Here is a 288,358-nt window from a genome sequence, read left to right on the forward strand (position 1 = left end):
CAGACGGAAAGCCAGCAATCTGACACCAGCGAACTGTGGGCTTAAATCCCAGCAGCAAGATTACCAGTGGCACTGAAGAACAAAAGATTTATCTTGTTTCGTGTCACTTCGCTTAGACATTGATATCCATGGTCGCCTGAGAACATGACAGTTTAGAATAAATAACAATGAGAGAAACTCTGCAGCCAGTCAAAGTTTCTTCTCATGAACGATTAATTAGTACTCTAGGCAGTCGGTATTTTATGCAGCTTTAGCTAAAGAACACAATTTTTCTGCGGAGGGACAACTCGTAATCTGCTGTTTTAAGCTTGGATTAAGATCAAACTAGCTATCGAAATCTCGGTTGTTTGCAGGACTTCTGTTAATGCTTTATAGTCCTACTTCAGCAGCAGGCAATTCTAAAAATAATGACTATGCAGCAGTTGTCTGGTTATATTCAACTGAACGTACAGGGAGTTTCACAATTCCTATTGCAGGTTTCTAGGGGTTGCAGGGGGGCTTAGTTTTAATAAGAAACCCATATCTATAAATGTGAAACAAGGTTGAAGAGCGGATCGCTCGCTTCAAGGTACGCAAACAGTGGAGACAATAAGCTCCCAACTGTAAGCTCGACAGGAGCCCAGGGCACAGACGATGTCAAGTACTCGTCATCGGCTTTTCTTCTTTTTAATGAACGACGTCCTGTTCAGACTCAAGAGTAGGACGCGTCCGTGGAACTCCACAGTCAACCCTCCTAATTGCGAGCGTACCAGTTTCTCGCAGCCTTTGTTGAAGACGTACGAAAGTGGTACGTGATGCCATAATTACAACAGGAATCTACGACAGCACCCTGTTCTGTCAGATTGTGTGCAAACAGTGAAACGGAAGATTTAAAAGTAATCCGATCTTCAAACTTATTCTGTATCCAAACGGTACATTTTCGAATTCCTTGTCAGAACATTAAGAACACTTTATAGTCCCAGGAAATTTGTAATAGGGAATTTGAAACACACTGTATAATCGTTTACGTTTGCGACAGTTGGTCTGCTCTGATATCACTTTCATTCTCTTGTGATTATTTCTTTCTGATGTTATACTTTATTTCTTTAATTTTCATCCGTCTGTAGCTAGAAGTCGTACAGGATCACCTCGCTATCTGGAGTAATTTCGACTGCTAAACAGGTTTCCAAATTTTTTTGATTGAAAGCTGAAACGAATCATAACTCGAATACACATACATTGTTCAAAAATATGTAGTTATTATGTGTGTTCCAAAGACACTATCTCTTATGAGCAAAAGTTTTCAGTGTTATTGCCTTAGACACGCGTAGTATTCCAAGTAGCCCCGAAGCGGAGAAAGAGGGCCAGTGCAGCTGCGAGCACGATAGCAGACTAACGCTTGTGAAATTGCAGCTCCTGGAAGGAGCGCAGTTGCGAGTCTGGAATTTACGGCGTAAGTATGTGACAGTAATGTCTCCAAATGATTACATTTATAACGTCGCTGCCCACATGGTTGCGCTGCAATGCTGTCTGAACCGCCCACACAAGCGTATAAACACCCACGTTCTCAGAGGCTGTAAACAGAAGCAGATGACTTCTCGTTTTGAATGACAATTTCTTACGTGACGGCACTATTTCAGGACTGCAACGAGGAACACAGAGATTTTTTTGTGCTGTTCATCCAAAACGTTAGACAGAGTACGTAGCTTATGACAAACCTCTGAGCTAGTAATACCACTCAGAAATCTTTTATGAAATCGATCGATGTAGAAATCATAATGAGGTGAAACGTAAAGTCATGAGCTGATTACCTACAGCAGCAGTTAGTTCCGTGATTACTGCATACAGAAGCAATAGAAAAATTCCAGCTGAGTTTCTACAAGCATTGAAGGAAGTGACAATCAAACTGTTATTCAAGTTAGTGTGAACAATCTATGAGAATAGAGACAAATCACGAGACCTTCGGAAAAATATCATCCAAACACAACAGAAGATAGAAATGGCAGACAATGCTAGAACTACTGCGCTATCAACTTAACAGCCCCCCTATCAGTGTTTCTGAACAGATTTGAAGAATGGAAAAGAAAATGAAGGATCAGTTAGGTGACAATCACGTTGGAGTTAAGGATGGTAAAGGCACCACAGAAGCATTCTGACGTTCCACTTGCAAACGGAACGAAAACTTAAGATAAATCAAGACACGTTCACAGGATTTATCGACCAAAGAAAAGTGTTCAACAATTTAATAAAATGCAAGTAGTTATGAAATTCTCAGAATGCAGCTATAAGCTGTCGGTAGAGAAGAGTAATACACAATGTGTGTACGAATCACGAGGAAACAGTATGAACGGAAGAATGAAAAAGGAAGTGTTGGCATTAAAAAGCGTTTAAGACAGCGATATATTTTTCTCCTCTAATGTTCAACTTGTACAACGAAGAAGCAAATATAAGATCTGGAATGGAATTAAAATGGGAATGAAAGGTTATCAATGAGAAGATTCACAGATGAATTTGCTATCCTCAGAGAAACAGAGGAAGAATTACGGGAACTGTTGAATCGAATAAACAGTTGAATAAACACTGAGTGGGGAAAGAGAGTAAACCAAAGATAGGCAAAAGTAATGAGTAGAAGAAATGGAATTATTGTCGGACTAATGTCAAAATTTGAGAACAAGAAGTACATTAATTGAAGTGTTTTTGTTACCTTGGAAGCGAAATGACGGAGGAAGCAAGGAGGACGTAAGCAGTAAACAAATACAGGCAAAAAGTGTATTACTTTCCGGAACGCCGAAGAAAAATACTGGTATCAAACAGGTCTTATTTAAGGAAGTAATGGTTGAGAATGTACGTTAGGAGTATAGGATTGTATGGAAGTAACTCATGGACTGCGGGAAAACCGGAAAAAAGAGCATCGAAGCGTTTGGGATGTGGTGCTACAGAAGGAGGTTAGCAGTAACGTGAACTGATAAACTAAGAAATGAGCTTCTCCTCAGAACTGGCGAGGAAAGGCATTTTTGAAAATCACTGACAAGAAAAAGGGATAGGATGACAGGGCAGCTGTTAAGACGTTAAAGAATAACTTCCATGGTATTACAGAGATCAACAGAGGGTAAGAAGTGTAAGGTTCGAGAAAGATTGAGTTTATCCAAAAAGCAACTGAGAAAGTAGAGTGCAAGTGCCACTCTGAGATGAAGACGTTGGGCACAGTAGACGAACTCGTGCGGGCATGCATCAAACCAGTCAGAATACCGAAAAAAACACAACACAAATAAGAAAATAACATTAAAAGTAACACAGATGGTTTTTCTAGATCCAAGAACAAGACCCTCTGGCAGTTTTAAGAATAACTCGTTTCTTCTTTGTTCTTGCACAGCCAAACTGCACATACAGTGGTGGGATCCAGTCTTATGCTGTATGCATCAGGAGTTAGAAAATATATAAAATGTTTTTCTCGTAGCTACAGGGTGTTTCAAAAAGAATGACCTAATTTCAAAACTTCATACCTATTGATAAAAACATGCTACAAACATGATATAAATTGCAAAATACAAAATCTTGAATTTTTAGCTGTGATAATACAGATGCTCTCTGTCCAACAGCACCAGCAAGAAAAACATCTAGACAATAGCTGAATTCGTCATAAACTTTACACAATGTACCTGCTTTTACAGAGGTTATAGTGGCTATTATTCTGTTCTTTACTTCTTCTATATCATGAGGTAAAGGGGAGATGAACACACTTTCCTTAACATATTCCCAGAAGAAAAAAATCACTTTGCCTTATGTACGGCGATTTAGGAGGCCAAGAATGCAGGTTAGTACATCCAGCGTTGAACCAGAGTGTCATTCGAAACTGACGTACGTTGTTGTGCCAGTGTGGTGGAGCTCCATTCTGCTGGAAAGTGAATTCATCCGAGTCTCCTGTAGTTGTGGAAATAGCCAATTATGCAGCCTCTGAAGACAGCTCAACGCTGGACAGGGCGCACGGGACCCCTAGAAACTGTCCTGCATTCTTGACCTCTGAAATCACGAGACGTGATCCCATACTATTTTTTCTTGTAGATTATGCGGGAAGGAAAATGTGTTCATCTCCCTTTTACCTCTTGCCATAGAAGAAGTGTAGAACGGAATAACAGCCTCCGTAACTTCTGTAAACGCGGATACATTTATGTCGAATTTAGCTATCGTCTGGATTTCGTTCGTGCTGCTGCTGTTAGACACATAGGTCATTTGTAACAGCACAGATAAAAATTTAAGATTTTGTGAGTATTTTGCATTTTATACCATTTCTGTGGTATGCATTTATCAATAAATATGGAGATGAAAGCGTCACACTTTCTGAAACACCCTGCATATTTTATTATTAGCTAGCTCAAATGTTGTTTTGTTTGCGAGGTATTTAGTTCGACTTAAAATACAAACAATTTTAAAAACTCTCAACTGCTGATATGTCTTCAACTTGATATGCCGCTTTTGTCTATTAGGCAATCCAAGTACGGATCCCATAACCGCCTAAATTACCAGTGTCACATGATGGTTCCCCTCCTGATTATCGAACACATGCATATATCAGATTATGATCCTCTAGTTTTCCAGATATGTGATTTATTTAATTTAAAAATACAACGAGTCTCGGGAAGACTTGATTCCATTAACAAGTTCTGTAAAACAAGAAAAACATGAACAACAACTCCGCAGCATCCCACAAACTTACATATAATGGAAATTAGTCTCTATTGCTCATGTAGCATAATACATATTAAAGTATTACGCCTGTATTTTTGTGTAATATCAACATGCAAAACATGTACATATTTATGTAATGAAAATGTGAAAAATACGAAAGGAAGTATGTAATACTGCGGCAATATTTTATTAAATATTTAACACAAAACAATAACTTCAAAAGAAGTCAACTTCTCGATCCCACCATAGCTTGCTGTATTACCTTAAAAACGTTTCAACTTTTTATTTTCGTGATAATACAAGAAAATCTACTAAAATGTTCAACTTCAATATACTAAATTATTAAGGTGCGTATCTTATTTTTAATTTTGAAGTACAGAAAACAGACTGATACTTCTTCAAATTCCCTACAGTTACAGAACGTTGCCGTTCACTAAAAATGTTTTTGTTGGAGGAAATTGAAATTTGCACGTCACATGACATTATTGTTAAAAATTGTAGGGTCGAGTAGACTGGATTTCTTGACAAAACAGCATTCTTACTCATTCCCCTCTACCCAGTATCACCTCTAATATCAGCTTGCATTTGATATTCCCCAGAATTTCTAACGATTTCAGCAAAGACAACCCGACACATTCTAATTGTTTCCTTGCTGCTGGCAAGGAAGCCGAAGCTGCTATGCGTGTACGCATGGATATACACCAGAGAGTGTCGATTTCAGATTCAGTGCAAGCATTTTGTGGCGCTCTGAAACTGAAGAGTATCTCGGAAATGAATCAATCATGCATTTAGCGGCTTGAAACTGTTCAGTCTGAAAACAGGCATCTTCGATACATGTACCCCACCTTCTTAGGACAGGCCCAGGAGGCAACACTAGATTCAGCAGCAGTTCTCTATGGAGCGAGCTTTGAGAAACACTTCTTTGGTGTAAGGCGTTTTATTTACTTCTGAGTAACTTTTGCGCACTTCTTCGGTGATACGTTTCAGTGCATGGGCCAGATGGGTGAAGTGAATTAAATGTACACGGAGTGAGCTTGGGGCAGTTGCTGTCTTCGGCACGAAAGCGCAGCATCCGAAAACATGTGACGAACTACTTCTTCTCGAATTCCTCATGCCTCTCGAATTACTCAGGCCACAGTATACAACACCGTCACACACAAACGAGCTATTATTGAACGATTTGTGCGTTCCGACACTTTGCAGACAGTCAATAATGGCGTTTTGGGTTCTTCTCCGTCGTATTTGCCGACAATGAGAGTGTCAATGAAACGTCCACATATGCCCATTGTTTTGTCAACGACTACCAGTATGTAGTATTACTTATGCAGCGCCGCACACTTTTCTGAGCCTCCCAGTAAAAAATACCAAATAGTTCTTCCTTGACGATGACTGTCAAGTATCTGATGCCCACAGTACTTCTGTAGGCACGCACGATATTCAGACACTCGACGTTTATAACGTGTAATGTTTGCAGTAGCCATAGCGGAGCTTGTTGGATAGAAAAACCCATTTGTGGAGTTTGGAAACTTTTGCATCTACGTCTATAACATTTACTTCTTAGAGGATCGCACTGCTTCGTTCTTCGTGTGCACACCACTAGGTATATGTTGCTGAAGTTGGGACTTCATAGAACATATGATCTGTGTGCATGCTCGATTTCCAATCTGTTACGTCATCAGCAGTGAAAGCGTCGTTCACTGTAACCCAGGATCTTAATTTAGATAATAATTTTCATGCAACAGGTTGCACTGGGAACACAGTGTGATACGACCGCTAAACCCGCAGGGCAGAACAGGTGATTAGGATCGTGGAAAGCGCAAAATAAGGTGGCGGTCAGTTTCACTTCAAAATTGTGATTTATTGTAATTTAATGACACATTTAAACCAAAACGGCCTCCAAACAAGAAATCTTAAAAATCAACAAGATAAATTTCAAGTGACTGTAGACATGCAGTTAAAATTGCAAATAAAGTAATTAAAATATATATGTACACTCCTGGAAACTGAAATAAGAACACCGTGAATTCATTGTCCCAGGAAGGGGAAACTTTATTGACACATTCCTGGGGTCAGATACATCACATGATCACACTGACAGAACCACAGGCACATAGACACAGGCAACAGAGCATGTACAATGTCCGCACTAGTACAGTGTATATCCACCTTTCGCAGCAATGCAGGCTGCTATTCTCCCATGGAGACGATCGTAGAGATGCTGGATGTAGTCCTGTGGAACGGCTTGCCATGCCATTTCCACCTGGCGCCTCAGGTGGACCAGCGTTCGTGCTGAATGTGCAGACCGCGTGAGACGACGCTTCATCCAGTCCCAAACATGCTCAATGGGGGACAGATCCGGAGATCTTGCTGGCCAGGCTAGTTGACTTACACCTTCTAGAGCACGTTGGGTGGCACGGGATACATGCGTACGTGCATTGTCCTGTTGGAACAGCAAGTTCCCTTGCCGGTCTAGGAATGGTAGAACGATGGGTTCGATGACAGTTTGGATGTACCGTGCACTATTCAGTGTCCCCTCGACGATCACCAGTGGTGTACGGCCAGTGTAGGAGATCGCTCCCCACACCATGATGCCGGGTGTTGGCCCCGTGTGCCTCGGTCGTATGCAGTCCTGATTGTGGCGCTCACCTGCACGGCGCCAAACACGCATACGACCATCATTGGCACCAAGGCAGAAGCGACTCTCATCGCTGAAGACGACACGTCTCCATTCGTCCCTCCATTCACGCCTGTCGCGACACCACTGGAGGCAGGCTGCACGATGTTGGGGCGTGAGCGGAAGACGGCCTAACGGTGTGCGGGACCGTAGCCCAGTTTCATGGAGACGGCTGCGAATGGTCCTCGCCGATACCCCAGGAGCAACAGTGTCCCTAATTTGCTAGGAAGTGGCGGTGCGGTCCCCTACGGCACTGCGTAGGATCCTACGGTCTTGGCGTGCATCCGTGCGTCGCTGCGGTCCGGTCCCAGGTCGACGGGCACGTACACCTTCCGCCGACCACTGGCGACAACATCGATGTACTGTGGAGACCTCACGCCCCACGTGTTGAGCAATTCGGCGGTACGTCCACCCGGCCTCCCGCATGCCCACTATACGCCCTCGCTCAAAGTCCGTCAACTGCACATACGGTTCACGTCCACGCTGTCGCGGCATGCTACCAGTGTTAAAGACTGCGATGGAGCTCCGTATGCTACGGCAAACTGGCTGACACTGACGGCGGCGGTGCACAAATGCTGCGCAGCTAGCGCCATTCGACGGCCAACACCGCGGTTCCTGGTGTGTCCGCTGTGCCGTGCGTGTGATCATTGCTTGTACAGCCCTCTCGCAGTGTCCGGAGCAAGTATGGTGGGTCTGACACACCGGTGTCAATGTGTTCTATTTTCCATTTCCAGGAGTGTATATATCACAGCTAGGCTGAAAGCCTCAAGGCCAAAGTGGATAGAGCAAGGTGCAATACCAGCGGCTGAAGGCCACAATTAAATTTCAAGATTTTAAAAATATATTACCACAATCTTTTAAGGCACAATGTCGCAATGTTTTCGCTTAAGGGGAAATTTTAAGAATAAGGCTTTAAGCGGCTGAAGACCCACAGTTGATTCCCAAAAATTCAAAAAATAGCTTAAACATTTAAGTATTATGTGGCCGGAGGCACACTAAATGAAAAGGCAATGCAACAACAATAACTACATTTAAGAATAAGGAATAAGGTTTTGAGCGACTGAAGGCCCACAATTGATTTTCCAAAAATTCAAAATATCTTAAACCTCTAAGTTTTAAGTGGCTGACAGCGCAGTAAATGAAAAGATAACACAACAAAAGTAACTTTCAGCAAAATATTCACTTGCCAGAATTCAAACTTACTTATACGAGCTGAAGGCCCTTGATTTACATAAAACACAGTAAACTTTTTTCCCCTTTAAAGCACTGGCTGTAATAGATTACCAACAGACCATTAAACACCCATGAAAAGGACAGTATAGACAACAGCGCTTAGGCGCCTCCAGCAGGAGGGTGGGGGGGAGGGCTGCCCTCGAAACATTGAAGTTCACTTAGGTGAGACAGATGGTGCGCCCAACTACACTTGATCTGTCAGCAACCCAACCAAGAGACAGTCACGGACCAACCAACCAAACGACTTGCTAGCCACCAATTGGCACATGAAAACTCAAAGACCAAACTGTTACGGACACGATTATCCACAATGAAATATGTATTAAACTGTCAAAACTACACGCCTTGTTGGGCAGCGACAACAGGTGAGGAAAGGGCACCGCTGAAATTACATTAGTGGCCAGGGGAGGTAACCAGAACACTAACGGCCACAAGGCAGAAAATTCCGCTGGTGCACTTGAATTGTAGTGAATCAATATAGTTAATTCCACCGCATGGCAGCTCGATTTCAGCACTACAAACGATGTTGCTCACAGGAAAAGGCTCTCAACAGCAAACCACCGAAACGAACGACACAAACATGAACGGACGTGGGTACTTAATACACTACTCAACTTCGACGTCCTGGGTCGGTGAGCCACGAAGCTCATAGGGATCGGACAGCTCCACACACGCTCCGACACTGCGCAGGGACCGCCAGTAGACCCAGCCAACTGCGCCGCACGGAGATATCCTCCCTGGTCCGCACCAACCGACTGACTGCCCGCACACCCCCTAGCCGGAAACTATATGCACAAAACAAAGATGGTGCACGGTGCAAATATCGATACACATAGCTACTGCCACACGTAGGAGGAAGAACCTTGGCAAAACCGCAACAACGGTGGGAAACCAAACACAGATAGGCAGTCAAGTTCAAGGAAACTCATAGTTCGGAGTGAGCACTGCTCACAGTGTAGTCACATCATAAGAAGCTGTATCGGACAAATCTCTCGTGGCACAAGCACTTCCCCGTTCTGAATCGGTGGAAATCGCTAGTAATAGGAAAATATCGCGCCGCTAGGACTTCGTTTGCTCCACTGCTAATCTCGATAGCACTGAAGGCCCTTTACTACTCATAACAGTGTCTACTGTACTGGAATGCTACGCACAGTCCTGGTATTTTATCTGGTTTGCATTTGAGAACAAAAACTGTGAATCTTAAAACATTAACCCGAAGCAAGTCCTTTATCATCCAACTCGAAGTGCAATTAACCACGTTTTATTGCACTAGAATATAATTTACAGAGACCATTGACTTCCTGTGTTCGCCGTTTTTGATAAGTTAGATTCGAATATTTTTTAGAGATAAGCGTACCGAGGGTGTGGGGAAACATTAAAAATGCTAAAAAAAGCAATAAACTGTAATTTTACGCAACATTTAGTTAAAAAATCGAAAAAACATGTAACTATAACAAAACATGTAAACATATGAAACAATAAAATAAAAATGTCAGTGCGACGCCGGCACAGTAGCTCAGCGTGTTCGGCCAGAGAGCCGGTTGGCCTCTGTAATAAAAAACTGAATGGAAGGATCAATCACCGAACTTGACCAGGATGTCTTGCGACGTCCGCAACGACCGAACACAACGATCAACAATGAACGAAATGCAAAAAAAAAAAAAAAAAAAAAAAAGGAAGATAGCTGAATGGTCAGCGTGACGGATTGCTGTCCTATAGGCCCAGGTTCGATTCCCGGCTGGGTTGAGGATTTTCTCCTCTCAGGGACTGGGTGTTGTGTTGTCTTTATCATCATTTCATCGCCATCCGACGAGCAGGTCGCCAAATGTGGCGTCGAATGTAATAAGATCTCCACAAAGGCGGCCGGACCTGCCCCGCTAGGGGCCTCCCGGCCAATGACGCCAAACGGTCATTTCCATTACAAGGACATAAAATCTGGGATCTAGTTATTAGGCCAAAAAAAAGATAAACCGGCAGCTAAGACGCTTTTTCGAACATATAAGACTTCAGTATTCATATTATGGCACATCGTTCGCAATTACCAGTGGGGGCTCTAAAAAATGGCTCTGAGCACTATGGGACTTAACATCTATGGTCATCAGTCCCCTAGAACTTAGAACTACTTAAACCTAACAAACCTAAGGATATCATGCACATCCATGTCCGAGGCAGGATTCCAACCTGCGACCGTAGCAGTCGCGCGGCTCCGGACTGAGCGCCTAGAACCGCTAGACCACCGCGGCCGGCGTGGGGGCTCTGATTAATAACAAAAGTCAACTGTTAGTCACATAAAATATAGTAATTTCTTGATACCTATACACCCGTTCAACCAAAAACAAACTGTGGGTAATAAAACACTGTTGACTCAAAAGCTTTGAATGCCTGTCCGTGATGTAATACCAAAACTTTAGAACAGGCCCACACGTATGTTCCAATGTCTGCAAGTACTGAGATTTGACGGAAGGTAATATCCACTGTTATATCATCCCATGTACGCGCTCTTAGCAACCAGTCGATTCCTCATCACTAACGCTTCATCCCCGTTCCAGATGTGCATGTAATAAATTACAAACTGAAAACGTTAAAACTTAATTACTACTAAGAACATTAGATTGTTGGTTGATTTTTACAAGAAATCGCTGGAACTGAGCCACAAATGCACATTGGATGCATCTGTCTTTTCATTTATCTCGATGACACGTTCATCTTCGAAAAAGCAAATTACTCCTATTTTCTCTAAATCTGGCAGCGACCAACCCTTTTTCTTGTAACGCAACATTGTCGTAGCGTTTGTTGCTTACGGTATGGAGTGGCGGCCACCGCCGCTCACTGTGTGCTGCAGGTTGCCAGATCAAATCCGTTCATCGTGTAAGGAGTACCGCTGTCTTTGATGTCAAAAGGTGTCATATTGTACTCCTTACTTATCGCTAGGTTCTGCAACTCTCGAAACTGAGGTGCCTTTTCTGACAGAGAGCATTGTCTCGGCGTGTAATGACAACAATGCCGCGTCACAGATTAGTAACGTGTAGAATTTGTTAGAAAGTGGAATTAATAGTTAAAAGTCTTATGTCAGTTTGTAGACGAAATGTATTTCAGTTACGCCGCGGAAATGCGCGAGGATTAATTAGATTTATGACTGAAACAGTGTAGTGTCTGAGAGTCAGTAACTGTCGTGGGGAAACATATTGATAGCAGAAGGTCAGTGAAAAGGGCTGCCGTGATCAGTGATTACGTGAAATGCAACGTACCGGTGGTTCCTTCACTTTGAATATGAAACAAATATAACTTACATGAGACTGGATGAGCATAGGTGTTGTTGGGAAGTGTGTTACATGCAAAAGGAACAAATAACCTAAGTAATTTGACTTGTACTGTTACCAATTTAGAGTGATACTTTTCATTCTTTAATTAAATGACTTTAATATTTGCAACATACGGGAGACATGTACTCGTCTTAGGCATATGATCAGGTTATTTTCGTAACGAAAACATGAGACCTATAGTACGACAGCATCTAAAAGAAACTAAAAAAGACATTAATGAGGGAGGAGGAAACTTGCAGCAGTCGCAGTTAGTGGGAGAGTACGTTCACAACCATTAGATAATTGTTATCTGGTATTTATCATTTCTAGAAGGTTATCGAAATTTCTTACGTTTATAGTGTTTGCACTTTCTGGAACATTCGATGTCTATATAAATAGCAGCACTCTCCGACCAGGAGGCAGTTCTGTTCTGTCTCTACGATGATGTGCACAATATACAGGCTTTCACTACAAAGAATTGCACTTCATTGACAACTCAGCTTTCGGATTTTGCCTTTATTCTGACTACGGCGTATCAATGTTTCGTATAGACATCGGTTACATCAAAACAGCTACATAAAGGTAATTCCAATTAGACAACTTAAAGGCTGTCGCCTAGACAGAAATGAACTGGAATACAAACAGTACATCATTTCTAGAGTCCGTGTATTCAGGAGACCAGTGGATTACAGAACAGGAAAAAGTCAGCTGCACTTTACTTGATCATCAGTGTTTTCTGAAGACGCTGGTCAGGACCCAATGAAATGACTGAAAAAAATTTAGTAGAATCTTAAGATGCAACAGGTGGAATGAGATGATGTGTACCTGGACGGCACAGCCCAGCAGTGGTTCGAGAGCTACGACAAATTCGAGGCTGTATTGAACAAAACATTTGGTGACAGTCAGCAGCAAGTCTACTTACCAGAGGAACAGCTGAAGAACAGAGCTCAAAGTCAGTGGGAAACGACACAATCATACGTAAATAATGTTTTGGCCCAATGCCACGTTGTGAATGGGAGTGTGGCAGACACCAAAATAATCTCACATTTGATAAAAGGAGTTGCAGAGACATTTACCAAACTCTTGTGGTAAAGGACATCGCAACAACATGGGAAATCATCCAGTGGTGCCAGTGCGTTGAGGAAATGTCACAGAAAAGAATCGGACGAAAGAGGCATGATCGACTCCCGAATATGATCCCTTTGGAAGTTGTGCAAGACCACCGCTATCTAGCCTCTCACATACATCAGTTACTAAGAGAAGAGAGATGCAATTTGTAGGAGCCAGAAATGTCGGATAGAGTGCATAAGAGATAGCAGCCATGAATGTCCACCCTGTACGTCAGAGGGTAGTAAAGAATGTTTAAGAAGAGTTGAATCAATCTTTAGCAGCAATCGAATGCAGTCGAATGCACCGTGGACTCACCCAACTCGGACATGGACCCCAGTAGCCAAACGACAATCCAGGACTCTATCAACGCAGGTACAAACAACTTCTCCGCCAAGTATAAGGCTCCACAGAAGAGAAGTCATCTGGAGTGTGCTGGACAACTCGTCGGTATGCTTCCACTCTGGATGACTTGGATAAGGTGTATGCTACAGCAGAGAGAGAAGACGAATCTTCGACGACCAGTACATTGCAAGATGTCAACCGTCACAACAGCCTTATTTACGCCAGTCCACTGCACATGATAACAGTCGATATGTGGGACGAAGATTGTCCCTGTACTCTGGACGAGGTCTCTCCCCGACACGACCACAGCCATTCCTGTCGCCGACAGAGGTAACAGTCGTTCGGAGATAACAGTCGCTGGCCTACCCGCTAAATTAAGGGAAAGTAAGTGATGCGAGAAGCTATGGCGGTGATGACGTCACCGATGAAAATATTCCATGGACGAAAGTTACGAAGATGTCAGGAAATCTGACGTCGCCATCGACGGTCAATCTGTCCAGACGGTTTTAGACTTCTTTTTTCTGTGATGTCGAATGCTTATCGTCGTCAACTAAAGAAGCCTACTTTCCTTGATGCGAAAGTGACTGTGTAGAAACCGGAAGGTCAGCACTCCAAACTGACGAAATCTATTTCAACAAACACACACATAACAAAGACTGATTTGGGCGGTCATTTTCCCCCGAAGACATTGTTATACCGCTGTCATCAATGAGACAAGCTACAGTCGTCAATTTAGATTCTCAGCCGGCCGGTGTGGCCAAGCGGTTCTAGGCGCTTCAGTCTGGAACCGCGCGACTGCTACGGTCGCAGGTTCGAATCGTGCCTCGGACATGGATGTGTGTGATGTCCTTAGTTTAGTTAGGTTTAAGTAGTTCTAAGTTCTAGGGGACTGATGACCTCAGAAGTTAAGTCCCATAGTGCTCAGAGCCATTTGAACCATTTTTTTGAATATGACATCACTGCACCTTCAGATAATCCTTAGTCCTCTTCTGTAATCCTTGTAAAGAATAAAGACGGCACAAGGAGATTTTTGTCGACTGATTATTGAACACAATTGTTAAGAAAGATGTCTACTCACTGCCATTCATTGATGACACCATTGACTGCTTGAAAAGAGTAAATTATTTCCAAGCTATGGACATACAGACAGGCTACCGGCAACACGAGGTTGACGAGGCTGACTGGGAAAAGGACTGTCTTCATAATATCTAACAGCCTCTGTGAGTTAAAAGTTATGCTAGTTGATGTAATGCTACAGCCATCTTTGTACGGACGATGGACAATGTGACTTTGCCATCTGGACGACGCTGTCGTGTTCTAGAAGGCAATGGAACAACTACCAAGCCATCTGATAACCGTGTTGAAGTGTAATCAGACCGCAAGCCATCGCCTGAATCCGAAAAAAGTGACTCTTCCACGCCCAAGAAATAAAAATCTTGAATGACTGTGGAGTCCGTCCCGATCCAGAGAAAATAAGAGGATTCACACATTTTCCAACTCTTCGGAACGTTTGTGATGTGAAAAGTTTACTCTGATGTGTTCGTACTGCCGACGATTCGTAAAGGATTTCTGTTCCAAGGCATGCCCCTTGTAGTAACTATTGCAGGAAGACGCCAATTTTTTCTGGAACGAGATGAAAGAAAGATCTTTCCTTGTACTAAAGGGGCCACTAACATTTTCTCGAGTTCTAGCACTATATGATGTAGATGCCGAGTCAGAATTTCAGCTTGATGCTAGAGGTTATGGGATAGATGCCGAAAAGGTAATAGTTTATGATTTCAAAGAACTCTCCAAGTCAGAGGTGAACTACTCTACGAGGGTGATCTGAAAAGTTCTCGGCCTGATAGTGAAAACTATAATTAATGCTTCCAAAGAAGTTTTGTTTTTCCGTATCATCTCTTTTAATATCAATACATTCCACCCAGTTCCAGTGTCACTATCCCCTCTGTATATTGTTCCTCCAGAATGCTGCAGCGTACCCACCCACAGCCGTATTGGACGAAAAGCGCTGATCAGCCAGGAATTTCTTCAGTTTTGAGGATAGAAGAAAATGATAGGGAGCCTAATCTGCGGAATAGGGTGAATGTTCCAGCACTTCATAACGAAAATCCCCTATGTCCCCATTGCCAAGGCATTCTTTAGCCGGATGCATTGTCCTGATGGAAGACAATTTTTTCCTTCTTTAAGCTAGGTATGTCTTCACGAGTGCTTGCGTCCTGTTTCGTTAGAAGTTGAGCGTAGTATCCTCTGTTTATGGTTTTACCTTTTTCGAGATAGTCAATCAACAAAATTCCTTTCACACCTAAAAATTCAGACGCCTTGGTCTTTCCCTCTGATGGCAACGTCCTTGCTTGAGCTAAAGAACTGGCTTCTGCCCACTGCATAGAATCCATATTTCATCCACTGTGACGTATCGACGCAGAAAGTCACTTCTGCCTTTCTTAAAATTCACCAAGCACTTTTCGGAAATTGTCGTGAGAATTTATTTGTGATCCACAACGGACACACGGAGCACCCATCTCATGCAAAGTATTCTCATGTTCAATTGCTGGTGCAAGACGTGACCAACACGTTCCTTTAATACCCCCAGAACATTAGCAATTTCACGCACCTTTATATGCCGATCTTCCAAAATCATATCATGCACTTTTTCGATGATTTCCAGTGTTCTCGCACTTTTTGGCCGTGCTCCGCGTGGGTCATCTTGGACGCTTTCACGACTGGGTTTAAACTTGTCCTCCCATTTCTTCACGGTGGGAATTGAGCGTGAAAAGCCGCCATATATTTACAAGCCGCAAATGAATTTAGGTTGGTGTTAAACCTTCTTTTATGAAGAATTTAATCACTGCACGATACTTGACCTTTTACATTTTCAACACCACGCGCACCACAACCGCTTCAAACGACCGCCTACAGTCAACTGAGCCTGGAATTAGTTGCAATTTTACGCGGCGTCTACTTACACGTGTACCAACGAAAGAGGAAAAATCACGAGAGTAGTGCTGCAATCTCTGGGCGAGGGTGAGATCTTTTCAGACAGCCCTCACACAGCCGAGAAAGAATGCTGTGCATTCACCGTTGTAATGAACCATAAATCTCTATGGTGGCTGATTAGCCTCAAATATTTGTCGGATTTGGCAAGTTAGACACTGATGCTTCAGGAAAGCAGTGTCAAAGTGGTATTCAGTGGCGAATGGAAACACAAAGCCGTTAATGAATCCTTTGGCGGGATGGAGCAATATGGATAAAACCTCAGTCATCGCTGCATTAGATTCCATTGCCGCTGAACAGAAGGAAGATCTGGAACTACCGAAAACCCATAGAAACCTTAATGAAGGAGGAACCGACCTACAGAGAATTGCAAATAATGTACAGTAGAGTGTGCAAAAGGAAATACGATCCAGGGGACCGAAAATATTTTTTTGTCATCCTATCTCATTTATGTCCAGCTATCCGAAAATATTTCCATAATGCTCAAACATCTAGTAACATGGGATATCTGAAGATTAGCAGAATCAAACGCAAATATCAAGTGGCCAGTTCTCTACCGATCCGTTATATACTATGTGAGCCACTGTAAGGAATGTCAGTGATGGAGGTACGTGCGACAGTTACCGCCGGAGCATCTGACTTAACTTCTGCCTGCAGCAGCCGCATTGAACCGGACTTGTGTCGACCTCTTTGGCAGGTTCGTACCAATCTGCACTGACTACATCAGCTGCTACAGTCTCATTAAAGCTGTGCGCACTGCCGATCTTCCGAAAATCGATAGGTTCCTTGTAGAAGACAACATTTCAGAGCACAGAGCATCTCGTGTGACGACATCTGATCGTGGAAAAGTCTTCCAATCAAGACTAGTATCAGAACTAATGTCATGTTACGACATCATACACTAGATGACAATTTCCTATTATCCTCCGACGAACCGCCTCATAGAATGCTTCAATAAGACGTCGTCAGATATGCTCTCTATGTATATTAATGTCGAACAACGATAATGGCATACAATACTGCCCGACATTCGCATATAGCATAGCAAAGTAGGACACCGCTGGCTTCGCACCTTTCTATTTGCTCCACGGGCGCGAGGCAGTAACGACAATCGAAACACTGTTTACGTTTCAACCGAACGATACTCATGATAAGTACGTGGAACATCTCATACCACGACTGAAGAAGCAAGGTAGCTGGCTCGCATACGGTCCCTGGACACCTAGGAGAAGGATCGATAGCGCTTAACGCCACGAACCAGCCAGTGTGATACAGCGTGGAAGACATGGTATGGATTTTTACGCGTAAGCGGAAAGTGAGACCATTGGAAAAGCTATTAAAACGATACTTTGAGCTATATCATATCCTTCGTCTCTTGTCGGATGTCGAAAGCGAAGTCAAGGATTATGACCCTAAGTCAAGAGGACGAAAGCGCCAAGACGTCTCCTTTGTCCAGCGTATGAAGCTCTACGACAGTCCAGAAGTTCAGATCCACGACAGGGTTCGCGCTCAAGCAGACTAATGGAACCTTCGATTATCACAGACTTTCGATGGAAGAGGGTACATTCGATGCTCATCGCAGAGAAGAGGACGTAACAATACGACCCAAATGCGAGGATCCTCCATTGTTACCACACCACTGGGAAGATCTAGATGTAGGATTCTGTAGTCGGCACCAATAAGACCTTCTGAAACAGCAGGTCGCTGTTTCTCCAGGAGAGGAGCATTGCCACAGGCTATGCTGTCTGCAGTGTGGAATAGCCGTCACGGTTGTTGGCTGACATGCCACAGCTCGCCATTTCAAATCCGTTCAGCTGCAGATATTTGCTGTTTAGTATTTGTCGTTTCTAGAAGGTTCTTGAAATTTCTTATGTGTATAAATTTCTTCATTTGTATAAATACACTCCTGGAAATGGAAAAAAGAACACATTGACACCGGTGTGTCAGACCCACCATACTTGCTCCGGACACTGCGAGAGGGCTGTACAAGCAATGATCACACGCACGGCACAGCGGACACACCAGGAACCGCGGTGTTGGCCGTCGAATGGCGCTAGCTGCGCAGCATTTGTGCACCGCCGCCGTCAGTGTCAGCCAGTTTGCCGTGGCATACGGAGCTCCATCGCAGTCTTTAACACTGGTAGCATGCCGCGACAGAGTGGACGTGAACCATATGTGCAGTTGACGGACTTTGAGCGAGGGCGTATAGTGGGCATGCGGGAGGCCGGGTGGACGTACCGCCGAATTGCTCAACACGTGGGGCGTGAGGTCTCCACAGTACATCGATGTTGTCGCCAGTGGTCGGCGGAAGGTGCACGTGCCCGTCGACCTGGGACCGGACCGCAGCGACGCACGGATGCACGCCAAGACCGTAGGATCCTACGCAGTGCCGTAGGGGACCGCACCGCCACTTCCCAGCAAATTAGGGACACGGTTGCTCCTGGGGTATCGGCGAGGACCATTCGCAACCGTCTCCATGAAGCTGGGCTACGGTCCCGTACACCGTTAGGCCGTCTTCCGCTCACGCCCCAACATCGTGCAGCCCGCCTCCAGTGGTGTCGCGACAGGCGTGAATGGAGGGACGAATGGAGACGTGTCGTCTTCAGCGATGAGAGTCGCTTCTGCCTTGGTGCCAATGATGGTCGTATGCGTGTTTGGCGCCGTGCAGGTGAGCGCCACAATCAGGACTGCATACGACCGAGGCACACAGGGCCAACACCCGGCATCATGGTGTGGGGAGCGATATCCTACACTGGCCGTACACCACTGGTGATCGTCGAGGGGACACTGAATAGTGCACGGTACATCCAAACCGTCATCGAACCCATCGTTCTACCATTCCTAGACCGGCAAGGGAACGTGCTGTTCCAACAGGACAATGCACGTCCGCATGTATCCCGTGCCACCCAACGTGCTCTAGAAGGTGTAGGTCAACTACCCTGGCCAGCAAGATCTCCGGATCTGTCCCCCATTGAGCATGTTTGGGACTGGATGAAGCGTCGTCTCACGCGGTCTGCATATCCAGCACGAACGCTGGTCCAACTGAGGCGCCAGGTGGAAATGGCATGGCAAGCCGTTCCACAGGACTACATCCAGCATCTCTACGATCGTCTCCATGCGAGAATAGCAGCCTGCATTGCTGCGAAAGGTGGATATACACTGTACTAGTGGCGACATTGTGCATGCTCTGTTGCCTGTGTCTATGTGCCTGTGGTTCTGTCAGTGTGATCATGTGATGTATCTGACTCCAGGAATGTGTCAATAAAGTTTCCCCTTCCTGGGACAATGAATTCACGGTGTTCTTATTTCAATTTCCAGGAGTGTAGTAACGCTCTCTGTCTAGAAGACAGTTCTGTTCTGTCTGTACGTTGATGTCCGTAATAAACTTGCTTTCAATTCTAAGTGTTGTACGTCAATGACGATCCTGTTTTCGGATTTGGCCTTGATTGTGGTTATGACATGTTAATATATTCAAGCTGTCTCTAATGTTAATTAACGAGTTCTGCTCATTCATATGATGTTCTCGTCTGGTACCACTTCATTTGCCGATATTTTGGTTGATAACAATAGAACCAGCTGTGGAGTGAGTGGTGACAGAATTAAAACAACCTGACAGTACTGTGGAGTGAGTCACCGACTCACATCAAAGATGACTGTACGCTTGACACACTAAATATCTAAAGAAGAAATAGTACTATCCCTAATGCAAGCCCAAACAGAATTAATTTGGGCACAGAGCGATGAACGAGACAATATGTTAAACGAAAAGACAGAAGTGTCCACTGGGCAAATCTGGGACAAATTTAGAAAATGTTCTTGTGAAAAGCAGTAATCAACCTAATCTCATTTTCCGTTGTTTCCAGTTCGTAATTTTGTAATGTATCTTATGCGCACATTGTGAACTGGGATTTTGCATTAGTTATGACAATTCGATTAATCGCCAAGGGTTGCGTTTGTGGGGCAATATAGTAGTGATTTTTATGGTTTGTCAAATGTCAGTAAGTTCAAACTTTGTAACATGCATATGAGTTTGTCTTTAGCTTTTGCTAAGGTGTATAGTTGGTGACACTGACGTATGCAAACTAAGATTTAATGATCTTTGATAGAAAATTGGAAGTTGATATTCGTTAGTAAACAGAGGTCTGTGCGAACTATAAGTGCCAAAGGACATTACAAACGTTGTACCACGGTATATATAATATAGTCTTATACATCTGACGATGCATATCTGCTGTTTACTCATTATCTGTGTCTGTGCCTAATGACATGTATGTGATTGAGCCATGTTGCGGCTCACGTTGGTGATGTTGGTAGGTTGCATCGTTTAACAGGGACAGTAGCGTCTCGTTTTCTTCTTGTGTTTACTGGCGCCCCTACGTTTGCTAGCGTTGTCTGTCCGCGAGTGGCAGCAGCAGCGGTTATCGATACCTAGTACCATCGTACTATCTTTGGAAGGACGTCAAGTGTTTTCCGGGTCCGAGTGTGTTGGAGAGTTCTGTTGGGACGCAGCAGCAGTGAGGTCCGGCAGCACGAGGACACGCCGGCACCGCTGGCGGCACACGGGCACTGCCGGGTTGAGGGGCTGTAGTGAGTGGCGACGGCCACAACCTCGTTGTCCGTCGGACCAAGGACGTTTGAGCTAAGTGAACATTAACCCAGTAGTGAAATCTCCAGTATTCTGAGATCACACCGTTTCATAGCGTTGCTGCTCGCAGGGTCGCTGAGATGAAGAGCAACGAGTGGAGTGTTTGGAGTTGGCGAAATTAGTTAGCCGTCCTCTGCTTCTTATCGTTGAATTCCTTGTGTTTATTGGTGAATTTCAACCAGCGGTATTTTTCTGCCTAGTGGACGCTAACGCCCCATTTACCTACCCTGGAGGTTAGCGTATTTTTGCGGCAGTGTACCTTTCCTCGCCTTGCCGCTCCTATCCGGTAAGGTATGTAGTTAGCCAGCCTCCTTAATTGTGGTTCGGATATGTTGTTTCTGTTGGACTACTTTGGTCATAGTGGTTTCTTCTGCTTCTGGATGTTCTAAATGCCGGATTCTGAAGACGTAGTACGGACAGCCGGTTCCACCTTGCCTGGGTTATTCCATTGTCAGACATTAGGTAGATTTTGCAAGAATGTTGGTCTGCATTTAAACTTTCACTAGTCTGAGTTGCCATTTGGTTAAGAGAATACAACTCTTGGCTGCCTGTCTCATCGGTTATGAAGTTGAGCGACTTTCCGAGGCCGATCTTGGGGCACTGTCTGAGGCCCACTTCTCTTTGTTTGATAAGTTGGTGATGACTGTTTTTTTTTTAAATAATATTTTAATTTTGAATTATAACTATTGGGGCCTTCAGCCGACAAGTAATTTGAATTTCCGGTCAATAAGGCCTTCAGCCGTGAGTGCAATTTGTCTTAAGAATTTTTAAATTAGATATTGTCTTTTAATAGGGAAATATTAATGATTGTCTTTTTAAAAAAAATATTTTAGTATCTCTTGGAGAAGTATAACATTTCTTAAGAATTTGCTATCCATGCCTTCAGCTGTCAAATTGTTTTTTTGAGTTATTACTATTGGGACCCTCAGTCGACAGATAGTTTGAATTTCTGGTCAATAAGGCCTTCAGCCGTGAGTGCAACTTGCTTAAGAATTTTTTTATTAGATATTGTGTCTTAACAGTCAAATTTTCTAATTGTTCCTTATTGTAAACCTTATTTGCAATTGGTTCCAAATAAAGTGTACATGATTTTCTTTTAAAAAAACTGTGCAAACAACGGTAACTGAGTAAGGCCCCGTCCACAGCGAATCCTGCCTTTCCCTAAGTCCCATGTTTCATTGATACTACATGACCGATATACCAGCTGTTCAGGAACAGTCTCAAAAGCCCTTAAGGGTGTTGCAGGGTAAGTTGTTCTGAGAAATAACTGCTAAGAAAAGAATTCGATTCGTTGCGCCGTTCCCGAGTGAATTAGCAGTGAAGTTAGTCAATCGGAGCGTAAATTCAAACAGCCTGCTAGAGACTGTGAGGCCAAACGTGTTCTCCGTTTGGTTTCCTAATAACGAACAAGAGAGAGACACGGAAATTGGACATGGGACGGTAGTATGTATAGAACCCGAGCGGAAGGCTGAGTAGTGTCGTGCGCTATCATCTACGTTATGAGAACAACTGACACTGATTGCATTTGGCGGGCCACTCGAATTCATGCCCGCAACGGCGTGATTGACTAACTTTAATTCACTCGGAAACAGTGCAACGTTTCGAATTTTTTAAACAATTATATTTCAGCACAGTCTACCCTGCAACAGCCTTACGAGCTTTTCAGACTCTTTCTGTCTACCCTATAGACTGATTTCCTTTACATGTATTTGTATGTGGAATAATGTGGAGACTTGATTCTGCTTGTTTTATAGAACTTGATAATGGCATAATGCCTCCCTGTAAAAAAAGTTTTTAAATTAGTAACTGATGCATCATAATCCCTCTATTGATCTCGTGACAGAACAGGTAACACTCACACAGCCGGCCGGGGTGACCGAGCGGTTCTATGCGCTACAGTCTGGGACCGCGCGACTGCTACGGTCGCAGGTTCGAATCCTGCCTCGAGCATGGATGTGTGTGATGTCCTTAGGATATTTAGGTTTAAGTAGTTCTAAGTTCTAGGGGACTGATGACCTTAGAAGTTAAGTCCCATAATGCTCAGAGCCAACACTCACACAAACAACTGCTCGTGTCAGAGGAACGGCATCACTGCTAGTCTAGGACTAGTAATTTGCGAGGTGAACGTATTTTCATGTCAGCTTGATAATCGACAAGGGATGTGGAAAGTGTGGCATACCTGCCAAAATCGTTTTTCCTCTGCACTAATAGGTTAAACTGTATATACAGAACATCAGCACTCGATCCGTGATATAGATGCAAGTCCGAAGATCCTTTACCACCACCCAAAAGAAGGCGTCCTTAACTTTTTAGAAGAAACAGAAATCTTGAAAAGTTGATATTAGAGCCTGTTATGCTATCTCAATAACAAACCAAGCTAAAGCACTGGGTTCTGTTGAATAAGTACAACTTTTTGAAATAACGCTCAAGCTTCACCCCATATCTATGTTTTATGGGGGTTCTTGTATCTTACTTATTGCATATTAGATCTATTATTTTCACATAATTTAACTAGTTCCTATACTCGCTCCCCATCCTCACGCGTCTGTTATGATATCCTCATTCCTCTATGCATTTCCTTTCTCACCGAAAATATTTTTGTCTTCCGTTCCCCTTTTTAGTTTCTGGATTACAGTTGTACGGTACATTGTTATTGATACCAGACTAGTAATAGCAGTATCTACCCCCCCCCCTTCCCCCTCCACACACTCTCTTCCCTGTACTTCTTCCTGTTTTTCCTTTTCTTTTCATTTTATTCTCTTGGCTACTTACCCTTTCCAGTCACTGTTAGTATGTCGTTTGTAATATTCTTTTACGAATATTGTTTTATTCACCAAGATTCAGCACGCTTGTACACACACTGCATTTGTACCACTAGCTATTACGTATATTTGTGTAATGCCTTTTCGTAACAGTTTTTGTGAAGATTATTTTTTCACAAAGCGTTATTATATTTGTCTCATGCGACATTATCACTATTAATGTATTGCCAGTTTAGCACTATTAATGCTTTGTGTACTATGAATCCCTACATTATGGCACTGTAGACTTAGTATTTTTATTGTATTTTGCATTTTCACCTTCATTTCAATTATAATAATTCGTTTTAATTATTTGTGAGCATTTGGGCTAGTCGGCTGTCGTAGTTCTCCATTCCTCTCTCCCGCCACACGGTGGCTCCCCTGCTCGGGCCGTCATACCGGTCGCCAGTTCACCCTTTACGGCAGACCGACCGCTCGCACCACTCTGTACCACGCCGTCACGTCAGCCACACAAAAACGCCCGCCTGTTCCACAGTGCAGTCTGGCGCAGCTCACTACGTGAGTTCTTCTTTAGATGGTTCGATTTTACTGCTTTCAACTTTTGTTCGGTTTTACACACACATAATCTGAGATCCCAATACATTTCATTTCCCTTTCCGGGTTCCCTCCTTTTTAAACTGACTAACGCGATCGCACTTTCAGGGTTACGTCTGTAAGTGAATAACCATTGGTAGGCCTAGTTACTTTTTTACGATTCCATGTATAATATCCGGTCTTATACTATAGTTCCTCCTTTGTTTCAGTAAATTTGTACACCTCAGGATCGGAATATACACTACCGGCCATTAAAATTGCTACACCACAAATATGACATGCCACAGACGTGAAATTTAACCGACAGGAAGAAGATGCTGTGATATGCAAATGATTAGCTTTTCAGAGCATTCACACAACGATGGCGTCGACGGCGACACCTACAACGTGCTGACATGAGGAAAGTTTCCAACCGATTTCTCATACATAAACAGCAGTTGACCGGCGTTGTCTAGTGTAACGTTGTTGTGATGCCTCGTGTAAGGAGGAGAAATACGTACCATCACGTTTACGACTTTGATAAAGGTCGGATTGTAGCCTATCGCGATTCCGGTTTATCATAACGTGACATTGCTGCTCGCGTTGGTCGAGATCCAATGACTGTCAGCAGAATATGGAATCGGTGGGTTCAGGAGGGTAATACGGAACGCCATGCTGGATCCCAACAGCCTCATATCACTAGCAGTCGAGATGACAGGCATCTTATCCGCATGGCTGTAACGGATCGTGCAGCCACGTCTCGATCCCTGAGTCAACAGATGGGGACGTTTGCAAGACAACAACCATCTGCACGAACAGTTCGACGACATTTGCAGCAGCATGGACTGTCAGTTTGGAGACCATGGCTGCGGTTACCCTTGACGCTGCATCAGAGACCGGAGCACCTGCGGTGGTATACTCAACGACGAACCTGGGTGCACGAATGGCAAAACGTCATTTTTTCGGATGAATCCAGGTTCTGTTTACAGCATCATGATGGTCGCATCCGTGTTCGGCGACATCGCGGTGAACGCACATTGGAAGCGTGTACTCGTCACCGGCATACTGGCGTATTACCCGGCGTGATGGTATGGGGTGCCATTGGTTACACGTCTCTGTCATCTCTTGTTCGCATTGACGGCACTTTGAACTGTGGACGTTACATTTCAGATGTGTTACGACCCGTGGCTCTACCCTTCATTCGGTCCCTGCGAAACCCTACATTTCAGCAGGATAATGCACGACCGCATGTTGCATGTCCTGTACGGGCCTTTCTGGATACAGAAAATGTTCGACTGCTGCCTTGGCCAGCACATTCTCCAGATCTCTCACCAATTGAAAACGTCTGGTCAATGCTGGCCGAGCAACTGGCTCGTCACAATACGCCAGTCACTACTCTTGATGAACTGTGGCATCGTGTTTAAGCTGCACGGGCAAGCTGTGCCTGTACAAACCATCCAAGCTCTGTTTGACTCAATGCCCAGGCGTCCCAAGGCCGTTATTACGGCCAGAGGTTGTTGTTCTGGGTACTGATTTCTCAGGATCTATGCACCCAAATTGCGTGAAAATGTAATCACATGTCAGTTCTAGTATAATATATTTGTCCGATGAATATCCGTTTAGCATCTGCATTTCTTCTTGGTGTAGCACTTTTAATGGCCATTCGTGTTCTTTTGCCGGTCGTTTCTATAGTCAAACGAGATCACAGCTGAAGCGGATATTTTCACTCTCACCAATGAACTCAGATTCGGATGTTCTGTAAATAAAATCCTATTGCATTTGTGTCAAAAAGCACTTGACAAGCTTACTTCGGACTATTTAAACGCTATATTCAATACTGCAAATTGTGACATAGCGTCACGGTGGAAAGTCTGTCTATAACTGAAGAGGTAGTCATGCATCAGGCACTCAGCGAATGCAGGTAGTCGAACAAAAGTGATGAAAGCAACGAATCTGAAGAAACTATCGGTGTGCCCTGTTCCCCTTGTGGACCCCTTGCCATGAGTAATTCTAAAGAAGGCAGTGCAATAATCACAGCCAGTTACGCTTCAATATGTCTTCCTAATCCTACATACGCTAAGAAAAGCAGGTCTGTGATGTATTTCGTTCTACGTGATATCGTACATACAGCGCGGCCAAAATACTGACACAGTATGAGAGATTCTGATCGAAACACTCCTTCATCCCCATTACAGTTCATATGTGACATGTGGGATTTCTTTCCATTGATAAACGTGAAGGACACCCTCTTTCTGTAGCAGTGGATTACGGCATGCATGTCTACAAAAATTACTGAAGAGTCGTCCGAAGAAAGCGAGTTATACACAGAGGATGGGCGAAAGTATGGAAACACAGCGAGAAATGCATGCTTGAACATAAATGCAGATGCTAGTGAAATATGGACATTGCGTATGGACCACGAACAGCACATGTGTAATAGCATCAGTACGTTACGAGGGTCAGTCGTGGTTAGAACAGTGTTCTGAGTAGTTATCAGTGCATTATGTGGGAGGTAAGTGAATTAGGACGTCGGCAAATTGTCGGTGCCCATACGATGGATGCTTCCGTACCAAACGTAGAAGTATCCGGCGTTTCAAGAGGCATCGTATAGACGACTTATACTGCATACAGGGAAAGCGGAAAAAAATCACTTCGCGGACGAAAGTGTGTATTCAGTGATCGCGACGAACGGTCATTGAAGAGACTAAGGACGAAAAATAAGACGACACCTGCAAAAGTCACTGCAGAATCAAATGTCGCACTCCGGAACCCTGTCAGCACCAAAGCAACACGTAGGGATCTCCTTAAGCTGGGAATTTAAGGGCGAACTGGAATTCAAAAATGCCTGTAACAGAATAACGTTGTACAGATGCCATAAAATCTAGACTTTAGGGAAACGGAAGAAAGTCGTTTGATCGGATGAGTCTTGTTTCATACTGATTCCAACTTCTGGCCGATTTTAAGTCCCAAGAGTGAAACACTGGCGGGGTATGGTGATGATTTTGGCAGCCATGTCGTGGCATTGCATGGGCGCCACCGTTACTCTACAAGTCCCATTATGTTACCATTTTGGCTGATAAGGTCTTTTACAAGACGACAGGGATCCTGTTGTCACATCTCGCACCGTCCAAGATTGGTTTTGTGGGAACAAGAATGAATTGTCGCATCTTCCCTGGCCAGTCATCAGATCTCAATATTAATGAGCCTTTGTAGACCTACTTTGGGGAGGGGGGGGGGGTGATCACTATTATTTAGCAGGAAGAATGCTTTACGGTTCCCTTGAAAAGCAAAGCATACAGGATCCGTATTTACCCATTCCGAGACGACTAGAAGCTGTTTCGAATGCAATGGTTTTCTTATACCATATTAGATATGGTAGTGTGTTGTGGTTTTGACCCGCCAAGGTAGCCGAGAGCGCTAATGCGCTCCTTCCTGGACTTGGGTAGGCGCGCCGGCCCCGGATCGAACCCGCCCGGAGGGTTAACGACGAGGGCCGATATGCCGGCCACCCTGGATGTGGTTTTTAGGCGGTTTTCCACATCCCACTAGGTGAATACCGAGCTGGTCCCCAAGTTCCGCCCCAGTTACACGACTCACAGACATTTAAAATCGTTCTCACAATTTCATGACTTACACTCGACGCAGACAGCTGGGGTACACTACTTCCGTCCGGGGGGTTCGGGGTGGCGGCAGGAAGGGCATCCAGCCACCCTCTGCCATTACTACTGCCAGTTCCGTCATAACAAAGCCGACCCCACGTTGGAGCGGGACACAGGCCCAAGCAAGAAAAAAAGGAAAAAAAGGGTTGTGGTTTTGCTGCTTCCATATTTTTCTCCACAGCCTGCAATTTTTTATTATGTGGTACATGAGGATGTACTGCTCCATTTAACTTCGAGATATGAAATGGGATTTTGAAACATCCAAGATTGGCATTATATATTCAGTACTTTTAGTGTCATATGTACATTCCACTACTACTTATGATGGCGATCAATTAATTCTGAATCGCTTGTGAAAGTAGCCGGAGAGTTCCATCGTTATGAATAGTATGTCTTATGCAGGTGATGCAGAGAACTTCAAATTCATCGTTCTGGTGTAACAGTCACCTTCATAGTTCTTCACAGTGAACACTTTCTCGTCTTCAAATGGATATACGTACCTCGAACTCTCCTCTCGTTAAGATTTGTTGTTTCAAATCTGAACCTCAGTCCGAATCTCACACGAGGCGGCCGTTACGAATCTTTACACTGCTTGTAATATTCGTATCCATCTCACAATAACGTACTAATGGCATACACTTCTAGCCTGACTTAGTTTGGGTAATAAGGCAGTCACACCACCGTATTGTCATAGTTCTCACTTTCTTCCGAAGTGACGTGTTACTTGCTCGAGCCACTGCTTTAACAAGATTATGACCGTTTCGAACCGTCGTTTCTGGAAAGGAACGCTACTCGCAGATTGTCACGTGCTGCATGAGTTGTGGTCACCCGTGTATTTCATCATTACACCTCTCACGTTCTGTGCACCTTATTATCTGTGATTTCGTTCGAGCTCAATTAATAAAACATTCAGAGCTATTATGCCGTGGTCGGATGGATTTTCCGGTAAAACCCAATGTTTCGTCCCCATCTTCAGAGGTAATTTTCAAGGGAGGTCGCAGTTTTTTGAATGTCCGATTCGCACACTGACCCGCTGTTGACTGCAGCAAAATTCCGTTTACTCGTGCTCCCGTGCGTGACGTGACGTCATAATTCGGTTAAGCAGTTAACAACCCGCTTTATTTAGTACTTACAAATTCTTTTAGTTCTGGAAATCTGTAAAACAACGAGTTGCATCGTGATTCGGAGAAGAAGTTGAATCGCTCTGTGAATGGCTGGGTATGCCATTTCACATGTCAGTGGAACCCAAGGGCATACCAAGGTCAATACGACTTTGTATTTAAAAATGTATCTATCATTTATCTTTCCGTCTCAGTTGCACATTTTTTGTCTACAATATGAATGGTTTAGGTAACATGTAATCATCTTCGGATGCATGTACTTGCGTAAACATCCCATCGTGTCATGCAGAAACTAACATGAGAATGACAGTATTCTGAAATTTGAAGATTATCACATGTGATTGAAACTATTTACGTTGTTCAGAAACATTAAATAAAAGCGCAACTGAGCCAGAAAAATGAACAATACATAAATTTTAATTATCAACACAACTGATGGAATATCAAGTTATAGTGAAGCACTATGTCAACAAACCTTCGGTTTGTTCATTATTTTCTTTTTATATTTCACAGTAACTTTGTTAGTTTGGATTAAAACTGAGCTTAAGGTCCGTCTACGACGAGGTCATTGGAGATATGGACCAAGCTCGTATAGGACAAGAAAGGGGGACGAAATCTGCCATAAGCTTTTCAGAGAAGCTATCCATAAATTCGCTTTAGAGCGTTTAGGAGACTGATGCTGAATGAACAAACAGGTATCGGTACCCCCCCCCCCCCCCCCCCCCACTCACCACGAAGGCTAGTGCAGCATCACTTTGCTGGCTAGTTGGTTTAATGTTAGACGCCAGGTTTCGCTTCTATACAGTAAAAATAATTTAAAAATAGGGAACAAGTTTTCAAGTGGCGTTTGGCGATCTTTGCTGTGCAAAAAAAAAAAAAAAAAAAAAAAAAGTGTGAAATCTTATGGGACTTAACTGTTAAGGTCATCAGTCCCTAAGCTTAGACTCTACTTAACCTAAATTATCCTAAGGACAAACAAATACACCCATGCCCGATGGAGGACTCGAACCTCCGCCGGGACCAGCAGCACAGTTCATCACTGCAGCGCCGAGACCGCTCGGCTAATCCCGCGCGGCCTTTGGTGTGCGGCTGACACCGCATTCTACTCTTTAGACCAGGAACTAACGTGTGCTAATGACACGAAAGCTGCACGAAGGTACAATGTTACACTAAAGGTCGTGTGTCAGCTTTTAAGAGCGACAATTGAACGTAAGAAAAGTCGCATGTACAGAGGATCCGTTCCTAACACACATAAATACAGGAGTCGTAGCTAAACCTACCTGATGTGCTATAAACCTACGATAGCTGTGCAGTTTCGCTGGATCACCACCCGAAAGTGCTGTCGTACGATCTGTCCTTAAAATGAATAGCCAGAAGCTTCATTTGTAAGTTTAAAACTGTAAGTTCACCAATCTTTAATTGCATCCTTTAGATCCTAACGGTGATGATCAGTTCTCCTGCAGTCTCTAATATTTACAAACACGTGATTAATATGTACATTTGAGGCGCTTAAAAATTCTTATCTCATCAAAAAGTAAAATTTCACGCAGTACGGATGAAGCAATCACACGTTGATTCACAGGAAAATACGTAGAAAAAGTCACAGAACTGTTACTGCCGGGAGCGGTGGCCGAGCGGTTCTAGGCGCTCCAGTCCGGAACCGCAAGACTGCTGCAGTTTCAGGTTCGAATTCGGCCTCGGACATGAATGTGTGTGTTGTCCTTAGGTTAGTTAGGTTTAAGTAGTTCTAAGTTCTAGGGGACTGATGACCTCAGATGTTAAGTCCCATAGTGCTCAGAGCCATTTGAACCATTTTGAACTGTTACTATAGTCACAAATATTGTTCAACTGAAACGTAACACACACATTTTGATGTGTCTGCGTATAACTATACAATGTATTCTCCCAGTCTGAATTAAACGAACGTAGAGGCAACCCAAACTGTTCCTGAGGCTGAGCTAAAATATAGAATAGCTACCCTGAAGCTGCACCAGACAAAGACTAAGAGCAAAATGACCAGAATGAGAAGAGAACTGAACTGACTGAACAAGATTAAAGCAGAATGAGGGAGACGGCAGACTGAACAGAGATCCTGAAAACAGTGTGAGCTTTGGGCTTACAAACTCTCGGTCCAGTATATTGTTTTTTAATTTGTTTGTTAATTTATAATGGCTTACAAATTCTGTAGGTCTGAAAGTACGAGGGCAGTTCAATAAGTAATGCAACACATTTTTTTTCTGAAACAGGGGTTGTTTTATTCAGCATTGAAATACACCAGGTTATTCCCCTATCTTTTAGCTACACAACACTATTTTTCAACGTAATCTCCATTCAATGCTACGGCCTTACGCCACCTTGAAATGAGGGCCTGTATGCCTGCACGGTACCATTCCACTGATCGATGTCGGAGCCAACGTCGTACTGCATCAATAACTTCTTCATCATCCGCGTAGTGCCTCCCACGGATTGCGTCCTTCATTGGGCCAAACATATGGAAATCCGACGGTGCGAGATCGGGGCTGTAGGGTGCATGAGGAAGAACAGTCCACTGAAGTTTTGTGAGCTCCTCTCGGGTGCGAAGACTTGTGTGAGGTCTTGCGTTGTCATGAAGAAGGAGAAGTTCGGGAACAAACCTTTGAATATCCCAACTGGTGAACAATTGTGACAGCACTACCAATAGAGATGTCAAGTTGAGCACTGAGTTGTTTGATGGTGATCCGTCGATCATCTCGAACGAGTGTGTTCGCACGCTCCGCCATTGCAGGAGTCACAGCTGTGCACGGCCGGCCCGCACGCGGGAGATCAGACAGTCTTGCTTGACCTTGCGGTGATGATGACACACACTTTTCCCAACGACTCACCGTGCTTTTGTCCACTGCCAGATCACCGTAGACATTCTGCAAGCGCCTATGAATATCTGAGATGCCCTGGTTTTCCGCCAAAAGAAACTCGATCACTGCCCGTTGTTTGCAACGCACATCCGTTACAGACGCCATTTTAACAGCTCCGTACAGCGCTGCCACCTGTCGAAAGTCAATGAAACTATACGAGACGAAGCGGGAATGTTTGAAAATATTCCACAAGAAATTTCCGGGTTTTTCAACCAAAATTGGCCGAGAAAAAAAATGTGTTGCATTACTTATTGAACTGCCCTCATATTTTGTTGACTGTTGAGTCTTTCATTTTATTTTGTTTGAATATTATTTATCACGAGCAGCGTATATTAAAATATGACTTCTAATTTATATCTATGCATTTAGAATCCCCGGTTTACGACCATGGGATCCATCTTGTCAGTTAAAATTTAGATATTGAAAACTTACTAATTTTCAGTTAAGGAGTCTTGCTTATTAATATGGGTCTCAATAGATTCAGAAAATATCTATAGACCCCGGAAATTTACAGTAGTGTGACTATAATTGGCACTGAAAGTTTAGGCCAAGTGAAATCTGTAACTATCAATATTTTTCAAACTGATTAAGTTTGGGTTAATATAAGTGCTTTACTGAAAATAAGAAAAATAGCTCTGTAATTTGAATGTAGTCTTAGTTTCCGAATTTATCTATCAGCTCATAAGATTTACTCTATGGATAGATCTGCGAAGTTTTATGATAGCAATAACTTTTGATTGCCATCATTTCTGACGAAAGTAATTAGTTCATTGTAACCAGAAGAACAAGCTGAATGATCTGAATAATAAAGTTTTGTGGGTGTGATTTGTTCACACAATACTGATAATTTGCATAACATGTGATTAATGTAAGAACATTAACACCGGGATTTTGAAAAGAAAATTAGCGAATATTTTATATAGATCTTATCACAAGAAATAGGAGTGCATACAGAGTAGGATGGTGGGATCAACCTGCTTTGTCACACAGGAATGAGTCAAGAAGTCAGTAGCTGCAGTGTTAAGTTGTTACTAATTTCTACACGTTTTAGGAACTCGTCTATTTACTGTGAATTTTAATCCAAGAAAGTAGTTCGCAGATGCTTCCTTCTCATAATGGTGAAATTAGAGACATCTGTTTAATTTGAATAACACTCAGTTTTAGCATCAGAAAAGTGATTTTGTCTTTCACAGAGGGGAGAGACTGAATGAGGTACTGCTACGAAAATTTCTCCTAGCGGAATGTCACTGCGTGTGGAAACTGAGGTAGCTAATGGGAATATTAATGACCAGGCCTAACCGACTGGTAATGAAGCGTTATTGGCAAGGTCTGTTTCAGGGGTATTCAATTAGAGCTAAACATTTCTGATCAAGGATTTTTTTCCAGACGTGGCTCAGCCTATTTGGAACACAGTCGTTCATCAACGTCTCACGTCCCTAAAGGAAATATCCGTGGTTGAGAAAGTGCAGAAGCAAGGACAGCAGAGGGGACGGCGACGCCTCTGGTGGGAAGCTGACAAACAAGAGAGCGCCGCGGGAGGGGCAGCCTTCGGCTCCTTATCGGGCGCCGTTTGTTTGCCGGGTTAGGGGGCTATGCACAGCCGAGCGTTGTTATAAGGCGTGGGCCACTTAGTGGGCTCATTAACGCCCAAGCTGACTTATCGGCCCGCGAGTGGTTTCGCAAAAAGTCTGATTCAGCACGCGGGTGGCGCCTACCGCCTTCGCCTTCGCCGCTCGCTGACCTGACCTCGTGCAGTAAACGCTGTTTGCTCCCCGGACAGCCACTTAAATCTCGGCTCCCTGTTCCAGCCTGCCGTTAAAGACCTATTTCTGCATTTTCCCCCTCCACATTTCGGCGAGCAGGCGGCCATCGTGTTGCCACAAGACGGATGCCGCTATTAGGACCTACCGGCTGATCTTGTTTCCACGGCGTGTTTCCTAAATTGGCTTGAGTCATTTAGCACCAACAACTTGCCATAAATCACCTCAAGTCTTTCCCCAGAAAGCGTAGCACACACTGTGACGGTATGACAGGTGACGAGATAAAATATCGTTTAGAATGGAAAGCAACGGTGTGTACAAATTCTTTGAAAGCGACAAAATAATTGTATAACAGAACGACTGTGATAATGTTCTTACCGTCTGTATATTAATCGACAGTTATTTTGTAAGGAGGACCGAGGATAGGGCCGGGAGGAGGGGGGATTAAGGAACTGGGAACCCAAGACTAGTCTGATGCAGCACACCTCTCTATCTCCCGCACTTAGAAGCAACATCCTTCATTACATGCCGACTATATTCTAATCTCTGTCTTCCCTTACAGTTTTTGCCCTCTACAACTGTCCCTAGTACCACGAGAGTTATTCCCTGATGTTGTAGCGCATGTCTTATCATCCTGTCCTTCTTCTAAGCAGTTTTACACATATTTCCTCCCTCGCCTATTCTGCAGAGAAGCTCACCCTATTTAATCTTATTGGCAAAATTAATTATCAGCTTTTATCTGTAACACTGACTGTCAGAATTTTCCAATTATCTTCTTTTTTGGTTTCCTCATAATGCGTGATTCACTTCCATAGCATACTGTGCTTTCTCCCTTGAATTAAGGCGTGTATTTGATTACATAAAACTAACTGAGAAATCCAGTGTTCCCTACGAATTTATTTATTCCAATCTTATATTAGTCCGTCTCCTCTTCCCTCGTTTCTCTGTCCATCTCCTGCTTTACCCTCTCTGTCCGTCTCCTCTTCCACCCTTTCTCTAACCATTCGCTCTCTCTTTATCCACCTCTACTCCCTCCTCTCTATCTGTCAGTATTGGAGCAGGAGGGGTATGTGGACACTCTGCATTGTTGCCAGATGTATCCAAGATGGAGGCGATGACGTTATCCAAGATGGCGGAAATGGTGCCAGCTGATGACGCAATTACCGTTATCCAAGATGGCAGCTTTTGGTGGGAAAGTGCCACACCCCCCCCCTCCCCCAGAAAAATGGCAGGAAGTTCAAATTCCAACAGGACAATGCACCACACCACGGTTATCTCTACTAAGCAAAGAAAATCACAGGAAGATAGGTCACTTGGCCTACCTCCTCTAACCTAAGTTACCCGACCGCCACCTCTTCCTAGGAACTGGCGCCAAGTTTGAATTTTGGCAGCAAAGAAAGGTCACTTGCATTTTCGATACCAACCTAAGAAAATTGATGCAAATAAAACACACTTGGACTAACCTCAGTCACCTGACCACTAACTCTTGTAAGGAACTCGTGGGAAATGGAATCAACCTACACTGGGCTGCTGGAGAGAGGAAAGAGTGTACTTTATTTATTTTGGAACAATTTATTTAGGGACGGAGTATATTTATCACAGAGATACAGAACACACGCTCTGAGACGCCACACATCATACAGACCTCCTAACTACTCCTAAATAACTCATTTGTAATGCTCTACACACATACCTGTTAATGGTAAACTGTCAAAATAACGCATTGCACAGCCTACAGACATGCAAAAAACTCGTAAATAATGCAATACATCTACATCCAGAGAGCCAAACAACTCCTAAATTGTCAAAATAATAATCCATCTAAAACACAAACATGCTTACTAATTGTCAACTATCAAAATCAGCCACAAGTCTTTATTTAAACAATTATACACAGCACCATCATCCAATGTGTTCACCAGGAGGGCTGGAATCCAACTGACTTAGTACACACTACCACCACCAGAGGGCACTGTCATGTGTGATGTCATCTGATGAGGTGACTATCGTTATTCTAGATGGCAGCATACATTGTGTTCCCCACGAAGTGTAGTACATATTGACACCACCATAGAGCGCTACTGTGGGCTCAGAATGAATTTTCGCCAATGCCACGCCCATCTGGACTTGGAAGGAAATAATTAAAATCTCCACCACAATCCTCAAACGACCGCCACCTCCCCTTACCAACCCACGTTGTCAGGCTAATGTGCACTAACGGACACTAACGTGTACTAAAGTGTACTAATGTGCACAGCACAGACGTGACCTAAGATGCTGGGTGTAAATGGCGGGAAAACGACTCTGCCAGTGCTGAACATGAGTTTTTATTTTGCAGGCAGTTTCTCCACCATGAGATCTAGAATCCAACTGACCTAGTATACAGTACTGACACCAGAGGGAGCTGTCATCCCTGATGTCATCTGTTCAACCGCTTTCTCTCTATCGCCATTCAAATGGGACACATCCGACGTGCAGTACAGACGTCACAGTGTCAAGCTCACTTGCTCATACTGACCTTACAGATCGTGCAATAGAAATCTACCCACAATTCAAATGCAATTTACTGTTGCCGCAACAGTCTGACACTGATCAATGTACATGTAATTTATACTCTTGATGGTTGTGCTTCTGGAACGAATCTCAGTATCTGTAACGCACATAATTTCCCACATAAAAAATCTGTCACAGTTATTGATGTGCTGAATCTATACGTCCCTCAAGATACGACACACAGTCATCCTCTCTAGTCATGCCACAACATAAAGCACATTAACTTTACAGTGTGATATATACACATTTTACATAACGTAAGCCACAATAACTTTACAATATAATATATACACATTTTACACAAACAGTGCAGTTATCTTTTATATCTGTACAACACCCGAAAAAGTTCCCCTATGCTTACACTCACACCAGCTATATTTCACAATGCTCCTCAGTCCTAGGGAAGCACCGTCAGCCTTTATCTTTCTTTCTACAGACGTGACATTCAGTGGCAATAAACTTGTTTACACTGATTACCATATTACACCGACTACTAAACCTCGCAAACTGCCTTAAATATCGTCAAATATGGAAATACTCTTACTCAATCACACTGCTCTCCTACTGAGGACAGGAGCTTGAATATTAGAGCGTGAAACCCATATCCAACCCAGCAATATATCACTGCGTATCATGTCGATGTAGTAGACATACAATTCATATCCTGTGCCAAACAAAATCATCTATTTACATCATTCACCCATATACCGCAAAGACGGGCAGTACCGTATATACTCCTCACATCACGAGATTTTTCCCGCAGCCTACGATCACAAGCCATCCACCCCACCACAATGCGCGACCAGAATACCCTCAATGGACTGAAGTCGCTCTCAGAACTGTTCTACAAATTCGGGATCGTTTCCCCATGGCCCAAACGCGTTACTCTTTGTGCTCCGAACCTGCTTCTTGGTTGCTCGCTTTTCTATGTACATCTCCAGACTTTGGGGATTACAAGAACACACCTATTTTTGCCATAACATTAGACCATTTTCGCGGTACTTCAAGCACTAGGCAGCATCCTACCGATCGCTAGCGCAACATAATTCCCAAGATATAGACTTGAAATTATTTCTCTACAAACCCCAAACTTTGTTGATGTGCAGTGTGCTGTAAACCACTGAGTAACTAGAAACAAATAGAGGACACTGATATTTCCACTCTCGAATACTAATGTCGGTGATGTAACAGATTCCAAATCGTCCCTATAATTTACAAGCCAGTTAAGGTCTTTCCCATGTCTAGAGAACAGGTAAATGTGTCTTCCACATGCTAGATGCACACACCACAATCGATCTTCTCTCAACTAAATCAAGGCGCGAAATGTGCAGAAGCAGTCAACCAAGCAATTTACATGGTAAGGAATAATGGTCCAGCGCAAACGCATCTCTATACACAATCTTCTCAAATTTCTACTTGATCACGAAAGCCACCCCACACATACTAAGTTCAAAAATGGTTCAAATGGCTCTGAGCACTATGGGACTTAACATCTGTGGTCATCAGTCCCCTAGAACTTAGAACTACTTAAACCTAACTAACCTAAGGACATCACACATATCCATGCCAGAGGCAAGATTCGAACCTGCGACCGTAGCAGTCGCGCGGTTCCGGACTCAGCGCCTTAACCGCGAGACCACCGCGGCCGGCTCATACTAAGTATTAGTTCGCTATTTGGACGTCTAGAGGACGGGAAAGCTAACTCAAATAAATTCCTACGCTCCAACAGGCCTCTGCATTTGGACGGCTGTTGCCGTTAATGGGAAATGTGAATCATTCCCACCACATGCCATGCATGCACAGAATCATTCTAGAAAACCAATCAAATATATTTTTTATCATTATACTTACAATTAAATGTTGCGATTGCAGTCTCAATTGATGGGCATTTGACAATGAGCGAAGTATCGGAAATACACCCTGCAGTTGACAATGGCTCTCGAAATAGAAATATCACTACCTTTCTTATGACTTGACTTACTCTTCTCGTTGCTATCACAGTACTCTAAGTCAAATCCATTCCCTCCTTACGACTGGTCATAGTCATTTCCCTTCCAAAAACACATACTTTATAAACCTAATGCTCAAATACGAACATATGATGCATCCCCTACTACTAAGTATAATACACTCCTGGAAATTGAAATAAGAACACCGTGAATTCATTGTCCCAGGAAGGGGAAACTTTATTAACACATTCCTGGGGTCAGATACATCACCTGATTACACTGACAGAACCACAGGCACATAGACACAGGCAACAGAGCATGCACAATGTCGCCACTAGTACAGTGTATATCCACCTTTCGCAGCAATGCAGGCTGCTATTCTCCCATGGAGACGATCGTAGAGATGCTGGATGTAGTCCTGTGGAACGGCTTGCCATGCCATTTCCACCTGGCGCCTCAGTTGGACCAGCGTTCGTGCTGGACGTGCAGACCGCGTGAGACGACGCTTCATCCAGTCCCAAACATGCTCAATGGGGGACAGATCCGGAGATCTTGCTGGCCAGGGTAGTTGACTTACACCTTCTAGAGCACGTTGGGTGGCACGGGATACATGCGGACGTGCATTGTCCTGTTGGAACAGCAAGTTCCCTTGCCGGTCTAGGAATGGTAGAACGATGGGTTCGACGACGGTTTGGATGTACCGTGCACTATTCAGTGTCCCCTCGACGATCACCAGTGGTGTACGGCCAGTGTAGGAGATCGCTCCCCACACCGTGATGCCGGGTGTTGGCCCTGTGTGCCTCGGTCGTATGCAGTCCTGATTGTGGCGCTCACCTGCACGGCGCCAAACACGCATACGACCATCATTGGCACCAAGGCAGAAGCGACTCTCATCGCTGAAGACGACACGTCTCCATTCGTCCCTTCATTCACGCCTGTCGCGACACCACTGGAGGCGGGCTGCACGATGTTGGGGCGTGAGCGGAAGACGGCCTAACGGTGTGCGGGACCGTAGCCCAGCTTCATGGAGACGGTTGCGAATGGTCCTCGCCGATACCTCAGGAGCAACAGTGTCCCTAATTTGCTGGGAAGTGGCGGTGCGGTCCCCTACGGCACTGCGTAGGATCCTACGGTCTTGGCGTGCATCCGTGCGTCGCTGCGGTCCGGTCCCAGGTTGACGGGCACGTGCACCTTCCGCCGACCACTGGCGACAACATCGATGTACTGTGGAGACCTCACGAACCACGTGTTGAGCAATTCGGCGGTACGTCCACCCGGCCACTATACGCCCTCGCTCAAAGTCCGTCAACTGCACATACGGTTCACGTCCACGCTGTCGCGGCATGCTACCAGTGTTAAAGACTGCGATGGAGCTCCGTATGCCACGGCAAACTGGCTGACACTGACGGCGGCGGTGCACAAATGCTGCGCAGCTAGCGCCATTCGACGGCCAACACCGCGGTTCCTGGTGTGTCCGCTGTGCCGTGCGTGTGATCATTGCTTGTACAGCCCTCTCGCAGTGTCCGGAGCAAGTATGGTGGATCTGACACACCGGTGTCAATGTGTTCTTTTTTCCATTTCCAGGAGTGTACTTTGTCAATAGCTGATTGCCTACAATACCAAATAATACTGATGAAAAATCAATGATGGGTGGACATGTCTCTTAGGTATTTCTAGCGAGTGTTACCACTGTGTCTTAGAAAGAGAGAATGAATGATGTGGTTTTTTTCTGGACAAATACCGTGACGGTGATCGTAGGAATGTGTATTATCAGCCCACGATGCAACCTCATGATGAAATTACCACATTTTGAAAGTGATTAATTTAAGGAACGTGGTATGCAAGCGCTATTTGCCACTCCCTCAAACTGATAATTCTATAGTATTTGTAGGGCACTCTGTCTTGAGACCGTATCAGAGTTTCCACAATATATCCACTGAGTTATAGTCGATGACTGAGAAGGAAGACAAACAGTAGTAGTAGATGATGTGCCAATTGAGGTAGTATGAAAATGTACACTAGCTTCTCGGATCTCTAGTGTTACGCTATCCGCTACAAATTACGTCCATGATTTGGAATCACGTCTTTCCATTCAAGCACATATCTACATTGGATCATATTGACAATTTCTTTAATTATTAGAACCACTACTCAGTCATATTTCTGACACTCTCATATCTCGAAACGAGTCACCTTTCCTGAACCTAGCTGCTACAGTAAAATTCCAATGTTGTTTCAGTCACCCCCTATACATCTTGCAACTGTTCCCATTTCTACAGCTTCCAGCATGTGATCGTTCCAATTTAAGTCGGACTGAGCATAAGTCGGAGAAAGACATACCCACCACCTTTTGAAACACATGTAGAAACAGAACGACCTGAGTTACTGCAACAGGACTGTGTTTCGACCATTTGGTGGAAAAGTATTCAGTGATCATCGTGCATTACAATTTCTTATGTCTTCAAAATTAAATCATGACAGGTTAAAACGTTGGGCATTGTTTCTGCAAGAATTCCACTTCACAATAGTCTACTTTCCCGGCAAGGAAAACATTGTTGCGGACGCACTGTCACGCCCACCGGCTGGGCTTGAGAAAAGTAATACAGAAGGCTACAACCTCGAAAAAAAATTTCAGTATTCCTTACATTCAGAAAGTCGCCTTTGAAAACTTCATCGCCACATCCTTAAAGGACATTGCTCATGAACAAGATAAAGGACCAGAATTGGAAAAACATCAAAAGTAAATGGCATGAAAGGACAAACACGCAGATTCGGAATTATTATCTGGTTAGAAACAACATACTCTTCAAATGCTGCGCTGTTGATGACAAGCTAAGGGTACTTTGCATTCCTGACGATTTTGTTAATAAGCTCTTTTGGTACATTGATTTCAGCTACGCACATTTTTGTCCATGAAAATGTTATCATATTCTTCGGACGACTTGTTATGTTAACAGTATGGAAAAGAGAATTCGAAGAGTCTTGTCTATTTGTAAACGTTTTCAAAAGGCTAAACCATCTACTATCTCACATCATGCTCCGTTGTTTTAAATTAAAAGAATTTGCTGCTTTTGATCTCTTGGGATCCCTTGTCAAAACATCGAATGGATTTTCGTACGTTTTAGTCGCTGTTGAACTTACTTCAAAATTTGCTTCTTTCACACCGTTACGTAATGCCACTGGAGGGTCTGTATCCAACGCCTTTGTTAAAAATTTCTTACGTGAAGCTGGACACGTTAGTAAGTCATTTCAGATAACGGACCGCAATTCAGATCTGCTGTTCGGTCACGCATCCTTGAGAATCATAAAATCAAGCCTGTTTCTATTTCACTGTACTCACCACATATTAACACGTCTGAACGGATTATGAAAGAAATCAGTAAGGTTTGCAGACTTTATTGTCACAGAAAGCATTAGTATTGGGACAGATATTTACACTTATTTCAAAATGTGCTGAATGAAATGCCTCATGACTCCACTGCTTCACCACCTATTATTATACTGAAGAATGAAGAACCACCAAACAGAATCAGAGAGCTTGTACCTTTTCAGAATACACGTAAACTTCGACACAAAGAGATAACTGATTTGGGTATTAAAAATATAAACTCTGCTGCAGACAAAAGGAGAAAACTACACGGTAAAGCAAATGCAAAGAAACTATATATTTGTCAGAAAGTTCCCATTAAAGCTCATTCATTTTCACATAAGAACAAACATTTGAGTCACAAATTCTTTCTGATTTACAATGGACCTTACAGAATCCGACGTATAGAACATCATAATTGCTTTGAAGCTGAAACTCCGCGTACTAGGAAGAGTAAAGGTTTACAGCACATTTCACATGTAAAGCCGTTTATTGGAAGATAATCTGCTTTTTAACTTAGTCTTTGCCATAAAATTTTTCACTTTACGTTACTAGCACGCTCTGCCACACTTAAAAACTGTTAACATACAACAATGTTTGAAGATAACTGTCCAGTCAAGAACCAAGAGAACTTATTTAAACAGTAATTAAGAATGCGTTGTTATAGTGAACAGACGACACAGTGTTGCTGTTTGTACATACTTGCTTGTTAGTTGCGCGATTACATAACGACTGTAAGGCTCACTTACTTAGGACATATAATGGTAATGAGATTTTAAAGCCAAATTTTGGTTTACTTGAAAAGACATTCTTTATTTGAAGTACTTTCTGTGAGATTAAAGATAGCTTAGGATTTGGTTTCTTTGACAGCTACACGATTATATCACGACCCTACTAATGTGTGACACAATTTTCATTGTTGCTTTTGCGGTATATCTCTTTTATATCTGCACAGATTTTCTGTATTATTCTCGAAAGTAAAACATGTTTTAGTAGTAACTTTGTGGTATAGCTACAATGAGCAGCCTTTTCCGTAGCACAACAATACGTTACAGTACAGTACTTTCTTCATCAGCTAGCCGTTGTGGCCGAGCGGTTCTAGGCGCTTCAGTCTGGAACCGCGCGACCGCTACGGTCGCAGGTTCGAATTCTGACTCGGGTATGGATGTGTGTGATGTCCTTAGGTTAGTTAGGTTTAGTAGTTCTAAGTTCTAGGAGACTGATGATCTCGGATGTTAAGTCCCATAGTGCTTAGAGCCATTTTTTTTCTTCATCACGGCAATAAGCGTAATAACTACTATATCTATATACAAAGCAATTCACTTTTGTTTATGATGAGGTAAGTACATTGACTTCTGCAGAACTTTGTTTACCGAGGACGATAACTATGACACGTCCACAGAATTATCTTACAGCAAGACGCACATTTGGCGCTACAGGACATGCATTTGAGCGATTAATTGTTGTATTTAAAACATTTATTTTTAAAGATTTTTGTATCACAAAGATACAAAGAAAGTTTTCGGTGATACATTTAATTCGATTGCTGTAATCTGTAACACCTGAGGGTACAATTACATTAATTCTCAGAGTGTACAAGCCTATTTTGTCTGATATTTACTGAAATGCCTAATGAAATGATGAGAAATATTTTACGTCTATTGTCTTGCTAGTTGAGAGCTGTTTTACTGCCTTAGGAGATGCCATATGGCTAGTGAATGACGTTTCATGCTTTGATTTATGTATATATTTGCCTATTTTGTTTAATATCTAGTTTCTAGTTGCACTGCAGCATTGGTTAAAATAAAATGTAATAGATGTACTAATATCACTATTTTATGCCTACAGATCCATTAAATAATAATTATATGATCTACTTTCTTAAAAAAAAAAGGGAGGAGCACAAATGGACATTTCCCTTCACAGGAATTGCATACATAATTTTTCAACGATTTGGTAACATTTTTGTCAGAGTAAGTTTTTGTGATGCATCACTCTAATGTTCAGATCTGACATAGGTATTAGACATTTCCTATCTTTACCGTAATATTTTTTCTGCTTGAGCTTTGTCATGTTTAGGTATAAGTTATTGCATTTGCTGCTGCTGTTTGTCAGACATTTTACCTTGTGTGAAGCTAGTTTTACTACTGATTTATTTTTCTTGTTGCTGCACATTGGCTCATATTAGTTGTAATGTTGCATTTGCTTTGCTAATTTATATTTATTGCTGCTAGCTTTGCCAATTTGCATTTTTTTGTGATTGCTGTTTGTGTTAATTGTTTTGTGCTGCTACATTGCCTCGTCCCTTAATTTATGCATCTGAGGTCAGTAGATTTAAGTTAGCTTAAGAGGGGGTAGGCTACATAAGAGAATGAGTTGCGATGAACTGGAAGAACTGCATTGAGAAGTTATACGAAAAAGGTTTGTAAAAAACAGGTACTGTACAATGAAGATAATTATTTGAAAGAGAATATGAATAGAATACAGAAAGCAGGTATAGATAGGACTTTTTCGGAATAATGATGAACGAAGTAAGATCTCCAAGAAGTAAAGAAAGTTTTGTTTGCAAATCAAATACTATAAATACTGCAGTAAAACAAACTCTGTCCTGTCCTTTTGTGTTATTCCGCTATGTGTTTGTGTAGACTTACGTATTTGTGTTCTTCCTGTCTTTCTGTGTTTATCTGATAAGAGTTATATAGTAGAATTTTTTTAATAATATATTATTTACTTTGTAAAGATGTTTAGACATTATTTATTCTATTCTGATTTAATGCTCATGTGTGAAGTTAATGTTTCTAAAGCTGTTCTCATTATTTTATGTATTTACTTGTGTCATAATTCCTGTAATTAGTTTCTATTATTGTGTAAAGCCTGTATTACTGCAAATGATATCTGTACTATTATGTTCTTTAATGATGTATTTTGTACCTTTGTATTTGTATTCTTATATTGTAAATTTATAATTGTATAGACACCAGTTCTTCAAATTAAGTTTCATTTCACTGCACACGTTTCTGTAGGTCATAGTATATGCATAACATGTGAGAAGTTAAAGAAAGGGGACTGTTAACGTTTGCACGTGTGTTGATAATTCAGCAAGGGACTGGTTAACAGCATTGCTTCCTCTAAAGACATTCCAAAAAATTTTGTGATTGCACAAATAGTGGTTCATGGACTTGCTATATTGTCCGCAAGACTCTACGATGGTGATTGTGCACCCTCACAGTCGCAACAGATGGCTGCTGGCCCTCTCTACAAGGACTACAGTGGGTCTGCACCTTTGATGGCCCACCAATACCTTTATCTCTACAAGGACTGCAGTATGTCTGCACCTCTGGTGGCCCACCAATACCATACCCTCTACCAAGACTACAGTGGGTCTGTTCTGTGATGGTCTATCTACCAATATTCTTCAAAACTTCGACAGACTCTGCTGTGGGTTTGCTCTGTTGTGGCCCATTACCTGTCTGCTTGTCAAGAGTCCGCACTACCTTTCCGTTGGAAGGACAACACAACTTCTTCAAGATTGCATGGAAATCCACTACTTCCGTGTGCATTTTCTTTTACTGATCAGACTTTGTGCAATGCAGTTACTACTGTGATGAATGATCAGGACTGTCTTTATGAGAACAATTTTTGCGTTTGACCAACAGTGTATCAATAAGTGTGTGCATTTGATATCTTTGTTACTGTAATTATGAAAAATTTTATCAAATCATTATTGGCCACTGCCCAAAACAATTTGTAGTTTTTTTTGTGGGGAGCTTGGGGGCTATGTAAGTAGGCTGTTTAGGTTTTTATGTTGGTAACACCACGAAAAACTCTGTATGAAAATCACTGACTGTGCTGTGTGCAGTCTTCGGCTGGTTTGCATTGTTGGAACATTTGCTATTGTAGTGTTGGGCAGTTGGATGTGAACAGCGCGTAGCGTTGCGCAGTTGGAGGTGAGCCGCCAGCAGTGGTGGTGGATGTGGGGGGAGAGATGGCAGAATTTTGAGAGCGGACGATCTGGACGTGTGTCCATCAGTAAGATTAAATTTGTAATATTGGATATCATGAACTGATATTTGTAATATTGGATATCATGAACTAATATATATATATATATATATGATGACTTTTGAGAATTATTAAGGTAAACACATTGTTTTTTCTCTATCAAAATCTTTCATTTGCTAACTATGCCGATCAGTAGTTAGTGCTTTCAGTAGTTAGAATCTTTTATTTAGCTGGCAGTATTGGCGCTCGCTGTATTGCAGTAGTTCGAGTAAGGAAGATTTTTGTGAGGTAAGTGAGGTATAGGTTATTGTTAGTCAGGGCCATTCTTTTGTAGGGATTAGTGAAAGTCAGATTGCGTTGCGCTAAAAATATTGGGCGTCAGTTTAGTGTTGATCAGAATAAGTAAAGAGAGAAAGGTCTGAGTACGTTCAGTTGTGCTCAGCTGTTTGAAAATCAAATAACGTAAGAGGTTTATCAGCACAGTTGGTAATTCGGCTACATTCCATTATCCTCATTTTGCTTTTGTTGATGTTCATCTTATATGCTCCTTTCAAGATATTGCTCATTCCGTTCAACTGCTCTTCCAGGTTCTTTGCTGTCTTTGCCAGAATTACAATGTCAACGACAAACCTCAAAGTTTTTATTTCTTCGCCCTGGACTTTAATTCCTACTACAAATTTTTCATTTGTTTCCGTTACTGTTTTCTCAATATACAAATTGATTAACATCAGGGATAGGCTACAACCGTCTCACTCCCTTCTTAACCACTGCTTCCCTTTCCTGCCCTCGACTCTTATAACTGCCATCTGGTTTCTGTACAAATTGTTAATAGCCTTTCGCCCCCTGTTTTTTACCCCTGACGCCTTTAGAATTTGAAAGAGAGTATTCCAGTTAACATTGTCAGAAGCTTTCTCTAAATCTACAAATGCTATAAATGTAGGTTCGTTAACCTATCTTCTACTGATCCTTCACGAGATCGGCTTCTACCAATTTTTCTATTCTTCTGTAAATGATTCGCGTTAGTATTTTGTAGCCATGATTTATTGAAATGATACTTGTCACACCTGTCAGCACCTGCTTTATTTGGAAATGAGATTATTATTATTTTTTAAGTCAGAGGTTATTTCACCAGTCTCGTACATCTTGCTCGCCAGATGGAAGAGTTTTTATCATGGCTGGCTCTCCCAAGGCAATCAGTAGCTCTAACGGAATGTTGTCTAATCCCGGAGCCTTCTTTCGACTTAAGTCTCCCAGCCCGGTATACGTTCAATATCTCTTGTTAGTTCTATTTGCCAGTCCTTTAAGCAATATTCTAGGCGGGGGTCGCACTAGCGATTTGTAAGCAATCTACTTTGTAGACTGATTGCATTGACAGTATTGTAGCAATGAAATGTTGTCTGCCACCTGCTTTACCCACGACTAAGCGTATGTCATCATTTCATTTGGTCTACACACATGTATTTGTATGAGTTGATAGATTCCAGGCCGGCCGGGGTGGCCGAGCGGTTCTAGGCGCTACAGTCTGGAGCCGCGCGACCGATACGGTCGCAGGTTCGAATCCTGCCTCGGGCATGGATGTGTGTGTTGTCCTCAGGTTAGTTAGGTTTAAGTAGTTCTAAGTTCTAGGGGACTGATGACCTCAGAAGTTAAGTCCCAAAGTGTTCAGAGCCATTTGAACCATTTTTTGATAGATTCCAGTTGTGGCCTATTGATGTTATAGTCACGGAGTACTACGCTTCTTTTTTTTCTTTCCTTATCTGAAGTACACAATTACATTTATGAATTCTTAATGCACGCTGCCAGACACCACTTTGAAATCTTATCTTGACCTTACTTAATGTTTATGCTTTCAAGCAGTGCTTCATTATAAAAACATGAAAAAAAGGATCCCAGAGTTCGTGAAGATAGACGTTGACTGTGGATATTGTATCACGGACACAGACCCTTTGACTGTCACTACACCCGCCCAAAGATGTAAATAACCATGCATGAGTAGCGCCTATCGGACGGAGGGGGTTCGACAGCCGATCAGTTCTTCCACAAGGAAGGAATTACGAAGCTCGTGTTGTCTGCAGTTCAACCAATCATAGACGGTCAATATCGCTGTTCGATCGCACCTGCGTTATTACTTTATGCCAGGAAGGGCTCTCAACAAGGGAAGTGTCCAGGCGTCTGGGACTGAATGAAAAGCGATGTTGTTCGGACATGGAGGAGTTAGAGGGAGACAAGAACTGTCGATGACATGCCTCGTTCAGGCTACTGCAGTGGATGACAGCTACCTACGGATTATGGCTCGGAGGAAACCTGACAACAACGCCACCATGTTGAATAATGCTTTCCGTGCAGCCACAGGACGTCGTGTTACGACTGAAACTGTGCCCAATAGGCTGCATGACGCGCAACTTCACTCCCGACGTCCATGGCGACGTCCATCTTTGCAACCACGACACCATACAGCGCGGTAGAGATGGACCTAACAACGTGCCGAAAGGGCTCCTCAGGATTGGCATCACATCCTCTTCACCGATGAGTGTCGCATATGCCTTCAACCAGACAATCGTTGGAGACGTGTTTGGAGGAAACCCGGTCAGACTGAACGCCTTAGAACACTGTGCAGCGAGTGCAGCAAGGTGGTGGTTCCCTGCTGTCTTGGGGTGATATTATGTGGGGACAACGTACGCCCTCGTGGTCGTGAAAGGCGCTGTAACGGCTGTACGATACGTGAATGCCATCCTCCGCCCGATAGTGCAACCATGTCGACAGCATATTGGAGAGGCATTCGCCTTCATGGACGACCATTCGCGCCCCCATCGTGCACATCTTGTGAATGACTTCCTCCAGGATAACGACATCGCTCGACTAGAGTGGCCAGCATGTACTCTAGACATGATCCCTATCGAATATGCTTAGGATAGATTGAAAAGGGCGGTATATGGATGACGTGGCCCACCAACCACTCTGAAAGATCTACGCCGAATCATTGGGCAATCTGGACCAACAGTGCTTTGATGAACTTGTGGATAGTATGCCACGACGAATAAAGGCATGCATCAATGCAAGAGGACGAGCTACTGGGTATTAGAGATACCGGTGTGTACGGCAATCTGGACCACTACCTCTGAAGGTCTCGCTGTATGGTGATTTTCATGGGCAATAAAAAGGGCGGAAATGATGTGCATGTTGATCTCTATTCTTATTTTCTGTACAAGTACCGGAACTCTCGAAACTGAGGTGATGCAAAACTTTTTTTGATGTGTGTAGATAACTGCATCATCTGTAAAAAGTCTGAGGTTACTATTAATAGTGTCCGCATGATCATTAATATTGAATATGAACTGTAAGATTCCCAGCACACTTCCCTGGGCACACCCGACGTTGCTTCTACGTCTGTCGATGAGTTTCCCTACCGGAAAAGCCTCAATCCAATCACATACTTCGTTTGATACGCTATACGATATTACTCTTGATAATATGCGTAGAAATGGTATAGTCATGTGCCTTTCGGAAATCAAGAAAAACTGCCTGTACGTGACTGCCTCGATCTAAAGCTGTCAGTATGTGCAGTACTGCAGTATCTGTATTTTACAGTTTCTATGTATTTAGGTGCCAATGTTTAGAGACATGGGTTCGTGTCCCAGTCCGCCACAAATTTTCGTGCGTTTCTGACAGATGTTGCAGCTGATAAAATCCTTATCGCAGTTTGCCAATACATTTCAAAAGCTTTCTCTACGCCGTGAGAGAGAAGTGCGATTTGGGTTTCACACGATCGATGTTTTCGGAATCCACGCTGTCTGGCGTGTTTATTATGTTCGAGATATCTTACTGTGGCCAGATTGAATTTTAAGTTGTTTGAAACATCTTGTGCGCCGGACCGAGATTCGTACCTGGGACATAGAGTACGTGAGATCAGAAGAAACTCATTTCAGTTGCTTGAGGACAGCATATCGTTATGGATGTACTGCTGCACCTCACAGTTCTGTCTTTAGCAGCTCTTTACTCTCATTCTGCCAATTCCAGCTTTACTACCAATGGATGTGAGGAACTTTTGAATTTTAAAGTCTTGTTACGGGGCAAAACATCGTCCGATGTTTTAAAAGGGTATTTGTGTACACTTCTTTATATCATTGCTCTCATCTGTTACAGCACTCTGACCAATTCGACTCACTCGGCACCACGAAGCTGATGTTTATTCAAATGCGCCTGCGCGGGCCCTTGTAGAATTGCACCTAAACACGCTGCCGAGGCGCGCACAACTGGCCGAGCAGATTACACGCTCGGCGGCGCTCGGCAGGGATCGGACGGCGCGTTTCGGCACGCGGTCGTATTTCTTTCGGCGGGCGGGATTAATGCACGGAGCGGCCGGTAGGGCCCGCAGCAGCAGCTGCCGCCGCCGCCGCCGCCGCCGGTGCAGCGATCTCGCAACCCGAGCGTCGGTGCCGCCGCCCGCCAGCAGCGCTGACTTACGCGACGACGTGCCGGCGTAAATCCGGCGTGCACCGCCTGGGCCCGGGCGGCCGTGCATTAATATTTAGGTGCCGCCAAACCCGTTCGGCACCGCCAGAAAAAGAATTGGACGCCGTCGCCCACGCAAGGCCCCTGCCCTCCGACCATTCCCACTGCCGCGCCCTTTCTCTCCGCCTGACCCGGCCTTCGTCGCTGTACTGATAACGTCTACCTACACAAACCCTCCTGCACTGTAAGGCAATGAGCTGTCCAAATGCTCTGTCTTCACGTTTATAAGCCCATTTTTTCTGGCAATATTTGGCCGCAATAAAGTAGCCGTCAATATTGCTGCAATATACGGAAATTTTTCGGTATGACCGGGCAATACTATTGATGTTTGTAAAGAAACTGGTTCTCTACTTCTGAAAAAAAAAACCTTTTAAATAATGAAACATGATCTATACAATGAAACTGACTACCCCTGTCAGTCACGGACGAAAAAAAAGTTGGCATAGTCTTTGTCAGAACGTGCAGAATCTTATGTGGGGCTAATAAGACGTCAATTTTAATCTAAATATGGTATGCAAATGTTTACAAAACAAAAAAATAAATTAGGTAATTCAGTACAATTATTTTATAGATGCGATAAATCACTTTAACGGGGCCAAATGAACAATTAAAGTCAATATAATTCCAGTAAACCTAAAAAAGTAAAAAAAAATTATTGTAGGGACCTACATAGACATCGAGCATCTGCTAGATGCCCACGAAATACGTAATTTTGTTTTGAAGCTGACAGCCAATGAGAAAATAGGTGCAAAAATACTATTAGTCAGTTTTCAAGCAGTAATGGCGGACAGCATAAGCTGGTAATATACGTAATTTTATGGTAGCTAATTATACTGCACAAATAATAAAATATGTACTCCCTCCAAAAGAAGTTACACACAAACATTAAAATAAAATTATGATGAGCAGCAAAATGCCTGAGAAGAATTTCGAAAGAAAATTATTAATTGAACTTTCATTTGGCAGGTTTTCAACACTGTCAACAAGACGAAATAATGGAAAGAAAACTTATTGGAACCAAACAAAACTGAACTTTGATATTGTAACAGTATTTTTAAAATGGATAATTTAACTGCAATTGTCTTTAATTTTGAAATGAGAGAGAGCGTAATAATTTTCTTTTAATGTCTTAACTGTTGCTGAGGCAGTGCGATGATGTCAGCGGTGGTCCGCGCGGACGATGTGTGAAGTTAATCCTGGTTCGTGGCGTGAAGATAATGATGAATCCTCCTGCTTCATTAATATTCCAGTTACGGCGGTGGTCCACGTCTCCGTTGTAGTCGAATCAGCTGGCAGCACTGGCGCGATAATAATACACTCCTGGAAATGGAAAAAAGAACACATTGACACCGGTGTGTCAGACCCACCATACTTGCTCCGGACACTGCGAGAGGGCCGTACAAGCAATGATCACACGCACGGCACAGCGGACACACCAGGAACCGCGGTGTTGGCCGTCGAATGGCGCTAGCTGCGCAGCATTTGTGCACCGCCGCCGTCAGTGTCAGCCAGTTTGCCGTGGCATACGGAGCTCCATCGCAGTCTTTAACACTGGTAGCATGCCGCGACAGCGTGGACGTGAACCGTATGTGCAGTTGACGGACTCTTTGCGAGGGCGTATAGTGGGCATGCGGGAGGCCGGGTGGACGTACCGCCGAATTGCTCAACACGTGGGGCGTGAGGTCTCCACAGTACATCGATGTTGTCGCCAGTGGTCGGCGGAAGGTGCACGTGCCCGTCGACCTGGGACCGGACCGCAGCGACGCACGGATGCACGCCAAGACCGTAGGATCCTACGCAGTGCCGTAGGGGACCGCACCGCCACTTACCAGCAAATTAGGGACACTGTTGCTCCTGGGGTATCGGCGAGGACCATTCGCAACCGTCTCCATGAAGCTGGGCTACGGTCCCGCACACCGTTAGGCCGTCTAACCGCTCACGCCCCAACATCGTGCAGCCCGCCTCCAGTGGTGTCGCGACAGGCGTGAATGGAGGGACGAATGGAGACGTGTCGTCTTCAGCGATGAGAGTCGCTTCTGCCTTGGTGCCAATGATGGTCGTATGCGTGTTTGGCGCCGTGCAGGTGAGCGCCACAATCAGGACTGCATACGACCGAGGCACACAGGGCCAACACCCGGCATCATGGTGTGGGGAGCGATCTCCTACACTGGCCGTACACCACTGGTGATCGTCGAGGGGACACTGAATAGTGCATGGTACATCCAAACCGTCATCGAACCCATCGTTCTACCATTCCTAGACCGGCAAGGGAACTTGCCGTTCCAACAGGACAATGCACGTCCGCATGTATCCCGTGCCACCCAACGTGCTCTAGAAGGTGTAAGTCAACTACCCTGGCCAGCAAGATCTCCGGAGCTGTCCCCCATTGAGCACGTTTGGGACTGGATGAAGCGTCGTCTCACGCGGTCTGCACGTCCAGCACGAACGCTGGTCCAACTGAGGCGCCAGGTGGAAATGGCATGGCAAGCCGTTCCACAGGACTACATCCAGCATCTCTACGATCGTCTCCATGGGAGAATAGCAGCCTGCATTGCTGCGAAAGGTGGATATACACTGTACTAGTGCCGACATTGTGCATGCTCTGTTGCCTGTGTCTATGTGCCTGTGGTTCTGTCAGTGTGATCATGTGATGTATGTGACCCCAGGAATGTGTCAATAAAGTTTCCCCTTCCTGGGACAATGAATTCACGGTGTTCTTATTTCAATTTCCAGGAGTGTAGTTCCAGTGTGTGCGTTGTCGTTACGCGCGCGACGTTTTATTATTAAAAGTTAATTACTCACGCCCCCCCCCCCCCCGCCCATGAACCATGGACCTTGCCGATGGAGGGGAGGCTTCCGTGTCTCAGCGTAGCCGTACCGTAGGTGCAACCACAACGGAGGGGTATCTGTTGAGAGGCCAGACAAACGTGTGGTTCCTGAAGAGGGGCAGCAGCCTTTTCAGATGTTGCAGGGGCAACAGTCTGGATGATTGACTGATCTTGCCTTGTAACACTAACCAAAACGGCCTCGCTGTGCTGGTACTGCGACCGGCTGAAAGCAAGGGGAAACTATAGTCGTCATTTTTCCCGAGGGCATGCAGCTTTACTGTATGGTTAAATGATGATGGCGTCCTCTTGGGTAAAATATTCCGGATGTAAAATAGTCCCCCATTCGGATCTCCGGGCGGGGACTACTTATGAGGATGTCATTATCAGGAGAAAGAAAACTGGCGTTCTACGGATCGGAGCGTGGAATGTCAGATCTAGAAAATTTAAAAAGGGAAATGGATAGGTTAAAGTTAGATATAGTGGGAATTAGTGAAGTTCGGTGGCAGGAGGAACAAGACTTCTGGTCAGGTGACTACAGGGTTATAGACACAAAATCAAATAGGGGTACTGCAGGAGTAGGTTTAATAAAGAATAAAAAAAATAGTAGTACGGTTAAGCTACTACAAACAGCATAGTGAACGCATTATTGTGGCCAAGATAGATACGAAGCCCACGCCTACGACAGTAGTACAAGTTTATATGCCGACTAGCTCTGCAGATGACGAACAAATTGATGAAATGTATGATGAAATGTAAGAAATTATTCAGATAGTGAAGGGAGACGAAAATTTAATAGTCACGGGTGATTGGAATTCGTCAGTAGGAAAAGGGAGAGAAGGAAACGTAGTAGGTGAATATGGATTGGGGGTAATAAATGAAAGAGGAAGCCGCCTGGTAGAATTTTGCACAGAGCATAACTTAATCATAGCTAACACTTGGTTCAAGAATCATGAAAGTAGATTGTATACATGGAAGAAGCCTGGAGATACTGACAGGTTTCAGATAGTTTATATAATGGTAAGACAGAGATTTAGGAATCATGTTTTAAATTGTAAGACATTTCCAGGGGCAGATGTGGACTCTGACCACAAAATGTTGGTTATGAACTGTAGTTTAAAACTGAAGAAACTACAAAAAGGTGGTAATTTAAGGAGAAGGGACCAGGATAAACTGACTAAACCAGAGGTTGTACAGAGTTTCAGGGAGAGCATAAGGGAACAATTGTCAAGAATGGGGGAAAGAAATACATTAGAAGAAGAATGGGTAGCTTTGAGGGATGAAGTAGTGAAGGCAGCAGAGGATCAAGTAGGTAAAAAGACGAGGGCTAGTAGAAATCCTTAGGTAACAGAAGAAATATTGAATTTAACTGATGAAAGGAGAAAATATAAAAATGCAGTAAATGAAGCAGGCAAAAAGGAATACAAACGTCTCAAAAATGAGATCGACAGGAATTGCAAAATGGCTAAGCAGGGATGGCTGGAGGACAAATGTAAGGATGTTGAGGCTTACCTCACTAGGGGTAAGATATAGGGTGTTTCAAAAATGACCGGTATATTTGAAACGGCAATAAAAACTAAACGAGCAGCGATAGAAGTACACCGTTTGTTGCAATATGCTTGGGACAACAGTACATTTTCAGGTGGACAAACTTTCGAAATTACAGTAGTTACAATTTTCAACAACAGATGGCGCTGCAAGTGATGTGAAAGATATAGAAGACAACGCAGTCTGTGGGTGCGCCATTCTGTACGTCGTCTTTCTGCTGTAAGCGTGTGCTGTTCACAACGTGCAAGTGTGCTGTAGACAACATGGTTTATTCCTTAGAACAGAGGATTTTTCTGGTGTTGGAATTCCACCGCCTAGAACACAGTGTTGTTGCAACAAGACGAAATTTTCAACGGAGATTTAATGTAACCAAAGGACCGAAAAGCGATACAATAAAGGATCTGTTTGAAAAATTTCAACGGACTGGGAACGTGACGGATGAACGTGCTGGAAAGGTAGGGCGACCACGTACGGCAACCACAGAGGGCAACGCGCAGCTAGTGCAGCAGGTGATCCAACAGCGGCCTCGGGTTTCCGTTCGCCGTGTTGCAGCCGCGGTCCAAATGACGCCAACGTCCACATATCGTCTCATGCGCCAGAGTTTACACCTCTATCCATACAAAATTCAAACGCGGCAACCCCTCAGCGCCGCTACCATTGCTGCACGAGAGACATTCGCTAACGATATAGTGCACAGGACTGATGACGGCGATATGCATGTGGGCAGCATTTGGTTTACTGACGAAGCTTATTTTTACCTGGACGGCTTCGTCAATAAACAGAACTGGCACATATGGGGAACCGAAAAGCCCCATGTTGCAGTCCCATCGTCCCTGCATCCTCAAAAGGTACTGGTCTGGGCCGCCATTTCTTCCAAAGGAATCATTGGCCCATTTTTCAGATCCGAAACGATTACTGCATCACGCTATCTGGACATTCTTCGTGAATTTGTGGCGGTACAAACTGCCTTAGACGACACTGCGAACACTCGTGGTTTATGCAAGATGGTGCCCGGCCACATCGCACGGCCGACGTCTTTAATTTCCTGAATGAATATTTCGATGATCGTGTGATTGCTTTGGGCTATCCGAAACATACAGGAGGCGGCGTGGATTGGCCTCCCTATTCGCCAGACATGAACCCCTGTGACTTCTTTCTGTGGGGACACTTGAAAGACCAGGTGTACCGCCAGAATCCAGAAACAATTGAACAGCTGAAGCAGTACATCTCATCTGCATGTGAAGCCATTCCGCCAGACACGTTGTCAAAGGTTTCGGGTAATTTCATTCAGAGACTACGCCATATTATTGCTACGCGTGGTGGATATGTGGAAAATATCGTACTATACAGTTTCCCAGACCGCAGCGCCATCTGTTGTTGAAAATTGTAACTACTGTAATTTCGAAAGTTTGTCTGCCTGAAAATGTACTGTTGTCCCAAGCATATTGCAACAAACGGTGTATTTCTATCGCTGCTCGTTTAGTTTTTATTGCCGTTTCAAATATACCGGTCATTTTTGAAACACCCTGTAGATGCTGCCTACAGGAAAATTAAAGAGACCTTTGGAGAAAAGAGAACCACTTGTATGAATATCAAGAGCTCAGATGGAAACCCAGTTCTAAGCAAAGAAGGGAAAGCAGAAAGGTGGAAGGAGTATATAGAGGGTCTATACAAGGGCGATGTACTTGAGGACAATATTATGGAAATGAAAGAGGATGTAGATGAACGTGAAATAGGAGATATTATACTGCGTGAAGAGTTTGACAGAGCACTGAAAGACGTGAGTCGAAACAAGGCCCCGGGAGTAGAAAACATTCCATTAGAACCACTGACAGCCTTGGGAGAGCCACTCCTGACAAAACTCTACCATCTGGTGAGCAGGATGGATGAGACAGGTTAAATACCCTCAGACTTCAAGAAGAATATAATAATTCCAATCCCAAAGAAAGCAGGTGTTGACATCTACATCTACATCTACATCCATACTCCGCAAGCCACCTGACGGTGTGTGGCGGAGGGTACCTTCAGTACCTCTATCGGTTCTCCCTTCTATTCCAGCCTCGTATTGTTCGTGGAAAGAAGGATTGTCGGTATGCCTCTGTGTGGGCTCTAATCTCTCTGATTTTATCCTCATGGTCTCTTCGCGAGATATACGTAGGAGGGAGCAATATACTGCTTGACTCTTCGGTGAAGGTATGTTCTCGAAACTTTGACAAAAGCCCGTACCGAGCTACTGAGCGTCTCTCCTGCAGAGTCTTCCACTGGAGTTTATCTATCATCTCCGTAACGCTTTCGCGATTACTAAATGATCCTGTAACGAAGCGCGCTGCTCTCCGTTGGATCTTCTCTATGTCTTGTATCAACCCTATCTGGTACGGATCCCACACTGCTGAGCAGTATTCAAGCAGTGGGCGAACAAGCGTACTGTAACCAGATGTGAAAATTACCGAACTATCAGTTTAATAAGTCACGGCTGCAAAATACTAACACGAATTCTTTACAGACGAATGGAAAAACTAGTAGAAGCCGACCTTGGGGAAGATTAGTTTGGATTCCGTAGAAATATCGGAACACGTGAGGCAATACTGAACCTACGACTTATCTTAGAAGCTAGATTAAGGAAAGGCAAACCTACGTTTCTAGCATTTGTGCGTTTGTAGACTTAAAGCTTTTGACAATGTTGACTGGAATACTCTCTTTCAAATTCTGAAGGTGGCAGGGTTAAAATACAGGTAGCGTAAAGCTATTTACAATTTGTACAGAAACCAGATGTCAGTTATAAGAGTCGAGGGACATGAAAGGGAAGCAGTTGTTGGGAAGGGAGTGAGACAGGGTTGTAGCCTCTCCCCGATGTTGTTCAATCTGTATATTGAGCAAGCAGTGAAGGAATCAAAAGAAAAATTCGGAGTAGGTATTAAAATCCATGGAGAAGAAATAAAAACTTTGAGGTTCGCCGATGACATTGTAATTCTGTCAGAGACAGCAAAGGACTTGGAAGAGCAGCTGAACGGAATGGACATTGTCTTGAAAGGAGGGTATAAGATGAACATTAACAAAAGAAAACGAGGATAATGGAATGTAGTCGAATTAAGTCCGGTGATGCTGCGAGAATTAGATTAGGAAATGAGACACTTAAAGTAGTAAAGGAGATTTGCTATTTGGGGAGCAAAATAACTGATGATGGTCGAAGTAGAGAGGATATAAAATGTAGACTGGCAATGGCAAGGAAAGCATTTCTGAAGAAGAGAAATTTGTTAACATCGAGTATAGATTTAAGTGTCAGGAAGTCGTTTCTGAAAGTATTTGTACGGAGTGTAGCCATGTATCGAAGCGAAATATGGACGATAAATAGTTGGGACAAGAAGAGAATAAAAGCTTTCGAAATGTGGCGCTACAGAAGAATGGTGAAGATTAGATGGGTAGATCACATAACTAATGAGGAAGTACTGAATAGGATTGGGGAGAAGAGATGTTTGTGGCACAAGTTGACTAGAAGAAGGAATCGGTTAGTAGGACATGTTCTGAGGCATCAAGGGATCACCAATTTGGTATTGGAGTGCAGCGTGGAGGGTAAAAATCGTAGATGGAGACCGAGAGATGAATACACCAAACATATACAGAAGGATGTAGGTTGCAGTAGGTACTGGGAGATGAAGAAGCTTGCACAGGATAGAGTAGCATGGAGAGCTGCATCAAACCAGTCTCAGGACTGAAGACCACAACAACAACATTACTCATGCGGTGCGGGTAGGTCGGAATTATGCAATGTCTTTAGTATTTACGATATAAAGCCGGTTAATGCCAATACTTCGCACAGTTCTTTCACCGTGTTGCCACAGGAAACCAGTCACATGTGTTTATCACTATAACAGTCCGTTAAACATCAGTTCAATTTACGTCGTCGTCCTGAAGACAGTTTGGATGATACAATAAATGTTTTTTGATCAAATCACAGGACTGTCCTTTTACTTAACATTTTGGTTTTTTCCACTTTCACGCAATTCTAACAGTCAGTGTCTCCGCACGACAATGGTGTCTGGTTCACAGTCACAAGTTCACACAGTATGTAAAATCGTCACCGCAAACACTCGATATACTTTGCAGGTTTTACTGTTCACTTAATAATGCACGATTTCCTATTAACACAGCGGACGCACTGTAATTAATTGTTCCTCCGCGTATCACCGTCTTCCACGTCGAACTTTGCCACGTTGCTCCACCCGCGAACCGGCCACGATACCACAACAACTCGCACGCTCTCTATCGATAGTCGTTCGCTCTCTCACTGACACAGTACTTCTCCTAGCCTAACCAAAGATTTACAAAGCATATAAAACCAGAACATTCATATTCGTACAATATAAAATATAAAACAGCAGCAAAATGAATGAAGAAACAATGTGACGTATTAACAAATAAAGAATAGTTGAAATAAATGATGCATACGTACTATGACAAGGTAATGCACTAAAAAAAAAATTTCGTCTTTCGGGGAAAGCAATGTCTTTACATGTTGGAGACCGTTCCACGTAGTTGCCGATGTATTTCGAGGGACTGTCGGTGTTTTCCACCAAGAGTGGAGAATACGATGGACGAATTTTATACGTAGTGAATGATGTTGAACTCCGTGACTGCTCCTTTATAGGGTGTAGAAAAATTTCCGCTACCAGTCACAATAAAAGATTATTTATTCGTCACACGACCAGTTTCGGGCTTGTGCCCATCGTCATTCACGTACATGTTTATATTGCTGGAGATCAATAAATATAAAGCGTCCTTAATATAATCATGCTGTGGTGACAGTTTTTCGACTCAGTTGCTAATTTGTTATCATTTACATGTCCATGTTTCAGTTTTTTTTTAATTTAGCTGCATATTTCACTACTGTGTGGTGCACTCCTGATGTACATTGTGTTTACATACAAACATGTAGGCTACATGTTTCAACGTAAACACAGTGTACATCAGAAGTGCAAGTACGTTTATGCTCTTTTGGTCTACTGTGCGGCATCATATTGTCGACACAGATTGCTTTACACTGGTAACGAAGTACGCCTAAAAATCATTAATTTAATCGATATCGTTGTCTCAACAAGACAGCATTCGTTGCAGTGACACACGTGCACACTTGCAAAATACAACACACATGCACTAAATTAATTTTTTTTGGAACAAAGGAAACCATTGCCCCAGAAATATATGAAAATGTTTCCAATCTCCCCGTTCCGACCAAGGGTTCTCGGAGACTTTCCTTGGTTGTCAGGTAAATTCTGGAACTGGTAATTACTTCCCATTTATTTCCTAGTGGGACTCCCTATACCCTCTACAAGCTGGCATTGGGGTCTGGGTTTAAAACAGCCCAACTGCTGCCTTGGACTGGAGCATGAGAACTGCAAAAATAAATAAATAATTATTAATTTAGAAAGTAGAAATAATTGTCGAAAGTGATGTAGACCGCTAAGCGAAACGGCAGGAGGAAGGTAGATGCGGAAGTAAGTCTGTGAGAAGAGTTGTGAGTAGTGCTAGAACAGCTTGGTCAGTAAGAGTATTGTCCATGAGAAACAGCGTTCTGGGTTCGATTCCTGATCCGACAAAGAGCTTTTCTCTGCCATAAAATTTCAAAGCTCTCAACCTACAAAATGAACGAAAGATTCATTCAGGAAAAGGAACGGCTTAATCTCAAAAGTCTGGATGCATCGTGAAATGTATTAGAATATTAACATCAACTTGTTCCACTTGAAAACCACAATGAGGTGGACGAACGTAACAGACTTGGAACGACCAAGGTTCGAGTTGGGATGGCACTCGACTTTACGATCTGAGTGCGGAACCGTTATGACAGAACAAACTAACAAGGGGACCGATTTCGTCCATATTTATGGTACATGCAGCGCTTAACCGGATATGAGCAAGAAAATAGGGGAACTTCAGGTGGCAAGTGTTTAAAAAAATAATATTTTTGGCGTGGACTGGGTGAATCATGAGCCATTTATGTTAGCGTCGTTTCCAAGCAGTGATTGGCGCAGCATAACGATTCCAGAGTGGTAATTCGAGGGTCGTGGGGTCGACTCCCAATGTGGAAGCTTATTTCCTCAATTTTTCTTAATTTTTAAATTACTCATACTGTGAATAAACCGAAACACTGATCAGCCAGAACATTACGACCACCTACCTAATAGCTCGTACGTCCACCGTTGCACGGATAACAGCGGCGACGCGTCGTGGTATGGAAAAAAAGAGGCCTTAGTAAGTCGCTGAAGGGAGTTCGTTCCACATCTGCACACCCAACTCACATAATTCCCGTAAATTATGGGGAGGGAAACGACGAGCTCTGGCGCCACGTTCAGTCACATCCCAGATGTGTTGAGTAGGGTTCAGCTCTGGCGAGTTGGAAATGTGTCTGACTAGCAGTTATTCCACGCCATGTGACGATGCAACCGCCTAGACGCGTTTAGGCCGATAGTAGGTCGATGGTCATAGTGTTCTGGCTGATCAGTATACAGGGTGGTCCACTGATTGTCACTGGGCCAAATACACTCCTGGAAATGGAAAAAAGAACACATTGACACCGGTGTGTCAGACCCACCATACTTGCTCCGGACACTGCGAGAGGGCTGTACAAGCAATGATCACACGCACGGCACAGCGGACACACCAGGAACCGCGGTGTTGGCCGTCGAATGGCGCTAGCTGCGCAGCATTTGTGCACCGCCGTCGTCAGTGTCAGCCAGTTTGCCGTGGCATACGGAGCTCCATCGCAGTCTTTAACACTGGTAGCATGCCGCGACAGCGTGGACGTGAACCGTATGTGCAGTTGACGGACTTTGAGCGAGGGCGTATAGTGGGCATGCGGGAGGCCGGGTGGACGTACCGCCGAATTGCTCAACACGTGGGGCGTGAGGTCTCCACAGTACATCGATGTTGTCGCCCGTGGTCGGCGGAAGGTGCACGTGCCTGTCGACCTGGGACCGGACCGCAGCGACGCACGGATGCACGCCAAGACCGTAGGATCCTACGCAGTGCCGTAGGGGACCGCACCGCCACTTCCCAGCAAATTAGGGACACTGTTGCTCCTGGGGTATCGGCGAGGACCATTCGCAACCGTCTCCATGAAGCTGGGCTACGGTCCCGCACACCGTTAGGCCGTCTTCCGCTCACGCCCCAACATCGTGCAGCCCGCCTCCAGTGGTGTCGCGACAGGCGTGAATGGAGGGACGAATGGAGACGTGTCGTCTTCAGCGATGAGAGTCGCTTCTGCCTTGGTGCTAATGATGGTCGTATGCGTGTTTTGCGCCGTGCAGGTGAGCGCCACAATCAGGACTGCATACGACCGAGGCACACAGGGCCAACACCCGGCATCATGGTGTGGGGAGCGATCTCCTACACTGGCCGTACACCACTGGTGATCGTCGAGGGGACACTGAATAGTGCACGGTACATCCAAACCGTCATCGAACCCATCGTTCTACCATTCCTAGACCGGCAAGGGAACTTGCTGTTCCAACAGGACAATGCACGTCCGCATGTATCCCGTGCCACCCAACGTGCTCTAGAAGGTGTAAGTCAACTACCCTGGCCAGCAAGATCTCCGGATCTGTCCCCCATTGAGCATGTTTGGGAAGCACGAACGCTGGTCCAACTGAGGCGCCAGGTGGAAATGGCATGGCAAGCCGTTCCACAGGACTACATCCAGCATCTCTACGATCGTTTCCATGGGAGAATAGCAGTCTGCATTGCTGCGAAAGGTGAGTATACACTGTACTAGTGCCGACATTGTGCATGCTCTGTTGCCTGTGTCTATGTGCCTGTGGTTCTTTCAGTGTGATCATGTGATGTATCTGACCCCAGGAATGTGTCAAAAAGTTTCCCCTTCCTGGGACAATGAATTCACGGTGTTCTTATTTCAATTTCCAGGAGTGTATCTCACGAAATAAGCGTCAAAGAAAAACTACAAAGTACGAAACTTGTCTAGCTTGAAGCGGGAAACCAGATGGCGCTATGGTTGTCCCGCTAGATGGCGCTGCCATAGGTCAAATGGATATCAACTGGTTTTTTTTAATAGGTGCTCCCATTTTTATTACATATTCGTGTAGTACAGAAAGAAATTAGAATGTTTTAGTAGGACCAATTTTTTCGCTTTGTGATAGGTGGCGCTGTAATAGTCACAAACATATGGCTCACAATTTTAGACGGAGAGTTGGTAACAGGAAGATTTTTTAAATTAAAATACAGAACGCAGGTACGTTTTAACATTTTATTTCGGTTGTTCCTATGTTATACATGTACCTTTGTGTACTTATCATTTCTGAGAATGCACGCTATTACAGCGTGGTTACCTGTAAATACCACATTAATACAATAAATGCTCAAAATGATGTCCGTCAACCTCAATGCATTTGGCAATACGTGTAACGACATTCCTGTCACTAGCGAGTAGTTCGCCTTCCGTAATGTTCGCACATGCATTGACGATGCGCTGACGCACGTTGGCAGGCGTTGTCGGTGGATCACGGTAGCAAATGCCCTTCAACTTTCCCCACAGAAAGATATCCGGGGACGTCAGATCCGGCGAACGTGCGGGCCATGGTATGGTGCTGCGACGACCAATGCACCTGTCATGAAATATGCTATTCAGTACCGCTTCAACCGCATGCGAGCTATGTGCTGGACATCCATCATGATGGTAGTACATCGTCATTCTGACATGCAGTGAAACATCTTGTAGTAACATCGGTAGAACATTATGTAGGAAATCAGCATACATTGCACCATTTAGACAGTCATCGATAAAATGGGGGCCAATTATCCTTCCTCCCATAATGCCGCACCATACATTAACTCTCCAAGGTCGCTGATGTTCCACTTGTCGCAGCCATCGTGGATTTTCCGTTGCCCAATAGTGTATATTATGCCGGTTTACGTTACCGCTGTTGGTGAATGACGCTTCGTCGCTAAATACAACGCGTGCAAAAAATCTGTCATCGTCCCATAATTTCTCTCACCGAGCGAGGTGGCGCAGTGGTTAGACACTGGACTCGCATTCGGGAGGACGATGGTTCAATCCCACGTCCGACCATCCTGATTTAGGTTTTCCGTGATTTCCCTAAATCGCTCCAGGCAAATGCCGGGATGGTTCCTTTCAAAGGGCACGGCCTACTTCCTTCCCCGTCCTTCCCTAATCCGATGAGACCGATGACCTCGCTGTCTGGTCTGCTTCCCCAAAACAACCCAACCCATAATTTCTCTTGTGCCCAGTGGCAGAACTGTACACGACGTTCAAAGTCGTCGCCACGCAATTCCTGGTGCATAGAAATATGGTACGGGTGCAATCGATGTTGATGTAGCATTCTAAACACCGACGTTTTTGAGATTCCCGATTCTCGCTCAGTTTGTCTGCTATTGATGTGCGGATTAGCCGCGACAGTGGCTAAAACACCTACTTGGGCATCATCATTTGTTGCAGGTCGTGGTTGACGTTTCACATGTGGCTGAACAATTCTTGTTTCCTTAAATAACGTAACTATCCGGCGATCGGTCCGGACTCTTGGATGATGTCGTCCAGGATACCGAGCAGCATACATAGCACACGCCCGTTGGGCATTTTGATCACAATAGCCATACATCAACACGATGTCGACCTTTTCTGCAAGTGGTAAACGGTCCATTTTAACACGGGTAATGTATCACGAAGCAAATACAGTCCGCACTGGCGGAATGTTACGTGATACCACGTAATTATACGTTTGTGACTACTACAGCGCCGTCTTTCACAAAGCGAAAAAAGTGGTCCAACTAAAACATTCATATTTCCTTACGTACTACACGAATATGTAATTAAAAATGGGAGTTCCTATTTTAAAAAAACGCAGTTGATATCCGTTTGACTATGGCAGCGCCATTTAGCGGGCCGACCATAGAGCCATCTGGTTTCCCCCTTCAAGCTAGTAGAGTTTCGTTCTTTGTAGTTTTTTCGTTTGATGCTTATTTCGTGAGATATTTTGGCCAGTCACTATCAATGGACCACCCTGTATATTGCATTTATGAATATGTTACTTGAAGGCATGGAAAGCACAAACATATAAAAAATTTGCAATGTACAAGCGAACTTCGTATATAAATTTAGATTTGTAGTGTCTTTCGAAGAACGAAGTCACACATTAGTGTCGGTATCTCACGGCGGATCCACAAGTAAGGACAGTCACTGGCTGACGGAGCAACGAATGAGTGACGTCGGGGTAGATATTGCATCGAGAGGTTCCATACGCCAGCACTGCTGGAAGAGTACTTGCGTCAGAGTGCAGGGCTGCTCAGGCCCACTCTGCACTGATCGCTTACAACGAGAGCATCGTCTTGCATCAGATCCAGCAGCGCGAGTTGTATTAGAAGTCTCAACTGCATCGAAGTGCGGGCCGGGCTGGCCGAGCGGTTATAGGCGCTACAGTCTGGAACCGCGCGACCGCTACGGTCGCAGGTTCGAATCCTGCCTCGGGCATGGATGTGTGTGATGTCTTTAGGTTAGATAGGTTTAATTAGTTCTAAGTTCTAGGGGACTGATGACCTCATAAGTTAAGTCCCATAGTGCTCAGAGCCATTTGAACCATTTTTATCGAAGTTTTTAGTCAGTTGTACGCTGAGATGAGACTGTTGTATTGTATCAAATGGCAAGTTATAGAATGCAGCGCCAGTAACGAATAAATATGACATCTCTGTGTGCATGGACTGTTTCCGAATTAAGTACGAGGCTTGAATGAAATTTAATGCTTTTACCTTTGGATGGGAATATTTTAATAAATCAAACACAGAAATAATCCTTAGAATGTGATCTTTAACTACCAATATTTACTTTTCGACATAATCACCAGACAGCTGTCCGCCCCTCGTGGTCTCGCGGTAGCGTTCTCGCTTCCCGAGCACGGGGTCCCGGGTTCGATTCCCGGCGGGGTCAGGGATTTTTCCTGCCTCGAGATGACTGGGTGTTGTGTCGTCTTCATCATCATCATTCATCCCCATTACGGTCGGAGGAAGGCAACGGCAAACCACCTCCATTAGGACCTTGCCTAGTAAGGCGGTGCGGGTCTCCCGCATCGTTCCCCTAAGCTCTGTAAAGAAGCATGGGACTTCATTTCCATTTCCACCAGACAGCTGTATACATTTCTGCCAACGATGAACAAGTTTTCTGAAGCCGTCACCGAAGAAGTCGACACTCTTTTTCCGCAACCACAGTCTCACAGTTCTCTGAACGACTTCATAAGAAGGATAATGTTGCACCCGCAGATCGTCTTTCATTATCGGGAACAGATAGAAGTCAGACGGTGCTAAAACTGAAACTTCCCGGAAGATTAAACCTGTGTGCCGGACCGAGACCCGAACTCGGGACCTTTGTCTTTCGCGGGCAAGTGCTCTAGCATCTGAGCTACCCAAGCACGACTCACTCCCCGTCCTCACAGCTTCATTTCTGCCAGTACCTCGTCTCCTACCTTCCAGACTTTACAAAAGCTCTCCTGCGAACCTTCAGACGGTGCTAAATTTCATTTCAGGAGTCAGCATCCGGGGTACCCATCGTCCACCGATATTTCGATAGCCAAGCAAATCAATAATGTGACTCACACGTTCTTGTGATATGCCAATTGTGCTTGCAGTTTCTTTCTGAGTGATACGACGATCGTCCTGTATAATCCGTCAAATTTTTTCTTGTGAAACTCGGTGGTTGCTGTCACAGGATTGCTGTCACAGGACGTCCAACTCTTTGTTTGTCACGCAGGTCAGATATTCTCGCCTCAACATCTTTAAACTTACTCGCCCAACGACGCAAAGTACTCACATCGACACAATCACCATAAACTGCTTTCATTCTCTGATGAATCTCCTTTGGGGTGACACCTTCTGCTGTCAAGAAATCAATGACTGCACGTTCCTTAAATCGCATTGACCGACCGTCTGCGCAGGGTTCCGTACTTTACACTATAACAACACAACAGTTGACTGCTAAGGCTTCCTGCGAACTGGAGCTGTAGAGAAGAGGCTACGGAACAAGCCAGTACCTGCCACTTACCAATGCTGCCAACTGTTGAAGAGTTACGAAGGTGGAGTCATTACTTTTCAGTCAACCCACGTATTTTACGTTGCTGAAAATTTAATAAAGTGATCTAATCTGTGTGTATTGTAATAACAACTCAACCTCTTCCAGAAGTGAATCTAACCTTGCTAGAACCCACTACAGAGCCTCCATGGTTGTCTCAAGTGTTTTTTGGCCCGAAACTACTGCGGTGACAGCGATAGTTGCTGCCTTATTTCAATCCATCGAATCGCACCGTGGTCTGCCCTGTGACTGTTTTCAGTTCCGTTATTCTCACCGGCCGCCATAATATCACTGTCTTTTTGTGTATTCTATAAAGTGTATAACCATGTCTGATCCAGCAAAAGAATTGTCTCTAAACGAAGTTGTTCATTTCCAGGCGCAGAACTATTGCTGCTAAGTGTCCAGCAGATGTCAGCCTTACTGTTGCCACATGCAGCTCCGCAACCGGTTGCTGCTCCAAGTTCCGCCCGTTTACCAGTAAAGAAGAGGACTGGTCGGAATACCGTGCCCGACGCGAAGCACATTCACAACTTACAACATTAAAGGTAGATGTGCATTGCTTTCTTTTTTCGAGTGTCAGAGCCGAATTGTATAGACTGCGTCTTAAATTGTGCCCCGAGGCTCGCTCGGAAGATATTGCTTATGACACACTCGTTCATAGACTCGACGAACATTATGAATCACGGAGTCGTCTAGCTGCGGCGTAAAATTTTTTGTCTAAAGATGCACACTGAACCGTCGTTAAAACGGTGGACTGCTGCACTCGCAGGGATAACAAGACACTGCAGTTTCAGGTGTTATTATGGGTTAAATACAGCGATGTTATGTTACCTGTTGCAATCAAGTGAAATGTGCCAGATGCACACATTCATGCCGCTGTTTTAAAATTGCCAGATCTGGATCTGAAAACAGATTTCTCAGTTGTAGAGTCTCAACGTATTGTGTACACAACTGAAGCTGATTCTGAGGCTCCATCAATGTGTCTTGTTCAGCACGCACAAGGAACCCAGTCTAATGTTCGTGCTAATGTTAAAGTGAATTAAAAGTGAACGTCAAGATAAAAATTTTCAGTTACGTGGTACACGAGCTGTACATCAGAATAAGGTGAGGAAGTCTCTCATCAGTGTTTTTAGCATTCTGTACATAAATCAGTAAAAACGGAACCCATATAGGATCATCTTGTTTTCCGTCTGTCTATGTCTCTGTCCGATTGTTAAAAACTCTTTTTCTCGCGAACAGTTTGACGTATCAACTTGACATATTTATATCATATACTAAAATCTATGGTCCCTTGGTGGCGTAAAATATTGAAACTTCTGAGTCAATGCAATCAGAAGACAGGGCCATTTATGTCATCAGTTTGATACTGGAAAACTCTATCATCAAAACCTATAGGGTGCTTTCCGTTGACCTAGAATGGTATAAACTGGCATGAAGCAAAGTGTGAGTTTGTAAATATATGACAAGAAAAAAATGGTTATCGAACTGTCTCTCTGTCTGTCCACCTCTTAAGGTCCCTTTTTTCTCAGGAACGAGTTGACGCACCCAGTTGAAATTTAAGTCACATACTAAGGTTTGTAGTCCCTTGGCGGTGTAATAAATGTAAGCTTCTAGGTCAGTGCAATAAAAAGAGATAGCCATTTATGTCAAATGTTTTGATATTCGCGAACTCATTTATCAAAACCTATAGGGTCCTTCCTGTTGGCCAGAATCGTGATATTTGGCAAGAATCAATGTTCTACAGTACGAGTGAAGGAAAAACTCCAAAAATAGTGAATTTTTATCTATATTATACGCAAAAAGTTGTCATTTTTTATCAGACTGTCTCAGTCGGTCCGTCCGTTAAGACCGCTCTTCCTCTAGACTGGTTTGATGTATCAAGTTGAAATCTGTGTCACATACTAAGGTATATAGTCACTTGGCGTTGTAATAAATGTATGCTTCTAGGTCAATGTAATCAAAAGATATAGCCATGTGTGTCAAATATTTCGATAGTTGCGAACTCGCGCATCAAAGGCTTTTGAGTACCTTCCGTTAACCTAGAATTATGAAATTTGTCAAAAAGAAAGGTTTCACTTATTCAGTAAAGGGGAAAAAATCCGGGAAGATTTGATTAGTAATTATATCACACAAAAAATTAGCCATTTTTATGCGTCTGTCTGCCTCGCTGTCTGTCTGTTAAGACGCCTCTTCTTCGGTTTGATTTGTGAACTTCCTTTGCAGTATAAAAAATTTAAGCTTCCATATCAATGCAATCAAAAGATATGACCATTTTGTCACATATTTTGATATCTTGCCAGTATCGATATAGCTAACAAGCAAAACTCGTCTAAATTTTCGACTCCTGCGGTGGATGAACTATCTATATACCGGTACATAATTAACTTGGAACAGAATCCTCAGGGTGCGAGTCCATTTCGCACATATCTAGATTTTCTTTTTTTTTAAGTCATAGTACAGAAGCTTGTTCTTGTCGTTTCTGCAGGGGAGTTATCGAAAATGAAGAAATTCAAAATTAGGAACTTACTTCAAATTTTCTCGTGATGGCAGCAAATGACCACACAATTACTCTTATAGCAAAGTATGCGAAATAATGACGCTAATTCTCAACGTTATTTGCAAACTTCGTTACTACGATATGTTGATTTTCACTGCTGACAACATCATCGACGTAGCAGGTGTCGCATTGCAGCTGCCCGGTATGCAGGTTTTACCGCAAAATAACCATGTAAAACATGTAAGCCCTTAGAATGCTATTTCACGAAACACGTTCGTGGGTCATGTCTCGCACAGCAGTTGATCGGCGCGCAGGTTAGAGGTTGGTAGCTCTTCAGTTTTCGATGTTCAGGTATTGAAGATTTTAATGCGTAATAGAGAATGAAACACCTGTGTTATGAACCACTCTTTTATCACTCTTAACGGCTACATACACATATTTTTTTTTTCGTGCACATCTATGGTAAAGTACGTTTCGAAATGTATAAAGATCGTTGGCCTCCTTGCACAATTAATATCAAAAATCGGTACTTCATTTTTCGTATTCACGTACTAATATTATGATGCCCCATGATGGCAATGATCACTTCAGGGAGGATGCACACAATGAAGTCTTGTGGGAATTATGTAGCCGGCCGCGGTGGTCTAGCGGTTCTAGGCGCTTCAGTCTGTACGGTCGCAGGTTCGAATCCTGTCTCGGGCATGGATGTGTGTGATGTCCTTAGGTTAGTTAGGTTTAAGTAGTTTTAAGTTCTAGGGGACTGATGACCACAGATGTTAAGTCCCATAGTGCTCAGAGCCATTTGAACCATTTTTGGAATTATGTAAAGCTGTGAGCAATGAGGATAGTGGACGGTGGACGGTACATGTGTAGTATGGAACAAGTTGAGAAGTTGCTTTGGATCGGAAGCGTGTCCAGGTAGCTGGTGCTATTAAGGCGACCGCTTGTGTAAAGCAGGAAATCCGAGTTCGAGTCCCGGTTCGGAACAAACTTTCAGTTGTCGCCACAAAATTTAATTCAACACCAAATTGCGGCTGAGATCTATATTTCATTTAAATTGTGTAAAAATAGATGTATTCATAGATTGCAGGCACAAAATATTCAGCTGAGGGCAGCCTTAATTAAATTTAAGCGCTACTAAAAAGGGTAGATGAGTTGAGACCTTGGCTGAAATACACAGAAGCTACACAACTTGGTGCGGAATTGCTTACGGTATACAGACGCTAGTACGGTATCACGTGGAGAATGGTTGAGTGAATTCGATTAAGTCTGAGAGAGGACACTGTTTAGGAAACAAAGAGGACTTCATCGACTGCATGGCTGGCACCATCGGTCTGTGGTAGAACTGTTGATATTTTAAAAAATATAGGGAATCCAATAAATCGATATTAAAAAAGAATATCGTTGTCGGCTCTCGACATGACCGAGAAAAGTTTCGATATATGGATATGTCAACGGAGAAAATATCGACGTACCGGCCCATAAAAGTAATGGCTTCACATTGTAAATATGCTCCTAGCTTTAGAGGTACATATGTAAGTATTGGTTTATTTTTCGATATTCTGCAGATCAAGAAACTAGCAGCCTGCTAATCCCCCTTAGTGCGAGAATTGGAAGGAGAGTGATAACCACTTTGCTAACAATTGTAACTGCACGTAAGTTGCACAACAAAAGATGTCCGGTGAGTCTGTCGTTCGGTTTCGTCATGTGACTGATTTGTCCGGAACGCTTCACGTCGACTTCCCTATTTTCTCATTTGTGCCAAATACAGCGACCTAGCAGTTGTAGTGTCAAAATTGCGTGGTAAAGCTAAACGCTGCCGTTTCCGCTGGTAGCACAGAGCGCCGGTTACGTCACCATTTCCCCTCATACGTCTCCCCCCCACCGCAAAGGCCAATCTTGTCATTTAAATTTTTGCTCATCATTTTCAGCAACTGTTCTTGAATAATGCCGATAGGAAGAAGTAGTACACTAGTTGAGTTAAAAATTGTTTTTTAAAGAAACTCGTGTGCTATTCCTTCACATAGCAAATCTTGTTATTCCACTCACACCGTCTCCGCCCAGTGCAATCGGACTTCTTTTGGTCCTCGTATACTTGCTTCACACAGTCAGAGAAAGATTGGACGTGATGAAAGCTTAGAAAGTAGTAAGACTCCTGCACACAGTAAAAGTAAAATTACGTTCTAATATAATTTCAACAGAACAAAATTACAAATACACACCGAAAATTGTGAAAAAAGTGTAATACAAAATAAAAATATTGGCACTCGATACTGCCATTTTAATGTCGATACATCAGTATATTGTGTAAAAGATATCGACAACGTATATATCTATATTTCTTGGAACCGTTTAGTAATATCGATGTATCGATATTTTATCAGCGGCCCAAGTCTGTGGCCGTAGTAACAAAGGTTGGCGCTTGCCGTGCGAACGAAGCGACGTGCATATGCTAATAACGCTGCCGTGTTTTGTTGAGGTGAAGCTCTTATTAAATTCAAGACAGTAGGTACCTGTAGCAAAATGTATTCGCGATGGAGACGATGCTGAACATGTTGTTTCCCATCGAAGTTAAAACTACATTTACTTGTGCGACGGCAGTTCGATATTTTATGACTACCTCTGTCGAGACTTCAAAATGGTTCAAATGGCTCTGAGCACTATGGGACTCAACTGCTGTGGTCATAAGTCCCCTAGAACTTAGAACTACTTAAACCTAACTAACCTAAGGACAGCACACAACACCCAGCCATCACGAGGCAGAGAAAATCCCTGACCCCGCCGGGAATCGAACCCGGGAACCCGGGCGTGGGAAGCGAGAACGCTACCGCACGACCACGAGATGCGGGCGTCGAGACTTCGACCCAAAAAAAGTAGAGCCGTTGTTAGCTTATCTGGTTCGACAGGGATCTAAGCCTACCTTCTGTGTCGTAATGAACTGACTTCGTCTTCTGCCGACAAAAAGATTCACATGTTGTCTCAGTCCCAACCGATGGGTAAGTTGTCCCTGAATAACTAAGCCTCCTTGTGGAAGAAGAAGGAATAGCTTAGAACCTGAACAAAGTTAACGTTTAACGCCATTTTGAACAGATTAATAACTTCTCTTCTAATGATCGCTGATGAAATTGGTTCCTAGATTTCCGTTCCACAGTACTTTAGAAATAATTATAATAATGTCTCTTTGCTTTCGGAATTTTTGTTAACGAATCACACCGAAATAGAAAAGTAAAGGAATTCGAAAAAAAATTGAGACAAGCAATGAGAACATCGGTGGGTAGTTCATCATCAAGTGGTACTGAATCTGTATACAAATTCCAGGATTTCTTATTATTACTATTTTATGACAGAAACCAGATGGCAGTTATAAGAGTCGAGGGGCACGAAAGGGAGCAGTGGTTGGGAAGGGAGTGAGACAGGGTTGTAGCCTATCCCCGATGTTATTCAATCTGTATACGGAGTAAGCAGTAAAGGGAACAAAAGAAAAATTCGGAGTAGGAATTAAAATCCATGGAGAAGAAATAAAAGCTTTGAGGTTCGCCGATGACATTGTAATTCTGTCAGAGACAGCAAAAGACCAGGAAGAGCAGTTGAACGGAATGGACAGTGTCATGAAAGGAGGATATAAGATGAACATCAACAGAAGCAAAACGAGGGCAATGGAATGTAGTGGAATTAAATCAGGTGATGCTGAGGGAATTATATTAGGAAATGAGACACTTAAAGTAGTAAATGAGTATTTTTGCTATTTGGGGAGAAAAATAACTGATGATGGTCGAAGTAAAGAGGATATAAAATGTAGACTGACAATGGCAAGGAAAGCATTTCTGAAGAAGAGAAATTTGTTAACATCGAGTATAGATTTAAAGGTGAGGAAGTCGTTTCTGAAAGTATTTGTGTGGAGTGTAGGCAATTATGGAAGTGAAACATGGACGATAAATATTTTAGACAAGAAGAGAATAGAAGCTTCCGAAATGTGGTGCTACAGAAGAATGCTGAAGATTATATGGGTAGAGCACATAACTAATGAGGAGGTATTGAATAGAATTGAGGAGAAGAGGAATTTGTGGCACAACTTGACTAGAAGAAGAGAACGGTTGGTAGGACATGTTCTGAGGCATCAAGGGTCACCAATTTAGTATTGGATGGCAGTGTGCAGGGTAAAAATGGTAGAGGGAGACCAAGAGATGAATACACTAAGCAGATTCGGAAGGATGTGAGTAGCTGTAGGTACTGGGAGATGAAGAACCTTGCACAGAATAGAGTAGCATATCCAGCAAACCAGCCTCTGGACTGAAGACCACAACTACGCCAACTATTTTACGCCTTTATTTGTAGGCTAGGAGGGGTGCACAGGTGTGCTTCCGAACACGTTGCATTACAAATAACAGCTTCACAGGGCGTCCATCAGTGCTAATGGCCCCGTACGACCTTCAATCGGGCCCGTACATGTAGGGGTTGGATAAAAGCATCTCATCACCGCCAGAAATCCATGTTTGAACATAAATGCAGGTTCTAGCCCAGCCTGAAGTTTGTGCTATTGTTCATGACTACGGACGACACCTGTGCAATGTCTCAACACATTGCAAGTGCTAGTCGTGGTAAGAACACTGTTCCATGCATTTGTGTGTGCATTATGTAACTGTGTGTGTATTATGTCGAAGCTAATTGAATTTTTGGGTGGGCATATTGTTAGCCGAGGTATTGATGTCTCAAGAGGCACCGTGTCGAAGATTTATACTGTAGACAAGGAAAGCGGCAAAACACCATCCGCGATCGCACAAAGCGGACGAAATTGCGTGGTGAGAGTCTTATGGACGGTCGTTGAAGAGGACTGAGATAAAAATAACAGGACGGACAGCTGGAAAAATCACTACAGAGCTGACTGTCGCTCTCGCTAAACCTGTCAGCATATAACAGGAAAGGAACTACATAAGCTGGGAAATGTAGGACGAATTGGAATTCCAAAACCAGTCCTCACTTGTGCAAATGCCCATAACAGGAAAACGTGATGCCAAAGCCATACAATCTGAAATATGGAGCAGAGGAACAAAGTCATTTGGTCTGACTGAGTTTACGTCCCAAGAGTTAAACGTGGCGGGATTCTGTGGCGCTTTAGGCAGCCATGTCGTGGTACTCCATGGAACCAGTGGTTGCTCTGAAAGGTCGCATTACTATCGGGGATTATGCCATGATTTTGGCTGATCAGATACATCCGACGTTGCAGTGTTTATTCCCTTATGGTGAAGCCATGTTCCAAGGCGACGGGGCCCCTTTTCACACAGCTCGCGTGGTCCATACTTCTTTTGTGAGCACAATAATAATCTGTCGCAGCTTTCCTGACCACCACAGTCTCCAGATATCAATATTACTGAGTCTTTGTGGTCTACTTTGGAAAAAAAATTCGCGTGCTCTCCATCCACCTCCATCATCGTTACCTGAATTCGCCAGTATTTTACAGGAAGAATAAAAAAAGACTCCCTTCAAAACCACACAGGTTTTGTATTTAGCCATTCCGAGACGACTGGAACCCTTTTTGAGTGCCACCAGTTCTGCTACACCGTCTTATCCCTAGTAATCTGTTGTGTTTTTGGTGTTTCCATATTTTCATCCGCCCCTATAGTGTCACATCATGTAATAATGTTTCTGTAGAGTGAGCGGTGATCACTAATATGAAATCAATTAGTAGTATAGCACCAGTTTTTTATATTATTAATTAACTTCTGTACAAGAACGTATAATCAAATTGTAGTGTACACAAGAGATAAACTGAATTAAGTTCCACTGTTTTGAGACTGGTCTTGTTTTCCGGAGGATAGATGTTCCAGTCCTCATTCGGCCATGCTGATTTCGATTTTCCGTGGTTTCACTAAATTAATCGAGGTAAATATCAGGATGATTAAATTTTTTTTCCTTCTTAAACTGTAATATCACGATATGTTCAACATGTTTGTAAAATTGATACACAGATGAATGAAACTACTATTGTTTGGACGGAAATCAGATTCGGGACTAAGAAACTCGCAAAATTACAATGAGTCTTAAGTTTTTAGTCATAATAAGCACCGTTCCACTGATAATAGTAGAAAATGCTCTGTTTCCATTCTGTAAGCTACAAATATGTCTTTCAGATTCTGACCAATGCACGGAGGAAATGCCGCAAACGAGCAAACCTAAATGTTCGTAATGCTAATGTAGACCCAATTGCAAGAAAAGGCAGATTAACTGTAATACAGATAGCCGTGTCTACAGAAAAATCAAAAAACTGAACTAGAAACTGCTCTAAAACTATCTGTTAAGCCTCATGTGAAATTCTGCAATTCACGAGATTGGAGGGAAGCGCATCTTTTCGTATTTAGGTAATTTTTATACTCTGTAATTATTAATAGCAGGCTGGCAATATCTGTATAGCCTAACGCAATATCCTCTACACACGCATGAATGTCTGAAGGAACAGGCACTACCGACGATCTACCGCCGTGTTAAATTATCGAAATGTACTCGCAAATTGCGAATACGATTAGTGACAGACGAAAATTTGTGCCGGACCAGGACTCGAAACCAGATTTCCCGTTTAACGCGAACAGTCACCTTAACCATTTTGATTATCCGAGCACGTCTCCCGGACCGACCCAAACTTCCATACGTCATAGTGTCCACGTCCCATTGCTTCCACGTAGTCTTGTATTTCCCGCACACGTTAAGACGTTGTTATTCTCGTCGCTTTGCCTTGCTGTTGCATGAGATACATATGAGCATGTCTCAAGGACACAGCATAATATTTAACAGACACCGAACAATACAGACACTGCTAATCTGCAATCGGTGCCACAGCAAGGCAAAACGGCAAGAATAACGAAGTCTCAACGTGTGCGGAAACGAAAGCATGGGATGTAGACACTGTGTCGTATGTAAGTTCGGGTCGCTCCGGAAGGCATGCATGGACAGCCAATGTGGATTAGGCGACCGCTCGTGTTAAATGGGAAAGCCATGTCGAGTCCAGCTCCATCACATATTTTCTTCCCTTACTAATCATTTGTACAGCTGGTGCATTATCGTACTCGCAATTTGCGAATACATTTCGATATTAAATTAACGTCTAACAAGGGGATCGAGCCTACTCGTCAGCATCAATTTCGTCCAGATTTGTAATGTATGCAGGGCTTGGCCGGCCGGAGGGGCCGTGCGGTTCTGGGCGCTACAGTCTGGAACCGAGCGATCGCTACGTTCGCAGGTTCGAATCCTGCCTCGGGCATGGATGTGTGTGATGTCCTTAGGTTAGTTAGGTTTAATTAGTTCTAAGTTCTAGGCGACTAATGACCTCAGAAGTTGAGTCGCATAGTGCTCAGAGCCATTTTGCAGGGCTTGGACAAAAATTTTTAGTGACAGATGGCCAAGTGTTTAGAAAATACAGCATTTTTCGCGCGGCTCAAGCGAGTAGTTACCAGGCAGCGGTTGGCGCAACGTAAAGAGGACAGGACAGTAATCTGAGGGTCGTGGGGTCGAGTCCTTGTAAAAATATGTAATCTATCTATAACACATCAAAATATAATTACGGTGAAGAAGTTCACAACTTCACTCTGAGCGGGCATAGGGATAAAAATGTGGCATATTATTTGGTGCTAATTACTGTATTTTCAAATTTATCAGATGGAAAAGAAAGACAAAATCTTTGGTATGAAACTTCCTGGCAGATTAAAGCTGTGTGCCGGACCGAGACTCGAACTCGGGACCTTTGCCTTTCGCGGACAAGTGCTCTACCATCTGAGCTACCCAAGCACGACTCTCGCCCCGTCCTCACAGCTTTACTCCGCCAGTACCCCGTCTCCTGCTAGACGTGGTACTGTGGGAAGTAAAGCTGCGAGGACGGGGCGAGAGTCGTGCTTGGGTAGCTCAGATGGTACAGCACTTGCCAGCGAAAGGCAAAGGTCCCGAGTTCGAGTCTCGGATCGGCATACAGTATTAATCTGCCGGGAAGTTTCATATCAGCGCACACTCCGCTGCAGCGTGAAAATCTCATTCTAGATTCATTTTTGTCCGAATTATTATCCATTTCTTATTTGAAGAAGCATCATCAGTTATGAGTAACGGCTACGTTTCTCTTGTTCGCAAGTTTAAGGCTGCTGCTTTTGCCAAAATACAGTATATGGTAAATTGCACAAATTCACCTTGCAATAGCTATGCGACAAAATCTTGAAACAGTGCCTCATTAAACAAGCAATAGTTGTCCATAGAGGTCAACACCTTACGGAAAGCCTCATTGTGTCAGTCTGCAGTAAGATAAGAGATGAAATTTCGCATTTATTTTCACACTTGCAAGTTCTCTTTTCACTGATTATCGATTACACTTCAAAAAATTACAGAACTGGATTGAAAAATATTAAATAAAGTTGTGGCTTCGGCTATATCGACGAAGATAAGAGTTCCATATGTTAACACAATGGCAAAATTCTCTCCTCTTTTAATACTATCGTATTCATGAATCTCGTTTCGATGTCTCGAACAGTTAGGAGATATGAGTTATGTTATGAAAATTTCATTACAGAGCGCATAGGTCGGAAGTGCACATGCTACTTGAAATCAATTCCCTCGAGACTGAAGACAGACAGAATCCTCCTCCCAAGCCTAAAGAAAAATTCAGTGTGTTAACTAAATTTCATTTGCAGCAACATGCAGTATAATATGTACCAAACGCAAAATCATAGCAACCAATATTTTTCATTGCAAACTTTTTAATTTAGTGCAGTGTCTTACTTAAATACAAATAGCATCATTACATGCTTTGAACGACAATCTAGATACTTCTAAACCTAAGATTCTATCGGCATATGCTGTGTGATGAACAGGTGTGTATGTGTTGGGAGATGAATTCTGTCTCTCTTTTTGAGGACATTGTTCAGCATACCATTGATGAATGAGCTGCTTCTCCATGGCGATAGTCCACACTTGGCAAGCACACACTGTTGCTCATGGCACTTTTGAGGCGGTGGTCTCCTTCAGGCCGAAGTCCTCGGTCCAATCCCCGGAGTAGAACAATGCATCCGCGTGAGTAGCGCTCGTCTACATCACTCGCTACGCGACTGGCAGTTCACTCACTGCATCTCACAGGGGGCTCACTCACAGATTGACGGTCACCAGCCACTTGGCCTTGTCAGCTTCGACACAACGTAGTGGAACAAATGGGCCCAGAAAGCGTTCAAATGCATTTAGAATTAGAACTTCTTTTTAGCTGTCAATTTCCCATGTTTTCTATGGGGAAAGTGTGTGCTGTATAGGTGACATTCACCAAGAGCTGCCATGGTATAACGAAAATGAAAATACTGAATGTTATTGAAGGTCATTGTTTCAGTTGTGCAATTGTATATTTCCAAGGAACAATAGGAGATAAATTAATGCTTGCTTTCAGTCAGCTGCTAAAAATGGAACTGACATTGAAACATATTTTGAACAACACAAATTAAAAAGATTTACGTTAAGAATGTGACGACAGACTATAACTGATACCTTTGTTTACAATTAAGTGAAAAACTTCACTCCAGCTTCACTGTACACTTTCATTAGTAAATCGAACAAATGAACTGGTAGGACTTGTTAATTTAATAGCTCGAAAAGAAAGAGAAAGAATGTGTAATAGTGAAAGAGATGGTTATTTTTCGAATAGATTTATATTTGGATAATTATTCGATTAAGTAGGTCTTTGAAATAAATTTATTCGCCAATAAATTGTCTGTAAAGTTAATAACGAATAACATATAACGCTACCTTCTTTGTTTACTTCTTGAACAGAATTAATATTTCTTCTCTTGGCTCAGTGCAGTTTCTTTTAAATTTTTCCCGAAATGTGCCTTTGTGGCTCAGGGGCTTAATTTCCAGACTACGAAACTTAGGCCTAGGTTTCGATCCATGGCTATTCCTAGGATTTTCTCTGTTCTTCTCGCATCTTTCACCTATAACAATGACAATAATGCCAAGTTGCACCGTTTTTCGGAGTACGTGTTAAAATTTAGATCCATCTATAACTGGCTGTATCTGTTCAGAGATGAGAGAAAGTCAAGGGCACACCACTATGCCTCATAAAGCACTGCAGTGCTGAAACTATCCTTCAGACTGAAGACAGATTTTCTTGATTTCTCTCTCTCTCTCTCTCTCTCTCTCTCTCTCTCTCTCTCTCTCTCTCTCTATTCGTTTAGTCGATCCCGACTCTCCGTGATCCCACGAACAAAAGCACGCCAATTTCTTCTGTCCTGCACTTTCTCCCGTAGACTTTCCAAGTGGGAACAGATTACTTCTGTCATGCCATCTATCCATCCATCTCACCCTCTGACGTCCTCTTCTTCTAGTGCATTCATTCTTCCCATGCATTTTTTTTTTCAGGGAGTACTGTGGTTGTACTTGCTCCAATATTGACCAATGTGTCATTTTTTGTTTTAATATCAAACCTTCCAGGGAGCACTGTGGTTCAATTTGCTCCAATATTGCCTATTCGTTCCCTTTGCAGCCCATGGTACTCTAAGAAGTTTCCTCCAACATCACAATTCAAAGGTCTAACATTCTGCGTGGTGTCTGTTTGTTCTAAATCATGTCTCCCTACCACTTTCGCGCAACGACGCTCTGAGCGTGTTTTTTAGGGAATTGACTAGTTTGAACCTGGGTCCTGTTGCTGGTAAGGAGACGCCAGACCACACATGACATGTAGAGTTCAGTGAGACTAGCGATGATATAATCAAATACTTCATGATTTCAGCGTCAGCTCCACTGCACCCCCTGTAAAAGAATCTTAATACTAACTGAATTTAGTGGAAGGGGTTCAAGGCTTTCCTATTTTTAGTTAGCTGGTAAAATAAAGTCGAAAAAGCAGTTAAGTTTACCATTGGAAATTTTATTCTACTCACAAAACATTGTTTATAAATTGCACTATTGATAAAAGGAAATATTTTAATACAGGATGATAAAAACCAACTGCGTTCAACAAAAATGTGAACGAATATTCCCTGAATGGGTTTCCAAGTTTTCCAAGTTCTATAATGGATCGAAGGATGACCTATGCCATATCACATCTACAATCTAGGTTTAAATTAAGTTTCGCAAAAGAGAAAACTATCAAAATGGTCTACAGTGACCCTCAATTATCTTTAATTACGTATTTAACTTGTCGTAAATTACAGTGGCTGATGTGGCTTCTCAATAATTATATAACAGAAAAATCATCCCGTTTCAGATTTTAACTTACGTAGCAAATGTGAATACCATGAGCTTTAATTGACGATCGACACTAGTATTACGTAAAAAGGGGATGTAACAGATGAGACTTCTGCAGTTCTGAGTGAAGCGTTATGCGCTGTTATGCAGCATCATGTGCATTCATTACCTTGACTGTGTTTAGGCAGCGTCAGGGGGCGGAGGGCGGCGCAGCTCCACACAGCTCGCCATCTTGGAAGCAACTCTTTTCTCCATTCTCCTTACTACAATTTACCGAAGTTGGTTTTAAAAAAAGGTATCTGGCTGTGTTTCCAACTGACCAATCAGGGTCTCAATGTTAACCTTAAGCTCCGCCTACAAAAATTCTGTCTATCCAATGAGAAATGTTATACTTTTCGTGGTGGGGCAATGTTTTTAACGTTTGCAACGTCACACAGACGCGAAAAAGTCTCATGCTAAAACTTGCAGCTGGTGTGGCCCTTTTAGTGTTATCGTAAGATCTATACTGTTCTTCTGGAGGGCTCTATCTTTTAACATGGGCTAGGGGGTGGTGCTGGAGGTGAGCCGGCGATGTGGGTGTCCGTCCCTTATTGTAGGGCCTTCTAGCTTAACACGGTTCTGCTCTCGGCTTCTGTTCTCGTTTCTTCCCTCGGTACTGCGTCTGTTTCACGGTGGGGAGGTATGACATGCATTTAGGCGTTCTTGTGTTAGTCTGTGGTATTCCATTTGCTCACTCGCTGATCGTATTACTTTGGTTAATTTAATGTCAGGATTTATTCGGAGCTATGTGACATACTGCCGGATTTGCTTATCATGCCAGGGTTTTCATGGAAGGTGTTGGATTTGCCTGACACCTTACAAAGTAGTCTACTCTTCGCCGTTCCGCCTTTCTAATGGTCCAGGTCTGACATCCATAGATCGCAGCTGGAAATACCATACCCTTTAGATTACCGATCTTTGTTGCTTAAGTTATATCTGCACTCAATATAAACTTTAGCAAGGTTTGACATCGCTTTTGCAACAAGCAGCAAGCGTCTCCTGATTTCGTGGCTGCAGTCACCCTCAGCAGAAATCTGGGAACTGAGGTAATTCAACGTAGACACTACCTCCATTGTTTCTCCTCCTATGTGCCATGCAATAAGAGGTGTACTTGCCATAACTTTCGTTTTCGTAACATTCAGTCTGACCAACTTTTTCACTTTATTCTTCCACCTTCAGCAAGAAAGTCTTTAACTCTTCTTCACTTTCTGCCAACAGTATAATATCATCTGCGTATCTAAGGGTGTTTATATTTGTTCCAGGTACTTCCATTCAGGTTTCGTCTTCATCTAGCCTGGCGTTCCTCATAAAATGCTCTACATACAGATTGAATGAGTAAGGTGATAATAGGCAGCCTTGCCGTACCCCTTTCTGAAATTTGATCCATTTAGTTGTTCTGTACATAGTTCTCATCGTGGCGTCTGGTCAGAGTATAAACTCCGTATGAGATGAACGAGATGATCTGGTACTCTCATATTTTTGAGTACTTCCCGTAATTTATTGTGATTGAGATAGTCAAAGGCTTTGGCATAACCAATAATGCAGAGATCCACGTCTTACTGGATTTCTCTTGCCTTTTCCATACTCCACTGAATTTTGGAAATTTGATCTCTGGGTCCTCTTTCATTACGTAATCCAGCTTCTTTATCTGATAGTTCTCACTCTATGTACTGGTAAAGTCCTTTTTGTAACTTAACGAAACTATTTTGTAAGATTTTCAGCATGACTTTGCTAGCATGTAGATAAGTGCGATTGTTCAGTGATCTGAGCATTCCGTAGAAATTCCCTTCTTTGAGATCGGAATGAATACTGATCTTTTCCAGTCTTCTGGCCACTGTTGCGTCCTGCGTATTTTCTGATGCATTGAATGCGACACTTTTGCTGCATTCTTTCCAATGACTTTGAACAATTCTGCTGGAATTCCATCACACCCTCAAGTTTTGGTGTTAGCCATATTTTCGAGAGCCTTCACTCTCCAAAATATATGGCTCTAGTTCTAAAATAACATTAACTGTATCATCTTACCTAATTTACAGGGTACAAATAAAACGTAAAAATGCTTATAGGCTGACGGTCTTAGCAGTTTGGGCTATAACGCACTAGACAGCCGCAGTGTTAAGCAGCCAATTTAAGTCAGCCAGCTGACGATCAGTCGTGAACGATCAACCGAGCGAGACGTGGAATGTGTTATGCCTTTTTTTGTCATAACAAACGTACTTCACTATCATTATAAAAATAATTTTTCCGTCGTTTTACTCACTTTGTACGCTGCTATTGTAAGTGCACTTACACAGGTGTGGGAGCACACGGTAAATATAGTGACTCATCTATTTTTGCGCAATCAATTTTGCATGAAAATTTCGTCGGTAAAAATTTACAAATATCGGTGAAAAGCTCCATATCAAACAAGGGAGTGCCAATGCCGTACGTCATTGTCAGAGAAGAGGCATTTGCTATAGTTAATAATTTATTGCGTCCTTACAGAGAAGGAGTTCAACAAACAATAAAACAACCTTTGAAAACCGACTCCCTCGGACTAGGAGATTCATAGAATACACTCTGGCAAATAAATGGAAAACGGTGAACTTTTCATCGCCCAATGGATGTTCGAGACGAATGTAATTGCCGTAAGAAATGCATGGCGCGTTTTACAAAAAAATATGCCAGAAAGGCTCGGCTCTGAGCACTATGGGACTCAACTGCTGTGGTCATAAGTCCCCTAGAACTTAGAACTACTTAAACCTAACTAACCTAAGGACATCACACATATCCATGCCCGAGGCAGGATTCGAACCTGCGACCGTAGCGGTCGTGCGGTTCCAGACTGTAGCGCCTTTAACCGCTCGGCCACACCGGCCGGCATGCCAGAAAGGGATGGCTATAAATTTAAAGACATATTGTACAACCTTTCAGAACTGCAAATTCCCCCAAGTCCAAAAGCTGTCGCAAGTAGTCGTGAAATTTGTTTGAGGAAGCAATGAACGTCTGGCTACTTCGATAAGAGCACGCACACTGAATTCAGCCACATACCTCTAAGTCATCTACGAGACAACCTGTTCACAGCTGGCAGCTCGGAACCGGCGAGCTGTCGCAGCAGACCAGTACGCTGGCTGGCTAGGGAGGGTGCACGTAATTTTTTTTTTTTTTTTTTTTTTTTTGGCTGTAGCAGAAGGCCTGCCTAGTACGCCATCTCTTTACTGGCTGCTGCAGACGGCCTGCTTAGTGCATTACAACGCTACTACACTACCGACTCGGCCCCTTTCATCTTTGTCTGCACCTGCCAGTAAGTGTCCCTCTTCCACTGCTAACATGGCGCAAAACTCTGTCTTCAAAACCTTTCTTAGATTGTTAACACTATCGGATACTCGTGTCTCCTTAGAATAATTACGCAATTCATGGTTGTAGTGCTACAAAAAGAGAGAAACAAGCAAGAACTCAGTGTTCCCAACGATTAACATCGTCTGCCTCGTGATGACTGGGTGTTGTGTGATGTCCTTAGGTTAGTTAGGTTTAAGTAGTTCTAAGTTCTGGGGAACTGATGACCATAGATGTTAAGTCCCATAGTGCTCACAGCCATTTGAACCATTTTGATTAACATCGCCAGATCTGAAGTCTCATAAAACGTTTATGGAATGCTACTGGACGTGCAGAGTCATTCAAAGTGTTTTAGGATTAGCTCTGAATGAGCTCGCCGTTACAATACGGAATAGATTTTCGATGCGACATCAGTCTATGCAATTCTATAGATCTTTGAGATTCGAAAATTTTGGAAGGGACGCTACGTTGGAGTAGATAAAAAGGATTTTTAAGACTGCAGCGCTCTTGCAACGTGTGTATCGTGAAAGTGTCAAGAGACGGCTGTAAGACGTTGTTCGCCTTTCTATACCAACTGCATTTATTACAGCAAAGTCTTACCCCCAATTTAAAAACAAACAGCTCACCTCTATTGATGTCCATGACCAAGGGAGGCTTACAACAAATTCAGACATGTAACAGCAAAAGAAATGTCAAATAAATCGGGTCACGAGTTTCGAATGACATTATGACGTAAACACAAGATTTTAATAGGAATGTGATTTGAGAAGTGAAGTTAAAGTGGAATCGTAACGAATTATTTGCCAAAAACTACATCGGAATTGTTGATTTCTCAATTTTTGCTGAAGAAGATTATGAGTTGAAAGCCATACAACGAAATCATCATCAAATACGAAATCAGGAGTGCATTTCATGTGTAGAATGTATTTTCATTAGTGTCACAACGGTAAATCTCCGTAAATCAAAAGTTTCCGGTGAGACTTCCCAAAAAAGGAGTTTTTGTGAAAATTAAAAAAAACGAAAAGTACATTCGTTTAATAAATGTTCGAGAATTGGAGCTATGAATATCACCCAAGTCTCGCCGGCCGGTGTGGCCGTACGGTTGTAGGCGCTTCAGTCTGGAGCCACGTGGCCGCTACGATCGCAGGTTCGAATCCTGCCTCTGGAATGGATGTGTGTGATGTCCTTCGGTTAGTTAGATTTAAGTAGTTCTAAGTTCTAAGGGACTGATGACCACAGATGTTGAGTCCCATAGTGCTCAGAGCCATTTGAATCATTTTTGAACCGAAGTCTAGTGTTACGCGAGGCACATCGCACATGAGCACACGGTAAATTCGCAGTCGGTATGCAAGTGAGTGCAGATGAGGGAAATTCGCGTGACTCACGCGGCTGTGTCAGCCAGGTGTACATGGACTCACACGCTTGTCATTAACATCGGTAATCTTCGGCAACTTCCACGTACATTTGTGAAACGTATTAGTGTTTTAATTCGTACACGGGAGGTGCATGTAGGCCCCGAGGATAGACCACGCGGTTGGAGAAGTCTCCAGCACATGGTGTATCCTATGCTTTTAACACAGCCTGTCTGTGATCGAAAACACTGATATTATCCATCTGATGGATCATGCACTTGACTGCTACGCTGATGGTCACTGCAAGGTCAGTTAACAATCAGTACAGTTTATCTGGCTGCCTTTTCTGTGATAATATAGTGAAAAACAATTTGTTATACCTCTGTAATTCATACTACTACATAAGGACAAGACGATGTTTGTTTAACGTTGTCTCTAAAAATCTCGAAATGTTGTTGGTGGATTTACTTCAAACTTTTACATGATGTTGTAACAAATTTGAGTGTACATAGACTATATATTTTAACATGTATGATATATAACAACACATAATACGCAGGGTACTAGCGGTCTAAGTGCAGATATTTAGAGTACTGAACAGTGTTACATCAGTATTTACTTCATCTGCAGACCAATAATTACAGTCATTACGAGTAGTATGTTTTTAGTTTGGTTAGTACCTTCAACTATGAGTGAGTGGCACAATTAAGTCCATAAGGGCCATTCTCCCTGGGCAGGAGTTCAGGTATTGAAACGAGGATGCGTGGAAGCAAAACAGATAATCTGTGTAGTCCACTTCATGCAGCAATTACAACCGTGTAGAAATCATCGTGTAGGAAGTTACGTGATGCGCCTGCGTGAAGACTGTTTGATATAGAGAAAAATTAAGGTACGAAGTATCAATATATCTGTATGTGTGTCTATACTTCTAACACCCTCTATAAACGTGAAAAATTGTTAACAATGTCTTGAGAAGTTCTTAGCTGATTTACTTCATATTTCTACACAATACTCTAGTAAACGTTTGGGCATGGATGTATGTGATGTCCTTAGGTTAGTTGGGTTTAAGTAGTTCTAAGTTCTAGGGGACTGATGACCTCGGATGTTAAGTCCCATAGTGCTCAGAGCCATTTGAACCATTTGATAATTTCTTGGCTATTTTGCCCAAATATCATAAGAGCTTTGTGCCGTGCAACCGCGTTTAATTTTGCGTAATTCCCACGGATTTGGAATCCCTCTGCCGCAAGAGGGCGTGGAGTGTGACTGTCGCCGGTAGAGGCCAGGGCGAAGGAGAAGGTAGTTAAGGGCTGCAGCTACCTGGAGAATAGGAGTGTGACACAGACGGAGAGGAGCGCAAGTGAGACGGCCTGTTGTGGCCGATACCTTTGCTCACTGCGGGTTTGGCGGGGCCGAGTGTTGGTCGCTGCCGTGAACATGGCTCGTTAAAAGCTACTTCGGCAGGACGCACAGTATTCGGCGTGTCCTCTGCTGCTGAAGTGGCAAGCAGTTTGTGTCCGTTGTGGTGCTGGGTTGGAGTCCGGTCTGACGTTTGCAACGCGGTGGCGACTGCTGGATGATAGCCGTGGGTTTCCTAATACGAGTAATCTTCGTTACATTTTTCTCTCGACGCTCTCTAAGCAAGCGATTGTCAATGGGCGCTGGATTTGACGAGAAATCACGGTGAGCATCCGATTAGTGTGCACGTTGCTTGGTTTCATATGATGGCTATTTTGATTCCGTATCCTGGTTGCCCATTGTTATGTATATAAAGGTGTTATTTATTAAGGTTTTGCCTGGTACTACTTGAGTCCAGTTCTGTCAGTGTGTGTGAGCTTGTGGCTCTGGCTCTGAGCACTATGGGACTTAACTTCTAAGGACATCAGTCCCCTAGAACTTAGAACTACTTAAACCTAACTAACCTAAGGACATCACACACATCCATGCCCGAGGCAGGATTCGAACCTGCGACCGTAGCGGTCGCGCGGTTCCAGACTGTAGCGCCTTTAACCGCTTGGCCACCACGGCCGTGTGAGCTTGTGGCTGTCACTGTTCCAAATTAGATTTTAGAATCTAAGGGCACGGAATGCTGATGTAATTCTTCCGATTTATGAACTGTACTTTATAATCAGTGAAAATTGTTGAATCTAGCTACCTTATTTCTTAGGCATGTCTATAATTACCTGTTGGCTAGTATCACGAACTCGAGGTGTTTACTAAATTGTCTGCATCTACAAAAATATTCTGCATTTGTAGTAGGTTAATTTTTACTAAATAATTACCGAGTTGTCTCTGTTTTACAGGATAGGTGATCGTATCTCCTGTTAACTGACATCTTGTTAAAGATACCCTATTAACATGACTGATGTAATTCTTCTGATTTACGAATTGTATTTTATAATTTTTAATGAAGGTTTCTAGTACTGTGGTAGCGGCAACCGCCATCCTATGTTAGTAGAGAAAGCGGAATTATTGCTACTGGCGTCGCCTCTAAACCATCCCTACCATCATATAATTACTAGCAATAGCCGATGGTTGACATTTGCGACATAATTATTTGACCATATGTTTCGCTGTTTGTAATGTAAATGTTTTTTTGTTTTTGTTTTTTATTTCATTTAATATTCTTTACAACAGGAAGTGATTTTATGCTGCTGCCCTTCTGAGGTGTTGGCCATCAGTTGGTTATTGAAATTTAGTCTTTTCAGTTAACGTTATTCTTGGATTTTTTTGCTTTTAAAAAAATAAATTCATTAGTGTTTTTAGAAACGTTAATAAATTCATTATGGCTCGGTACCTTTCCACTCAACACTAGCTCCCTACCCCATTTCAAACTTTATAAGAGTAAAATTTCCAATTCTCTTATCTAAATTCAGTAAATTAGAAACAACTACATTTAATGGTTCCTAGTACAGTTACTTAGGGCTCGTCATAAAATATATGTAGAAGCCTGAAAGAAAATATTTCATTTGTTGTCGTTTGTGCAGATGTCGGTAGGATACAATAGCAGTTACAATGATGGTAAATTGGGCGAAATGCTCGCTTTATAGTTCACTTATGTGCGGATAAACAAAAACGCACTGTTCAGACTTTGTCTTCAAAAAGTGTAAGTCTTCCTTGTATGCTCATTGGAACAGGATGGAAAATAATTTCAGCTGTCAATGAAATAATAGATGCTAATGTAGCCAGTTCATGCTTCTACGTGCTTCTGTCCGTAAATTGGAGTGAAATTAAACCACTTTTGTAATATAACAAGCAGCGGTTACCTTTCAGGTTGACGGAGGCAGGACAAAATCCTGATTGGTGACTTTGACTGCTATTTTTAAAGTGTAAGTACTCGATTATGGTTCTCAATCGATGACTAGGTTAATTATTTCCGAAGCGGGAGCAGTGTTTGGCAGACACACTTTGTGCCGGGTAAAAATGTGATCTGGTTGAACCAATTAACAGCCAGTATTTTAAAGAATGTTAGCGTGGTGGCTCATAATGTATTAGTTATGTGATGCCAACGGCCTTGCAGCAGTGGTAACACCGGTTCCCGTCAGATCACCGAAGTTCAGCGCTGTCGGGCTGGGCTCGTACTTGGATGGGTGACCATCCGGTCTACCGAGCGCTGTTGACAAGCGGGGTGCACTCAGCCCTTGTGAGGCAAAATGGTTCAGATGGCTCTGAGCACTATGGGACTTAACTTGTAGGTCATCAGTCCCCTAGAACTTAGAACTACTTAAACCTAACTAACCTAAGGACATCACACACATCCATGCCCGGCAGGATTCGAACCTGTGGCCGTAGCGGTCGCGCGGTTCCAGGATGTAGCACCTTGTGAGGCAAACTGAGGAGCTACTTGACTGAGATGTAGCGGCTCCGGTCTCGGAAACTTGACATACGGCCGGGAGAGCAGTGTGCTGATCACATGTCCCTGCATATTCAGTGACGCCTGTGGGCTGAGGATGACACGGCGGCCAGTAGGTACCTTTGGGCCTTTATGGCCTGTTCGGGAGGAGTTTATTAGTTATGTGATAGACTATAATAGACACCCACTTTGTTAGTTTCAGTTCGTGATCTTTCTCGCTGCGAATAACCATGTGGCGTTCCAGTTTTCCTATAGTAAGGATGACACCACCGCCGCCGTCGACGATGATGATGATATTGGCTTACGTTGGGTAGTGTGGAATCCGACAGAGGGTCAAGCGATACCTTACAAGATATAGAATCCAAGTCGACTGATTAAATAATCTATTGAGGTGTAATTATGTTCAAAATGTTCAAATGTGTGTGAAATCTTACGAGACTTAACTGCTAAGGTCATCAGTCCCTAAGCGTACACACTACTTAACCTAAAATATCCTAAGGACAAACACACACACCCATGCCCGAGGGAGGACTCGAACCTCCGCCGGGACCACCCGCACAGTCCACGACTGCAGCGCCTAGACCGCTCGGCTAATCCCGCGCGGCTCTAATTATTATCATTCGAATTAGCTAGTATGAGGCCGCGTGGGCGTGCTGAAAAACAATGACTGCAATTTTTCTGTCTGCACATTCTTAAAGGTTTTTAAATAAAAAACTATACTAACATTTATTCTTCATGTCTACATATTTATTTCTCAAAACAGTCGTACTGGCGACGGCGACATTTCTCCCAATGAGAGACCAGTTTTTTGATACCGCCACTGCAGAATGCTGTAGAATGTTTGATTTTGTCGACGGACCCACAGTCTCACCTCTGCTTGCATGTCTTTATCACAATCAAAGTGATGTCCTCGAAGCTATTCTTTGAAAGTCAGACGGGGCCAAGTAGGTATTGTATGGAGGGTGATCAGTGACAGTGTACCCAAAGTGTCGGATCGCTGCAGCGCTCGTGTGTGGACTGGCAATGTCATGGTGGAAGAGAGGGTGCTCTGTATGTGGACAAACTCTTCAGATTCGTGATTTCAGTTTTCTGAGGGTTTCTCACGCACCGACGTCACACGCCGCCATGTTACACGCTACAATTCGGAGCCCTCTGGCGGCAGAGGGTTGCAACTTGCATGGGCGACGCGGGGAAGTGGAACGAGTAACCGATGTTGAGAGTAGAATGAACAATTCGGAGGCATTACGTTTCAGCACGCCCTCTTAACTTAAAGGTTATCGACGCTCAGATGAAATACGTATGTACTGCTGTAAATAAGCAGGAAATTTTAAACGCGTTGGATGGACTGACAACTGATCACGTCAATTACGGTCGTGGTGAGTGCAGTGTCTTCTTGTTCATTCCTCTATGAACGTGACCCGGTTAGCAGAAAAATCCTGATGTATACTCGTATATCTCTCTGTACAGCAGCACATCTTGCAAGAACTCTCCCTCTCATTCCCGGATATTTCACTCCGTGGCTGAAAACTCTACACTATTTCAAAACCGTGCAGAGTTTTCAAAAAAATGGCTCTGAGCAGTATGGGACTTAACATCTATGGTCATCAGTCCCCTAGAACTTCGAACTACTTAAACCTAACTAAGGACATCACACAACACCCAGTCATCACGAGGCAGAGAGAATCCCTGACCCCGCCGGGAATCGAACCCGGGAACCCGGGCGTGGGAAGCGAGAACGCTACCGCACGACCACGAGCTGCGGACAGAGTTTTCAATATAGTGCAACAGTACTATGTACTTATTTTGTACATATAGCCACAAGTTTGTTCAAATTACCATATTCTATCAACAATTGAACCTACAGAAAGTAGTAACCCACGAATGAATGTTGTAGGCTAAATGCTACATACTTCGTGCGTCACTGTAATTACAGTAGGGACGATAAATGTTCCTGCATTTCCCGCCTCGTCACACTTGAGCTGTAAAATTACAGGGTAGGTGACGGCCATTTCTCATTAATTCGATCCGCCGTGCCTCGTTTTTGCTCTTGCACACGAAGATTGCAGCGCCGATGGCGGCAGGAGGCGTGTGCGTAGCGCTCCACTGGGCAGAGCAACACCGGGTCACGCTCTTGTGTGCACGCCATTCGCAAACCACGCCAGCGACAGATAAGAGCTCAGCACTTGCTCCCCAGATAGAGGAAGGGGAAGTGAACCGCGAACACTAGGATGCAGTACCACTCCTGAACAGCAAGGGCCCTCTAAGGCAAAGAAACCGATCGTGGTAATGAATATTTAACATGGTTCGTCGATTTAGCAATTGCCGTGACTGGTGCTCTGCACGCATTTCGCGCATAGCTTGCGCAGTGTTAAAGTAAATCGATACTCTAGGTAAATCACTGGTGGTTTCAAACATGCTGCCACCGTTTTTTATTTCAGAATGTTAATCACATGTATATCGCACGAAAAGTCAGTTTCAGTGTGACCTTTTTGTGTCCCGTGAAAATGCGACGGCCGTCTGCATTCAGTTACAATTAATCTGCTTTATGTGATTATGTTTACAGAATTAACACTGATTGCCTTCAATCACCCTTCGCAACACAACTCGCTTATTATCATATTCAAAACATTAACTGTTGCATTCGTCACAACATATTTGTCACTGAAAGGAAAATATTTCGGAAATATTTAGCTGCTGTAGTCCTCTCTTTGTTGTGTGCTTCTGACACGCGAATATCCTAGTTTGCTTTCACATGATACGCTATACGCATTACTTTATTGGAACTGAAGACATATGTAAAGGAGGAAACTATATTAGGATGAAAATGACTAGTAAAGGGGGATTAGCCGAGCGGTCTAGGGCGCTGCAGTCATGGACTGTGCGGCTGGTCCCAGCGGACGTTCGAGTCCTCCCTCGGGCATGGGTGTGTGTGTTTGTCCTTTGGATAATTTAGGTTAAGTAGTGTCTAAGCTTAGGGTCTGCTGACCTTAGCAGTTAAGTCCCATAAGATTTCACACACATTCGAACATTTTTGAACTAGTAAAGGCCATCTTTGAGTGCACTATACACCTAATAATTTATTGCAACATTCTGATGAACATAGCAAATGATGGTGTCAAATGCTCGCTACATGGATCAGGTGAGGTGGAACATTACATATAAAATAACAGCAATCGCACTATTAAATTAAGTGCAGAGCAGATTGCAAATAAAGGCCCTATGTACAGTGTTTGGTCACCAACATGGAAAAGAAAGTACATTGGACATAATTTTGCAGAAAAACAGCGCTCAGTCTGTACGTTTCACAAAAAAAGTATGTAAAGAAGTACGAAAGCATGGTAAGGACAACCGTCTCAAAAGTGTCTTTCACATGGAATGAACCACGCGGTGGGTGAATCATCGCTAACCAAAGGCAAAACCAGCAATAACGAATAAAGAAGGAAACATAATCACAAGGAGAACGAGAAACTTGATCTAAACACCTCATGCATGTATGTGAACATCAAAATAGGAGACTGATATTGATTCATTTATACAACAACCAATACTTCAAATATTAGTCGAAGTAATCCAACTATCCCATGTTAACACCGAATCGAAAATCTGAATAACTATAACCAAAGACTAGGGCCATTAGGAATAGTTAAATGTACAGTTTACTGTGAAATAAAAATCAAACAATAATCAAAATATCGTCAACGCTAGTCAGGCACCTGCATATTACATCTACCTGAAACATAACACACCCATCCTCCTCTTGGAAACGTGATACTGTCAGCCTGTGTAGCTTATTGGTACCTGGTCTCCTCCACTCCCTTCTATGATGGCCCGCAAGCGTCAAGCAAATTCTGCACTGGTCCGTGAAGAGAGCTGACAGCATAAACGAGGCGCCACATGAGTAGTTCTATTGTTCAGCTTCTTCAAGCACCACGGAGCTGAGCATTTTATACTATTGTTCGCAATGGACGCATAGACGCCAAACCGAGTGTGTGGAGATGGTTGCGTAGGCCACTGCCTCCAAGGAGGCTACCCTCTCGTTATGTACCTGCGTGCCACAATTTCTAGGCAGCAGCTATCAGCCGGTGTTGTTGATCGTAGGCGACCACTTCAACATTGGTCTTCAATGTGCCTTGGTTCACGGTGGAGGACGAATGTTCGAATGATGTCGCTGTGGTGTACTCTAATTCAGCAGGCAACATACTGTGCTGATAGTCTTCTTTGGTTTACAGCGACAACGCGCACACTGTTTAAATTTGAAATGACCCTTCGAGGCATGTTGACAGATTGAACTTTATGCAAAACCAACTGGGCGTCCGTCATTGCCCAGGTATGCATATTAGTTCATCTCTTCCTTCCTCTCCCTCTGCCCCTCACCTCCTCCCCCCCTCTCAGCACATCAGGTCCACTCTCGTCTCACTGTCCATATACTCCTACCCCCTCTCTGTACATCAGCTCCCTACGACCACTTCCCCCTACTCTTCCTTGCCCATTTCCTTCTCCCTTCTTCCTATCCATCTTTTCCGTCCCCCCTCCTTCTGTCCTTCTCCTCATCTTTCACTTCTCCGTCCGCTTCCCCATCCCCTTTCTCTGTCCATCTCCTCCTTGCCTCTTCTGTTCATCTCCTCCTCCCCTTTTTCTCTCCATTTTCTCCTCCGCGCTCACAGTCTATTTCATCCTCCCTTCCCTCTGTCTCCTCCTCTCTGCTTTCTCTGACAAACTCCTCCTTTTCCCCCTTCTCTCTCCACGTTATCATTACCCCACTCCAATAAAATGTTGATAGTCCTTACCCACACCATATTTCTCTGCAGGTAGCAAATAATACTTATATATGTACCAAGTCCGACTGAAATCTATCCAGAGGTTTAGGAGAAAGTTTTTGCTCGTAGTTTTGCCGATGTATGCACATGTCACACATATTTCATTTACATTTAACATATTTCACATGTATTTTTGCGCAAATTTCACCTGTTTCCCTTGGAAAGTTCGCCCTGCAGTTTCGTTTCTACACAGTTTTATGCTTATGACGTTATATCTCCTGAACTACGTGTCGTACAAAGATATAATTTAGCAAGTGCATCCAGTGATATAAGAAGATTCTCCCCGCTAGATGATTTGCAAATCGATTAACTAGTAAATAAGAAATAAATTAAAATTTTATGCACAGTGCGGTAGCTTTACACGCATCTCAGTGTTGATGACGTCGTATCTCCTGAGCTACGAGTCGTACAATGAGATACACAGATAAAAAAGTTTTTCATCACCTAGGTTCCAAGAGTTGCGGAACCTGTACAGAAAATTGGGATAGAGATCAACATACACATCATTTCCGCCCTTTTTATTGCTCATGAAAACCACACATTGCATGTTTTACCACCATACGGCGAGACCTTCAGAGTAGTGGGCCAGATTGCTGTACACACCGGTACCTCTAATACCCAGAAGTACGTCCTCTTGCATGATGCACGCCTGGATTCGGCTCTGACCACTATGGGACTTAACTTCTGAGGTCATCAGTCCCCTAGAACTACTTAAACCTAACTAACCTAAGGACATCACACACATCCATGCCCGAGGCAAGACTCGAACCTGCGACCGTAGCGCTCGCGCGGTTCCACACTGTAGCGCCTAGAACCGCTCGGCCACTCCGGCCGGCCTGTATTCGTCGTGGAATACTATCCACAAGCTCATCAAGGCACTGTTGGTCCAGATTGTCCCACTCCTTAACGGCGATTCGGCGTAGATCCCTCAGAGTGGCTGGTAGGTCACGTCGTCCATAAATAGCCCTTTTCAATCTATCCCAGGCATGTTCGGAAGGGTTCATGAGTGAAGAATATGCTGGCCTCTCTAGTCGAGCCATGTCGTTATCCTGAAGGAAGTCATTCCCAAGATGTGCCGATGGGGAAGCGAATTGCCGTCCATGAAGAAGAATGCCTCCCCAATATGCTGCCGATATGGTTGCACTATCGGTCGGAGGATGGTATTTACGTATCGTACAGCCGTTACGGGACCTTCAAGGACCAGCAGTGGCGTACGTCTGCCCCACATAATGCCACCCCAAAACAGCAGGGAATCTCCATCTTGCTGCACTCGTTGGACAGTGTGTCTTAGGCGTTCAGCCTGATCGGGTTACCTCCAAACCCGTCTCCAACGACACTCATCGATGAAGAGAACGTGATGCCAGTCCTAGGTGGTCCATTCGGCATGTTGTTGGGTCCATCTGTATTTCGCTGCATGGTGTCGTGGTTGCAAAGGTGGGCCTCGTCATGGACGTCGGGAGTGAAGTTGCGCAACATGCAGGCTATTGCGCGCAGTTTAAGTCGTAACACGACGTCCTGTGGCTGCACGGAAAGCATTATTCGACATGGTGGCTTTGCTGTCAGGGTTCCACCGAGCCATAATCCGTAGGTAGAGGTCATCCACTGCAGTAATAGACCTTGGGCGGCCTCAGCGAGGCATGTCATCGACAGTTCCTGTTTCTCTGTATCTCCTCGATGTCCGTACAACATCGCTTTGGTTCACTCCGAGACGCCTGGACGCTTCCCTTGTTCAGAGCCCTTCCTGGCACAATGTGGACGCTTTCGAACCCTGGTATAGATCGTCTAGGCATGGTTGAACTACAGACAACACGAGCCGTGTACCGCCTTCCTAGTGGAATGAGTGGAACTGATCGGTTGTCGAACCCCCTCCGTCTAACAGGCGCTGCTCATGCATGGTTGCTTACATCTTTGGTCGGGTTTAGTGACTTCTCTGAACAGTCAAAGGGACTGTGTCCGTGATACAATACCACAGTCATCGTCTATCTTCAGGAGTTCTGGGAACCGGGGTGATGCAATACATTTTTTTATCGAAACTAGACATGATTGTCGTACTGGGATGGCCGCGATAGTTCTTTGAATACAAATATGGCATTTCAGTCTTTGATCGCTATTTTTTTATTTTCAATAACCGGTTTCATGCTAGCTGCCCATCTTCAGATCTGTCACATAAAGTTAAAAATATGATTAACAAGAGAGATTATATAGTTACTGATAGAACTATCTTAGTTTACAAAACATGTTTTCGGAATGAATTAAAATGCAAACATACCATATATTGCAGTTACAGAGTAACCTTTAAGTACAGAACTACTGGTTCGCTGTCATAACTAAAGTAATTTTTAATCTTTTAAACCTTGTATACCAGTTTGGAGAAACCTGATTAGTAAAAGTAAAAAGTGCCCTCTATCTGTAAGAATTGTACATACATGCTAAGAGGTTATTTTATCACCACACGTATTAATGGCGGATATACTTTTTAATATTAAGAACAATTTTTAAAGAAATAACATTTACATCATCTTTTTGAGTGCACCATAAACTGAAATAATTTACAATGATTAAACAATTTTTGAAGAAAACTTAAAAATACAACTAAAACATTTTTTATAATCTTTCGAAAAGGTGCGTTTCCTCCTCTTTGTATTAATTGGTGGTGGAGAGGATTTCCCTATGTCAGGACGTACACAGCGCCACGCCATGTCCTCTTCCGCAGCGCCCAAAAAGATTATGTAGATAAGGCAATGCAGTTTTTTCAAGATAATGGAATTAAATAAATCAAAAAGATGTAACAAAGAAGTTTCAGACAGATTTAAAGCCTAGGGAAGAAGAAATACAATTTTTATTCACTCCAGGTGAAAAAGCTAGATAAGTAAAAATGAATCCAAGAACACCTGAAGTAGTGCACGAGGCGTGTGGCGACAGCTGAACGTTCCACGGCCCACCGCTGTTTCGGGCGGCAGTAGAGCAGTCTCTGATGCGGTCCCAGGCTGTGGTGGATGCATATGGTGGTCACATTGAGCAACTTTTATAGGCACGAACGTAGAGCAATTAACAAATGTTACGCTCACATGTTGGAATGAAAATGTATTTCTTTCAAAGGTTTGTTCATTATTCCTCTTCCGCGTGTTCTCACAAATGTTTCCATAAAGTTTCATTGTCCTACGATCACTCGATCTTCATGGGAGCCCTCTAAAGTAACGAAAGTTTAATTATGACCACCCTGTATCACACACGAACCACTTCTACATCGCGATATTCATTTCACTGTAGTGGTTCAAAGTTCAGTGACCTGTGCCTTCTATGTGAGACGGGTCAGCGAGCCAAGAGACCATCTGTGCGAGATGCAAGTTATCTGTTGTGAAGTGGTGCTGTAATTGTATCACGGTATCACGGGGATTATGACGCACAGTTGTCCAAGTGTGTCACTTACTTAATTTAAAAGCACAACGTGCTTCGGGATGACATTATCCCATTTTCAAGTTTTGTAAGCAGGTAAAACAAATCCTCATTTCGCACTATTTCACATACTAACAAACAAGTAATGGAAATCTGTCTACATTTTCCGTATAGCGTTACGCACATTAAAAGGATTATGCTATTAGGCACAATCAAAAATACGCAAGCAGCAAGGTTCGTTGTCAAGCACAGAAGGCTCTCTGTTTGAGATATCATAATATAAAGTTCTTAATGGGTAGCGCCGCTTCACAATCTCACAGAGCTCTGTTTAGGAACAGAATCCAAGTGCCAATGAACTACCAATCACCACCTTATTTACTATTAAAGAAATCAGGTTTGTGGCTGCTTTTCACAAGAACATCGTTAAATGGACCCCTAAGACAGAGTTCTGTCTTAGGGGTCTAGAGTGTTAAGCGCCACCAGTAATTTATGAACATTACGGCCATGATATTTGTAATGGAGAGTCCTAAGTGTTTGACAATGTATGTTTACTGCTTGCTTATTTTAGATTGTGCCCAATGGTATAATACTTCTAGGGTATGAAACATTACATGGACAATAAAGACTCATTTTCATTACATGTATGTTAATATGTGAAACAATAATTTGTTTTCGTTGTTTATAGAACTTGGTAATCGGATTATTTCTTCCGGAACATATTGCATCATCATCATCATCATCATCATCATCATTTAAGACTGATTATGCCTTTCAGCGTTCTGTCTGGAGCATAGTCACCCTTATAAAATTCCTCCATGATCCCCTATTCAGTGCTAACATTGGTGCCTCTTCTGATGTTAAGCCTATTACCTCAAAATCATTCTTAACCGAATCCAGGTACCTTCTCCTTGGTCTGCCCCGACTTCTCCTACCCTCTACTGCTGAACCCATGAGTCTTTTAAATTAAATAAATGACACCTTTGGACAGCTGGTGCATCTACGTAATGCTAACCAGTCGCTAGATTAGTGCTCACATTTCAACACCTGCTGAGAGACGTAATCGTGGCTACGCGGATTCTTGGCGTCCAGTCGTAACTGACGTCTACCGCAGGCCACTCCGTACTTTACGTATGTGTGTACCGCTACAAAGAGCTGCTGTGAGGTGGTTGCCTCGACAGGAAATGTCACACCTTTGGTTTGTAACCTGACACTTATCCACAGTCAGTAATCACGATTAATTATCTCGTACTGCGTTCCCCCGACCCTGGGCATTGTTTACCGCACCACCACAGACAAAGGACAACCGTAACCCAGCGGTGCCGCACAAGAGATCACAGTCTCGCATGAGTCAGCTGCTTCACAGCCTTTACCTGGGGCTTCCCTAATAGTATCCACAACAGAAAATATTACACGGCACGACGAGCTGGGCTAATACGTGTAGTGACATTATGGGGACTTAACGTATCAAGAATACGAAGCTTGAGCAAACTCTTTTTTGTACTACAACTCGTGCTGCTTGTTTTCTATCGTTCCCAACTACCGAACATAGTACTGACGACGCTTTTCGAGCAACTTTCTCGTCAGTATTCTTAAGAAGTTGCCAAGAAATGTTGTGGAGGTGCTAATAAATTGAGGCTGAAGTAAAACCCTGTGCTGGTTAGATTGTGGAGCTCGGACAAGCTGCAACGCTGCTAGCAACGCGGCTATGTGCCCATGACATCTTGAGGGTGAATTCCTTTCAGTGTGTTTGTGGTAGGGTACTACGTACAGTATTCCATGCCAACTTGAAGGCGCCTGGTTTTCCGCGTACCAGCGTTAAGATGAAAACGAGCACTGTTATCGGGGGCATCCACACAGGCGCCAAATTCATATTTCTTTTGTATCGTTACTGGTACCAACCCCTACTGGCAGTGGTTGACTGGAGAAAAGGAAACACACACAACAAATGTTCAAGCAGTTTATTTTAAACAACAAATAAAAACTGATGAAGTTTCGATCCACCAATTTAGCCAGATTCAAAGTATTTATTACAGTAATAACGCCGGCCGCTGTGGCCGAGCGGTTCTAGGCGCTTCAGTCCGGAACCGCGCTGCTGCTACGGTTGCAGGTTCGAATCGTGCCTCGGGCATGGATGTGTGTGATGTCCTTAGGTTAGTTAGGTTTCAGTAGTGCTAAGTCTAGGGGACTGATGACTTCACATGTTAAGTCCCATAGTGCTCAGAGCCATTTGAACCATGTGAACAATAATAACGGCTATTTAACTTAAAAATCACAAGCTTATCCGACATTATTTCTCCAAAACCGAGATAAGTTAGCAGTTAAAACGAAATTTTAAAAATTATTTATTCAAAAGTAATATCTGGCGATCACTATTTAAAATTTAGTCTTAAAATTTACCTAAGATAGGAATCTAAAATCTACAGTTATTAAAACTCAATTTAACAATGAAAAATTGACACCAGTTCGAGTCTCTGTCCGGCACACTGTTTTAATCTGCCAGGAAGTTTCATTAGCAACTAATCAGTTTTATATTTATGCCATTTGAACATTTTTCTGGCCTCACTACGGAAATCTGCAACTAAGAGCAGCACGGCCACCAAAACAAAAAGTGAATAGTGTTTTTTATTTAAAAAAAAATCTCACGGGAGATAACGAATGGAAATAAGGAAAGGAAAAACTTGATTGTCTATAATACAACATACAGTCACCATTGATCTTTATTTTACAATTGCCATTGCCGACTTTGGCCCATATAAAGAGGTACTCATCGGCATTTAACTTCTTCTTCTTTCTCGTACTCAAGACAAATGGCATACATGGAACAAGAGTACGATAAGGCTGTTTAGCCAAGAGTCCTGTAGTCTCAGCTATACTCCATGTCTTCCAAGCCAAAATGTTAGCATCTGGAAATGCTTCAAGGCCACCAAAATCTGCATGATTGCCCCATACAACAGCAAGTGTCAGCCAGGTACTACCTCCAAACCACATACCACAACAACAAGCTGGGTTCATGGTCATGCCCCTTTCGCACATGAATATATTTGAGCTTAATGTAGGACCGTCCCCTGAAACATAGCTACTTTAACAACTGGGCAGACAAAGGATTCTCACACAATACAACACAGTTCGTTTACAGTAACCTCTGTACTATTATACCACCTGTCAATAAGCGCTCGTAATTTGGGGTCAGTCCCAGAACAGCAGCAAAATGCTCAATCACAAGTGACCAATGATTGCAGTATGCTTGTAAACAGCCATCCGCACTTACGAATTATAGAAAGGACCAAACAAATTTGCACCGTCCTTTATAAATCCATTAATAGCCACGAAAAAAAGTCATGCTGGACTCGCATTCGGGAAGACAACGATTCCAACCCGCGTCCGGCCATCCTAATATAGGTCTTCCGTGACTTCCTTGAATCGTTTCAGCCAAATGTCGGGATGGTTACTTTGAAAGGGCACAGCCGACTTCATTCCCCATCCTCCCCTAATCTGATGGGAACGAAGACCTCGCTGTTTGCTCATCAACCATGCTAAAATGTACCATGAAAACAAGAAGAAACGCCGCACTCAGCGTTGCTACCGTATGAATTGGTATGGACGTAGCAAATGAACCGCACCCGACGTGCGTTACTCGACGTTCCATCAGCAATTATCCCTCACGGCGGCTGCTACGTCCACTCGCAAAAGCAGCCGCACTCAGCACTCGTGCTGCTAAGTTTGTCTGTCATGCTGTCTCTTCGGGAATCAACGAGCGCTCCACAGTATCCAGTCCATCGAGGAGCACTGTCGCAGTTGCGCCTGACCGGCAACAGGTCACTGCCCTCTCTCCCGCACGGCACACTGCCACCGGCCAAAATCCCGAGGCCCTCTCCAATATCTCTGCCTTAACGATCCTATCGAGCGGTAGCACCAAGCTTGGCACATTTTCATACTGTTTTTGAAATAATTAATAAATCGCCATGTGCGAGTAGCACATGAAACTGATCCTCAGTCTAAATTAAAAGCCATACTAACCAACAAAATAACGCAATTAAATGTTCATTAGGAAATTCCGAAGAGAGCGGAAACCGTTAAAGGATCAAACAAATGCTTACTTCTCAGTTCAAAGATAGTGACAGCACCAAGAGAGGCACTGTTTACACTACCGCATTTCGTCACTAGGACATGAATGTTGAGAAAATATGGCTGTACATCTCAGTGAACAATACTGTACAGCATTTCGTTAGGGATTAGTTACCGTGCAGTCGACGGTGGAGGCATACACTATCGTTCTAGAACTTCTATATCGTCATATCGCTCTTTTGAGTATCAACAAGACGTGTTATTGAAACAGAATTACATATTGAGTACCTGTATGACGATATGTAATCTTCTTGATTGCTGGAACTGTTGAAAGCTCTTTGGAGGCGTTGTTGTGTGTTCTGGTGCAACATGCATCGATTCATTCTCAGAACTTGAGGATTCATTATTTACAATTTGAATAACTTCTACAGTTCTTTACTGTGCAACATTTTCGCTACCGGCTGCTCACATATGCATCCCAAATTGCATATTGGTGCCTCCTGTGCAACGCTTTGTCGTGCCTATCAGACAGCAACAAAGTATTTTTATTTTACTGACTTCCTAGGTTCTGTTCTTTCTATAGAGAATCATAAATTAGATTGACCTACGGAGTCGAAATCAAAGTCACTACGTGAAGCAGTGTGAAACTCAGTACTCACTTTCACGAAGTGCAAACTTCCTCTCTAAAAACAGAGTTAGCTAACAGAGTTAGCTAAACATAATGAATTTAGGTCACTAACGAATGAAAAGAGGCGCCATATGTTAACTTATTTGTATCGCTTCGAGACTAACAATGAAACGAACCACTATGCAATTGTTTAATAACTTATACAACGTATTTCTCTAACTCTATTCGTCGTCTATGATTCTCCCATACTTATTAACTCCCGACCTGTTATTACATATTTTGTAACTGGTGTTGAATTTATTTATTCTTTGAATTATTATGAGGGACATTAAGTTGAAGTTTTCTTCGCGAAATTCAAACTTTCCCATTACCTATGTACTGCTTTGCAATTCAATGGTACGCTGTGGTGATTGCTAACTACTACGGATGACGACAGAAGGTACATTAAGCGACATTCGTGTGGTGACGTGAATAACTGCGGTGTATGTTGCCTCGTTAAAAGGAAACCTGATGTTGGTCTGAGCCGATACCGTACTTGCACGTGGAGGAACACGGAGTCACGCTTGAATACTTATTAGCTTGTAGCTTGCAGAACCATCGAGTTTAAAGGTCAGCAGTGAGCTTCATTAGTAGAATGCTCGTGAACTCACTAACATTTCAATTTACTCATGAGAACGCATTAAATATTTTTATCTCTGTCCTGTGTTCATGCAGTAATCAGGTATGTCGTGGAGTCATTAAATATTCAGATTATGTTAGTAAGGTGTTTCAAGCCTGCATTAATCTAAAATCATTGCAAACGTCTTGCAGTTACGGGCAACTTAATGCAATACATAACTGCAATTACATCTATAGGTAGTGAGCTGAATAATGAAATGCCCTGCATTGGTAAGACGATGTTACTACCCCAGTAGCAGATCATATCGCTAGTCTTTTTGTAATAGCGGTGTCTTTATTCTACATAATATCAAATGCATTATGTAACCGGTTTTTGGCAGACACATGTTTCTTCACCCAGCAGCATTTGAAAGGTATTCACTATTATGAATGCAACAGATATTGTAAAATTATCTCTTACATTTTTGAAAGAAAGAGTGCTCACAGGTCTGTGGTTGAGGAGTCCGCTGCAAAGTATATCCTGTGTGTCTCTGTGCTAATTGGCTCAAAATCTATGTTAAAGATGGCCGCTAACACTTTAGAGAATATATTATGAATCGAGTAAAGTAATGGTACATGAATAAGCTGTATAACCGGATATTGAACCCCACTCTACAAAATAATAGTCGAAATACTGCAATTCAGGTGTCAACTAAGTCCGACGGACGTTCTGAAAAATCTGTATACAAGAACACATTTCGAAGAAACCTTGGTGAAGTCAAAGGTGGGGGACGGAATGCAAAGGTAAGATCTGTCTGTTACCCAAGCAGAATCTCTGTGAAAGAAAAGGTGTCTAAAAGAACGTAATACATGCTTTGGCTATGTGAGAAAGAATATTTACCTTTCAACAGCAGTGTGGATTGAAATTAGGAAAACGATTTGCACAGCTAAATTTCTTCTGCAAAAAGATGGACCAGTGATAATTTGGCATGAAAAAATTTTGGGAATTTGTGGTAAGTTCCTATGGGACCAAACTGCTAAGGTCACCGGTCGCTAGGCTTAGACACTACTTAATCTAACTTACACTTACTTACGCTAATTACAACACACACACCCATGCACGAGGGAGGACTCGAACCTCCGACGGGGGCAGCCGTGCGAATCGTGGTAAGATGCCCTAGACAGCGCGGCTAGCCCGCGCCGCCGAGAATTTGGCAAGACTTTAGTCCTGTTACCATATGTAAATAGCAGTGGAAAATACGACAGCGTTTTTCAACAATTCAGAACATTCATTAGCGCCAAGCCTGGTACGAAGTTACATATGTCGAAACTTGTCATGTGACGCCATGCAGGCGACTTTGGTGTCAGCTATTATGGTACTAAGATAAAGACAACACAACTCAATCCCCGAGAGGATAAAATGTCCGACCCTGTCGGAAATCGAGCCCAGGTCCTTTCGGTTAGCCATCTGCCGCAGTGATCCTGCGGTTACCGAGGTGTACTACACCAAGTAATCGTATCACTGCAACGAATCGTGTTTCTTCGGAAAGTGCCAATAATATCGATAATCATATTAGTACACTAATTGCAAGATATAATCCAGGTATGATGTCCGCCCCCGGTAGCTGTGTGGTCAACGCGACAGAATGTGAATGCAATTTCCGGCTGGGTCAGTGATTTTCTCCGGTCAGGGACTGGGTGTTGTGTTGTCCTAATCATCATCATTTCATCCCTATCGACGTGCAAGCGCCGAAGTGGCGTCAAATCGAAAGACTTGCACCCGGTGAACGGTCTACCCGACCGGAGGTCCTAGTCACACGACATCGTCATCCAGGTACGATAAGAAATCGAGATACGTATGTCTCTCCCTTGCGATATATATTTCTGTAGTTAAGTAAAAATTTTACTAAAGCGATTTCAGAATGTTTCTACACTGTTGCAGAGTCAAAAAGAAATATAAGTTCGTTTAAGTTGCATTATTCTTCACTTTCTGGTACTGCATTAGTTGAAAGCTCTGATATTACTACCTGTGTTCAAAGACGCACGGTTTGAGGCAAAAGCTATGTACAGGGTGCTTCAGATACCCCTAACTATGTTGTTTTATGCAGTACACTACGCTTTATCTGGCCTTCATAACCTACGCAGAGATTTTCATATTCTCTGGTTCGTTACTCACAGACTATTAGTCTTATAGAAAAAATGAACAGGACCTTTTAGTAGGACATCTGATGTAGTTAAATTTTGTAGTGGAATACGTTTCCACTAGAGGCCGTAGTTTTCGAGTGACCTTCAAACGCAGCTCCTCCCACATTCAGCCCCAGCGGTCACAAATTTGAGTATGTTGTTGATGACACTTCCTCCTACCATTGCACAAAACGTTACGACTGAACGAGTTATTTCCCACATTCCACCCTTTTTGGTCTTCACTGACTGGCCCTATTATATCATCGGCTTAGTCGAGCACTTACAAATTGTAAAACTGACGGTTATGTAAATTTTACCTAAGAATTGTGAGAATTTTAACAGCATAAAACAGAGAGTTACATCATTGTATTCATCAGCTTTTCATACTACGAAACTACTGTGTTTGTAGGGGTTAAGTTTGAATCGAATTTTCAACGTAATTAATTTTAAGATAACGTTTACGAAAGTCGTTTGTCTTTTATTAACCTCATGGGAACGTTTATATTATTAATGTCGACGAAATAGCCGATTATGCTGCTGGAGTAGTAGCCAAACCAACAGACACCTAAAAGAGTAGAACATCGGGAGTAATATTATTGGTGTAGTCGGAAATTTTTGTGCAGTGGTAGGAGGGAGAGCCACGAACAACATACAGGAAATCCTGTCTGGCTACGGATGAGTGCTGGGATGCGTCTGAATTCCACTTTTGTAAGTTTTTCTTGAATAATTCGAAAAGAGCGGCCTCCATCGAAAACGTATACCAGTACAAACTTTAACTACCGGTATATTAAATTTCCTGGAAAAAGGCCCTGTTCTTTTTTTCTGTAGGACTGCCAATTCGTGCGTGGCGAGAGAGAGTATGAAAATCTCGCGCGTGGTTTATGAGCGCCAGATATGGGATAGCTGGCTGCATAAAACGACATCGTTAACGGCATCTGAATCACCCTGTACGAAAGATCCCTTAAAAAAAATCGCGTTGCATACAGTGTCATTCTTCTACTTCAATTGTTTTAAACGTTGATGTGTGTTTCCTGCCATCATTATTAAAAATTAAATGCGAGTGTCAGAAAAATGGCAAACATAAAATGTTCTTGGCACAAGTTTGCACTATACTTTTCGCTCTTGTGGGATAGATAGGACGCCAAATGCTGTCGGCTTACCAGTAAGTACGAAGAACTACTGCTGGAATAGCTTCAATTTAATAATTTTTAGTAGACACAGGAATGCATCGACAGACTAAATGTTCCTTTCATAACAGTTCATTATTATATCAGGATTACGTCTCAGTATGAGTTTACCAGTATATAGTATTATACTCTTGTTCCTTCCGCCTCGCTCCACCCCAAAAACAAAGGTCGAGATTCGTTGTAGTGAGACAAGTGTACGGTGGATGATCATAAAGAAAACAAAAAGCGAAAAATAACGAGTCCCGACCGCAGTACGGGCAGACTTCTGACTTAATGCCGTTGGTCGACGCCTGGCGCTCTCATATACACTCCTGGAAATGGAAAAAAGAACACATTGACACCGGTGTGTCAGACTCACCATACTTGCTCCGGACACTGCGAGAGGGCTGTACAAGCAATGATTACACGCACGGCACAGCGGACACACCAGGAACCGCGGTGTTGGCCGTCGAATGGCGCTAGCTGCGCAGCATTTGTGCACCGCCGCCGTCAGTGTCAGCCAGTTTGCCGTGGCATACGGAGCTCCATTGCAGTCTTTAACACTGGTAGCATGCCGCGACAGCGTGGACGTGAACCGTATGTGCAGTTGACGGACTTTGAGCGACGGCGTATAGTGGGCATGCGGGAGGCCGGGTGGACGTACCGCCGAATTGCTCAACACGTGGGGCGTGAGGTCTCCACAGTACATCGATGTTGTCGCCAGTGGTCGGCGGAAGGTGCACGTGCCCGTCGACCTAGGACCGGACTGCAGCGACGCACGGATGCACGCCAAGACCGTAGGATCCTACGCAGTGCCGTAGGGGACCGCACCGCCACTTCCCAGCAAATTAGGGACACTGTTGCTCCTGGGGTATCGGCGAGGACCATTCGCAACCGTCTCCATGAAGCTGGGCTACGGTCCCGCACACCGTTAGGCCGTCTTCCGCTCACGCCCCAACATCGTGCAGCCCGCCTCCAGTGGTGTCGCGACAGGCGTGAATGGAGGGACGAATGGAGACGTGTCGTCTTCAGCGATGAGAGTCGCTTCTGCCTTGGTGCCAATGATGGTCGTATGCGTGTTTGGCGCCGTGCAGGTGAGCGCCACAATCAGGACTGCATACGACCGAGGTACACAGGGCCAACACCCGGCATCATGGTGTGGGGAGCGATCTCCTACACTGGCCGTACACCACTGGTGATCGTCGAGGGGACACTGAATAGTGCACGGTACATCCAAACCGTCATCGAACCCATCGTTCTATCATTCCTAGACCGGCAAGGGAACTTGCTGTTCCAACAGGACAATGCACGTCCGCATGTATCCCGTGCCACCCAACGTGCTCTAGAAGGTGTAAGTCAACTACCCTGGCCAGCAAGATCTCCGGATCTGTCCCCCATTGAGCATGTTTGGGACTGGATGAAGCGTCGTCTCACGCGGTCTGCACGTCCAGCACGAACGCTGGTCCAACTGAGGCGCCAGGTGGAAATGGCATGGCAAGCCGTTCCACAGGACTACATCCAGCATCTCTACGATCGTCTCCATGGGAGAATAGCAGCCTGCATTGCTGCGAAAGGTGGATATACACTGTACTAGTGCCGACATTGTGCATGCTCTGTTGCCTGTGTCTATGTGCTTGTGGTTCTGTCAGTGTGATCATGTGATGTATCTGACCCCAGGAATGTGTCAATCAAGTTTCCCCTTCCTGAGACAATGAATTCACGGTGTTCTTATTTCAATTTCCAGGAGTGTAGTATTCAATAGCCTCGTAAAATTTTTAACCTCGATTTATCACAAACGCTTCAGAAGTGCTTCGTACTAGAGAAGCATTTCTTACATCTAAGTACGTACTACAATTGGGCTAAAGATGAACAGTATCGGCGACCGGCTAGGCTTATACTTCCTGTGTCAGATGAAAGACTGAAGGGGACGCCGCAAAGAACTGATCGGTGGGCTCTGACCTGTGACGCGGCAGTAACAAAGCTAGGCGGTACCGGACAATTAGTTTACAAGCAGAGACAAGTCAGGTTCCGCCTCGACTCGCGCCGCCTGTACGTAGCGGACGACGGCTTAAGTCCTCGCTGCTATCTGCAACCTCGGCGACACGGGACCGCTCGTATCTGATCGTACACTGACCAGCGTTGCTTCTCACGAGCAATACGCTTAATTCAGCGACAAGCCTTTAAATCGCTCCAAAGTTTGCTAATGAACCCGAGGACACGCTTGCATGTTGGGCTTCTAAATTGGTATGTTAATGCACACCACCTGCGTCGGCAGCGCTAAATTGCGGGTATTTAGGCAGTAGACTTTTGGAGACCGCGGGTTCGCGACTGCTCATTAAAAATTCATTATTTCTTAATGGGCGGATGTTTAATTCAGCAGCAGCGGCGGCGGCGGCGATTTGCGAGGCTAATGCCGGACGCGGCGGTCATTAGCCGGATTGACAGTCCGGAGGCGAAATCGGGCGTCGGAGCCGGCGGCGCCAGTGGGCACTGCGCATGCGTCGCTCGGCGACCCCGCGGCCCGTCTCTCGCCGCGGCGGCGAGTCGCTGGAAAGCGAGGAATGGAAGGGAGGGAGGGCAGCGCGCCGTCAGATTCGCTAACGAGGCTGTCCGACGGCGAGCGGCATGGCGCCGCAACTAATGAGCTCCGCGAGGAGCTTTACAACACAATACAGACCCCCCGAGCGTCTTTTCGCTTCGTGATGAGTGTTTCACTTAGGAAAGGGTTAACGAATGGACCGGTCAGCAGACTGGCAGAAACCTCTCAATAATGTTAAGCGAATACCATGTGCCACGTCTCAGTACAACAGAACCGGGCTCTACCAAAACTGTGGTCCAGTGGTTTTGGTAGACTACATAAATGGCATAGTAAATAGTAGGATTAGCGGTAGTGTTGATAGGAAAAGAAACGTAAATGAATGTGTAAGAGAGAAAGTGGGAGCCGACGACTTCTCCTTGTTGTTTTGGTTATTTGGTTGTTTGCTTTGTACGTAATTACAACCGCGCATCATTCGGTGGTAGTCCAATCTGTATTTTATACCCTTACAGGATATAAACTGCATTTCATAAATAATAAAAATTAGTGGTTCGGGTAACTTCGGCATTTCTATGTAACCAAAGCAATTACTTTTGATGAAGGTATAGTTTACAAGCACAAACATACAGAATTATATATCAGTATATAATTAGTGTAGTTATTTTGCAATCAACAGAACGTTCTTCGTCATGTTCAAAGGCAAGAGTTTTCTTTTATTATTGATAAACCCGAAAGTTGTGTATCTATAACACGAAGTGTCCAACGAAGTATTGAAGCCACGTTTGATATACCGGGTGATCAAAAAGTCAGTATAAATTTGAAAACTGAATAAATCATGGAATAATGTAGATAGAGAGGTACAAATTGACACATATGCTTGGAATGACATGAGGTTTTATTAGAACAAAAAAAAATACAAAAGTTGAAAAAATGCCCGACAGATGTCGCTTCATCTGATCAGAATAGCAATAATTAGCATAACAAAGTAAGACAAAGCAAATATGATGTTATTTATAGGAAATGCTCAATATGTCCACCATCATTCCTCAGCAATAGCTGTAGTCGAGGAATAATGTTGTGAACAGTACTGTAAAGCATGTCCGGAGTTATCGTGAGGCATTGGCGTCGGAAGTTGTCTATCAGCATCCCTTGAGATGTCTGTCGATCACAATACAATTGCGACTTCAGGTAACCCCAAAGCCAATAATCGCACGGACTGAGGTCTGGGGACCTGGGAGGCCAAGCGTGACGAAAGTGCCGGCTGAGCAAACGATTATCACCAAACGACGCGCGCAAGAGATCTTTCACGCGCCATCTGTAGGACATTTTGTGAACTTCGTTTTTTTTTTTTTTGTTCTAATCAAACCCCATGTCATTCCAAGCATGTGTGTCAATTTTTACCTCTCTATCTACATTATTCCTTGGATTATTATGTTTTCAAATTTATACTGACTTTTTGATCGCCCTGTATTTTTGTTTTGCAGTTGGTTTTCACCTTTTTCTTCATGAAATTGCGTTTTCTAGAGCTATATGAAAAATCTCTATTGTTTTCTTTATTTCCCTCTATTACATCCCTCTTTTTAACGTTACAAATGAACAATTTTCAAAGGAAACATTAATAAAACATTGATAGTTGCAGTTTTGCTATAAATACTGTTTACTCTTAAATAACAAAAATGGTGCAAATGGCTCTGAGCACTATCGGACTTAACTTCTGAGGTCATTAGTCCCCTAGAACTTAGAACTACTTAAACCTAACTAACCTAAAAACATCACACACATCCATGCCTGAGGCAAGATTCGAACCTGCGACTGTAGCGGTCGCACGGTTCCAGACTGTAGCACCTAGAACCGCTCGGCCACCCCAGCCGGGTCTTAAATAACAAGCAGGAAGATAACTATGTAGAACATATATCCTTACACAGCTTCTAGATGATTCACCGCTTCCGCTTTTTAGGGGAATCTAGTAAGAAAATGGGCACATAGATAAAGAAAGTGAAGCTTGATAGGTGTGCAACACGCCCAACGTGCAGGTAATGCCGGTGAGACCTTAACACACCAAAGCTACTAGGAAAACTACCGTAGTTTCGTTGGTTGGTTTGTGGGGGTTGAAGGGACCAGACTACAAAGGCCATCGGTCTCTACTACCGTAGTTTATGCTTGCATAGCAAATCACACACACCACTGTTTCAGCAAGGTATTCTATAATGTGGCTTTCACCGAATACTCTCGACGTCCAACATAAATGCTCCAGAAAGAGAACACAGCGCCACCGACAGTAGTTGCTGTTACTGAGGTGGTTTGTTTGCACATAGCAGCTATAGACTTTGTCAAGGGCTTAATTGGGTTAGGAAAACTATAACGAGAAGTAGAGCAACGCAAATTAGCAACAATTTACAATAATTTATAATAAGAAGTTTCATAACACTCAGCTATAGTACGAAGATTGTGGACGGCAACGTTATTAAATGTTCACTTTCACAAATAAGTCTTTGAAGACTGGTCTTCTCCTGAATCCTGTGAACGATGAGTAATACACGAGGGGCGTTCACTAACTAATGCACCACTTTTTTTTCTGAAAGTTGGTTGGTTTTATTCAGTATTCCAGTACACTACACTATTCCCCACTCCTTTGGCTAAAATGCTTTACTTTTCAACATAATCTCTGTTCTATACGACGGTCTTAATCCACGTTACTGAGAGGTCCTGTATAACTCGTAAGGTACCACTCGACCAGTTGACGTCGGAGCCAATGTCTTGGTGCATCAATAACCTCCCCATCATCCACGAACTGCTTACCGCGAAGTGCATCATTCATTGGACCAAACAGATGGAAGTCGGAAGTTACGATATCCAGGCTGTAGGGTTCATAAGGAAGAACAGTCCAGTGAAGATTTGGAAGCTCCTCTGGGGTTCCCAGACTTGTGTCAGGCTTTGCGTTGTCATGGAGAAGGAGAAGTTCGTTTGAATTTTTGTGACGACGAACACACTGAAATTGTTTCTTCAGTTCCAACATTATGGGAGTCACAGCTGTATGTTAGTAATGGAGATACTGTCGAAGATAGTGCTGCCAAAGCAGAGTTACTAAACACATTCTTCCGAAATGCCTTCACAAAAGAGGACGAAGTAAATATTCCAGAATTCGAATCAAGAACAGATACCAACACGAGGAACATAGAAGTAAATATCCTCGGAGTAGTGAAGCAACTTAAATCACTTAATAAAAGCAAGTCTTCTTTTCCAGACTGTATGCCAATTAGGTTCCTGTGAGAGTATCTGATGCAATAGCTTCATACTTAACAACCAAAAACAACTGTTCGCTCGACGAAAGTTCCGTACACAAAGACTGGGTCACACCAATATTTAAGAACGGTAATCCACTAAATTACAGGCCCACATCATTAATGTCGATATGAAGCAGGATTTTGGAACATATATTGTGTTCGAACATTATGAATTACCTCGAGGGAAACGGTCTACTGACACACAGTCAACAAAGATTCAGAAAACATCTCTATTGTGAAAGACAACTAGCTCTTTATTCGCATGAAGTGTTGAGTGTTATTGACAAGGGATTTCAGATTGATTCCGTATTTCTGGATTTCCGGAAGGCTTTTGACACTGTACCACACAAGCCCCTTCTAGTGAAATTGCGTGCTTATGGCATATCGTCTCAGTAATTTGACTGGATCCGTAATTTTCTGACAGAGAGGTCACAGTTCGTGATAATTGACGGAAAGTGATTGAGTAAAACAGAAGTTATTTCTGGAGCTCCCCAAGGTAGTGTCATACGCCCTATGCTGTTGCTTATCTGTATAAACGATTTGGGAGGTAATCTGAGCAGCCGTCATTCTGAGAGAAGAACTGGTGAGTTATTTCACGAATTAATAGCAAAAGGAAAGAAAAAAGATTAGGATTTAACATGACGTGGACAACGAGGTCATTAGATAGTAAGTATGAGGTCAGACTGAGCAAGGATGGGGAAGGAAATCCGCGGCATTTTTTTTTTCGAGGAAACACCCTCGAGTTTTCCTTAAGTGATTTAGGGAAACCACAGAGATCTACATATGGGTGGCTGTGCAGGGATTTGAAACGTCGTTCTCCAAATATGCTATCTCACTTGGAAAGTGGTGGCAGCTATGGTTTGAAGGTTCATGGGGGGCGCAATGTACTGGTCATAGCCCTAGTTCTGGAAGTAAAATCCATTTTCACGAAGGAAACTGATGACCTGTTCAACCACCCGTGAATCGTCTGCTAATATTAAAATAAAGAAATCTGGAAGACTATACTTGGTACGAAGGACCAAAAGAAGGGGACATTCCACCATTGTATGGGATACCGTCAGTCTAGCTCCACATTCACATTGTGGGGGTTGTTCGTTACGCAAGAGGAAACAATGAGTGAGCCTGGTAAGATCAACTCGTAGACTCCTTCTGAGAGGAGTGGAAGGAAGAGCGCCAAACCGCAGTAGACTCCGTGATTGTGCGGGGTTTATTACTGAGAGCAGTAGCGCGCCAGATGTCATTCCTTTGTGGGAAAAGAGAGATTTGATTTAGATCAGCATGTCCGCAGCTGGAATCATGAAAGGGAATGGGGGAGGGGGGGGGTAAGTATCTGCCTCTCTAGCCAAACGGTCAACCAGTTCATGCCCTGGGATGCCCACGTCACTTGGGAACCAGAGAAAGAGAAAGGAGGAGGCGGCATGGCCAAGGGCAGAGAGAAGGTCATGGGCAGCAGAGACTAAAGGGTGACGACAGTAGCATGAATCGACAGCCTGCAGGCTGCTCATTGAGTCGGTACATATTAAAACACTGTGGAAAGAGGCCTCAGTAACAAAAAGAAGGGCCCTGTGAATGGCTAGCAGCTCTACTGTGAACACACTATATGAGCCCAGCAATAAATGGTGTTCTAAGCCAGCAGGAAACGTCAAAGGATATCCCACCTTATCTATCGTCTTAGAACCATCAGTGTAGAAGACGGTGGCACCCTGGAACTACTCTGCAAGGATGGAACGTACAAGACGCCGGATGACCATAGAGGCGACGGAGACCTTAGGACCCTGGAATAGATCGGTCCTAATCAGGGCTGTAGGCACCATTCAAGAGTGGGTGTGGGAGGAAACACACGGGGTGCATTCCAATGAGTGGAAATGGACATCCCGATAGAGGGAAGTGAGACGCATGCCACCTGGAAGTCCCACATGTGGCCGGTTATCAGTAGGGAGACACTCCTCGTTTGCAAAGAGGACAGAGTACACGGGCTGATCAGGGAATTGGCGAATAGCGATTGCGTAAGAAACCAGGAGTCGGCTCCGTCGCATTTGTAGAGGGTAAGCCCCCCTTCTGCAAAGAGACTGTCAACGGGAGTAGTGCAAAAGGCACCAATAGCAAGACGGACACCATAATGGTGACGAGGGTCAAATATTTTCAGAGTGGAAGAAGCCGCTGAGCCATAAACCTGACTACCATAATCTAGTCGGGACAAGACCAGAGCACGGTAAAAATGGAGAAGAAACACAGTCTGCACCCGAAGATGTGTGGGCCATAAGGCGGAGAGCATTAAGCTTCCGCATGCGTGTAGTCTTCAGGTGGAGAATATGCGGCAGACACGTCAACTTGTTATCAAAAATAAGGCCCAAGAAACGGGACTGTGCTACAACATCTAGGAGCTGGTCGCTTAAATAAAATTCTGGATTCGGGCGTACTGTGGGTCGATGACAAAAATGCAAAACCGGCGTTTTGCAGGGAAAAAACTGGAAGCCATGCGAGACGGTCCACGCAGAGGTCCGTCGGATGGCGTCTTGGAGCCGATGCTCAGCAGGGTGATATCTTTTCACAAAGTAATTAGTGGCACTTTGCAAAGTCCTAAATCTAATAATAACATTCGACAATATTAACGAAACATTCTGACTAGGTATTATTTTAATATTTACAGATGCACTTCTAAACCCTCCGACGCAGCATGTGGAAGAGTCCTCTAACCATTGTTACTAATGTTCCGCTGCCTCACGTTCAGAATTTTGATTTTCTTGGGCTACAGTATACACTTGATTCCATCATTTGTTCTTCACCTATACTCCCAGGGTCAGGAGGTAGCGTTGCTCACGTCCGTAGGTTTAACCTTAAAATACCCTACACGTGCCTCCTGGGTGGTGCTAATTGAGCAACAGTGATTACAGGCAGCCAGACTATCCATAGGATCTCCTGGCAATGACATATCAACTAAATAGCAGAAACAGTTCTTTTCAGAGCTCATTAACAAGAAACATTGGACCAACTATCAGACTCCTTCAACTGAATATCGAAAGCATTAGCAGGGCAAAGTGTGACTACCTGTCAAAAGTTTTGCTGGACAACAATATCGATGTCGTCGCCATTCAAGAAACTCGTGTTTCCAGTGAAGAAATATTCCGAAGCCGAGGTCGAATTCCTGGATATTCTGCACTTGGTGTAACTTATCACGAGGTGTATGGAATTGCTACGTATGTCCGTAACAACATAAACGAAACTTCACTGATTTCTGTAAGTTGTCATACAATTGCACGGCATTACTATTACAAAGGTTTACAAACCACACAAAACAACATGGCCCGATTTTGTCCTACACACAGTAGAACATCCTGAAATTTACATAGGAGACTTCAATAGTCACCATGAACTTTGGAAGTACTCTCAAAATGTTGAAAATGGGAGCATGCTTGCAGAATGGATCGAAGAGAATAATCTTCATCTAGTGTTTGATGCCAAAGATCAAGGCACTTTCAGGTCAGCTGCTTGGGACAAGGATTCAAATCCTGACTTATGCTTTGTTAGCTGCAACGAAACTGGCCTTCCCATCAACACCACAAAGAAAGTGATAGATGCCTTTCCTCACAGCCAACACAGACCTGTAATAATACAAATTTGCGGCACTGTTCCTGTCATACGATCAACTCCGCATGCTCTATGGAATTTCCAGAAAGCCGACTGTATGAAGTTTTCAACGGAACTGGATAAGACCATTCGATGGATACCTCCATCACATAATAACTATCAACGCTTCATTGGTGCAGTAACAGCAACAGCTAAAAAGTGTATGCCAAGAGGATACCGAAAGGAATATGTTCCAGGATGGAATGAGGAAAGTGAAACACTGTACCAATACTTCCAGCAAAGTGGTGACCCAGAGATAGCTACAGAACTATTGTCCAGCTTGGACATGTCTCGGAGGCATAAATGGGCAGAAAAAGTCAAAACTATGGACTTTACCCACTCGAGCAGGAAAGCATGGAGTCTTCTGAGAAAACTGGGAGGAAGTGCACCAGCATGCAGAAAGAATTCCGAAGTAACACCAGACCAAATTGCTTACCACATCATTACTACCTCAAGAGTACCTCCTGACAAGAAACATACAAGACATATCAGACGACAGCTTCGTGACCTGAAAAAGAAGGCACCTCCCTAATCTGAGTATACCCATCCCTTCACAGTTTCAGACATTGACTCTGGACTGAAGGACCTCAAACCTCTTAAGGCACCTGGATTCGATAGTATCCATCCAGAATTCCTGACCCATATGGGAGGAAAAGCTAAGAAATGGCTGGCAGAATTCTTCACTGACATCCTGCTGACTGGTCAACTTCCATCTGAGTTTAAAAAGGTGAAGATAATATCTGTTCTGAAACCTGGCAAACCCAGCAACAAGGTAGAAAACTATCGCCCCATTTCCCTACTCAGCTGCTGCTACAAGTTTTTTGAAAGGCTAATATATAACAGAATAAGTAGCGCTATCTTAGAGAACGTTCCAGTTGATCAGGAAGGCTTCAGACCTCGGCGTAGCTGCTGCGACCAAGTATTGTCTCTCACATCCTTCATAGAGTCAGGATACCAAATGAAGCAGAAATCATCTGTGGCATTTGTTGATCTAACTGCCGCCTTTGACACTGTGTGGAGGGAAGGCCTTATCTACAAATTTCTCAGCATCATACCCTGCAGAACAATGGCTCGACTGATTAACAGCATGCTAAGTGATCGGAAGTTCCAGGTAATCACTGGAAGCAACATAAGTAAGGAGAGGAAGCTGAACAACGGATTGCCTCAAGGATCAGTTCTCTCACCCTTACTGTTCAACCTATATCTATCTGATCTACCTGACACATCGTCCAGAAAATACTGCCATGCCGATGACCTGGCTCTAGCCGTCAAACACCAGGAAATGAAGACAACAGAAGAGATTTTAGCCAATGACCTGTCTGCATTAGACAATTACTTGAAAATCTGGAGACTCCAACCCAGTGTGAGTAAAACAGAAGTGTGTTGCTTCCAAATAAATAACCAGTTGGCGAACGTAATACTGGAAGTAAGTTTCAGAGGCAAAATTCTTCGTCACAATTGGAACCCGAAATATCTTGGTGTCATCCTGGATCGTACACTATGCTTCAAACAACACCTTCTTAACTTAGCTCAAAATCTGAGGACTCGAAACAACATCCCCCATAAGCTATGCGGAACTACCTGAGGATCTTCAGCAACAACCCTGAGGATCTTCAGCTCTGGGCTTGGTATACTCAAGTGCTGAGTATTGTGCACCTGTTTGGATGAATAGTCATCATACAAGGCTTGTTGATACCCAGCTGAATACGACAATGCGCATAATATCTGGCACAATCAGATCTACTCCAGTTTATTGGCTTCCACTGTTAACCGGTATAATGCCTCCTGATCTACGCAGATGTACTGCCCTTATGAGAGAATTCCACAAGATCTCCAGGAATTTTAGCCTACCCGTGCATAGCGACCTGCCACTTTTAAATCGCAAGAGACTGAAATCACGTCATCCAACTCTGTGCGATGCTGCTGACATGGTTGCTAAGAATTTCAAACCTCTTGAAGAATGGAAAGGTCGGTGGGAAGCAGTGACAGATGTGCACGTGCATAACATCTTCTCAGGTGCTAAACTTCCAAGTGGATTCGACTTACCACGCAAGACCTGGTCTACTCTCAACAGAATCCGTACCAGCCATGGGCGATGCAGGGGTGCTCTCTTGAAGTGGAAGAAGCTGCCTGATCCAGCTTGTGACTGCGGGCCTCCATACCAGACTGTTCACCACATTGTCAGTGAATGCAGGATTCGAGCGTATCACGGCGCCAAAGAGGACTTCCTGCTAGCAACTCCAGATGCAGTGCGCTGGATTGAAGGACTGGATATTCAGTTATAAAGACAAACTTAAGTTTCTTGTGTGTCAGTATGTATATATGTATATGTAATTTCATGATATGTCTGTATTAACTATACGCTAAATAATAATAACACTCCCAGGGTCGACTTTGAATCATTAGCTCTTATTTTCTGCGTCCTTCCATCACGGTGTGCAATCCTGATGATAGTAAGAGCTGTCCCTTCTTTTCGTATTTTACATGACATACTAACTTCGTATTTACTGGCGGTGAAATCATTGTTGTGGCTGTGGACATGACCACAATCATTTTAGTTGCCCGGCCCCATGACTTCTACAGTTTTGATGTTAAGCACGTCGCTAAGCCCAGTTCTGCTGCTCCACTAGCTCTTATTATTATTATTATTGAAATTGGTTCAAATGGCTCTGAGCACTATGGAACTTAACAGCTGTGGTCATCAGTCCCCCAGAACTTAGAACTACTTAAACCTAACTAACCTAAGGACATCACACACATCCATGCCCGAGGCAGGATTCGAACCTGCGACCGTAGCAGGCGCGCGGTTCCGGACTGCGCGCCTAGAGCCGCGAGACCACCGCGGCCGGCATTATTATTATTAGTTGCTTTCCATTGGTTTCAGTTCTTGAGGAAGAGTGGGCTGCAATTCCCCCACAGACACTCAGACACCTCACTGAAAGTGTCCCCAGCAGAGTTCAGAACGTCGTGAAGGTGAGTGGTGGACACGCCCCATATTAATGTCCACTAATAGCTATCCGGTTACATTTGACCAGTTAGTTTATATACGAGGAATTTTCATGAGGTTACTACTTTATATTTTTATTTGTTAGCAGATACATGTCTGCATCCTGCTACACACAGAAAACTCCTCGCCAGAATGCCGTAGTACGCTACTACCTATTGAAAAAGTTGAGCATTGTGTGAAAATTTGTATTCGGCAACAGCGGAAAAGTTTCACCTATGTCAGACCAATCCATATGATTTACTTAGACGCCAAGATTCACCTGACACAGGTGCAACATTTCCGCTGCTGCTGGAAACGAACTGGCGTGCGATACTCCATTCTATCGACCGTCTAAGGCCATCTGGAAATACTGGTATGCATCCGACAGCAAGCTTACCTAATTTGCTCCAAAACGTCATGCATAAAAATGGGATCTTTCGGTGCTCATACCTCGGGTTCAGTTCGTGATGATAGGATAGGGTCAAGTGGTTTGGATAGCCCTTGGATTAGGGACCATTTGTATACCCAAGAGAAGGATCGATTTACTGTTACTACCCTGCAGTATAAGGTCAAAGCATGAATAATACACATTTCCTCTTGCTTAGGTAACTAAAGCAAATCGGTTGGTTCCTTTTGTATTTGATGTGATCTAAATTGTGCTTGATGGGACTTACGAAAGCACCAGTAGCCCGTGGGTCGTTCCTCGGAGAGTACCAAAAACCGGTCGAGACTTACAAGGCGGCTATGCAAAGCAAATGGCTAACGTTTTTACGATGTATTCGTAACATCCCGATCTCGCACAACCTTGAGAGTCTTCTTGTTACCTTACCTTTTCCCAAGATACAAAGGTTCAAAATTACCCTAGTTCTACACGTAAAACCAGATCTGGGGTGAAATGTAAATAATAAATAACCACACAAAATTTCTCAAATTTTAACGATATATTCTCTAGGCATTTATCTAGAAGATCCATCTCCCTGTCGTAAAAAATCTTTACTAATTATCCACAAATATCCCAGAAACTTGTTTTTTTTTTTTTTTTGCTCCAAAACACAGCTGCGTGTTCCGAAAAGACTATTCACAGCAAATTTTACGATGTACTTATTAGATCCCAATTTTGAACAACTTTGAAAATTTTCTTCATATCTTTATGCGTTTCAGGCTACAGTGGTTCAAAGTTTCCCTACTTTACACGTAAACTTGTTTTGCCATTGCTTCAGGTCTGTCATGTGTACGCATATTTTCTCCTAGCTATTAACTTATAAACTTTATGGCTACCTCTTGTAATACCTCATGTTTGGCTAACTCAGAATAAGCTTTAGAAGACAACGCACATTAACGATATAGTGCCGTCCACACTCGGGTACGTTAAAAAGACTGACGCGACAGTTACAGCGCGTTGCCCAGGGAAACGCCTCGGCCGCTGATTTACGCTCCGAGCGAGCTTTAAACCTCCCCTGCGGGGCGCCCCCTCTGCTCAGACTGCTTCTCCTTCACTTGCTCTCGCCTTCTTTATACACCGTAGCGGAGCAGGGCACAAATGTCGAAGTAAGTGGCACGCTTTACTGCGACACGATTCGTAGTTACTTGCACAGTTTTTACTCCCCCTCACAGAATTCAGAGTGATGTATTTGGAAACTTTAAGTTGAGTCTAAGTTACTGATTTTATTCCTATTGATAATGTAAGTAGGCTGTTTAGGTTTTTATGTTGGTATGGCCGGTTGGACTCGTTGGAAGCTATTCTTCAGTGTAGTCTTGGGCAGTTGGATGTGAACAGCCCGTAGCGTTGGGCAGTTGGGGGTGAGCCGCCAGCAGTGGTGGATGTGGGGAGAGAGATGCCAGAGTTCTGAGATGTTAATATGAGCGGACAATCTGGACGTGTGTCCGTCAGAAAAAGGAAATTTGTTATACTGGATGTCACGAATTTACATATAAATTATGACTTTTCAACACTATGAAGGTAAATACATTGTTCTCTATCAAAATCTTTCATTTGCTAACTTTATGCCTATCAGTAGTTAGTGCCTTCAGCAGTTAGAATCTTTTATTTTGCTGGCAGTATTGCTCGCTATATTGCAGTAGTTCGAGTAACGAAGATTTTTGTGAGGTAAGTGATTCATGAAGGGCATAGGTTATTGTTAGTCAGGATTACTCTTTTGTAGTGATTATTGAAAGTCAGATTGCGTTGAGTTAAAATATTGTGTGTCAGTTTAGATATGATCAGAATAAGTAAATAGAAAACAGTCTTAAAACGTTCAGTTTCACTCTGGAGTTTGAAAATCAGGTAACGTAGAAGTTTTACCAGTACAGTCATTCTTTACATTCAAAGGGGGAGTTTCAATAAAAATTTTGGTAGAATTAGTACTATTCTGTTTTCATCAGTTATTGTTAAATCATACACAGCGAAAGAAATACGTATGAGAGACGAGATATATCGAATACAATAATTTCTCTTTCTTAAAGTCCTGGTTCATAGTTTGTACAATCGGCATCACCATAAATAAGGCTTAAGTAGTTAAATAATCTGAAGGACCGATGGGGTACAGTTCTCCATCCGAGGGGCCCTAAATATCTTAGCTTTATTTGTTGAGGATCTGGAAACCACTGTTAATGCCTAACCAATCATCAGCATTATTCTCTGCAAATACAAATTAGCGTTTTATTTCCATCTTGGAGGGTCATCAGAATAACCAGCACACGGCGTGATCGTGCATATGAGAAGATGCATTGATGTATGGTAGACGTTAGCAAAAAGAAATGATTGAATATCGGAAGTGGGGACCGTTTACATACAAGGAAGCATACAATATTTTCTGTTTCGGAATGGGCAGGCGAACTGCGTGGATCCTGAAGAATTCTTGACTGAAACGGGGAAATAAAAAAAATCTTGGAGGGGCGAAATCTGGTTAGTTTTCACGCACAACTCGGTTGTATGACATGCAAGATAGGAATCAAGTGCAAACTGCGCTTTGTAGCTTTCAGAAAGATTAAATTCGGTTACAGAATGTAAAGGAGTAAGTACGTCTATGGTGAGCGTTTGGACTCACGAGAGCGAAAGCAATTTCGAATAATTTTTTTGCGAATTTGGTCACTGCACTTTCCTAAAATGGAACATATCTAGTGCGGTCAGAGGGAGACCCTCATGCCGATATTTTCGTTTTCGAGGCTCTATTTCATTTCTGTTGTTTTCTGAAGCGACAGTAAACGAAGTGTGATGCCAGAGAATGAAGGAACCAGAAAATTGGACACCACTTTTCACTGTAAGTGGTATACTATACTCGCTTTAGTTGCTCTCACTTGTTTTTACAGATTGTGAGATATATCGCGTGACATACCTACAGCAAAGAATGGAAACCTACCGTTGAACCTAATGGCACGTTAAGAGTGGTAACTGCTAGTTGTGAGGTGACGGATACAGGCGGCAGGAAAAGCAGGTAAAGCCCGAGCTGGCTGTCATAGTACTGACTGCGTAACACGTGGTAGCAGTAGTAGTAGTAGTAGTGATATTCATACGTAGATCACTTTTACAAGGCTATTAGACAAGTCTTGGTATTACAATTTACGAACAACACAATTCATATCTACAGGCATTTACATACTTACAGGGTTTACTTTGACGAGTGTATGACAGGTAGTCGGCATTGGCCTGAGGTTATTAAGGGAAACCACAAAAAAAAGTAAGTCAGAGTGGGCAGATTTAGATTGGAGCCTCCACCATTCCGACAGAAAGCTAATCTGTTTAAAACAGCGCTACATCATTCGGTTTATCCCTAGCGTACAAGTCTGTTACAAAGAAGTTACTCAATAATGTAAAAGAAGCCATTTGTCACTCACAGACAGTGTACATACTACACACAGTATTTCATAACACTACCACATTATCAGCTGATGTCAGGAATATAGCGACGATGCCTAGATTCCATTTTGTGTACCGCGACTTCCCATTTGCTAAACTGGAAAGCTGAGTAAGCATCCCTCTCTGAAACACGATAAGGTGTTAATGTTACACATTCATAGTTTTGGGAGTAAATTTTTCCAGAAAAGACGAGAAAGAAAGGAAAAAAAAACAGTGTGAAAGCGTTATGTAAAATAACATTTGTTTTATTATCGTGCCGTATGGATGACCGTAATGAACGGACTACATCTTGGACCACAAGGGGTTTGGGAGTGGATGACGTGGCCTGGAAGTAGGTAGCGGAGTTCAGTGTATAAGTTTAATGAGAAAACGATCGCGTACCTTTGATAGGTAGCGGCTGCACCTTCTGAAATATCTGGCCACTTTATCCTGCGAGAATCAAGTCATGTATTATACCAGGTTGCTGCATAATTTCGTAGCGTTTTTCGACAAGTTTAGTAAGCTCAACAGACACACAAAGTAGTCTCTTCAGTCATTAATAATATATCCTCCTTCACTATTTACAACAACCTGCCAACGCTGGGGTAACATTTCGATTCCACAACTATAGAAATAACGCCGTTTTGAAGCGCAGAACTCGTCGAGTCATGTTAAGAGCGTATTTTCATCCGGAAAAGAAGTTTGAAACCAGGTAGTCAAAGAAGGCAGGATTCGGTTACGATTGTGGACTGGGCCGTAATCAGTTACTATTGGTTGGCTTTTCTTTCAATCACACACAATTTATTTAAAATCAACAACAAATTAAAGTAATGCCAATAATTTAATAACTGCTTCACGGCTGAAGGCCTTAGTGGGAATAAATTAAGATTTGTTTAAACTTGTTGTAACTTACGATTACAGTTATTAAAATATAAGAGACAAATCACCAAAGATCTTAAAGCTCACTGCTAAAATAGAATTACCAAATTAGGATTTTAAAACAAGTAACCATGGTCACGGCTGAAGGTCTTAGTGGCAATAAATTAAGAATTGATTAAAGTTGTTGCTACTTACAGTTACAGTTATTAAAGTATAAAAGACAAGTGACCAAGGGTCTTAAAACTCGCTGCAAAAATACAATTGCCCAATTTGAATTTTAAGACAAGTAACGGCACTCACGGCCGAAAGCCTTAATGGCAATAATTTAAGAATTATTTCACGTCTGAAGGCCTTAAACGCCAAGAATGTCAATTATTATAAAAATTTAACAAACATACATAAAATAACAGACACAGCAAATAACGTTTTGAAAACATGCGAATCTGGTCGCAATTAGAATTTTAAGGCAAGTAACCACAGCCACGGCTGAAGGCCTTTAACGCCAAGAATGTCAATTATTTAAAAAAATTTAACAACATACAATAAAGCAGCATATATTATAACAAAGTTTAATTCAAAAGGACAAGCAACTGATCACCAAACAGGTGAGACAAATGATGGTAACTTGGGAATACTATAATAAAATAATAACATAATAAAAAACACAGGGGCCGGTCACAGACGGAGCTCCAGGAATCGGCCTCTGAGTAGGTCAGGCCAAAAACACTTTCGAGAGCGATGAGAAAGGCAACCAAGAGTTGCATTCACACCACAAGATGGTAACTGAGACTAGTGGTAATCTAACGAGTGACTGATGATAATCTTGGTGAGCCTACCTGAAGTCCAATAGACCAAATGTAAAGATGTAAAAATACCCCAAAGTCGCAATCGGCGGTCTGAATTCAGCCCGCAGAATACCGTGCTTAGAGCGCCTGGAACAAGAAAGGATCACTACCACCAAGGTAGAAGAATCGCCAACCAACCTACAATCAAGAAAGTTGTGAAACTTACACATCTCACCGAACAGCGGCGGCAAGGCGAGGAAACGTACACTGCCGTTACATACTCTAACCTCCAGGGCAGGTAACTGCCACCAGGCAGGAAAATACGGCTGGTTGAACTTAACAATTGTAACAAGCTGAAGGTAATTAGAAGCCCAGGAAAGCTAATCAGATCCGCCTTCCCCAAGCACTCCACTCGCTCCTCTTTGCCTCGGCGACACTACGAGCAGCAATACGAACCCAAGCCACCGTAGAATCGCGAGATTTCACAATGGTGAAGGTTTGTCTACTCGAATTGAAATGCACTCAGCTTAAAAATTGCAGGATCCGGTTTCGACGAGGTCGTGTGTGACCACAGCCCTTCGATCCGGCAGTCCATGCGCGCTGCCAGCGATCCCGGCGTTTCTGGCTCTGCGCGGACCTGGCTTTTCCTGCGTTCCCAACCGAACTGCTCACTCACACCACACGGAAGAACAACGACGTCACCCCAAAGATAGGGCCACAGTTACTACATACCAACAACGCCGCTGCTGCCACTAGCGGACAGGCAACGCTTGAGAAACCAAGTGGCGCCAGTCAACACAAGATGAAGACAAACAACCGCAACCATGTCAACTAAACGAAACAGTCTGGCCTTTAACAGAGGACGGAAACCTACAACAGCACCAACGCGAGCCAGAGCATGGCTCAAAGTTCCTTGAAAGTTGTTCAAGAGAAAGCGGGAAAGGTGAAAATCTGAGGGTGCAAGATCAGGTGAACTTCTGTATAACGCTTGTCAGTCTAGCAAGAGAATGTTCAAATGTGTGTGAGTTCTTAAGGGACCAAACTTCAGAGGTCATCGGTCCCTAGACTCACACATTACTTAAGCTAACTTAAACTAACCTATGCTAACAACAACACACACACCCATGCCCGAGGGAGGACTCGAACTCCGGCGGGAAGGGCCACGCATCAGTCAAGCAGAATGCGGGCGGGGGTTATCTGGAGTAGCATCACTTCACCTAGTCTTCTTGGTCGTCATTCTTGGATTTCGTCTGGAAGACGTCTCAGTTCTTGACAATAAATGTCAGCAGTGATGGGTACACCTCCGAGAAGTAATTCGCAGTACACCACACCGTCGCTGTTCCACCAAACGCATAATATTATCCTTTGTGGATGCGCGCACTTCTTTATACTTCGACTTACTCCTTTGTCTGGGATCGACCACTCCTTTTCCTTATGTTACCATAAAGGCACCATTTCTCGTCACCAGTACCGATACAGGATAGGAATGGTCGGCGTTGTTCACGAACCAACTGATGCCGAGCAAACAGAGATGCACATATGGCCACCCGCTGATTTTTTGTGATTTTGGCTTCCCGCTGATTTTTGCGATTTTGGCTTAGAGCATGCGAAAACGGTGCACCCGATTTTTGAACCTTCCTCACTGCAGGCAAATGTCGCACGATAATGCAATGACCACAGTACATCACATTGTGAATTAATGCTTTTCAACGATCTTCATCAAACCCCTAAAGTCTTATTGAGCTTGGAGAGTCACTAAAGTCAAAGGGATCCTCCTTAAAAAGAGGAAACTATTTTCTTTCTGTGCTCTGTGGAATGACATTATCCCCAAACACGGCGCAAATGTTTCTGGATGCCTGCGCTGCTGCCACCCCTCTCCTGACCTCAAACAGAAGAATATGTCTAAAATATTGCGATGCCTCCAATTAGACAGTTCCACTCACTATCTTCATACGACAATATTTAAACTCATGAAGAAACATTGAACTACAAATAAAAAGTGGAAATCGATAAATAAACCCATAGCAGTCGGAATACCGACATCGTGACAAAAACGCTACCCTGGCACCAATGTAATAAATTAATGCAACAAAGAAACTGATTACATATTTTATTTCTTGTCCATGATGGGACCTCTTCGTCACCTGACAGCAGTCAGCACGATAAAAACTGGCCAAGTTACAGCGAGTAAACTCAATACATCGTACGTAGATTTAGAAAATGCTGTTGACAACGTTGAGTGGACTACATTTTTTGAAATTGTGAAGGTAGCAGGAATAAAATACAAAAAGCGAAATGTTATTAGCAACTTGTAGAGAAACCGAACTGGAATTACAAGAGTCCAAGGACACGAAACGGAAGCCGTAGTTGAAAAGGAAGTGAGACCAGGCTGTAGCCCATCCCCAATGTTATTCAGTCTGCACATTGAAGGAACAATGAAGGAGACTAAGAACAAAATTGGGAAGGGAGTTAAACTTCATGGAGAAGAAATAAAGGTTTACTAATTTTGTTGTAATTATTTCAGAAAGGCGACGTGTTTGGAAGAAAAATTTAGTTGAAGGGGTGGTATCTGGAAAAGAGATAATAAGATGAACATCAACAAAGTAGAACGAAGGTAATGGACTGTAATCGAATTAAATCAGGCGAATCTGAGGAAGTGAAATTATGAAATAAGTAAGTAAAATTAGTAGATAATTTTCTCTATTTGAACATTAAAAATAACTGAAGTGGAGATAATGCAGACCGGCAATTGCAAGAAAAGCGTTTCTGAAAAGAGGAATTTGTGAATGTCTAACAACATAATTGTTAGGAATTATTTTCTGAAGATATTTGTGTGGAGTGTAGCCTTTTATGGAAGTGAAGCGTGCATGATAAGTAATTCTGACACGAAGAGAGAAGAAGCTTTTGAAACGTGCTAGAGAAGAAACGGGTAGTCGAACTGGGAAAAAGAGAAATGTGGCGCACTTGACTGAATGAAGGAGTTAGTCAATAGGACACATTCTGAAACCCAAGGAATTGCAAATTTCGTAAAGGATTTGTGTGTGAGGGGGGTTGGGGAGGGGGGGGATGGCGAGCCAAAAATTTCAGAGGAAACCTATGGCTTGAAAACAGTAGGCACGCTCAAGTGAATGTAGATTGCAGTAGTTATGCAGAGATGAAGACCCCCAGAGTGCATAGACTGGGGTGGAGAGCTGCATTAAAACCAGGCTTCGGACTGAAGGCCACAACAGCAACATGACACAATAAATTATTAATCAAAATATCCACGCGTGTACTGCCGGTCTACAGTGTCCAACGGGCACAATATTTCGGCACCCTAGGTCATGGGGTGTATCGGAAGACAACGCACACTGATCTGTATTTGCACGCAGACAGCTGCCACCACCCTTCACAGAGGAATGGGGTACTTAAAACTCTGATACATAGGGCGCGCACTATCTCTGACGCAGAGAGTCTACCCCCAAGAATTGGAACATCTGAGAACTGTATTTCGAAAAAATGGGTACTCAGAGTGGCAGATACAGCGTGCTCTCCGCCCAACCACTACAGCACAACCTGTGGAGATGGATGAAATCACGAGGGAGGAGGTAGGCACTGCGTTTATTCCATATACAGGCGCACTCTCGGGGAAAATCGCCCGCATTTTGAAGAAACACCGGGTCGGAACTGTGTTTTGTCCTCCGAATAAAACACATGCACTGGTGGGGAGCGCCAAAGATGACCTCGGTTTGAGGAAGGCCGGCGTGTACCAGATTCCGTGTCAATGTGGCAAGTCGTATATTGGTCAGACGAAGCTTACCGTCGAGGATCGATGCCGTGAACACCAGAGGCACACTCGAATGATGTATCCGAAAAAGTCGGCGGTCGCTGAACATTGTTTGTCGGAAAATCACGCTATGGAGTATGAACGCACGAGGATTCTGGTACAGACTTCGAGATATTGGGACAGCGTTGTTAGAGAGGCCATCGAAATTCGCACCAATGACGACCTCATAAACCGTGACTGTGGCTATAATCTTAGCAAGGCTTGGGAACCAGCGATTGGGTTAGTCAAGAGTAAATCGAGCAAACGTATAGTTGTGACGACCACGTCGGACAGAGCCATCACACCGACGTCATCTCAGACGCCGTCGCAATCTGTTCCACCGCGCGACCGTGACGCGGGGCGCGGACGGCGGAGCGAGTGCGTCGCGGGCGGAGGGTATTTAAAACTGCCGCCGCCACGACCGAACCCAGTTCCCCCTGAGCAGCCATAGCGTACGGATCTCCGTACCGGCACGTTCACAGGAGCTCAGTCCGTCAGTTCACCTGATGATGGCGACATGTATGATCGCCGAAATATTCTGCCCGTTGGACACTAGCCCGGCAGTTGTTGTTGTTGTTGTGGTCTTCAGTCCTGAGACTGGTTTGATGCAGCTCTCCATGCTACCCTATTCTGTGCAAGCTTCTTCATCTCCCAATACTTACTGCAACACACATCCTTCTGAATCTGCTTAGTGTATTCATCTCTTGGTCTCCCACTACGATTTTTTCCCTCCACGCTGCCATCCAATGCTAAATTAGTGATCCCTTGATGCCTCAGAACATGCCCTACTAACCGGTCCTTTCTTTTTGTCAAGTTGTGCCACATACTCCTCTTCTCCCCAATTCTATTCAATACTTCATCATTAGTTATGTGATCTACCCATCTAATCTTCAGCATTCTTCTGTAGCACCACATTTCGAAAGCTTCTATTCTCTTCTTGTCCGAACTAGTTATCGTCCATGTTTCACTTCCATTCATGGCTACACTACATACGTATACTTTCAGAAACGACTTCCTGACACTTAAATCTATACTCGATGTTAACAAATTTCTCTTCTTCAGAAACGCTTTCCGTGCCATTGCCAGTCTACATTTTATATCCTCTCTACTTCGACCATCATCAGTTATTTTGCTCCCCAAATAGCAAAACTCCTTTTCTACTTTAACTGTCTCATTTCCTAATCTAATTCCCTCAGCATCACCCGACGTAATTCGACTACATTCCATTATCCTCGTTTTGCTTTTGTTGATGTTCATCTTATATCCTCCTTTGAAGACACTGTCCTTTCCATTCAACTGCTATTCCAAGTCCTTTGCTGTCTCTGACAGAATTACAATGTCATCGGCGAACCTTAAAGTTTTTATTTCTTCTCCATGGATTTTAATACCTACTCCGAATTTTTCTTTTGTTTCCTTTACTGCTTGCTCAATATACAGATTGAACAACATCGGGGAGAGGCTACAACCCTGTCTCACTCCCTTCCCAACCACTGCTTCCCTTTCGTGCCCCTCGACTCTTATAACTGCCATTTGGTTTCTACACAAATTGTAAATAGCATTTCGCTCCCTGTATTTTACCCCTCCCACCTTCAGAATTTGAAAGAGAGTATTCCGGTCAACATTGTCAAACGCTTTCTCTAAGTCTACAAATGCTAGAAACGTAGGTTTGCCTTTCCTTAATCTTTCTTCTAAGATAAGTCGTAAGGTCAGTATTGCCTCACGTGTTCCAGTATTTCTACGGAATCCAAACTGATCTTCCCCGAGGTCGGCTTCTACCAGTTTTTCCATTCGTCTGTAAAGAATTCGCGTTAGTATTTTGCAGCTGTGACTTATTAAACTGATTGTTCGGTAATTTTCACATCTGTCAACACCTGCTTTCTTTGGGATTGGAATTATTATTTTCTTCTTGAAGTCTGAGGGTATTTCGGCAGTACACCCGTGGATATTTTGATTATCAAATACGCCAGGAGAATCTCAAGAATCACAATAAATTATTATTTATTGTTACATCCATGCAGTTACAGGGACGTGCACTACTCAAACAATTAAGACTGTCAACAGCTGCAGCAGACGAAACTATACAGTGATCTATTAAGCTGTTCAGATACTGCAGCACGAATTAAAACTAACAATAAGCAATTTCAAACTCGAACAGAGAGCTGTTATTCAGAGATGTACTTGCAGTAAAACAACACACGATGTAAACATACACATTACTTTTACGCCTACTTATAAAGGTTGCACAAATAGGATTGATTTCGCGGTAAAATTAATATTTAATTACATAGTGTAGTGTAACGACGCAAGTTTTGTATAAATGATTTTCTTTTGACAGATGACCATGTGCAGACTTCGTCACCTACGTCAGTTACAACACACTTCAAAATTATTTAAATTCTTTTTAAATTGTCTCTGAATGATTCTTGAACGAAACTGTAAAACATCATCATTTGAGTCGTATGCGCAGAATTTCGTCACTCAGTCCAATTTGTTTGTGCAAACCTTTTCAATTTAGATGTCGTTTTGTTTCTTCTCAGAAATTATATTAACGCAAGTTATCTGATTCAACAAATATTAGAACCACACTGAATAAACTTTCCAGATTCAAACTCGCGATGAACGTTGTCAAAATTAATAATCAATTCATTGACATAATTCTTCATAAATAAATTCTCGGAACACGTATTTGAACTTTAGCAGTATCCACTAGTTTATTATCTTCCTACATATAGACGTGAACCTGAGCCTTGACAAGATAGGACTCAACATTTGCAACATGATTAAACTTTCTATGACATCATTGTTGAAGAAACATTACAAATTCTTATTTTTCCAGTTTTTAGAAGCACGACGCAACAACTCGGTTTCAGGATCTTCCGTTGCTCTTTGGCTGTCGACCCGCGACGTATAGTGGCCTGTAATTTTCTCTCTGGTCCCGGCAGTGAAGATGCTGTCTCCGTTCGTTGCGCCGCCCTCTCCGTACATGAAACATAAAAAAATAAATACAAAACATTAGATAATTCACAACAATTACAAAGATTACAAAAATACATAAACAAAACACTAAATTAAATTTATATTCACCTGCAAACTGGGCTGACAGTGGTGGATGTGTGACGCTTCAATATATATATATATATATATTAATTAAAGAGAACCACAAGATGTCCAACTGACAGTAAAGTCTCAAAATAAGATGAAAAAATTGTTGGAGTAGTTACAATATAATGTTTGTATAAATTTAAATAAACTGCCCTCATTTAAATTTGGTCGGTTGAGATTAGATAGTAGTGGGGAGGAACCGAGCCTATTTAAGGCGGTAGTTCTGATCCTAATGGCCCACATGTTTTTACACTTGGAGAAGGACGTAGTGTGCCGGTGGCAGAAGGGATGCTCGGCTTCGGAGCTTGGTAAAACTGCAGTGTGAGAAGGGCAGCAGTACTCTGTTTTTAAGCACATCGCCAGGAGCTAAACTTCTGCGAATGTCGCAGTTAGAGGCTCTGAAATTTTGGCGAGACGCAGACTTGATGTAGCTAATTGTCGCTAATGTAGAGACTTGGACTCAGTCACATTAGCAACCAGGGAACAGTAAATGAACTTTAGTCTCTTGCGATACTTAAAGGTCTCTGGAGCCAGGATGACTTGGTGGTTAACGTTGACGTACAGCTCCATATCAACACTCCTGCGGATGAGCTTTCACGTTACCTGACGGCACTATAGTTTGAGGACTTCCAACTTGGTAAAATTAATAACATTTATTGGCCAACATTGTTTGCATCTACACTTAATGAATAAATCACTTTGTACAAGTATTCACATTGTGTCACTGGCTCATACAAATTATAGGCTATTATTTTTAGAGAAAATCCCATGAAAGAAGACTTAAAGGTTAATGGTATGTGTGATCCACAACTACGACATCAGTGACGAGCCATTACTACTCAGTTATGGGCACACATGATAGCCCAACAGGGTATATAGTGTGGCTTTACACGCCAGTAGTGTAAATGGGTGACAATTGGTTTGTTCACACGTCATAGGGACACTAGCGAGAGTTATTTAGTTGTCCACTGGTTTAACATTAAGATGCATCTTAAGCAGATCTCGATGCCTCAATCTGGTGAAAGTGTTCAGGGTGTAAACTAAGGGCTTACACCATAACTTCTATTCATCCTACCTTCATTAGGCTCTTATTTCCGAATGAACTTCACATTACATTTCCTTTCGCTTTCGTGGTTTTAATGTTGCTGATATTCGTAGTTCATTTCAACAATCGCTAAAGGCGGCTGATGCTACATAACATCAGGAGATTCGATTGAGAAAATGGCTTCCGAGGATACGAGAGCCAAACAACACTTCTGAGTGGAAAATAATGGTCTTAGTGAAGAAACTGCAAAAAGGTGGGAGTTTAAGGAGATGGGACCTGGATAAACTGACTAAACCAGAGGTTGTACAGAGTTTCAGGAAGAGCATAAGGGAACAATTGACAAGAATGGGAGAAACAAATACAGTAGAAGAAGAATGGGTAGCTTTGAGGGATGAAGTAGTGAAGGCAGCAGAGGATCAAGTAGGTAAAAAGACGAGGGCTAGTAGAAATCCTTGGGTGACAGAAGAAATATTGAATTTAATTGATGAAAGGATAAAATATAAAAATGCAGTAAATGAAGCAGGCAAAAAGGAATACAAACGTCTCAGAAATGAGATCGACAGGAAGTGCAAAATGGCTAAGCAAGGATGGCTAGAGGACAAATGTAATGATGTAGGGGCTTATCTCACTAGGGGTAAGATAGATACTGCCTACAGGAAAATTAAACAGACCTTTGGAGAAAAGAGAACCACTTGCATGAATATCAAGAGCTCAGATGAAACCCAGTTCTAAGCAAAGAAGGGAAAGCAGAAAGGTGGAAGGAATATATAGAGGGTCTATACAAGGGAGATGTACTTGAGGGCAATGTTATATAAATGGAAGAGGATGTAGATGAAGATGAAATGGTAGATATGATACTGCATGAAGAGTTTGACAGAGCACTGAAAGACCTAAGTCGAAACAAGGCCCCGGGAATAGGCAACATTCCATTAGAACTAAGCCTTGGGAGAGCCAGTGCAGACAAAACTCTACCATCTGGTGAGCAAAATGTATGAGACAGGCGAAATACCCTCAGACTTCAAGAAGAATATAATAATTGGTTCAAATGGCTCTGAGCACTATGGGACTCAACATCCTAGGTCATAAGTCCCCTAAAACTTAGAACTACTTAAACCTAACTAACCTAAGGACACCACACACACCCATGCCCGAGGCAGGATTCGAACCTGCGACCGTAGCAGTCCCGCGGTTCCGGACTAATATAATAATTCCAATACCAAAGAAAGCAGGCGTTGACAGATGTGAAAATTACCGAACTATCAGTTTAATAAGTCACGGCTGCAAAATACTAACACGAATTCTTTACAGACGAATGTAGAAACATGTAGAAGCTGACCTTGGGGAAGATCAGTTTGGATTCCGTAGAAATATTGAACACGTGAGGCAATATTGACCCTACGACTTATTTTAGAAGCTAGATTAAGAAAAGGTAAACTCACGTTTCTAGCATTTGTAGACTTAGAGAAAGCTTTTGACAGTGTTGACTGGAATACTGTCTTTCAAATTCTGAAGGCGGCAGGGGTAAACTACAGGGAGCGAAAGGCTATTTACAATTTGTGCAGAAACCAGATGGCAGTTATAAGAGTCGAGGCACATGAAAGGGAAGCAGTGGTTGGGAAGGGAGTGAGACAGGGTTGTAGCCTCTCCCCGATGTTGTTCAATCTGTATATTGAGCAAGCAGTAAAGGAAACAAAAGAAAAATTCGGAGTAGGTATTAAAATCCATGGAGAAGAAATAAAAACTTTAAGGTTCGCCGATGACATTGTAATTCTGTAAGAGACAGCAAAGGACTTGGGAGAGCAGCTGAACGGCATGGACAGTGCCTTGAAAGGAGGATATAAGATGAACATCAACAAAAGCAAAACGAGGATAATGGAATGTAGTCGAATTAAGTCGGGTGATGCTGAGGGAATTAGATTAGGAAATGAGACAGTTAAAGTAGTAAAGGCGTTTTGCTATTTGGGGAGCAAAATAACTGATGATGGTCGAAGTAGAGAGGATATAAAATGTAGACTGGCAATGGCACGGAAAGCGTTTCTGAAGAAGAGAAATTTGTTAACATCGAGTATAGGTTTAAGTGTCAGGAAGTCGTTTCTGAAAGTATACGTATGGAGTGTAGCCATCTATGGAAGTGAAACATGGACCGTAACTAGTTTGGACAAGAAGAGAATAGAAGCTTTCGAAATGTGGTGCTACAGAAGAATGCTGAAGATTAGATGGGTAGATCACATAACTAATGAGGAGGTACTGAATAGGATTGGGGAGAAGAGGAGTTAGTGGCACAACTTGACTAGAAGAAGGGATCGGTTGGTGGGACATGTTCTGAGGCCTCTAGGGATCACCAATTTAGTATTAGAGGTCAGCTTGGAGGGTAAAAATCGTAGAGGGAGACCAAGAGATGAATACACTAAGCAGATTCAGAGGGATGTAGGCTGCAGTAGGTACTGGCAGATGAAGAAGCTTGCACAGGATAGAGTAGCGTGGAGAGCTGCATCAAACCAGTCTCAGGACTGAAGACCACAACAACAGCAGTGTTTTCATTAATTTTTTGAATGGTTATTGTGACTAAATAACTTACGTATGTTACTCTTATTGTCTGTCACTGATATCTGATATGTATAATGTATCACAACGGATAGAGGCATCTTTTACTGGACCACAGCACTCCTTTCTGTTTTCGTAGTACAGCCGAAGAGTCAGATCGCAATTACAACAATTTTTTTCTGCAAAACTAGACTCCATGACAATATCGTTGTAAAGTACACACACTAAAAAATTTTTGCTTCACCCCCTTTCCCAGAACTGCTGAAGATAGACTTTCACTGCGGATATTGTATCACACACGCAGTCCCTTTGACTGTTCAGAGATGTCACTAATCCCGCCCAAAGATGTAAACAGCCATGCATGAGCACCGCCTATTAGAGGGAGGGTGTCCGACAGCCGATCAGTTCCAGTCATTCCACCAGAAAGGAGGTACACGGCTCGTGTCGTCTGTAGTTCAACCATGCCTAGACGGTCAACACCGCGGTCAGATCGCGTCCCGATTGTTACTTTGTGCCAGGATGGGCTCCTAACAAGGGAAGTGTCCAAGCGTCTCGGAGTGAACCAAAGGGATATTGTTCGGACGTGGAGGAGATACAGAGAGACAGGAACTGTCGATGATATGCCTCGCTCAGGCTGCCCAAGGGCTACTAATACAGTGGATGACCGCTGACTACGTATTATGGCTCGAAGGAACCCCAGCAACGCCACCATATTAAATAATGCTTTTCGTGCAGCCACACGACGTCGTGTTACGACTCAAACTGTGTGCAATAGGCTGCATGATGCGCAACTTTACTCCAGACGTCCATGACGAGGTCCGTCTTTGCAAGCACGACGCCATGTATCGTGGTACAGATGGGCCCAACAACATGCCGAATGGATCGGTCAGCATTGGCATCACGTTCTTTTCACCGATGAGTGTCGCATATGCCTTCAACCAGACCATCGTCGGAGACGTGTTTGGAGGCAACCTGGTCGGGCTGAACGCCTTAGACACACTGTCCAGCAATTGCAGCAAGACGGAGGTTCCCTGTGTTTTGGGGTGTCATTACGTGGGGCCGACGTACGCCGCTGGTGGTCATGGAAGGCGCCGTAACGGCTGTACGATACGTGAATGCCATCCGTATCAGCAGCATATTGGCGAGGCGTTCCTCTTCATGGACGATAATTCGCGTCCCCATCGTACACATCTTGTGAATGACTTCCTTCAGGATAACGTCATCGCTCCACTAGAGTGGGCAGCACGTTCTGTAGACATGAACTCTATCGAACATGTCTGGGATAGATTGAAAAGGGCTGTTTATGGACGGCGTGACCCAGCAACTACTCTGAAGGATCTACGCCGAATCGCCGTTGAGGAGTGGGGCAATCTGGACCAACAGTGCCTTGATGAACTTGTGGGTAATATGCCACGAGGAATACAGGCATGCATCAGTGGAAGAGGACGTGCTACTGGGTATTAGATGTACTGGAGTGTACAGAAATCTGGATCACCACCTCTGAAGATCTCGCTGTACGGTGATACGGCATTCAATGAATGGTTTTCAAGAGCAATAAAAAGGGCGTAAATAATGTTTATCTACATCTACATCTACATCTATACTCCGCGAGCCACCTTACGGTGTGTGGCGGAGGGTACTTATTGTACCACTATCTGATCCCCCCTTCCCTGTTCCATTCACGAATTGTGCGTGGGAAGAACGACTGCTTGTAAGTCTCCGTATTTGCTCTAATTTCTCGGATCTTTTCGTTGTGATCATTACGCGAGATATATGTGGGCGGTAGTAATATGTTGCCCATCTCTTCCCGGAATGTGCTCTCTCGTAATTTCGATAATAAACCTCTCCGTATTGCGTAACGCCTTTCTTGAAGTGTCCGCCACTGGAGCTTGTTCAGCATCTCCGTAACGCTCTCGCGCTGACTAAATGTCGCCATGACGAATCGCGCTGCTTTTCGCTGGATCATGTCTATCTCTTCTATTAATCCAACCTGGTAAGGGTCCCATACTGATGAGCAATACTCAAGAATCGGACGAACAAGCGTTTTGTAAGCTACTTCTTTCGTCGATGAGTCACATTTTCTTAGAATTCTTCCTATGAATCTCAACCTGGCGCCTGCTTTTCCCACTATTTGTTTTATGTGATCATTCCACTTCAGATCGCTCCGGATAGTAACTCCTAAGTATTTTACGGTCGTTACCGCTTCCAATGATTTACCACCTATGGCATAATCGTACTGGAATGGATTTCTGCCCCTATGTATGCGCATTATATTACATTTATCTACGTTTAGGGAAAGCTGCCAGCTGTCGCACCATGCATTAATCCTCTGCAGGTCTTCCTGGAGTACGTACGAGTCTTCTGATGTTGCTACTTTCTTGTAGACAACCGTGTCATCTGCAAATAGCCTCACGGAGCTACCGATGTTGTCAACTAAGTCATTTATGTATATTGTAAACAATAAAGGTCCTATCACGCTTCCTTGCGGTACTCCCGAAATTACCTCTACATCTGCAGATTTTGAACCGTTAAGAATGACATGTTGAGTTCTTTCTTCTAGGAAATCCTGAATCCAATCACAAACCTGGTCCGATATTCCGTAAGCTCGTATTTTTTTCATTAAACGTAAGTGCGGAACCGTATCAAATGCCTTCCTGAAGTCCAGGAATACGGCATCAATCTGCTCGCCAGTGTCTACGGCACTGTGAATTTCTTGGGCAAATAGGGCGAGCTGAGTTTCACATGATCTCTGTTTGCGGAATCCATGTTGGTTATGATGAAGGAGATTTGTATTATCTAAGAACGTCATAATACGAGAACACAAAACATGTTCCATTATTCTACAACAGATTGACGTAAGCGAAATAGGCCTATAATTATTCGCATCTGATTTATGACCCTTCTTGAAAATGGGAACGACCTGCGCTTTCTTCCAGTCGCTAGGTACTTTACGTTCTTCCAGCGATCTACGATAAATTGCTGATAGAAAGGGGGCAAGTTCTTTAGCATAATCACTGTAGAATCTTAAGGGTATCTCGTCTGGTCCGGATGCTTTTCCGCTACTAAGTGATAGCAGTTGTTTTTCAATTCCGATATCGTTTATTTCAATATTTTCCATTTTGGCGTCCGTGCGACGGCTGAAGTCAGGGACCGTGTTACGATTTTCCGCAGTGAAACAGTTTCGGAACACTGAATTCAGTATTTCTGCCTTTCTTCGGTCGTCCTCTGTTTCGGTGCCATCGTGGTCAACGAGTGACTGAATAGGGGATTTAGATCCGCTTACCGATTTTACATATGACCAAAACTTTTTAGGGTTCTTGTTTAGATTGTTTGCCAATGTTTTATGTTCGAATTCGTTGAATGCTTCTCTCATTGCTCTCTTTACGCTCTTTTTCGCTTCGTTCAGCTTTTCCTTATCAGCTATGATTCGACTACTCTTAAACCTATGATGAAGCTTTCTTTGTTTCCGTAGTACCTTTCGTACATGATTGTTATACCACGGTGGATCTTTCCCCTCGCTTTGGACCTTAGTCGGTACGAACTTATTTAAGGCGTACTGGACGATGTTTCTGAATTTTTTCCATTTTTGTTCCACATCCTCTTCCTCAGAAATGAACGTTTGATGGTGGTCACTCAGATATTCTGCGATTTGCGCCCTATCACTCTTGTTAAGCAAATATATTTTCCTTCCTTTCTTGGCATTTCTTATTACACTTGTAGTCATTGATGCAACCACTGACTTATGATCACTGATACCCTCTTCTACATTCACGGAGTCGAAAAGTTCCGGTCTATTTGTTGCTATGAGGTCTAAAACGTTAGCTTCACGAGTTGGTTCTTTAACTATCTGCTCGAAGTAATTCTCGGACAAGGCAGTCAGGATAATGTCACAAGAGTCTCTGTCCCTGGCTCCAGTTCTGATTGTGTGACTATCCCATTCTATACCTGGTACATTGAAGTCTCCCCCTATTACAATAGTATGATCACGAAACTTCTTCACGACGTTCTGCAGGTTCTCTCTGAGGCGCTCAACTACTACGGTTGCTGATGCAGGTGGTCTATAGAAGCATCCGACTATCATATCTGACCCACCTTTGATACTTAGCTTAACCCAGATTATTTCACATTCGCATTCGCTAATAACTTCACTGGATATTATTGAATTCTTTACTGCTATAAATACTCCTCCACCATTGGCGTTTATCCTATCCTTGCGGTATATATTCCATTCTGTGTCTAGGATTTCGTTACTGTTCACTTCCAGTTTTAACCAACTTTCCGTTCCTAATACTATATGCGCACTATTTCCTTCAATAAGAGATACTAATTCAGGAACCTTGCCCTGGATACTCCTGCAGTTTACCAATATTACGTTAACTTTTCCTGTTTTTGGTCTCTGAGGACGGACGTTCTTTATCAACGATGATAATGTCCTCTCTGGTAAGCCGTCAGGTATTTTATCGTTTCGCCCAAGGGGGGGTCCCTCTAACCTAAAAAACCCCCGTGTGCACGCCACACGTACTCTGCTACCCTAGTAGCTGCTTCCGGTGTGTAGTGCACGCCTGACCTGTCTAGGGGGGCCCTACAGTTCTCCACCCAATAACGGAGGTCGATGAATTTGCAACCATTATAGTCGCAGAGTCGTCTGAGCCTCTGGTTTAGACCCTCCACACGGCTCCAAACCAGAGGACCGCGATCGACTCTGGGCACTATGCTGCAGATATTAAGCTCAGCTTGCACTCCGCGTGCGATGCTGGTTGTCTTCACCAAATCAGCCAGCCGCCGGAAGGAACCAAGGATGGCCTCAGAACCCAAGCGGCAGGCGTCATTCGTTCCGACATGTGCTACTATCTGCAGCCGGTCACACCCAGTGCGTTCAATAGCTGCCGGAAGGGCCTCCTCCACATTACGGACGAGACCCCCCGGCAAGCACACCGAGTGCACACTGGCATTCTTCCCCGACCTACCCGCTATTTTCCTGAGGGGCTCCATAACCCGCCTAACGTTGGAGCTCCCTATAACTAATAGGCCCGCCCTCTGTGACTGTCAAGACCTTGCCGGAGAATCGGCCACTGGCCCAACAGGCGAGGCATCCTGTGGTGGCTCGGAAACGATGTCATCACCACTAGGAAGCACCCCGTACCTGTTGGAAAGGGGTAAGGCAGCTGCCACGCAGCCAGATCCCACCTTCGCCTTTCGGCCAGGCACGCGAGAGCCCACCACTGTCCGCCATTCACCCTGGAGTGATGGCTGACCGGTAAGATGCTCACTGCCGGAAGACGCAGCGACATCAGGGGTTCCATGTGATTCCAAGGCCACCGAAGTAGGCATAGGTCTCACCACAGTTGCCCCAACGCCACTACGAGCCGACGCCTGCGCCTCGAGCTCGATGAGCCTAACAGACAAAGCCTCCACCTGCCCCCGAAGAGTGGCCAATTCTCCTTGCGTCCGCTCACAACAACCACAGTCCCTACACATGACTATGTTTACCCTACCCTATACGGTGACAAATTCCCAAGATAATCTTCTGATGAGCTACTCTGATAATCAAGAAACACTCACTGAAATACGAGACGCGAAAACTACGCTAGGTTTTCCCAGAAAAAGTATTTAAAAGCTAAGCGCAGCAAATAAGTACAAGAACGCTTTATACAAACAGTACTCGCTGCTGCTGGTGCTCTCGCTCTCGCTGTCACAAGACAACTGCTGATTCAAGTGACTAGTGGCTAACGGCTGCGAAACAAACAAAGACGGTTTTAGGGCGCTTTCTGTTCTAAACGATCAAGAAAACACTAAGAAATCTAACACGAAAACTACGTAAAGTTTTATCAAGAACTGTTAGTTACTATGCAGAGCAGATAAACACAAATAGAATCCCTTCCTTAGTGGAAGGTCGTAAACAAAATGCAAAATAAACGCTTTATACAAACAGTACTGTGCTGCTGCTGGTGCTCTCGCTCTCGCTGTCACAAGACAACTGTTGATCTCCATTCCAATTTTCTGTACAGGTTCCGGAATTCTCGGAACCGAGGTGATACAAAACTTTTTTGATGTGTGTATACTGACTTGTTGATCGTATTTGCCACATTTCTTATCCAGATATCCCATACAGCAATGATACTACTAATTTTCCTGGGTTCCATAATATTTGTGATATCTTATGCACCCGACCGCGCCTGGTCTCTGATGCTAAACCAGCGTACCGTGCGCTTTTAGGCGCAAGATCGACTAAGCTCACGTCTATGGAACTGGGTTTTTATCGCTGTTGATGCAGTTCCCACGTGACATAGTTTCCGGTTGTGGTACCAAATCATGCTGTTAAACTGCTTGATACACTTATCACGACAGTGGAACATTTGGAATTATTTTCTCTAAGATGCGATGTGGAGGTAATAAGTTCGATATCTTGCCCCCAAAGAATGTTGTCCTATATTTAAAAGTATAAGAAAGGATCATATGGTAATTTTTATTGTTCTGAAATAGCTCGAGGCTGCAATGGCCACGGTCGACAGGTTTCGGGTTACTGCACTGGGCTGCAGTGCTACTGGGGCGCATGAAATGAATGCTTTCGCATCTCTGCTGCCTATAGCGTCGCCTGTAATTCCTGATGCCACAGAATTCATGAGTGCTGGGCAGCTGATACTTGACAGTGAATGGCCAACAGTGGTTGGGTTGCAATCTCTGAGTGAAAGATGAAAGTGGGCACTGGCTGCAAGACTGTCGCCTTATGCCTATTAGCCCAGTCAATGAGGACAAAAAATTTAGAGTGGGAGAAAAATTAGTGCACTTTCAAATTTCTGTATAGTGGTAGGGAGCAGTGTCATGTACAACATACTAAAAATCGTGACATGAGGCATGTGTGCCTAAGGGAGAAAGGGGAAGGGGTGGCTAATAAATGTCACTGTTTTAGCTTTTTCTTGAATATCTCTTAAACTGCAGCTTCTAGCGAAAATGTTTCCCATTAAAAAATTAAACTACATTATATTTCCTACAAAAAAGGTACTATTCATTTTTTCTCTAGGATTAATAGTTCCTGAAGTGCAGAAGATGGTATCATCGCAGAATATTACAAATGGGGTTTTAATGGTTTAAAATTGACGTTTATTGTTAAGTGAAGTGGGTTCAAAACGAATATTAAATGTGTGAACAGAGGATCAGTGTGTGTTCTGGCCCAAGAGTTGCTGATGTCAGTATCAGCACTCCTGGAATTGATGACATCAGCATCAGGTCTCTCAGAATCACTGACATCTGCACCTGATGCTTGGGCGATGACCTCAGCCCTCTTCCTCTCCCTGCCTGTAACCAATAGACCCCAAGGGCACAATACGTGCAAGCTCGCCGCCCCCTCCCCCCTCCATTACCTGTAAAGCAATTTTATACTTATATTGCATGGGTTCTGTCTTTAACCGTCTGCACATCCATCCAGTATGAAATACAGCCAGCAGCGGTGATCAGCTGGGAAGAAACGGACTATCAGTAAGTATTCACCTGCCGTTAATAATAATAGTGTTTGTATTATGCTATACTTTGGGCTTTTTAAGTATTGTTAAAGAATAGGACACACAGAGTTTCCATGCTGAACCACAGCAGCAGCAGCAGCAGCAGCAACATCAGTCACTGTCCACAGGATATCTTCCCAACATTTGAGACCTGGTGTCAATCAACGATGTTGTAGCACAGCCACTGTCCACAGGAGATCTGCCCATCCTTTTGAAACCGGTTTCATTTGACTATTTCATTTACTTCACATCAATGGTCACAATTTTTTTGTTTTCAGACTGCCAGTTTTGTAAAAACATATCCTAATATAGTGGAGCCATATTGACTATGTCATAGCAGATCCACAGCAGCAGCCTGTATATCTAGCATCTATCGTCATCTGAGGTGACTGAGATAGAGAATGTTCAACATCTCGAAGTGCAATAGTTGTAGTGCAAATGTGATTATTAACATTAGTATGTCAAAGGGTGAGGTGATATGTATTGAGAGGCAGTGCTTGAGTTAAAATCTGACGGTGTAGTCATTCAAAGTACAAATGTGGTGAATTTAACCACTGAGTGGGCATACCATTTTTCATAACATGAGTGGTCATGTGGCATATTTTGTACACATGCAAGGAATAGCAGTCTTTATGTTACCAAGGTAAACATACCACATTAGAGCAAAATCACTCTTTAATCTCAGGTTAATTAAACACCGATAAACTGAAGTTACATTATATGAGCTAAAGTATTGTATAATCAAACAAAAATAAAATGAACTTTTATTGTATCACACTGTTGCCATAGACAGGTGTAATCCCATGGTGATAACCCACTTGAAGCCTTAAACAGCACAGTTGCAGCAGAGCCCAGCCAACCACTTATTCTATTACTAATTATCTCATAGACAGCAGCCTCAGTGCAGGATTGTGTTGCTAGCTCATAATCTGGGTTACTTTCTTGCAAGGACGATAAATTTTTTATCACCCACCTCACTGTTTATTTTATATTACTGCTGCTCACTTGCATGCATGATCACACAGTTTATCACTGTGTTAGCTAAAGCAACAGTGGAGCGATAGGTATGGACTTGCAGTTGTGAAACAACAATGGAATTGTACAAAAAAATTTATTTGTGGTTGGAGTGCTTTATACACAGCTGCACGCACACTCCAGGATTAAAAAACCTGTACAAAGCTTCGTTAATCGTGCAGAGAGGTTGAATCACTGGTTTCCTTATATTAGGGCTGCATACTGCCACTATGTTGACTATTTGCACATGCACATATGCTCACTCAAATTATAATTGATTTTTATATGACTGTTTTAGAATATATATATATATATATATATATATTCCAAAACAGTTGTTCCTATTTGTTCCACCCTACAATAACATTCATAGCGAAATAATTAGGGTCCTTTATTATAAATAGTAACACTTGACATAACAAATAAACTTATGGATTATTATTATTAACAATACATGTTTGTTTCATAGTTATTTACAATACATTTTTATTAATTATTCTTTTTCCAGAAAGAATGAATTGATTGTATGCAGAAATACATGATTCTAATACAGTTCATTGTATTGTACATGACTGGTAGCATCTGATAGCAGAGATTCATCATACCAATAGTAACAGAGGGGGAGAAGAATGTTATGCACAATGTTTACACAACATTAACAGATTGCTGTGATACACTGCACTAACATTATTGCAATGGATTTCATACATACAACATTTAAAGTGTATGGAAATTAGCAGCTGTAGTTCAAGGACAAAGAACCATACATACATATTTACACATAAACCAACAAATATAGAAGTATACTTGGTGTGTGAAACCATTTACATACTACACTCCTGGAAATGGAAAAAAGAACACATTGACACCGGTGTGTCAGACCCACCATACTTGCTCCGGACACTGCGAGAGGGCTGTACAAGCAATGATCACACGCACGGCACAGCGGACACACCAGGAACCGCGGTGTTGGCCGTCGAATGGCGCTAGCTGCGCAGCATTTGTGCACCGCCGCCGTCAGTGTCAGCCAGTTTGCCGTGGCATACGGAGCTCCATCGCAGTCTTTAACACTGGTAGCATGCCGCGACAGCGTGGACGTGAACCGTATGTGCAGTTGACGGACTTTGAGCGAGGGCGTATAGTGGGCATGCGGGAGGCCGGGTGGACGTACCGCCGAATTGCTCAACACGTGGGGCGTGAGGTCTCCACAGTACATCGATGTTGTCGCCAGTGGTCGGCGGAAGGTGCACGTACCCGTCGACCTGGGACCGGACCGCAGCGACGCACGGATGCACGCCAAGACCGTAGGATCCTACGCAGTGCCGTAGGGGACCGCACCGCCACTTCCCAGCAAATTAGGGACACTGTTGCTCCTGGGGTATCGGCGAGGACCATTCGCAACCGTCTCCATGAAGCTGGGCTACGGTCCCGCACACCGTTAGGCCGTCTTCCGATCACGCCCCAACATCGTGCAGCCCGCGTCCAGTGGTGTCGCGACAGGCGTGAATGGAGGGACGAATGGAGACGTGTCGTCTTCAGCGATGAGAGTCGCTTCTGCCTTGGTGCCAATGATGGTCGTATGCGTGTTTGGCGCCGTGCAGGTGAGCGCCACAATCAGGACTGCATATGACCGAGGCACACAGGGCCAACATCCGGCATCATGGTGTGGGGAGCGATCTCCTACACTGGCCGTACACCACTGGTGATCGTCGAGGGGACACTGAATAGTGCACGGTACATCCAAACCGTCATCGAACCCATCGTTCTACCATTCCTAGACCGGCAAGAGAACTTGCTGTTCCAACAGGACAATGCACGTCCGCATTTATCCCGTGCCACCCAACGTGCTCTAGAAGGTGTAAGTCAACTATCCTGGCCAGCAAGATCTCCGGATCTGTCCCCCATTGAGCATGTTTGGGACTGGATGAAGCGTCGTCTCACGCGGTCTGCACGTCCAGCACGAACGCTGGTCCAACTGAGGCGCCAGGTGGAATGGCATGGCAAGCCGTTCCACAGGACGACATCCAGCATCTCTACGATCGTCTCCATGCGAGAATAGCAGCCTGCATTGCTGCGAAAGGTGGATATACACTATACTAGTGCCGACATTGTGCATGCTCTGTTGCCTGTGTCTATGTGCCTGTGGTTCTGTCAGTGTGATCATGTGATGTATCTGACCCCAGGAATGTGTCAATAAAGTTTCCCTTTTCTGGGACAATGAATTCACGGTGTTCTTATTTCAATTTCCAGGAGTGTACATATAATAATTAAATATACAATTTATGGGCATTCACATGCATACAGACATATGTACATAACTGCAACAAACATTTCATCTATCTTGTTGTAGAATGAAGGCTTTCACGACCGAGTGACATGGCTGTTGATATACTGTTCAGGATGTGAGGTCGTGGTCCAAGAACTTTTCTGCTCCTTACGTTTCGTCCAGGACTGCGCTGGACTTCCTCAGAGGTGCCGCTCCGCTGGTCGGCACACACACACACACACACACACACACACACACACACACACACACACACACACACACATCCACATCCACATCCACCCACCCATACATATATACACAAAAACACCCACACATCAAAGAGGTGGCAGATCCCATCCTCACAGATGAAGCATTTGCTATCATGGTGAAATTGAAAGATCGACTATCAGTTGCAGTGCAGTATACACATTATGGCCTCATGATCGAAGCACTACTTGGTGCCCATGTATGAAGATGCATTACCACCTCAAATGCACTCCTTGTAGTCTTCAGTAATGAGAGCCTGTGAGGCTGCATGATTCTCACCATTAGCCTGTTTTTGGATAGGATATGCATCTCGATGGTATGCATTCATCCTTGGTATGAGCCATATGAACTCCACAATCTATGCCATGTTCACCTAGTCTTTCATCAGGTAAATAACCTTCTTGTGTAGTGGTGTTACACTCTAAGGATTATTGGCTGTGTATTTGGATTGTATCTTACTTCATATGTTTCCCAGTCTTTTACCCAGTAGATGAAACTCTCTTCATCCACATAAAATAACTTAGGATCAGTGAAGTTTGATTTTGCAGTCTTGTAGTGGAATCACTACATGTGGAGTTTGGAAAGGTCCAGAATATACATACCAATATAGACTGGCTTCGTAAACACCGAAACCTTAGCCATCTCAAAAATCGCTAATCCTTCATTGAAGATTATGGCTACTTAAAATTTGACTTGGCACCATAACGCCCATCCAAATGGTACTAAATAAATTTCACGATGGTTCTTAACACACTCAATGGTTATGCCAGAAACTGAATTATTCATTAATTTATAAAAATCTTAAAAATCACATGTCATGAGAGCCCTCTTTTTGGTATTAACATCAGTGAACTTCTTCAGTCTAGGACACTGCTTGAAGATGATTATAATAAGATGCATCCCCAATCTGTGACATTACTGGAGGTTTCTGTAACGTAGAATGCATTGTCATCAGCTTGAGGACAGAAACGTGTTTTGGAACTAGCTCCTTTGGACTCAGTGGCGAGGCACTGTACACATCATGCAAACTGGTGGGATATTCCAGGCCTACCTCCATAACATATCCCACACCAACATCCACAGCTACATTTTGGATCTCATCTTTCAATCTTTCATCTTTGGACAGCCATCAGAAAACTCCAGATGGTAGAGTTTGTTCTATAGGATGTCTATAGATATTGTTTACATCCCATTAATGGATGTAATCAAATCCTCATGTGGACTGTACTCCTCCTCACTCATCCACAGGTTATTCACCTTGGCCTACATGTGGGTGTCCTGGCTGAGTCCCCTGCGAATCCTGCATCTGGAAAATGTAACATACCGACCTCAGTCAATGGTTCGATAATGACATGTGTCTTTCTAAACATTGCATCTCAAAAAGTCCTGTCCCAGTCTAATAGAAGGCAAGCTACAGTGTGCCCAGTATGCCCAGGCATACACTCTGAAATTTCTCAAAAACGAGCAAATATATATCTGTCCCCAGTTACAGTATCGCTTATCCTTCAAAATTAGTGATGCTAAATTCCTTAGCAAACATTCACTGAATGCAAATACTCTGCCTCTGTTAGGGCAGAGCCTGTGAGTTTGCTGATGAATGTAGTCTTATCAGGCAGCCTGGTTTTTCAGAGTCTGTCAACTGAATCCAGGATGTCATTTGGAAAGACCCCCTTCTTTTTTACAAGCTGAAAACTTGTAACATTGGGATACGTGGCTCTGGTGATACACATCGTCTTGGAAAGTTTCTGAAGAGATGTATGGATGATCACCCAAATGCTCAACAAGAAAGTGAGCATCATACCCACACAAACTGTGGAATAAGCTGGATGTCATGGCAGTTGGTATTTCAAGTTGAATGCATTATGAGCTGCACTGCAGAACTTCCTCATTATACGACAAAGATCCCTACGCCTTTCTGTCCAGTGGCAGCTTGCAAATATGACATTCGGCTGCCTGCTCGTATAAGGCATCATTCTCCTGCAATTTGGCTAGTTGAATGTTGTTACTATTAAGAACATCAACATGCCACGAAAGTTTTTGGAGCTCAGAGAGCAATCATCTCACAAGATTATCCTTGGTGTATGATTCGAATTTGCTGAGACTGAAGACAGACCAGCATACAATCTGATATACTGTCGCGTACATGCCATTATGTTAAAGTGGTGTGAGAGACTGTAACTACTAAGCACTCCAAGTCAGTGTACATACACAAAAGAGACATTGTTCCTTGTGGTAGGTGCTCTTAAACTGTAAGAATTTTTATCCTCAGTGCGTATTTCCACATGTACAGTTCCTGGCTCGAACAATGAATTAGATGTCTTTCTAAATATCGAACAATGAATTAGATGTCTTTCTAAATACTTATTCAAAATAAAAGAGTTGAGGCATCTTCAGCAAAATTACCTTGTACCACAATTTTTTGACAATTGAGAGGAAAGCAGATGGGACATGTTACTCATACTTACATAGTGATACTTATCACCTTCAGAGAATAGCAGTAAATCTACATGTGTGGGTCACTAATTGACTACTTTGGAAAAGTGAAGGAGTCTGGTCACTAAATGCTTCATGCCTTCTGGCTTGCTTTTTTTTCTTAGCTACATTCAGACCATAGATGTGAACTGAATCATTTCCTTTGCAAGCCAGAAGCGACCATCTGAAGCAATATACATCCTTCACATCTAGATTCCAGATATTAATACATGCCTTTTTAGTTGCAATATCTACTGTAATAGGGATGAAACTGGGTCAAAAACGTTCGAGTATATATATATCAAGGCAGAGTGCATCACTGAGTGCCTTAGCGGTTCTTCATCCAACTTATCAGAAAAACGGCTCTGTATGAAGATTTAGATAAAAATTCCGTAACACTCTGAAATTTACTCACTCTCCGATATCACATCATCCTTCTCAAAAATTTCGACAATACTTTTCTCTACAGCGTTATTGCCTTCCTTTGGGAGGGCGGGGGGATATCAGCTCACAGAATAAAATAGTTTTGCACTAATGGTGGGATATCACTGGCCATTGATAATTCCAGGGATCTCCCTTTCCAGCACTGCTTGGCCAGTTTCATCGATTTCGGGTGAGAAGTTAATTAGAAAAAAATCGAAGGCCTTAGAACTTGAATGCACCTCGTATGTTTTCGTTTATCAGGAATTTTTACCAAAAATTTTTGCTTCAATAACCTTTAATAATAACGATGAGATGAAATTCCTTATTCAGCGTCAAGGTGAGTTAACTCTTTCAAGCAACAGTTTCCTATATTTGGAAGGAAGCGCTCAGTCAACAGCAGCGTCATAACTTACGTATAATTCATTTACCTCCCTGTTTCAAGAAGTAAGATATGAAAATAACCAAATCGACTCTCAAGACGTATGTGTTTCTATAAACTTGAGAGCGGAATGCTTTAGAAAATACAGGCTTCATCGATATATGGCTGCTTTTTGCCTGCATCCTGCTCAAAATGCTAATGAGCTTCTTTGAGAATAATAAACATGCCATTATGAATGCTAAACTGGAACTGATTGTAGTTCGAAGTGTTATGAATGATAGCCCATATGTCCAAGAAGTGTCAGAAGAAGAAAATAAAATTGTGCTGGATAAACTGGTGATGAAAGCAACCCATTTATCAGTATCAGATGAAGAGTGTGTGAAACTTGGCGTGCGTTGCATGCGGGAACTTAGCATTCATGGGAACTTCAAGAGTACCAAATCCTTTCAAAGACTTTTGAACAAATATGGACAATAAAGACATCTGTTCAACTAGAAACATTTCGATTTACTACTCTAGCGCTGCAAACAGACAGGAGGGGGAATTGGAAAAAGTATTCGAGTGTACCTGACAACTGTAAACGAACCAGCTCTTAAGTACCCCTAAGTTCATAGTATTTTCCATATGATAACTTACAGGTTGACTGAAAGAAAAACGCTGTTGGTCTTCTGTATGATATGTACACAGGGTTGTGCTCTTCTTGCTATAAGGCTGAAGAATTTCGATGCATGCTAGTCCTAAGAAGTTTAAAGAGTTAGTACTAAGAGTGGTGACTGATTGCTGTAAGCAAAATGAGGCCATTAAAAGTGGAACAGTAGAGGTGCGTATTGAATTTGTGTCATCCCGAAACTTCTTTGAAGGTACTACAGCGTATGTGCTATTGCTACATGACTGTGTCATAAATTACTTACCTCTTACAGGAATTGTACAACGCATAGTATAAATGCAGAGGTGCTGTACCACATGCGTCACATCTCACAATAATGTCTCCGAGTGTGACGGTGAACGTAAGTATACATATTTACAAGTGTATGCCATAATTTTCTTCCGCATGCCGTGCTTATGCGCTCCTACTTTTTTCTGTAGCTGCTTGTGACATGGAGCAATGTTGAGGAAAGAAGTTTAGGTTTACTCCAATAAATATAATTGTAAATTGGATTTTTAATCATGGGTATGTCAACAGTCGTTGGGAAGTGGATACGTATAGCTATTTGTACTACCAATAATAATAGTATCCATTTACGCTTCCATATAGGTTTTCCTGTTATCTTTTTAGGTGCCATTGATAACAACATAGCCACAGATGAGAATGACTGATTGAATTTAAATCTATCGGAAATTATGTGCAAGAATCTAAGTGATGGATGTGATAAGGGGCTAAAATCACTTATTAGGTTTAGTGAACCACAATTCAAGTGTCAGAAATGATAATTTATGGCTGTACATCCATCTATTGCATGTGTGTGTGTGATACTTATCAATCTCACTACTTCTTTGCAAAAGTATTGTAGCCTTCTCGAGATGGAGTTCCAAGATGCTGCTCCAGGCGGGTGTAAAATGAATGTGCGCAACAGAAATACCGAAAGCGAAAATGAAGATTTGGCCCTGTTTGACTACCCCCTGAAGCAGATCTTAGGATCTGTTAATGGTGACTATCTCCTTCTTGCTCTTTAACATATACATTACAATATAAACATAAATGAATGATTAAGGGAACTAGTAACTACCAAATAAATGCTGTTTCCACTTATGCATTTATTGTAGATTAAAACCCTTTTATATTACAAATTTTTATATGTCAATGTCCAATGGACATAAAGCGATACAAATGAATTTCATAACTAATACGATTGATCGGTTGCCCAAACCTGCCCCTTTTTATGGCTACACGATCTAATATAAATAACGCGAGACGACTGACATCATCTATGTACCAAATCCTAGAAGACACTACTTTCAAATATCATCTACAGTGGTGCGCAACCTCAGTGGAAATAAAATTTACGTGATCACAGCTGTTTAGCTTTATAGCTCTAATAATCCGAAGCAATTAACAATATCACCGTACGTACTGTATCCGGTGCGTCAGAGTGATGGTTCTCGTACACGTCTGCTACGATGGAAGGACCCCGGCCACAAAATAAAACTCTTTCAAACTTTAGGACGGCAGAAGGTGGTCCTCTGACTATTATAATCTAATTCTGTCTTCTCCTATCTGTGTTCTACAGACAAGAAACGCGAGCTCCCAGCAAAAAGGACGGAATTCAGAAAACGTCTCTACGTGAGTATAGACAGATGGAGTGCTCTCAATCACTGAGCGCTACGTACTCAACGATGACTTCCTACCCAGAGGCGAAGTCCAGAATCATTTAAGTTCGCAACAGTACAGTGCCTAACCGTTCTAACAATAAAATCTCCTGAGAGCAAGACAGCAAGTCTGTTTGTACCAACAGAAGCTGATACTGAGCGACTGTCAAACCCAAGCGCTAAAAACGGAAGACCTCCTCTCTCCACTTCTGGCTTCCAAGCAAAACTCGGTTCCCCTCCCTCGTAACGCAGAAGGCGAATCATATTTTCGAAACCACAGAATTTCTCCCCCTCTGCAGATTCTTCCGAACGCCGGCCAACCATATTTTAGTCTATTGTCGTCCAGCGCGGGACGTCTGTGAGGGAACACCTATACTCATACAATAGTGCGCTTCTCAGAGTAGTAAAAATCCTCGGAAATAACGCAGCCAGCGATTTCCAAGGTAAAGCTTCCTCATTCCTCTCTGCTGCGTCCAAGATTTTCAGAGTTTCTGAAGTATTATCCGGTTATCCTTCTGGCCCCGCTACAAAACTGGTCGGCCGCTGCTGTATTGTGATTCAGTGCTCAGGTGCCCAGACGGTCCTTCTTGGCACTTCCTGTGTGAACCAAGACCAACACACCTGTGTGGGCTTTTCCGCCCAGGGCTTGAGTTATGCCTGCCGTTTCATTGCCACTGGCGTTCTAACCTCTACTAGTATAAGCAATCATTCATTATGCCGTTTAGATAATAAAGACACTCCGTCACCTTTCATGCAATAAGCGTTAACAACTATTTGCAAGCTGTATGTGACAATGCCGGTCTTCTTTAAATATTTGTGTATACGATATACAACCTATCAATTGATACCTAATTCTGGTTGTAAATCGTGGCAAAGTATGTAGATGAGTGCTTGTAAGGTGCGAAATTATAGCTACTGTACAGAGTAATCACAGCTCTGATGTCGATGTACTCATGATCATTACCCCAGCCTGGGCTATCAAACTGGCAGCTGCAAACTCTGCAATTGGTAGCCCCCTCGCACAAGCCCAGGTCGACAATGTGCTCACCATCATCACCTCAGCCCAGGTCGTTAACTTGTGTCTGCATACAGCATGACGTGGGTAAACACATATCCTATTGTCACCACTTGCAACGCCATCAATGCAGTTGCTTGGACCGTGTGCAGCAGCCCTGTCGCCCCAGACTATGGACCATCGACTCAGGCATGTTTGCCGTAGTTGCCACCACCACATGCGACACTGTCACCCTGTCTGGAACGCCACATTTACTGAGCTCACTGTGAGATCGATCACCATGGCAACGTCCTGGGTCTTACAGCAATAGGGCCTGCTGAGATTGTCTTGTTAACGGACACCAGATAAATCACACAGTTGCCTTAAACTACTCTGTGGTCACTGTTGTTTTCAGGGATAGATCTTGTAATACTACACTGATAATATCTATGAAAGGTATCGAGATCTAGATATCTTCCTTCAAGCAGTGCTGCCAACAGTTTGTACATTGTGTTCATGATAGATAACAATTAACAGAAAGACCACTTTCAATTAAAACAGTAACTTCTGTTATTCAGAGGACAGTGAGAAATAGTTTGCTAGTGATTTTTTTTTATTCCCATGTCAGTTAGAAAAGTAATTGGTAAAAGAAATACTAAACCTATTCCCAATCTATAATTTTGCAGTGAACTTTATTCACATCTCTCGTTAGTTGGGAAAGTTTTTGGAAAGCGATACTAAATTTATGTCCAATTTATGATTCTAAAGTGCACTTTAATAGTAATATTATTGAAACCATTCAGTTTGACCAAGCCTTGAAGGCAAAAGTGTACATCATTATCTGTTGTACTTATGCATATAGTCTCGTTCTTCAGTACTTTCTTTAACGTCAACATCTGCTAGTGACCGAGTTCATTGCACTCTCGTGTGATAAAAGTATAGGCTGTGTCTGTCCATTAAAGTTACTCATATCTATTTTCTTGAACAAGAATGTTAATCATTCTCATGCCTCATTAGGCTGGCGACCGTTTTGTTCGTTCCTTGAACAGTGTGGATAGGTTAAATATTGTTTATTACTGTTTAATTATTTACGTAATTCTGACTTTCACTTCTGATAAGCCACCTCCGTTAGGTACATCACGGTCAACACAACAAAATTCCTTTCAGAGGGTGACACTGCTCTGCTTCTTTGTACTGTCATTGCTTTAATAAAAATTAATTTCATTATACGAACCGTCTCCAGCTTTGACGTTATAGTATAACAGTAGTGGACGTAAGTGTTATAGACTTTAACGTTGTTAACGGCACACCTTACTCACTTTCTTTACAACGAGAGTTCTGTGTTTTGCAAACCCTCATCGCCAGTTTTGTAAAGGCCTCGTCGCTACTGCTGTGGAGGCCGAGTCTGTGAGTTCCTGAAACGCTTCTGATGTAGTACACCGATAAGGCAGTTTCTGCCTGCCACTTTTAAGCAGCATACCCCAGGGTTCAGATAACGGAATAGGAGAACGAATGTTCTACAACACTCCCACAAATTAGTAACGAAGTCACAAATGAGTTAAAATGTTTAATTATCTTTGTGTCTTGAAAAATAAGAAGTCTGCAACACTACTTGTAATACAACACGAATGGCTAAGTGCAAATAATCGTAGGTAAACTACACACTTCAAGTACATAGCAAATTGCACTTGATAACTGTTCACTTCTAAGAGTTTACTAAACGACGTTCCCTGTCTAGGTCAACCCTGGACAATGATGCATAACCAAGTGCTCTTCGATCTTCCGAGTACGTTTCTGTCCGTTGTCGTCCGGTCTTAGTGCACTCGGCCGCAAGTGGCCGAGGCGAAGTCGATATCTTCATCCTCAGTGCCGCCAGTGGCGCTGGAAGCTCGCGCGAGTGACGTGTATCTATGGCACTGGCACAAGCTTGCATCTTTGCGCCTGTAGTGGTTTTGCCCTGGCTGTGTCTTGTTCGGACGACGCAGTACTACGAGGGGCGTTTGAAAAGTCCGTGCAAAAATAAAAACTACTAACATGTTTGGGGTAAACCTATTTTATTTTTCGACATAGTCTCCTTTTTGACTGATACACTTCGATCAACGCTGTTCTAATTTGTTAATCTCTTCCCTACAATAGGAATTGCCGAAGTCTGCAAATTAGCTATCAGTTGCTGCAATCACCTCCTCGTTTCAATAAAATCTTTGTTCTGCCAGCCACTTCTTCAAATTGGGGAACAAACAGTGGTCTGAGGGAACCAAGACTGGAGAATAGGGGGGATATAAAACGAGTTAGAATCCTGCTTCCATTAATTTTGCGACCACAAACGCTGAGGTGTGTGCTGGCGCATTGGAACAATAGGAAGCGAGTTGGAATCCTGCTTCCATTAATTTTGCGACCACAAACGCTGAGGTGTGTGCTGGCGCATTGCCGTGATATAAAAGGACTTTCTTTGCGGTTCAATCGCCTGCGTTTTTCTTGCAGCTCGGTTTTCCAACGGTCCAATAACGATGAATAATATTCACCTGTAATAGTTTTATCCTTCTCTAGATAGTCGATGAGGATTATCCCTTGCGAATCCCAAAATACAGTCGCCATAACCTTTCCGGCCGAAGGAATGATCTTCGCCTTTTTTGGTGCAGATTCTCCCTTGTGAACCCATTGTTTAGATTGTTGTTTGGTCTCAGGAGTATATTAATGTATCCATGTTTCATCTACAGTGACGAAACGACGTTTAAAGTCCTGCGGATTCTTCCTGAACAGCTGCAAACCATCCTTGCAACACTTCACACGGTACCGTTTTTGGTCAAGCGTGAGCAATCGCGGAATCCATCTTGTGGATACCTTTCTCATGTCCAAATATTTATGCAAAATATTATGTACCCGTTCATTCGAGATGTCCACAGCACTAGCAATCTCACGTACCTTAACTCTTCAGTCATCCGTCTCCATATAATGGATTCTATCAATGATTTCTGGAGTCGTAACCTCCACAGGGCGTCCAGAACGTTCAGCAACATTTGTGCCCACATGGCCACTCCGAAAATTTTGAAACTACTTATAAACTGTTCTAATTGAAAGTGCAGAGTCACCGTAATGTTTATCAAGCTTCTCTTTAGTCTCCTGAGGCGTTCTGACGTTCATAAAGTAACGTTTAATCACCACAAGAAATTCTTTTTCGTCCATTTTTTGACAATCACTCAACTTCATTGATTCACACGAATGCCAGACACAAAGAAATAGACCAATGTGGCTGACACTTGGTGTGCGTTCTTTCCAAAGATGCTACCAACTAAACATGACCTCCATACGTGTCGGTGGTGCCATCTCTCGGATTTTGCACGGACTTTTCAAACGCTCCTCGTATGAACACAACGACTTTCTTCCTTAGTAATGTCACTCTCATTACATAATATGAAGGCCGTGTGAAACTCAGTGTTCGCAATAGCTGTGCTGTGTATATTGAATAATAAACTGTTTATAATCTACATCCACTTGGCTGTGACGGACTTAATTTACTATTATTGCTATTTCGGATTTACTATCGAGAACTCAAGGGTATGCAATATTGCTGGACCGGTAGCAGAAGTTGCCGGAATTCTCGTCATTCCTGCCTCTGAAAAGCGGTGGTCTTTGATTTGCAGTCTTAACGCAGTCACATCTACTGTGCAGCAGTTGAAAGTCCTTTGTAATCGGTGTTTCAGGTGTGTACGAGAATAGTCGTCTTATTTAGTGTTCAGCTATCATAAACCGATGTATACATCATAGCGAAATACGGGCGATATTTTGTGGTGTCACCGCCAGACACCATACTTGCTAGGTGGTAGCATTTAAATCGGCCGCGGTGCGTTAGTATACGTCGGACCCGCGTGTCGCCACTATCAGTGATTGCAGACCGAGCGCCGCCACACGGCAGGTCTAGTCTAGAGAGATTTCCTAGCACTCGCCCTAGTTGGACAGGCGACTTTTGCTAGCGATGGTTCACTGACTACATACGCTCTCATTTGCAGAGACAACAGTTTAGCATAGCCTTCAGCTACGTCATTTGCTACGACCTAGCAAGGCGCCATATTCAGTCAAGAGCGACGTTCATCATTAATGGATTAAAGTATCAAACTAATTACGTCCGCTTTCTGAATTCTAATTCCTTGTCATGTTCCAGACCTCACGTCAGTATAGTCCTTCCCTCTTCACGCCAGCCTGCGTGAGCTAAAACGCGTGCATTTCGGCCTCCTCTCGTAACACGGTGTTGGCTCTTCTGCCAACACAACGTATTTGATATGTACAACAACGAAGAGAGAATAAGAAAGTGGAAGAGCAACAGAGACCTTGTGAGATACAAGAGGTGTAAAGCAGGGATGCAGTCTTTGTCCCCCGCTAGTCAACCTGTACAACGAGTAAAAGTTGACGGATATAAAAAAGAGGTTCTGGAGTGAGATTAAAGTTCAGTGTGAAAACATAAATAATAAATTTGCTGATGATGTGCCTTTCATCAGTGAAAGCGAGAAATAATCGTAGAACCTGCTAAATGTAATGAACACACTACTCAATACAGAATATAGACTGGGTGTAAACGGAAGAAGGACGAAAGTAATGAGGAGTAGCAGAAATGAGGTTAGCAATAAAATTGACAATTAAAGTTGGGGAACACATACTAGATCAACTGAATGAATTCTGCTTCCTTGGAAGCAATACAAAATTTGACGAATGAAGTTTGGAGGATATAGAACGCAGACTAGGACAAGCAGGAAGGGTTGGTTCAAATGGCTCTGAGCACTATGGGACTTAACTTCTGAGGTCATGAGTCCCCTAAAACTTAGAACTACTTAAACCTAACTAACCTAAGGACATCACACACATCCATGCCCGAGGCAGGATTCGAACCTGGGACCGTAGCGGTCGCGCGGTTCCAGACTGAAGCGCCTAGAACCGCTCGGCCACTTAGGCAGGCGGCAGGAAGGGCATTCCTCATTAAAGGAAGTCTGACAGTAGTCAACGTAGGCCTTAATTTTGACGAAGATTTGTTGTGAATATAATCTGAACAAGAGCATTCTGTGGAAGTGAATCATGGATTCTCGGAAAGACGGCAAAGAAGAAAATCGAAGCGTTCGAGATGTGTTACGGACTGATAACATAAGGAGGTCTTCTGCAGAATGGTCAGGAATAGAATATGTGTAAAATACTGATTGGAAGAAGATACAGGATGATACGGCACGTTTCAGACATAAGGGCATAACTTCAATGGCGCTAAAGAGAGCTGTAAAGGACAAAACCTGTAGGAGAAGACAGAGACAGAAATATATCCAACAAATAGTCGAGGACTTTGAATGTACGTGCTACTCTGAGTTAAATCTGGTTGTGCCACGGAAGTACTTGTGGTGAATTGCATCAAATTAGGTAGAAGACACATGAGACTAATAATAAAACTTGCGAGGACTTGAGCTCAGAGGGTTCCGTACAAACTTAATTATATATATAGTGAGTTCATCCGTCCTGGGAATCGAGAATATCGGCGATTTTTGCCTGTTATCGACATTCATACTGCCAACATATCGCTCCCGCGAATTTCAAGACTTTTGAGAATGTTTTAATTTTTGTTTCAAGTCGGATAACAAATGACAAAAGAAATATTTTTTCGTGTGGTATAACTACAAATTAACAATTTTCTCACTTTTTTCTTTATTTGTTTTGTGAAACATTCCAAATTTCACGTATCTTGGTCAACGGAAAATTTTCATGAGTGAGTTTGTGAGGATCAAAGTATGTGACATGGTTCAAAAATGTGTCAAATGGCTCTGAGCACTATGGGACTTAATTTCTGAGGTCATCAGTCCCCTAGAACTTAGAACTACTTAAAGCTAACTAACCTAAGGACATCACACACAACCGTGCCCGAGGCAGGATTCGAACCTGCGACCGTAGCGGCCTCGCGATTCCAGACTGTAGCGCCTAGAACCGCTCAGCCATCCCGCCAGCTATCTGACATGAATGGCCGTATGTTTTTACTGCATTGACTTACAAGAACTAAATTTTGTACACCGCCAAGGGACCTTACTCCTTAGTATGCGACGTAAAATTCAATCTGATACCGTCTACCTGTCCCTAAGAAAAGTTGTTTTAACAATCGCACGGACAACTGACAACAAAGTGACCCGATAACGGTTCTGTTTTTAACGGTTGAGGTATTTCACCTGTAACGTAGCAAGTTATTACGAGATAACATTAGATGCAGTAAGGCAAGCAACCGTGTAGCAAGGTGGCTTCAGGATGGCTACGTTTTTTCTTCACTCTGACTCACAGCGCAGCTGACGTTACCAGCCGTGAGAAAGGTCGCAAGTAACATTCAGTCGGTATGCAAATTCATACCCCCTACGAATCTAAATAAACCATAGTAATTATCATCCGATTTTTACCAAACCTGCTAAGCAATCTTTTGTTATTAAGGAAGTGATCCTGTCAAAATTTCAGATTTTTTTCTAATATAGTTACAGAGATTGAGAAAATTACTTAAATGTCCTAAAACCGACAGTTATGTTTCAAAACTCAGTTGGGAACAATAACCAAATGTCTTTTATTACCATCTGAAGTCATAACACAGCTGACAATATAGTAAAATCACTTAATTGGAATGTTCTTTTCAAAACTTTAATTACTCAACGTTATGTAGTATAAAAATCATTCAAAATTATTATTTGCTTATTATTTTTTGTGTGAATACATGGAGATGAATGAGAGAGTGTATACAGGGACATACGTTAAACCTTAATGTCATTTTATGTAAAACCTTATAAAACTGAACCGTGGGAAAATTGTGTTGCAACCACGATGCAGATGACGTATATCGATGTGTGCTTGCTTTTGTAAGAGAGCCAGAATAAAAGTCTGAAGTGGAAAAAGTTTCTATATTAATTTCAAGAATATTTTGCATTTCGCTCTATTTTATTAAACAATGTATTAGAAGTTGAAATTGTAATGACGTTAATGACTATCTGATTAGTGGTTGGCTAAGGAAAGTTTTGCTGAGAGAATGATCTGGAAGGATTATTCTGATTGGTCATTCAGATCAATAGCCAATCAGAATTAAGCAGTTCCCACGCGCAGACAGTTAGATAGGCAGAGAGGAGAGGAGCATCGAGAGAGTCGCTCGCTAACCTGCTTCAGAGTAACACCATGCTAGATGTCTCCGCGAAAATAGTATGTAAAACGAAGAGCTCGTGAAATCATTTAAGATAGAACGTTAGAACGTGTCGTGACTAAAGCGGTTTAAGTTACGAACATTGTGAGGAAAGTGTGATGATTCGGAATTAATTAGTTGAAGTTTTATAAGCGTGTGATCTTTGGGTCGTAGAGACAATTCCGCGTGGCATATTACGCGTCCTTTTGGGAATACTTTGGCGAGTTCTTCTGACATAGAAGACCATTGAAACCACCTAAAGTTAAACTCGCTAATACTGGTGGGTCAGTGACTGTTAGATCGCAAAATTAATCGGGTCGGCCTTGCTGAAATTCTGGCTGCATTTTAACAGGTGAAATATGTTGGATAAACAGTGAACTTGGATTGATAAAGCATTTGCATCATTAACTACGGACTGGATAGCCATTTCATGTGCTTTCTTCTGAATAAAAAGACGTTAATAGAATTTTCAAATGCTTACTGCAATTAAACTGCGTTCTCCTACTGTCCGAAATTTGTGAAAATGAACTTACAAGAACTGATTTGCAACTTGAGTTACGCAGCCTCTGTCTGGTAGGTATTAGGTAATGGTTTCATCAATGCTGATTTACACTGCCTAGCGTGTCTCTACTGCCGGCCGCAGTCCCATAGTGCTCAGAGCCATTTGAACCATTTTTTGTGTATATACCACCGCAGAGCGAAGGGACGTCGGAAGGAAAAACATAGAGGTAGGGGAACTATTCGATGAACATTCGATGAAAATGACTGCGAGAGAGTAAGGAGACGTGAGAACGACCGACCGACCCCGCCACGCCGCAGACCTGAAAATATTTCTTTAGCGGTAAAGTGTGGACGATAACTAATACGGACTTGAAGATAATGCTGGAATTAGCTAGGTAGATTGATTAAGCAATGAAGTGGAACTGAATCAGACTGGGCGAGGGGGAGGGGGGGGGGAGAGAACTTCATTGCACAGCTTCACAAGAAGAAGGGATAGTTTAGTGAGAGAAGCGCTGCGGCATCATGAAATAGTTAATTCGATAATGGAGGGACGTGTCAGTTGGAAAAGTAGTGTAGATATAACAAGCTTCAAACGGACATAGTTCGCAGCTGTTATAGAGATATTAAAAGACTTACATCAGATAGGCCAGCGTGAAGAGTTGCATCAAACAAGTCTTCGGACCGATAGCAACACTGACAAGCTACATACCCGTACTACGCTTCAACGGCCAAACTGTGGGATTAGTGTCTCTCCTCTACTATGTCTCTATCCTTCTTCGTGAATCTCCTCTTCAGAAAATGGAAGACTGGAAACGTGTACGAAGCCGTTCGACATGACAACGACATGCGGAAATACTGGTCGAGTTGCGTCCTTGTGACGTGGTGTGAACTGCCGATGTTTTATTAACTGGTTGTTCGTGTGGTCGCGGTCACCTCATTGCAAATCTAATTAACTTGGAGCATGTAACTACAGGTAAGAGTGGTTCTTCACTAGTAGTTCCTTGAGACTACACGTTCATAAAACAGCTTGCTGACTGTAAATCTGTCTGTTTTGGACAACGAGTTATTTGCGGTCAGCTTGAAGCTGGTTTCAAAACCCTGGTTTCCTATTCCTACGCATCTAATCAGCAATTAAGTTTCAAGCACACAACGCCCTAAGATGATTCATGTTACTGGCTCGTCCCTTGAGCTTGGCAGTAGAATTTAATGTTTATTTACGGACAGCAGAAGAATGTGCAGAAGAATATTCACAGATTTGTGTATTCCAGTGTGTCTGTTTTATACTTCACGGAGTTTCATCGTAGGTAACCAGTCAAAAGAAACGACGAACTTTGGACTCTGAACAGTTTCGCTTTTAATACCATTCGTTCGACATTTGTTGAGCCAGTGTGTAACCTACTACGTTAATTAACCATGTATCATCGACAACATCGACAACCCTTTTATTGGTCCATCATATTTCGGGCTTGCAGCCGGATCACGTTGACATCTTGGCACGATATTTCGGCTAACAAACGTGCAGCCATCTTCAGGTGAGTACGAGACTGAAGATTACTGGTGTGCGTTTGTTAGCCGAAATATCGTGCCAAGATGTCAACGTGATCCGGCTGCAAGCCCGAAATATGATGGACCAATCAATACGCCGGGAAAACTTCAAGATACACAACCCTTTTATTGCTTCTGTTCATTCAAAGTTCTCTATAGCATTCTTGGTATGCAAGTGCTTGCGACTGAAACTTGTTGGACGTCGTGCAGCCTACCTCCCTCTTGAGTGATGAGTAGCCTGTTGATGAAACTTCTGCGTTCAGATTTAAATTTAGAAGCAGAACTGTGATCTATTCAGAATCTATCAGCGGTTTAGATGTTGCATTCACATTAGGGAGAAGCCAGATTTAATTTCCGAAATGGGCACTCAGGACAGGGCAGTAAGCCTACCTGTAGTATATCTCTTTGAAGTATTATTTCTTAAATTCTGGAACATTGAGTAAGCATGCGAAGCAGCAGTTTGCACGATCTGATTATACTTTGAAAATATTTTTTGAGAAGCAGGCAGAATGAATTGATAGAACATTGAAAACATTTTCTGAAAAGCAGATAGAACAGGCTAAAGCCCATGATGAGCGAATCGAAGCCATGTTAAAATCGTTCGCAGAACAATAGCCAGATTAGATCGTGAAGACAGTCGATAAATTTTCTGAACAGTTCAAATCTCAGCTCGATGAGCTTAGGCAACAATTACGTCAATTGAAAGAAGACTACAAAAGTTACTTGGAGAGGTAACACAGACTGGTAGAGAAAACAGTTAGTCAAATTTCAGAACAAATTCAGAACTTGTCACTACGTAGTGCAGAACAGATTCAGAGGCATTTCTTTAGCCAAAAAGAGAAAATAGTTACGGAATTTAATCAATGGTTAGCAGAAGAGGATGCACAGATCGTGTAAAAATAAAATAATGACTTACCATTGGTAATACAACAGGCAGGTGCTCAATTAGCATGTGATTCTATTGATAAAGTAGAGAATTTTAATTGTAAATTTCAACAAATGTCAGATAAAGTAAAAGAATTAAAGAAGGAGGTGCAGAAGACTAAAAGTTCAAACCAGGGTAACCTTCCAGCTTCTCAGGAAAGATATACGTTTTGCGGCAATAACCAGATGGGTTCGCAGAACAGAGAATATGCACAACAACAAAACACACCGAGCAGTATTTCGATGGGCGTGAATAACATAATGCAGCAGACTACAAATCAATCGGTAGAGGAAAGCTTAATTAAGCACAGATAACTGCCAATGTTCATTCAAGAGACAAAGACACCTTATCCGATGGTACGTATAAAATCACTTAGAGGTGTGCTTCCGAGATCGTGAAATGAACAGCAAAAGGTTGCATTCATACAAGGAAATGCCGCTCTAAAAGCCTTTATAGACAAATACTGATCAACTGGTATGCAAGAAAGACTTTGGAAAGAAGTGTGTAACCCCGAACCACATAATTGCAAAAAAGGTTTTCTCAAAAGTACTTCGAAAAGTACGTAAATAAAACAAAATACTGTGATGAGCCCGTATCACATAAAAATGCAATAAGAATTTTAAAACCGAAACTCCCTTTGAGTATTCGATATAAACTGATCAGTATACCAGATACTAACCTAGAAAAATATCAATAATAGATTCAATTGATCTGGTGCAGGAAGGCATCAAAACGAATTGTTGTAACCAACACATACACGATTCGCACTGCACGAATACTAATATTCATAATGGGAACGGAAAAAGGAATCATGACAAGCAGAACAGCGGAGTAAACTCACAAGAGAAACATTATAACGGTAATGTTCATTCGCCGTACAATAACAATGGGATAAGTGCTAATGGATATTTTTTAAAGTTTAACTATTATTGTAATCAGTCCTACAACGATAGTAAGAGGCGTAGGAGTGAGAGTAGCTTCCAGCAGGGATACAATCGAAATACAAAACAGAATGCGAACTGTTACCGTAATTTCAATAGAAATTACTGGCATAATAACTAACCACGTCGCTGGCAACAAAACGATGGATCACCTCCTGCAATAAAACGAAATCACAGTAATGTGCGAAGTAATGAAGCGCATCACAACCACACTGGCTGGAGACGCCAGCAGACACATGATGTCCGAATAGTGGAGGTACAACAGGAAGCACATACCAACACGCAACCACAAACAAACTAAAAGCGACCTCATTATGTCCTCAGGTGTTGGTCGCGGAGCAGAATAGGGGCCACACAAAACACACAAATAAACCAACACAAGAAAATACTGATATTGTTAATTATACTAATAACAATAATTATAACAGTAGTTACAGTCATCATCATCATCATTAAACGGTTCCAGTTTCCTGGGTACTAGTACAGAGCCTCGTCCACTACGTCCTGTCCAAATACACCTGTTCACGGAGAACAGCATCCACTGTCCATCCTCCGGTCACTAGATCAGCCTTAATCAAGTCCATCCATCGGGTTCGAGGCCTTCCTTGAGGCCTTTTCCCACACACCTGTCTTTCCAAATTTATTTTGGCTGTTCTAGTTGGCTCCATTCTCATCACATGCGTGTACCATCAAAGTCCAGATGCGCCAATTCGATCTAATAGGGATATCTTTATTCTGGCTTCTTTCTTCACCTCCTCATTCCTTAACTTGTCCATCTTGGTCTTCTGGATGGTGGATCTAAGAAATTTCATCTCTGATGCTTGCAGCCTTGATTATTCTCTTTTTGTGAGGGTACATTTTCCAGTACCATAGGTCAATATTGGTATGAAATAGCTACTAAAACATCATAAGTTTGGCCTTTTTTGGAATGAAATCATCTCATAAAAGTGATCTTACTTTTTGGTAGCATCCAGATCCGTTTTTCACTCTGTTAGTGATTTCATTTCTGACCAAATTACCACTGGAGATCACACTTCCAAGGCTATGAAAACTGTCCACACACTCTAGTTGGTGGTCTCCTAGTTTAAACTTGTTCGTTGTCCATCTCTGTTGACTGCCATCACCACTGTCTTGGTCTTGCTGATGTTGAGGTTATGTTTCTGGAGTTGAGATTTCCGTTCATTGAATCTGATCTGTACTTCCTCTTCGGTTTCACCGCATATCATAATGTCATCAGCAAAGGCAATGCATTCAGTTCATCTGACTTCTCCTGGACGTTCTTCATTATAGTATCCATAACAGTGATGTATATTGGTGGGACAGTGCACTTCCTTGCCGAACTCCACTCTTGGTCTCAACCATTATGATCGTCCTTCCCCAATTTATACACAGCTAATAGAGACTTTGTACAAGATCTGAATTTTTCTTATTAGTCCTTCAGGAACACTCTTTTTCCTCAGGCATTCCCTGATCTTATCTCTTATAACACTACCATAGGCTTTTTCTATATCCAGGAATACAATGACCAGTTCTTGCCTTTCTCCCAATACTTTTCCATCAACCTGTGGGTGCTAAAAATCAGATCTTTTTGTTAATATGTTACTTCCGAAACCGTATTTTTCCTCCTCCAGCTGTGGTTCTATGATAGTTCTCAGTTTCTTTTCTATGATCTTCTCCAGTATTTTCAGCCCATGAGACAATAGAGTTATTCCACTATAGTTGGTGGGTTTCCGCCTGCTACCTTTCTTAAACAGGGGAATTATTACACCCTTGCTCCAATCCGCAGGTATTTTGTTATCTACCTATATGGCATTGAGTACCCGGTGCCGCCATTGTATGCCTTGGATACCTGCTGCGTTCACTTCATATGCACCAGAAGATTTTCCTTTAGGTATAGATTTTAAGGCTGTCTCTGTTTCCGTCCAGGTGATGGGAGTTTCCACATTGTAAATGTGGATTTCCAGTTCTGTATTTGGTTCTTCAACTGTTTCTGTCCAGTTGATGGAAGGTTCTTCATTTTAAGTGTGGATTTCCAGTCCTGTATTTGGTTCTTCAACTGATCTATTTAATAGGTGATGAAAATGGTTTTTCAGGACTCATCTCATGTCACTTTCTGTCCTAACCAGATTTACATTTTCATCTTCAAGTCCTTTTATAGTATTCATTGGTTTCCTTTTACCTCTGATAACCCTATACAACAGTTTCTTATTGCCTCTACTGTCCTCCTCTAGTTTATGAGTGAATATCTTCCATGCCTTGGTCTTTCCTTCTGCAACTGTTCTTTTAACTTCCAGCTTCTTGATTCGGTACATATGTTCGAGGTTTGTGATCTTTGTCCGTGTGAAGTTTGCTGGTCTCCCATCGGACACCTCCCCAGGTGGCGGATAGGGGAATGCTCACTGGGTATGGCGGGTACTGGGGAAATAAAATACCAGGGGTGGACCAAAACGTGCAGCTGCTGCCTTATAGTATGATATTTGCTTATCAAAGTCTGAGGAAGTTAACCCTGAAAGAAAATCCTCAATTACGTTAGGCCTAGCAAGCCAGTAAAAGAGCTTATTTGTAGTTGCTTTCAAGACACATAAGAGCCTTGGAACGCCATCAAGTCGATTAAGATACCAGCATGAGCACACTCATGTTAGGGATGATGGTTTACGGCCAGATGACACACAGGGTCTTGCAAAAATGCAAAAATCCCGCAGAAGACTAGCACGGATTGGGACCATCAACTTACTCAGCCTCACAGAAACATGTGAAGAACTAGTGGACTTTATGGAAAGGAGAATATTAATGATATTGTAGATGAGTGAGACAAAATGGAAAGGGAAAGAGATGAAGGAATTAAGGAAACAGTACACACTGTATTGGCATGGAAATTACAAAGAGATGAAGGGTGATGTCGGTTTCATCATGAATAAAGATCTAGATGCAGTCGCTGACATTCAGTACATTAGTGAGAGAATAATAAATATGACTGTACATTTAGAGAAAGAGAAACTAACTTCAGTACATGTGTATGCACCTCAAACTGGCTGTTGTCGAGAGGATAAGAACCAGTTTCTTGAAGATTCGGAAAAAGTCATTAGTAAAGAGAGAGTGATTATTATAGGAGACGTAAATGCACAGATTAGGACAGATAGAACAGGATATGAGAATGTAATGGGACCCCATGGATATGGTAGAAGAAATATAGAAGGTGAGCATCTCCTTGACTTCTGTATGGAGAATGGGTTGGTGATGATCAACAGTTGGTTTGAGAAGAGACAGAGCCACAAGATAACACGATACAGTTGAGATGGTTTACAAAAGACTGTAATTGATTATGTCATTACAGATGAAGAGAGGAGTTGAACGGTAACCGATGTCAGAGTAATCCCTAGCGAGAGCCTTGACAGTGATCGCCCTCTATTAGCAGCGGACCTGAGAAACTTTCATGTGCCAAACGTACAGAACAAGAAAATACCAAAATTCAAAGTATGTGAACTCCAGAAAACAGAGAAGAGAGCTGAATATCAGAACCAGATAAAATCCCTACTATCAAGAGAAGAAAGGAAAAATGAAGAGGCAGAATGGATCAGACTAATTTACACATTGGTAAAGGAAGCCACCGAAGTTTGTGGAAAGACAAATATGATGACAAGAGAGAAGGAAACACCTTGGTGAAACGAAAGTGTGAGATCAGTAATCAGGGAAACAAATCACTTCAGGAAAAAGAGATTATTAGAGATGAGGCAAAGATCAGTAGCGACAGTATGCAGATCAAAGGTCCATGTAAACCGATCGGAAGCGATTAAACTGTTTAGATATGCGAATGACGAAAAAGACATTAAGGAACAATTGTGCACTGAAGTAAAGTAATGTAAACCAACTCAAAAAGAAACATTCCAAGCTGCATTGAAATCTATTACGGTAAGTCTTGATACTAGTGAAAGTACTAAAGTAATAAATAAGGAATTTGTACATAGATTGAAAACCGGAAACCATATTCAAACCCTACCCGTGCGAAATTGTAAAGTAACGGGCGCCATAGGTGCCAGGTCGCAAGTCGTTACGGAAATGTATTTTGACGGAGAAGGATAATGAAGAGGCTATCGATTTAATAAAAACAGTCAGTCCACGGTAAATACAGAAATGAACAGAAAACTAAACAAGTGAAACCTAACATATTCCAGTTTAATGACCTGTTTCTTGAATACCAAACCAGTGAATGTCACACAAAAAATGGTGCAAAATGTACCAAACTGGTACTCAGGATAAGGTTGACAAACTGAGTGTCTAGATACACAGCGACGGGCGCAGCTTTTTGAGCTTCTTGCACAATATGTAAATGTGTTTTCAAAAAAGTCACGAATAATCACAGGATATATTTACCGCCTGGATGTGGTTCCTCATCAAACTTACTGTCACTCGAACTATGCAGTTCCGGAGATGAAGAGGGATGCCGTGAGGCGAGAGATAGACAGAATGTTAGAGTGGAACGTAAATCATCTTTGTCATCATACAACACTCCCCTACTTACGGGAGCAGAAAATCTCGATGAGAAAATACAAATATTTCATAGTGGAAAGTAAAAATGTACATACATCAATATCAGTTCCTCAGCTTAGCTACGAAAGAAATTAATGATAGAAGGACAAACCAAGAATATATCCTGAGTAAAATTATGTGTGAATGTATGTGGTCCATTGATCGTGACCGGGCCAAATATCTCACGAAATAAGCGGCAAACGAAAACACTACAAAGAATGAAACTTGTCTAGCTTGAAGGGGGAAACCAGATGGCGCTATGGTTGGCCCGCTAGATGGCGCTGCCATAGATCAAACGGATATCAACTGCTTTTTTAAAAATAGGAACCCCCATTTTTATTACATGTTCGTGTAGTAAGTAAGGAAATATGAATGTTTTAGTTGGACCACTTTTTTTCCCTTGTGATAGATGGCTCTGTAATAGTCACAAACATATGGCTCACTATTTTAGACGAACTGTTGGTAACAAGTAGGTCTTTTAAATTAAAATACAGAACGTAGGTACGTTTGAACATTTTATTTCGGTTGTTCCAGTGTGATACATGTATCTTTGTGAACTTATCATTTCTGTAAACGCATGCTGTTACAGCGTGATTACCTGTAAATACCACATTAATGCAATAAATGCTCTAAATGATGTCCGTCAACCTCAATACATTTGGCAATACATGTCACGACATTCCTCTCAACAGTGAGTAGTTCGCCTTCCGTAATGTTCGCACATCCATTGACAATGCGCTGACGCATGTTGTCAGGTGCTGTCGGTGGATCACAATAGCAAATATCCTTCAACTTTTCCCACAGAAAGAAATCGGGGACGTCTGCTATTGATGTGCGAATTAGCCGCGACAGCAGGTAAAACACCTACTTGGGCATCATCATTTGTTGGAGGTCGTGGTTGACGTTTCACATGTGGCTGAACACTTCCTGTTTCCTTAAATAACGTAACAATCCGGCGAACGGTCTGGACACTTGGATATGTCGTGCAGGATACCGAGCAGCATACATAACACACGCCCGTTGGGCATTTTGATCACAATAGCCATACTTCAACACGATATCGACCTTTCCCGCAATTGGTAAACGGTCCATTTTAACACGGGTAATGTATCACGAAGCAAATACCGTCCGCACTGGCGGAATGTTACGTGATACCACGTACTTATACGTTTGTGACTATTACAGCGCCATCTATCACAAAGCGAAAAAAGTGGTCCAACTAAAACATTCATATTTCTTTACTTACTAAACGAATATGTAAAAAAATGGTCGTTCCTATTTTTTAAAAAAAACGCAGTTGATATCCGTTTGACCTATGGCAGCGCCATCTAGCGGGCCAACCATCGCGCCATCTGGTTTCCCCCTTCAAGCGAGACGAGTTTCGTTCTTTGTAGTTTTTTCGTTTGATGCTTATTTCGTGATATATTTGGCCCGGTCACTATCAATGGACCACCCTGTATAGACGATTAGTAGCAAAGTATTTGTAGCCTTCAGTTTTAAAAATAAGTAATTCTTAGTAGTAGAACCCACCACAGATCAGCTGTGACAACCAATTTCTGAATAGGGAACTACCTGCCACTGTGGCCACTGAGAGCAATAATTTTGATTTTAAAATAATCTGTAAAGTAATTTTTATAATTTAAAATATGAATTCTAAATGTAGGTATTTCCTTACAATTTTTCTGTATTTCCTTAGTTAGGGTCAGCCAATATGACAGGCACTAGTAACAATAGGACAATATGTATGAAAGAATAACATCAAATGTAGACATGTATTTCTGTAATTCATTAAAGTCTAATTTACATAATAGCAGACAGATATTAAAGAAGTTTTGCAGGTTTATACTCTACGTGTTACAAGCTAGTATATTAGCATCAGTGAAAGCTTCAAGGCCACCATAATCTGCATGACTGTCCCATACAGCAGCCAAGGTCAACCATGCACTGCCTCCAAAGACAACTGAAACATCATAGGTAATCTGCATTTTGAGTCCACGAAAAGCACTTGAACCACCATCAAACTGCTGTTTATTGAACTGCCCAGTAAAATTAATGTTTAATGCTTTCAATGACCCATACACAGGAATATACCGCCGAAGGCGACGACGGTGATAATGTCGAACAGGCATTGCAGCGGTACTCCCAGAGTGCCCAGAGAGCTACAACACTAAGAAGAATCGCTTCTCGGCTTTTGGCAAGATCAATGTGCAGTATTTTATTGAGTTCAAGGTCGTAAACAAAACAGTTTATACATTCAGCGCCATTTATTGCCTATTGTGCAGCATACAGTCACCTACAATCTTAATCTTACAATTGTTATTTCCTGCTTTAGCCCAAATAAACAAATACTCGTCAGAGTTGAGGAGCTTCTTTCTTCTAGGAGACAAAAAGCTGCTTGTCTGGAACCAAGGTACCATAGGGAATGTATATATTTCAAATTCAAATGGCTCCAAGCACTATGGGACTTAACATCTGAAGTCATCAGCCCCTAGACTTAGAACTACTTAAACCTAACTAACCTAAGAATATCACACACATCCATGCCCGAGGCAGGATTCGAACCTGCGACCGCAGCAGCTGCGCGGTTCCGGACTAAAGCGCCTAGAATCGCTCGGTCACAGCGGCCGGCGTATATATTTCAGTTCTTGATAGACCAGCTGTGCCTGATGGTGATATTACAGTATTTAGATACGTTACAAAGAATGTTAAATGGAGGAGACACTAGTAAAACACGATTTAGATTTACCAGATATTTTAAACTTAAGGTATCTTCCGATTCTAATGTAAAGAACTATACCTGGTCATTGGGAAATATAGAGAGAGATTGTGAAGTACCTGATGGTAATCAACTGTATGCTTCTAAGGGGGCTAATTTTTATATAGGTATTTTGTTAAGTCAATTTGAACCTCAGATCGAGGAGAAATCTGTTGTAATGCAGTAATGGGGCAGTCATGCAGATTATGGTGGCCTTAGAGCTTTTCCTGATGCTAATATACTAGCCTGGAAGACTTTGAGTATAACAGACAGTACAGGACTACTGGCTAAGATTCCCTATGGTACCTTGGTTCCAGAGAAGCAGTTTTAGTTGTCTACTAGAAGAGGACAATATGTATAAAAGTGTAACATCAAAGAGAGACATGTATTTCTGTAACTAATTACAGTCTAATTTACATAATAGCAGACAGATATGAAGATTCGAGATTCGAGCATCGATCTCCGTTCATAGTTGGTGTACCACAGAAAACAAACATGCGAAATTAATGAAGCTTAACTACTGAGAAGTTCAAGCAAACCTTACTAAATAAAAACGTGGCCACAGGATCAAAAGAAAAGCTGCAATTATGTATAAAACCACTGTTTGTACTATCTGTGTGGGGCATTAACGCCGTACTTGTCACTAGATTAATTCAGATTTTGACAAAATTATTCATACGAATAGTGCTTATGTGACAGAAGTGTATGATATAACAGTGAAGTGACTAATGGACCAAAGAACAATGCTAGTGCTTCCGATTTATTAATTTAAACTAGCGGACGCTCGCTCGAGTGTAAAGTTTTATAGACACTCCGATGAGTGCGAACGGTATATTCACCGCGAAGGACGATGTGAGATTAGTTCATAGAAACAAACTTACTGTCTGTTTAAAAGTGCGACTGAACTATTTAGCAAAAAAAAAGTAATCCATTGAGAACTTGAAAACTCTGGAGTAAGCCTCGTGAACAGCGCACGAAACGGTAGTGTTTGTAGAATTTTATATTGGCTACACCCGGTAAATATCGCACACCAAGCGTTCCGGCGCAACAATGCAAATGACACCGAATCAACTGTTACTTCGGCATGCAGCACGCAGTACCTAAGGGACGAAAGCTTAATATAAACTGTTGTGGAAAGGACCATATGGTACAAGGACACTAAAACGTGCATATAACTTAAATGGAAATGTATGAAACTTAAACCTGTAGACGATAGGGTAAAATGCACCACACACAAATCAATAACATTAACGAAAAAATTATTTTTCATTGTTTATACACATGAAACACGAATACAACAAAAGCACCATACGCGGATAAAAAGATCAAATACAATAAAGTAGTTATTTCATCATGACATCAAAATTTTTTGTGAATAACTATGTTGTAATATGTGGACTGGAATAGTGCTTGCTGACACTTTCGCACTGGGAACGAGTCTGATGTCACTTCTATGCTGACTAGTGGACATGTGGACATGTGGACATGTGGTCATGCACAGAACTTTTAGGCAACTGCAGAAGAGAGGGAACCCACCGTCGGCATCAGCTGATCGCTCATAGCAACGTCATCACAGGCTCCGGTGACGTCACGATGCCATCTCAGTTCAACGACCAGAGCCACCGATCCGACGGAGAAGATTTTGCATTGTTTAGAGTCAAATTTCATTCAAAACTCATAAACTGTAAATACTACAATTTCAACCGACAACTATACATAACCGATTTATCTGAGAACGTTCATGAACTCTTATCTATGCAGTCACTTAACTGCATTCAATATGTATGCAATCTCGTTTAATGTAAAAACTAAGAAGTGAATGCAAACTTAATTTATTACTGAACAGAGTTACGTTAGGAAACAAAACTGTATGGAAATCATTGAAAGTAAATGTGAAGGATAATATCGACAGCTCTGTTTGCGTTTTTGCTCAGACCTCCGTGGACGTAACGCAGACAGGTGAGTTGAAGACTGAATTTCCTGGGCATAGTTAACAATTTTTTTACATTGTCCTTCCAGCGCGGTAGCATTACAAGTCACGCAAGTAGCATGTGACTTAATGCTTTGTCAGACTTTTCACGTATTAGTCAAAGTAATTCTAAATAGTGAATACTTAAACAGATAATAACTAAATTAAATGAACTTAGCATGAATATGTAATAAGAAAGGAATGAACTAAAGCGCAAAGACTTGACAACAGTGTACTGATACTTAGGAACTTGTTCTTACGATATGTAAAAGTGATTTGAAAAACTGTCGTATACGGTTGACGAAATAAATACTGTTCTATACAGAAAATTATGTTTGTTTTAAGTTTCAATGGGCTGAATTCTTTTGGAAAAGATGAGACTTTTCACATTCTGAATTACAGAAAGACTGTTGCTACTGGATGTCTGAAGGCAGGATCACTTCACACATGCCTTCAGCTTTCCAGGGGGCTGTGTGACGCCTCTAATTAGCGGTAAAATGCTTAACAAGGAATATTTATCACAAGCAGTGTATTTAAACTTTAAATTTCTCGGTGATATAAAGAGTCCATGAACTACTATATAAAGGACACATAACACTTTATTTTTTTCTTATCTCTTGTCTTTTTGATCTTGTTGCTTAGCTCATGTCTTTTTTTGCGCTCGCGGCTCTGTATGCCATTCGATGCTTAGAGGGTTGCTGCCTATTCATGTAAGCTGAACTGCTGTTAAATAATAATTATCATTGCTGAATTTTAAAAATTTATGCTTGTTGTGATATGGGAATCTTTTCCTCTCCTTACCATTTACGTAAATGTGGTCAATGCCTTTTACGGGCGGAAGATCGTGAGTAATGGGGCAACAAGGACATCATGGGGTTTTGTCGGTGAGGGTTGCCTACACCAGGGACAAGTGTTCCCTTAGACGCAAGCCTGTTGCTCTCTTTTGATTGACAGGTAACGATCCCTGTGGGATAACCCTTCCTTTTGATTGACAGATCCTCAACCTACCACTCCCTCACCACTCCCCCCTCTCCCTCCTCCCCTAACCCCTCAGGAAACATCCAACCCACTCCCCTCCCCCTCGCTGATACAGGTACAGTTTCAGGTCAGTGTTATTCGAATAGCCCCCTCTCACTCTTATCAATTTGATTGACTACTGATCAATTAATTAACCCCTCCCCATCTGGCAAACCCTCCCAACCCTGTCCCTCACCTCTCAACCTCCCCTCCCCTACCTGTAAATTGGCGACTCTGTGGTGGAAAGGAAGAATCTCATGACAGGAAATTCAAGGGTATATTTATAAAAAATTCAGTTTGTAGAGGTTGGATTTCTCTTGCTCATCATTCTCTGCTGTTTGGGAAGATGCAGGTTCTGTAAGAAGTAATTACATCCACTGCTTTTTCTTTTATTCTAATCAGGCAAGGAATATCCCCATGAAACACCCATCACACGTAATTACCCTGTTAAAATTATTTCGATCATGAAGTACGCAGCGCCCTGTGCCCGCTGTCCACTGGACCACACAGAACGCCACCCCCAGAGTCCCTGCGCCCCGCTGGAAGAGAGGCAACACACCGAGCTCTCTACCCCAAGTCTCCACGCCGGTTTACAGCACGATCATGCGGCAGCCGCAAAGCATTTCCTGTTGTGCTGGAAAGACCCGAGGCCTTCCTCCCCTCCCATCTCCGTAGCATGGATGCCCTTTTCCATTGAACACGAACTGCTTCAGGAGTTATTATATCTGGTGTTGTGGAATATTGTCACATACATAACTTGAAGGTATCACAGGAACTAAATATACCACTGCACAAAGAGAGAGAGAGAGAGAGAGAGAGAGAGAGAGAGAGAGCGCTTTACAGGTGACTTGAGAATATTTAAACAATTACACGTTTTATTCTGAGGAATAACGTCATCACCAAACATTAGAACAAGATCGTGACTCAGTTGTGATACCATCCTAGAAACACTTCGCGGGCTTTTGTAGGAAATGCCCTTGTCTTCGAATGTGAGATGCTTCAGGAGTTACTAAATCCAACTGAATGTGTCTCTAAACGCACTTTCAAAAAGATCGATGCTCAGTAGTTTGCTTCAGTTTTGCGATGTATATCGCCACACTTAAACACAGACTCTAAAAACAGATCGCTGTACACTTGTGAAACCTTCCTGAGACACTTCACATGTTTTTGTGGGAAACAGATCTTGAAACCGAGATCAGCTGATTTCACACACCAAAATGATGATATTTGGAAGTCGAAATAAATATCTCTGTATCTCAAAACAGGACGCTCACCACTTTTCGAATTTTCGCAGCTTGTTTGAAGGCATTGCCAGAGAGAGAGAAAACTTTCTACTTTGGAGTTCATCAATTTTCTGAAACGGTGAGTGGGCTTAGTTTATATTTGCCGCTGTTGATGTCAGGAATGTTATTTTTTCCTCAGTTCCCGAGGCACACACTGGTGTCCAAGCACAGACGGGAAACTCAAAATTAATTACAAAAACAGAGTGCGAAGCCCTGTCCTACAGATGAGAAAAATGACTGCAACTTTCGGTGTTCTCCAGCTGCTAGTTTGGAGATGCTCGAAAGTCACAATGGTGGATGAAGGACAGCATCCCGCTTGAGATATATGGTCTTCTTGAATTTGTCTCTGAGGACTCAAACAAAGAAGCCATCACGTTACTCTCAGAACTTTCTGTAGATACCTTTTCCTATCTGTAGAGGCCACTATGACCCACACAAAGACATCTTGAGAATGAATGGAGCGCTCTGATTGGCTCTTACTGAATTTGCACACCAAACTGCTTCTGCTGCTGGTGTGGGAGCACTGTCCGCCATTTTCTGCAGGCGAGTCTTTCAGCGGCAAAACTATTTTGTACAGATTGCCATATTGCACTGACAGTTCAACCCTGCGAAAGTGGTCTACAGATCGTGAAATACGGAAGGATAACTCCTCAGTTTCACTGCTCTGCTACTGTCGGGGAAATTGTGAAAACGTTTTCCATTGGGGTTGTATCACCACATACCATATGATGTAGTAAACACACAATTCATATCCTGCACCATACAGAATCACCACTTCTGCATCCTGCATGTAGTTACTGATCACCAGACACTTGTATATATACTGTGAAGACAGATAGCATAAGGACATGCACCGTATATACTCCTCGCAGCACTAGATATTTCCCGTGAGCTTGGTAGGTCATCCAACGCGGTTGTCGCGAGTCATCTGCTGCAGCACACAAGCTGGCCCGAAGCGTGACCAGAGGGCTCACTGTGGGCCACGGACACTATCCGAATTTTTGTACAAAGGCTGGGCCGGTTCCCCTCACCACAAAGATGTTATTCTTTCTGGCTCCGACCTGCTTGCTTGCTTTCTACACCCATATCAAGACTCAGGAATTACAAGAACACATGTATTTTCACATGGTCTGCCAGAATATCGTATCATACACACGATACTTCTCGACATGAAGCACATTGCAGTATGCTGCCGATCGCTTGCGCAGTATAATCCTGAAGATAAAAACTGAAAATTATTTCTCTAGAAACACGAAACTTGAGCGAGGTGCAGCGAAGTGGAACGTGTTGCAAACCACAGAGCACGACAAAGCTGTGGCTGATGACGACAGAATGTCTGTATTTCTATAACAGAATATTCATGAATGATTATAGCATAGGGTGTAGAAGCTCAGCTTCTGATATTTGAGTCTCCGCGCAAGAATTGATAGCAAAATGAAGGTGGTTTCAACAAAGGAGAAGGCGGAACTTATCACACAGAGAAGGGTTCATAGGAAAAGAGCAAGTACTTTGCGGGAACAGAATGAGCAGTGACATTCTGTTTTGACCTGCGACTATTGCCCCAATGTCCAGTTAAGGAAAAATTTTACTCAAGGCAGATGGGTGTTTATTGCTTGTACAATGTCAGTGTGAAATTACCAGACCCTGTATTTTATACGTTTGCAGATGAATAGCCTGAGCACGATGTTGCGGAGGTGGCTTTAGCGCTGTTGCATTTTTGGAAAAAATCTGTTAATTTTGATGAGAAGACTGTGGTAAAACTTTTCTGCATGGGTGTGAGGTGAAACACTAGAACAACATTGTTCTTCATACCCTCATGTACGTTCTTGAAATACATGGGCGTCCTGTTGAAGAAATTTGTTTCACTTTTCCAGTTGTAGGACTCAGTTACTTACCTACTGACCGCGTTTTAGAGGGAATAGAGGAACTTCTTCAAAAAAGGCGAACAGTTGAACAAAAGATGAATATAATGAGGTCTATCAGTCAGTGGGTGACGTACAAAAACCTCTGTGAAGACTGGACCGTGATAACCATTATAACGGTTTGGTTTGGTGGTGCTCAACTGCACGGTCATCAGCACCCATACAAATTCCCAATTTTTACACAGTCCAATTTTTTTTTCGCAGTCCAGTCTAGCCACTGTCACGAATGAGGATGATGATGATGATGATTGATGATGATAATGACGAAATGATGAGGACAACACAAACACCCAGTCCCCGGGCAGAGAAAATCCCCAACCCCTCCAGGAATCCAACCTAGGACCCCATGATCCAGAGACAGCAACGCTAGCCATTAGACCACGAGCTGCGGACAGTGATAACCATGAAATCCGTATCTAAGGCCTAAGAAATTTAGATAACATAAGTGAAATGAAACGAATTACAGTCACGAAGCTATGGAAAACATTCATATTTGTGATGGCCGCTGCATTCTGCATGGCCAAGCAAGATGTACAAGAGAGGAAGTCCGTTTTGAAAGGACCGTCACGAAACTCTTTTCTGAATCAAAAGCTGAAATACTTCTAAGCCATCCAATCTCAGATGACGAGAAGAAAAATGTTGACGGTTTACCGAAAACTATTTTGGGAAAATACTGGTGAAATCAAGAGGAGTTAAGCTGGTTTACATCTATCACTGGTGATATAATCATGTTGTTCAACATACAGGAAGCGGATAATGCTTGCAACTGTTCAGAAGATGATTCTGTTCTACAGTGTAACTGTTACCTCAGAAAACCATTCTAATCATAGATGGTTCAAATGGCCCTGAGCACTATGGGACTCAACTGCTGTGGTCATAAGTCCCCTAGAACTTAGAGCTACTTAAACCTAACTAACCTAAGGACACCACACAACACCCAGCCATCACGAGGCAGAGAAAATCCCTGACCCCGCCGGGAATCGAACCCGGGAACCCGGGCGTGTGAAGCGAGAACGCTACCGCACGACCACGAGATGCGGGCTTCTAATCATAGGTAATGACATTGTTACAGCACTATATTCGGTAGTGTTGATATGAAATGCTTTATATTATTGTGAAGAAGCAATAAAATCAGAACTTCTGGTAAAACTCTGAAAAGAAATGTGTTACAGTTATCAATTTTTTTTTTTAGTTTGTGGTAAGGTCTTATGGGACCAAACTGCTGAGGTCATCGGTCCCCAAAACTTACTCACTACATAATCTAACTGCAACTAACTTACGCTAAGGACAACACACACAACCATGCCCGAGCGAGGACTCCAACCTCCGTCAGGGGAAGCCGCGCGGACCGGGACAAGACGCCCTAGACCACAGGGCTACCCAGCGCAGCTATAATTTTTTCCATGATATACATACCAATTTGCAGCAAATACATAATATGATATAGCATAGCACGCATTGTACAATGAAATATGTTATTTTGGAAAAAAATATGTCTTTGAAAATAATTCGAAGCCGAATATGTCCAAATGGTTCATGCAAATGAGATCGCCGGCCAGAGTGGCCGAGTGGTTCTAGGCGCTACAGTCTGGAACCGCGCGACCGCTACGGTCGCAGTTTCGAATCCTGCCTCGGGCGTGGATGTGTGTGATGTCCTTAGGTTAGTTAGGTTTAAGTAGTTCTAAGTTCTAGGGGATTGATGACCTCAGAAGTTAAGTTCCATAGTGCTCAGAGTCATTTGACACATTTTTGAGCCGCGCGGGATTAGCCGAGCGGTCTGTTCTAATCGAAAGTGCAGAGTCACCGTAATGTTTATCAAGCGTCTCTTTAGTCTCCTGAGGCGTTCTGACGTTCATAAAGTAACGTTTAATCACCACAAGGAATTCTTTTTCGTCCATTTTTCGACAATCACTCAACTTCCTTGATTCACACGAATGCCAAACACAAAGAAATAGACCAATGTGGCTGACACTTGGTGTGCGTTCTTTCCAAAGATGCTACCAACTAAACATGACCTCCATACGTGTCGGTGGTGCCATCTCTCGGATTTTGCACGGACTTTTCAAACGCTCCTCGTATGAACACAACGGCTTTCTTCCCTAGTAGTGTCACTCTCATTACATCATATGAAGGCCGTTGAAACTCAGTGTTCGCAATAGTTGTGCTGTGTAGATTGAATAATAAACTGTTTATAATCTACATCCACTTGGCTGTGTCGGACTTAATTTATTATTATTGCTATTTCGGAATTACTATCGAGAACTCAAGGGTATGCAATATTGCTGGCCCGGTAGCAGAAGTTGCCGGAATTCTCGTCATTCCTGCCTCTGAAACACACTGGACTCGCATTCCGGAGGACGACGGTTCAATCCCGTCTCCAGCCATCCTGATTTAGGTTTTCCGTAATTTCCCTAAATCGTTTCAGGCAAATGCCGGGATGGTTCCTTTGAAAGGGCACGGCCGATTTCCTTCCCAATCCTTCCCTAACCCGAGCTTGCGCTCCGTCTCTAATGACCTCGTTGTCGACGGGACGTTAAACACTAACCTAACCTAACCTGCCTCTGAAAAGTGGTGGTCTTTGATTTGCAGTCTTAACGCAGTCACAACTACTGTGCAGCAGTGGAAAGTCCTTTGTAATCGGTGTTTTAGGTGTGTACGAGAATAGTTGTCTTATTTAGTGTTCAGCTATCATAAGAAGATGTATACATCATAGCGAAATACGGGCGATATTTTGTGGTGTCGCCGCCAGACACCACACTTGCTAGGTGGTAGCATTTAAATCGGCCGCGGTCCGTTAGTACACGTCGGACCCGCGTGTCGCCACTATCAGTGATTGCAGACCGAGCGCCGCCACACGGCAGGTCTAGTCTAGAGAGATTTCCTAGCACTCGCCCTAGTTGGACAGGCGACTTTTGCTAGCTGACTACATACGCTCTCATTTGCAGAGACGACAGTTTAGCATAGCCTTCAGCTATGTCATTTGCTACGACCTAGCAAGGCGCCATATTCAGTCAAGAGCGACGTTCATCATTAATGGATTAAAGTTAAGTATCAAACTAATTTCGTCCGCTTTCTGAATTCTAATTCCTTGTCATGTTCCAGACCTCACGTCAGTATAGTCCTTCCCTCTTCACGCCAGCCTGCGTGAGCTAAAACGCGTGCATTTCGGCCTCCTCTCGTAACACGGTGTTGGCTCTTCTGCCAACACAACATATTTGATATGTACAACAACGAAGAGAGAATAAAAAAGTGGAAGAGCTACAGAGACCTTGTGAGATATAAGAGGTGTAAAGCACGATGCAGTCTTTGTCCCCCGCTAGTCAACCTGTACAACGAGTAAAAGTTGACGGATATAAAAAAGAGGTTCTGGAGTGAGATTAAAGTTCAGTGTGAAAACATATAAATAATAAATTCGCTGATGATGTGCCTTTCATCAGTGAAAGCGAGAAATAATCGTAGAACCTGCTAAATGTAATGAACACACTACTCAATACAGAATATAGACTGGGTGTAAACGGAAGAAGGACGAAAGTAATGAGGAGTAGCAGAAATGAGGTTAGCAATAAACTTGACAATTAAAGTTGGGGAACACATACTAGATCAACTGAATGAATTCTGCTTCCTTGGAAGCAATACAAAATTTGACGGATGAAGTTTGGAGGATATAGAACGCAGACTAGGACAAGCAGGAAGGGTTGGTTCAAATGGCTCTGAGCACTATGGGACTTAACTTCTGAGGTCATGAGTCCCCTAGAACTTAGAACTACTTAAACCTAACTAACCTAAGGACATCACACACATCCATGCCCGAGGCAGGATTCGAACCTGGGACCGTAGCGGTCGCGCGGTTCCAGACTGAAGCGCCTAGAACCGCTCGGCCACTTAGGCCGGCGGCAGGAAGGGCATTCCTCATTAAAGGAAGTCTGACAGTAGTCAACGTAGGCCTTAATTTTGACGAAGATTTGTTGTGAATACAATCTGAACAAGAGCATTCTGTGGAAGTGAATCATGGATTCTCGGAAAGACGGCAAAGAAGAAAATCGAAGCGTTCGAGATGTGTTACAGACTGATAATATAAGAATTGAGGTCTTCTGCAGAATGGTCAGGAATAGAATATGTGTAAAATACTGATTGGAAGAAGAGACCGGATGATACGGCAGGTTTCAGACATAAGGGCATAACTTCAATGGCGCTAAAGGGAGCTGTAAAGGACAAAACCTGTAGGAGAAGACAGAGACAGAAATATATCCAACAAATAGTCGAGGACTTTGAATGTACGTGCTACTCTGAGTTAAATCTGGTTGTGCCACGGAAGTACTTGTGGTGAATTGCATCAAATTAGGTAGAAGACACATGAGACAAATAATAAAATTTGCGAGGACTTGAGCTCAGAGGGTTCCGTACAAACTTAATTATATATATAGTGAGTTCATCCGTCCTGGGAATCGAGAATATCGGCGATTTTTGCCTGTTATCGACATTCATACTGGCAAGATATCGCTCCCGCGAATTTCAAGACTTTTGAGAATGTTTTAATTTTTGTTTCAAGTCGGATAACAAATGACAAAAGAAATATTTTTTCGTGTGGTATAACTACAAATTAACAATTTTCTCACTTTTTTCTTTATTTGTTTTGTGAAACATTCCAAATTTCACGTATCTTGGTCAACGGAAAATTTTCATGAGTGAGTTTGTGAGGATCAAAGTATGTGACATGGTTCAAAAATGTGTCAAATGGCTCTGAGCACTATGGGACTTAATTTCTGAGGTCATCAGTCCCCTAGAACTTAGAACTACTTAAAGCTAACTAACCTAAGGACATCACACACAACCGTGCCCGAGGCAGGATTCGAACCTGCGACCGTAGCGGCCTCGCGATTCCAGACTGTAGCGCCTAGAACCGCTCAGCCATCCCGCCAGCTATCTGACATGAATGGCCGTATGTTTTTACTGCATTGACTTACAAGAACTAAATTTTGTACACCGCCAAGGGACCTTACTCCTTAGTATGCGACGTAAAATTCAATCTGATACCGTCTACCTGTCCCTAAGAAAAGTTGTTTTAACAATCGCACGGACAACTGACAACAAAGTGACCCGATAACGGTTCTGTTTTTAACGGTTGAGGTATTTCACCTGTAACGTAGCAAGTTATTACGAGATAACATTAGATGCAGTAAGGCAAGCAACCGTGTAGCAAGGTGGCTTCAGGATGGCTACGTTTTTTCTTCACTCTGACTCACAGCGCAGCTGACGTTACCAGCCGTGAGAAAGGTCGCAAGTAACATTCAGTCGGTATGCAAATTCATACCCCCTACGAATCTAAATAAACCATAGTAATTATCATCCGATTTTTACCAAACCTGCTAAGCAATCTTTTGTTATTAAGGAAGTGATCCTGTCAAAATTTCAGATTTTTTTCTAATATAGTTACAGAGATTGAGAAAATTACTTAAATGTCCTAAAACCGACAGTTATGTTTCAAAACTCAGTTGGGAACAATAACCAAATGTCTTTTATTACCATCTGAAGTCATAACACAGCTGACAATATAGTAAAATCACTTAATTGGAATGTTCTTTTCAAAACTTTAATTACTCAACGTTATGTAGTATAAAAATCATTCAAAATTATTATTTGCTTATTATTTTTTGTGTGAATACATGGAGATGAATGAGAGAGTGTATACAGGGACATACGTTAAACCTTAATGTCATTTTATGTAAAACCTTATAAAACTGAACCGTGGGAAAATTGTGTTGCAACCACGATGCAGATGACGTATATCGATGTGTGCTTGCTTTTGTAAGAGAGCCAGAATAAAAGTATGAAGTGGAAAAAGTTTCTATATTAATTTCAAGAATATTTTGCATTTCGTTCTATTTTATTAAACAATGTATTAGAAGTTGAAATTGTAATGACGTAATCTGATTAGTGGTTGGCTAAGGAAAGTTTTGCCGCGAGAATGATCTGGAAGGATTATTCTGAGTGGTCATTCAGATCAATAGCCAATCAGAATGAAGCAGTTCCCGCGCGCAGACAGATAGACAGAGAGGAGAGGAGCATCGAGAGAGTCGCTCGCTAACCTGCTTCAGAGTAACACCATGCTAGATGTCTCCGCGAAAATAGTATGTAAAACGAAGAGCTAGTGAAATCATTTAAGATAGAACGTTAGAACGTGTCGTGACTAAAGCGGTTTAAGTTACGAACATTGTGAGGAAAGTGTGATGATTCGGAATTAATTAGTTGAAGTTTTATAAGCGTGTGATCTTTGGGTCGTAGAGACAATTCCGCGTGGCATATTACGCGTCCTTTTGTGAATACTTTGGCGAGCTCTTCTGACATAGAAGACCATTGAAACCACCTAAAGTTAAACTCGCTAATACTGGTGAGTCAGTGACTGTTAGATCGCAAAATTAATCGGGTCGGCTTTGCTGAAATTCTGGCTGCATTTTAACGGGTGAAATATGTTGGATAAACAGTGAACTTGGATTGATAAAGAATTTGCATCATTAACTACGGACTGGATAGCCATTTCATGTGCTTTCTTCTGAATAAAAAGACGTTAATGGAATTATCAAATTCTTACTGCAATTAAACTGCGTTCTCCTACTGTCCGAAATTTGTGAAAATGAACTTCCAGGAACTGATTTGCAACTTGAGTTACGCAGCCTCTGTGTGGTAGGTATTAGGTAGTGGTTTCATCAATGCTGCTTTACACTGCCTAGCGTGTATCTGCTGCCAGCCGTAGTGGCCGAGCGGTTCTATGAGCTACAGTCTGGAACCGCGCGACCGCTACGGTCGCAGGTTCGAATCCTGCCTCTGGCATGGATGTGTGTGTTGTCCTTAGGTTAGTTGGGTTTAAGTAGTTCTAAGTTCTAGAGGACTGATGATATCAGAGGTTAAGTCCCATAGTGGGCAGAGCCATTTGAACCATATTTAGAGTATATACCACCCCAGAGTGAAGGGACGTCGGAAGGAAATACATAGAGGTAGGTGATGAAAATGACTGCGAGAGAGTAAGGAGACGAGAGAACGACCGACCGACCCCGCCTCGCCGCAGACCTGAAAATATTTCTTCAGCGGTAAAGCGTGGACGATAACTAATACGGACTTGAAGGTAATGCTGGAATTAGCTAGGTAGATTGATTAAGCAATGAAGTGGGACTGAATCAGACTGGGCGAGGGGGGAGAGAACTTCATCGCACAGCTTCACAAGAAGAAGGGATAGTTTAGTGAGAGAAGCGCCGCAGCATAATGAAATAGTTAATTCGATAATGGAGGGACGTGTCAGTTGGAAAAGTAGTGTAGATATAGCAAGGTTCAAACGGATATAGTTCGCAGCTGTTATAGAGATATTAAAAGACTTACATCAGATAGGCCAGCGCGAAGAGTTGCATCATACAAGTCTTCGGACCGATAGCAACACTGACAAGCTACATACCCGTACTACGCTTCAACGGCCAAACAGAGGGATTAGTGTCTCTCCTCTACTATGTCTCGATCCTTCTTCGTGAATCTCCTCTTCAGAAAATGGAAGACTGGAAACGTGTACGAAGCCGTTCGACATGACAACGACATGCGGAAATACTGGTCGAGTTGCGTCCTTGTGACGTGGTGTGAACTGCCGATGTTTTATTAACTGGTTGTTCGTGTGGTCGCGGTCACCTCATTGCAAATCTAATTAACTTGGAGCATGTAACTACAGGTAAGAGTGGTTCTTCACTAGTAGTTCCTTGAGACTACACGTTCATAAAACAGCTTGCTGACTGTAAATCTGTCTGCTTTGGACAACGAGTTATTTGCGGTCAACTTGAAGCTGGTTTCAAAACCCTGGTTTCCTATTCCTACGCATCTAATCAGCAATTAAATTTCAAGCACACAACGCCCTAAGATGATTCATGTTACTGGCTCGTCCCTTGAGCTTGGCAGTAGAATTTAATGTTTATTTACGGACAGCAGAAGAATGTGCAGAAGAATATTCACAGATTTGTGTTTTCCAGTGTGTCTGTTTTATACTTCACGGTGTTTCATCGTAGGTAACCAGTCAAAAGAAACGACGAACTTTGGGCTCTGAACAGTTTCGTTCGACATTTGTTGATCCAGTGTGTAACCTACTACATTAATTAACCATGTATCATCGACAGCATCAAGGACAACCCTTTTACTGCTTCTGTTGCATTCAAAGTTCACTATAGCATTCATGGCATGCAAGTGTTTGCGACACAAACTTGTTGGACGTCGTGCAGCCTACCTCCCTCTTGAGTGATGAGTAGCCTGTTGATGAAACTTCTGCGTTCAGATTTAAATTTAGAAGCAGAACTGTGATCTGTTCAGAATCTATCAGCTGTTTAGATGTTGCATTCACATTAGGGAGAAGCCAGATTTAATTTCCGAAATGGGCACTCAGGACAGGGCAGTAAGCCTACCTGTAGTATATCTCTTTGAAGTATTATTTCTTAAATTCAGGAACATTGAGTAAGCATGCGAAGCAGCAGTTTGCACGATCTGATTATACTTTGAAAATATTTTTTGAGAAGCTGGCCGAATGAATTGATAGAACATTGAAAACATTTTCTGAAAAGCGGTAGAACAGGCTACAGCCCATGATGAGCGAATCGAAGCCATGTTAAAATCGTTCGCAGAACAATAGCCAGATTAGATCGTGAAGACAGTCGATAAATTTTCTGAACAGTTCAAATCTCAGCTCGATGAGCTTAGGCAACAATTACGTCAATTGAAAGAAGACTACAAAAGTTACTTGGAGAGGTAACACAGACTGGTAGAGAAAACAGTTAGTCAAATTTCAGAACAAATTCAGAACTTGTCACTACGTAGTGCAGAACAGATTCAGAGGCATTTCTTTAGCCAAAAAGAGAAAATAGTTACGGAATTTAATCAATGGTTAGCAGAAAAGGATGCACAGATCGTGTAAAAATTAAATAATGAATTACCATTGGTAATACAACAGGCAGGTGCTCAATTAGCATGTGATTCTATTGATAAAGTAGAGAATTTTAATCGTAAATTTCAACAAATGTCAGATAAAGTAAAAGAATTAAAGAAGGAGGTGCAGAAGATTAAAAGTTCAAACCAGGGTAACCTTCCAGCTTCTCAGGAAAGATATACGTTTTGCGGCAATAACCAGATGGGTTCGCAGAACAGAGAATATGCACAACAACAAAACACACCGAGCAGTATTTCGATGGGCGTGAATAACATAATGCAGCAGACTACGAATACATCGGCAGAGGAAAGCTGAATTAAGCACAGATAACTGCCAATCTTCATTCAAGAGACAAAGACACCTCATCCGAGGGTACGTATAAAATCACTTAGAGGTGTGCTTCCGAGATCGTGCAATGAACAGCAAAAGGTTGCATTCATACAAGGAGATGCCGCTCTAAAAGCCTTTATAGACAAATACTGATTAACTGGTGTGCAAGAAAGACTTTGGAAAGAAGTGTGCAACCCCGAACCACATAATTGCAAAAAAGGTTTTCTCAAAAGAACTTCGAAAAGTACGTAAATAAAACAAAATACTGTGATGAGCCCATGTCACATAAAAATGTAATAAGAATTTTAAAACCGAAACTCCCTTTGAGTATTCGATATAAACTGATCAGTATACCAGATACTGACCTAGAAAAATATCATTAATAGATTCAATTGATCTGGTGCAGGAAGGCATCAAAACGAATTGTAACCAACACATACACGATTCGCTCTGCACGAATACTAATATTCATAATGGGAAAGGAATCATGACAAGCAGAACAGCGGAGTAAACTCACAAGAGAAACATTATAACGGTAATGGTCATTCGCCGTACAATAACAACGGGTAAGTGCTAATGGATATTTTTTAAAGTTTAACTATAATTGTAATCAGTCCTACAACGATAATAAGAGGCTTAGGAGTGAGAGTAGCTTCCAGCAGGGATACAATCGAAATACAAAACAGAATGCGAACTGTTACCGTAATTTCAATAGAAATTACTGGCATAATAACCAACCACATCGCTGGCAACAAAACGATGGATCACCTCCTGCAATAAAACGAAATCTCAGTGATGTGCGAAGTAATGAAGCGGAATCCAACCACACTGGCTGGAGACGCCAGCAGACACATGATGTCCGAATAGTGGAGGTACAACAGGAAGCACATACCAACACGCAACCACAAACAAACTAAAAGCGACCTCATTATGTCCTCAGGTGTTGGTCGCGGAGCAGAATAGGGGCCACACAAATAAACCAACACAAGAAAATACTGATATAGTTAATTATACTAACAACAATAATTATAACAGTAGTTACAGTCATCATCATCATCATTAAACGGATCCAGTTTCCTGGGTACTAGTAAAGAGCCTCGTCCACTTCGTCCTGTCCAAATACACCTGTTCATGGAGAACAGCATCCACTGTCCATCCTCCGGTCACTAGATCAGCCTTAATCAAGTCCATCCATTGGGTTCGAGGCCTTCCTTGAGGCCTTCTCCCACCCACCTGTCTTTCTAAATTTATTTTGGCTGTTCTAGTTGGCTCCACTCTCATCACATGCGTGTACCATCAAAGTCTAGATGCGCCAATTCGACTAACAGGGATATCTTTATTCTGGCTTCTTTCTTCACCTCCTCATTCCTTAACTTGTCCATCTTGGTCTTCTGGATGGTGGATCTAAGAAATTTCATCTCTGATGCTTGCAGCCTTGATTGTTCTCTTTTTGTGAGGGTACATTTTCCAGTACCATAGGTCAATATTGGTATGAAATAGCTATTAAAACATCATTAGTTTGGCCTGCTTTGGAGTCAAATCATCCCATAAAAGTGATCTTACTTTTTGGTAGCATCCAGATCCTTTTTTCACTGTGTTAGTGATTTAATTTCTGACCAAATTACCACTGGAGATTACACTTCCAAGGTAATGAAAACTGTCCACACACTCTAGTTGGTGGTCTCCTAGTTTAAACTTGTTCGTTGTCCATCTCTGTTGACTGCCATCACCACTGTCTTGGTCTTGCTGATGTTGAGGTTACGTTTCTGGAGTTGAGATTTCCGTTCATTGAGTCTGATCTGTACTTCCTCTTCAGTTTCACCGCATATCATAATGTCATCAGCAAAGGCAATGCATTCAGTTCATCTGACTTCTCCTTGACGTTCTTCATTAAGGTATCCATAACAGTGATGTATATTGGTGGGACAGTGCACTTCCTTGCTGAACTCCACTCTTGGTCTCAAACCATGATGATCGTCCTTCCCCAATTTATACACAGCTAATAGAGACTTTGTACAAGATCTGAATTTTTCTTATTAGTCCTTCAGGAACACTCTTTTTCCTCAGGCATTCCCTGATCTTATCTCTTATAACACTACCATAGGCTTTTTCTATATCCAGGAATACAATGACCAGTTCTTGCCTTTCTCCCAATACTTTTCCATCAACATGTGGGTGCTAAAAGTCAGATCTTTTTGTTAATATGTTACCTCCGAAACCGTATTGTTCCTCCTCCAGCTGTGGTTCTATGATAGTTCTCAGTTTCTTTTCTATGATCTTCTCAAGTATTTTCAGCCCATCAGACAATAGAGTTATTCCTCTATAGTTGGTGGGTTTCCGCCTGCTACCTTTCTTAAACAGGGGAATTATTACACCCTTGCTCCAATCCGCAGGTATTTTGTTATCTCCCTATATGGCATTGAGTACTCGGTGCCGCCATTGTATGCCTTGGATACCTGCTGCGTTCACTTCATATGCACCGGAAGATTTTCCTTTAGGTATAGATTTTTAAGGCTGTCTCTGTTTCCGTCCACATTGTAAATGTAGATTTCCAGTTCTGTATTTGGTTCTTCAACTGTTTCTATCCAGGTGATGGAAGGTTCTTCATTTTAAGTGTGGATTTCCAGTCCTGTATTTGGTTCTTCAACTGATCTATTTAATAGGTGATCAAAATGGTTTTTCAGGACTTATGTCACTTTCTGTCCTAACCAGATTTCCATTTTCATCTTCAAGTGCTTTTATAGTATTCATTGATTTCCTTTTACCTCTGATAACCATATACAACAGTTTCTTATTGCCTCTACTGTCCTCCTCCAGTTTATGAGTGCATATCTTGCATGCCTTGGTCTTATCTTCTGCAACTGTTCTTTTAACTTTCAGCTTCTTGATTCGGTACATTTGTTCGAGGTTTCTGATCTTTGTCCGTGTGAAGTTTGCTGGTCTTCCATCGGACACCTCCCCAGGTGGCGGATAGGGGAATGCTCACTGGGTATGGCGGGTACTGGGGAAATAAAATACCAGGGGTGGACCAAAACGTGCAGCTGCTGCCTTATAGTATGATATTGGCTTATCAAAGTCTGAGGAAGTTAACCCTGAAAGAAAATCCTCAGTTACGTTAGGCTTAGCAAGCCAGTAAAAGAGCTTATTTGTAGTTGCTTTCAAGACACACAAGAGCCTTGGAACGCCATCAAGCCGATTAAGATACCAGCATGAGCACACTCATGTTAGGGATGATGGTTTACGGCCAGATGACACACAGGGTCTTGCAAAAATGCAAAAATCCCGCAGAAGACTAGCACGGATTGGGACCATCAACTTACTCTGCCTCACAGAAACATGTGAAGAACTAGTGAACCTTATGGAAAGGAGAAAATTAATGATATTGGAGATGAGTGAGACAAAATGGAAAGGGAAAGAGATGAAGGAATTAAGGAAACAGTACACACTGTATTGGCATGGAAATAACAAAGAGATGAAGGGTGATGTCGGTTTCATCATGAATAAAGATCTAGATGGAGTCACTGACATTCAGTACATTAGTGAGAGAATAATAAATATGACTGTACATTTAGAAAAAGAAAAACTAACTTCAGTACATGTGTATGCACCTCAAACTGGCTGTTGTTGAGAGGATAAGAACCAGTTTCTTGAAGATTCGGAAAAATTCATTAGTAAAGAGAGAGTGATCATTATAGGAGACGTAAATGCACAGATTGGGACAGATAGAACAGGATATGAGAATGTAATGGGACCCATGGATATGGTAGAAGAAATATAGAAGGTGAGCATCTCCTTGACGTCTGTATGGAGAATGGGTTGGTGATGATCAACAGTTGGTTTGAGAAGAGACAGAGCCATAAGATAACACGATACAGTTGAGATGGTTTACAAAAGACTGTAATTGATTACGACATCACAGATGAAGAGAGGAGTAGAACGGTAACCGATGTCAGAGTAATCCCTAGCGAGAGCCTTGACAGTGATCGCCCTCTATTAGCAGCGGACCTGAGAAACTTTCATGTGCCAAACGTACAGAACAAGAAAATACCAAAATTCAAAGTATGGGAACTCCAGAAAACAGAGAAGAGAGCTGAATATCAGAACCGGATAAAATCCCTACTACCAAGAGAAGAAAGGAAAAATGGAGAGGCAGAATGGATCAGACTAAGGTACACATTAGTAAAGGAAGCCACCGAAGTTTGTGGAAAGACAAATATGATGATAAGAGAGAAGGAAATACCTTTGTGAAACGAAAGTGTGAGATCAGTAATCAGGGAAACAAATCACTTCAGGAAAAAGAGATTTTTAGAGATGAGGCAAAGATCAGTAGCGACAGTATGCAGATCAAAGGTCCATGTAAACCGATCGGAAGCGATTAAACTGTTTAGATATACGAATGACGAAAAAGGCATTAAGGAACAATTGTGCACTGAAGTAAAGTAATGTAAACCAACTCAGAAAGAAACATTCCAAGCTGCATTGAAAGATATTATGGCAACTCTTGATACTAGTGAAAGTACTAAAGTAATAAATAAGGAATTTGTACATAGATTGAAAACCGGAAACCATATTCAAACCCTACCCGTGCGAAATTGTAAAGTAACGGGCGCCGTAGGTGCCAGGTCGCAAGTCGTTACGGAAATGTATTTTGACGGAGAAGGGTAATGAAGAGGCTATCGATTTAATAAAAGCAGTCAGTCCATGGTAAGTACAGAAATGAACAGAAAACTAAACAAGTGAAACCTAACATATTCCAGTTTAATGACCTGTTTCATTAATACCAAACCAGTGAATGTCACACGAAAAATGGTGCAAAATGTACCAAACTGGTACTCAGGATAAGGTTGACAAACTCAGTGTCTAGATACACAGCGACGGGCGCAGCTTTTCGAACTTCTTGCACAATATGTAAATGTGTTTTCAAAAAAGTCAGGAATAATCACAGGATATATTTACCGCCTGGATGTGGTTCCTCATCAAACTTACTGTCACTCGAACTATGCAGTTCCGGAGATCAAGAGGGATGCCGTGAGGCGAGAGATAGACAGAATGTTAGAGTGGAACGTAAATCATCTTTGTCATCATACACCACTCCCCTACTTACGGGAGCAGAAAATCTCGATGAGAAAATACAAATATTTCATAGTGGAAAGCAAAAATGTACATATATCAATATCAATTCCTCAGCTTAGCTACGAAAGAAATTAATGATAGAAGGACAAACCAAGAATATATCCTGAGTAAAATTATGTGTGAATGTATGTATACAGGGTGGTCCATTGATCGTGACCGGGCCAAATATCTCACGAAATAAACGGCAAACGAAAAAACTAAAAAGAATGAAACTTCTCTAGTTTGAAGGGGGAAACCAGATGGCGTTATGGTTGGCCCGCTAGATGGCGCTGCCATAGATCAAACGGATATCAACTGCTTTTTTAACAATAGGAACGCCCATTTTTATTACATATTCGTGTAGTACGTAAAGAAATATGAATGTTTTAGTTGGACCACTTTTTTTTTCCTTGTGACAGATGGCTCTGTAATAGTCACAATCGTATTGCTCACTATTTTAGACGAACTGTTGGTAACAAGTAGATTTTTTAAATTAAAATACAGAACGTAGGTACGTTTGAACATTTTATTTCGGTTGTTCCAAGGTGATACATGTATCTTTGTGAACCTATCATTTCTGTAAACGCATGCTGTTACAGCGTGATTACCTGTAAATACCACATTAATGCAATACATACTCAAATGATGTCCGTCAACCTCAATACATTTGGCAATACATGTCACGACATTCCTCTCAACAGTGAGTAGTTCGCCTTCCGTAATGTTCGCACATCCATTGACAATGCGTTGACGCATGTTGTCAGGCCTTGTCGGTGGATCACAATAGCAAATATCCTTCAACTTTCCCCACAGAAAGAAATCGGGGACGTCTGCTATTGATGTGCGAATTAGTCGCGACAGCAGGTAAAACACCTGCTTGGGCATCATCATTTCTTGCAAGTCGTGGTTGACCTTTCACATGTGGCTGAACACTTCCTGTTTCCTTAAATAACGTAACAATCCGGCGAACGGTCCGGACACTTGGATATGTCGTGCAGGATACCGAGCAGCATACATAACACACGCCCGTTTGGCATTTTGATCACAATAGCCATACATCAACACGATATCGACCTTTCCCGCAATTGGTAAACGGTCCATTTTAACACGGGTAATGTATCACGAAGCAAATACCGTCCGCACTGGCGGAATGTTACGTGATACCAGGTATATGTTTGTGACTATTACAGCGCCATGTATCACAAAGCGAAAAAAGTGGTCCAACTAAAACATTCATATTTCTTTACGTACTACACAAATATGTAAAAAATGGTCGTTCCTATTTAAAAAAAAACGCAGTTGACATCCGTTTGACCCATGGCAGCGCCATCTAGCGGGCCAACCATAGCACCATCTGGTTTCCCCCTTCAAGCTAAACGAGTTTCGTTCTTTGTAGTTTTTTCGTTTGATACTTATTTCGTGAGATATTTGGCCCGGTCACTATCAATGGACCACCCTGTATAGACGATTAGTAGCAAAGTATTTGTAGCCTTCAGTTTTAAAAATAAGTAATTCTTAGTAGTAGAACCCACCACAGATCAGCTGTGACAACCAATTTCTGAATAGGGAACTACCTGCCACTGTGGCCACTGAGAGCAATAATTTTGATTTTAAAATAATCTGTAAAGTAATTTTTATAATTTAAAATATGAATTCTAAATGTAGGTATTTCCTTCCATTTTTTCTATATTTCTTTATTTAGGGTCAGCCAATATGACAGGCACTAGTAACAATAGGACGATATGTATGAAAGAATAACATCAAATGTAGACATGTATTTCTGTAATTCATTAAAGTCTAATCTACATAATATCAGACAGACATGAAAGAAGTTTTGCAGGGTTATACTCTACGTGTTACAAGCTAGTATATTAGCATAAGTGAAAGCTTCAATGCCACCATAATCTGCATGACTGTCCCAATAAAACAGCCAAGGTCAACCATGCACTGCCTCCAAAGACAACTGAAACATCATAGGTAATCTGAGTCCACGAAAAGCACTTGAACCACCATCAAACCGCTGTTTATTGAACTGCCCAGTAAAGTTAATGTTTATTGCTTTCAATGACCCATACACAGTAATATACGGCCGAAGGCGACGACGGTGACAATGTCGAACAGGCGTTGCAGCGGTACTCCCAGAGTGCCCGGGGAGCTACAACACTAAGAAGAATCGCTTCTCGGCTTTTGGCAAGATCGATGTGTAGTATTTTATTGGGTTCAAGGTCGTAAATAAAACAGTTTATACATTCAGCGCCATTTATTGCCTATTGTGCAGCATACAGTCACCTACAATCTTAATCTTACAATTGTTATTGCCTGTTTGGCCCGAATAAACAAATACTCGTCAGAGTTGATGAGCTTCTTTCTTCTAGGAGACAAAAAGCTGCTTGTCTGGAACCAAGGTACCATAGGGAATGTATATATTTCAAATTCAAATGGGGCCAAGCACTATGGGACTTAACATCTGAAGTCATCAGTCCCCTAGACTTAGAACTACTTGAACCTAACTAACCTAAGGACATCACACACATCCATGCCCGAGGCAGGATTCGAACTTGCGACCGCAGCAGCTGCGCGGTTCCGGACTAAAGCGCCTATAATCGCTCGGCCACAGCGGCTGGCGTATATATTTCAGTTCTTGATAGACCAGCTGTGCCTGATTGTGATATTCCAGTATTTAGATACGTTACAAAGAATGTTAAATGGAGGAGACACTAGTAAAACACGATTTAGATTTACCAGATATTTTAAACCTAAGAAATCTTTCGATTCTAATGTAAAGAACTATACCTGGTCACTTGGAAATATTGAGACAGATTGTGAAGTACCTAATGGTAATCAATTGTATGCTTCTAAGGGGGCTAATTTTTATATTTTTATTTTGTGAAGTCAACCTCAGATCGAGGAGAAATCTGTTGTAATGCAGTAATGGGACAGTCATGCAGATTATGGTGGCCTTAGAGCTTTTCCTGATGCTAATATACTAGCCTGGAAGACTTGGAGTATAACAGACAGTACAGGACTACTGGCTAAGTTACCCTATGGTACCTTGGTTCCAGAGAAGCAGTTTTCGTTGTCTACTAGAAGAGGACAATATGTATAAAAGTGTAACATCAAAGAGAGACATGTATTTCTCTAACTAATTAAAGTCTAATTTACATAATAGCAGACAGATATGAAGATTCGAGATTCGAGCATCGATCTCCGTTCATAGTTGGTGTACCACAGAAAACAAACATGCGAAATTAATGAAGCTTAATTACTGAGAAGTCAGTAAGTTCAAGCCAACCTTACTAAATAAAAACGTGGCCACAGGATCAAAAGAAAAGCTGCAATTATGTATAAAACCACTGTTTGTACTATCTGTGTGGGGCATTAACGCTGTACTTGTCACTAGATTAATTCAGATTTTGACAAAATTATTCATACGAATAGTGCTTAAGTGACAGAAGTGTATGATATAACAGTGAAGTGACTAACGGACCAAAGAACAATATTAGTGCTTCCGATTTATTAATTTAAACTAGCGGACGCTCGCTCGAGTGTAAAGTTTTATAGACACTCCGATGAGTGCGAACGGTATATTCACCGCGAAGGACGATGTGAGATTAGTTCATAGAAACAAACTTACTGTCTGTTTAAAAGTGCGACTGAACTATTTAGCAAAAAAAGAGTAATCCATTGAGAACTTGAAAACTCTGGAGTAAGCCTCGTGAACAGCGCACGAAACAGTAGTGTTTTTAGAATTTTGTATTGGCTACACGCGGTAAATATCGCACACCAAGCGTTCCGGCGCAACAATGCAAATGACACCGAATCAACTGTTACTTCGCCATGCAGCACGTAGTACCTAAGGGACGAAAGCTTAATGTAAACTGTTGTGGAAAAGACCATATGGTACAAGGACACTAAAACGTGCATATAACTTAAATGGAAATGTATGAAACTTAAACCTGTAGACGAAAGGGTAAAATGCACCACACACAAATCAATAACATTAACGAAAAAGTTATTTTTCATTGTTTATACACATGAAACACGAATACAATAAAAGCACCATACACGGATAAAAAGATCAAATACAATAACGTAGTTATTTCATCATGACATCAAAATTTTTTTGTGAATAACTTTGTTGTAATATGTGGACTGGAATAGTGCTTGCTGACACTTTCGCACTGGGAACGAGTCTGATGTCACTTCTATGCTGACTGGTCATTGGACATGTGGTCATGCACAGAACTTTTAGCCAACTGCAGAAGAGAGGGAACCCACCGTCGGCATCAGCTGATCGCTCATAGCAACGTCATCACAGGCTCTAGTGACGTCACGATGCCATCCCAGTTCAACGACCAGCGCCACCGATCCGACGGAGAAGATTTTGCATTGTTTAGAGTCAAATTTCATTCAAAATTCATAAACTGTAAATACTACAATTTCAACCGACAACTATACATAACCGATTTATGTGAGAACGTTCATGAACTCTTATCTATGCAGTCACTTAACTGCATTCAATATATATGCAATCCCGTTTAATGTAAAAACTAAGAAGTGAATGCAAAATTAATTTATTAATGAACAGAGTTACGTTAGGAAACAAAACTGTATGGAAATCATTGAAAGTAAATGTGAAGGATAATATCGACAGCTCTGTTTGCGTTTTTGCTCAGACTTCCGTGGACGTAACGCATACAGGTGAGTTGAAGACTGAATTTCCTGGGCATAGTTAACAATTTTTTTACATTGTCCTTCCAGCGCGGTAGCATTACAAATCACGCAAGTAGCTTGTAACTTAATGCTTTGTCAGACTTTTCATGTATTAGTCAAAGTAATTCTAAATAGTGAATACTTAAACAGATAATAACTAAATTAAATTAACTTAGCATGAATATGTTATAAGAAAGAAATGAACTAAAGTGCAAAGACTTGACAACAGTGTACTGATACTTAAGAACTTGTTCTTACGATATGCAAAAGTTATTTGAAAAACTGTCGTATACGGTTGACGAAATAAATACTGTTCTGTACAGAAAATTATATTTGTTTTAAGTTTCAGTGGGCTGAATTCCTTTGGAAAAGATGAGACTTTTCACATTCTGAATTACAGAAAGACTGTTGCTACTGGACGTCTGAAGGCAGGATCACTTCACACATGCCTTCAGCTTTCCAGGGGGCTGTGTGACGCCTCTAATTAGCGGTAAAATGCTTAACAAGGAATATTTATCACAAGCAGTGTATTTAAACTTTAAATTTCTCGGTGATATAAAGAGTCCATGAACTACTATATAAAGGACACATAACACTTTATTTTCTTCTTATCTCTTGTCTTTTTGATCTTGTTGCTTAGCTCATGTCTTTTTTGCGCTCGCGGCTCTGTATGCCATTCGATGCTTAGAGGCTTGCTGCCTATTTATGTAAGCTGAACTGCTGTTAAATAATAATTATCATTGCTGAATTTTAAAAATTTATGCTTGCTGCGATATGGGAATCTTTTCCTCTCCTTACCATTTACGTAAATGTGGTCAATGCCTTTTACGGGCGGAAGATCGTGAGTAATGGGGCAACAAGGACATCATGGGGTTTTGTCGGTGAGGGTTGCCTACACCAGGGACAAGTGTTCCCTTAGAGGCAAGCCTATTGCTCTCTCTTGATTGACAGGTAACGACCCCTGTAGGATAACCCTTCCTTTTGATTGACAGATCCTCAACCTACCACTCCCTCACCACTCCCCCCTCTCCCTCCTCCCCCAACCCCTCAGGAAACATCCAACCCACTCCCCTCCCCCTCGCTGATACAGGTACACTTTCAGGTCAGTGTTATTCGAATAGCCCCCTCTCACTCTTATCAATTTGATTACCTACTGATCAATTAATTAACCCCTCCTCATCTGGCAAACCCTCCAAACCCTGTTCCTCACCTGTCAACCTCCCCTCACCTACCTGTAAATTGGCGACTCTGTGGTGGAGAGGAAGAATCTCATGAGAGAAAATTCAAGGGTATATTTATAAAAAATTCAGTTTGTAGAGGTTGGATTTCTCTTGCCCATCATTCTCTGCTGTTTGGGAAGATGCAGGTTTGTAAGAAGCAATTACATCGACTGCTTTTTCTTTTATTCTAATCAGGCAAGGAATATCGCCATGAAACACCCATCACAGGTAATTACCCTGTTAAAATTATTTCGATCATGGAGTACGCAGCGCCCTGTGCCGCTGTCCACTGGCCACACAGAACGCCACCCCCAGAGTCCCTGCGCCCCGCTGGAAGAGAGGCAACACACCGAGCTCTCTACCCCAAGTCTCCACCCCGGCTTACAGCACGGTCATGCGGCAGCCGCAAAGCATTTCCTGTTGTGCTGGAAAGACCCGAGGCCTTCCTTCCCTCCCATCTCCGTCGCATGGATGCCCTTTTCCATTGAACACTAACTGCTTCAGGAGTTATTACATCTGGTGTTGTGGAATATTGTCACATACATAACTTGAAGGTATCACAGGAACTGAATATACCACTGCACAAAGAGAGAGGGTGAGAGAGAGAGAGAGAGCGCTTTACAGGTGACTTGAGAATATTTAAACAATTACACATTAGAACAAGATCGTGACTCAGTTGTGATACCATTCTAGAAACACTTCGTGGGCTTTTGTAGGAAATGCCCTTGTCTTCGAATGTGAGATGCTTCAGGAGTTACTAAATCCAACTGAATGTGTCTCTAAACGCACTTTCAAAAAGATCGATGCTCAGTAGTTTTCTTCAGTTTTGCGATGTATATCGCCACACCTGAACACAGACTCTAAAAACAGTTCGCTGTACACTTGTGAAACCTTCCTGAGACACTTCACATGTTTTTGCGGGAAACAGATCTTGAAACCGATATCATCTGATTTCACACACCAAAACGATGATATTCGGAAGTCGAAATAAATATCTCTGTATCTCAAAACAGGACGCCCACCACTTTTCGAATTTTAGCAGCTTGCTTGAAGGCATTGCCAGAGAGAGAGAGAGAACTTTCTACTTTGGAGTACATCAATTTTCTGAAACGGTGAGTGGGCTTAGTTTATATTTGCCGCTGTTGGTGCAAGGAATGTTGTTTTTCCCTCTGTTCCCGAGGCACACACTGGTGTCTAAGCACAGAAGGGAAACTCAAAACAATTACTCAAACAGAGTGCGAAGCCCTGTCCTACAGATGAGAAAAATGATTGCAACTTTCGGTGTTCTCCAGCTGCTAGTTTGGAGATGCTCGAAAGTCACAATGGCGGATGAAGGACAGCATCCCGCCTGAGATATATGGTCTTCTTGAACTTGTCTCTCAAGACTCAAACAAAGAAGCCATCACGTTACTCTCAGAACTTTCTGTAGATACCTTTTCCTATCTGTAGAGGCCACTATGACCCACACAAAGACATCTTGAGAATGAATGGAGCGCTCTGATTGGCTCTTACTGAATTTACACACCAAACTGCTTCTGCTGCTGGTGTGGGAGCACTGTCCGCCATTTTCTGCAGGCGAGTCTTTCAGCGGCAAAACTATTTTGTACAGATTGCCATATTGCACTGACAGTTCAACCCTGCGAAAGTGGTCTACAGATCGTGAAATACGGAAGGACAATTCCTCAGTTTCACTGCTCTGCTACTGTCGGGGAAATTGTGAAAAAGTTTTCCATTGGGGTTGTATCACCACATACCATATGATGTAGTAAACACACAATTCATATCCTGCACCATACAGAATCACCACTTCTGCATCCTGCATGTAGTTACTGATCACCAGACACTTGTATATATACTGTGAAGACAGATAGCATAAGGACATGCACCGTATATACTCCTCGCAGCACTAGATATTTCCCGTGAGCTTGGTAGGTCATCCAACGCGGTTGTCGCGAGTCATCTGCTGCAGCACACAAGCTGGCCCGAAGCGTGACCAGAGGGCTCACTGTGGGCCACGGACACTATCCGAATTTTTGTACAAAGGCTGGGCCGGTTCCCCTCACCACAAAGATGTTATTCTTTCTGGCTCCGACCTGCTTGCTTGCTTTCTACACCCATATCAAGACTCAGGAATTACAAGAACACATGTATTTTCACATGGTCTGCCAGAATATCGTACCATACACACGATACTTCTCGATATGAAGCACATTGCAGTATGCTGCCGATCGCTTGCGCAGTATAATCCTGAAGATAAAAACTGAAAATTATTTCTCTTAAAACCCGAAACTTGAGCAAGGTGCAGCGAAGTGGCACGTGTTGCAAACCACAGAGTACGACAAAGCTGTGACTGATGACGACAGAATGTCTGTATTTCTATAACAGAATATTCATGAATGATTATAGCATAAGGTGTAGAAGCTCAGCTTCTGACATTTGAGTCTCTGCGCAAGAATTGATAGCAAAATGAAGGTGGTTTCAAAAAAGGAGAAGGCGGAACTTATCACACAGAGAAGGATTCATAGGAAAAGAGCAAGTACCGTTGCGGGAACAGAATGAGCAGTGACATTCTGTTTTGATCTGCGACTATTGCCCCAATGTCCAGTTAATGAAAAATTTTACTCAAGGCAGAGGGTGTTTATTGCTTGTAAAATGTCAGTGTGAAATTACCAGGCCCTGTATTTTATACGTTTGCAGATGAATAGCCTGAGAACGATGTTGCAGAGGTGGCTTTAGCGCTGTTGCATTTTTGGAAAAAATCTGTTAATTTTGATGAGAAGACTGTGGTAAAACTTTTCTGCATGGGTGTGAGATGAAACACTAGAACAACATTGTGCTTCATACCCTCATATACGTTCTTGAAATACATGGGTGTCCTGTTGAAGAAATTTGTTTCACTTTTCCAGTTGTAGGACTCAGTTACTTACCTACTGACCGCGTTTTAGAGGGAATAGAGGAACGTCTTCAAAAAAGGCGAACAGTAGAACAAAAGATGAATATAATGAGGTCTATCAGTCAGTGGGTGACGTAAGAAAACCTCTGTGAAGACTGGACCGTGATAACCATTATAACGGTTTGGTTTGGTGGTGCTCAACTGCGCGGTCATCAGCACCCGTACAAATTCCCAATTTTTACACAGTCCAATTTTTTTTCGCAGTCCAGTCTAGCCACTGTCACGAATGAGGACGATGATGATGATAATGATGATGATTGATGATGATAATGACGAAATGATGAGGACAACACAAACACCCAGTCCCCGGGCGGAGAAAATCCCCAACCCCTCCAGGAATCCAACCTAGGACCCCATGATCCAGAGACAGCAACGCTAGCCATTATACCACGAGCTGCGGACAGTGATAACCATGAAATCTGTATCTAAGGCCTAAGAAATTTAGATAACATAAGTGAAATGAAACGAATTACAGGTACGAAGCTATGGAAAACATTCATATTTGTGATGGCCGCTGTATTCTGCATGGCCAAGCAAGATGTACAAGAGAGGAAGTCCCTTTTGAAAGGACCGTCGCGAAACTCTTTTCTGAATCAAAAGCTGAAATACTTCTAAGCCATCCAATCTCAGATGACGAGAAGAAAAATGTTGACGGTTTACCGAAAACTATTTTGGGAAAATACTGGCGAAATCAAGAGGAGTTAAGCTGGTTTACATCTATCACTGGTGATATAATCATGTTGTTCAACATACAGGAAGCGGATAATGCTTGCAACTGTTCAGAAGATGATTCTGTTCTACAGTGTAACTGTTACCTCAGAAAACCATTCTAATCATAGATGGTTCAAATGGCTCTGAGCACTATGGGACTCAACTGCTGTGGTCATAAGTCCCCTAGAACTTAGAACTACTTAAACCTAACTAACCTAAGGACACCACACAACACCCAGCCATCACGAGGCAGAGAAAATCCCTGACCCCGCCGGGAATCGAACCCGGGAACCCGGGCGTGTGAAGCGAGAACGCTACCGCACGACCACGAGATGCGGGCTTCTAATCATAGGTAATGACATTGTTACAGCACTATATTCGGTAGTGTTGATATGAAATGCTTTATATTATTGTGAAGAAGCAATAAAATCAGAACTTCTGGTAAAACTCTGAAAAGAAATGTGTTACAGTTATCAATTTTTTTTTTTAGTTTGTGGTAAGGTTTTATGGGACCAAACTGCTGAGGTCATCGGTCCCCAAAACTTACTCACTACGTAATCTAACTGCAACTAACTTACGCTAAGGACAACACACACAACCATGCCCGAGCGAGGACTCCAACCTCCGACAGGGGAAGCCGCGCGGACCGGGACAAGACGCCCTAGACCGCAGGGCTACCCAGCGCAGCTATAATTTTTTCCGTGATATACATACCAATTTGCAGCAAATACATAATATGATATAGCATAGCACGCATTGTACAATGAAATATGTTATTTTGGAAAAAAATATGTCTTTGTAAATAATTCGAAGCCGAATATGTCCAAATGGTTCATGCAAATGAGATCGCCGCCCAGAGTGGCCGAGTGGTTCTAGGCGCTACAGTCTGGAAGCGCGCGACCGCTACGGTCGCAGTTTCGAATCCTGCCTCGGGCGTGGATGTGTGTGATGTCCTTAGGTTAGTTAGGTTTAAGTAGTTCTAAGTTCTAGGGGATTGATGACCTCAGAAGTTAAGTCCCATAGTGCTCAGAGCCATTTGAACCATTTTTTTGCAAATGAGATCGGGCCCTCGTTTAAATGTACTTTTTAAAGGAATATTTTCAGTGTAGTTTTGATTGACATGAGCTGCCTTTTGGCACAAAAGTAAACGTTATTGCATTTCAGTATGTTATTTTCATTCGTATGCATTCATGAAATACTTTATACGTTAATTGTGAAAATGAGCATTTAGTGGTCATGTTCGTATTTGCATGTCACCTCCTGGTATATCGAATGGTGGTCCGCCGCCTGCGTAGGTACGTAGTTTCCTCATCCGCACTTTCCTATTTGACTGCAGAAGCTTGCCTGGGCTTGTTAACCTTTCAGTACTGCAGACGTGTGTAGCGACCTTTAAACGGCGCAGTCGCCGTCAGAAACCGTGCAGCAGTTAGTAATGTATTCAAGTGTCTGCGGGCCAGCCGGCTACAGCTAATTATCTCGTACACTTGCAGGTCTGACGGCGTAACGTACGGTACACAAACAGAATGCCATCGCGCCGCTCCAAAACAGAGCTGGACGCATGTCGCAGCCGTCAGCGAACTACGGCGAAAGCTGCGGGCAGAGGGGCGCACGTCTTCAGTGTGCTACGTCGATTGTCAGCTTCTGGGGGCTCTATGCGTACTTTTTGCATCGTCGTATCATTAAACATAATATATTACCAGTCATGAGGACAGTATTCAGTACATGAGACTTTACTCACATTTAATTCTTATTTGCTACTTAACTATACCAGTGAATATGACGTTGCCTGTAGTTACACTATTTGTTTGTTGTGGTCTTCAGTCCTGAGACTAGTTTGATGCAGCTCTCCATGCTACTCTATCCTGTGCAAGCTTCTTCATCTCCCAGTACCTGCTGCACCCTACATCCTTCTGAATCTGCTTAGTGTATTCAGTATTACACTACTGGCCATTAAAATTGCTACACCAAGAAGAAATGCAGATGATAGACGGGTATTCATTCGGTAAATATATTATACTAGAACTGACATGCGATTACATTTTCACGCAATTTGGGTGCATAGATCCTGAGAAATCAGTACCCAGAACAACCACCTCTGGCCGTAATAACGGCCTTGATACGCCTTGGCATTGAGTCAAGCAGAGTTTGCATGACACGTACAGGTACAGCTGCCTATGCAACATCAACACGATACCACAGTTCATCAAGAGAAGTGACTAGCGTATTGTGACGAGCCAGTTGCTCGGCCACCATTGACCAGACGTTTTCAATTGGTGAGAGATCTGGAGAATGTGCTGGCCAGGGCAGCAGTCGAACATTTTCTGTATCCAGAAAGGCCCGTACAGGACCTGCAACATGCCATCGTGTATTATCCTGCTGAAATGTAGGGTTTCGCAGGGATCGAATGATGGGTAGAGCCACGGGTCGTAACACATCTGAAATGTAACGTCCACTGTTCAAAGTGTCGTCAATGCGAACAAGAGGTGACCGAGATGTATAACCAATGGCACCCCATAGCATCACGCCGGGTGATACGCCAGTATGGCGATGACGAATACACGCTTCCAATGTACGTTCACCGCGATGTCGCCAAACAAGGATGCGACCATCATGATGCTGTAAACAGAACCTGGATTCATCCGAAAAAATGACGTTTTGCCATTCGTGCACCCAGGTTCGTCGTTGAGTACACCATCGCAGGTGCTCCTGTCTGTGATGCAGCGTCAAGGGTAACCGCAGCCATGGTCTCCGAGCTGATAGTCCATGCTGCTGCAAACGTCGTCGAACTGTTCGTGCAGATGGTTGTTGTCTTGCAAACGTCCTCATCTGTTGACTCAGGGATCAAGATATGGCTGCACGATCCGTTACAGCCATGCGGATAAGATGCCTGTCATCTCAACTGCTAGCGATACGAGGCCGTTGGGATCCAGCACGGCGTTCCGTATTACCCTCTTGAACCCACCGATTCCATATTCTGCTAATAGTCATTGGATCTTGACCAACGCGAGCAGCAATGTCGTGATACGATAAACCGCAATCGCGATAGGCTACAATCCGACCTTTATCAAAGTCGGAAACATGGTGGTACGCATTTATCCTCCTTACACGAGGCATCACAACAACGTTTCACCAGGCAACGCCGGTCAACTGCTGTTTGTGTATGAGAAATCGGTTGGAAACTTTCCTCATGTCAGCACGTTGTAGGTGTCGCCACCGGCGCCATCCTTGTGTGAATGCTCTCAAAAGCTAATCATTTGCATCTCACAGCATCTTCTTCCTGTCGGTTAAATTTCGCGTCTGTAGCACGTCATCTTCGTGGTGTAGCAATTTTAATGGCCAGTAGTATAAAATGTTAATATAAGCTTCATTGTATTTACTTATTTATTTTTTCATCACTGTTTTCGGTATATCTTGATTGGAAACACTACCCATTTTGTTACATTAACTAGACTTATAAATATTCTCCTCCATTTAAAAGTAAGATTTTGTTGTGCACGTTACACACCTTATGCGACATTATGAACTCTGAATGACGCTTGTCACAGAGTACTATGTGAACCTGGTGTGAACATAGTCACCAAAGTTTCCACATTGCTGTTGTTCCACCGCACCCCTATCCGATTTTTGATCGGTGTCTCGGAGAAAGGTAAACGTTGGGGAGAAAATATGATTTGTGAATAAAAATTGGATATTTATTCATTTTTATCATTCTGTTTGAACTGTCTTCCAATGTAAGACATCTTTAAACTAGACTTCCCGCAACAAACTTGTCGCAGTGCTCTCATGACTTGTATAGTATGTGACTAATAAAATTTTCCGTCCATACTTGGCAGAACATGACAGTAATATTAGAAAATGTTTTCCTTTTTAATACTGTATAGTATGTGTTTTATTTTATCGGAAACCTCCTTCTTAACACTCTTTTTAACCACAAGAAATCGCTACATCCAGCCTACTAAGCGATGTAAGTAAATCCAATTTCCCATTATTGTTCAGTAGAGAACGCTGTGTCTGCAAACGTGAACGGATCAACGTGGCTTACGTGTACTATTTGGTCTGTCAACGTGCCTCTAAGGGTTATTTTAATTTTGCCCAAGGCGCAAGTAGTCGCTTTAATGTAAGAAGACTTGTCAGCACTGGGGCTTGGCCGTCGAAATGCCGTACTTCATTCGACCATACAATCGCTGTCGTAAGACACAAAACATTTCAGACCTATTTTCTACTAGTTGCCTCAAGCCAACAGCTGATGACTACCATTAACAAACTAGGTACCGCGAGGAGAATTCAACAGAACTACTGTATGGTGGCCATGTCGTTTTGATTCTTGTACGTTATCGATGTTCGCATCAGAGAGAGAGAAAGCAAGTACGTCACCGTTAAACAATCTTTGGTCTTTGTCTCTGCGCTGTCTGATGCATTCGAAAATCTTCTAATGTGTGTGAATTCCTAAGGGACCAAACTGCTGAGGTCACGGTCCCTAGTAAACTAACCTGAACTACCTTGTGCTAAGAATAAAACACACACATACACACCCAAGCCCGAGGAAGGAAGCTAACCTCCGGTGGGAGACGCCACACAGTCCGTGACATGGCGCCTTCAACCACGCGGCCACTCCGCGCGGCTCTGATACATTCTTAGTTGAAGTGTCGTGGGTGATGGACGAATTTAGTAGTGCTGTGTGGGTTTGCGATTGTATCTGTTAGATGAAGAAAGATTGACTGTAAAGGACAGTAAGGATGAATAAGATGTATACAGGGTGGTCCATTGATCGTGACTGGGCCAAATATCTCTCAAAATAAGCGTCAAACGAAAAAACTACAAAGAACGAAACTTGTCTAGCTCGAAAGGGGAAACCTGATGGCGTTATGGTTGGCCCGCTAGATGGCGCTGCCATAGGTCAAACGGATATAAACTGCGTTTTTTAAAATAGGAACACCCATTTTTTATTACATATTCGTGTAGTACGTAAAGAAATATTGGACCACTTTTTTCGCTTTGTGACAGATGGCGCTGTAATAGTCACAAACATATGGCTCACAATTTTAGACGAACAGTTGGTAACAGGTAGGTTTTTTAAAACAAAATACAGAACGTAGGTGCCCGCCGGTGTGGCCGAGCGGTTCTAGGCGCTACAGTATGGAACCGCGCGACCGCTGCGGTCGCAGGTTCGAATCCTGCTTCGGGCATGGATGTGTGTGATGTCCCTAGGTTAGTTAGGTTTAAGTAGTTCTAAGTCCTAGGGGACTGATGACCTCAGAAGCTAAGTCCCATAGTGCTCAGAGCCATTTTGAGCCCACACAACGTAGGTACGTTTGAACATTTTATTTCGGTTCTTACAATGTGATACATGTATCTTTGTGAACTTATCATCTCTGAGAACGCATGCTGTTACAGCGTGATTACCTGTAAATACCACATTAATGCAATAAATGCTCAAAATTATATCCGTCAACCTCAATGCATTTGCCAATGCGTGTAACGACATTTCTCTCAACAGCGAGTAGTTCGCCTTCCGTAATGTTCGCACATGCATTGACAATGTTGTCAGGCGTTGTCGGTGGATCGCGATAGCAAATATCCTTCAACTTTCCCCACAGAAAGAAATCCGGGGTCGTCAGATCCGGTGAACGTGCGGGCCATGGTATGGTGCTTCGATGACCAATCCACCTGTCATGAAATATGCTATTCAGTACCGTTTCAACCGCACGCGAGCTATGTGCCGGACATCCATCATGTTGGAAGTACATCGCCATTCTGTCGTGCAGTGAAACATCTTCTAGTAACATCGGTACAACATTACGTGGGAAATCAGCATACATTGCACCATTTAGATTGCCATCGATAAAATGGGGGCCAATTATCCTTCCTACCATAATGCCGCACCATACATTAACCCGCCAAGGTCGCTGATGTTCCGCTTGTCGGAGCCATCGTGGATTTTCTGTTGCCCTATAGTGCATATTATGCCGGTTTACGTTACCGCTGTTGGTGAATGACGCTTCGTCGCTAAATAGAACGCGTGCAAAAAATCTGTCATCGTCCCGTAATTTCTCTTGTGCCCAGTGGCAAAACTGCACACGACGTTCAGAGTCGTCGCCATGCAATTTCTGATGCATAGAAATATGGTACGGGTGCAATCGATGTTGATGTAGCATTCTCAACACCGACGTTTTTGAGATTCCCGATTCTCGCGCAATTTGTCTGCTACTGATGTGCGGATTAGCCACGACAGCAGCTAAAACACCTACTTGGGCATCATCATTTGTTGCAGGTCGTGGTTGACCTTTCACATGTGGCTGAACAGTTCCTGTTTCCTTAAATAACGTAACTATCCGGCGAACAGTCCGGACAGTTGGATGATGTCGTCCAGGATACCGAGTAGCATACATAGCACACGCCCATTAGGCAATTTGATCCCAATAGCCATACATCAACACTATATCGACCTTTTCCGCAATTGGTAAACGGTTTATTTTCACTCGGGTAATGTATCACGAAGAAAATACCGTTCGCACTGGCGAAATGTTACGTGATACCACGTACTTGTACGTTTGTGAGTATTACAGCGCCATTACAAAGCGAATAAAGTGGTCCAACTAAAACGTACTACACGAATATGTAATAAAAATGGGGGTTCTTATTGAAAAAAAAACTCAGTTGATATCCGTTTGACCTATGGCACCGCCATCTAGCGGGCCAACCATAGCGCCATCTGGTTTCCCCCTTCAAGCTAGACGAGTTTCGTTCTTTGTAGTTTTTTCGTTTGATGCTTATTTCGTGAGATATTTGGCCCGGTCACTGTCAATGGACAACCATGTATATTAGAAAAAGGAGAGAATATCAATTTTGAATAATGTCATTATTTATCGACAGGAAGAAGTTTGAGGTAAGTCTGCAACACTGTGCACCTAATTTGTAGAAACGATTTTTGGCAGCTAGTTAACTTTGTTCACTTACTCAGAGCTGAAAGAAAGACGACTCCACTTCCATGGTTCATCTACTAACATATTAACCGACTAAGCTGTTTGGTTTGTACAGAAATTCTCTGTTAACATTGTACCCTTTTTAAGTCATTGTTCACCTTGATTGGCATAGTATTGTTCAGACCAATGTTATGTGTGAAGTTCATGAGAAGTTTTATTCTGTCTTTTTGAATGCGTACTTCATTCTAAAATCGTTGTCATGAAATATCATTTTATAGGAATAATTACGCTCCCCATCCCACTGTTTAACATCACGCATTACCACATTTCGCCATGTGGCATGCAACGGTTCGCCGGCCGGAGTGGCCAAGTGGTTCTAGGCGCTACAGTCTGGAACCGAGCGACTGCTACGGTCTCAGGTTCGAATCCTGCCTCGGGCATGGATGTGTGTGATGTCCTTAGGTTAGTTAGGTTTAAGTAGTTCTAAGTTCTAGGGGGCTGATGACCTCAGCAGTTATGTCCCCATAGTGCTCAGAGCCATTTGAACCATTTTTGCAACGGTTCAAATATAGTTTGGAAATTTTATTTAGAAATATAAATCTAGCTTAGCCGCTACCTGTTTGCTGTTTTATGTTGTCATTTCGAGAAATCTGCAACAATGTTGTGAAATTTAACATAAAGACAAGTTGTATTAAGACCTGTTACAGTTAAATTCGAATTAGGTTTTGTTTAGTCAAAGATTAGCCTATGAGTTTAAGTTGGATAACAGTTGGTTATCGATACATAGATTTGGTAATACGTAGACTTTTATGGTGTGGAGGTAAATTTGGGCTAAATTTCAAACAGATACAAATATGGTGCGGAGGTTACACAACGAGCCGCCTTTTTGGGGGCAGCCGGTAGGGCTGAGCCATAGTTCGAATTTGGACACCGTGGCGCTACGACTGTGTGCGGCGAAACGTTTGTTTACCGCAGGGTGCCGTTTGTGCTGAAGGGAAGTGTCAACAGAACTGGAAGTAACATATCCAACTACATGTGTGGAGTCTCGTCTTTCAGACATATCCGAAAGCGCTGACACCATTGCTTTCATCCCGCGGCCGGAAATAGAACATGTTCACAAAGAGAAATTCCGATGTCTGCCGCATTCGGACAATGAAAGAATGCAGTGGCCATAAATGATAGTTTTGACCAAGGCCGCGATTCAAAACAGGGTTTCTCTTACCAAGTAGACGCGTTAATCGTGTACGTCATCTTGGCACAGTAGTTTGACATAACTGCGCGGGATATCCAAGGACGCCTCCCCGCGCCAGCCGGTGTAGCCGAGCGGTTCTAGGCGCTTCAGCCTGGAATCTCGCGACCGCTCCGGTCGCAGGTTCGAATCCTGCCTCGGGCATGGATGTGTGTGATGTCGTTAGGTTAGTTAGGTTTAAGTAGTTCTAAGTTCTAGGGACTGATGACCTCAGATGTTAAGTCCCATAGTGCTCAGAGTCATTTGAACCATTTGACCCCTGCCCTCCTTAGTCCAAATTCCCATTTGCCGCACACTACCGAAGTAGCGTCCCCTACCCCTTTTCCATCATTTTTGATTGCCGCATCACGCCAAGACCCGCACGAGGTCGGCCGAAGATTGCTCTGCATTGAACGATCATATGAGCCTTCACGGCCCACATGGATCTATATGAGCGGTGTCTGTTCTTTCGCACAAATTCGGAAGGACTGTCACCAATCATGCAGCGCAGAGCGGGACTTCGTGTGATGCGACGAGCAAACCTGAGGTAAAAGGGCCGGGCGACGCTACTTTGTTAGTGTGCGGAAATGGGAATATAGCTTGAGGGGAGAGCCGTGCTTTGGTGGTCAGTGCAAATCTCTAAGTGCTGTGCCATGGTGGCGTACATAGTTAATGCATCTGCCTAGCAATCGGAAAACGCTGGCTCGAATCCCGTCCTTCGTACGCATTTTCATTTGTCGTCAATAAATTATTTCATTGTCCGGATGCGACAGAGATAGTAATTTCTTTTCTGAGCATATGTAAGTAATATATATTTCGCCAGGAGAGAAACCTTGAAATTTAGTTTGAAAAGAAACACAGAAAAGCCCATCCTCTCGCTAGAGGAAATGGCTGACTAATGATACACACTTGCTGGATGAGGAAGTGACAGGTATTCAGATTAACAACGCTATGTATTGTGTGTATAATAAATGCGTAAAGAAAGACGTTTACCAGAGAATAGCAATATTGATGGTGGCTTGCGATTTAAACATAACGATGGCTCATTCAGCTCAATGTTAATCATATTCGCAGCTCTTAGCTGAGATCTGTGCAAGGTTTTAATTTATCGTTCGAAGTGTCGTTCGAAAAGTTCCGAGAATTTTTACGGGCAAGTATCATTAAACAATGGTGGTCTCAAAACTTTTGGCATGTCAAGTTCAAAGACACTCGAATAACCAAACTACAATTGCGAAAGCATGTATCCTCGTATGTGACCGTATGCAGTGATCCTATACTGTGTATGGAAACAATTTCGTACATGCTTTATGTGCAGTTCAGTTGAACACTTGAGGAAAAATTGTGATCGTAAATGCCCTGCACAACTGCCTGTTGGAAACAGTCAACCAGAAGTAACGACTCATGCAGTCTGTTAGAGCTAGTTGACCCTTTCATGGGTGCATCGCGGCCTGAAAGTGGGAGAAATGTGAATGAAGAAAATACAGAAGCTATCGTCAAAAAGTAAGGGAGCGGAATCGAGAGCGATAAAGTTGACTATTTCAAATTTTCATATCCTGTATTTTCTAGCAATTTGGCCATGTCTTTGCCGTTGAAAATATTCTTAGTTATGGTATTTCAAGCAAAATTTTGTGTTTCATACAACGTGGCTCACGGGAATAACACATTTTCACTTGGCCACCATGCTAACATGTAGATGTGCTCGCTCCATCTACCACCTCTAATCGGACCCACGTAGTAAGTCATTAAGTTCAGTATCGAACTTGGCCAACGCAGTTGCATATTAAGGCAGTGGAGGAGTTCTGTGTTGTGCAGAGCATTGGAGACGTGCAACGCACAAAGCCCCTTGGAATAGACCGCCATTTCCGTGTTTCAGAAAGAACGACAGTATCCAGGTTGATAAAACCATGGAGAGAGATGGGTTCTGTAACCAATGTGTAGTGTAAGAGACATGAAATCGAAAGCAGGAAAATATCCGACGAGTTCGTATTACTCTGCAACGAATCCCATTGTAATGTCTTAGTCTCCATTCCATAATATTACAAATTACTCGCAAATCTTTGCAGAGGATTGTGATCGAGGATTTAGAATTTCATCCTCATAAGATGCAAATGGCTCAACAATCAGGACCAGAAGATGAACCGAGCATAATCAATTTCTGCACAACGTTACTGGACAGAATTGACCAGGATGATGCATTTCAGAGAAATCTAGTGATGCCTGAAGATGTAAAATGTCATGTGAATGCGCTTGTCAACAAAAGGAACGTCCGACCAGGGCCAGCTAGGTCGCCTGATCTTTCAGCCCCTCAGTGCTTTATGTGGGTTCATCTCAAGAACAAAGTTTTTCCCCACAATACTGGTAAGTAGAAGGTCGCAATCCGGGAAGGGAGGTAGACCATTTCTCAAGAAATAACTGAGACCCTAATCAGTAGCTTAAGGGAACATCTTCAGCAATGCATCGTCAATAATGAAAGTCATTGGTATGATGTACCTTTTACGAAATAAGCTTCTGCCTGGCTTTTCAGTAATGGAGATATGTATAGAACAGTTATCTACTAGTTATACTGATTTAAATATAAGATAAACCTCGTAATAACAAAATGAAAACGTACTGTTTCCCGTGGGCCATCCTGTAGTTGCAGGATCGGAACATTTCGGGTACGCAACCTTCCTCCAACTCCTCACCGAGAACAATATTCTCATGCCTGAACAGTTCGGTTTCCACGTTGAGCACTTCACCATCCATCAATCCCTGCGCTCGGTTTAGCATATTTGTGTGGTCAGGGCACAGAGAGAATTAGTAGGAACAGTATTTCTGGACATGAACAAAGATTTACACCGCGTCTGGCACGATATCCTTCTCTACAAACTAGATCAATTAGGCTGCCCAGAGCACATAATCTGGATCATTGATTTTTTTCTTTTAGGACGTCAGTTTTTCGTAAGAAACGGAATAAGATCCAGCCAGACACGGCCGATTGCACTCTATACCGATGGTACTGCTACCTACAAGAACATTCGTTACCTTTTATTCATACATAAAAAACTGCAACAACACCTTGACAAAGCTACGCAATGCTGAAAAGGAAAATTTAAATAAATCCTACTAAATGTCAAGCGATATATGTTACAACTAAGTTGAAACTCCCTGACCGCAGCCTGAACATAGACGGGCGGAACTCGCCTTGGTGTGACTGTCACGTACTTAGTCTTAGAGACTGACAGACATGTCCCATGCCAGAAACACATTACGAGGAACTGTGAATAAAGGTTGCGCTCTCTTGGCTCGATTGTACCCTTTCTTGAAAGGTGAAGGACTACCTCTGGCACCAGCTCATAGTTACAGCCTCCTCTGATGGCTGGAAAGCATGGTCTGTGGCCCCAGACACAACTCTAGCTTACAATGTCTCCAAAACAAAACTTTCTGCGTCGCTTCTGGTGCTGGTAAAAACGTCCCTAGCACACACATACCCACATACCAACCCAAAATTTACACACTTACACAGGATAATTCTGTCAATTTCTTACGAAAAAACACGAACTTAGCACCGCTTCCTCATGAAACGTTTAGGCCAAGAACTACCTGAAACTTCTCACAAACGCCCTAAATTAATACTTACACGCCACTTTAGGGATCAGTAACACACTCAGACACAAAAACAGACATTTACAGTAAATACACAAACATCTTTTCCCCAACTTCCATTTTCAGGAAAACCCCTAAAATTTCGAACGCAGACAGGCAGAGGTCAGTGGTGCTTCGAAATTGAAACCCCTCTCCTCCATCCAACCTTCCCTTCGGTAAATTATAGGATATGAGTGTGAGCTAATGGATGAACTTCACTTTCTGAAAAGAGTAAAAAGAGCTGCTAAAAGAGCGTAAAATATGAGGTAAAATTTAAGTTTTGGTTTTTATCCAAGATATGGCTCATTACAGCAGACTTGTACAGCATGTGTCTTCTAAGAGTCGTCAAGCGCGTTATCCATGGTGTTTCAACAAATATTTGCAATTTCGTTTTTGTATTGTGCATATGGAGTCAGCCCAAACAAACACTGCTCATGGCGTCTTTCATGCGACGCCCAGTACCGACGAAAAGCGTCGTTGTTTCCCATTACAAAGGAGATAATTTTTAAAGAGGAATTTTACCTGCCTATTGGACAGAGCTCTACCCCATTAGTCTTATCCTTTACTGGTTTTATCAGTAAGTATTAAGAGGGACAGTAAAATACGGTGAATAACCAGAACTCTAGCAGCGGCAGCATAGCGCTGTTCCGCGCTGACTGCTACCGCCATCCTGAAGCACTACTGAGTCACTGCTGGGTTGTTGTTTATTCTTCGTGCCTTACTGTTCCTCTTAATAACTATCGATAAAACGAATATCGGAGTACACTAATCAAGGACCGCTAAATCGAGCGGGCGAGGAAAATTCCGCATTAAAACTTATTTAGTAACGGAAAAGAAACAGACGCGCTCCGTCATACTGGACGTCGCATGGTTGACACGGTGAGGCTGACTCCAGCTACACAGTGCAAAAACGGAGTTGCAAATATCTGTCGAAACATCAGAGAAGATGCACCTGGCGACTCTTAGGAGAGACACCCTGCTAGATAGTTAGAGATATTTGTGATATTCAAAGAAAAGTTTACATGGTCGTCACCCGCAGCAGCTTTTAAAATCAATTATTTTGGTTTTCCGTCCTGAGGTTACTGAAATTCAATTAAAGAGAATTACACCATACGCGTTTCGCTTTTATTTATAAAGCATCTTCCTTGGTTATTGGTGTTAACTATAAAGCATCTCCCGTGGTTATCGTGTTTATTAAAAACACCGCCGATATTATCCCTTCCTTTTCTTCTCTGGTACTCTCGTTCGTCAAATTTATACATGAAATGAAACTTGTTTAGTATTAGAATACATACTATACACATTAATAAACTCACACACACATACATATTATATATATATATATATATATATATATATATAAATCAGTATGTCTTGCCACAATATTACTGGGATTTATTTATTATGACGTGGTCCTATTATATTTTTTTATCGAGCCCCACGTTACCGGGCGGCATTTATATAATCCCTTCCTTTCTGTGGTTATTAATAATAATTACTATTATTAAGTGAAACACAAGAAAGGGATAATATATTGATTTGCAGGTGGCCAAAGATAATTATTAAATTATGTTTCAAATGAGCGCCAGGCTCCCTGCAAATTATTTCAAATGCTTTCGTCGAAATGTAATTCAGGCTAAGTTCACTGACCTAGAATAAATTGCGTCTTAGAAAGTATCCATTTTTTGACGAAATAAAATTAGTGAATCTTTGCACTTCAGTTAATTGAATAACTTGAAATGATTCTTTCTGCTCCGGCTGTGGTGATATGTTCCACAGAAAAATAAATTTAAATACGCCGCGTAATAGGGGCCAATTGTTGCCAGTCGAAGATCACCGCTGCTCGGTTCGCAGAGACTGAAAACATGCTACGTAACATTTTGCAATTATGAATTCAGAAAGAACTGTTTGCATGAGTTCTTTAAGTAACATAATGCCCTCACTTTTTGTAAATATATTTCCACAAAGCACAGAATACACACTTGAATTATTCGCTACGTACGAGAACAAAAAGGACAAAAGCTACCGCAAGCGTACCTTACATATAGTAGCAGAAGTGATTTAAAATATGTTTTTTCTCTTACATATAATAACAAATATAATAATGTTAGTTTCGAGAACGCTATGCACTACGATCTCATCTAATATAAATAATGTCTTTTTATAACATAGCATTCGATATAGTCTTTCTGAAGCTAATTTATTACATTTTCATAATTAATTTGTCGTTTATGTCCATATAATATTATTCAGAGTCCTTTTAATATTTACCTCAAATACATCGGCTTGAATATTTCAAAAGGGACACTATACGTAGTTATCTGTGTTTATTAACCGCCGTGTGGCCGAGTGGTTCTAGGCGCTTCAGCCGGGAACCGCGCTACTGCTACGGTCGCAGGTTCGAATCCAGCCTCGGGTATGGATGTGTGTGCTGTCCTTAGGTTAGTTACGTTTAAGTAATTCTAAGTCTAGGGGACTGATGACCTCAGATGTGAAGTCCATTAGTTCTTAGAGCTATTTGAACCATTTTAAAAACACTAATAACCACGTAAGATGCTTTGTAAATAAAAGTGAAATGCGTCTGCTGTAGTTCTCTTTAATTAAACTGCAGTAAGTTCAAGACAGAAGACCAACATTTAAGCAGAGCACAAAACATACAGTTCCCTTCAATGGTTATAAGTTTGATCTAATTTTCGATAAAATTCTTCTGAAAGTGAGACCGAATCATGATAAGCTAAAACAGTCATTCCTCACGCATTCCATACTAGACTGGAACGAGTAGAAACCATTACAAGCTGCAAAACGATAAGTATCCTCTGTCATTAATTTCACAGAGATTCTGGTCGTATGTGAAGTATGTTGGAGGCAAGAAACAATCAATGCCTTCTCTACACGATAGCAATGGAGATAATATCAAAGACAGTGTTGCCAAAGCAGAGTTACTAAACTCAGCCTTCCGAAATGCCTTCACAAAAGAAGACGAAGTAACTATTTCAGAATTCGAATCGAGAACAGCTGCCAACATGAGTAACGTAGAAGTAAATATCCTCGGAGTAGTGTAGCAACTCAAATCACTTAATTAAAACAAGTGTGCGGCCCAGACTCTATATCACTTAGATTCCTTTCGGAGTATGCTGTTGCATTAGCTCCATACTTAACAATCATATACAACCGTTCGCTCGACGAAAGATCCGTACCCAAAGACTGGAAAGTTGCACAGGTCACACCAATATTCAAGAAAGGTGGTAGGAGTAATCCACTAAATTACAGACCCATATCGTTAACGTCGATATGCAGCAGGATTTTACAACATATACCTTGTTCGAACATTATGAATTACCTCGAAGGAAACTGTCTATTGACACACAGTCAACATGGGTTTAGAAAACATCGTTCTTGTGAAACACAACTAGCTCTTTATTCATATGAAGTGCTGAGTGCTATTGACAAGGGATTTCAGATCTATTCCGTATTCCCGGATTTCCGGAAGGCTTTTGACACTGTACCACACAAACGGCTCGTAGTGAAATTTCGTGCTTACGGAATATCGTCTCAGTTATGTGACTGGATCTGTGATTTCCTGTCAGAGAGGTCACAGTTCGTAGTAACTGACAGAAAGCGATCGAGTGAAACAGAAGTGATTTCTGGCATTCCCTAAGGTAGTAGTATAGGCCATTTGCTGTTCCTTATCTATAGAAACCATTTGGGAGACAATCTGAGCAGCCGTCTTCGGTTGTTTGCAGATGACGCTGTTGTTTATCGACTAATTAAGTCATCAGAAGATCAAAACAAACTGCAAAACGATTTAGAAGAAATATCGGAATGGTGTGAAAAGTGGAAGTTGACCCTAAATAACGAAAAGTGTGAAGTCATCCACATGAGTGCTAAAAGGACTCGTCAAACTTCGGTTACACGATAAATCAGTCTAATCTAAACGCCGTAAATTCAACAAAGTACCTAGGTATTACAATTACGAACAACTTAAACTGGAAGGAACACATAGAAAATGTTGTGGGGAAGGCTAACCAAAGACTGCGTTTTATTGGCAGGACACTTAGAAAATGTAAGAGCCATACTAAAGAGACTGCCTACACTATGCTTGTCCGTACTCTTTTAGGATACTGCTGCGCGGTGTGGGATCCTTACCAGATAGGACTGACGGAGTACATCGAAAAGGTTCAAAGAAAGGCAGTACGTTTTGTATTATCGCGAAATATGCGAGAGAGTGTCACAGAAATGATACAGGATTTGGGCTGGACATCATTAAAAGAAAGGCGTTTTTCGTTGCGGCGTAATCTTCTCACGAAATTCCAATCACCAACTTTCTCGTCTGAATGCGTAAATATTTTGTTGAAACCGACTTAGATAGGGAGGAACGATGACTCAAATAAAATAAGGGAAATCAGAGCTCGTACGGAAAGAGATAGGTGTTCATTCTTTCCACGCGCTATACGAGATTGTAATGATAGAGAGTTGTGAAGGTGGTTCGATGAACGCTCTGCCAAGCACTTAAATGTGATGTGCAGAGTATCGATGTAGATGTAGATGCAGATGTAGATGTAGTTGTAGACAGTGGTTTACAGACTATTTATGTAGATGTCGATACTTACTATTCCATAAAGCTTTCTTCAGACTGATTCAGCCTGAGTCACACTGAAGAAAATTGCTTAAAATAGTAGCCGCAACATCAGATGTCTTACTTTAGAAGAATTTTATTGAGCTGCACCCCGGAAGCGAAGCCTACGCTCATTTGCTCTGACTGAACATCTTGCGTTTTTCTAAGTCTCCGCTATGCTCCTTCTGCAGTCTCTTCCGATTCGCAACCGGATTATAATCTTCAGATCTTCAGCATTAAACTGTCCGATGTTCGAGTGAGTCAACGAGGGCGAGATCCAGCGCAATAAGCTTTACTGATGCGGCAGCAGATACCGCGGGAGAAGTGCATCTGAATCACAGATAGATAGATAGAGCCAACAAGCCGGCTTTAATCTTCGACGCAGCGCAACAGAATAGACGACACGCAGATCCAGCATCAGATAGTGCGGCAGACGCCCGGCTGCGCTTTGAGGCGAAATAAATGGGATTTATTTGCGGCGGCGGCCGTGGCAGCAGTGCAGGCGCGAAGTGGGCGGGGCGGCTATCGCGCCACGTATCGCGTGCTCACCTTATTAATTCCGCACAGCCGCGGCCGCCGCCGCCGCCGCCGCCGTGGCCAGCCAGCGCAGCACAGCGCCGCGCCGCCCCGGCCTAATGGAGCCGCCGACGAGGGCGCCGGCGCCGGCGCCGGGCCGCTGCTGGCGCCAGTCAGCTCGTGGCGTCTCTGCCGACAGCTTTCTCTGTCCAGAGCTGGCGCCAACTGCGCAATGCACCGTGCTGTGCACAAACTACACTATTACTCATTATCTGCCAGGTGTCAGCTAGGGTGCCAAACGTTCGTCCCCGTTTTACAGCCTGCCTGTTTGCTAGCTTATGTACAGCACAAATTTGCTGAATATCGCATGTCCAGTTACAGTGACAGTACATAGTTCTTAAACTCCTCGGGAGCAGATTTTCATCAGCGTAAAATTTCCTCCTGTCTTTACGTTATGTATTACAGGCGGCTGGAGACGTTTCATCATTTATTCCTAAAGATATTAAAAAAACTAAAAACCCGCCTCGATTGCGAAAAAAGCACCTAGTGTTAACCTAGTTTCGGCGTAGATAACTACACTTTCATCAGAACAATAAAACCCGCAAGTGCCTAAGAAGACCTTTGTCAATGACTAAAAGAACACCATAGCTATACATTTATAAACGAAAAAAAGGAAAACACAAACAGTACATATGTACAAAGTCTAAACCACTACTTAACGTAATGGTATAACCTCCACGTCACACCGGCCTATGTTCGATGGGCCATGATCCGCCATAAACTGCAGCTACAAATGGTCGCTCACTTACACGCCCGACCCGCTACCTATGCACATGCGCAAGACTAGGGAAGTTACTTGAATGTGGGTTTTATTGTTCTGAAGAAGGTGTAGTTATCTACGCCAAAACGTAGGTTAACACTAGGTGCTTTTTTCGCAATCGAGGCGGGTTTCTATTTTTTTTCTTTATTTGCTAGATTGCCTTCATTATTAGTCTTGTTTAGTCTCTATAATTTTGCTAATATTATTTTTCATTATTGTTTAATTCTTGAGCCGGCCAGAGTGGCCGAGCGGTTCTAGGCGTTTCAGTATGGAACCGCGCGACCGCTACGGTCGCAGGTTCCAATCCTGCCTCGGGCATGGATGTATGTGATGTCCTTAGGTTAGTTAGGTTTAAGTAGTTCTAAGTTCTACGGGACTGATGACCTCAGAAGTTAAGTCCCATAGTGCTCAGAGCCGTTTTTTTTTAATTCTTGCTATTGTTATGTTACGTTTTATATTTTGATGATTTTAGCTTTCTCGCTTAAAATGCCAATGTTTTTAGTCACCGGCGGAAAGAGAGGGGTGTAACAAGTTTAACGTGTGTATATGTGTATCTGTTCAAAAATGGTTCAAATGGCTCCGAGCACTATGGGACTTACCTTCTGAGGTCATCAGTCTTGTTGAACTTAGAACTACTTAAACCTAACTAACCTAAGGACATCACACACATCCATGCCCGAGGCAGCATTCGAACCTGCGACTGTAGCGGTGGCCCAGTTCCACACTGTAGTGCCTAGAACCGCTCGGCCACTCCGGCCGGCTGTGTATCTGTCTGTTGCATCGTAGCTCCCAAATGAAATATTCGATTTTATTGCAGTTTTTTTTATTTCAAAGTTGGTATAATCGGGGATGGCTCTTAGCTGTATTTCATAGAAGTCTATTCAGCAATTTGTATTCCACCACCTAAGTTAATTAAAAATGTTTGCAGCCAGCGGGCTCTCTTGATATACGCTACGTAATCCATCAACTTATGTAGCACCATAATGTAAAGCTCAGAAAGATCCGAATAAGAGTGCAGTAGACCAAGAATGATAATTTTTTGTCTTTTGAAGTCGCCCGTTTCACCAGCTACAAAGCAGAATAAAACAAATCAAAATCTAAAAAGAAAACATACAAACACACAAAATCTCTAAAGACTAAACAAGTTAGTTAAGTGCCCCACCTGAAGATGTCGGTCAGTCGTGCCGACGAAATTTTGTGGAGTTTTCACATCGACATCCGACGTCTTCCCCGAGAACCTATTTACAACCAAGTTATAATACCATATTATTTGAAATATGAAAACCAATTCGTCTTTAATTAGCCTAACATCGTTAAAGAATAGAGTTACCTATTCATTTTATATGCGATCTTACATAATACCGTACGAACTTAGTTTCATACATAAACGTGTCTTACGAGGCCTATGTCCTGCAGTGGTTTAATAATAGCGTACTAGGTCACGCTTCATTAAATAGTGAGCACGAGTCTGTTTTATTTACTTAGCGGTTTCCCGATGCGACGACGTTTAGATCAAAATATCACTACTTATATTAAACTTAAAGGCCAATACATACTACATTTTACTCTTTAGATTTTTGTGTGTCGGAGATTTTTTCAATTTTTAATTTAAGTTTATTAATTCATATTTGACTTCACTTACATCTACAGTGGTACACCGGAAATTAATGTAAAATGAGCACTGCATAGGGCTGTTCATAAGCATTTCCGGCGTTCCAGAAGACGATAGAACGCAATGGGAAAGTTCATCTAAACCTAAATAGAGAAATGACCGTATAATCAAGTGATCAACTGTTACGTGTTAGTTAACAGTGATTAATTCCACATATTGAATTCTGAGTCAATAGAATGAAATTAATTTTACTATGCACTAGAAGCAATAAAATTGTTCTCATAGGAGTACACAGTACTAGCCCCATACCTTTGCTCAAATATGTAAAAACCACGATCGAGATAATTATATAAACGCAATCTTCTGGATACTTGTTTCGCAAATCAGACTGCCTTTTCTTGCTGCAATTTATTTAATTTACCCCATACGCGTTTCGCTTTCTGCTGTTTTAAGGCATCATCAGTGGGATCTATAATGATACAGTTTTGTTAGTTATAGATTCCTAAACAGTTCACTTCACGTTTGTTGTAAAAAATGTAATTACTTACGATTTGCTGATTTGCGTTTCCTCACATCTGGTCTGGAGGTCGCACTACCACTTTTATCACTGCCATATAATCACATCTTTGTGTTTTCGCCATCCACACACTGTTCAGCATGTTTCTCACTCTTTTTTGTGGTGGACTATCGTTCTTCTGTCACTCGATACAACTATTTCGTCGTACACTTCTTTTCACAGCGTAAATATTGCGACTCCGTGCTTCATCGTCTTTGGTATGTTTACCTATGTGTCGCCAGCTAACGAAGTATATGTTCGTTACTAACTTCTGTTTATGCTGTTTATACCGTGTGTGTGCGCATGAGTGAGAGAGAGAGGAGGGAGAGAGGGGGGATAGTGGCATTTTTTTTGGGGGGGGGAGGGGGGTTGGCGGTTGTACTAGCTGTTAGCGAGTGGCTGAAACTTTGATGACAGCTGTTTTGACTTTTCGTTTCAATATTCTGGGGAGGGGCTCTATCCCCCCCTATCTCTCTCTCACTCATACGCACACACACGGTGAATATAGAACAGTGATAGAAGTGGTAGTGCGACCTCCAGACCATATGTTCTAGTATGATAAAAAAAATTACGTTAAATATATTTCAATTCTTTCAATTTAAAACTGTGTTTCATACTAGAATGTCGTGTTCCCAGTTTGGCACAGCTTTGCCACAGGAGACACGAAAGCGGGCGAAGACGTCCGTCTTCTGGTCGGCTCCTGATCGTTGTCAGAAGGAGGCTAGTTTTTGATTACGCAAAGGCTTCTGTTATTTGGAAAAGAACAACCCGGATTTCTTTACGTAATCTGTATGAATTTTATAATTGCCTAAAGGACCTTTAACAATGAACAATAAAAAAATGCATTTGCAAATGAAATCATTAATAAATGGGCCAGCTATGAGTTGTATAGAAGACAAGGAGCGGCCTTCTGTCTACGACCAGGATGCCGCAGTATTCTCTGCTGTAATAAAGGCTGTTTGACATTTATAAAAATTATATGACATGGAGATAAAAAAATAAAGAAAAAGAATAGAATAAGAAATCTGGTAAACACTAAATATATTCTAATAATTCTCACAAGCAATTAGAGCTTCTTTATAAACAGTATAACTTACATAAGTAATTTTCTAACTGTGTGGTGCGATCAGATTTCTGCCTGCCCTGTGCTGTATCCTTGGTTCACGTTTTTGTCACAAATTACAGTCATTACTTTTCTCCTTCCTTCAAGACAATTCTTGCACCGTTCAACACCTTCATAACAATAACTCGCCGGTTTACAGAATCGAACATAAATAACTCGAATTTTATTAATTAATAATGTTGTCTGTACGCTGGCAAGACCGCTCACTTTTATAGCTTAAAGTCGACCTTCTTTACGCTTTCACATTACCAGCAGAAGTACATTAAAAATCTGAAGATCTACAAAAGTTTTTTACTGTCATCTTTTATTTAGATCGAAGCGGAACGTCAGTTCAGCTTCTGTTAAAATGTTTCTTTGGCTGCGCAATCGATGTATTAGCGCCCGCGCTATATGCACATCTTTACAGTTATGTAAATTATATAAAACAAATGTCTTTCAAAGAATATGTCTCATCTCATAAGTTGATCATTTAATATAGAGATAGGTGAATGCCTTTCCAAGGGTACTCACACCTTTCATACTGTGGAAATCCCAATAATATTACAATGTGAGGAAACGCAGATCAGCAAATCGTAAGTAATTACAATTTTTACAAAAAATCGTGAAATGAACTATTTGATAATCTATAACTAACAAAACTGTATCATTATAGGCGAACGCGTATGGATTAAATAAAATAAATAGCAGCAGGAAAAGGCAGTTTGATTTACAAAACAAGTATTTATATGCTTGCTGCAGAGGATGGCCACACAAACAAACTTGTAATCTTCCTGGTACTAAATATACACAGCATCAAACAATTACAGGATCACTTTTTCGAAACGCCTTAATTGTCTCCTATTGAGACAAGTATGAAATTTGGCTTAAAAGTGTCGACAAACTCCTTCCGTAATGATTTAAAAGTGTGGCGCCCTATGAGGTCATCCTCGGGCTCGACGACGCTTCAGACAGCATGCGAAGAAAAGGCCTCAGCTCAGAAGTCCATATAAGCTGTCATCTGGATTGGAGACGCCACATTGGCACCAAATTTTATCACAGTTCTGTCCAGCGCCACCGTGGATGTGTCACACGATGGGAAGGTCGCCACACCCCTCGTGCCCACGTTTCACCCATTCTTTTGACGCCTGGGAGATGCAGTCAGAACCGCGGCACCCAGTGTTGAAATCGTGCGGTTTTGTTGTGGATGGCCAAGAAAACCATTTCAGACACATCACTACTCAGAATCGACATAAAAAGGGTTCAGGGGCTGGCATAAATGGCGTAAATGAAACCATCCTTTCCTTGGAGCATTGATTTCCACACATTTCGCGGTAAAAAACAATGATTCGCATTGCGATGAGCAAGAGGACGACGTTCTTGACAACGCTGGACACTGTTGCCACTCCTTGGGTTTATTTGCAAATACTTTGCACAGTCTGCGCTGATACACCAACAAATCGGACAACTACACTCACGATATGGTCATAGTCAAATCCAAACACGATACCTCCTTTCTGACATATTGTCACATTTGCACATCGACCCTTCGTACAGTGATGATTACATACAGCCGACCGGCACATCACAACACTTTACCGTCGTGACTGACGTCAGCACTGGAGGCTGAAACGGCTCCTGGTACCTGTTGTATAACCTCTTATAACACTGAAAAGCAACCTACGTCCTCTTTTTAGTTTGTGACTAATATTTTTCTTGCTATTTACCACCTCTTTTATCTAAGAACAATGTGGAACTATAAGATGTTGCAGTCTCCTGACCTTAATTGCTTACATATTCCGCCCTCACAATCATATTCTGCACATCAAGACGCTTCATTCGAACACAAACTCGATAAAATAAAGTCAATTTTGTATGAATTCATGTAAACGATATGCAAATAACTAGTAAATCGCAAGTGCACACTGAGACTGAAATACTCAAGGCTGGTGTACACACACAGACATTCAAGACACGACGGTCGCAGGGGCTTCTAGTTTGGGAGAGGCAAACTGCACACCGGGGGGCCGGTCCCTTCAGAGGACGAGTCAACCTATCTATGTCGGCCGGCGACCGCCCGTAGAGCAGACAGCGTTTGCCCGAGTGAAAGGGAGGACGACCCCATGTTTGGCTTAAAAGCAAATTCCACTACATTATGTGGGAGCCCCCAGCCTACGAATTCTTTACAAACATAGCACACAGTTTCAGAGGTTTTCACAGGGAGAGAGCAAACGCCAAACGCCGATGCTACAGATTTCCGGATTAGTTGCCTTAAACGAAACGTCATTCTCCTGTTTTAAAAGAGCAATGCTGATTGGCAGACGATATTCCTGACGCCTTGAGCTGAAGCAGTAATGGAAGAGACCGAAAGATATATCCCTTCACGTCTGGCATGGAGAGGGGCCATTCCGTTGTCGCTCTTGGAGCGAGAACACGTAACGAGAGCGTGTGCGCTCGTACGTGTACTCAAAGAGCAAGGAACAAGTCTCTCCTCAGTACTTCACCTTTGTCGAGAGCGAATCGGAGTGCGACTCTATACTGAGTCCTTGTGATTAAGCATTGTTCACTGTGTTGGCCGCCACACTTATTGTGCGGTGTGAATGGACAGAGTTATAGTTAAACGCCAGCGAGCGAATATTTGAGTGGCATCGCGGTGGACTGGTTATCTGACCGGTGTACCATGCCAATAGTTACACTAGGGTCGAATAGGAGTCCTTGACTTCATCAAGGTGTAGGGAGAGTTTGATTGGCGAAGGTCAATCCAGATAGAACAAGAGTTATCTTATTTGTCAGCAGCGAGCGGCGCAGACAGCAGTCGTCACAGCTTACGGTATTGTGCGCTACAGCTCTTGCGAGCCCCATATTTCCTCTACAACAGTACACTTCACTGCATTTCACACGTGACAGTCTCGACCGTACCTAGCAACATTCTAACGGATAATTATTTAAGTTGAGTAGGCATGGCTCTCAGCCATTCTGCCAAGTCAATAACAATCTTAAACTTAGTATAGAAATTTCATTAGCGAATCCTATTCTTAAGAGGTAACTTCACATTCAGAAAAGATCCCGGAAATAGCTTGTTCAGTTCATAACTAAAAGTGCCATTGTGATTTCTCAGAATTTTTGCAAAATAAATAATAATTTTCGTTAGTTTCATGTTTTTCTTACATTAACTAGCACTACTCCAGTACCCAAGTATCCCACTAGTTACATAAGAAATTTTGTAAGTTTTGTGTCATTTCCTTACAGTGGACGACTCCAGAAGATATTTATTGCTGAAAGTTTTTCAGGTGCTTCTCTTTAGAACGTTAGGAGCGTCTGTCTGACTTCTGTAGTAGTGTGGGGGTGGAAATTGCATCTTGCAGGAGCCACAGGGTAAAGGGTACATCTCAGATTAATCCGTTGCGCAGAATGACAGAATAGCTCCCACACGTTCACCACAGAGCACATAGAAACTTAGAAATTGTTAAAAATACATTTCGGTACTAGTAAATAGCAAAAAACCTTGTGCATGGGCCTTAGAGGTATAATATAATGTTCGGTACGATGCAGAAAATTTCCGAGGTTCCGTGAATATCTCGAACGCTACTTGAGGCGCAGGATCCCTGTGGCTGAACTTCAGACCGTCGAATTAAATATCATACAGCTGGTGTAAGCCTCTTGTTTCTACCTTCATTTAGCGGCTCAGTGCCAACATCACAGCTTATTTATTGGAAAAGTGTCTCTCTTGACTTTACAAGCTTAAGTGGGTCTCCATTCAGATGAAGGTGCTCTCAAAGAATCTCTCTTTAGGTAAGTACCAACGACTCACTATGGACTACAGATGTGATATTGTCAGATTGGGAGCTTTTGTGTGTTAGTACCTATGACACCTGCAATGACTCACATGCAAGAAATTCTGAATGTGCTACCCGGACCTGCTGTTCGTTCAGGGTAGCAACGCGCTTACTTATCGCTTCTGCCTTCCGACAGTATGAATCGATAAATGCCAGTACTTTTCGGACATGGGAGCACTCTTGTTTCGTTACGAGGGAGAGCAAATTCCTCGGCTCCGCAATAAAAATACAGTCTTTTTCCTCTTTGGCCCCTTTTTATCCCATGTAATTTTTCCAAAGTATGTCAGGCACCAGCATTCTTTCCTAAAGCTACATCCAAGAAGTTATACATCTACCAAAACGTATACAGTTATCTTAAAATGATTTTCCACAGCAACTTTCTTTACATGAATGTATTAGGTGGAAGTCAGAGTGTTCCATTTTAGTCGATGGGATGGACGTTTGAGGATTTCGAACTTCCTAACTCTCTCGTTTTCTCGCCACTAAAGCAGCTTTGTGGGCAGGTGCATTGTCCAGATCCTTTATGTACTTTCGAAATCCAAGCTCCTTCTAATCTATGTTGTCATCTAAATGGTCCCAATAATTTACGTAGTATTCACAACTTATTGTTTCATTCTTTCCAAGACTATTTTGTATCCAGAGAAAACAATCCATTTCATTGCCATTTAAATTAACATTTTCCGATTGCAGGGTACCGGCGTGCATGGACTGTTTCGATTGCTGTTCTCAAGTGAAGTGACGTCACTTTGTTATCGTCGCTAACAAAATTGGTGGATAATATCATTTGAATTTATATTTAAAGCAATCTGAATTTTAACACTAAAAGAAAGGAATGTCTGAATAGAGCTTTGCTTTTATTGTATTTCAATGAATGTTTCCTCTCTATATTGCATGGATTGTCTTTCTCAATAACGTGTTGTGGAAGCTATCTTCAAGTACTATAATAAGAAAAATTATGTGTTGAGAAATATTTTGAAGTTCAGGATTGATAAACATTGTAATATTTCCTTATATTTCGGTGTATTTCGTTACTGCAATTCTGAAGATAACTGTACTGAACCACACTATTAACAAACACCATGCACACTTTGGGGCGGCAGATAAAAATTTATCAGTGTTTTGGTAGTCTTGTGCGATTTTTAGATACCACAGCCTTATACAAAGGCCTAAAAACTATTTGGCTGAACAGCCAAAAGGCGGTCAAGACCCCAGTGTTCCTAACCTTCAGTACACAGGTCGACAATTCAGCTCGCCAAAACTGAGATAAAATGTTCTAACTGTAAGAAGGAGAGGAGTCAGGAACGACGACCAAAAATAGAAGTCTAATGAAGCTTAACTCGGCAGTTTATTCTGACAAAATTTCACAAGCACAAGTATTTGTTTCTGAAAATGACTAAGTTCGCCCTATCGTACTCAGCCCTCAACAGAGTTTAGAACCGATTATGTTTTTTGTTCCTAATTACGTGCAGTTAATTGCTCGACTTAAAAATGGGAAAAAATATCACAAATACTTGCCACGCGGTTTTCTTATTATAATGGATAATGGACGTCTCCCATAAGTCCAACCCCTCGTCCAAGTCGTGGGAGATGGGCAACGGCACAAAGTAGGGGACTGCCTATAGGGGCGATGTACAGCGGGGACTTCGTGTGCCCCAGGACCGCTACGGTAGCTGAGAAGGCTCTATGGGAACCCTGAAACGTGACGGCTAACGGGGCTCTGGTGAAGCTGCGATAGGCCTATCAAGCCAGTAGTGGATAAATCAACTGCTTTTAAAAAGGGAACATGCCTCGGATCACGGAACGGATTTAAAGGAAACCGACCAAGCAATAGAAAAGGATTACGAGATGGTTTACGACTGGGCACCTTAAACGTAAGGACTCTAACTGGGAAGTTAGAAGAAATTGTAGAAATGATGGAAAGGAGGAAATTGGACATCTTGGGACTTGCTGAGACTAGGTGGAGAGGAGTTGGTGAAAAACCACTAAGTAAAGGATGTAAACTGTACTGGATAGGGAATGAGAGGGGAAGAAATGGAGTGGCAATAGTGGTCAGAGAGGGTCTGCAGGAGGAGGTGGAAGGTATCAATGATCGAATGATAAAAGCCAGAGTACGAGTGAAAGGAAAAAGCATTGAAATCATCCAAGCATATGCCCCACAGGTGGGGTGTACAAAAAAGGAGAAGGAGGAATTTGAAGATGACATGCAAAAGCAGCTAAATGGAGGTAATCAGATTATAATAGGGGACCTCAATGCACATGTTGGCACAGACAGGAAAGGATTCGAGGAGATAATGGGACCAGAGGGCTGGGGGAACCGAAATAGAGAAGGAAAATTGTTGCTGGAACTCTGCAAGAGGAATGGGCTGACGATCGCAAATTCCTGGTACAAGAAGAGAAGTAGTCACAAAATAACTTGGTACAGTGGGGACTGGTCCCAAACTTCAGTAGTAGACTATGTACTAGTGGATAGGCAGATGATGAGCAGCCTCACAGATGTTAAGGTCGTTCCATCTGAGGCCTTAGACAGTGACCATCGGCTGTTGGTAGCCACCCTGAGAGAGAAAAAAGATAGGAGGGCAACAGATATACAGGAGAAAAGGTTGAAGACATGGATGCTGAAAGAGGATGAACGGAGGACCCAGTACCAGACACTGATCAGGAAGAAGCTGCCAAAGGAAGATCAGAGAACAGTGGAAGAAGAATGGGGAGATTTTAAGAGGGCCCTAGTTGAGGCAGCTGAGATTGTGTGCGGAAGAACTAGCACAAAGAGGAGAAGTAAGGAAACCCCATGGTGGAACAACATATGTAAAGAGGCAGTACTTCGAAAGAACAAAGCCTTCAGAGAATGGTTCCAGACCCGAACAGAGGAAGCTAGGGTAAAATATAAGGAAAGCAAGAAAGCGGCACAGACCATAGTAAGGGCGGAGAAGAAGAAGTGGATGGAAAAATGGACAAGAATGTTAGAAGAGGACAGTGAAGGGAACAAAAAAGTACTTTACACCATGGTAAGAAATAAGAGGAAGGACAGAAGCGAGTGCCTGAGGATCATGGATAATAATGGAAGAGTTGTGGAGGAAATGCATGAGCTCAAAAAGATTTGGAAGGAGTACTTTGAAGATCTGTTGAATGCCGCCAAGCGGGTAACTAACAGCGATGGAGAGCCTAAGGCAGCAGACGATGATAATAGTGGGGAAATTGATGATCTAACTTGGAATGAAGTGGAAGAAGCCATAAAGAGGATGAAAGGGGGCAAGGCACCAGGTTGGGACGAAGTAACAGTGGATATGATACGAGCAGCAGGAGAAGTAGGAACCCAGTGGCTATACAGAGTGCTGAGGGTGGTGTGGAAGGAGAACAGAATTCCTGAGGATTGGAAGAAAGGAATTATAGTCCCGATCTTCAAGAAAGGGAATAAAAGGAGATGTGAGAACTACAGAGGAATCACCCTGCTATGCCACTGTGGAAAAATCTATGAAAAGATCCTGGAGAAGAGAATAAGAAGCAGTATTGAAAGTAGACTGCAAGAGGAGTAGTATGGTTTCAGACCGGGAAGATCAACAACGGACCTCATACTTGCGGTAAGGCAACTGCAGGAAAGGCACTATGAGTACGGGAAGGACTTAATCATGGCCTTTTTAGATATTGAGAAGACGTATGACAGTATCTGTAGGGACAAGCTCTGGGATGTGCTGAACACAAAAGGGATAGATGAAGAGATAACACGAAAAGTCAGAAAAATGTATGAGGGAAGTGAGAGTTGTGTGAAAGTGGGGAGGGAATGTACTGCATGGTTCAAGCTGGAAAATGGGCTGCGACAGGGAAGTGCACTTTCGCCTTTATTGTTTATTATTGTTATGGATGAAATCCTACAGCAAGTGTCAGATGCAATTGGAGATCATAAAATGAAAGCAGTGCTTTTTGCCGATGACCTGATGTTATGGGGAAATTGCGAGAAGGAGGTGCAAGAGCAGTTAGATGCATGGGAGGCAACGGCAGCACAATATGGAATGCATTTCTCTGCAAAGAAAAGTGAAATAATTGTAACAACAAGGAAGACGAATAGGCCAAATGTGGATATAACTTGTGGAGGGGAAAAACTACAAGTGGTAGAGAACTTCAAGTACCTGGGAAGCGTGATTGAAAGTAAGGGGGGAAACGCAATGGAAATAAATGAAAGGTGCAGAAAAGCAGGGCAGTTCTACAAATGCATTAGGGGGCTTATTTGGAGCAAGGAGGTGCCACAGAAATCCAAGGGAATTATATACCGAACCTACTTTGTCCCCATATTGGTATACGGAAGTGAGACATGGGTAATGCACAAAAGCGACAAAAGTAGAATACAGGCTAGCGAAATGAAGTTCCAGAGGAGCAGGTTGGGTGTAACAAGACGAGACAGATTGCGAAATGTGTATGTGAGGGAAAGACTAAAGGAGGAACCAGTACAGGACAGGATAGAAAAATCAAGACTGCAGTGGTATGGACACATGAAGAGAATGGATAAGGGAAGAATTCCAAAGAGGATGTTTGATCTGCAACTGGAGGGGAAGAGGCCCAGAGGAAGACCAAGAGATAGATGGGTGAAGGGAGTGAAGGAATGTGTGACGAGAAGAGGAGAGAACTGGACGAAGGTGGAAGAGGGGGAATGGTGGAAAGACAGAACACGATGGAGAGGCTTGTGTTCCCGACAGACCCAGCCAGTGGCTGGAAACTGTCCAAGATGATGATGATGATGAATGGACGGCGGAACAGAACGTCCAAAACGAAGCACGGACTTTCCAGTTAAATTATTAATCCCAGTAAGTTCTTGTTTCGCTAAATATACCCGATATCTCCTTCGATGAAAAAAATAGTCATGTGAGTCATCATTCATGCCATGTGAAGTTTAAGCGAACATGGACACTGATGGAATTACAGCACATTCTAGAGTGGAGAGTAACACATTCCATATGACTGACGACGATCTAATTGTCTCCCAAGTGTAGACATGACAGTCGGTGCGGATGGCACAGGAAACACTCGCTCTAATCTTGATTCCAGCGTCGGCAGTAGCATCCGTACAGCACCTTTTTCGACTACAAAATTAACTGTGTTAAATCTGTACTCTGTATATCTACATAAATAGAAATTTAAGTGCTCGTTTATTCAAAATCGCGTGTTTCCGAATGTTCATGACTAATTGCTTTGAAATTTAGACACAACGGTGCCTTATTTGTCAATAACTTCCGTGTGTATGTGTGTGTGTGTGTGTGTGTGTGTGTGTGTGTGTGTGACATTTTTAGATTTTTTTTAACAACGTTTGCCTTTTATTATATTTATAAAAATATATTAAATGTATTAAAATATAGGTAAGTAAAAACACTCATGATATTTGCGGTTTAGGGACACCTACATTTTATGTATAAGTACAAACATAGATATTCATTTCTTCAAAATCTCAAATCTGTGAAAGTGCTTCATTGAGTGCTTTGAAATTTTGACATAGTGTTGCATTTGAATAGTGGAGTGTTTTATATACCTGCTAGAACATCACCTGGTATATGTGTAATAGATATTCAATAAAAAAGGAACACACAATTCAACAAAACCTCATGTTTTAATTTCACAGAATGGGCATATGATTAGTGAAACTGAACAGTTCAGATTTCTAAATGTTCAGATAGATAGTGGAAAACCCACGTTCAGGATCTTGTTCAAAGACTTGCTGCTGCTATTTTTACTATCCGTACGGTATCTGAAGTGAGTGATTGTTCGACACGAAAATTAGTCTAGTTTGCTTATTTTCATTCGCTTATGTCGTAAGGCAACATATTTTGGGATAACCTTTCCTATTCAAAAAGAATATTTTTGGCTCAGAAACGGGCGGTTCGGGCAATAAGTGATGTAAGTTCACCTCTTGTCGAGCCCTGTTCACGAGTGTTGGTATTTTGACATTGGCCTCTCAATATATGTACTGTCATTCCTTGTTAACAATATTAACTTACTCCCAAGAATAATCAGATTTCACTCAATTAATACTCGGCAGAAATCAAACCAGCATTTGGATCGGACTTTCTTAACTCTTGTGCAGAAAGGTGTGCATTAGCAGAAATCTACGCGCTTTCAAATTGAAACTGAAGAATTTCCTCATGATTCACTCCTTCTATTCTGTCGAGGAGTTCCTTGAAAAATTAAGCTGATTCTTGTTGTACTGTTGACTGCGTTTACTTAAACTTATGGACTGAGTTTTTTCGGGTTCATAAACATTTTATTTTTATCTGTTATTACTTTTATGTTTTAATTTCATGTGCTGACATGTTCCATGACCTTGGAGATTTACTCCTCAATTTGGTCCTACAGAATTTGACGTGTAAATAAAAAAAAGTTATAAAAATGTAAATGTTGCTCTGTTCAAAATCGTTAATCTCCGAAAGTTCTTGACTGATTGCTTTGATATTGTAACGCAACTTTGAATTCTTATATGAGCGCGTTCTTAGGTACCTAATTCTTTAATATTTTTATATTTGTAATACATATAACATATAAATGTACCAAAAATCTCTAAATGTAGCTTTCCGATATGATTCTAATTTTACACACTACTGTAATAAACGTTAGACACATAAATACTATACACTTTTTAAAATATAAATATATGTATGATATACAATAGTGAAACGTTGTTATCAAACAAGAAATTTCATTTATTGCTTATTGGTTTATGATTAGAATACTACTACTACTACTACTACTACTACTACTACAAAATCTGAACTTGCAGTAACACTAAGCAAGGCTAAAGGTCAGAGAGGGGGGGGGAGTGTGGAGAGAGAAGGTGGACAAGGGGGTGGGAGGAAATTGACATAGAAGATGGGAAGAGGGAGATGGACCGAGAATGGGTATAGGAGAAGATGGTGAAAGAGGAGGAAGAGAAGAAAAATGGGAGGAGGTGATGGACTGAGAGAGGGGAAAGGAGGAGGAGATGTACAAAGAAACGGGAGGAGGAGACTATATCTAATTCCCATACATATTAGAAACATGTGCTTTCTCTTTTCTTTCTTTTCCATTAAAACAGAGCCACAGACAAGTGTGGCTGGGTACAGCTAGCATTTTATAAAATTCTCAGCTTATATCTTTTAAACATTAACCTTCAGAATCTTTCAGATGGAATCGAGGATAGACAGTGGCTTCCCGACACTTTCTTTGTCACTTCTGTACCTTTATTGAATTACAATATAATAGTGAAAGTACATATATCAGATACAGTGCCGTCGTTTTAGCAATTTATCTTACTAACTAACGTAAGTTAATCTCACTCATTTTCCCATTTTTTGACGCGAAAATTGATTTTCACTTAATAATTCAGGAAGTAAAGGAGGTAGCTTTATGAAAACTGCTACCTTAAATTTATATGGTCAGCTGAACCTAATTCCACAGGTGGAAGAACTCTGTAACTTTAATACTACGCACTTTTGAGATTTAGAAAAAAAATGGAGTAATTCGAAAAGTATAAAATGTAGCTTCAGAAACCCTCCACAGAATGATTTTATAACCAAATGAACCTAACTCCAAAATTACAACTTTGTAAGTTTAATATGATGCAGCTTTAAATTTCGTAAATACTGTATCTTTAAAGAAACTAATTATTGGATCATGCTGAGACTCAAAACCTTTGACATTGCCTTAATTTTACATAGCCTGACCAAGTTTTGTAACAATATTCAAACATTTAATTTTAGTCAATATTATTGCGTAGTTTCTTTGTTCGATCTGTTCACAGCATGCCCCAGGTTCTGTCATCTTGATCTTGGCCGAGCGATGGAGAAAAATAAATATCTCGTTCGCCACACTAGACTACCAATAAGTGCTTACCTCTTAACGATACGGTGTCGACAGGATTTGTTTACTAATGCTCCAAAAATTGCGTTTGATTTTAGTCAGTATTCCACATATATGGCACATTGTGTGCAACGCTTTCCCATAATTATTTCTGTATTCTTTCTTCTGATATACAGGCTGTTTGAGATAAGGCGTTCAGCGGATGGACCGGTGTATAAAGCGCGCCAACTACAGACAACATGGTTTTGTACGTTCCATTGTTGTTTTGCAGTTGCGAGACTGTACCTCAATATTGCTTCAACTAACACAATATTAATTTGTGCTGTAGTGTGTCCAAGTGAGCAGCAATAAAATAAATTAAACCGCAGGCTGTATGAGGAAAAATTTACTATCCTTGCAAGAAAATGACCCAGATTCTGACGTAGCAACACAATCCTTCAGTGAATCTGTTATCTACCAGATAATTAAAAATCAGGTAAGCGGTTGGCAGGGATCTGATGCAATTGCACTGTGTAACGCTTCGAGTGAGTCATTACTGTGGGGTAACACTTGTGTACGGCAATGAATCGATACGATGAAAGGTTTCTTTTGTTATTGTTTAATTAAACAGTGATTTAGCTCCTACAATGTTACTTTATTTGGTTAGCGTTTAACTAAAGTAAGGTTAAACTGTAATTTTGTGCATACATGTTTTCTTTGGTAACACGAAGACAGCTATTCTTGAAATGTGTACAAAGAGCTCTGTGCCCCAGCTCGTGTTATGTTAAACGGCGCCTCTGCTCCAGCATTAACTTACAAAGTGATAATTGAAAGAAATATTTTCTATATAGGTAAACTCAAGAAACGTTAATCTTTCTGCTGAGTTATGTAACATGGTTTATTTAGTTATTTTGCAGAGCATTACAGCAGCACATAATTCTTTAAACAGAACATTTTTTTCTGTCTCGTAGGTCCTACATTTAAACTAACTGTGGTCCATTGGTTGATCTGAGGGAGGAGACCAAGCAGCGAAGTCATCGGTCCCATCGGATTAGGGAAGGATGGGGAAGGAAGTCGTCCGTGCCCTATTAAAGGAACAATCCCAGTACTTCCGTGAAGCGATTTAGGGAAACCACGGTAAAGTTAAATCACGATGGCCAGACGCGGATTTGAACCGTTGTCCTTCCGAATGTGAGTCCAGTGTGCTAACCACCGCGCCACATCACTCGGAAACTAATTGTGTAAATGTCCATTTAGCACCCGAACAGCCGACTAGCTTCGTCGTATGAGACATGCTCATTCCCATGTGTCAGTCCCACCTATCTGCCCTTTGTCGCGCTGATAACCACGCAGTTGAGCGCCCCACAAACCAAACATCATCTGCCCTTTGTCAAAGTGATTAATATCAGTCGATTTCCCTATTTGTGCCCGGTATCGTCACTAAAATTACTCGTCTGTGCTCCACTTATACCGGGTGTCTCTCCCAAGAGTCATCAGGTGAGTATTCTTTGGTGTATTGCCAGTTATTTGAAATATCGTTTTTGCAGTGTGTAGCTGGAGTCACTCCAACCAATATCAGGTGGTCATCATGTCCGTCATGTGACACCCAGAGTCAACAGAAAGCGTCGGTTTGTTTCCCAGTACATAGCAAATGACTTTTAAAGCGGAATTTTACGTGTTCATTCGACAACGCTGTCCCATATTATTTAGTGCCACGTTCTTTTTATTGTTATGTACTTCCAGAGACAATAAGACACGAAGAATAACCATTACTCCATCGGCGACTCGTTCGCCGCCTTGGATCACGTTGACTGCACGCCATGCAGCAGTGCTGCTCAGTCGCTACTGAAGTGCTGGTTATTCTTCTTGTTTCGTTGTCGCTGTTAATACACGTCGTTCAAATGAATATCGCACTAGACTAAGATGGGACGACTTTATCGAAAGGACACGTAAAATTCCACTTCACAAATCATTTTGTTCATAACAGGAAACAAATGACACTTTTCGTTCAGACTAGACATCACATGAAATATGTGAGGGGCAGTATTTGTCTGGGCTGACTCCTGCTAGATACTGCAAGAATGAAATTGCAAATATCTGCCGAAATGTCAGAGCAAATGCGGCTGAAAACTCTTAGGAGGGACAACCTGTGTACTTCCTTTGCTACGATGTGTGACTACAGAGTCACTAGATGGCATTCATTCTCGCAATTAAGTTTTGGTTCATCGATATATAACGGAATTTAAGAACTAATCATCCACAATCAACGCACTGACGAGTTTTTCTTTTTCATGCACTCTCCAATGTGTCAGTGTTGCGCGCAGCATAACAACCTCCTGTGACAAATTATAACATCACATTCTATCCCCACTGGACCACACGTTAAGTGTTCCCTGCAAAAGAAGAGGTTTGGTATGCGCTAGGATAGTATTCCTGGTGGACACTAAAAATTCGTCAAAGTTCTACTGTGGCAGCTCCCGGAAACTGAAGCTCCTGTGTCAATGAACGGTAGATGGGGGAATGCTGTGTGAGTTGTAGGAAACACAGAATCTGTTCCAGCAAGAGGAAACTACTATGCGCTCAAATCTGGAAGCACCATGATAGCCGAGAGATGCCGTCATACTAGTGTCGTAAGGAGGTTAGGTACAATGAAGCAACAAGTATTCAGGAGCTAAACCAGCAGAAAAGAGCCTCCGAAAGTTGAGGCTGCCGAAGTCTGAAGTCACTAGGAGTGCTGACAGCAAGGGAAAACCACGACACATGATTTCAGTGCCATCCCCCCCGCCGAAAACAGCATGGTAAGTTCCAACGTAAATACCCTTCTTAATAAATGTCTGTTTGCTGAGTGCCGACTACGTAGTGCGTAGTCTCAGCCCTTCCGTTGCAGTTATCCAGAAGGAGGGGAGGCTATGGCTATCGACCCTTGCGCGCCTGGATGTCTTCGATCGTCTATGGAGTCATGAATCCAGCTGGGAGGACGCTGCTGCTGGCAGCTGCACTGTCAGCTTCCGAGGCTACTTTGATGGGGCGCAGAGGCCACCATCGCCCTACAGGTCTCCTGGAGGCTTGACCAGCGTGACCTGGACGCTGACTGTCAGCCGCCTTCGAGAGAGTGGGCCACTGCTCATACTTATCCCTCTCCCGACACCGATGCTGCCGGCTCCGGTCTTCCTAACGAGGGCTGAGAGTCAGTGAGTACCTCAGCTGGAAATTGGGCCTGTCTCCTGAGTGAAAATCTTCGATGCCAACAAGAGCGCTTTGGAGATCGATACGTAGATGTGGAGGCTGCAGGCGTCCACGGGTTTATAGCTGCCCCATGACGTAACAGCTGTCACCAGACGTTTCAGTGCGTTGGCGGAACCAAAAGTCGGGCACATACCGGCTCTCTTCTGCTGACGAAGTCGCTGCTGTGCAGGCCCAGATGCAGTGCGACGCGTTGGAAGACGATTCTGTGTTACTGCTTGATAAATGTGCTGTTATCAATGACGTTTTCTTGGCACTATCGGGCTTGGCTAGGTTCGCATCCCACCTGGCTCTCTCCTGATGAGTGTTGCAGTCTGCCGCTGGACTCCTACAGATTTATAATTACGCACTACAACTGTTATAATAACTTCATGGGGAATTTGGAAGCAGTCCTGTACAGAAATTATAGTAAATTTTTTACTCTCATTGGCTTTAACGGACTGAAAACTAGGTATTCTAAAATTCTAAGACGAAAGACTATATTTAATACCAGCACATAATAAATGCATACGGTGATTCTCGTTTATAGCGCGTCTACGGTTTTATTAGGTAGATTAGTACAGTTGTCAAGATAGACGATTTTCCTTGTAATAGACTAATGATGGGAATGCGTTTATATGGCTGACATACAAAAACGTAGTTGTTGAATTAGTACCGTATCTGAAAGCGAAATACCCATTTTTTCTAAGACGACTAACATGTGATTCTGATTTTAAGGGAGATGTATAAAATCTAAATACACTACTGGCCATTAAAATTGCTACATCAAGAAGAAATGCAGATGATGAACGGGTATTCATTGGACAAATATATCATACTAGAACTGACATGTGATTACATTTTCACGCAATTTGGGTGCATAGATCTTGAGAAATAAGTGCCCAGAACAACCACTTCTGGCCGTAATAACGGCCTTGATACGCCTGGGCATTGAGTCGAACAGAGCTTGGATGGCGTGTACAGGTACAGCTGCCCGTGCAGCATCAACACGATACCACAGTTCATCCAGAGTAGTGACTGGCGAATTGTGACGAGCCAGTTGCTCGGCCACAATTGACCAGACGTTTTCAATTGGTGAAAGATCTGGAGAATGTGCTGGCCTGGGCAGCAGTCGAACATTTTCTGTATCCAGAAAGGCCCGTACAGGACCTGCAATATGCGGTCGTGCATTATCCTGCTGAAATGTAGGGTTTCACAGGGATCGAATGAAGGGTAGAGCCATGGGTCGTAACACATCTGAAATGTAACGTCCACTGTTCAAAATGCCATCAATGCGAACAAGAGGTGACCGAGACGTGTAACCGATGGCACCCGATACCATCACGCCGGATGATACGCCAGTATGGCGATGACGAATACAGGCTTCCAATGTGCGTTCACCGCGATGCCGCCAAACACGGATGTGACCATCATGATGCTGTAAACAGAACCTGGATTCATCCGAAAAAATGACGTTTTGCCATGCGTGCACCCAGGTTCGTCGTTGAGTACACCATCGCAGGCGCTCCTGTCTGTGATGCAGCGTCAAGGGTAACCGCAGCCATGGTCTCCGAGCTGATAGTCCATGCTGCTACAAACGTCGTCGAACTGTTCGTGCAGATGATTATCTTGGAAACGTTCTCATCTGTTGACTCAGGAATCGAGACGTGGCTGCACGATCCGTTGCAGCCATGCGGATAAGATGCCTGTCATCTCGACTGCTAGTGACACGAGGCCGTTGGGATCCATCACGGCGTTCCGTATTACCCTCCTGAACCCACCGATACCATAGTCTGCTAACAATCATTGGATCTCGACCAACGCGAGCAGCAGTGTCGCGATACGATAAAACGCAATCGCGATAGGCTACAATCAGACTTTTATGAAAGTCGGAAACGTGATGGTACGCATTTCTCCTCCTTACACGAGGCATCACAACAACGTTTCACGAGGCAACGCCGGTTAACTGCTGTTTGTGTATAAGAAATCGGTTGGAAACTTTCCTTATGTCAGCACGTTGTATGTGTCACCACCGACGCCAACCTTGTGTGAATGCTCTGAAAAGCCAATAATTTGCATATCACAGCATCTTCTTCCTGTCGGTTAAATTTCGCATCTGTAGCACGTCGTCTTCGTGGTGTAGCGATTATAATGGCCAGTAGTGTACTATTTCAACGGAAATTCAGTCGCAATAATTTCAACTACGCAGCTACATGACATTTTCATTGACTGAGTGATACAGAGAAATGTTCATATATTTTGAAGATAAGCATGTCACTATCAAGATCTATTGAATCCCATGCACGGTTTGTTGCGTAAGGCAGTATATGATTTGTGCGCTTGGTTTCACCAAATGCTTGTTGTCTTCTCGAGGCAGTTTAAACACGAAATTATGCTGCCCATAATTTACATTTGCGTTATCTACATGGTATGCAGTGAAACTCTTTGCAGCTATATTGTGAAACTTCAGTGAACATATGACCACACAGTGATCGCATATTAGCTGTCTCATCAGCCTGTTCAATGAAGTCCATAAGCCTGCTTTTTATGTTCTCAAAATCAAAATACCGTACACATACAGGGAATCTCTTTGTTTTATTGTGATTGCAGGCATCTATTGCAATAGACAAAAAGTTGACTGATTTAGCAAGATTTTTCAAAACATCAGTGAAGTTTTGAATATTTTGTGCTGCCTAAATCTTTTTCACAATTGGCTAAACCTTAGTCCTACCACATATCATCACCTTAGCCAAATTTGAGTCTTGTGAAACATCCTTCGATAATTTATTTCCCACTCCGTACTTCTGTAGATGATATTATGTTTGACAGCACGAAAAAGCTATTGCTAGCTCACCTGCAACGTTGTTAATGTCCTTACTGCCACTAATTCGGGATATCTTCTCTTTCGCTTCGCTTATGATATTCTGTACAAGAATGTTGGCCGCAGTCGGCATTACCGCTATGAGCGAAGCTGAAATTAAGCTGACATAGCTCACAGTAAGCTTGTGTGAGTCAGTAGAGAAGTGAACAATTTAACGGGTGTGTATACACACGAATGTCTCTACAATCCGCTTCCGTGCCTTGTTTATAACACAGCTGCTGATCGTTACGAGCCTAGTGAATCCGTCGATTGCCAGTACTAGCGGAGAAACAAGTACGTGTAAATGTTTTATCTCTGACGACACCTCCGTGTCATTTTTTCTCCGCTCCTAACACTTCCTTGAGCGCTTGATCACCTCCTTATGGTAGAAGCATGAACGTAAAGACTACATTTCGAGAACATTATTGATTATCATACGATAATGTTTCGATATTTGTCGGTCAGGAAATTTGAACTACCTGGAGTACAGCAAGGGCTTTAAAAGTACTTAGGTGACAAAAGACGGGATAGCAATATGCACATATACAAATGGCGGTCGTATCGCGTACACAAGGCATAAAAGGGCAGTCCATTAGCGGAGCTAGCATTTGTACTCAGGCAATTCATGTGAAAAGATTTACGACTTGATTACGGCCACACGACGGGAATCAACAGATTTGAAAGCGGAATGATAATTGAAGCTAGCCGAATGGAACATTCCATTTCGGTAATCGTCAGAGAATTCAGTATTCCGAGGTACACATTGGCGAGAGTGTGCCGAAAGTACCAAACTTCAGGCATTATCTTTCACCACGGACAACGCAGTGACCGACGGCCTTGCCTCAACAACAGAGAGCAGCGGCGTTTGCGTACAGCTGTCAGTGGTAACAGAAAAGTGTCACTGCGTCAAATACCCGCAGAAATCAATGTGGGACGTACAACGTAAGTATCCTTTAGGAATGTGCGGCGAAATTTGGCGTTAATGGGGAATGGCAACAGGCGACCGAAGCGAGTACTGTGTGACGACTGTAAAACAATTACCTAGTCAGGTAAGTCCCGATTTTATTTCGTAGGTGCTGATGGTAGGATTCGAGTGTGGTGCAGACCCCATGAAACCATGGACGCAAGTTTTCAACAAGACACTATGCAAGCCTGTGTTGGCTCCGCAATGGTGTGGACTGTGTTTACGTGGAATGGACTGTGCTCTGGTCCACTGACTAGAAATGGTTATATTCGGCTGTTTGGAGACCATTTAGAGCCATTCACGGACTTCATGTTTCCAAACATCGTTGGAATTTTTATGACTCACAGTGCGCCATGTCACTGGCCGCAATCGTTGGCGACTGGTAAGAAGAACATTCTGGATAATTCGAGTGAATGATTTTGCCGCCCAGATGGTCCGACGTGAAGCCATCGAACATTTATGGGACACAATCGAGAAATCAGTTCGTGGAGAGAATCCTGCGCCAGCAACACTTTCGCGACTGTGGACGGCTGTAGAGGCAGTATGACTCAATATTTCTGCAGGGACTTTCAATTGGGTCCATGCCACGTCGATTTTCTGCACCACGCCGAGCAAAAGAGTGCCCTACACCTCAGTGTACAACAGTGATAATTGACGAACTGTTCAGAAGAAAGAGGTGTCAATAAGGTAACCGAGCGGAGTGAAGAAAAATTACTGTAACACAAGAGATCCCAGGAAAAACGGGAGAGTTGGGCACCCTATTTTTTCCTATCTCTGCAAAAAATGGTTTAAATGGCTTTGAGCACCATGGGACTTAACATCTGAGGTCATCGTCCCCTACAACTTAGAACTACTTAAACCTAACTAACTTAAGGACATCACACACATCCATGCCCGAGGCAGGATTCGAACCTGCGATCATAACAGTCGCGCGGTTCCGGATTGAAACGCCTAGAACCGCTCGGCCACCGTGGCCGGCGCTACCTGTGCACACCAGTATCATTTTCATAAGGTAGACATTAATGGCAGGATAATCTTGAAACATCCAGTCGCTGGATGCAGCGTCGAGAAGCGAAGAACGAGGTGCAGTGACTACTAAGCGCGGTCCTCTGGCAGAGTATAGAGAAAGGTCAGGTCGCGCGCTAGGCGTGTTGCCGGCCGGTGCCCGCGCTGCGGCTGCTGCGATGACACGCGGCGATACGGCCGCAGTGTTGCAGCACCAGCCAGCGGCCGCCAAAGGAGACACTTGCCGTGGGCACGCTGGCCGTCAAAGAGGCTGCGCTAGTCGCTTAACGTCGCACGTATCTCGTGTTCTCGACGCTCCTTACCTTACATACGCATAGCTTCTCATCAAATAGCTACTCAGTTCATCTTTCATCTTTGATGAACTATTCTGTTTTCCGAGTACCGTTCAACCACATACGATTTAACATTGCTATTGAGGCGTGTTTCTGCTGTAGCATGAGGGCTGGACGTACTTGTACGAGGTGTGATCGAAAGGTAATGGGAATTTTTGTTTTTCTTAAAGAATCTTTATTTATTCATCAACATCAACTTTGTCTCCTTCACAGTAATCCCAGTCAGATGTAAAACACTTGTCCCAGAAATTTTTCGTATCCTGGAAGCACATCTGGAACTCACTTTTCGTTATGGTGTTTAGCTCCTCCAACGATTCTGTTTGTAATTCATCAATGGTGGCAAAACAACGTGTTTTCATGGTTCTCTTCAGCCTCGCGAATGGAACGGGGACTATGGTCGGCAAATATAGTGGCCGAGGTAATGTAACAGTATTGTTTCTTGCCAGCAAATCGCAGACAAGCATTAATGTTTGATCGGGAGCATTACCGTGATGCAGTTTCCACGAGTGGTTTTACCACAATTCTGGACTTTTCGGAATTTTTCAAGCAAACGGCTCATTACTTCCAGTAATATTCCTTATTGACCGTACAACCATAAGGTAGGAACTCATGATGCACTGTCCCATTGTAACAAAGAAAACAGTGAGAAGAGCTATCACATGTGATATTATTTAACGAATTCTTTTTCGGTCTTGGCTCCTCAGGTAGTTTCCATTGGGACGATTGGGCCTTGATTTCGACTTCATACCGATGTACCCATATTTAGTCACTTGTTATAATCTCCCTTAAAAGTTCTGGATCGTTGTCTAATTCGTTCAGCAACTCCTGCACGATGTCTGGGCGACGTCGTTTTTGGTGGAAATTCAACAATTTCGGAACAAACTATGCTACTACGCTTTTCATGCCCAAAACATCCGAAAAAATTGCTTGACATGAGTCAGAGGATGTACCGACATAATCAGCAACCTCTCTGATGGTGATTCAGCGATTTTCCAGAACCATTACTTCTTTCACATTGTCGTCAGTAATAGGTGTACGAGCGCATCCAGGGCGGTCGTCATCATCAACGTCTTCTCGAACCACTTTCAAACGTTTACACCTCTCGTAAACTCTTGTCTTACTCTTATTAGATTCGCCAAAAGTCACAGTCAGCATTTCGAATGCGTCGCTGCACTTTATTTTTCAAGCAAAATTTAGTGCAAATTTTTTAATCCGTCATTTTCGAAAGTAGTCATTCGCTAAACACTCTAAAACACGTATAGCCTTTTTTGACTGTCAACAATAATATAAATATTCAAAACAGTTGTAAATGCAAACATACATCAGGAATATGTGTACCAACAAGATAAAAAAAAGGTTTGAAAATCGGATGTATAACACCTCGTACAGTGTTCATCTGTTGCACTTCAAAAGTTACAGATCATAGGAATTTAATATGTCTTGCCACGTACGTTGACTCATAAACCTTAGTGCATTGTTGTGGCTGTTGCGCCTCACGATAAATATAACTATATAATAGGTACCGCCACAGTGGGGGATAGCTGTGGAGAAGCCTAACATATGTTTCCTGAAGAGGGGGCAGCAGACATTTTTGTACTACCAGGGTTAACAATCTGGATGATTGACTGATATAACATTGTACAATTAAAAAGCCAACATGGCCCTGTTGTGATGTGGATCAAGAAAGACGGAAGTATAGGAGGAAGACACGCAGAGACACGGGGAAGTTTCAGACAGGGTACTGAATGGAACGACAGACATTTCGAAACCAGATTTTACACTAAAAAACGTTTCTAGATGTAGATTCAGACTCATGATTTATTGGTTATCAGCTGCATATAAGACTAGAGTGGAAAATTAAGGAGATGTGACCTGTATCAAGTGAATGGACCATGTACTTCCGTAAGTTTTATAGGGGCAATTGACTGAAACACGATAAGAAAATACTGTAGAAGATGGACGGACGGCTTTGAGAGATGAAACGTTGAAACCAACACAGGTTCAAATAAACGAAAAGTGATGATGCACTGCAAATTCTTGCGCAGCAAACGAGATACTGAGCGTGAATGACGGCAGGAAAAACCATAGAAATGCAGCAAATGAAGCAGAATAAACAGAAACGAAAGGCTAAAAAATGAGAGGGACAGGACTTGCAAAAAGTCAAAGCAGGATTGGTTAAAAGAGAAATATAGAACTGTAGACGCATGTGTGACTATGGGTCATATACTGTCTGACAAAGAAAAGGGGAGGAGGAAACGAAAAATGAAACTCACTGGTTGAAAGAGTATACGATGCTATTGCAGTGATAGCATAATCGAGTCTAATTTACAAAGAACTTCGCACTATGACCTCTTTTATCAATATGACGTGAACCGCCTCTGACCTTGATGCTTGCACTGATTCGGTTGTGAAGGGTGTCATCCAGGTCTCCTGGGGCAAGCTGGGCCACAACTGTTGTAACTGGTCCTTGACATCACTGTACTGGAAAGGGGTTGAGGTCCGAACTACTTCAACACATCTCCCTTTGGGGACGGATCTGGAATCTTCCTGCTCGTGGCAGTATTTTCAGATCACACAGAAAGTTTTTAGTGGCATGTGTCATGTGTGGATGAGCATTGTCCTGTTAAAAATGTAATCATGACACTGTCGCGTGAGAGACATGAAGAGGCAGGATGTCGGTGACATACCACTGTGCTATCAGAGTTCCGTCAATCACCACCAGCTGTGACTGTGAGTAATACCCGGCTCCCCACACCACGACACCGTTGGACCATTGAAGAATGGAACCTTTCGCCAGGTCGCCGACATATGCCGAAGGTGGTCATCTGGGGTAGTGCAGAACCGTGAGTCATCACTGAACACAATGCAACCCCATTCATCAGCAGTTCATGCTTCCCAGCCATGGCACCACTCCAAACACAGCCTTTTGTGTTGTGCTGTTAACAGCAGTCTAGGCATGACACGGCAGTTCCGAAGTCTGGCTGCTGCAAGTCTCAGACCAATGGTGCAAATGACGCAAAATGTTTCCCGGAATCCATTTCTTGTTCAAATGGCTCTGAGCACTATGCGACTTAGCTTCTGAGGTCATCAGTCGCCTAGAACTTAGAACTAATTAAACCTAACTAACCTAAGGACATCACACACATCCATGCCCGAGGCAGGATTCGAACCTGCGACCGTAGCGGCCGCTCGGTTTCAGACTGTAGCGCCCAGAACCGCACGGCCACTCCGGCCGGCAATCCATTTCTTGTTCTCGGATGGCTGGTGCAGATGAGAAGGGATTACGATGTACTTGCTGCACAGACCTTGTTGTCGTCGACCGAAATCTTGTAGAAAAGCATGTCTGCCTTCACTTTCCCACGCAGTCTGAGACTGGCCACCGTCACATCCGAACGTCCCAAAAATGTAGATAATGCAGGATTCGATAAGTCGGCCAAATGGAGGCCGACCCATAACGAAGCCCCTTTCAAACTCTGTAGGGCTGATAATGCTGCCTCATAAGAGTACGCGACATGTCTGTGCCCTTCGCAGTGATCACTAAACATCTGATGCTGTTCATGTGAAACGTCCCCTTTGAAAAATTTATACAAGACTGTGCTTAAACTGACACACAATATTTTTAGCGCAACGCAATCTGACTTTCCAAAATCCCTACAAAAGAATGGCCCTGACTAACATTAATCTGTACCTTTCACAAATCACTTACCTCACAAAAATCTTCGTTACTCGAACTACTGCAATACAGCGAGCGCCACTACTGCCAGCTAAATAAAAGATTCAAACTACAGAAGGCACTAACTACTGATAGGCATAGTTAGCAATTGAAAGATGTTAATAGAGAACAAACAATGTATTTACCTTAACAGTCATAATATATATAGTAGTTCATGACATCCATTTTTTACAAATTTCAAAACTCCGCCATTTCTCTCCCCACATCCACCACTGCTGGCGGCTCACCTCCAACTGCGCAACGCTACGCGCTGTTCACATCCAGCTGCCGCTGCCCAACACTACAATGGCAGACAACAATGCAAACTAGCTACTGACTGCACACAGCACAGCCAGTGATTTTCATACCGAGCGCTACGTAACGTTGCCGATAAGAAAACATCAACAGCCTACTTACACATGCCCCTTATTTAACCCTCCAGGACTGCTAACAACACTAAGGATAACACCAGTAATGTTCCCTGGTGACGTTCTACGTGTCGCAGAGAATTGCAAGTCTCGTCAGTTAAATATCTTCGCTTATGTATAAGTGTACAAAGTTACTTTGACATCTGACTAAGTATTCTGGGTGCTTCAGCTTTTTCTAGAAAACTCCGATAGTAAAAGAAAAGAAATCTTGAGGAAAAGACGCCTGTGTGAATATTAAGAGCTCAGATGGTAAGCCAGTATTAAGCACAGAAGGTACGTTGTTGATAATTCTTCCGGGTTATATGGCCGTGGTCCATGGAATTCTTCTATTCCTAACGTTTCCTCCAACGTAGTATTGGACGAAACGGTAGGAATAGAAGAATTCCATGGACCACGGCCATATAACCCGGAAGAATTATCAACAACAGTACCATCCGGTCGTGAAAGCCTTCATTGTATGAAGAGAAGGTACGGCTGAAATGTGGGAACGAAAGGAATGAAAAGTTGTACAACGAAAAAGAACTCAAAAGAGAGGAAAAAGTAGACGAAGCTATAATATCAGATATGATACTGCTGGAAGAATTTGGAAAAGCACTTGTAACTGAGTGATACATTTGGAGGACGCACCCGTACGGTTTCCGTTTCCTTTCACTAGGGCGCAGCACCTGGCACTGGACAGACTCTACCTAGTCGAAAATCTACATCTACATCTACATTTATACTCCGCAAACCACCCAACGGTGTGTGGCGGAGGGCATGAAACGGCAGTTCCGAAGTCTGGCTGCTGACGACTGATCGATGTGGATACGGACTGTCGGAGGAGGGAGCGTGAGTCGAGAGTGAAGAGGCACGTGACAAGGTGGCGGTGGCGGCGTCGAGGATGGTCGAAAAAACGTAATAACAAAAGCTCGAGACAGCGGCTTAAAATGACTAAAATGACTGATTACGATATTCCGATAGAACAAAAAAAAAAAAAATGGCTCTGAGCACTATGGGATTTAACATCTGAGGTCATCAGTCCCCTAGAACTTAGAACTACTTAAACCTAACTAACCTAAGGACATCACACACATCCATGCCCGAGGCAGGATTCGAACCGATAGGACATTGATGTACTACGATGCTCTAATGTTACTGTTCTTAAATGATCAAATACGCATATCATTTACGTGGAAAATAGTGGTTACTCGACGTGTGAAAATATTATTTGATTGTTGCAGTTTTCTCGGGGCTCTGTTTGTAACATTTTCAAATACAGTTAAGTTGTAGTAAATGAAAAGTGTCGTATTGCAGTTTGATAATTTCAGCAAGTTCATGAAGAAGTTTACAAACGGACACCAATGCAATTGAAATGGAAACATCAGCAATAAAAAACCGATTATGCCTGTATCAACAGTGATTGAGGGTAATAAATTTATTCAGTATATAACCTTCAGGCATTTCAGTACTGCAATGCACCGTGACTATCCTTATTGTGAAAACTAAAAACTAGTATGTGCAAAGTGTAGACACCAAGCGAAAATAGATGCACTCAGAGGTGCCCAACATTCGCTATTTAGTTAATGGCGATTGTTTATGGAGAGGGGGAGCAAACTGAATTTCCTTTATTGTGGCAGAACTCGGCGTTCAGATTGGATATCAGTTCACTCTACTTCTGTCGCCAATGTCGAGTTTTCCCTTTACCAACTGAAAGACATAAGTGGAAACAAGACATCAGAAATAGGCGCCATCCATTTAATTTTCTGACATCCTTGAGAGAGTCAACCATGACAACTATTCCACCTGGTGTGTAAGGTATAGGAACCATGTGAAACACTCTTAAACTTCAAGAAGGATATAATAGAAAGAAGGCAGTTACTGACAGGTGTAATTGAACCACCAGTTTTAGAGCAAAAAATCTGGATATTTGTGGTAAGATCTATTGGACAAACTACTGAGGTCATCGGCCCCTAAGCTTACACACTACTTAATCTAACTTAAAGTAACTTACGCTAAGAACACACACACACACACACACACACACACACACACACACGCACACACACACGCCAGAGGGAGGGGGGAGCCGCGCGAACCGAGAGACCGCACGGCTACCCCGCGCAGCAGTTTCAGAGAAAGTTTTAAACATTGTTGACTGGAGTATTTTCTTTGTAATTCTGAAGAAACAGGGATACAATTACGTGAGTGAAAAGTTATCTACAATTTGTACGGAAACCTAAGTTGAAGGGCGTGAAACGGAAGCGATAGTTGAGGATGGAATGAGACAGGGTTGTAATCTGCCCACAGTGTTTTTCAAACTGTACCTTGAGGAAGCTGTGAAGGAAACGAGGCATAATTTGGAATTAAACGTCAGAGAGATCTACCGACTGCGCAATGTAGGCAAGATACAGGTCGCGTCCCCATACCTTGCGGCCCTAGCAGTCCTGGTAGAAAGGATACTGCGAAAAAATTGGTTAGCCACGGCGTAGGGGATTATTTGTCGAACGGATTTTCACTCTACAGGGGAGTGTGCGAAACTTCATGACAGTATTTGCCAGTGGTGCTCCACAGGTCGTAAATATTTGGAGAAATTCATATTCAAGAGCCACCAAGAAATGAGCTAAGCAACTATTGGTGTTTTTTAAATATGACTTTTTTAAACACTTCTACGTCTTTGCCAGTGATAACATGACAGTGCAGGTCCATACAAATGGTAGCTTTGATATTTGATTAGTATTTTAATTTTAAAATATCTGGATACTGTGTGTAGTGGACTGGCTCGACAGCCAATCCACTATGACTGGTAGCCGAAAGGCACGCGTCTAAGCTCACGCAGGCTGGCGTGAGGTCTGGAACAGTTATAAGAGTTTAGTCTAGTAACAAAGTACGGATCTTCTGGAATACTTAACTTTAATCCATAACAGGTGTACATCGGACTGACAGTACAGGCATCACAAGATGAATAGCAATTGAATATGGCGCCTTGCTAGGTCGTAGCAAATGACGTAGCTGAAGGCTATGCTAACTATCGCCTCGGCAAATGAGAGCGTAATTTGTCAGTTCCATCTCTAGCAAAGTCGGCTGTACAACTGGGGCGAGTGCTAGGACGTCTCTCTAGACCTGCCGTGTGGCGGCGCTCGGTCTGCAATCACTGACAGTGGCGACACGCGGGTCCGTCGTATACTAGCGGACCGCGGCCGATTTAAAGGCTACCACCTAGCAAGTGTGGTGTCTGGCGATGACGCCACACTGTGCATATTCATGAGTCATTTTGTTTGTAAGTGTTGCGTAATCCCTTGTAGAGTCAATGAATAAAACTAGATTTTTCAAACATTATTGCTTGACTTAATGGCATTTCTATGCTATATGAAAGAAGAAGTCCCTCCTGTATATTTCATTCATGTTCTCCGTGTTTTGTTGTACCTATGTTTTAATAAGTTTTATTTGTGTCATATCATGTCATTCCACTCTTTGGCCAACTTTGATCACCTTCGATACATAAATTTCTCAGTAGTCTTTATTTTTGTGTAATTTCCTTTCTTCAGTTAGATAAGAGTGCATCAAGGAACATTTCGCAGCATGAACGAGATGATCGGTACGTAGGAATCGCAACGTTACTAAACATTTGAAAATTAAAATAAATAGAGTGCCCGCCCGGTTGGCCGTGCTGTCTAACGCACGGCTTCCCTGGCGGGAAGGAGCACTTGGTTCAAATGGCTCTGAGCACTATGGGACTTAACATCTGTGGTCATCAGTCCCCTAGAACTTAGAACTACTTAAACCTATCTAACCTAAGGACAGCACACAACATCCAGTCATCACGAGGCAGAGAAAATCCCTGACCCCGCCGGGAATCGAACCCGGTAACCCGGGCGTGGGATGCGAGAACGCTACCGCACGACCACGAGCTGCGGACGAGCACCTGGTCCCCGGCACAAATCCGCCCGGCGGATTTGTGTTCGGGTCCGGTGAACCGGCCAGTCTGTGGATGGTTTTTAGGCGGTTTTCCATCTGCCTCGGCGAATGCGGGCTGGTTCCCCTTATTCCGCCTCAGTTACACTATGTCGGCGACTGCTGTGCAAACAAGTTCTCCACGTACGCGTACGCCACCATTACTCTGAAATGTTCAAATGTGTGTGAAATCTTATGGGACTTAACTGCTAAGGTCATCAGTCGCTAAGCTTACACACTACTTAACCTAAATTATCCTAAGGACAAACACACACACCCATGCCCGAGGGAGGACTCGAACCCCGCCGGGACCAGCCGCACAGTCCATGACTGCATCGCCCGAGACCGCTCGGCTAATCCCGCGCGGCACACCATTACTCTACCGCGCAAACATAGGGGTTATACTCGTATGGTGAGAGACGTTCCCTGGGGGGTCCACCGGGGGACGAACCGCACAATAACCCTGGGTTCGGTGTGGGGCGGCGGAGGGATGAAGTGGACTGCGATAATCGTCGTGGGGATGTCGACCACTGCGGCTGCGGCGGGGACGGAGCCTCTCCGTCGTTTCTAGGTACCCGGTTAACATACATTACATACATACAAAATAAATAGAACATTGTACACGGAGGCGATAAAAGTCCACATATAGAGATGGCGGTAGTGTTGCAAATACAAGGGATAAAATGGCTGAGCATTGACGGAGCTGCCATTTCTACTCAGGTGATTCATGTGAAAGGGTTTCCGATGAGATCATAATCGCAAGGCGGGAATTAATAGGCTTCGTACGCGGAATGGTAGTTGGTGCTAGACGCATGGGACATACGATATCGGAATCGTTAGGGAATTTCATATTCCGAAATCTACAGTGTCAAGAGTACGCCGAGAATACCAAATTTCAGACATGACCTCTCATCACAGACAACGCAGTGGCCGACTGCCTCACTTAACGACCGAGAGGAACGGTGTTTGTGTATAGTTCAAAAATGACTCTAGGACAATTTCTGAGGTCATCAGTCCCCTAGAACTTAGAACTACTTAAACTTAGAACTACTTAAACCTAACCTAAGGATATCACACACATCCATGCCCGAGGCAGGATTCGAACCTGCGACCGCAGCGGTCGCGCGGTTCCAGAGTGAAGCGCCTAAAACCGCTCGGCCACACCGGCCGGCAGGAGTAAGCCATTGGCTTATTATCAATATCCCTAAAGTGGCAATACAACCGATAATTCTGCAGTAAGAAGTAAAAGAAATACTGGTGACACACAGAGGAACAAGATAAGAGCAAAATGCGCGCATATAAGAAGCACTATACAAGATGCCTGTAGCGTCCATTGTCAGCCATTAGCGAAAGGTCTTTAAGAAAAACTGAAGCTTGGTTGTGGAAACGACAGTTTAATGAGATAGATCTACTCGTGGAATTCTGGTTGGGCATAGTGTAACTGCAAGCGAGGTTGCACACAATAACTTTTCGACACATTCTCGCTTACTGCTCAAGTGTTGCGGCCAGTTCTGAACGCGCTAACGAGGGATCTTACGACTGAATTTCTTAAAGACGTATATTCTCGGGCAGTGTTTTCAAATTTAGACAATTCATGCTTAAAAAAAGCTGTTAATTTGCTTCACTGCCTCTACAATGTACCTCAGGACCAAAATAACAAAAAGAGGGAAAAAACTGCACACAGTATTCTCCGCCGTTAATCATACAGTGGTTTCGGAAGAAATTCTTTATATTGAAATAGCGCGAGTCCCCTTTGGTCTTACTGGCTACTACTCTGCCGCGCCTCCTCTTTTGCTAGACAGTGTATTAACGAGGGTCAGGTATTCCACGCAAATCGTGGAGGAGGGAGTTCAGAGGAAGGGCTGCCGGTGTGACGCGAACGGGAAACAGCCATTTCCCTCGCTGCACTCCACGCTTGGCATCCTTCGGTCTTCGTTACCAGCCTCCGGTGAGTATGTCACACCAGCAGCAGCTTCTGTTTATTGTCTCACAGCCCATTCTGCTTTTTCTGCACGTCGACAGTGAGAAAGAGGAAGGTCTTGCTGAATTGTGCTTGCAGAAATCACGTTTATGTTGTGAGCAAGATACGGACGAAAAAACCGTACCATTGTCTTCGTGTTAACTGATTAAAATGAATCTCGTATCGTCACGAGAAATACATTCCAGTAATTACATAAGCACTACTACTACCAATAATTCGTTGATACAGCAGCTGTTGATACCATGTGCCGACTAATGGAGAATGTGACTTATTTTTTCGCAAGTATTAATATAGTGAACAGGTGAAACTACTTAATATGTTAACGTCGTTCGAAAGTTTTCAATTCTTTCATCGTTACGGTGTTGACAAACGCATTCATGAAAATGATTCCGAACAGTGTATGGTAGTCCATCTTCACCAATGGTTCCCACGCAGGTAGTTCCACCCAGAATGGTAGAACGTAATTTTGTGAGGTGTAAAAGCAAAAGGGTTCAGTTATGTTTCCGTTACAAAAGATCATTACTAGCCGCACGGGATTAGCCGAGCGGTCTAGGGCGCTGTAGTCATGGACTGTCCGGCTGGTCCCGGCCGAGGTTCGAGTGCTCCCTCGGGTATGGGTGTGTGTGTTTGTCCTTAGTATAATTTAGGCTAAGGAGCGTGTAAGCTTAGGGACTGATGACCTTAGCAGTTAAGTACCATAAGATTTCACACACATTTGAACATTTTTTGGTCATTACTCAGCAAGGATTTCTATGTCTAACAATGAATAATGGTTTCTAAACGGCTTTTTTTCTGTAGCAGTCCACCTGGTTAGCTGAGTAGTAACATGCTTGCCTACCATGTAGCGGGGACGAGATCTATCCCCAGTCGGCTTGGAGATTTACTCCGCCCGTCGACTGAGTGTTGTGTTGCCCTCATCATCATTTCACCCTCATCACCGGCGCACAAGTCGCCCAATGTGACGTCGACTGAAGTAAGACTCGCACTCGAGGGCTGAACTTCCCCATATAGGGCCTCCCGGCCAACAATACCACACCATCATTTCATTTCATTTCGGTAGAATTCAAAAACTCAAAACGTTTTTTTGTATTACGTTAGATTTGTATTGAATGGAAATTTCATAAATACGTTTATAAATTTCGGAATAATATGTTGTTTTGTTGCACAGGCTCTTGATGTACTTAAATTTGTTTCAGGATTTCACTGTAGTATGGTACATTGTTTCACAGCAACTTGATATTTTTGTTTCAGGAAATCGTAGTGCGACAAAAAGAAGAAGTGAAGACCATCAGTGAAGTGTTGTGATCGCGTTGTGCAATAATCATGGCTTCAGGTGGTTGTTTAAATAGCGCTGACGTATTTTTATAGCTGTGGGACATACGTTGTTCTTAAACAACGAAGAAATGGCACAGACTTCGTGAAAGAAGCGTATTTTGCTGATTTTGGCATCAAGCTTGATGACTAGGACAAAACTTTCGACCCGCATGTACTTTGTAGCACATGTAACGAATGTTTAAGATCGTGGATGAATGACAAGGAAAAAAATCATATCCATGGCTTGGAGGGAACCGTCGTATGATGACTACTATTTTTCTCAAGTGAAACTTTATGTTTGTATCGCAATCATCTTCTTTTCACATTTTTCTTAAAACAACAAAATTTTATGTACTGTATATTTCAACTTCAAATTATTTTTTATTTAAAAAAAGTATTTATTCCGAGCGAAATGTTGCAGATAAAAACAAAACAAAAAACTAAAAAAGATAACAAACAAGAACGGCAAAAGTACGACATGTTTTAAAACATCAGGTAAGAGGTCTTTCAAATTTTGCAATAAATAAGTATAGCACAAGGAACAAGAAGAGTATAGTGATCCCAATCTACGTCCTGCTATGAGGCCTGTGCCTCATGAAATTATTCTACCGATACTTCCGCACAAATCCCACGTAAACCGACAAGCACTCAATCGGACAATAATAAGGATGCTGTATGGCATTCAGAGAGCGGCGACTTTGGACCCATTGTTAGTTCCACCTCACCATAATTATTTCCACAGATGGAACTTAATGATTTGATCCGTGAACAAAACTTACCAACAAAAGTGCAGAAATGTCTTATACAGGACTGAAATCCAAAAATTTGCTTGGAAATCGTATCTTTCTTCTCTGATCATGAGACCTTGGTTTACTGCTGTGATGTACCAGGACTGTTTTTATTTCATTTGTTATTCCAATAATTGTTATAACCCTTGCAACAACGTTATAAAAAAATTAATCAATGACCGGGAAAAAAGATCACCATTCGAGTGTGGGTTTGATCCAAAAATCAGCACGAGTTGGCTTAGTGTAAACTATAAGGCATCTCAGTGGAGCCTTTTAACTGACTCCTCGCAGTCAAACTTAAAAGGTGTATCACTCCACAATGGAAATCTCTTTGGGTGTATTCCTGTCACCCATTCCACTCACATCAAAGAAACTTATGAAAGTGTTTAGTGTTTTCTGCAGCGTGTTAACAACAAAAACCATTAGTGGCTTCTGCGTGATGACGAATATGAGCAGCCTGTTACCGGACTTACAAATGGACTACCCAAAGCACCTTTGTTTCTTCTGCGAGTGACAAGGATTGAGCACATGGCAATCGAAAGAATGACTACTCCAGAGATCTGTCTGCTGGCTCAATGAATGTAAAACATGAGCCACATGTGGAACGTTCCTAAATATTACTCCCTCCATTCCACTTGAAATTAGGTTTTACGTCTCAGTTCGTGCGTGCTATTCATAATAATGGCGATGCCTGCAAATATACCTGCATGTCGGCATCTTGTGGAGGCTCTACAATGGTGTGGGGCATGTGCAGCTGGAGTGATACAGGACGCCTGATACGTCGAGATACGACTCTGACAGGACAGGTGCGTAAGCGTCCTGTCTGATCACTTCCATCCATTCATGTACATTGTGCATTCCGACAAACTTGGGCAATTCCAGCAAGACAATGCGACACTCCACACGTCCAGAATTGCTAAAGATTGGCTCCAGAAACACTCTTCTGAGTTTAAACACTTCCACTGGCCACTAAACTGACCACAAATGAACATTATTAAGCATATCTGGGATGTCTTGCTACGTGCTGTTCAGAAGAGATCTCCGCCCCCCCCCCCCCCCTCCTGTACTCTTACGGATTTATGGACAGCCCAGCAGGATTCATGACGTCAGCTCCCCCCAGCACTACTTTAGACATTAGTCGAGTCCATGCCACGTCGTGTTATGGCACTCTGCGTGCTCGCGGGGGCCCTATACGATATTAGACAGATGGACCAGTTTCTTTCGCTCTTCCGTGTATTTTGGCACTATATAGCGTCACTCTCGCCGTAACAGCGTTATCTGCCGTTGAAAACTTGTACCTTAATATGGCGATCATCAACATTTTATCAGTTTTCTTATGATCAATTCTATTAAAACATGTAACTTTTTATCGATGTCCAACGTAATGTTCCTGGGTATGTGGGCAATCAGCAACCTTCTATCACTCTGCATATGATCGTTACTACTACAACGTCTAACTTTTGTATGTATGTGCCACATGATTTTCCAGGAAATGTGTCTTCTAATGACCTGTAATGTATTTTTTGTGTGTCCGATTATCATTTTCATGTTACATATGGCTATGTATTTTTATCATTTTCTCTGCAGATGTCTGAAGCTGGCACCGTCTTACACGTGTAATAATGGAATAATAAAGTTAGCTTGCATCCTCTCAATGACTTTTCCCTCATCGACCTATTCAGTATTATGGAGACTGCATATATTTTTCAACGTGGTCACGTATCTTCTTCTTGACTTCATGTTGCCGCTACCCTGCGGCAATCAGAACACATCTTATCGAGTCCATGGAGGGATTTCTTTATCCTAAAAGGTGGCATCTGTTTACCACACATATTCCACTTCCTTAGTAGCTGCTTCCTATGTGTACTGCGAATGTGAGCTATTAAAGGGGTAAGAGAGGGCAGGGGGTCCTACAGTCCTCCACCCGATAGCGATGGTCGAGAAATCCACATCCAAGTCTGGACCTTTGATTGAAGCCTTCCACTTGGCCCCAAACCAGAGGACCATGGTCGATTCTGGGAACAATGCTGCAGAAACTATAGCTCTGCTTGTACTCCACGTGCAAGGATAGGTGCCTTAACCAAACCAGCCAGCTGCCTGTAGGGACTAGGATGGCTTTTGAAACCAGGGGGCAGGCGCAGTGAACAGACGTACAGCGTAACAACATCGAAGGGCTGTTGTGCTACTGAAAAAGGAATAAAAAGTTGTGATTATTAGCGAAATTGTACACATATACACAATGAGAGAAAGAGGAGTGGACAATATATACAATCAGTTTTCTTATTGTTTTTATTCTGCCTGGACGTGATGTCTCATCTCTGATGATGCTTCATTTTACTGAACTTTCTACTATAGCGAACAGGACATGACATGAATGATGAGACTCATACTTAGGGAGAGAGAGACGATGTGAGGGAATTGGAGGGTATGATAATAGGGGGTGACCTTGACGTGTGTTACAGGTATTTGCCAACAGTGCCACGTGGTGTCATCGGAAATCTGGCAAAAACGCAGACTGTGATCAAGGTATCCAGCCTCACTACTTACATGTACTACCCAACCACGATGTTATTGTACTTGGCGGTTATCAGAAACGCGCTGTGATGTTGCGGTAAACAAGTAAACATCACACTGTCAATGCTTTCAGGCCATTTGTGCGAATACTACCAACTCCGATTACGTGCTGACCGACAGTAACCTGAACGAGGTGTTCTCATTGTCAGATGCGATAATATTGTGTGTGTCGACTATTATAGTCTACGTGTGTCTCTGTTCTGGCGAGATAGCGAAGAAGAAATGCAAATACACGAAAACTTCTGCTTAGAGCGTATAAAATCTCTTCTGTGGTGTTCTGGAAATACAGGTGAGTTATCATCATTAGGATTTAGTTGGCCGTTGTTTGGTTTCCAGCCGTGTCTGACGACCTTATGATGCCGCACATCAAAAAAAGCAACGTTCCTTCCTGAAATGTATCTCCATCTCAACGGAACAGTGCACCATATTGTTGACAGCTAAGGATGCCGACAGACCTTAATCAGAAGCCAACTCTTCAAACCTACTAGTAACCGCAGGTGATACCTTTGTAATGCATCCGCCCTCGTTTTCTGCCGGCAAACCAAAAGCGTCAAAGATAAAATAAGAACACGGAATTTTCGTTTAAAGAAGATTCGTACCTTGAGCTTCTCAAGAAATAAATGTCTAATGTAGAAACGCAAGATAACAGCTATCATTCCCAAGAGGGCGGAGGATTGGACAAAGGTTCAGGGCACTATTGGCTGTACCCCAAAAGGGCGGAAGAGTCATCCATGATCAACGGCATGAGAATGCAGAAGGAAATAGAAAACATTGCATTAAAGACGCATAATGTGTATCTTGTGGACGGTTAAACAGAAGTGTTCGGATGGTCTCCTCATTGGCAAAAGATTACAGACTAAGACCTCATTTGGATATCCGTGAGGGGACTGCCAAGGGGGAGGTGACCATAAGAAAAAAATCGGATAACTAACAAAAGGGTAGCATTCTACGAGTCGGGGCGTGGAATGTCAGAAGTTTTAATGTGGTAGGGAAGCTAGAAAATCTGAAAAGCGAAATGCTGAGGCTCAATCTAGATATAGTGGGGGTCAGTGAAGTGGACTGGAAACAGGACAAGCATTTCCGGTCGAACGATTACAAGATAATATAAACAGCAGCAGAAAATGGTATAACGGGAATAGGATTCGTTATGAATCAGGTGGTAGGGCAGAGAGGGTGTTGCTGTGAACGGTTCAGTGATACGGTTGTTCTCATTAGAATCGAGAGCAAACTCTCACCGACAACAATAATCCAGTTATACAAGCTGACTTCGCAAGCAGAACATGAGGTTATGTAGAAGGAGTATGGGAATATTGAACGAATAATCCAGTACGTAAAGAGATACGAAGTACTCTGTTCAAGTCTCACAAGAGGAGGAGGTACACATCGAAAAGGCCGGGAGATTCGGGAAGACCCCAATTAGATTACATTATGGTCAGACAGAGATTCTGAATTCAGATATTTGATCTTAAGGCGTACCCAGAAGCAGATATAGGCTCAGATCACAATTTAGTAGTGATGAAGAGTAGGCTGCAGTTTAAAAGACTAGTTAGGAAGAATCAATGCACAAAACAGTGGAATGCAAAAGAAATACGCTTGAAGTTCTCTGACGCTGTAGATACTGCGATAATGAATATCACAGTAGACAGTTCAGTTGAAGAGCAATGGACGTCTCTTAAAATGGGAATCGCGGAAGATGGAGAGAAAAACGTGGATAGAAGGAAGGTAACTGCGAAGAAGCCATGGATAACAGAAGAAATACTTCAGTTGATGGACGAAAGACAGAAATACAAAAAATTTTAGCGAAATTCAGGAATATAGAAATAGAAGTCACTTAGCAATTAAATAATTAAAAAGTGCAGGGAGATCAAGGCGAAACGGTTGCAGAAATGTGAAGAAACGGAAAAAATGGTTGTCGAAAGGATGGACTCAGTTTATAGACAAGTCAAAACAGCCTTCGGTAAAAGTGTGAGCAAGTGCGGTAGCATTAAGAGTCGGATACCACTACTCAGTGCAAAGAGTACAATGAAGGTCCACATTTTTAGATTTCCAGAAGGCTTTCGACACCGTTCCTCACAAGCGGCTTCTAACCAAACTGCGTGCCTACGGAGTATGGCCTCAGTTGTGCGACTGGATTCGTGATTTCCTGTCAGAAAGGTCACAGTTCGTAATAATAGGCAGAAAGACATCGAGCAAAACAGAATAAATATCCGGCGTTCCCCAAGGAAGTGTTATAGGCCCTCTACTGTTCCTGATCTACACTCCTGGAAATTGAAATAAGAACACCGTGAATTCATTGTCCCAGGAAGGGGAAACTTTATTGACACATTCCTGGGGTCAGATACATCACATGATCACACTGACAGAACCACAGACACATAGACACAGGCAACAGAGCATGCACAATGTCGGCACTAGTACAGTGTATATCCACATTTCGCAGCAATGCAGGCTGCTATTCTCCCATGGAGACGATCGTAGAGATGCTGGATGTAGTCTTGTGGAACGGCTTGCCATGCCATTTCCACCTGGCGCCTCAGTTGGACCAGCGTTCGTGCTGGACGTGCAGACCGCGTGAGACGACGCTTCATCCAGTCCCAAACATGCTCAATGGGGGACAGATCCGGAGATCTTGCTGGCCAGGGTAGTTGACTTACACCTTCTAGAACACGTTGGGTGGCACGGGATACATGCGGACGTGCATTGTCCTGTTGGAACAGCAAGTTCCCTTGCCGGTCTAGGAATGGTAGAACGATGGGTTCGATGACGGTTTGGATGTACCGTGCACTATTCAGTGTCCCCTCGACGATCACCAGTGGTGTACGGCCAGTGTAGGAGATCGCTCCCCACACCATGATGCCGGGTGTTGGCCCTGTGTGCCTCGGTCGTATGCAGTCCTGATTGTGGCGCTCACCTGCACGGCGCCAAACACGCATACGACCATCATTGGCACCAAGGCAGAAGCGACTCTCATCGCTGAAGACGACACGTCTCCATTCGTCCCTCCATTCACGCCTGTCGCGACACCACTGGAGGCGGGCTGCACGATGTTGGGGCGTGAGCGGAAGACGGCCTAACGGTGTGCGGGACCGTAGCCCAGCTTCATGGAGACGGTTGCGAATGGTCCTCGCCGATACCCAGGAGCAACAGTGTCCCTAATTTGCTGGGAAGTGGCGGTGCGGTCCCCTACGGCACTGCGTAGGATCCTACGGTCTTGGCGTGCATCCGTGCGTCGCTGCGGTCCGGTCCCAGGTCGACGGGCACGTGTACCTTCCGCCGACCACTGGCGACAACATCGATGTACTGTGGAGACCTCACGCCCCACGTGTTGAGCAATTCGGCGGTACGTCCACCCGGCCTCCCGCATGCCCACTATACGCCCTCGCTCAAAGTCCGTCAACTGCACATACGGTTCGCGTCCACGCTGTCGCGGCATGCTACCAGTGTTAAAGACTGCGATGGAGCTCCGTATGCCACGGCAAACTGGCTGACACTGACGGCGGCGGTGCACAAATGCTGCGCAGCTAGCGCCATTCGACGGCCAACACCGCGGTTCCTGGTGTGTCCGCTGTGCCGTGCGTGTGATCATTGCTTGTACAGCCCTCTCGCAGTGTCCGGAGCAAGTATGGTGGGTCTGACACACCGGTGTCAATGTGTTCTTTTTTCCATTTCCAGGACTGTATATTGACGACATAGGAGACAATCTGAATAACCGTCTTAGATTGTTTGCAGATGATGCTGTCGGTTACTGTCTTGTAAAGCCATGAGAGGATCAAAACGACTTGCAAAATTATTTAGATAAGATATATGTATGGTGAGACAAGTGGCAATTGATCCTGAATAAAGAAAAGTGTGAAATTATTCACACGAGTACTAAAAGATTACGCGATAAGCCACACAAATCCGAAGGCTGTAAATTCAGCTAAATACCTAGGGTTTACAATTACAAATAACCTAAATTGGAACGATCACATAGATAATATTGTGGGTAGAGCAAACCAAAGACTGCGATTCACTGGCAGAGCACTTAGAAGGTGCAACAGGTCTACTAAAGAGACTGCTTACACCACGTTTGTCCGCCCTATTCTGGAGTATTGCTTTGCGGTTTGGGATCCGCATCAGATGTGACTGACGGATGACACCGAAAAACTACGAAGAAGGGCAGCTCGTTTTGTATTATCGCGAAATAGGGGAGATAATGTCACAGACATGATACGTGAATTGGAGTGGCAATCATTAAAACAAAGGCGTTTTTCGTTGCGACGGGATCTTCTCATGAAATTTCAATCCGATTGCGTAAACATTCTGCTGCCACCCACCTACGGGAAATGATCATCACGATAAAATAAGAGAAAGGGCTCACACAGAAAAATTTAAGTGCTCGTTTTTCCCGCGTGCCGTTCGGGTGTGGAACGGTAGAAATAAAGCTTGAAGGTGGTTCCTTGAACCCTCTGCCAGACACTTTGTTGTGAATAGCAGAGTAATTACGTAGATGTAGAGATTTAGATGTAGAGGTCTCTAAGAGGGGGAGGACTTGTCTGACGACGTGACAGGAGAAGAAACCGGAGTCGATCGGGAAGAGGTAGGGGATCCGGTATTAGAGTCAGAACGTAAAAAGTCTTTGGAAGACTCACGATCAAATAATCAAAATCATTAGTGGGAGTGACAACAAAACGACTACTCACTTGGGTGTGTAGAGTGTATGAAACTGGCGATACACCATCAGACCTATGAAAGAACATCATCCACACAATTCCGTAGGTACCAATTACGAGAATTATCGGACAATCTGCTTAGTAGCTTTTGCTTCCAAGTTGCCGACAAGAATAAGATATAGAAGAATGGAGACGAAATTTAAAATCTGTTAGATGATTATCAATTTTGGCTTTAGGAAAGGTAAAGGAACCAGAGACGCAGTTTTGAGGTTGCGGTTGATAATGGAAGCAAGACTTATGAAAAAACAAGAAACGTTCGTAGAAACTGTCTACCTGGAAAAGGACTTCAAGAATCTAAAATGGTGCAAGATGTTTGAAATTCAGAAAAATAGGGATAAGCTGTAGGAAAAGGGGGGTAATATACAATATGTAACAGCGTCAAGAGGGAACAATAAGGTTGGAAGACCAAGAACAAAGTGCTCTGTTCAAAAAGGGTTTGGAACAGGGATTTAGTCTTTCGCCCCTATTGTTCATTCTACGCACCAAAGAAGCAAAGACGGAAATAAAAGGATGGTTTAGAATGGATGGGATTAAAATTCAGGGTGAAAGGATATCAATGATAATATTGCTGTCCTCATGAAGAATTACAGGATCTGTTGAGTGGATGAACAGTCTAAAGAGTACAGAATATGGACTTAGTGGAAATCTAAGGGAGGCGAGAAGTAGAAAAGACAACAGCGAGAAACTTACCATCAGAAGAGGAAAACGAAGTAGACGAAGTTAAGGAATTCTGCTGCCTAGGCAGCAAAAGAACCCATGACAGACGGAGCCATGGGGACAAAAAGCAAACTAGCACTGGCAAAAATGGCACTCCTGATCGAGAGAAGTCCACTAGTGGCAAACATAGGCTTTAATTTGAGGAAGAAATTTCTGAGGGTGTACGTTTGGAGCACAGCATTGTGTAGCAGTGAAACGTGGACTGTGGAACAACTAGAACAAAAGAGAATCGAAGCATTTGCTAGAGAAGAAAAATGTGATGAGGTGTTACAGAAGAATGTTGAACGTTAGGTGGACTGATAAGAAAAGAAATGTCGATGTTCTCCGCAGAATTGGAGAACAACAGAAAATACTGACAAGAAGAAGCGACTGGATAATAGAGCTTCTTTTAAGACGTCACGGAATAACTTCCATGTTACTAGAGGAGGCTGTAGAGGGTAAAGACTGCAGAGGAAGACAGAGGTTGGAATACATCATCCAATGTATAATTGAGGACATACGTTGTACGTGCTACTCTGAGATGAAAAAGTTGGCACAGGAGAAGATTTTTTTTAAAAAAAAAAAAAGAAAGAAAACCTCAAACACCTGCCACCGTCTCTCACGTACGAACTATACACTACCCTACTGGCTGGTCCTGTCCATCCATTTGTTTGTTTACCCACGACACGTCGAAGTAACCTGTACACTCAACCAAACAATGGATCACCCTGCTGCCGAAATGGGTCGGAAAGCTTTGAGAAACTCTCCATCGGCATGAGATTGTAGTTAGGGCACTGGAGGTCACCTGTCTGAATCACAGTGGATACTTTGAGGGCACCATCAAACGAGAAGTGCATGATTTAACCTCAGTTCCGACTTAACTTCGTGGTTGGTAATGAAGAAATGAGGATCAGAATGTGTTTCTTCCTCTCCCCCCTCCTTACTCTCCCACAGCAACAATGTTTTAGCTATCGGTGGCGGTATCTATCCACGTCGCTTCGCCGGCGTCAGCAGGGAGATAACCTGTGTTACACTCAATTACTAATGAGTGTTACTTAAACAAACTTAATCTTCACTGAACTGGATGAACCCGGCTCTGTTTAAATGTCGTGTGGACGCTGTTCCATTGATATTATGAAAAGTGTTTCTGTATTACATTCGGGGCTGTCACTGCGTGCGAACCGAGTACGAAATGGCGCATCTCGTTCAGGAGCCGCTGCTTGTTCAGTAGCAGCTCTTTTAAGAGGGTGGCCGTGGCACTCGTTACATAAGCTAAGAAAACAACGTAATTCGCTTTACGACTCCAATAAACATTTGTGTGCACTACCAACACACTCAAGGATATAGAGGTTCACGGACAAAGGAACACAAAATCATTCCAGAAGTCAAAAGGAGAGAATTGGCTTTCATCCCGACGCAGATGCTGCGCTCTAACGGAAGCGTGTCACCAGAGCTTATGTTATTCTCACGAAATCAACAATTTTATCGAGTTGCGAGACAATTACGATAACACAATGGAAACATGCAATTATTTTGCCATCGTTTTTACTACGATTATTTTCCGTGCCGGCTGAACACAAGTACAGTGTATGTAATTTTTAGTGTAACAAATATTTATTAATTGTGCCACCGAACACATAAGCAATTCCATAACACTGATGCCCATATTTTGTGTAACAACTGTTGGTTGCAGTGCTACCAAACACATAAACAAGTTCTTTTATACTTATGCTTAACTAGCACTCGCGCAAGGTACTATATTTTCTCTTTTAAAGCCAGAAAGATGACGACTGAATAACGGCACCATCAAAGATGAAATTCCTACCGTCATCCCTTCCTCCACAAGCTATGGATTCCGATAGAGGACCGCAAAGTTGCGTTACTTATGTATCATACGCCTGATGTTATTGTTACCATGAAGGAATGTATTGGTAGCTAAAAGTGACGTGAAATAATAAATAAATATATCTCTCCTATAGTAACAATAAAACTATAAAACCATCTTGTCTGTCTGCTTGAATACACTAATCTCCAAAACCACTAGGCGAATTTTCATGGGGTTTCTCACAGGTAACTTGAGCATAGTTTGCGACAACGTAACATGCTTTATCTCGTCGAGATCGGATCACGAAAGAAAAAAAAATCGTGATTTTAAACTTTATCTATAATCGTCTGTCAGCTTAGTAGTTCGGATGTTTAATCGTCACTTATTAGAACACTAAAGAATCAATATGGCGCTGTTAGTTAGTGAATTTACTTGGCTAGGATTTACGGATTTTTTGCTTTTGCTTTGTGTACTAAAAACGTAACGAGATTGTTTTGCTTCTATTGATAGGTTTTATCTATACACTTTACGACGAAAAACGAATTTATTATGTTTCCTTTGTGATTTTGGTGTGTACTAATTACATTTTTATTTCAGTTTCTTTATGAATAAAAATATCTAGAAAATGGTTGAGTCTTCAAATGGTTCAAATGGCTCTGAGCACTATGGGACTTAACATCTATGGTCATCAGTCCCCTAGAACTTAGAACTACTTAAACCTAACTAACCTAAGGACAGCACACAACACCCAGCCATCACGAGGCAGAGAAAATCCCTGACCCCGCCGGGAAACGAACCCGGTAACCCGGGCGTGGGAAGCGAGAACGCTACCGCACGACCACGAGATGCGGGCAATGTGGTTGAGTCTTTCTGAATACACCACAACGGCTAAAAGACCGAAGACTTCACAGTCTCAAGTGATCAATGAAGATCGTGAATCGAGCTTTTCTGTGGAGCGGGAACATTAGTTTCTAACTTGATCTTTGGAAACTTTCCAAAAGCGAGGCACAGCTTAACTCTGATCGAAAGCGTCATGTGTTATCTCCTCAGAATTTTTCACTCACAAAGGCTTAAAGTTACTTTTTCCCAATGTAACATCATAGAAGCGGGAATTTTGACGGTAAGTGGCGCAGGTTAGCGAGGTTTTATACCCTAAATCACGCTTCATATGCACCTACATCTACGTAATTACTCTGAAATTCACAATTAAGTATCTGGCAGAGGATTCATTGAACGACCTTCAAGCTATTTCCACTCTGGAAGAGCTTGAGGGAAAAACGAGAACTTAAATCCTTCTGTGAGGGCTCTGATTTCTCTTCTTTTGTTATTATGATAATTTCTCCCTGTGTGGATAAGCGCCAACAAACTATTTTCGCTGTTAGAGAATCGGAGAAGGAAATTGGAGAGTGAATCTTCACGAAAAAACGCCTCTTTTTTAGTGATCGCCACGCCAAAACATGTACCACGTCCGTGGCAGTCTGTCCCTATTTCGTGATAATACAAAACCTGCAGCCCTTCTTTGAATTTTTTCGATGTCTCCCGTCAGCCCCATCTGATGTGAACCCCAAACCGCGCTCCATTACTCCAGAAGATGGCACACAAGTGAAGCGGAAGTAGTCTCCTTGGTAAACCTGTTGAATTTTCTGAGTGTTCTATGAACAAATGGCAACCTCTGGTTTGCTTTCCCCATTACATTATCTATGTGATCGGTCCAGTTTTAGTAATTCGTAATTGTAGTCCCTAAGTTCAAAAATGTTCAAATGTGTGTGAAATCTTATGGGACTTAACTGCTAAGGTCATCAGTCCCTAAGCTTACACACTACTTAACCTAAATTACCCTAAGGACAAACACAAACACGCATGCCCGAGGGAGGACTCGAACCTCCGCCGGGATCAGCCGCACAGTCCATGACTGCAGCGCCTTAGACAACGGATAATCCCTAAGTATTTAGCTGAATTTACAACCTTTAGATTTGTGTGATTAATCGTATAATCAAAATTTGTCGGATTTCTTTTAGTACTCATGTGCATGACTTTACACTTTCCATTACTTAAAATCAGTTTCCACTTTTCGCACCATACAACGCTGACGTTCACGTTTTTGTATTTGTATACTAACATCATCTCATACAGTTGCAGATGACATAATGTGTGCTGAAAGAAACTGGAACAGAAAAAGACCGAAAATATGCTGCAAACGCCGACAACAATCTTAAAACCATGCTGTAACGTATAATAAATAAGGTATTATGTAAGTATTACAGAAAACAATATTTAAAAAACAAACACTACACATGTAATAATGTTTTACAGTGTTTTATAACTATGCTATTTCCTGCGAGTTTTATGGCGATATTTGTCGCTGAAACTAGCTTGGGGAATAAACAAATAACAAAAGTGTTCTGTATCAGGGTGGATAATATGTTCTGTATCAAGGTGGATAATATGACATCAGTCTGCTAATTGACAGTCATGATGTCATAGCTAAGCTCTCGAAAAAGTTATATCGTAGTGGTGTTGCTAGCAGAAGATGCAGAGGATTACGCGGACACACAGCCTATGTTATGGACAAAAGGCGTCCGCCGTAAGAAGCTATGCACACTCTTCCACTCTTCCTACTTCTCCTTATCTTAAAAGAACAAAACTTTGAGTAGTAAATTCAAATCTAACACAGACTTTAGACTTAGCTGTCTTCTACGTACAGCCAACGTCCTTGCCGTAGTGGTAACACCGGCTCTCGTGAGATCAACAAAGTTAAGCACTGTCAGGCGTGGGTAGCACTTCGGTGGGGGACCCTCCTGGTATGTCGAGCACTGTTGGCAAATAGGGTGCATTCAACCCTTATGAAGCCAATTTAGGAGCGGTGTACCGAACACATGGGGAGCGGTGTACCGAACACATGTCCCTCCCTTCCGAGGTCTGTTCGGATGGAGTTTAGTAAGATTTAGTTTCCTAAGATCATCTTTAGGTGAATAGCCAAACACATAATAACCGCACAGTGATAGAGGAATTTTCTACCATATGTGCACCTACGTTTCTATAAATATTTTGCGAGATCATATGTAACGCTCCGAGGAAAGTACAGTGACTTATACCGAAAACATTAAATCATGAAGCGAGAGACTGATATTTATCAAACTTTGTCCAGAATTTCACACCCAAAAAGTCTTAAGGATTGAACTTTCATTCCATTCGCAGCTGCTGTCCATGATGAACATCAGTAATGATCATATAAAATTAATTGTTGGTAAGGCGGGTACCATGTTGAGTTTCATTGGGAGGGTCCTTAGAAAATGTAGTCCATCAACAAAGGAGGTGGCTTACAAAACACTCGTTCGACCTATACTTGAGTATTGCTCAACAGTGTGGGATCCGTACCAGATCGGGTTGACGGAGGAGATAGAGAAGATCCAAAGAAGAGCGGCGCGTTTCGTCACAGGGTTATTTGGTAACCGTGATAGCGTTACGGAGTTGTTTAACAAACTCAAGTGGCAGACTCTGCAAGAGAGGCGCTCTGCATCGCGGTGTAGCTTGCTCGCCAGGTTTAGAGACGGTGCGTTTCTGGATGAGGTATCGAATATATTACTTCCCCCTACTTATACCTCCCGAGGAGATCACGAATGTAAAATTTTAGAGAGATTAGAGTGCGCACAGAGGCTTTCAGACAGTCGTTCTTCCCGCGAACCATACGCGACTGGAACAGGAAAGGGAGGTAATGACAGTGGCACGTAAAGTGCCCTCCGCCACACACCGTTGGGTGGCTTGTGGAGTATAAATGTAGATGTAGATGTAGATGTAGATGTAGATGTAGAAGAGGTGTGACTCCGACTGCCACCAATACTTCCTGCATTCGTTTTCGCAGGGGACCAAACTGTCATCTTGAGAGATTTCTTGCGTATCTGAAACACACCAACACACCCTACGTCAGTTCATGAAAGCTGTTAGCTGGAGGCTGGTACGGAAGTACGCATCCTCTCATTGCAAGGCAGACTGCATTATCCTGGTGAAATATGGTTTTTGCTTCCCTGGCCATGAAGAGCATGATAACAGGGTTTACCATTGATGGTACATAGTGGTGAGCTTTCAGCCTCACTTCTACTTACAAATGAGTCATTTTTCATACTCAGTAGTTCCCGACACCATGATTCTAGAAGTTGGGGGGATATGGTTCTCGATAATCACTGCTTCATGTGAACTTTCACCTGGTCATCTACAGGTAAGTTCATGTCAATCTGACAGCCACGAACATAAGAAAAACTCATAGCTGAACACCACAAAATGTTATCGAGCATCTCAGCTCACTCTGGCTGTGCACCACGCCGGTCTCAGTACCTAGTGGTGTGGTGTCAGTGACGAGCGACGAATGGCAACTCGAGATCTGAATCCAGATCCCAGTTCATTGTTATCATCCGTTTGTAATGACAACCTGCGAGTAACCTCTACCTAGACTTCAGGTATTAATCGCATATTCTACTATCTCATCATAGCTTAATCTTCTGGAAGGACCTGTGTCGCGTTGTTGCCCTGAGTCCATCTCGTCATGGCTCGTTCTGCAGTCGCTGCACCACAGTAAGATCTGACGGTAGAATGCTTCTATGTCTCCCATGCCTATGTATCGACCTTTCACAAAGTTCGAGAGATGGTGATAACCTACATGCCGAAATATTGCGATCTCCACCTGCAAAGTTGCAGTAACTTTAGACGCATCCAATATCCATCAGGTCCTAACACCATTCTACATCTGTAGGGCTATCATTTTCTGTGCCGAAAATTACCTTGCATCAGGTTGAAATTTTATTCAAAATATCTCACTCATTTAGTAGCACTTTCCATTCACTTCAGTATATACGGTGAAGTCAAAACGCTGCATCTCCATTCAAGAGAAAAGTGTATCTAGCAAAACCTAGTCCCGCCATTAAGTTTAACAGAAATGTGTTTATTAAACGAGGTTTTGGTAACGCTGTAACTGCGTGCAGCGTAGCCAAGAACAGGTACCATGAACACTACACAGTTCTGCATCTGTCCCATTAGCTCAGTGATACGAGTCAATAACTTCGGGTAATTTTTAAAACATCGCAGCCACAGCTAAAATAGTTATACATGACTGATTGACAATTCATACAGTACAACGTGTTTTGAAATACGGGTGTTAAAACTATCGAAACGAAAAGTCCATTAGTTTGCTGCAGCTGTATTTACTTAAGTCGGTTAAACATTCGCACTACCGATCTCGCAACTTTAAGTTGCATCTTCATGTGTATAGAAATGCTATGTCATTTGGTATAGAGAGTTACAGAACGCCGCGGAGTAGCAGTTGGCATGCTTAGACAAAGTTATCAGCCCTCCTCCATCCAGCCCTCCTCCACCATCAATGATGAATGTCCAATCTGTGTTAAAAACATGACTCGGTAAAGTGATGACAGTTCGTGATTTTAACACAGACTGGGCAGCCATCATTGATGACGGTTTTTATCAATTGACAAGAGCTGAAAATTTTGCCTAGCCAGGCCAACTATTATCTGCGGTATTCTGTAACTCCCTATACCTTATGACACAGAATTTATATACGCCAAAAGATGCAACTTAAAAGTTACGAACCCGATTGTTTGGATCTTTAATGGACTGAAATAAATAAAGCTACAGCTGACGATTGGAATTTTCATTCAGTTTTATATTTTAATAGTTGTATGACCTGTACTTAAACACCTGTTGTACTGAATGAACTGTCAATCAATTACGTAATAGCTACGGGAACGGATATGCGGACTCGCTGACTTTTGAGTCCCGTTCCGTGAAACGTTGTTATTTCATTTAAAGCGTCAAATTATATCCAGTTTACACCACCACAACGCAATACCCCGTGTATTTCTTTCTGTTACTGTTAGCCTCTATTTAAACACTAAGACATAAAATGAACTTCTTACAGACGTAAACTACCACTTTGTTTCGTCCATGGCAAGTAAAGCCAATAGAAAATAACAGCGGGCACAGTGACATCGCCTGTACCCAAAGAGGTACAAAAACACGATAGGTAGCCTTACACTGCACTGTACTTAATTCTATGCACAATAATTTTATTCTCAATGTTTGACGTCCAGGCGAATCTTCACAGAGCCGGTAATCGCACGTGCGAGTAACGTTCACTTTAGAGAAGATGTTCAAAGAGACCATTTTGCATTTAAAAACATTACGACATTTGTTGGATGATACTTTGTTGGACCCTACGCAACACACCTGCATCCACTATTGCCGAAACGACATTTATGCGAGCTATAAGATCGTATACACCCATGGGTGGAATACTACAAACTTATTCCTTTAAGTTTCCCTCCAAAGGAAAATTTAATGGATTAAGGTCGAGGGAACTTGGAGGCCAGAACATTGGACCTCCACCATCAATCCACTTTCCCTGGAAACGCTTCATTTTAATATTTACTCACGTTCATTCCAAAGTGTCATGGTGCACCATCGCGCTGGAATCGTAGGTGTCGCCGCACACCATGTGGAAAGTTCAAAGCGTGCCGGGAAGCCACGCTCATGGGTGACAAGTGGGTTCTGTTCAGACCAATAATGGCTTCTGTGGAGGCTGAAAATATCTTCACGAGTGAAGCTAGATGCGTCAGTTCATGTCACGTTATTTATAGAATGTTCGTTATCATCCAGTTAGTGCAAAAGTCATTCATAAAACTAATCGTCGAATGTGGTCTTCTGGCCGCTTTAACGTGTAATGGTACGGGTGCAGTTCTTAATCGCGCAACACCAACAACCAGTCTTCGAGATATCTGGAACTGCCTTCCAATATCGTTGGTACTTCGCAGAGGTGACTGGTGAACGGTTTCAAGAATCGCGCCCTCCGTTTGTGGAGTACGTCTAGTCGTTGGACGACCTCTGTCAATTACTTGTGGACGAGGATTACCTGCGACCCGAAGGCGTTACTCCAGGCGACGAAAAACATTCTTACAGGGACAGCACCTTTGAGGGTACTGTGCTGCAAACACAGAAGCAGCAGCAGCAGCATCTTGCTTATCGGATGCGTCCAGCACCAAAAGCATATCGACGTATTCATCCTTTGTGTACTCCATCGGGAAGGCATCCTATGGTTGTGCACTGCGCATTTAGTAGCCACATGTATGCGATTTAATGAATCCCATTGCCCTGTGATAGGCTACTGTCATGTGTCAAAATGATGACCTACTAATAAAAGACGTGAACTAGGGAACGGATTTCTAAAAAATAAAAAAAGAAGAACCTGACAAGGATTCGAATCATAGCTCCACGGTGAATGTAGGGGTGATGTCCCAGCAATCTACTCCGTAAGCTACTATGGCTGCTAAAGTTGTGTGGGGGTGATCCATGTTCCTTTGTACATTTCGATGCGCTGCGTGATATGACAGTGTTGCCAGATTCTCGTTTTCACACATGTGTTTTCAAAATTTACCCGACTTGATTTTGCTAGACAAACTTTTGTTTTGAATCTGGGTGAGGAATCGCATGCAGACCTCCATCCTGTTTATCTACATTCTAAACAAATTACAGTGATGTAGATCACAGCATACTTGAGGAAGAACTTGTCAAGGGTAGTCTGAGTGCTAAAAGAACATTTGTGACGCTACAATGGAGACATTCTGACATCGACCATCGCATTAGCAGAGGCGTCAGTTTTGTCACATTTACGACAGCCTCGCTGAGCTCTACCTCTTGTACCCTGCGTCGTCACGGCTGCTAATGCAGGATCACGATAGGGACGCGTGGCGTACCTGGGTTAACCCCGCGGCGCGCATCCCGCGTGACCCGAGCCGCGCAGGGGCAGCCAGATCCGGCACGTCCAAATTGCCTCCCGTTGCCTGCCCGCCTGTCTGTCGTGACGCAACGGCCGGCGGCGCGGCGAAATGTCAGCATGTTAACAGCCGCTTAGCCGCTGTCTCCTCGCATCCTCCCACTCATTTACGAGCGCTGTCCGCACGCACGACGGCCGTTTTCTTCGGAGGCACCAACCCTGCACCCCATTGTTCATGACCAGTAACGGCCGCAAACCGGTACCACGCTAACGACCGCCATCTAGGGGAAATGTTTCTAGTTCGTTTTTACGATCCACTGACTGGACTTCGCAGTGTATATGTTCAGTCAAAATGAGAAACACTACAATAACCTATCCGGAATGTGGTGAAAAGGAATTATATTTTTGACACAGAAGGGTAAATAGAAGGGAGTTATGGTCACGATTTCCTGGAGCACACCGCTCAATGATTTACGTATTCATTTGCGTTCAAAGTCCTTTAAACTCCCTACAAGGGCAAAAAGCAATGTCAGAATACAATTTCATTACGTATCTGTGTGGGAATTTAAACCAATATCCTAGTCTTACATGAAATATTTATTCAAAAACAGATACAGTTTTTCGAATTGGTCGTCCGTAAGACCACTGATCAGTGTATCTGATTGTATCGATGGAAGTTTTACCTGGGAACATGCGCTATGTCGCCCCATTGGAGTGGGCCACTTTTCCGCCTTCCCACTTCCAGGGTGGTGTTCGTGAAGACTTGGCAGAGTCTGTGGTCCTCTCCAAGTGCTTTCGCGTCTATATGCAGCAAAAAATGGCTCTGACCACTATGGAACTTAACATCTGTGGTCATCAGTCCCCTAGAACTTAGAACTACTTAAACCTAACTAACCTAAGGACATCACACACATCCATGCCCGAGGCAGGATTCGAACCTGCGACCGTAGCTCTATATGCAGCACCTGACCAGCGGAGAGGGCTGCAGGGCGACTCCCTACGGTGGGCCACGCTGTTCGCACTGTCCCGTTGGAAAAAACGTGCTGCAGTCCGAAGCCTCACGCTCGTGACAGACAGAGGCACCGATGGATTCCGCCTACGACCGACATCGTCCGAAGATGGCCGAGGTATTCAGATCAGTACGTCACTACCTGTTCGGTCACAATGTTGCCGCCGGCCGGAGTGGCCGTGCGGCTCTAGGCGCTACAGTCTGGAACCGCGAGACCGCTACGATCGCAGGTTCGAATCCTGCCTCGGGCATGGGTGTGTGTGATGTCCTTAGGTTAGTTAGGTTTAAGTAGTTCTAAGTTGAGTCTCATAGTGCTCAGAGCCATTTGAACCATTTGAACCACAATGTAGCCGATCTCATCGCTCGAACGCACAGACTTCAGAAGACAATCGGTGAAATTCAAATCAGTTTGTTTTCTTTTGTAATATCGGGCGACACGACACGAAACATTGACTATGAGAGACTGACAAGTTGTGGCACCTTGAGGATGAAAAATATCATAATCTGAATATTATTGGGAATCTACAGGCTGAAATCGCAGGTTTATTGGAAACCACAAGTAGGCTAAATCTTTATCTGAAATTTTAGGCTTCAGTTATAACGTCAGAGAACAACTCGTTCACGTGAGAAGGGTGGCGTATCTTATACTAGAAGTTACAGTAGTGGTAGGTGGGTATTAGCAGTCTACAAATTATTAACATTGCTAAGTGGGATGTTTATGCCAATAGGGTGGTGAATCTGTTACATGAAGTGGTTTTCAAATGTGATGTACGCTTTTCCACTTTTCGGTGCTTAAGGTACTCAGATTGGTTCGTAGGTTGATTTGGGGGAAGGGACCAAGCAGAGAGGGCATCGACCCCATCGGATTAGCGAAGAATGGGGAAGGAAGTCGGCCGTGCCCTTTCAAAGGAACCATCCAGGCATTTTCCTGAAGCGATTTAGGGAAATCATGGAAAACCTAAACCAGGATGGCCAGACGCTGGTTTGAATCGTCGTCCTCCAGAATGCGAGTCCAGCGTGCTAACTACTGCGCCATCTCGCTCCGTGCTCAAGGTGTTGAGAATATCTTATTCTAAATTTTATGTTTTCTTTCGTACTTATGCCGGGTAACAGTCACTGAAGTTTAATTGAAGTATGTCTCTACAACTTCACATAAATTCAGCAGTCTTGCTTTTCAAGATCAGCACACATTACCTCCAATATGTAACAGATTTTTTCTTCCTTCTCATATATTCGTAAAACCTGTCTGCTGATTCAAGTAACTGACGACGGTGTGTACAATACTCGCCCCTTTCTTTTCGAGACAGATATAGCTCATTCACATGCATGCGGCATCTTTTTAATAGCAAAAGTCGCACAGAGACGTAGTGGTATCCATCCAACCCTGGGGCCAACTACACGCCAGCCACTATTCCATACACAACGGCCCTGAGGTGAGGCGTCGCTAGTAGTCGCATTCCTCCCCTCACGAAACAGTTATTGTCAAGAGAGACTGGCACCACGCAGTTCAATAAACAACATAAGTTTCCACTCATGGATGGTAAAATATGATTGGTCACGCACGAAACTTCACATTGTAGGGGAGAGCAACTCCACGTTTCTCGCACCTGATCGACCGATCGGTGTTTGTGGCATTTTGATTGGACGAGACAATCTACGCGTTTTTCTAGGAAGAGGCTGGGTGAACATGAGAGGGGAAGCACGAAAATCAGACTGGTCCAAATTCCGAGTGGGGTGGAAGGGGCGCTGGTGCTGGCAGTGGCAGACTGCAATCTTGGCGGCCCATCCCGAGCGGTCCGGACTCTTGCGTCTGGAAGCATTGCTGGAGCTACCTCCACTCTGCGGTGGCGGGTGTTTAATTTGGTAAGTGTGGCACGGCCTCGCGGAAATAATGAAATCGCGGGGTTTACTTAGCTTCAATCATTAACTCAACAATCCGCTTTTCTTTAACGCTAGAAAGGGTGACTGATTCGATATTGTTTATCCATTGCCGAACAGATGTAATTTCGCCTCACGCATGCTGAACGAAGTGATCAAAGCAGTCGTTTTCGTCACGACAGATCGCGTACGTTTTGGCCGAAATCATTTCAAATGGCATCTTTCATTCGGATTTGCTAGTTTGGCCCAATTACTAACGTATCATGTCCATTTCCTTTGAAGAATTAATTTACAGATGTCCCAGGGTCTATACAGGGCGATGTTTTTGAGGACAATATTATGGAAATGGAAGAGGATGTAGATGAAGATGAAATGGGAGATATGATACTGCGTGAAGAGTTTGATAGAGCACTGAAAGACCTAAGTCGAAACAAGGCCCCCGGAGTAGACAACATTCCATTAGAACTACTGACGGCCTTGGGAGAGCCAGTCCTGACAAAACTCTACCATCTGGTGAGCAAGATGTATGAAACAGGCGAAATACCCTCAGACTTCAAGAAGAATATAATAATTCCAATCCCAAAGAAACCAGGTGTTGACAGATGTGAAAATTACCGAATTATCAGTTTAATAAGTCACAGCTGCAAAATACTAACGCGAATTCTTTACAGACGAATGGAAAAACTGGTATAAGCCGACCTCCGGGAAGATCAGTTTGGATTCCGTAGAAATGTTGGAACACGTGAGGCAATACTGAACCTACGACTTATCTTAGAAGGAAGATTAAGGAAAGGCAAACCTACGTTCCTAGCATTTGTAGACTTAGAGAAAGCTTTTGACAATGTTGGCTGGAATACTCTCTTTCAAATTCTGAAGGTGGCAGGTGTTAAATACAGGGAGCAAAAGGCTATTTACAATTTGTACAGAAAGCAGATGGCGTCCGCCGCTCGTGGTCTCGCGGTAGCGTTCTCGCTTCCCGAGCACGGGGTCCCGGGTTCGATTCCCGGCGGGGTCAGGGATTTTCACCTGCCTCGAGATGACTGGGTGTTTGTGTTGTCCTCATCATTTCATCATCATCCAGGAAAGTGCCGCAATTGGACTGAGCAAAGATTGGGTAATTGTACGGGCGCTGATAACCACGCTGTTGAGCGCCCCACAAACCAAACATCATCATCAGAAAGCAGATGGCAGTTATAAGAGACGAGGGACTTGAAAGGGAAGCAGTGGTTGGGAAGGGAGTGAGACAGGGTTGTAGCCTCTCCCCGATGCTATTCAATCTGTATATTGAGCAAGCAGAAAAAGAAACAAAAGAAAAGTTCGGAGTAGGTATTAAAATCCATGGAGAAGAAATTAAAACTTTGAGGTTCGCCGATGACATAATTCTGTCAGAGACAGTAAAGGACTTTGATGAGCAACTGAATGGACAGTGTCTTGAAAGGAAGGTATAAGATGAACATCAACAAAAGCAAAACAAGGATAATGGAATGTAGTCGAATTATGTCAGGTGATGCTGAGGGAATTAGATTAGGAAATGAGACACTTAAAGTAGTAAAGGAGTTTTGCTATTTGGCGAGAAAAATAACTGATGATGGTCGAAGTAGAGAGGATATAAGATGTAGACTGGCAATGGCAAGGAAAGCGTTTCTGAAGAAGAGAAATTTGTGAACACCGAGTATAGATTTAAATGTCAGGAAGTCGTTTCTGAAAGTATTTGTATGGAATGTAGCCATGTATGAAAGTGAAACGTGGACGATAAATAGTTTAGAAAAGAAGAGAATAGAAGCTTTCGAAATGTGGTGCTACAGAAGAATGCTGAAGATTAGATGGGTAGATCACATAACTAATGATGAGGTATTGAATAGAATTGGGGAGAAGTGGAGTTTGTGGCACAACTTGACTAGAAGAAGGGATCGCTTGGTAGGACATGTTCTGAGGCATCAAGACATCACAAATTTAGTACTGGAGGGCAGCGTGGAGGGTAAAAATCGTAGAGGGAGACCAAGAGATGAATACACTAAGCAGATTCAGAAGGATGTAGGCTGCAGCAGGTACTGGGACATGAAGAAGCTTGCAAATGATAGAGTAGCATGGAAAACTGCATCAAACCAGTCTCAGGACTGAAGACCACAACAACAACAACATGTCCCATTAAGATGCGAATAACTTGTATAGTCCTTACTATGATGTTCATGAGAAATATTAATCTAATGTGTCCTACACTTTAGTTTCCTTTAAGTAGTTAGAAAGAGCAAATAGGCTTCTTTCGAGTTCTTGCCACGAAAGTGGGGCAGTATTTAGTTTCTCTGCAAAATATTTGAGAACACGGGAATGAGCTACATGAACCTATAATTAGAGGTCACTAGCTTACGTTCACTTTTACAAAAGGACTTTAATACTTTCAGGTAATATTTTTCAGCTCATTGACTGACGTCGCGGGTAAGTCAAGTATGGCACTACTAAATGTTCAAATGTGTATGAATTCCTAATGGACAAAAGTGCTAAGGTCATCGGTCCCTAGACTTACACACTACTTAAACTAACTTACGCTAAGGACAACACACACACCCATGCCCGAGGAAGGACTCGAACCTCCGACGGGAGGGGCCGCGCGACCGTGACATGACGCCTCAGACCACGCGGCCACTCCGCGCATCAAGGCACTATTAAGGTAGTGCAATATTTCAGACGCTTTTTTTTTTTTCAAAAAGTAATTCCAGCGTATCCGGAAGTCCGTAAGAGCTACTACTGGCCGGCCGCGGTGGCCATTAAAGCTTTGAGGACAGGTCGTGAGTCGTGCTTGAGTAGCTCAGTCGGTAGAGCACTTGCCCGCGAAAGGCAAAGGTCCCGAGTTCGTCTCGGTCTGGCACAGAGTTTTAATCTTTCAGGAAGTTTCAGGAGAAATATTAGCTGTTCATAGCTCACCATGTGCGTCAGGAGGACGAGAGAAAATGAATGTCTGGGAGGTGCTGAGATCAAACTTCGGTGGGATGTAACTATTACACTTTACAAAATGGACATCGTCGAATTTCAAGAAATGTTTCAAAGCAAACCATTAACTTGCATCATGAACACCGTATGAAAAATGGCGCGCCGTAGTGATCACAAAGGTTCGCACCATCAAGATCGAAGGCGAACTCCTTGGGAGCTGAAATCATGCAGGACGTTCAGCAAGTAACCGCTCTTAAAGAATGCATATAGAACCATATTGGTGTAGCGAGGTGATGAGAATTGATGGCTCGTGTTGACATCCAATCGAAGTCTGTCGTGGAGCTTATCGTGAAACTGGCCATCCTTTAAGACGTAGCCACAGATAGTGCGATAACATGTTTCAAATGCACGGAAAAATCAGATGTACGGAGGCTGAATTTGTCCAGTGGTTCCAGGTGGTATGAACTGCAATGTCTCACACTTTTCAGGAGAGATACTTTGCTCAAAAGGGGTATATATGGTTTTTATAAGCAGACCAGGAATCAAGTAATAGTAAGTTGTTTTGATCAGCTATTGGCCAAAGCAGTGCTCATGCCGTAGTTGTAGTTCTCTTACCCCATCTTCCCACTCTTGATTGCTGTGACATAAATATTTCCTGCTGCCCTTGCAAGGTCACGCACACGAGAAAGAATCGTAGGGGTCAGAACACCTCCAACTTCTCGAGGCACAATAAATAACTTTCCAGCTAATTTACCATCCAGATTAACAGTCGGCATAACTGTATACGAATGCATTAAGACATCTATGTTAGTTGATCTTGATGTAACTCTCTTGGTACGTCTAATTTCAGGATTCCTTTCATATGCATTTCTTATTCAAATACCGACTGTTTAGAGTTGAAAACAAATTTCATACTGAAATGTGATACAAGTTTTTTTATCTCATCTACAAATTTTCGAGTCGATTCCGTAGTTCGCTGTGCATCGTCAAGTTGACGCTTTGTTTGAAATTTCGTTATCTTACGTCTTTCAAATAAGTTTCACTTTTTGAAATTATTCAAACTGTATCGAGTATCCTTGAAATCCGCAAACACTAGATTTTGCAACAAGGATATCTCGTCATCCCTTGAATACCTGTAGTTTGTCTTATGTACTACACGATCATGTTGCTGCAAAATCTGTTCATAATTGTTTTTTTACTATGCTGCCGATGATTATCCACGCACGTAATTATGCTTAGTAACCGCTTCTTGGACAACAATTATCTTTTACCAGGTTTCGCTGGAGACTGGATTTGTGGCTCCCTGTCCGACAAGGATGAAGTTGAATTACATGGTTCGACACCTGTTTCGGTATCACTTCCACTTTTTAAGCACATATTGTCACGAATGTCCGCAGAGTTGAGCGCATACGACACCACACATTCCACTGACTCATCTTGCAGAAACGTTAATATTTCATCTGCCACCTCTTTTTCACTCTATGAGATTCCATGGGTTCCTTTCTGACGAAATTGCAGCTACGGCAACTGTTGAAGATTTAATGCAATTTTGCTTCGTTTGTTGTTGCCATTACACTGATTTGTATCAGCTCCACTAGCGCTGTATCATCGTTGTGAGTTACCCTCGGCTAAGCTGTTCAACTACGCCCCATAGCCTCATGCTGTATTCACTACTGGATACCTCCAGTCCCACCCCCTGTCACTATTAGCAGCCAATACTATGTGGTTGCGTGGTAGACAATATGTGACGCGTCGAATACCATAAACATGATTGTCCCCGTGCGACCTCGCATGCAAGGAGCTCCTTGTCGGCGTTGCAATGTTTCATTGGAAAGTTTATTATCGTAAAGTCATATTCACATAATTGATTCTAATGATTTATAATTCCAGTTGTCTTTCGTAATAAACCACGGTATACTCATAAATCTTAATATCACATTTAAGCTATCAATGATAAATACTATGTCAGTTACCACATCTTCATTTTCACTGCCAGGGCCTAAATAAATTACACTGGTAGTTAATCCATTGCATACACTAAATTCATAGCTGGATCTCAAGGGTGTGTCGGATTCATGATTAACTCATTCAATTAAATTTCCCTTACAGACGAGCTGGATTTTACATAAAGTGCTGGGCTCTTCCAGGATTGGATCAGCCGGCCGGTGTGGCCGAGAGGTTCTTCGCGCGTCAGTCTGGAACCGCGCGATCTCTACTGTCGCAGGTTCGAATCCTGCCTCGGGCATGGACGTGTGTTACATCCCTAGTTTAGTTAGGTTAAAGTAGTTCTAAGTTCTAGGGGGCTGATGACCTCAGATGTTACGTCCCATAGTCTCCGCAATATCCTTTCTTCAAGGAGTGCTAGTTCTGCAAAGTTCGCAGAATAGCTTCTGTAAAGTTTGGAAAGTGGGAGACGAGGTACTGGCAGAAGTAAAGCTGTGAGCAGGGGTCGTGAGTCGCGCTTGGGTAGCTCAGATGGTAGAGCACTTCCCGGCAAAGGTCCCGAGTTCGAGTCTCGGTCCGGCACACAGTTTTAATCTGCCAAGAAGTTTCAAATCAGCGCACACTCCGCTGCAGAGTGAAAATCTCATTCAAGTGAGATTGTGTTAGTCAACGTGAACACAGATAAGAAAGTAACCTGCATAAAGATGATATGAATATATTAAAAAGGCAAAAAATATTTAAGTACAATAATAAAACTTTACGTAGTTACTAGTGAATCTTGAGCACTACTGAGTAACCTCGACTGCAATTCGTATGTACAACCAAGAATTTTTAATATAATATTCGTGTTCTGGTTTGTAAATTTACGGTACTCATTATGACGAAGAAAGCAGTAAGAAGGATAACAAAGGTGACTAAAGGAATAAAAGATAAATACGTGAATCATGATGAACACAAACCGAGGAGGAAGGATATAACAATCAAAAAATAAAGAATTCGAACCATACCCATATTATTACAAATAATTGGTGTAGGTCTCTTTTTTTGTTGCTTATCCAGTATTATTTGTTGTTTGGTAAAGGATAAATAGCTGGAATTTGATGTACTTGCAAATAACATATATTAAGTTGATTCCGTGAGATACCACGAGTAGAAGGGAATAGTGCTCTACTAAGCTATTAACAATAACAAAAACCTGGAATGAGATAAATTTATATCTGTAATTGACAGCCAATGTAAATATTAAAGAAAACTGATGTTCCACCAAGGGGAATAGCTGCATCTTGGATATGAATGGAAAAAAAATTGGAAATTTGTGGTAAGGTCTTATGGGACCAAACTGCTGAGGTCATAGGTCCCTAAGCATACACACTACTTAATCTAACTTAAACTAACTTACGCTATGGACACCACACACACCCATGCCCGAGGGAGGACTCGAACCTCCGACGGAAGAGGCTCCGCGGACCGCTATGAATACTTTCAAACTGAAAGCTACACGTAGCTACAGCTTCGTCTAGCTGTCGTGCCAGCCCAGTGGGACTTAACAGTTAATGAAATACGGTGTAGACAACTTGAAGCCAGCAGTAGTGAGTCATCGTGGAAGCAAAACATGAAACGCTACATTTAACGTCTCGTCGATGAAGTAATCAGAGATGACGCAGTGGCTGGGTTGAACAAGAGTGGAGAGGAAAGTCGATTTAATGTGTTTGAGGAACCGACGTAATCTTCACCTGAATAGATTTACGAAAACCACAGAAAAATTAAATTATGTTACCCAGATTGAAACGCTCTGTACTTAAAGATAACTCCAATGTCCTAACCAGTAAGGCAACAAAGTCGGCTAAGGCATACAATTGCATTTGCTTCTTTGAGGGCAATCCACTCACTACAGAACATTCCATGTGATGAACAAAATATGAGAAGGTTTTTCAGAAATTACTAGCTGCCAGTTTTGTGACTGGCAGTAGTTTTCATATTTTTAAAATAATAACGGTGGATTAACAGTCAACATAGGGCGACCCAGGAGGAACAATCAGTATTTAGGGATATGGCAGGAGGGATCATTTGAAGCGAAAAGCTTCATATGGATGTGGCCCTATTCCGAATGGTTTCCGAGGTAGAAACCGTTTAATGAACATTGCTATTTTTTTCTGTATTACTCAGTACATTGTCAAATTTACATATGTACACGTGCACAACAGTTAGTGAACATTACAACACGCGTTTTACAAATTATCGACTGAAAGATACGATTTCTAACATATTCACGTGTAAGCATTATCGTACACGTCACATTGCAGCTGTTGTACAGTTGGCAATAAATGTTCGAATATCCCACTATCAGCTTCAATGTATTTTAGGACAACTGCGTCCATGACGCGGCCATGCAGTACACTTCAAACTTCATTCAGCTCCATTAACGAAAGTGTAGTGGCGTAAGAGCTGGCGATCTTCATGGTCAGTTAATTGTAATACCATGACCAACCCAGCGATTAGGTTAAGGGCGCTTGAGATGTTCCCTCACATGTTTAGTAAAGATTGGTTTTGCCGGGTGGAGTGGCCGAGCGGTTCTAGGCGCTACAGTCTGGAGCCGCGCGACCGCTACGGTCGCAGGTTCGAATCCTGCCTCGGGCATGGATGTGTGTGATGTCCTTAGGTTAGTTAGGTTTAAGTAGTTCGAAGTTCTAGTGGACTGATGACCTCAGCAGTTGAGTCCCATAGTGGTCAGAACCATTTGAACCATTTTAAAGGTTGGTTAGTTGGTTTCGGGGAGGGGACCAAACAGCGAGGTCAGCGGTACCATCGGATGAGGTTCCTTTCAAAGGAACGATCGCTACATTTCCATGAAGCGATTTAAAGAAATCACGGAAAACCTATATCAGGATGGTCGGACATGGGTTTGAACAGTCGTCATCCCGAATGCGACTCCAGTGTGCTGACCACTGCGCCACCTCGCTCGGTCCCTCTAGTAAATTGTGTAGGGACTCCTTCATGGTTGCAGTACACTGCAGGAACGTCCTCAGGGCGTTCAACAAACGAATTTTCAAAACAAAACAAAAAAACACAAGTGACTCTTACCTGAGATTCTCTCTTCTAAAATGACCATATCTATCATCAAGTTACCGATCATTGTGCACCGAACATTGATCGAACTTGGAAATTGAGTTCCATTACAGCGCGTGGATTTTCCTGCGACCATCGATGATTATTGCATGTGTTGTTGATTCCATTCCGCATCAATGTGGCTTGATTTGTCAACAGTATTAACGGAAGCAAATAACGAATGTCATACAACCAGTGACGAAGTTCATGTGGCATTGTAACCAGTGTGATATGTGAAATGGGTACACGTTTTTCGCATGTATTGTTCGCCATAGACGTGTCAATTGAAGCTTGATAGGAACAGTAAGTCGCCATGTACTGGTGGTAGGACTCACATTCACCATTTGAACCATGTGCTATTGTTTCAGCACAGGTTGTTCAACCACACGTTCAGAATAAAAAAGGAGATTTTGGAAGAAAACCTGTTTCAAGCAATGTGCTGAAAACTCTAGTAAACACTCTACGATCAGGAATTCGACGTGTCAGACAGCGCCGACGGTATTCTTCGACAGTAGTAGGAGCACTACCACCGCAGAAGCCGTAAATTCTTCATTGGCGTAATTGTACAGCCTTTTAGCTAGTGAGTGTAAAAACACAATTAACCGATGGTTTTCTCTGATGCACTCTCAGTCCCTCGAACTACTTCATTCCCGACACTCAATGGGCCATTACAAGTTAAACGGCCCTACTTTAATGGCAGAAAGAAGACCGAACAAAGAGACAAAGCAACGAGTTAGGATGGGTAGGAATAAAACGTCAAAGAGGTTGGATGTGTAAGACACATACGTGCATGCCACTAGGCCAAAAATAAATGTCCATCAAATGTATTGTGTCTCCGAAACCATTAGGCATACGGCATGTCTCAAAATGAAGTTTTTTTTTTAAATTCAAGTGATTTCTTCTGTCATATTCCTGAATTTTGGTCATTCCTCCTGGGGCTCACTGTATGGCTCTAAATTAACAACATACTTATTCAGGCGCCAGTGGTTACAAGCTATTTAGTGTCTACATTATAACAATGTAACCGGTAAAGAAAGCTGTCAGAAACACTGCTGAAATATATTAGGTCCTTTCCAAAGTGCCAGGAGACAAGAACACCATAAGTATGTCCGAGGCACCATTGTTCGAATACATTCGTAAGAGTTCCTCTGGAAGTGAAATACCAGCAGTAATAAACAGTAAACGTAAAGATATGACGTGTGGCGACGGAGGCTGCTATGGCAGCGCGGGGCTGTGCATCAGGATGATGTAGCAGCGCAGGAAGGGGCTCTGGCGGGAACTGCCGCCACCCGATTTATTTTAGCTCCATTATTCGGCGGAAATAAATTGATTGTAAACCAGCTTCGGAGCGAGTGCGTAACTCACGAGCGGTAAATCACGGCCCGCAGTTAGGCCGTGAGTTACCGCGGTACAAATAAAAACCAAGTAATGGCGCAGTGTTCGGGCGGTCCGGCAGAGCGCGCTCTGCGGCCGCAATTAATGCTCCGTACCTGGTACGTGGTACCTGGTACTTGCACAGGCTCCGGCAGCCTCACCCTGTGGCAAGACCTAGTACCGTAATTAATCACAGCTGTTCGTGCCTCTGGCGTCAGGGTCGAAGGTGATTGTGACGCTACACCCATCCAGCGAACGGTGTTGTTAGCGTTTAGGGGGGGGGGGGGGGGTGAGCTCTGAGTCAGTAGGCAGCCGAAGCAACAATAGAGTGGAATGTATTAGCAGTCTTTTTTAATACCTTGAGCTGGTGTTCCAGTTCCACAGCAAAGCTAATCACCTCCAACGCTGGCTCACTATGCAGACTCACTGTGGAGACCAGATCCACAGCATAAGTTCTCAAACATGTAAGGCGAATACAGAGTGAAACCCTCGCGTACTAAACTTTAGTTTCTCCCTACCGACTCTCCTTTTTATCCTAACATTTCCTGATGTCATTACCCCACTGCTCAAGATGTTATTCGCTTCTTATTGTCTAATTCATCTTCCACCTGATACCACAGCTATTCACTTCCGACCCCACCTCCTCTTCAGACACTACATTACCTATATAAGAACTTAGGCTTCCGCGGCCAATGTCATAGCGATTAAAATTCTTCTGGGTATTGTGCCGCGTCATTGCAAAAAACTAGCAACAATAATAAAATCAAACCGACGTTTCGGCCGAATTGCAACGGCCTTCCTCAGGGCACGACTGGTTTTGCATGGGTATAGGTGCTTCTATTTATTACAGACTATCGATGTCTGACGTCACTGTTGTAAAACTTTTAATTGTCCCTCTAATATGATTGGCTAGTCATGACGTAAGGGAAGATGGAAGGAAAGAGGCTATTCGTGAATGTCCATGCCGTCAGCGATTGGTAGCTGTCCGCCAATCAGCGTTCGGCTTCTGGTCGGCAAGTTTTCCTCCTGATGTGCGCGGAAGTGGACTGACAGTCCCTTTCGTCATGACTAGCCAATCATATTAGAGGGCCAATTAAAAGTTTTACAACAGAGACGTCAGACATCGATAATCTGTAATAAATAGAAGCACATATCCCCATGCAAAACCAGTCGTGCCCGGAGGAAAGCCGTTGCAATTCGGCCGAAACGTTAGTTTTAGTTTATTATTGCGTTAATTTTTAGCAATGACGCGGCATAATACCTAGAAGAATTTTAATCACTACATTACCTACTTTAAAGCTGTCCATCCATGCTAGAAATTTGAAACTTTTGCTGCTGTAGAAGTGTATACACATCCTGCCACTTACTTACTTACTTACTCACTGGTCATACCGGACTCGAGAGTCCATTACCGCAGCAACGTATTTTCGCCATCTGCCCCTGTCTTGGGCTATTTCCTTCCATTCTCCCCTTCAATACCTAGGCTCCTCAAATCAGCCTTCACACTGTCCTCCCATCTACGCCTCGGTCTCCCCACAGGACGTTTTCCTTCTAGGTGCCCTACCAGTACTCTGCGCGCTGCCCTGCCCTCATCCATTCGAGCTACGTGACCAGCCCATTGCAGCCTACGTGATTTAATAATACTGATTATGTCAGGGCTTGAATAGAGTTCGTGAATCTCTTCGTTATGCAGTTTTCGCCACTCTCCGCTAATGTCATCCCTTTTTGCTCCGAAAATTTTCCTCAAAATTTTGTTTTCAAATACTCGAAACGGCTTTTCATTTTGCACAGTGAGAGATCAAGTCTCACACCCATACAACATAACTGGTAGAATAATAATTTTGTATATTCTAATCTTTAAATTCCTAGACAATATCCGTGATGAAAGTAATCTATTCAGTGAGAAGCAGCAAGCATTTCCCGCCCGTAATCTCTTCTTCAGTTCGGATTCAGTCTCATTTCTCGAAGTGATGTCCACGCCTAGATACTTAAATGTGTTCACTTTTTCAAACTGCATGTCTCCAACTCTTACCATTTCCTAATCTATTGCTGCTGGTATTCTAGTAGTAACCACTTATCCTTAGACCTACATCTTCACTAGCCTTGATTAACGCATTCGCATTTGCTGTTACAGATTCTTTCCTATCGCTAATGCTGTTTAGATCATCTGTATACCCTAATATCTTAATATTTCCATTTAACTCCACACCCTCTGAATTATCTGCTGCCTTTCGTACAATATATTCTAGGACTACATTAAAAAGTAGCAGAGACAGGGCATCTCCCTGCTTAAGTCCGTTCTTTATTACAAATTCTTCTGACTCCAGTTTCCCCACGCGTACTCTACCTTTTGTGTTTTTCAAACTCACTTCTATAAGTCTAACATACTTCTTTCGTATTCCAAGTTCCAGAAGAATTCTGTACAATTTTGATTGCAATACTGAATCATATGCTTTTGTAAAATCTATGAAAAGATTATGAACTGGTTTATTGTATTCTTTTCCAAAATTTGAAGCAGGGTGAATATTTGGTCTATAGTTGATCTGTTCCTCCTAAAGCCTGCTTGGTAATCCCCCACAATTTCATCTGCATATGGTGTAAGCCTGCTTAGCAGAATATTCGAGAAAATTTTGGTACATACTGGTAATAGCGATATCCCTCTATAATTACTACAATCCGTTTTGTCGCCCTTCTTAAAAATTGGGATCAGAATCGACTCCTGTCACTCTTCAGGTATCATCTCTAAATTACATACTTTAGTTATCACTTTGTGAACTACTTCCATCAATTTCTGTCCCCCATTTTTAACTAACTCTGCAGTTATGCAATCTGATCCTGGCGCTTTATGGTTTTTCAATTTGTTGATTGCATCTCTTACTTCCTTTAACGTTGGCTCAGGTATCTGGGGTTCTGCTGTATGTATTTCGTAAGCCTGCTCATTTCCTGCTTCTGGTGTACATTTAATAGATGCTCAAAATACGCCCTCCATTTACTTAATATAGCACTAGGGTCTGTCAGTATTCCCCCAGCATCCCGTCGAAGTGCATTTGTCCTAGCCTTGAAGCCCTTCCTATACCCATTTATGTCTAGGTAAAGTTCCCTAATGTTTTTTGTTTTACTGTTTGCTTCCATTTTTGTAATTTGATTGTCCAAATAATCCCTCTTCTTTGCCCATAGCCTACGAGCAACTTCCCTTCTCAAGTTCAAGAACTCCTCTCGTTTTCTGTCTCCCATTCTATCCCAATCTAATCTCGCTTTTCTCCTTTCCTCTAACAATTTCTTGCATTCCTAATCAAACCACGGTTTCCTCCTGTTCTTCTTAATTGTACCTATTGTGACCTCCGCTGCCTATTTGATATTATTCCTCACAGTGATCCACTGTTTATTTACATCCTCGTCTTGATCTTCGTGTGTCCTGAGAGCATCAAACCTATTTGAAATTTCTATCATGTACCTTCTTCTAAAGTTTTCATCATTTAGCTTGTCAGTGTCGAACCTAACAAGTTCTGCATTGTGACACCTTGATGTTGCTGTAGATAGCCGTTGGTGAACTTTGGCAACTACAAGAAAATGATCAGAATCGCAGTCTGCTCCCCTGAAAGTCCTAACATTTTCTATACTAGTGTGCCATCTCCGATCTACAAGAACATGATCAATTTGGTTTCTGGTGTGTCCATCAAGAGAGACCCAAGTTGCTTTATGAATGTCCTTACTTTTGAAATATATGTCCTCAACAATCATGTCTTTTGAAACAGCAAAATTAACCACCCTTGTGCCGTTATCATTCGAAATGTTATACAAACTTTCTTTCCCAATTGTAGACCGGAATGCTTCCTCCTTCCCTATCTTCGCATTAAAATCACCTATGATTAATTTTGTATCATTCGAGGAGAACTCATCGCACAGTTGATCCAGTTCTTCATAAAAGACGTCTTAACAACGTCTTCAGTGTCCGCAGTTGGTGCGTGTACATTAATTACTACTAGTCTATTCCACCTGCCGGACAACACTGTAACTGATAGTCTGTCACTAACGAACCTTATATCTCTGATTGCGTGAAGCACTTTTCTCTGTACTGCGAAACCTGTTCCGAAACTGTGAGCTTCCGCACCTCCATAGAAACATGTATAGTTACCCCTCTTTATGCTACCCTCCCCCTGCCACCGACTTTCTTGAATAACTGCAATGTCTACATCGTATCTATCTAATTCGTCTAATAATGTCTGGAACGTTCCTGGCCTGTTCAAACTTTTAACGTTCCATGTTCCCAACCTGAAAGTTCCTTTCGGCCTGAATCTCTTCGAAGTAGGTTCCGCCCGGAGATCCGAATGGGAACCTAATTTACCTCCGGAATATTTTACTTCAAAGGGACCCATGCCCATTAATGCTGCTGATTCCTGGTGAATAGATTTGATAGCAAGAGAAGAAGAAACAGGGATGGTTCATCACGCCATCGCCTGCTCCCCACCGGCTGTTCAAATGGCTCTGAGCCCTATGGGACTTAACTTCTGAGGTCATCAGTCCCCTAGAACTTAGAACTACTTAAACCTAACTAACCTAAGGACATCACACACATCCATCTACATCTACATCTACATTTATACTCCGCAAGCCACCCAACGGTGTGTGGCGGAGGGCACTTTACGTGCCACTGTCATTATCTCCCTTTCCTGTTCCAGTCGCGTATGGTTCGCGGGAAGAACGACTGTCTGAAAGCCTCTGTGCGCGCTCTAATCTCTCTAATTTTACATTCGTGATCTCCTCGGGAGGTATAAGTAGGGGGAAGCAATATATTCGATACCTCATCCAGAAACGCACCCTCTCGAAACCTGGCGAGCAAGCTACACCGCGATGCAGAGCGCCTCTCTTGCAGGGTCTGCCACTTGAGTTTGTTAAACATCTCCGTAACGCTATCACGGTTACCAAATAACCCTGTGACGAAACGCGCCGCTCTTCTTTGGATCTTCTCTATCTCCTCCGTCAACCCGATCTGGTACGGATCCCACACTGATGAGCAATACTCAAGTATAGGTCGAACGAGTGTTTTGTAAGCCACCTCCTTTGTTGATGGACTACATTTTCTAAGGACTCTCCCAATGA

The sequence above is a fragment of the Schistocerca cancellata genome, chromosome 1, assembly GCF_023864275.1.
Source record: "Schistocerca cancellata isolate TAMUIC-IGC-003103 chromosome 1, iqSchCanc2.1, whole genome shotgun sequence".
Taxonomy (NCBI): domain Eukaryota; kingdom Metazoa; phylum Arthropoda; class Insecta; order Orthoptera; family Acrididae; genus Schistocerca; species Schistocerca cancellata.